The sequence below is a fragment of the Leucoraja erinacea genome, chromosome 18, assembly GCF_028641065.1.
Source record: "Leucoraja erinacea ecotype New England chromosome 18, Leri_hhj_1, whole genome shotgun sequence".
In the NCBI taxonomy this organism is placed as follows: Eukaryota; Metazoa; Chordata; class Chondrichthyes; order Rajiformes; family Rajidae; genus Leucoraja; species Leucoraja erinaceus.
Window position 1 is genome coordinate 33,427,098 of NC_073394.1, and position 288,358 is coordinate 33,715,455.

Below are 288,358 nucleotides of genomic sequence, written 5' to 3' on the forward strand. Positions count from 1 at the left end.
TACATTTTGGAGGCTGTGGCCAGTGGTCTAGGCAATGTCCTCTGTTGCTTGTCATATACACAAATTAGTGATTTATATGAGAATGTAGGGGGCATGATTATGAGTTTGCTGATGAAACTAAAATTGGTGGTACAGGGAACAGTGAGGAAGGGTGTCTAGTATTACAACTGGATCTGTATCCTCTGGGAAAGTAGGAAAAGGAATGGAATTTAATCCAGACAAATGTAACAATGCATTTTTTGGGAAGTAAAACCTGGGCAGTGCCCACACTATGAATGGCAGGTCCCTGGGCAGTGCCCACACTATGAATGGCAGTGCCCATCTTATGATTGGCAGGGCGTGATCTTGGGGTGCATGTTTGTAGTGCCCTGAAAATGGCAAGAGAAATCGACAGGGTGGTGTAGAAGGCATGTGGCACTCTTGCATTCATTGGACGGGGTACTGAGTACAAGACCTATTACACCTGAAAAAAATGATGATTAGACCACACTTGAGCATTGTCCGCTTGCCATCTTATAGGACGGATGTGATTAAGCCAGAGAAACAAACCATTTGGTGTATGTGTTCAGCTTGGCAATCTGTCCACCTTTTCATCCACCCCTTACACACTGAGAACCATTTACAGAGGCCAATTCATCTGCAAACCCTTCTTTCGGATGTGGGAGCACCTGGAGAAAATCCATGGCATCACCCGGGGCCAGGATTGAGCCTGGGTCTCTTGCGCTGTGATGCAGCAGCTCTACCAGCTGCGCCACCGTGCTACAATCAAAGAGGGTAAAAAGAGCCTGAGGGGGCATAACAAGGTAAATGCTGAGATGTTTCCACGAGTGGGAGAAATGTTGAATGAACAGACACGGCTTCAAGGTTTGGCGGAGGATATTTGGAAATGAGCAGGTGGGATCAATGCAGCTGGGGCAAGTCGGGCTGGAGGGCCTGTTTCCAGGCTGTATCTCTCGATGATGTGCCGAAACTTGTTCTTGCAGAGGTTGTCAATCTCCACCCAGGGGGGGTTGTAAAATCTGGATCACTGGAAGTATTTAATGAGGAAGCAGATACATTTTGGAAAAGCTCAGGGAATTGAGGGCCATTGGGGAGCTGGCACAAAAGAGAAAACTGGAGCATGATCACAGTGAATGGCAGGGCAAGTTGAGTGCCAGGACTGCATGGATCAGACCACACTTGCTCCAGGATAATTGGGCTTATATGTTCCAACTCTCCAACTTCTGAATAACATTTTATTGTGACTCCCTCACAAGGCAATCAGACAAAGGACAATATTAAGAACATTCTACACTTCCACTTTGAAATACATAGTTGGCGCAGAGGACTGAATCCAGTGGTGTGGACTGCAGTGCCTGTACAAATACAAAGTTTGCACTGTAGATTTAGATACATTTCATATACATTGCAAGAAAACAGCTCGAGATTGGGAGATTATCATCATATCACTGCAGAAAACCACTCAGCATATCACATCTTAGACTGTACACCACGCAAACCTACAGCCCCACAGGATTTCTGCTCAGTGTGGTGTGTAGGGTTATTGTGCTGGTGGGGGAGAGAGACCCTATAGAGGCAGAGAGACGGTGGTACTAGTGACCCAGGGGTGCAGGCAACTCTGAACAGACTGAGGCAAGAGCAGCCGCAGATCGGGCCCATGTCCCACACCGGGAGGTGTGTGATAGCCCTGTACAACAGGTAATGTGTGACCACTCCTGCACTGAGTCCAGGGAACACCCTCACACTACACCCACAGGCACCCTGTATGAGTATAAAAGCCCCCTCACACACACCCGCCCTCCATCACACACCCACTCTACAACACACACACACACACATACACCTTACAACACATCACCCGCCCTGCATCACCCCTCACAATCACCCACCCTGGGGGGGGCAAGCTGTGGGACAGGGTGTCCCAGCTCCAAGTCTGAGCAGTGCTTCTAAAGGTGAGACGCCACTCCCAATGCCATTCTGTGCCCCCTGTGTACGTGACACACAACTACCCCTACTCACTGTCCACATCCACTACCCACTGGTCAACTGTAGCACCCACTCCGGTCACACGCCCACATACAATGGTCACTGCACCGTCATGGAATGTCTCCCCTGCAGCTTATTTGAGAAAGGATATATTTAGACGGACAGTCCAAAAGTGATCATGAGGCTAGTTCCTGGGATGAGAAGATTGTCCTTTCACAAAAAGCTAAACAAATTAGACCTATATTCTTTGGAGTTTAGAAGAATGAGGATGATTTTATAAAACCATCAAGATTCTGGAACGAGATATTGCTTTAAGGTAGGAGGCATCTTGAGCTGAAACAAATTGCTGGAGGGACTTAGCAAGCCAAACAGCATCTGTGGATGAATGGACAAAGATGTTTTGGGTTGGGACATCGTGACACCCCACATTTCCCAAAGGGTATCATTGACACCCCTCCCTCTCTCTCGAGCAGAAGGTACTCACAGCCTTTCCTATAAAAGTTCAGGATTACCTGAACTACACGGATACACCATTGCAACTCCCACAGAGAGATGGTGACCATGCCCTCTTCATGCTTGGCTTTGCTTTGCTTAAAAACAGCATTTTTCCCAGTAGTAGCTCTGCTCAATAACCAAAAATCTGTAGCCTCCTTTTGCTCTGGTATTTTATTTAATTCACATGTTTAATCAATAATGTTTTATTATTAATGTTTTATGTGTCATTCCTAACTGTCACAGAATGTCATGTTGCCACTTGCGGATGGAGCACCAAGGCAAATTCCTTTTATGTGAATACTTAGCCAATAAACTTATTCATTCATTCATTCATTCATTTAATCAACCATTCATTCCTGTCAACCCAAACCTCCCAAGCTGCAGAAGAGCCAGCCTACCTTCCCCGCCAATGCTTCTCACCCTCCTTCCTCCTCACGCCAGTTGCTCCCACAACTGGAACCGGGACGGAACGGGTCTGCTGGAACCCTGACTGCACAGAGTGTAGGGAGGGGACAGCACTTGGAGATGCAGCCTGTAGCCGTGGCAGAGGCACAGATCCTCTGAGGGTTGGGACTTTATTCATTGGGATGTAGAAGCAAATAATGAGCTTATAAAGGTGTATGCAACCACATGGGAAATTGATAGGTAGGAGAATTAAGAACTAGAGGGCATAGGTTTAAGGTGCGAGGGAAACAGATGGGAAATTATTTCACACAGAGGGCGATCCATGTATGGACAAGCTGCCTGAGGAAGTATTTGAGGCAGTTACAGTAAACAATATTTACAATGTATTGGGACAGGTACATGGATAGGAAAGGTTTAGAGGGATAACGGTCAAATGAGGGCAGATGCGACTAACTTGATCTGCTTGGGAGAGTTGGGCCAATGGGCCTGGTTTAATGTCTTATAACACTATGTGATGAGTGCATTGAGAAATAGATCAGAAAACTAACACTTTGCATAGCCCCCTCCCTCCAGCATTGCCAAGAGTCAGAGACCGACCCTGGTCACCTGATTGGGACCACCAGGACTCGGGAGGTAAAGTCCCGTCTGTCTTTGTAGCGCCCGATGTCGGTGTGAAGCGGCTCTGACAGCTGCCACCGTGGGTGTGCACCACCTCACATGTTTAGAATGTGGGTTGAAACCAGTGGTCCCGGGGAAACCCACGCGGTCTCGGGGAGAATGTGCAAACTCCAGACAGACAACGCCTGAGGTCAGGGTCGATCCTAGGACACAAGAGCTGTCACATGCTGCATGTCTGCCAGTTGCACGGCACTGCAGCCACCCCGCCTTGCGGTTGGATCACGGACAGGACCATCGCAGCCCCAGGGGTCAGGGTGGCAGCAGAGGTGCTCCCACCATTGCTCTAGCTATCTCCTGTCGGTCCAGGCGTGGGTTTCCCCGGGACCTCTGGTTTCCACCCACATTCTAACCAGGTTGGGGGGTAAATTGCCCCAGGCATGCCATTGGGGGAAAGAATCTGCAGGTTGATGGGAATGTGGGGATAAAAGGTTACAGGGGAAAATGGGTGTGGTTGGGGGGGGAATTGTTTTGTGAGCTGACATTAGTCTGCTGCGGGCAATGTCATGAGGAATTCTGGAGGCATTGTCCCACTATTAGTCTGCTGCGGGCAATGTCATGAGGAATTCTGGAGGCATTGTCAGAGCGCCTCACAGTAACTGTCTAGTATCCACGCAGTGATACCTCACACAGAACTGTGGTCTTCACTGCACTCTAACGTCTGGTCTTTGAAAGGGTGAATGAACTCCTCTCCCACCTCCTCTCCCCACTCCACCAGACTCTCTGCTGCACGACAGCTTGAACACTCGGGTGCTGTAGGTGTCTTCCACTCTAGCGGAGGTGCCCATGCACAGTTTCATTGTCACAATCATCTTTGAAGCCATCCTGCATTGCAAGCTCTCTTCCGATGATCCCCATCAACCTACGTTCCCAGAGGAATGTCTACTGGTGCCAAATCCTCAGCCAACCAGTCTTTCAACCATTGCCATGTTGCTCTGTGCAACCTGATACAAGAGGAGGCTGAGGCCAGGAAACTAAACACTTGCAGAATTAGGGCAACAGCCAGCAACACTCAGTTTGCGACTGGCTTGGACGATCCCTGACACAAGGCAGGTGCCAGAGGACCCTGCCCACTGTTTTACACACTCAAGCTGGGTGATGGCGAGAGGACATTTGCTGGAGCATTGACGTCTAAAATAAGCTTCAGTTGGGTCTTTGACGACATAGCATATGGGAGACGGTTCCAAAAGGTTAGGGCTGCTGGGATTCAGGACAAGTTGGCAAACTGGATCCACAATTGGCTTTGCAATAGGTCAAAGAGGGCGATGGCAGAGGGTGTTTTTTGTTACTTAGTTTAGTTTAGAGATACAGCATGGAAACAAGCCCTTCGAGCACCTACTCACACTAGTTCGATGTTATTCCACTTTTGCATCCACTCACTACTCATTAGGGGCAATTTTACAGAGGCCAAATGAGTGGGAACATGACTGAGAAGATTATGAAGAATATAGATAGGGAAGACAGAACAAACATCTTGAGACGATGTTTGGAGGATATAGTGTGTAGAAAGGATGTGTGCAGATTCTGGTTATACACTGAAGACAGACACAAAATGCTGGCACAACTCAGCAGGACAGGCAGCATCTCTGGAGAGAGAATGGGCAACGTTTCAGGTCGAGACTCTTCTTCAGACTGAATCTGAGTCTGTCTCTCCAGAGATGCTGCCTGTCTCGTTGAGTTACTCCAGTAATGTGTGTTTATAAAAGGGGATATAGATTTTGTGTAAGGGGGAAGTGATTCAGGAGATATCTATGTGAGACCAGAAGGTGGTGAGTACTTTGAAGTTTAGTTTATTGTCATGTATTTTATTGTCACAGTTTATTTTATTGTCACAGTGAATGGTTGAAGTGGGATTGCTGACAACATTTAAAAGACGTTTAGATGACCACTTGAGCTGTGAGATGAGATTAGTGTGGATAGGTGCCCACTGGTTGGCATGATTGGAGTGGGCTGAATGGCCTAACTTTGGCAAATGGCCTTGCTGTACATCTCTACGACTTTAGAATATATCAATCGGCAATTCAATTCACAACCTGTTTGGTCACCAAATGTGTGATTGACAAACAACCACAACAAAAGCATCGGGCTCCGTTTGGCACTGAAATTTCAAACACTACTGATTGCCCACCCAACGAGCTGACAGCCCAGTGGGTTATTCATTGCGCTGGTCACAGGTTTCCATTTCAAACAGTGCCTGGACAAATTGTCCCAATTAGTTCTTACTGCAGGAAAAGGGAGAGATCACACATCTAACACCCTGTCTGTCAATGAGAGGGACAACATTCTCTTGCCCTTCAGACCTGGGACCACTCTTCACGGACTCCATCTGGTCCCTCGGACCAAGCACCTTGGTATCTTCTCCAGATCAGGGACCCCGGTTTTGCACCAATGACTCCAACTTGTTGTCCCAAACGGTAGATGGACTGCTTTACCCCGCACCAAGGACCCCCTTTCTGTTCCCCGCCCCCCTCCCGACCAAGGGTCCCTGTACCCTCCCCAGACCAAGGAGTGTGTCCAGCATATCAGCCAGCAGATGCTCTATCAGCACCCCTAGTCTTGCATCTCTGTTTGCCTTCCTTGCGCTCCCCTCCCGTCCCAAACTGGGCACAATGTGCCAGCTCCCAATGACCAGGGTATCTGTGAGCTGCTCTGGGAGTGTGCTTTTGTCTGCTCACCCTCTGCTCCGCACAAACCAGAATCCGTTTGCTCCCAAACCCCTGGACTAAACCCCTGCTTGCTTTCCCACCCCTGCTCTGGCCTCCCGAACGAGAGGGCACATGTTGCTCTCTCTCCTCTGTCTGGTCATGTGGACAATAGAAGGGAATTAATGCACAGTTCCCTTTCTCCCACTCACCTCACGGTGGCAGCAGTTCCCACCTGAGCAGTTTTACTTCACATGACAGTTGTCAAATTATAAATTATTCACATAATCACAAAAGCCACAAAGTATAAAGCAAATCACAGAAATTCAGAGAAACATCAAGAATCAAAACTGTTATGAAAGATCTGATTCTCCTCATGTATATTATATAAGATTCAATATTGTGAGCGTATTAGGTCAGCTACAAATCACTGCACAATGAAACCCACATCCCCAGCCCCCTCCCAAACCATTTCCATCGGTGCCACCAGGAAAGGCTGCTCACTGCTTCCAGTGACGTTCCCAGTCCAGCCCCCTCTTGGTTCGTGCTCTCAACTAATAATCTCACAATTAGGTGGTTGAAGTGCCCGTGCTACACCCCAGGGATCCAGTCCCCGAGATGGAGAAAGCAGGTATCTGTATCCATCAATGTCAAACACGTAACGCAGTCCACGGTGTCACTCAGCACAGCTGGGCCAGGGAAGCTTGTCTACGCTCGTTGGAACAGCCAGATTGCAAAGATCATCACGCAGATCTGAAAACAGAGACACAAAATTGATAGTTTTTCTTTTTTGCTGCATTTTCACTTTTCCCATTGTCATATTTTTTCATTTAAGAGATACAGCGCGGAAACAGGCCCTTCGGCTCACCGAGTCCACGCCGACCAGCGATCCCCACACATAAATACTCTCCTACACACTCTCGTGACAATTTCCCCTTATACCAAGCCAATTAACCTTGAGGTGTGGGAGAAAGCCGAAGATTTCTGAGAAAAACCACGTGGTCATGGTGAGAACGTACAAACTCCATACAGACAAGCACCTGTAGTCAGGATTGAACCTGGGTCTCTAGCATTTAAGGCAGTAACTCTACTGCTGCGCCACCGTGCCGCCCAATATGTACAAGTGTAAGTCTGGAGACCGAGCACCAACTCAAGGCTAATTCACCACCGCCGTACAGAATGAGCCTAGTATTGTTGTAGATGGGTAGAGGGTGTTAATTAGAAAGCCTATTCACATCCCCGGAGCCTGATGGCATCTATTCCAGGTTATTGAGAGGTAAGATAGGACATTGCTGGGGTTTTGATGAAGATCTCTCACCACTGGCAAGAACGCAAAGTGTCGCAAAGTTTCTTCCTTCGTTTAAGAAAGGAAATCGGGATAATCCATGAAATTAAAGGCTGGTGAGCCTCACATCAGCGGAAGGGAAGCTATTGGAGAGGATTCTTAGAGATAGGATATATTCGCATTTGGGCCATTAGAAGCAGTCAGCATGGTTTGCCGGGGAAAGCCACGTCTTACAAACTTAATTGAGTTTTCTTAGGAGGTGATGCAGGTGATTGATGAGGGTGGAGCAGTGAATATTCCATACATGGACTGTAGTAAGGCATTTAGCAAGATCCCTCATGTAGGCTGATCCAGAACATTAAGAGCCATCGTATCCATGATGACCTGGTAGTTTGGATTCAGGGTTGGCTTCCCCATAGAAGATGAGGATACTGATGGTAGGGTGTCATTCTCACTGGAGGTCTGTGACCAATAGTTTTCCACAGGAATCAGTGACTTGGTCGAAAATGTAGATGGCTTGGTTAGTAAGTTTGCAGATGACACAAGGATTGGAGTTACGGAGATTGAAGAAGGGTGCAGATTAAATACAAATATGGTGAAGAAATTGCAGAAGCTTAATCTAGGAAAATGTGGGATGTTGTACTTTGGGAAATCAAATGTAAGGAGAAAGTAGAGTCACAGTCATAGTGATACTGTGTGGAAACAGACCCTTCAGCCCAACTAGCCCAACATGTCCCAGCTACACTAGTCCCACCTGCCTGCGTTTGATCCATATCCCTCCAAACTTGTCCTATCCATGTACCTGTCCAAATGTTTCTTAAACGTTGCAATAGTACCTGCCTCAACTACCTCCTCTGGCAGTTCGTTCCATACACCCACCACCCTTTGTATGAAAATATTACCCCTCAGATTAAATCATTTCCCCGTCACCTTAAACCTATGTCCTCTGGTCCTCAATTCCCCCACTCTGGGCAAGAGACTACCTTCTACTGCATCTACCCAATCTATTCCTCTCACGATTTTATACACGATTTCACAGTTTGTTCGCTAAGTATGATTTCTTAGGAGGAAAGGTCAGACAGGATAGGCTTGTACCCATTGGAATTTAAAAGCAGGAGTGAGCCCTTCATTGAAACTCATACGATCCTGAGAGGCCTTGACAAGTGGAAGAATCTACAACTGAGTCACTGTTTAAAAATATTAATGATACACGTATAGTGAAGTTTCTTCTTTCAGAAGGAGTGAGTATTTGGAACTCTTCAAAAGGTGGTGGAAATAAATACTCCGGATTTTTTTATGGATTGGGATACAAATACTTGGTAAGCATGGAGGTAAAAGACTGCTGTATATCATCAGAAATGCAGAGTTGAGGATAGATTCATATGTCACATGTTGGCACATATTGTGTGTGACTACCTGCGAGAGGTGTGGGATAGTCACAGTTTAATGCTGAACAAGACAAGGAGGATTATTACTGATTAAAGGGGAGCTGACAGTGAGTATGAGGACTGGGAAGGAAGATCACATCACATCATAGACAAGGATGAGGACTGATGGTCACGACTTTATAGAGGACATTGCACATTGAATAGGGGATGGGAGATGGGCGACGGAGGTGAGGCGATGACTTGCTACTTCTGGACACTTTCATTTTCTGACCTTGGGCTAAAGTCTTTACATGTCACTGATAAGCAATGGGTTGGAGGGGAGAAAGAGAAAATGAGGTGTCGGACTTCTCAAGACACATTCTGTTTGTGCACATTCTTTGCGTTGAGTTATTGTTGGGATTAATTCCGGTTTAAGGATTACCTGAATTATTAAGATCCAAATAGACAGACCTCCAGTCAGGTAAAGAATCATCTCCACTTTAGGCCCAAGTACATCGAAGCAGCCCTGAGGGAAAGAGAAGAGGAAATATGTTTAGAGTTAATGATTCCGTAGGGAGATTCATTGTAGTTCCTACAATGTAGTGGCTAGTTTCTATCCTTTGGCAGTAACGTACATCTGGGCATGGTGGGATGGGGGGGGGGGGGCAGAATAAGAGGAGAGTTCTCCTCTGTAGCTGCACATTGGGGTGAGTTTGCTACGGTAAACAGCACAGCAATTTTGATAAGAACTCTATCTCAAGCCAGCATTAGTCCCTTACCTAAACATTCTGCACCCTAATTACAGATTAAAGACCTCCATAATTGGGGTGCGGCCAGTCCTCCTCCCTTTATAATTGTGAGCACGCTGCTGAAGCTTGGATTCAACTCACACCGGCCATCTCGACGGCTTAGAATCAATCGCTTTCTGCTTCCACAGTTGAGTGACTTCACTGACTCCTCCAAGTAAAAGCTGTTGCCATTGCTTCTTCCTTATCATGGGATTTGTGGAATATATTTCACTCAAGATCATTTCTCACCCAGTGTTTGATAAGCTGCTCTTCCCGCTGTTGCCCTGTGCTGAAAACTTCCGTTAACTTTGCTTCTGATTGTGATTCTTCCACAGCCCATCTCCAACCTTTTCCTCTATCACTATCAAGCGTAAGCTTATGGTAATATGAAATTCCAGCTCAGAGGAATGTCACCAAGAGAGTTGTAACTGTATTGATCAACTGCGTCAGTTCACATCCAGCTACTGAATACACATAATCACATTGAACATAAAGCACAGCACAACACAAGGACAGGCACATTGGCCCAACTATATTGCAGGCTTGTGAGAAGCTCAGATGTAACTTCAATGTGAAGTCACCAAGAACCCACAGAATACAGCAAGCAATACATTATTTAAAGAGAGAACAGGTACTGGGACAGCAGAGTGTAGCATGGCATTAGAGCCATGCAGACGAACAAACCCTTTGACACAACAATCTGAGCATGTGTTGTTTTGAAGCACTGGCTTGCTACTGAAATCATTGCAGGAGAAGGCAAGTGTATGGTGAGGCTTGAAAGAGATGGATCTTGGATCCTCCGTGGGGGGTGCCAATAGCTGTGTGGACAGATATTATACACACACATACATATATATATATATATATATATATGTATAGATATATATAAATATAGTATCTGTCCACATGCTATTAGTACCACTGAAGATACAAGATCCATGTATATATACACCCCCAATGGGAAGCCCCAGAGCAAATGTGTGGCTGACTTGATTTTCCTCCATTGGGCAGTGCACGCCCACCTTTGTATAGAGGCTAGATTAGATGCAGCTACCTTACTGCTGTAAAAGAAGTGAAATAAATATGTGTTCGGGTATTAAGAGGAGTAATCAAGTAAAGTTGAGTTTATTGTCTAATTAACAAGTACAGTCGGGTACAGGTTCAGGAACTGGAAGTTTTTGACTTAGCACTGACATTTTGGGCCAAAGTGCCTGTCCTTGTGTTGTGCTGTGCTATATGTTCAATGTGATTATGTGTATTCAGTAGCTGGATGTGAACTGACGCAGTTGATCAATTTGTACTTGGCCTTGGTTCACCGGAGTTTTGCATTCAATTTTGTTTTGACAAGTGAAGTATTAGAGGCTCTTAAACATTAAGATTTTTTTTTCACACTTCAGTTCTAATTACGTCATCGAACATTGACATTGAAAAAGCGTTTCCAACATGTGAGCAAATTAACTTATGCAGGTGCTTCAGGAACATAGCTCGTTTACAAGTAGGGAACATTGCAAAAGTGGTCAATGGTAGTTTAAGTTGGTATCGACCTGAATAAGTGTGTTCCATACCTGAGAGTTCATAAATTCAGCTTCACCAGAGATGCATTTCTTTACATCGCGTATGATTCCATTCTTTGTGGCTTCGTATCTTTTGCAACAAGCCTCTGGCACGTTGGAGTGAGGGTTGAGTACAACGAAATGTATGACGTAAAGGAAATCCCGTGGCCCATTCACCCCACAGCACTCAAACTAAATAAAACAAGCATTAAATAGTTGGCGACAACTAGAAACAGATGGAATCCTCAGCAAAATTGCCAACATGCTGCAGTAACTCAGCAGGTCAGGCAGCATCTGTGGAGGGACATAGACAAATGATATTTTGGATCAGGACCCTTCTTTATGACAGTTATGAATTCATCATTGAAGAAATGTTTAAATTGGTAGCATGATGCTTTATATTCCATAGTTGTTTGTGTTCATGCAAATGTCACTCTTTATTGCCAAACCCAGCCAAATACTCCCAGCTTGAATATTTTTATAATCAAGAAACAAAAGTGCTGAAAGGAAATGACTCTGGGTGTCTGTTTGGTGGATGAAACTGTTGTTATTCGGACCATGCGGAAGTCACAGAGGGTCACTGATTTCATTCAGAAGAGACAGCATGCTGTCTGCAGCCTACTCAGCAGGCGCTGGTGAAAAGCACCGCATTTTCTGTACCATCCCATCCAGAACCCCCCATATCACTACAAGCTTTCTCCCAAATTGATAACTCCGAGGAGGTTAACCCTTCCGTGGTTACATCCGTGCCTGGGTGGTGTTAGAGAGGGACTATGCACTGTCCACGGGTGCCCTGGGGGATTTCTAGGACTGCTGGGCACCGCAGGGGGTTGAATGCATCCTTGACAAGGAATGTAAGATATATAATAGTTTATCGTTTGTCGTGTATTATGGTGGTGGGTTCTGTGTTTTTTTACTGTACTGTATATATTTTTTTAATATTTGAATAAATATTTTTGATTTAAAAAAAAAGGTTAACCCTTAATTTAAAGATATTGCAAATGGAATCCTGGAAATATTGCAATCTCAATAGGTTGGCACAGTTTCCACACTTAAAGGTACCAATTTCAAAAACTAACAGGATGCAAGTTCAACATAAATATCAGCCTAGCAAACAACTGCGGACCTTGGACACTCTAAGGGGACAATGGGTTTAAGGCAGTTTAAATCTAAACTTTGCTCTGAGTGACATTCAGTTAATAGAATGGATGGTGCAGAGAGTAAAGCTGCTGCCTCACAGTTACAAGAACATGGTTTTGATCCTGACATCTGATGCTGTCTGTATGGAGTTTGCATGTTTTCCCTGTAACTGTGGTTTTCCTCAGATCTTCCAGTTTTCTCCCACGTTCCAAGGATACGTGGGTTTAGGTTAACTGACCGATACAAACTGTGTGATGGTAAGGGTCATAAGGTCATAATGATAGGAGTAGAATTAGGCCATTCAGCGCATCAAGTCTACTCCGCCATTCAATCCTGGCTGATCTATGTCTCCCTCCTAACCCCATTCTCCTGCCTTCTCCCCATAACATCTGACACCCATACTCATCAAGAATATAGGGGTAGTTAATGGGAATGTGGGATTGGTGTAGGATTAGTATAAATGGATGATTGGGGGTTAGTATACACCTGCTGGGCTGAAGGGCTTGCTACCTGGCCGTACAACTCATGACTCAATGACACTCTCCCCTGAGTGTCCAAGCTCTGCTGCTGCTTTGCTCGGCTGGTATTCAGAGGCAATGCTGAGGAAATGTTGCATCACCACAGGTTAAAGCAAGAACCGAACTGCCTCTTGTGAGCGTTAGAAATCATTGGGAAAGTGTAGTGAATGGCCCGGAGCTGTTGCTGTGCCTGGCCATGAACATCCCCTCAATTGATATAGGAGGCCGATGGTCTGCTGGGTCTCCCTCACTCGGCTAGAAGAAAATTGTTGCCCATCGGCGGCAGCAGCAGCACCTTAATCCACTTTGCAAAACATTTTGGAAGTATAATTAATATTTTAGATTATTTATCTTAAAGGTTCAATGAGTTGCATTCAGCACCAGTAGGCGGCGCGACCCTGGTCAGCAGTAGGCCATTGCGGCCTGTCCCTTTTTTATTATTTTTTGTCTATGTTTATATGCCATTTTTGTTATTTTGATGTTGGCTGTGTGTCCAACTCAGGGGGTGGGGGTGGGTACCTGGGGGGGAAACTTTCCAATTTCTCCCTCACCTGGATCCCGACCTTTTTTTTTTTCGTCGGGTCTCATCGTTGAGGCCCGCAACGAGGAGCGGCCTCCAACGGGAAGAAGCCGGGGACTCAGGTAAACTCACCGTCGCCGTCGCGGGGCTGGTCGAGTCCGGAGCGGGTGTGAACTTGGAGGAAGGGCTGCTGCTGGCTGCTTCTACTCTTACCTTAAAGGTTCAATGATTAAAGTTAACTGTTAAGGGAAAGGCTTTCCCCAACATATCTACAAGGCGCCCCGCTTAGTTGCGGGGTGAAAGCTCCTGGACACATCACAACCCGCGCGGCTTAACGGCACGGGACACTTGTAAAAGCGCATCCCGGGGGCTCCAACATCTATGAGCCGGTATCAGACCTCGCACCACCCGAATGGGCTTTAAGGCAAAGGACAATTGCCATCGCCATGTTTGGACTCTGACATAAGGGGGGGGGAGAGTGCAGTGGAGATTAAATATAATTTTTTGGTTCACAGCTATGGGATGTTTTGGGAAATTGTAAATTATGTTGTGTCTGGGGTGTTTTGTGTGTAGAAGTGGCTCAGAAACCCAAACATTTGGACCTCCAGGGGTCCAAATGACAATTAAATAGACTATTGACTATTGACTATTGACTATTAAAGTTAACTGTTAAGGGAAATGCTTTCCCCAACATATCTACAGAGCCTGCTTATCTTCTTAGTTAGTACACATTACAACCAAATTAATTTTTGTGGACATCCCAAGACCTTCGGTTTAGCCAAACCAGTATGTGGAGCCAGACGAGGGCGAGGTATAAACAAATATACACATTAAAAAGGTGGTTGGATGTCAATAGATCCCCAGTGCTGGATGAGATCTAATCCTGGTGTGTTAGTCTGGGGAGTGTGTCAATGAGTCTGAAGGGGTCTCAACCCAAAGTTTTTTTCCATGACTCTTGTCCGACACACTGAGGATTCCAGCTTTTTGTGTCTATCTTCGGTTTAAACCAGTATCTGCAGTTCCTTCCTACACATTAAAAAGGTGTTGGATGTCAATAGATCCCCAGTGCTGGATGAGATCTAACCCTGGTTGTTATTGGGGAGTATGGGATCTGGGGCTCTAACAGAGAGTTTTATTCCATGACTCTTTCTGAGGATCTATTAACAAAACACAAATCCACTTGAACCCTCATAACCCACAGAAGATTGTCAAGTTAACGGTCATGACGGATGTCAATGTATCAAGTGCTCCAATTAACCTGTGTCAGCCTGTGCTCTCCGTCACTCTGTCCTGTCACTGCTCTCACTCACACTGTCCTGGGCCAGTCTCTGCTCTGCCTCACATTATCCTGTGTCAGTCTGTGCTCTCACTCACACCAGCGTTGCCCAAGGTTGCTTCCTGAAAGGTGCCTGCGGTTGGGAGTGTGCAGATTGTGAAATAATCAGATAACAGGTGCAATCTTCTCCTGCAAGTGGGGAAACTATACCTGACTTGTTGTGAGAAAGCCTTTCATATATTTAATAAAGCAGAAAATAAGTTGCACAGATGATCATCCTCAGTATAGAAACATAGAAACATAGAAAATAGGTGCAGGAGTAGGCCATTCGGCCCTTCGAGCCATTCAATATGATCATGGCTGATCATCCAACTCGGTATCCTGTACCTGCCTTCTCTCCATACCCCCTGATCCCTTTAGCCACAAGGGCAACATCTAACTCCCTCTTAAATATAGCCAATGAACTGGCCTCAACTACCTTCTGTGGCAGAGAATTCCAGAGATTCACCACTCTCTGTGTGAAAATCTTTTTTCTCATCTCAGTCCTAAAAGATTTCCCCCTTATCCTTAAACTGTGACCCCTTGTTCTGGACATCCCCAACATCGGGAACAATCTTCCTGCATCTAGCTTGTCCAACCCCTTAAGAATTTTGTAAGTTTCTATAAGATCCCCCCTCAATCTTCTAAATTCTAGCGAGTACAAGCCGAGTCTATCCAGTCTTTCTTCATATGAAAGTCCTGACATCCCAGGAATCAGTCTGGTGAACCTTCTCTCTACTCCCTCTATGGCAAGAATGTCTTTCCTCAGATTATAAAGTCTTAAGGGCCTGTCCCACTTGGGCGACATTTTCGGCAAAAATCTGGAAAGAGGTTGTCGCGTCGTGGTCGGGGCGTGACGCATATAGTGACACAAGGTGACGCATAGGTGACGCGTGGGTGACGCACGGTGTATCCCTGTCGCCCCAGGATTTTGGAATGTTCAAAATCCACGGGCGACATTTGGGTGTCTCATCATGTCGTGCGCCCCGACATGATGAGACACATCACACGCTGACGTATGATGCCCTGCGGGTGATGCCCGTCTAGGGTTAGGGTTGGAGTTCGGGACCACAGATGGGCTGTAAAATATTCTTCCTTCAATGCATGGATTTTAACATTAATATATTAAAATTAATACAATAAAATCAATTGTGCAAATGAAAAGATGTCAGTCGCTCTGTTTTATTTATAGATATATTGGTCCGCTTCCAGATCCAATCACTGTCTCTATAACTTTTCACAGGAATGGATTCAGTGAGTGTAGACTGAACTCCCCTCACACCCCCTTCTCCCCCTCCCTCCCTTCTCCCATTCTCCAACCCACTTTCCCCGACGCCCCCCATTTGTGGACCCAGCCTGTGACAGCTAGATCACACTAATTGTACTGCACAAAGGCCGCATCATTTGTTTTAGTAACATTGACCAAGCGATAAATGCAGACTTTGGGAACAACAACCCCACCTTCCCTCCCCCCCCCGCCCCCTCACCTTGCTTCAAAATGGGTGGTGGGTATTTAGACTCAGTGGTCGGAGCAGATGGATGGCACTGGTACATTGACAACATTGCCTGTACCCAGTTGAAAAGCCCGTTGCCTCTGGGGGTTTGGAGAGACCATTGGAAGGGAGATCTGCCTCTGGGAAAACTCATGGCCAACAGTTTAGTTCCCATGAGGCACACAGGTTTGTTAAATGTGTCCCTATATAGAGGGGGGGAAAAATGGGGGGCGTCGGGGAAAGGGCGGGGGGGGGGACATTGGACAATGGGAAAAGGGAGGGAGTGGGGAGGGGGGGATGTGAGGGGAGGTTGGGGGGAGAAGGGAGTGGGGGGGAGGGGAAGAGGGGGGGAAAGGGGACAGAAGGGTAGGGAGGAGTGGAATCCACCCATGTGAGGGGAGAAGGGGTTTCTAGAGTACACTCACTGAATCCACCCATGTGAAAAGTTCTAGAGATGGTAATTGGATCTGGAAGCGGACCAATACACTTATGAATAAAGCTGAACGACTCAGACATCGTTTCATGTACACAATTGATTTTATTGTGTTCATTTAATATATTATTGTTTAAAATCCATGCATTGAAGGAATTTTACAGTCCATCTGTGGTTACTAACCCTAACCGGGCATCACCCGTATGACAGCATACATCAGTGTGTATGTCGTGCAACTTGATGGTTTTATGGACGTCAATCACTGACGCTCGCAGTCGCCGAAAAAAAAAAACCGCAAAGTAGGACGGGCCCTTTAGGGCACCACATCAAACTACAGTCCCTGAACAATGGTCCAGACTCCAATTGACTGTACGATAACATGACCACCACACCATCAAACCTATCTCCATCAGTCTCCCATCCTGTCAGTCTACTAGTTTGAAAGGGATGGTCTATGAGGAGGTATCTGTGCAAGATAAGCTCACCCTGATCATGATGGAGTCGCAGCTTTTTGTGTAAGGATCTGTGGTGTTGGCTCCCATATAGTAACCTCTCAGCTCTTCCTCAAAATACAACTTTGTTAACTGGAAAACAAAACAGAGGTTACACAGCAGTCAGCGCTTCCCATCGATATTACTAAATGAAAAAAAAGATGCTAATGTGCCATGGGATGTTAAATGTTCTTGAATAACTATTACACCGCAGAGATGGTTAAAATCAATTTTGAATGCAGTTATTGCGTCATAGAAAGATAGAGCAAGGAAACAAGCCCTTTAGCCCACCAAATCTGCACTGACTATCAGCCACCCATTTACACTTGTCTCATATTAATCCCATTTTTAAAAGTCTTCCTGCGTTCTCATCTTTCTCTCTCTTAGACTCTCCCACTCACCCATATACCAGGGGTTATTTGCAGTGGTCCATTAAACTACCGACTTGCAAGTCCTGGAGATGTGGGGAAACCCATGCAGTCACAAGGAGAGCTTGCAAACTCCCCACACACAGCGCCTGAGGTCAGAATTAGACCCAGGCCACTGAAGCTGTGAGGCAGCGGCTCTGCCCTCTGCACAACAATGCAGTTTGTAAAATAAAAATGCTGATGATGGTTCAGGCAGAACAAGATCTGTTGCTCACATCACTAAAGATTCATAATTAATTTGGACAGACTGTAGCAAAGCTAACAGGGTGGGCGTTATGTTAATAGAACTGTTCAGTGTAAGGAAAAACATTATTGTGACATTGTATTGGCTGACAGCCAAACCACATCTAAAGGTCTGCGCCTAGTTTAGATCCCCAACTGCCATCCAATTAATGCTTCTGGAAGCATTTCAGAACTCGACTACAAGAATAATTCGATAGAGGTGCTAAGCCTAAAGAGTCTGCTGACAACTCTCAATACACTGTGCGAGGACCAACAGATAGTACAGAATTATTAACAGTGTTGTCCATTGTCCATGTACAGGCTTGAAGCAATTCACAGTTACGCCTCTATTTGCCACACAGCATACCCAGGCCATATGGTAGTTTCTAACCTTAGTGCTTGACGCTATATCAAGCTGGCACCAGATATATGATTGCAATTGGGCCGCTAAACTTGGCCCAATGCTAGAGGAAGAAGGTGAACATAATTGAGGTGTGGGGAGATGAAGGCTCTATAGATGGTATGGCTGAGTCACAACTCCAGCAACCTGAGTTCAATCCTGACCACGGGCGCTGTTTGTACATACTCCCTGTGACCACGTGGGTTTCCCCTGGGTGCTCTGGTTTCCTCACACATCCCCAAGATGTACAGGTTGTCAGGTTAATTGGGTAGTATAAATGCTCTTCCTATAGGTGGCCAATGGAATAATTAGCAGTGTTGGTGGGCACATGTGAGGAAATGGATTACTGGGAATGCGTGGGAGAATGGGACTGATTGAATTGAAATAGGAAGTAGGTGAAGGAATGTTGAAGCAAATAATGCACAAGATTGTGCCATTTGTTATCAAAGTATCACGATAATTTATATCAGTTATGCCCAGCACTGCTTCATTGAGAACACCGTGCAAATGGTTTAATTACTATTGTAAGGGAGTAAGAATTCATAAAACTGCTCACACATGTTTCACTCAGACCTAATGTCGGCCACCTAACCAGCTTTGATATGCACTTACATGATCTCTGAAGAGAAACGCGGCAATTCCAGCAGCAAGCTCCACCATGCACATCAGCAGAATGAGCAAGAAACACTGAAACAAGGAAAGACATGGGCATGAGGTACCACCAACAGGCCTGCAGCTCAAACACGGACATTGAAGTACAGATGTTGATGTTAATGCTTTCACCCGCCCTTCACTGGCAGAGCTGGAGTTTATCCACAGCCTGCAGCCTGGTAGCTCCACACTTGTCTACACACTGATCACGGTTGCACATTCGCTGATAATTGTACAATGTTCAGATCGACGCACAACTCGTCAACAAATGAAGCAGCTCCTATCTGCAAGTAGAAAGATCTAAATAACGTTCAGGCGGGGGACCTAAGTGGCAAGTAACGTTTGTCAGAAAGGTGCCGAGCAATGAACATCTGCATAAGAGAGCAGCTGATCATTGATCATTGACAATCAACGCCATTGCCAAAGCTAAGTCTTTACCGCCAACATGCCGAGGCTCACTGACTGACCAGAAATGTAGCATTAACACCCTGGCTGTAAGAGCAGGTCAGAGGAGATTCCTGAGCTGGATAGATCACCTCTTGATACACTACAAGACATAAATCAGGAGTGTGATGGAATATTTTCTACAGCACCAATAACTCTCAAGATATTATACACCAGCTAGGATAATGCAGTCCACTTATTTGGGCCCCCTTCGACTGTCTTGAACAATAACTCCATCCACCAGCAGCACCCTGTGCCTACAGTGGGTCCAACTTATCAAATGCACGGCAGGTTCTTGATTTTTCTTTTCCTTAACAATGAGATGTTATTGAATTAATCCCAGTTACTGGAAAGTTCCAGAGTGCTGGAAAGATCAGAATTGCCTAGTATTTTGTAAACATCAATGAATCAGTCACCAGATAACAATGTTATCATCCTTTTCCACATCACACTCGACCCACTGCGATGACCCGCGTTCACAGATAGCCTCCGCAGTCCCCGTGGACACCGCGTGTTCCCTTTCCAGGGACACGTGGACACGGATGTAGGCCTGGATGAGGGGCAGGCAGCCGACTGCCCACTGCCTGGACCCACGAATGGCCATCTTGGCCACACCTTCTTGATTGGGCTCCTCTGACAGCATCTTGCAAAGCCGTGCCCTCTACTGCCACAACAGACCAGAGCAGTGGGTGCATGGGAGAGCCACTACCTGCAGATCCCCTTCCACATCACACACTAGTCCCTCATCGTCACTTGGTCTAACTCCTCACCAGTGCGGAGAGAGCACATGCACTAGAAACACTGCAGCAGCTCACCACCGCCTTATCAAAGGCAATTAAGAATGGACAATCTGTACTGGTCCCGCCAGCGAGGCCTAGTGCCAGAAAATGCATAAATAATAGATGGAATCAAACTAATGTGATGAAACACTGCTGATGAGGGATTTGTATAACAGCCTAATTTGATTTCATCATCAGGAAGACTGTCTCCGCCCTATCCCATCAATATCTGCCGTCTGCTCTAAGCCCCAATGGAGTGTGTATACCTGGGAAGGATGATCACCTCCCTCTATCAGCTGACCTTCTGGTTTTTAACTCTTCAGTTTCCATCAGACACTTTGGATGCCGGTGCCAGAGCAGGTACAAACTCAGACGACTTATTGGACTGGGCATGCTGATCAAAACTGCAATAAATCACTCCTCTCTGGGATACATGATGGGAAACACTGGCTTGTTGAATGGAAGCCAGAAGACTCCATCACTTTTACCTCTGGGAAAAGTGAATGCATTTTAGATGTACACTACTGTTGTGGTTAAGTTACAGGTCGAGCGAATGAGATGTGGATTACTGAGACGTATATTCCAATCCCGCCCTGACAGCTTCACCTCACGCTGCTCAACTCTAGGACGGTGCTGCTTAGGTTTCCAAATGTGCCATCCTCCCCCAGGCTTTATCCTGTCCATTTTGTGGTGTGCAACCCCTTCCATTAGCAGACGTCCAGCACATTCCCGTTCCTCAATGGAAAGGCCAAGACTGAGGCTGATATTCAGCAGCCCCTGGAGATGTTGAACCAAACACACAGGCAAGGGCTTTAAAAAGTGTAACAAAATGGCAAACGTGCACTTACAACCATGAGAAGGCATCTGCTCTCCCGGAAAGCAGCAATACTGCCGAGAATTCCAAGAACAAGCAGCACAACAGATAAGGCTACGGCGTAAATTGTCCCAATGAAGAGGGCATTGCTGATTGACAGTGCGCCGCCAGGTCCCGTGGGGTAAAGCAATAACAAGCATGCTATTGCAAGCAGGCCGGTTCCACTCAGCTGTAACACAACAAAACAGACATCATCAGCCAGAGCCTGTATCCCAACAAAACAGGCATCACCTCCCCTCCCCCAATACATAAGATATAAATCATATCCATTTTCCAGTTCAATTGGATAAACATGGTTAAATGAATGGATAAAATCGACTAATTTGGTCTAAAATGGTTAGCTCGCGATGAGAAGGCAGGTCTTTCCTATCCTGTCTGTGGTTAATGGATTTATCCCGACATCCATTTGTAACATTCACATTTTCCATTCCTTATTCTCAGCCCTGAATCATTTAGTGTTTGGGAAATAACAGCCAAATACATTTCCTTCCCACTTCCCTCAGCATCTCAGTGTGCATTCTATATGGACCAATGTAGTTTATCCAATTTAAATCTGCAGCCTTTCTTCATAAGTTTATGTGCAATAATAGGCCATTCGGCCCATCAAGTCTATTCCGCCATTCAACCATGGCTGGTCTATCTTTCCCTCTCAACCCCATTCTCCTGCCTTCTCCCCATAACCCCTGACACCCTTACTAATCAAAATTCTGTCAATCTCCACCTTAAAAATATCCATCGACTTGGTCGCCACAGTCTTCTGTTGCAATGAATTCCACATATTCACTACTCTCTGACTAAAGAAATTCCTCCTCATCTCTTTTCCACAGGTACGTCCTTTTATTCGGAGGCTATGGCCTCTGGTCCTAGATTCTCTCACTTTAATGTTTAGTCCATCCACAACATCAACTACATTCTCTTCTGTTGAGACTCTAACAGCATCTTCTTCCCAGATGAAGTCCTGATGTACTTGTTTGGTACCTCAGTCATGCCATTTTCCTCCATCAGTAAATTTCATTTTTATCTGGCCTTACCCTCCTCTCCTCTTACAACTACAGTACTTTCCTGTTCACACATCCACAGAATATGTCTGACATCCCTTTTACTTTAGCTGCCAGTCTTTTCACTCCACTTTTAAGGAGTCCCATTGTCCAGTTACAGCTTTGCCTGCCATGCTTTTATTCCATTTTTCCTGAGTCGGATCTGTTCTTCTCCCATTGAAATTGGCCCATCTCTAAATGATTACTTTCACCTTTAAATTGTCTGTGTATTTTCTCTTTGCTAATTAAACTTTATGATTGCTCCTTCCTAGATGTCCCCCCAATGATATTTGCTCCACTTGGCAATGCCCAGCATTGGCGCCTTTCTCATTAAATCAGAAACATACTAATCAAGAAAATTCTCCTCAATGCATTTCAGAAACTCCACCCCCTTTGCTCCCAATGCTATAGAGGAGTGGCAGGGTGGCGCAGCAATAGAATTGCTGTGTTAAAGCGCCAGAGACCCCGGTTCAATCCTGACTGCGGGTGCTGTCCGTATGGAGTTTGTTTGTTCATCCCTTGACCTGCGTGGGTTTTATCCAGGAGCTCCGGTTTTCTCCCATGCTCGAAAGACGTGCAAGCTTGTAGGTTAATTGGCTTGGTAAAATTGTAATGTGTCCCTAGTGTGTGTTAATGTATGGGGATCGCTGGTCGGCATGGACTCTGTAGGCTGAAGGGCCTGTTTCTGTGCTGTATCTCTAAACTAAACTAAACTAATCACGAAAATTCTTCTCAATGCACTTCAGAAAATCCTCTCCCCTTTTTGCACTCAATACTATCCCAATCCATATATGAATAGTTGACAGTTTCACTATTACTGCTCTATTTTGTATTATTCTGCTATGTGTTGTCAAATCTGGTCAAAACATCCCAACTGTGCCATTGGTTCTGATATGAAGCACAATTATTATTACCTCTGGATTTAATTATTGTCCTTCAGGTAATTGTGTTAGGATGAGAAAAATAATTAGAAGTCTGCCAGTCGACCATACGTGCTTGCTCCACCATTCAGTAAGATCATGGCTTATTGGATATAATTGCATTAAAGCCACGTCATTCCTTTAATATGCAAAAATCTATCTTACCCTATCTTAAATAAGTGACCCATGCTCCAGAGACCTAGATAATTTCACAGATTCATTGCCCTCTGGGAGAAGCCATTTCTTCTCATCTCAGTCCTGTTTTCATGTGAATTCATAAATGTTTCATTTTTCACAGATATTTAAATTTGGTATTTTTAAATTTCTATCACCAAAGGGTGGCACTGTTGCACAGCCGGTAGAGCTGCTGATTAACAGCGCCAGAGACTCAGGTTCGATCCTGACCTCGCGTGCTGCCTGTGTGGAGTTTGCACGTTCTACCTGTGACCGCATGGATTTCCTGCAGGTGTTCCACTTTTCTCCCACATCCCAAAGACGTAGAGTGTCAGTTAATTGGCCTCTGTAGAGTGCCCCAAGTGTGCAGGGTGTGGATGAGAAAAGCAGGATAATGTAGAAATGTGAATGGGCGATTGATGGTGGGCATGAATTCAATGGGCCAAACGGCCTGTTTCCATGGTGTAATTTTCAATCAACCAATATTTAGAAACAGTGAAAATGGCCTTTAGAGTGGGAGCTGCCAGAAAGCTGCCATCTAAAATGTCATTCACTAGCTCCGTCATATGGGATGGTGGCATTGGTGTGACATGAGGTATGTGTTTGCAAGAGGTAGGCAGGACGACAAAGCTAGCATGGTACAGAGGGAGGAGCATCGATGGGAAAACTGTGAGGCACAAGCCTAACACAGCTGGTCCAATGTGTGGTATCTGCAGCATGTGGGAGTTTGAGGGGGTGAATTATATATCAGGAATATGAAAGAGATATCACAGTTGACAAATCTAATAAAGTTTAATGAGGCTGTGATTATCGAGGGAGATTTAACAGCATTTTATATTCAGCTGGATTTGCAAAGAGGATTTGATAAGCAACAAGAATCAGTGCAGTGCCTTAGTTACATAACATCTACGTTAATGAATTTGATTAACTATGTAATGTGTCCAAAGATTGCAGACAACACAAAATCAGGTGGGAGAGTTCATTGGAAGAGCACAATAGGGGAAGGAGTAGGAATTTGTTGTTCCTTCGGGAGCCGTGGCTGATTCGGAGGTCCAAGCCGCTGCGAATGTTCTCCCATTCTGACGTCGTAGTTCCATCATCCCGGCGAGAGCGGGGGGCTCGGGAGACCCCCGACCACGGGTGAACAACAGAGGAGGATGACTGAATTTTGGTACCTTACCTCACATCGGGAAACTTTGATTCCACTGTGGGGGGTTGTTTGTGTCAAAGACTATCATGTTCTGTGTTCCTTTTTATTTTTTTTATTATCCGTATGGCTGTATGGTGTCCACAAATTTCACTGTACTAATTGGTGCGTGTGACAATAACTGGCTCTTGTCTCTTGTCTCCCTTGCAACCCCATGAGATGTAACAACTTGTTTTCTCTCCCGCCCCCACCCTAGGCATCCTACTAGTTCCACTGTTCACATCGTTTTGCATCCCTTCGTTGTCATCTCTTCCCCAGCCAACAATGGGTCATTATGGGCTTCACCCTTATTTGGTCATCTGCTGCCGGCCCTGCTTTGTTCTGGCCATTTCTTACCTTCAGTTCCCTCCGCTCAACTTTCAGTCTTAAGAAGGGTCTCGACCCAAAGCGTCACCTATTCCTTTTCTTCAGAAATGCTGTCTGACCAGCTGAGTTTTTGTGTCTGTCTTCGATTTAAACCAGCATCTGCAGTTCCTTCATACACATAAAACTTAATTATGGCTTGCAGGCATCGCTACATTTAGTGCTTTGACCCTAGTTGCCCTTGAGAGGGTGGATACTGGCTTAGGGGAGGATTTCAAATGTCAAATTAGATGGCAGCTGAGGACTTAACAGTTCACTTCCTGGATCTGGGCCTCCCTGGCAAGGCTTGCATGTTCTCCTTGTGACCCTGTGAGTTTCCTCCAAATGCTCTGGCAGATCTTGCACACATTTTCACATAACTCTTTCTCTTTCACACAAAGGGTGTCGGGTGAATGGAACAAACTGTCGGAGGAGGTAGTTGCGGCAGGTACTATCACAACGTTTAAGAAACATTTAGACAGGTACATGTATAGGATAGGATATGGGCCAAATGTACGCAGGTAGGACTAGTTTAGATGGGACATGTTGGTCAGTGTGAGCAAGTTCGGCTGAAGGGTTTGACTCCATGCTGTATGACTCTATGACTCTGTAACCTGCTTCTCTGGTCCTTCTTTGTGTTAGAGGTTGATGGTTTGTGAGGGTCTGCTGGAGTAGCCGAGGCAAGTAACTGCAGTGCATTTTTAAGATGGTGCACACTGCAATCACCATGCCAGAGGTAGAGGGAATGAAGGCTTGTGGATGCCAGATCTAACCCTAACCCACAAAAAATAACCTCACCCATATCCCATAGGCCAACACAATGTTGCATCTAGTAGAGTCACTGCCTCATATCTCCCCAAACATGGGTTTGGTTTAGTTTAGTTAACTAAACTAAACTAGAGATACATTAGGAAACAGGCCATTCGGCCCACCCGATCCATTCCGTCCAGCAATCTCCACATATTAACACTATCCTACACACACTAGGGACAATTTTTACATTTACCAAGCGCTTTAAGCTCCAAACCTGGTGTGGAGAGATACGAAGATCTCGGTGAAAACCCACACAGGTCACGGGGAGAACGCACAAACTCCATACAAACAGCACCTGTAGTCGGGATCGAACCCGGGTCACCGGAGCTGCAAGCACTGTAAGGCAGCAACTCTACCTTTGTGCCACCGCCATCTATCCTGATAGTTCAGTTTAGTTTAATGATACAGTGTGGAAACAGGCACTTCGACCAACCGAGTCCACACCAACCAATGATTACCCATTATCCCAGTTTCACATCATACCAACACCTGGGCAATTTACGGAAGCCAATTACGGTGCAAACCTGCATGTCATTGGAATGTGGGAGGAAACCGGAACACCCTGAGAAAAACCCTATCCTAAACCATTTTATTCTCCCCACATTCCCAACATTCGACCACATGCCTACACAATGGGGTCAATTTTCAGTTGACCAGGCCCCACACATGTTTGGGATGTGTGAGGGAAAATGTGACAAGGTGGAAACCCACATGCCTGCTCGATTGTAAGCATGGACTCACTTGGCCAATGGGCCTTTGCCATGCTGTATCTCTCTATGGCCTGATGACTATGACAATAAAGTACTTGCTCCCCATCCGAGAGCATAATGAATAACCTGAGCTCGTCCTGTAACAACATAAATAGCCTCACCCAATGTGTAACACAATGAATAACTCCACACAGAGTCAACATGAATGTAAGGATTTATGAGCTAAATTAACAAACATAACTTCAAAGGTAGTAATCTCAGGGTTAGTTTCTCTGCCTTGCACTGTCTGAGAATAAATTTAGAGATAAGATGAACCAAGCCTGAAGAGTGAGTGGGACCAACCTTTGAAAAGGTGGGGACTGTCGAACAGGATAGGGCCAGAACTGATGTCCTTGCAGATAGTTGCCTGATCCCTTTGGGTAGGATGTAAACTAGATTGGCAAGGGGGATGGGAATCTGAACAGGGAGACTGAGGAGGAGGAAACAGCGATGGAAATGAAAATCAGGAAACAAAACAGCAAAAGCTGGAGGTATAAAAGTCAAAGGTAAGCAATAAGCAGTAGCATAGTGCACAATGATGTGAAGCTGACTGAGAATATTAAAAACACAAGCCTGAGGCATTGTGGCTCAGTGTGTGGAACACTGAGTCTAAAGTAGAGGAAATAACCATGCAAATAGATGTAAATGCATACAGTATTCTTGTGGTAATGAAGACATCGCTGCAGGGCAATGAGGAATGGGAACTGAACATCCACAGATATATAATCTTTATAAAATAAAGGCAAAAAGGGAAAGGAGATGGAGTAGTATTGGTAGTAGAGGAAGAAATGAGTTCACTCGTGAAGAAAGATATTAGGATCAGAAGGAATTGTCTGAGTAGGGGCAGAAAATATTGTTGGGAGAGGTATATACTGTAGATCCCCAGACAATCGTTAGTTGTAGAGATAGTAACAAACAGGGTATTGGAGGCATGTGTTATAAGAGTACAACTAAATTAATGACATCCATATATATATGCATTGGGAAAATGAGCTTTAATAATGAAGGGGAGGCGTTGGTGAAGGGGTTTTTGAACATTGAGGAACCAACCGGAGAACAGACCATCCTAGACTTGGTAATTGTGTAATGGGGATTAAAAAACAACCTTGTTGTGTGAAACCCCTTGGTGAAGAGTGACAGTGATTTGGAATGATTCCTCATTAATTGGACAGTGGGAGAGTTGATTCTAGGGGCCTGAATCTAAATAATGAAAATTCTGAAGGCATGATTGATGGGATGGTTATGATAGACTGAGGAATGTTACATGAACAATTGACAATGGACAGGCAGGGGAAAGCACTTAAGGATCACATGGATGAATTACAATCATTGTGTAAATCCTCAAAAATAAATCAGGAAAGGTATTTTAACCATAGCTTATTGTGCACAATAAAGGATAGTATTAGATCCAAGGAAGAGATGCATAATCGAGGGAGGACTGGGGGCAGTTTGGATTCACCAGAGGAGGACAAAGGGATTGAGTAAGAGGGAAAAGTAAGGTTTCAGAGAACATAACATCTGGGTATAAAACCGTTTCAGTTACATAAATCGACACAGATTAGAGAAAACTAATGCAGCTTGCCTACATCAGAGATGGGGAATTTATAATGGGGAAAAACAAAGTGGCATTCCAATTAAAGAGAAGAGCAGTTGGAAAACATGGACTGGATCTGTCAGAGCCAACAAGAATTTATGAAAGAGGGATCATGTATGAGAAATCTACCGAATTTGTGGAACATGTAACTAACAGAATAGATGAGGGAGATAAGTGGATGTGGTGTATTTGGATTTCCAAAAGACTTTCAGAAGGTCAGTACAGTGGCGCAATGGTAGAGCTACTCCCTCACAGTGCCAGAGAACTAGCTGACTACTGGTGCTGTCTGGATGGAGTTTGCACGTTTTCCCTGTGATCCCCATGGGTATTCTCCAGGTGCTGCAATTTCTTCCCACACTCCAAAGACGTACAGGTTTGTAGGTTGATTGGCTTCTGTAAATTGTAAATTGTTAGCGTGTAGGATAGTGTTAGTGTATGGGGTGATCACTGGTCAGTGTGGACTCTGTGGGCCGAAGGGCCCTTTTGCACACTGTATCTCTAAAGTCTAAAAGGTTCAACGTATGAGATTAAGATGTAAACATAAATCACGTGGATTGAAGGATAAGGGACTTAAATAGATAGACAACTGGTTGGCAGATAGAAAACCAAGAGTAGGAATTAAATGGGTCTTTTCTGGCTGGTTAGGGGGTACCATGTGGTTGAGTGCTCGGAAACCAGATGATCAGAATATATTTTGGTGATTTAGATGAGGGAACTAAAGATCAGCAGGTGACACCACACAGGTAGGGAATGTGAGCTGCAAAGAAGATGCAGGGCAGCCCCAGTTTGATGTGGGCAGATTGAGGAAATAGCTGGCAGACTCTGTATATGGAGATGAATGTGCAGTTTGGCAGCAACAACAGTAAGGTCGATTCCTGTCTGAACAGTAATACATTGGGAGACAAGATGGTGGAATAAACCCTGGATGATCTTGTACACAAATCAGTAAAAGCAAACATGCAAGTGCCGCAGGTGGTTATGAAGGAAAATTATAACATTGATGGTTTATGGTGGGAGATATTGAAAACACTCGGAGAGACATCTTGTTAGTATTCTACTGGGCCATGAGCGAGATTGCACCTTGAGTTTTGTTCTCCTTATCCAAGGATAGGCAAGGTTCTTGCTATGGAGGGAGTGCAACAAAGTTACAGCATATTGAGCCTTGGGATGGCAGGACACTGCATGGGGAGAGGTTGGGTCAATAAGGTCTACTGGGATGGGTTCTTGTAAACATTTGCAAAACTCAAGCAGGGCTGTTTAAGTTGAAATGTGTAGGAAGGAACTGCAGATGCAGGTTTCCATTCCCAGTCTGAAGAACACTCCCGACCCGAAACATCACCTATTCCTTTTCTCCAGAGATGCTGCCAGACCCGCTTAGTTGCTCAAACATTTTGTGTCTACTGTACAAGTTGGATGCAAGAAGGATTTCCAGGAGTGAGCAGGAGCTGGTAGGGTTTTGGGGGGATGGGAAGCTGGGGGTGGTTTCATGGACTATGGATAAGGGGTATATCATGCACGGGCTGCCTGGATTCGGAAGGTTGAACATCTTTGATGAGATCCAGTACCAACAGAATCATTTAGCATTCACTGCAAGGTGCTACCTCAGCTGATAAGAGTTCCAGGGTAGTTACACCAGCTTGGCTCCTGATATTCTGCCATACCTGGCACTGTACCCGATCTAATCCTCGACACTCTTTAATGAACCACGAGCAACTTGAGGGGCACATGTGTGATGAGCTTACAAACTGTGTGAAAGGATGGCTCTGCTGACAGGGCTGCCCCCAAATCACCTCGGCTTCCTGTTGGCAGCAGTGTTAAACTGTACCATTTATCATGGTGTTCATGCCATGTGGCACAATGGAATGAAACCTCACTGAGAACGCTGCACAAATTCTGTGAGAGCTTTGCAAGGTCAGTCTGACACACACAGCCACAGACCAGGACACCTCCCTCAGGTAAATCACTGAGGCACCTGATGTGTGCCCACGCTGGCAGTTTAGTTTAGTTTAAAGATACAGTGTGGAAGCAGGCCCTTCTGCCCACCAAGTCTGCGTCGACTAACATTCCCCACACATTAACACTATCCTACACACACTATGGACAATTTACAATTTTACTAAGCCAATTAGCCTACAAACCAGTCTTTGGAGTATGGGAGGAAACTGAAGATCTGTGAGAAAACCCACGCAGTCATGAGGAGAACGTACAAACTCTGTACAGACAGCACCCGTAGTCAGGATCAAACCCGGGTCTCCGGGTAAGGTAGCAACTCTACCGCTGCGCCACCATGCCGCCCCTGCCCTTCTGCCCTTCGTGGCTTTCGCTGCTCGGACTGTACAACTTTGGCACAAAAGCCTCAGCCAACATCCCTCCTTCGTCAGTTTGCCAGACTCCAACATGGGTGGCTGTATGCACCATGTCTGTGGGATGGCAGAATCCACCTGCCAGTGGGTGCAGCCTGTAAATGGGCTGCCTTTTAATTTTCACCGAACCTGAACTATTGATGCACTGACACTCGGCACAAACCACAGCCAGGGCCCTCTGGACTATGGGCGAAGTTGCCATTTTCATTATGTTCTTGCCTCTACACTTTGAGCTTGAGATCAACATGGCTGCTCCTTCAACAATACTCAGACCAAGAGCCAGAAGGCTGGATAGAACAGGTAAACTGAGGTTTCATTTTGACCACACACTGCCGGGTCCCTGCATGTCTCTGACACAAGACGTGTTCTTTGCCTGGCCGCAGGCAGGGACCCTTCCTCCCTGCCACACTTACTGAGATCAGGACACTGAAAGCTATCATCACATTCCTCATGCGTTCAAAACTTCCCATCTTAACAGTCATTGGCTGATGCCCTTTAGTCACTGCGAGTAATCTCTGGACCTGCTGGAAAAACAAAGACATGGACAGGATTATTAACCTTTAAATAAATGACATTTCAATCACAGGCCTTGCTCTTCAAGTTCCAACCAACAATGTTTTTAACAGTAACACAACATGCTTAGTCTGCAGCAGGTCAGGCTGCATCCAGGTGAAGAGAAGCAGGATCTAATGGTTCAGCTCAGATGTCACCAACTACACTGGTGAAGGGTCTATGCCCTGAAACATTGACTCTGTTTTTCTCCTCACAGATGCTGCCTGACCCCACCTTTGTTTTAGTTTTCTAGCAACTGCAATTTTTCGGTTTTAACTTCATCTTAACCCTATCAAAACTAAGTGGGTGATTTCCACTTCCTTGGCAGGGCCTGGTTCTAGTACAAACATGCTCCCTGGAGAGGGCTCGCAGCCGTTGGGCATGGTCACCACCGACAGACAACCACGGCATCACCAAGGGATAGGGTCTGCATTCTCCGCGTCAGGTTGCAGACTATGACGCTGTGGGAGATTGCGAGGAACTAAGGCAATTAGGCTACAATGAATCCTATTAGATTAATATTAGGATAATGGATCCTATAACCCACTATGTTTACATTAAAATATTGGCGAAGGGGATGGGAGGGTGACACAGTGGTTAAATTAGCAGACAAGTTAATAAGAGTATAAATCTCACCACGTTGGCTGTAATTAAATAAAATGATCCAACTGCTTCAGAAATTGAGGCAAATTATTCCAGCTCCGGGACATCACCACAGTTGTTCCTGCGGGCAGTGTCCAAGCCCCAAGCATCTAAAGCTGCGTCATCTACTTTTCTGCCTTAAGGTCAGAAATGGGGATGACACTGATAATTGCATAATGTTTCATTCCATTTGCAACACCTCAGAAAATAGTCATCTGCAAGCCCATGTGACCAATAAAGTCATATAAATCAGAAGTAGGTACAGACTTAGACCTGCTCCACCATTTTAAAGAATCTATTAACCTTCGCTTTAAAATATTCAAATATTCTGCATCGTCACCCTGTGTGGAAGAGAGTTTCAAAGCTCATAATAAAGAAATTAAGATAATCTCATCCCTATTTTAAATGGGTAACCCTTTATTTTTAAATACGTAGTCTTTCACATTAAGAGCACTGAAAGATAACATGTTAAATAGCCACTAGTCCTATCAATGCATCGAGCAGACCTCTGCATGGTGTCCCATTGCACTCTCTTCCCCCTGAGCAGCAGCCACACCACTTGGGGTAGTAAGTGGGTGGGAGTGGCCTAGACAGGAGCCCAGCTGAGGTGGGGTAAAGAGGGGTGGAAGGATGACAAAGGGAGAGCTTCCACATGGGGTGGAGATGCAGCCATGGGGTTGTAGCCTACAGAACCAGGATGGTTTCTGTGAATGACATTTAGTCCATGCAAAAGGTGCAGTGGTAGAGTTGCTGCCTCACAGTGCCAAAAACCCGGGTTCAATCCTGACTACTGGTGGTGTCTGTTTGTCTGTTCCCTCTGCGACCCTGTGGTTTTCTCTGGGTGCTCCAGTTTCCTCCCACGTTCCAAAGATGTGCAGGTTTGTAGATTAATTGGCTTCTGTAAGTTACCCCTGGTTAGATATATAGATACATGGATACCTAGAAAATAGGTGCAGGAGTAGGCCATCCGGCCCTTCGAGCCAGCACCACCATTCAATGTGATCATGGCTGATCATCCACAATCAGTGCCCCGTTCCTGCCTTCTCCCCATGTCCCTTGATTCTACTAGCCCTAAGAGCTCTATCTAACTCTCTTTTGAATGCATCCAGTGAATCGGCCTCCACTGCCTTCTGAGGCAGAGAATTCCACAAATTCACAACTTTTTGTGTGAAAAAGTTTTTCCACATCTCAGTTCTAAATGGTCTACCCCTTATTCTTAAACTGTGGCCCCTGGTCCCGGACTCCCCCAACATCGGGAAGATGTTTCCTGAATCTAGCGTGTCCAATCCCTTAATAATTTTATAGTGTGTAGTATATTATATTATATGGGTGATCGGTGGTGGGCCAAACAGCCTGTTTCCATGCTGTATCTCTAAACTAAACTAAGTATCTAGACATGTACTTGAATGGCCAAGGCATAGAACACCACAGACCAAGTGCTGGTAAATGGGATTAGTATAGAAGGGCACTTGATGGTCAGCATGGACATAGTTGGCCTAAAGGCCCGTTTTTGTTCCAGACAACTGTATGACTATGATTCGTACTATTCTTTTCTATTTTACCTTATGATCTACAAAATGTTGTTGTGTGCATCCATCTTGCTGTGGCTGTTATGTTGCTCATTTGGGAATACTTACAGCACTTGAAAGAATGCGGACAATTAACAGCTGGTGAACACTCTCACAACAAATACTAATGGTAGATTTTACTGTAAGATCCAATGAACCTGCCTTATCTAGGTATAAGCTGCCCTCTTTTCTACGAGTAGAATGCAGATGCTTGTTTGCAAAAGAAGACACAAAGTGCAGGTTTAACTCAGCGGGTCAGGCAACATTTCAGGAGAACATGCAGAGATGATGTTTCAGTTTGGGACCTTTCTTCAGAGTTGAGTTACTCCAGCACTTTCCTCCTTTTCTACAATTTGGGTTTTTGCAATGAAAGGGAAATGGTGTATGATTATTCAGCTAATAGTTGCTTATCAAAATTATTTGGAATTTAGTTTTTTTTGCTAGTTTCTGAGTTAGTTTTATTTCAGAAGTTACTTCCTGAGTTGAGTTACAGGTAAAATGACCAAAGAGAAAATAAAATAAATTACTCTCAATGTTCCCGCTCCAAACACCACAAATTCCTACCTTATGTAGAAGAGCAGATCTCAATGAGTCCCTGGAGATAGACCAATGATCGCATCAACTTCTTAGATCTCACTTCCTGTGGGTTAAACAAATTGTCAGAACATTAGGATGAACATGCTGTGGAGAATAAAAAAGACACAATGATTGGTACTTGAACATAACACAGCTTTACAACATATGAAATTAATAAGCTAAGATGCAGGGAGGTAGATGTGAAATATTACGTAGCTCTATTTGTAAAAGAGCAGGATCCTAACATATTAATTCCATGACAAAATTCAATAAAACAGGTTAGATAGCAAAGAAAGCAAACGCAATGCTAGCATTTATTTAGAGAGGAATAGAATACAAAAACAGGGATGTAATGCTGAGGCTCTATAAGGTGCTGGTTAGGCCGCATTTGGAATATTGTGAGCAATTTTGGACACCATTTCTGAGGAAGGATGTGCTGGCTCTGGAGAGGCTCCAGAGGAGGTTTACAAGAATGATCCCAGGAATTAGTGGGTTATCATATGATGAGCGTTTGACAGCTCTGTCAAACATTGTACTCGCTGGAGTTTAGAATAATGAGGGGGGCCTAATTGAAACTTACAGAATAGTAAAAGGCTTGGATAGAGTGGACACGGAGAGGATATTTCCACTAGTTTAGTTTAGTTTAGTTTAGAGATACCGTGCGGAAACAGGCCCTTCAGCCCACCGGATCCACGCTGACCAGCAATCCCCGCACATTAACACTATCCTACACATACTAGGGACAATTCTTTACACAAATGCCAAGCCAATTAGCCTGTATGTCTTTGGAGTGTGGGAGGAAACCGACAATCTTGGAGAAAGCCCACGTGGTCACAGGCAGAACGTACAAACTCCGTACAGTCAGCACCCGTAGTCGGGATCAAACCCAGGTCTCTGGTGCTGCAAGTGCTGTAAGGCAGCAACTCTATGGCCATTGTGCCACCACCGTGCCACCCAACTAGTGAGGGAGTCTAGGACTAGAGTGTCATAGCCTCAAAATTTAAGGCCGTTGCTTTAGGAAGGAGATGAAGAGGAATTTCTTTAGTCTGAGGGTGGTGAATCTATGGAATGCTTTGCCACCAAAGGCTGTGGAGGCCAAGTCAGTGGATATTTTTGAGGCAGAGATAGATAGATTCTTGATTAGTATGGGTTATATGGAGAAGGCAGGAGAATGGGTTTAGGAGGGAGAGATAGATCATTCATGATTGAATGGCGGAGTAGACGATGGGCAGAATGGTCTAATTCTGCTCCTATTACTTATGACCTTATGACCTTAGATGGGCTCATCTCATTGGTGTTTCAGCTGATGAGGGGTACACAACCTCAAATGTTGACTGTTTCTCTTTCCACAGATGAAGCCTACCTAGCCTGTTGAATATCTTAAGCTTATTTTTTGTTTTTATTTCAGATTTCCAGCATCTAGACTTTTATTTGCTTTTCAGTCACTTTAGTGTTTATGGGATCTCACTGTGCACGAAATGGCTGCCACATTTCCTGCAACACAGCAGTGATTATACATCACAGAGTTCTGTATTAGTTGAAGAACATTTGAGGGAGACTGTTGGTGGTAATTCTCCAGTGCTCACTGTACGTGGTCCAGGTCTCAGGGCATATAGTAGAGCAAGGATGTAAGATCTGATATCCTGATATTTAACTACACATTCCCTCAATTGTCCAAAGGCAATGCTGGCACAGATAGTGATGAATTTGATCATCAACACCTGCTTTTGCTGAGAGGTGAAGAGCGGTACAGTGTTGCACTTGGTAGAGTTGCAGCCTCACGGCACCAGAGGACTGAAGGGTCTGGATCCATGTTGTAACTTTTAATCAATCAAAGTGACACTTGAGATATGGGCAATTGTTCACGGTTTCCGAGACATCTTTGTGAACATATATTGCCCGAGAGCGGGGACAAGTAGGTCAAAGATGTTTTACTTGTTGTTCTTGAGTGTGAGAGCCATCTTCTCACATGTTTTCCAACTTTTGCTTCCATCCCTCCACATAAGGGGCAATTTTACAGACCAGCACATCTTTGGCATGTGTGAGGAAACCAGTGCACCCTGGAAACCTATGCGTTCACAGGGAGAACGTGCAAACTCCACACAGATAGCACTCAAGGTTATGATTGAACCTGGGTCTCCAGGGCTGTGAAGCAGCTGCTCTACCAGTTGCGCCATTGCATTTCCCTCTAATTGTCTAATTGACTGTCTGGAAATTCTGCAGCCACAACACACACTGTGACACACTCACAACCTCTCCAGAAATCAACTGAACCCAGATGGCTGTCTCGATAAATTATGATTTTTATATAGGCCTGGGATGGAAAATAATTAATACAAATCTTTGTTATAAAAGATTATAACATGAAAAGTCATTTTGAAAGATCAGGGGTTGTAAAAAGCAATATGGAAGTGCAAGAGATATTCTGTCTTTATAGACCCCATTTTAAAATATTGAGATTATAAAACTGGTGGAAATTTATTCATTGAACACTTTTTACACCTGTCAAAAACAAGTGCGAAAATACTAAAATGAATGGGTCGAGCTCTCATTTGAAATGACAGGCAGAATAATGAAAACCTATATTGCATTGTTTGCCCTTTATACAAATAGTATTTTTAGATGTGTGTAGTCACTTGGACTCATCGGATTAGATATAAGAAGACAAAACCTTCTGACAGAGTCTGAAAAACAGCAAAGGGAAGACGGTGCCAAACGAAGGGAAATGTAACATGATTCAGGTGAAAAATGATGTGTGTGCGTTTATATCTGTCATTGTGGGCACTAGGTGCATGAGTCACCTCTTTAGGAACTTTATATACATATTTTCAACATGATATTTTAAACATTCTGCATATTATTGCATTAACACCTCACAGAATGGCCAGGCATTACAACATACTTCCTTCGAATGTAATGGTTATCGATGTCAGAGGGAAAGACAAACAGACAAGTGGACCGATCCACCCTGATTCATTTGGATCCATGTTGAACTTTCCATCAATTAGTTCTGCACATTGTTGTTCCTCCGATCTTGTTGAAAGGTTTTATTTTCTTACACCAGAAATATAATCCCAAATCATCACCATTTGTGGTTTTAATTCTAAAGGTTTACCCATACTTTATCCATCCACTCCCTTGAGTAGAATTCACAGGTGTATTTCCTACAGATTTAAAACTCAATATTCTCCCGTAAATGAAACACAACAAGTGGCTGTATTCTGCCAATGAAATAGCTTTGGGGCAGTCACTCTTTGTGAAGGGCACGGAGTTCTGGCACAATTTGCAATCTCTGACAATGTAGCTCAGCAACGCTGACTATATAATCTGATTTGTCCAAAAGTACATCACAACTCGCGAAAACCTGTCAAGCACACTTTGTCCGTTTTCTGAGATAAAGCTCTCCTATTCAACAATGTCCTGTGTCAACTTGGATTTTAACCCCACGCATGTTAATTTTAAGCACATAAATAGGAATCCCTTAATTCAGTACACACCACAAGATATGCAGAAACTGGTGTATCTTAGGGGAACTGATGATCTCCCATTGAGGATTTCTAGGCCATTACATGTTTAATGCTCCCATTTCTGATGAAGAGTCATTAATGTGAAACATTAACAGTTTGGCCTTCCAAGTTTTCAAACACTTTCTTGTTTTATTTGATATTCCCATCAACTAGTTTCATTGTTAATTTCTATTCACATGTTTAATATTGATGCTCTCACCTCTTGGTGGAGAGTGTCCCTTGGCTATTGCATGACGGAAAGATAGTTGCGGCCCGCCCACAAATAGAACAATCTCATGTAAGAGTGTTCCAGTGCAGTTTTGAATCCTGGCCTATTTTCCTTATCGCTCCAATCTTGCTTCCTACTTCATACCCAGCTGCTTTGTCAGATCAGTGACAGATCGAAAGCCGTTAATGCTCTCACATCAGAGACTTCCTGCTTATCTCCAGAAACCAGCAGTGGCAGCCAGTTGTGAAGAAAATAAATCTTCAAATCAGATCACAGCATGCTAAACCCCGCCAGGATCCCTCAGTGACATTTTAGCATTTAAAAGCCTGCCTTTCAGCAGCTTATTATGTATAACTTCTGTGTGAGGCGAACACTAACAAGAATATTCGTAACAGTGACTCTCAGAATCTATCAACCAAAGTGAAATCACTTTAAGAGCCTCAGGGTTGCTTCATTGCAAGGGTGTAACTTATGCCTGTTCTCCCTATAGTTGACTTTGGAGGGCATAAAAGGCCAGTTAGATCTTTGGTGCGTTTTGAGAGAGCTCTACTTTGAATGTTCAATGGTTCCCACTTGTTACAGACCACCTGATTTATGCATTAATGCAGAAGAGTACTATCTCTTCCCAGTAGGGTTGCCAACTTTATCACTCCCAAATAAAGGACAAAAGGTCAAAGTAAGGGACAAATTCCAGATGGCAATTCATTGACCGACTCGGCCGTGGCTGGGTGAATGATGAGTTGGCCAGGGTGCTGGACTACACACAAAGCCCAGCCGGCGGGCAAGCTGAGGAGTTTTGGCCCGGGCCACGCGACATCGCGCGAAAAGTCTGGCATCACATCCAACTCATGAACCGATGAGAAGGAGGGATGGTGGTGTCGGCAGTAAGCGAAGGTCTGAAGATCGGACAGCTGGCCATGGGGCCACGGACGAGTCGCCGCTGCTGCACTCTATGGGCTGCACTACATCAGGATGGGTAAGGCGGGGCCGGACGCGGTGCTCCGACCCGACAGTCCCCTCGACCCGAGTAGTAGCAGCCAAACACGTGACAAGGGCTGTTCCGTATAGGACAAACCAATTTAGCCCAAGATACGGGATGTCCCGATTAATATGGGACAGTTAGCAACCCTAATTCCCAGCCTAGTCCAGTCCTGCATTTGTAGCAGAATATTGAGCCACAATTCAAACCGTTAAGATGAAATACCAAAAAGAACAAGAGCAGAATATGAGGATCATCTCTGGAACACCCACATGTCCATTGGTCCCTTGGGCCAACTGTGTGGAATGCACTCAACTACAATACAGAATGGGAGACCGGAAGTTCCTTCTCTTGCTTCATAAACCCTCCCAGTATTGGCTCCATACGTACTGTGGGTGTTGATCCATTTCCAGCCCCAAACATGCATTCTCCACTGCCTGTGCAGACAAAGGCAGCAAGTGCTGGACAATACCACCAGCTGCAGATTCTCTGTCAAGTTGCATACCAACCCGATGTGGAAATGTCAAACAACCTTTCCCTCAATGTCAGTAAAATGAAGGAGCTAGATGTCGACTCCAGGAAGTGTGGTGGACCACATGCCCCAACCCGCATCAATGGAAATGATTGAGAGCGTCATGTTCTTCGGTGTAACCATTACTAATGATCTGTTGTGGGCCAATCATATTGAAGTGACAGCCAAGAAGATACACTCTTCTGCCTTAAGAAGCAGATGAACTTCTCCATGTCTCCATGTCTCCAATGATATTTTTACATACTTCTACAGATGCACCATGGAAAACATACTGTCCATGGTTGCATCTGTTGCTTCACAGCTTGGTTTGGCAACAGCACACAATCCTGCAAGAAATTTCAGAGACAGACACAAAATGCTGGAGTAACTCAATGGGACAGGCAGTATCTCTCGACCTGAAACGTCACCCATTCCTTCCCTCCAGAGATGCTGCCCGTCCCGCTGAGTTACTCCAGTATTTTGTGTCTACCTTCAGTTTAAACCAGCATCTGCAGTCCCTTCCAACACATACCTAGACATTTTAGAGAGTTGCGGATGTAGTCCAAGCCATCACACAGACCAGTCTTTCCACATTGACTGAATCATAAACCTAATGTCTCTGGATTCCTTTATTATCTAATAATTTACTGATCTCTGTCTAGAATATACTCAGCCCTGCTGGGTAAAGAATATAAAATATTCACCTACCTCTGTGTCTAAATCCTGGCACTCCCATCCTAACTTGTGGAATTGTGGACGTACCTTCATCAGAAGACACCAGAGGTTCAAGCAGGTGCCTCAAGGACAATGAAGGACAGGCAATAAATTGCCTCACATGAAAAAGAAACGCTTCTGGGAAAATAAAGAACTTGTCTATGTATTGTGCCGTACGCAACCTAAAAGAATTCCAGATGATTTTACAGTGAATTATATACTTTTGAAGAATAGTTATTGTATAAAGTGGGGAAGATTTTCAGTCAATTTATGCCAATAAACATACTGCAATATAGGGCCAGATAATTTGTTTTTTAACAATGCTAGTTAGGAATTATCATTGACCTGGATGTGAGAACAGAAAATGATGCAATCACTCAGCAAGCCAGACAGTGCCAGGTGAGAGAGAAATAGTTAATGATTTGGATCAGATTCAGAGTCACTTCATTTTCGTCAGGATGATGATCTTGCAACTATTCACCACCTTCTTATGCATGGAGCCATTGGCTTGTTCTAGTAAAATTCAAGTGAAACATTAACTTAGCTTCTGTTTTTATTTCTTATTTCCCCTTACTGAGCAGACTCAGATTCAGGGCCACAGAATGTGATATAGACCATTTAAGACAAATAAGAAGGCAGTTCTTCATTCAGCAGTGAATCTTTGGACTATTCTATGCCAGAGGACCTTGGAAATTCATTCAAGATTAATATTAATGGCTTTCGGACAAATTGTTGGCCACGTATTTATTAATGGCAGCGCAGGACCAATGGGCTGAATGGCCATGACCTGCTACTGCTTCTTAAGTCCTTCTTTTGCTGTTTCTGAAGCTATGCTGAATTAAAATTGATCACTGTATTTTTCAAAGTTACTACTGATATAATATTCTCTGAAGCGCTTTGGAGGACCTACCTTATAAAGGAAATTATTCATACCACTTGTGAATGGTATGAGGGGCCAAATGGCCTGCCCTCTTCCTATCTCATACATTCTCCTAGAGGAAGAGTTTTCTTCTCCCAGCCAAAGTACCGTATCATCAAATATAGAACAAATTCCTATCTAGGAATGGATCTGAGGCAGCATTCATGTTGGCCACTAAAATGGTCTATAAGGTGAGAGCATATGGCTTTCATCCAGTATGTCCCATCGTCATAAACATACCATTTCTAATCAGGGCTACAAATCTGCCTATGGCTGTGATGTTCTGCCCATCTATCTGTGATGTGCCTCCTTGGTTACATCTGATGAAGCCCAGTAGGCCTCTGTGGCACCAGATTATTGTACACTCTGCACATGACAAGTTTATGGTCAGCAACCTACGGCCCATGGGCTGAATCTGGCCTGTTCCCGAAATCATCTGGTTCGCGAGCGTATTTTTTTTAGTCCGATGCGGTACTGGCGTCGTTGTTGAGGTTGGGGGAGTCCCAGCTGTGACATGTTTCCCACAGGTGGGTGTCTGTGGGCAGGAGGGTGCCTCGGGCAGGCTGTCCCGGGACGATGAGCCCATGTTGCCATTGATGGTCTCGTTGCAGTTGAGCGTGCTGTCCAGGCTCTCGTTGTTCCCGTCAGACAGCTCGCCCTCCGCCTTGCCGTTGCGACTGGCCTCGCCGGGTGGTCCAGGGGGTAGGCGGAGGGAGCGGGGTAGGCACCTGGTGGACAGGGAGGGGAGGCAGGGGGGGGGTTGGGCCTCTGCCTCGTAGCCCACCTGCCGGCCTGGCGATCCACGCTCAGACCGGTGGCCAATGTCCACCGAGCTGTCGCTGGCCCCTGCCTCGCTTTCCCTCACTGGGGGCACCCAAGGCTTGGTGAAGGCAGCGGAGGCTGGCATTGACAGGGCACCCTCTCCCTCCTTTATGTACAGCACCTTCGAAACAAAACCACGACTGTAGCATTACCTCCATTTATTAAAAATGGCGATAGACGTGGCCCGTCATTCGCTCACAGACATGGGTCCTAGCCCGATGCAGAACAAGGTTGCCGACCCCTGGCCTAGAGAATAGCTGAAATCAGGGACTCTCACATTTAACAAGTATCTAGATGAACATTTGAATCAAGGCATAGAAGGCTATGGACCAAGAGCTGGTAAATGGGATTGGTATCAATGGTACTTGATATTGATATTGATCTTGGCTTATTATTGTCACGTGCACTTGGATGCAGTGAAAAACTTTATTCTGTGTGCAAACCAGTCAAATGATACTATACGTGATTACAACCAGATCAAACACCTGCAATAGGTAATGCAAAGCGAAAAATAATCAGCCAAGAATATAATGTTGCAACTACAGAGAAAATGCAGTTAAATAGTGGAATAGCCACACTGATGTAGTTTAGGAGATCAGGATTATGGCATTTGCTTATGAGAAGCCCATTCAATAGTCTGATAACTGAGGGAAAGAAGCTGAATCTGTTCCTGAATATGGTGGTAGATGTTTTCAAGGTTTGGTATCTTCTGACTGTTGGGAAAGAATGTCCAGGGTGTAAATTATGTTGGCTGCCAAATCTGGAGGCACCTCCAAGAGGCCAGATCAGGAGGCAACACCTGGTGACAGTGCTGAGAGTACATCTGGGCACTGCACTGGAGCCTTCCCTTGGGGCAGACAGGACCAAGGGACCATATGTTAGCACAGCATCAAAGGCAGAGATGCTCATTGAGTTGAGAGTTTAAATTCAATCTGTGTGACATTGATGTTGACTGACAAATGAATATATACATGACAAGGGATGACAGGCTGATCTTGCAGGAAGTAAATACATCCGGAGGGAAACAACACAGATATTAGTGCCTTACATCCAAGGCTGAAGTGTGATGAAGGGCCTGTTTCCACACTGTATCTCTAAACTAAAACTAAACAGTACAAGTAAGGGATCTATAATCTATACCCCTCTCTCCATTCAACCTCCATGTATGCTAAATGCAGTTCCATTTTCGTGAATTGCCAATAATGCCTCTGATGCAAAATAAGTAGTACTTCTCCCCTAGAGTTAGCTTGCACAGAGGTCATAATACAAAGGTTAACCTCTCTCTTGGAGCAATCTGCATGAAACTGTAGCTACGCAGGTGAAGGCCGCTATAGCAGGTGGGCTGGTAACAAGAAGAGGCTCATTACAAAAACTATTTCTTGGCAGCAGGAGACTGTAGCAACATGGAGTAACAAATGCCTGAATGAGAACCAATTGATAGCCAAGTTGTGAACCACCATCGCTGGGATGCCACTGGCCCAGATTGAACACAACTGCTGTTGTAGCCATCACTATCAGCTGTCAGTGATCTCAAAGTAGCTGCAGCACTACACACTGAATGCCACACAACTGGTGCGTCTAAAGCAACCGCAACACTGCTCTCAACATAAGAATTCTTCCATTGAAGAATTCTGTCAGATGTGGAGATCAGAGAGCATTTAACAACAACCACTCCAGTCCACTGAGACACACTTTACATCGAGTCGAATGTATTGTCATGTCCGTACGAGGTACAGGAAGGATGAAAATCTTGCTTGCAGCAGCATCTCAGGCACATAGCCTCAGGCAACTCAAAAAAACATCAATTACATATAAATTATATATAAATTCTGCAAGACGGCGAAAAGAAAAAGACTGGAAGAAGTAAGACATCAGTGCAAATCTCAATTAGAAAACAAGTCCATGGTCTGTAGCAAGAAATGGTCTGTTGCGTTCCGTTATTGAGGTAGGATTAGGGTTAGAAACATAGAAACATAGAAACATAGAAACATAGAAATTAGGTGCAGGAGTAGGCCATTCAGCCCTTCGAGCCTGCACCGCCATTCAATATGATCATGGCTGATCATCCAACTCAGTATCCCGTACCTGCCTTCTCTCCATACCCCCTGATCCCCTTAGCCACAAGGGCCACATCTAACTCCCTCTTAAATATAGCCAATGAACTGGCCTCAACTACCCTCTGTGGCAGAGAGTTCCAGAGATTCACCACTCTCTGTGTGAAAAAAGTTCTTCTCATCTCGGTTTTAAAGGATTTCCCCTTTATCCTTAAGCTGTGACCCCTTGTCCTGGACTTCCCTAACATCGGGAACAATCTTCCTGCATCTAGCCTGTCCAACCCCTTAAGAATTTTGTAAGTTTCTATAAGATCCCCTCACAATCTTCTAAATTCTAGAGAGTATAAACCAAGTCTATCCAGTCTTTCTTCATAAGACAGTCCTGACATCCCAGGAATCAGTCTGGTGAACCTTCTCTGCACTTCCTCTATGGCAATAATGTCCTTCCTCAGATTTGGAGACCAAAACTGTACGCAATACTCCAGGTGTGGTCTCACCAAGACCCTGTACAACTGCAATAGAACCTCTCTGCTCCTATAGCAGGTTGTGCAGGTCAGCTCAAGAACTTGACCTTGTAGGAAAGTAACTGTTCCTGAACCCAGTGGTGTGGGACTTCCAGCTTCTGTATCTCCTGCCCGATGGTAGCAGTCGGAAGAGGGCATGACCAGGATGAAGGGGATCCTTAATGATAGATGTCGCCTTTTTGAAGCAGCGCCTTATGTAGATACACTTGATGGTGAGGAGGGCTGTGCTGTGCTTGTGCTAAACTGCGCTGAATCCACAACTGTATGGAATTAGTGTATCAGGCCATGGTGCAACAAATCAGGATATACCTCCCTCAGATTCACTGGTGAGCTATCCCTGTTAAGTATCCAAAAGATGGTAATCTTGGAATTGTAAATGTTAATATCCTTCAAAGGAGCTTCATTGTAAAGCATTCTGCCAAAGACTTTCATTGTTTGATTTCAGAAAAATGACATAATATGGCAGTCGGCAGTGTGATAACATCTCATTAAAACTGATGATAAAAACTAATTATTAACAGTTAGTTAATAAATAGGTTAATCTCCCATGGAGAGAACTTCTGTTCCCAGATGGCGATAGAACCCTTCATTCCAGACATAGACCGATAGGTTTCTGGATATAAGGGACCTAGGGGATATGAGAATGGAGCTGAAGTGGGAGATTAGCAGAACAAGCTATAAAGGCCTAATGGTCAACATCTGCTCCTAGGACTTGTGCTATCATACGTTTAAATAAACCCTGCATATGTCACAACATCACAGAACTGTAGGGCATCCTCGGAATGGAGTTGCTGACAGGGATCAGAGCCTTGATGACCTTTTTAAGGATTCTTCACTACAGAGGAAGGGGCATGGGGAGGAGGAGGGGGCAAGCAAGGAAGGTAGAAACATATGGCTTGGTGACTTTTTTTTTCTAATTTTGTATCTGTTTGTCAGTCAGTAAATCAGACATAAATAATGCAATGTGACATCGTCAAGCTCGTAACAAGGGCAGCAACACAAATGGTGCTCCACTTGTGGTAGCACGTTACCTGGCAACAGACCAGCATAGGGGGAGATGCCAGGAGCACGAGCAAGTGTGGTGAGTGGAAACCCAGTTCACTTCCAGTCGGAAGTAATCGGAGGAGAGCCCCACTGAGACCGTTGCATCTGACAGCTGCTTGGGATTCCTGGACTTAGAATGCTTGGGAATGTCTTGAAATGTTTTCATCGGTTTTCATTCTAGACGTTATACTGACTTTGAAGCAATGGTACTTTGGAAAGTAAAGTAAATTGAATTAAAGTATTCCAAGAATTAAAAGTATGAAATAACAATATTAGTAGTTAGTATAGAAGAGTACTTGATGGCTGCCATGGACATGATGGGCCAAAGGGCCTATTTATAGAACAGAATATAAAACAATCAAATCAAATTCAAGTACAACAGATAGAGCAAAGAGGAAGATACAGAATATAGTTCTCAGCATTGTAGCACATCTGTTCCATAGACAAAGTCCAATTTGCTCAATGGGGTAGAGGTGAATCGAACAGTACTCTAGCTTATGAAAGGACCATTCAGAAGCCAGATACAGAGGGGAAGAAGCTTTTCCTGAGTTTGGTGGGCACACTTTCTTCTGTACCTTGGGAGTAGGAAGGAGGAATGACCGGGGTGGGACAATCCTGACCTTGTGGAATTTTCACATTACCCTTGTGGTTTCCCACATTTCAAAGATGTGCTGGTTTGTGGGTTACCATAGTGTTGATGGGCAGCAGAATATTGGGGGGGGGGGGGGGGGGGGGGGGGGGGGGGGGGGGGGGGGGGTTGGGTGGGAGGGGAGGGGTGGTTGAAGGTAATGTGGGGAGAGTAGATCACGACAAATATTAATAGGGGCATGACATTAGCGTGATGAGTTGAATGACTTTCTGCGTCATAAGGAAAATATATGAAAGATGCATAAAATAACCTTTGGAACAAGTACTTTGGAATTTGATCAAGCTTGGAAGATGAACAACATATAACTTTATCACAATAAATTGTCCAAGACACATTCATAGGAGCGCAATAGAACAATGTTTGACACTGAAGTAGACTAGCATTTGAATCAAAGAGGAAGGTTCCACAGCTTGGAGATTAATGAAGAAGTGGTTAGGGATTTTATACCTGATAGTGGTACTGCTAATGACAGAAGAGTATAAGCAGGGCTGAAATGGAGTTAAGAGATCTTGGCGATCTGAGGTGCTGTGGGTCCCAGTATAAGGCTGCTGTTTGACCAGCAGGAGGTGTGGGTCTGGGCTAGAAATATTTGAATGGCATCCAGTGTGAGTAGAATGAGAGGCACTCATTCCCTATGTCTTGGAATGGTCAAATTTAGAGGTAACAGGTAAATGGTCAAGAGATTCAGCAGCTGATGATCAGAGTTGGTGGTATTGTTTGAGGGTGGTGCAGATCCCTGCTCCAATACACAACGGTGCCAAGTGTGTGTCTGAGATTATATTCAGTTTCAACTGGTGCCTTGGGAAGTGAGGGATCTCATGATCAGGTAACGGAGTTGCAATATTGGCCTGTGAAATAGCTGGACCTTATTTTTATGCTTCTTCAGCTACGACTGGAAAGAAAGGGAACCATGTGATGGTGCAGAAAAGTAGAGGAATACTGCAGACACATAATATTTAATTTGGGAGTTTAATAAAAAACATTCACAAACATGGGGAATATAGGCATGAACTTGCGATGGGGTATGTTGTGGTTGAGCTGACAGCACATTCAAGGACTTTGGAGCTGAACGTTGGAGATGGGGCGGAGATTTTAAAGGTAAAGATGGCTTATTTGGAAGAGGATGGGTTAATGGGGACAATTAGCATGGCATTGACAGTGGCAGGTCATATCGTACAAACCTGATTGAGTTTTGAGAGGAGGTGACGAAGGATATGAATGAGCTGTGGATGTTGTCTACAGTTTTGGACTGTGAAGAAGGCTATCAAAAGATACATCGTTCTGTTAGGGAGGGAGAAATTGAAAATGCAATCTAATCTGGATAAATGTGAGGTGTTGCATGTTGGAATGTCAAATGTCAGTGGAAAGTATACAGTTAATGGCAAGACCATTCATAACATTGATATAGAGAGTGCTATTGGAGTCCAAGGCCATGGCTCTCTGAAAGTATCAATATGTTGATTGAGAGGTAAAGAAGGCATATGTTATGCTTGCTTCATTAGTCAAGGCATTGAGTGTAAAGATCAGGAAGTTAATCAGGAAGTATCAGAAACGTCACCTATTCCTTCTCTCCAGAGATGCTGCCTGACCCGCTGAGTTACTCCTGCATTTTGTGTCTATCTTCAAGAAATTAAGTTGCCTCTTTATGAAACTGTGATCAGGCTGCATTTGGTACGTGAACAGTTCCAATCATCCCGTTACAGGAAGGAAGTGGAGAGTTTGAAGAGGGTGCTGAGGCATAGATAGGATAGATTGGAATAACTTTTTTCTGCAGAGTGGAACTGCCAAATACTTGAGGGCATTAGAGGTCGGAGGGGAAACTTCAATGGAGATGGGTGGGCATGTCCTTTGTACAGAGAGTGATTAGTGCTTGGACATTTAATTTGGCATCATGTTTGACACAGACATCATGGGCCAAAGGCCTGGTACTGTGCTGTATAGCAGTGGCCACTCGGTCCTTGTCAGCTTAGTCCATGCTGGTGCTACTAAGACCCAAATGCTGCATCACACTTTTATTGCAATAAGTAACAGCAGAGGTTTTAATGCTTTTAAAAATACAATGTGTGCCCTGAACACGAGACCAAATGGTATCATTTTATTGGGTAGTACAATGTTTGTTCATTGGATGTGTAGGAAGGAACTGCAGATGCTGGTTCACATTGAAGATAGACACAAAATGCTGGAGTTACTCAGCTGGTCAGGCAGCATCTCTGGTAAAAAGGAAGAGGTGATGTTTCAGGTCAAAAACCCTTCTTCGAAACCCGAAACGTCACCTATTCCTTTTCTCCAGAGATGCTGCCTGACCCGCTGAGTTACTCCAGCATTTTGTTTCTATCTTCTTTGTTCATTGGATATATTCATTTTCTGCAAATTTATACTTTCAAAGAGTGTAGCAAGGATCACATTCACTTCCCAGGAAATGTGATCTTTTTTGAGGACATACACTTGCAGAATTACGTCATTAAACACATGGAATTATACCTTAAATAGAAAAGAAGGCAAGTTCTCTCATCATACCTGCTTCCTAAGCTGGGTTTTGGTAAAACCCTGTTGCCCTGTGCTTTCCCCTCATGCATCGCTATTTTTCTGCATCAAGTGTTTGCCTAATACCTTCTTTATGTCCTTGTTATCACACTGCCAATCACAGCTGCTTGGCAATTGTCCCAAAAATCCCAGAGACTTGTCATCTGTCACTCACGCTTTTATGTAGTTAAAATCTATAAGCTGCTTTGATATTTATCACTTTGAAAAACAAGCGCAGCCCAGTGTACACATCGCACTGAATGACATTCTTTTTGATCATAAATCTCGCTCTGAACATTTCCCAGATGCTAACATTGCAGTTGCTGCCTGAATTTTGCAGCTAAACCTATCCATGTGTGCCTAAAGCTTTAATGTTCTGCCTTTACTTTTTGAAGTAAACTGATGATTAGGCTTTTATATTACAACTGCATGAAAATCTTACACTAGAAAAATAAATCAAATCCTTTTTCACCTGCCAGGACTCAATCCTCACAGCTAACTCTGGAGGAATATTAAAGATCTAAGTCTAATATGTCCCTCACTACCTGCAACTTATCTCTTTCCTTATAGTCCCATATGCTGTCTAACCCCATTATGCTGTTATCTAAAGCAGAGCCTGCATGCTGTCAGTGTCCCGCTCTGCTCCTCACTGGGTTATTGTACAGCATCTGTTCTTGCCCATTTACACCGCAAATCTCATACACTTTATTGTGGCTCTGACACTCAATGGGAGAGGGGAGATTTTCCAGTCTAAAAACATTCAAGCAATATCTGCAATGTACAATTATAAATCATTGCTGATGGTTTAGCTCAAAAATATTATTGTAAGCTATCCAAGGGAAATATGAGGTGCTGCTCCTCCAGTTTGCGTGTGGCCTCACTCTGGCAATGGGGGAGGCCAAGGAAAGAATTGTCAGTATGGAAATAGGAAGTGAAGCTAGGTATGAACCGAGAGATCCAGCAAGCCTTGGCAGACTCCGTGCAAGTGATGGATGCAATGATCGCCTAATCCATGCTTCGTGTCACAGATGTAAAGGAGGCCACATCGGGAACATCGAATGAAATAGATGAAGTGCACTTGCACCGCTATCTCACCTAAAAGGGCTGCTGGTCCCTGGTGGATATGAGGGATGAGATATAGGGACAGGTGTTACACCTCCTGCAGTTGCACGGGAATATAGCTGGGGAGGGGGTCGTTTGGGTGGGAAGGATGAGTAAGCCAAGGAGTTGCTGAGAGAGCAGACTCTGTGGAAGCTAGAAAGGGGTGGGGATGTATAAATGTGACTGGTGGTGAGATCACGTTGAAGTTGGCGGAAATGTTGGAGACAGAGGCTGTGTTGGGACACAGAGGCTGTAGATTTGAACGTTAAGGACCTTGAAACTCTATCCTGTCGGGGGGAGGGGAGAGGAGAGGGGGGAGGGAAGGGATTGGGTGAGGGGAGGGATTGGGGGAGGGGAGAGAGAGAGAGCAGAAGTCCACAGCACACGATATCCATCTATAACACCAAGTGAGAAATCACGTTTACTAAAGTAGGATCGTGAAAATATCCAAACTGTGGAAGCTTCCATAGATACGTTAAAAGACAAAGACCAGTGAGAACAAATGAAGATCGCCACAGAACAGGGAAGGATGAAAGAGCAGAGGGATTATGGAAGAAAGCACAAAAAACGCTCAGTAATATTGGAGAACCAGTGCAAGCAGACAACTGACAGCAATTAGCATCATGAAAGAAGTTCTACTGGAAAGGACAGAGGACAAGAAAACAGGTAAGTCCCAAATCTCTGATGATCCTTCCCAGAGTTTTGAAAGAGGTGGCCACGAGATAGTCGGCATTCTGGATATTCTAGATTCTGGAATGGTTCCTGAAGGTTGTTAGTAAAAGTGATCTCTCTATTTAAGAAAGGCGATGAAATGGAACCACCATCCTACTAGCCCTGACGCCGATAGTTGGGAAAATATTGAAATCTGGGATAAAGGATGTAATTTCCAGGCACTGAGAGAATAATAACAACCATAACAAGATGCAGCAGAAAAACACACTGATTCTGTGTTGGCCATCGACCAACCATTTACACACCATTAATAAAACATGAAGTGCTGGAATTGCTCAGCGGGTAGGGTGGCATCTGTGGAGGTAATGGACAGGCTACGTTTCGGGTCGGGATACCTCTTCAGGCCCATTTACACTCTATTAATCATCAATCCTATTTAATTTTCACTGTATTTGCATCAACTCCCCCCCAGATTCTACCCCACATCTACACACAAGGGACAACTTTCAGCGGCCAATTAACATAACGACCAGCGTGTCTTGGGATGTGGGAGGAAACCAGAGCACTCAGGGGAATCCCACACGTCCATATAGACAGCTCTGGAAGTCAGGATTGAACACATCTTAAGCACACTGTGCCGCCCCATTGAGCAGAGTCAACGTGAGATTTGTGAAATTATGTTTGATTAAATCTATTGCAGTTAGGATGTATCTAGCAGAGTAAATGATGGGGAAATAATAGATATGTTGTTAAATTTTCAGAAAGCACGTTCATGCTCTTTTTGTTATGTCCTTTTTTCATGAGTTTTATTACAGTCTGAGGCAATTTGCTCTGCATAAATGTTAAAGAGGTGCATTGATACAGATACAGAAGAGTGCTGTCTTTTAGATGAAACAAATCAATCCCAGACTGCTGCCTAAATGGACATGAAACATTGCAAATGCTCCATCTGAGAAAGAGCAGTGAATTCTCCTTGTCTTCCGGCAACATTCATCAGCACCAAGAACTTGATATCTGGTCATCTGTGGAATATTACGATGAGCAAGCTCGATGCTGCTTTTGTATTTCAAAGGTAATTCATTGGTTATGAAGTGCCTACAGACATCCAGAAGACGTAATCATGTATGATATAAAAGCAGGGTATTTTTTAAATTATTTACATCTTTCACTTTCCGAGATTCATTAATCTTCGTCTCCCTGCCAAGAATCTATTATTTCTGCCAGAGATGTATTACTCTCTACAAAACTGCCATGTATCTACCAGTCATCTCTATCTGACTGCTCTCTCCATCCTGCTGCACTCATCACCCACTCGCATTGACTCCCTCTTGTCAACGTTGCCTATTGTTACCTTTTTCTTTCTTCATTTAATTCTGTTCATCTTTCAATTTGTCCACCACGTTATTTTCCAGAAAAAAGACACAAAGTGCCGGAGTAAATCAGCAAGTCAGGCAGCATCTCTGGAAAATTTGAATATATGACATTTCGGGTTGGAACCCTTGTTCAGACTGATTGTAGTCAGGGGAGATGGGGAGGGGGGGGGGGGGGCAGCGGGGGCTTCAACATCTGGAGCTGCGGTCGCCTTGATGAAGCAGTTTGATTTTAAGCTGCGCCAGGCGCTGAAAGGCCCGCGAATGGGCCGATTCAGCCCTTAGAAAGCGGCTGATAAAGTCCGGATTACAAAACATTGGGGGGGGGGGGGCCCCCCAGGATTTACACCCCCTGCCTGAAGTCAATGATGAGCTATTTTGTTTTCTTTGTATTGAGTGCTAAGTTGTTCTCTGAGCACCAGCCTATTAACCTCTGTAATTCCTCCCTGTAAACTGACTCATCACCCTCAGTGATCAGCCCCGCCACTATCGTGTCGTCGGCAATCTACCCAAGCGGAATATGAGGCACTGTTCCTCCAGTTTGCCCGTGACCTCTCTCTGGCAATGGAGGAGGTCTAGGACAGATATGACAGTATGATAAATAGGAAGGGGAGTTAAAATGGAAAGTAACCGCAAGATCCAGCAGGCCATGGTGGATCGAGAGCAAGTGTCAACAAAAGTCGTCTCGCCAATTTAAAGGAACACTGAATGCAGTAGGTGAGATTGGAAGAGATGCACATGAAACTGTGTCTCTGCTGGAAGGATTGCTGTGGTCCCTGCATGGATGTGAGGAAGGTGGGACATGGACAGGTATGATATCTCCTATGGTTGCAGGATAAATCACCAAAGGAGGAGGCTGTTTCATTGGGAAGGAATGAATGAACCAAGGATTTGTGGAGGGAGCAATCTCTAAAGAAGGCAGACGGAGGTGGGGATGGGAAGATGTGACTGGCGGTGGGATAATGTTGAATGTTATGTAAATATCAGGGGAAGCCATGTTGGATGCAGAGACTAGTGGGGTGAAAGGTAAGGACCATGTTATCTGGGCGAAGAGGTAGCAAGAGCAGAATTACAGGACAAGGAGGAGACGTGGTTGGGGGATCCATCGATTAATGCAGGAGGGAAACCACATTTACTAATGAAAGAGAACACCTCGGAAGTCCTAGAATGGAAACTCATCTCGAAGCAGATCCGGCAGAGATGGAGAAATTGAGAGTAGGGGACAGCTTCTTTGCAAGAGGTAGGATGGGAGGAGGTGTAATCCAGATAACTGAGGGTGTTAATTTTCAGCCTATTTTTCAGTTCATTTGTTCATTATTTCAGTTAAATTCCATCCGCTGTATAAGAAATTGGAATGCTTTGGCTCACCGCTCAAGAGGAGTTGGCATATAATTACTGCACACTCAGAAGAAATTAGCATATGATTTCACACATGCAAACTAATTAGCGCAAGCATTTAGAGTCATAGAGAGATCCAGCATGGAAACTCGTCCTTTCGTCCACCTAGTCCACTCATTTCTACCAATCCTACATTAATCCCATTTTTTATTCACATCCCCATTGACCCTCTCTAGATTCTATCACTGACCTTTATAATGGCCAGTAAGTCCATATTGGAATGATTGGTCAATATATGTACATGGACAATTTAGACATTGTCTCTATATTCACACTACACAATCTATACCAATTGAGGCTATAATATCTCCCAACATGCAAGGCAGACCAAACCATATTGATCATGCATACACAATCTTGTCCCTCTAACTGACAGCGACATTTAGAACTGGACAGTGCCCTCAAAGTCACTGAGATAACTGCAGTGCACTACAGGTCATACAAATGATGAGGACGCAGAATCAAACACAGTGCTGATCTGATACAACTCTTTTGGGCCTGGAGGGAGAATGTAAGATCTACAATAGTTGGCAGTTCCTCTGAGTTAAAAGATGAAAGGTTCTGTACCTAAAATGTCAACTATTTCCCTCTCCACCTATGCAGCCTGACTTGCTGAGCCTTTTCAAGTATTTTCTACTTTTACATTAATGAGGCCGCACTTTCCAGTTCTGGACACCCTGTTATAGGAAAGATGCTATTGAGATGGAAAGAGTACAGGAATAAATCATGAATATTTTGCTAGGACTCCAGGGCCTGAGCTACAGGAAAAGGTCGTGCAGGCTAGGACTTTATTTCTTGAAGCACAGGAGGCTGGGGAGTGATCTTATGGAGCTGCATAAAACCATGAGGAGAATAGATAGGGTGAATGCACAGTTTTTTTTTTTACCATGGTGAGCTGAATCAAGGACTAGAGGGCATATACTTAAGATGAGAGGGGAAAGATTTAATATAAAGCTGAGGGGTAACATTTTTACACAGAGTGTAGTGGGCATATGGAATGAGCTGCCAGAGAAAGTAGTTGAGGCAGGTACAATACTGATATTAAAATACATTTGGACATGTACATGGGCAGGTTTAGAGGGATAGGGGCCAAACATTGGTAAATGGGATTAGCCTAGATAGAGCATCTTGACCAGCGCGGACAAGTTGAGCCAAAGGGCCTGTTCCGTGCTATATGACTCTATGACTCGAATTCAAAGCTGAACACTTGTGTTCGGTCCACCAGGGGCTGCTGGATATCCCAGTTGCTAACCATTTTACTTTCCCATTCCCATTCCCACAGTAACCTTTCTGCCCTGGGCCTCCTCCATTGCCAGAGTGAGGACACACGCACACTGGAGGAACAGCGCCACATATTCCGCTTGGGTAGCTTACAATCCAATGGTATGAACACTGAATTCTCCAATTTTTCATAACTTACCTACAAACAACCTCCCCCCCCTCTCCCTGTACCCTTTCATTGTATGATGAACAAAGTTCAATGAAGATAAAAATGGTAAGAACAGGCAGTGAGAAAAGGCTGTCAATGGGTGATGAGTACAGCAGGATGGAGAGAGAAGACAGACAAAGGTGACTTGTAGATGCTTGGCAGTGCCATAGAGAGTAATAAATCTCTGACAGAAATAATGGATTCTTGGCAGGGAGATGAAGAGTTACTCCAGCACTTCGTGTCTTTTTTTGTGAACCAGCATCTGCAGTTCTTAGTGTCTTTCCGGTTCCTGATCACTATCAATCGCCTCTGCATGGCTGCTTACATCGTGATGAGATGATGGATTTCTGAGACCTTGTACAACAGCAGGTTTCTGCTGACATTTCACATCAGCAGATTGAGAGAACATTTTGCAACCTGATGATTTGACGAACAAACCCACAGTTAAATTCAGGAAATCTGCTAGTCTCACACTGCCAGAACCAGCCATGCACAGGTTATTTTCCTGTTGTGTCTCTAAGTATCTTAATCATCAATGAAACGTGATTTATCTCGCCATGAACCTGTAAATTATGGCCTGTAAATCAGAACAATTCAAGTATTTCATGTTTGACAAGTTAAATGCTCTCTATAAATGGACTCTGTCATCACATCTGATGGGATGTCACTGTTGCTTTGTCTATTGAACAACATTTCTGAGAGAACAATAAATGGTTTCACCAGGAACTTATACACCAGTGAAGTCGACACGGGTTCCAGACTCAGTAGTGTGTTCGGAAATTAACTCTCGGAACATTAAGCAATTGTGTCCCTTTGTAATGGTTTTTAAAGGCACTATTTAAGCAAGAAGAGAAAATAAATGAATGTCTGTGTCAGTCAATCAATGTTCTTATTGACTGCTGACCAATTTAAAAGTTATATAAACCGGGAAAGCTCGTTCATAGGAAGCGGCTAAAGGAAGGAAATAAAGGAAGAAATAGAGAACAGCATTTAAAATTGGAAAAAGAACAGTAACAATTGTCCAGTCAAAAATGTAAGGCATTTGATCATTTTGTTCATCAGATGAATATGTGTAAACAATAGTGGCCAATCTGCTAACCTAATCTAGCCAATTCGATACTGACCTGTAGCTTGATGCAGGCTGTGAATTATTTGGATGTAGTTATTTGAATGCAGGGATTTAATTTGACTATTTTCGGGGGGCTGGGGGTGGGGGGGGAGGGAAGAGTTAGACGTGCTCCAGAAATGGACACAACCTTCACCTGCTAAGTGATTACTAGCGAGGCTTCTGCCTACACTTCACTCTCTGCACACGCCTTTGCTGCTTAAATCATGAATGGCAGATTTAAATGCTTGGTGACTGCCTTTCTGGTTTTGCCCCCTTCTCCACCCCACCCCCACTCACCATAACCCCTATACACAAAATCCAATGTTCAGGAGGCTAATATTCTAGACTTAAAATGGGAAAAAATGCTCAGGTTCTGGAACATTCTTATTGCACATGACTTTATCACAAACAAGCAAAGCAAGGACTAAAGATATGAGGTGAAGTTTGCAGACACAGGTGATGTTACACTGTATATAGTCAGAAACCCTTGATCAATTTAACATCATTGGACCTTTAAGATAAAGTGGCTGCAGTGTCTACACTGTTCATTGAGGTCATATAAAGCTATAATATTAATTGCATTGCCAATTCCCCAGAATAGAAGGGCCACAGCTCTGCTCACATTTTCCACTCCTGTGATAAAGGACAGATGGATCAGAGCTTTGCAGCTGCATTTGCAAAGAGAAGTTTCTAATTAAAAATTGAACTAATCCTGTTCAATATTTTTGATAAAATTAATCTTCCTACAGTCATTCCTCAATTTACAAAACCGTGTACTCCTAAAAAATATCTTATTAAGCAAAATTCTGTAAAAGATTAAAACTGGGTAAATAAAGAATGTGACGTAAATTTGGTATCAAATATTCAAATGGCTGGAGCGGAGAGCTGAACATTACAGCAAAACGTAGGTTTGTAATGTGTGCTCAAAGAAACGATATTCCATAGTGTAAATGCATGAATGAGACAAATGTAAATCAGGAATGTCTGACCAAACAAACAATTACTGCAAACTCAAGATATTAACATGAATTTGCCTTTATCTTCATTATTTTTCATTAATTTGATTTTTTAATTTAACTGAAAAAGGCCCTGATCTTTGTTCACTACTTGAGCCAGGACTCACAGCAGACAATGAGGTCTCACAGCCACACAGATGCTAAATGTTAGATCTCTGCAAGGCAGTGGGGCAGAAAATCAAAAACAGACGTCCCGTAAGCAATTAGGAGTGGGCTTTAATGGGTCCATTAAGTAAAAACGGATGATGTGAACTTTACACTGAGCATAAGCTCCCTCCGAAGTTAATGTCCCCTTTAACTGGGACAAACCTGCTTTATGTTGCATTCTGCAGGAGCAGTGACTGCTGTAAGATGACAGACAGGCTGTGGGCACATTAGACGTGTTAAAGCAGCTGGTGCTGTCACTAGCGAGGTTAGTTCTTGCTGATGCCCCCTGAGGGAAAGCCATGTGTCTACCATATGGCTCCTACAAATCATGTTACATCACAACAGCTCCATGAGCACAACACAGAGACTCCGCAACACATGGACAGTGTGGGCACAGCCAAATTCCATTAACTCCTCAAAGAGCTTTCAGTGGTAAACCCACGCAAGACAAAACACAAGGTTCACAGGTTAAATTACCATCAGCTAATAAAGTGGACCTTTGGGACTTACGTGAGGCTTTGGAGATTTTCACTGCTGGATTTATGAACTCTTTTAAAGGACTTACAGACCCACAGTAGACAATTTATTGACTATGGGTAAGTCAGATCGGGGCTTGAGTATTGGAAAACAGTCACAGGGTAGGGAGGAAGAGACAGAAGTGTTTCATGTCTTCCAGATTCTTGTTAGCTTGTTAGTTTTATAGTTTCTTCATGTTTCAGTGCCTATGAATATTCAACAAATTTATTTCTAGAGATGGACAAGACCTCTGGGACCACACAGCTGGTTTATTGTGGAATTGTCAGGCAGCTGTTTTGATAATTACAGAACGCAGAAGTAGTGATGTTGTGAAAAAGGCAATTATTTCCTGTGTATATTGATGGGACGTCACAGTCACTGTACAGTTAGACTCAGGATAAACCACCTATGTAACCATTTAAAAATATATATTGTTGGTTTCAGGCCAGCAGTTTCATCTGATTATGAAATGCCCTTTCAAGCACTACATAAAAAACCTCCTCACAGGTTAACAGGCATTTAAACAAGGCATGAGGATAAACAAAAAAGCTGGACTAACTCAGCAGGTCAGACAGCATCTCTGGAGAAAAGGAATAGGTGACATTTCGGATTGAGAAGAAGGGTCTTGACCCGAAACATTGCCTATTCCTTTTCTCTAGATATGCTGCCTGTCCCGCAAAGTTACTCCAGCATTTTGCATCTATCTTCGGTTTAAACCAGCATCTGTAGTTCCTTCCTCCACATTTGTACAAATAAGATTGCACTACATACGTTGCCCTGTACTATTATGTCTGGTTTACCTAGAATAACTGATAATTTATTGCATATTTATTTGTTGCTTTTAATGTGCTTTAAAGCTGCAGCAAGTATGTATTTAACACTTTATCCAATTAAACACTTGTTAATCTTGAACACACAGAAGCAGTGGTGTTACTGCAAAAGAGACACTGAATATTTACACTGTTGATCCAGATGCCAAACGGGTGAACTGTTTTGGACAACAAACACTGGAGTAACTCAGCGGGTCAGGCAGCATCTCTGGGGAAAAGGAATAGGTGATTTTTCGAGTCGTAATACGACTTCACACCTGATCGTCGCCGATTAGTTTTCTCCAGAGGTGCTGCCTGTCCCGCTGAGTTACTCCAGCATTTGTGTCTATCTTTGGTATAAACCATCATTTGCAGTTCCTTCCTACACAGGTGAACTGCTCTGTACTGAAGAAGGGTCTCGACACGAAACGTCACCTATTCCTTCGCTCCATAGATGCTGCCTCACCTGCTGAGTTTCTCCAGCGTTTTTGTCTTCCCTGCTCTGTACTGGGGAGTCACTCTACATCTGGCCTACTCCTGAAATCGTAGCACTGGCGGGTCTAATTCAATTAATGTTCCATTTTAATCCCGAGCCCCCTGCTCACGATGTTAAGGTTGAGATACTGGTAATGTATTTTGAATGCTAAAAAGAGGTGATTGGACCATGGCAAATTGAAGATGTCCATGGCATGTCATGCTCCCACCCCTGCTGCCTGCTTGCAGTTCAGCAGTTGGGATGGAGAATATGATGCTTCTGCTCAGTTCCATGGACCCTGGGCTGACTGATCACACCAATGTAGGGCCCCGATGTTGCACAGATGGGGAAGGAGATGATGAAGCAGCAGAGGAGGTCTGGGACGCTCAAAGTAATGTCACTGTGGCTGAGATGAATAGCTGGCAACAGTCCAAGCATCTTCTTTTATGGTAGGCACATCATCAATTTGTAAAAAAGTCTTCCTTTAGATCTAATTTACTTCAATTTAGTGTCTTGATCCCAAGGGCAGTATCTCAGCCCTCACCTCTGGAACATAGATCCTTTAGACTGGATAGAGATCAGGAACCAAGTGGTTCTTGCAGAATTCAACCAGGGATCAGTAAGGAGGTTATCAGAGTGTAATTTCTGCTTGAAGATTATTGCAGTGTAAGCACTGTTACCCACACCTTCCACTTCACTGGCGAGGAAAGACAACCTTTGTGAGGTAATTATCTGAATTATTTTTGTCTACCTTTTTATAGACAGATAATTCTCTACATTGTGTAGGAAGGAACTACAGATACTGGTTTACATCGAAGATAGACACAAAATGCTGTAATAACTCAGTAGGACAGGCAGCATCTCTGTTGAGAAGGAATGGGCGATGTTTTGGGTCGAGACCATTCTTCAGACCTTCTTCAGAGGTCTGAAGAAGGATGTCGACCCAAAACTTCACCTATTCCTTCTCCCCATAGATGCTGCCTGTCCCGCTAAGGTACTCCAGCATTTTGTGTCTATAATTCTCTACATTTTCAGCTAAAATGAAGAGCCATAGCATCCTTCACAAATTCTGTGAAGCAGTTTAGGAGATCATAATTGTCAGTAAATATTTGCATCACCATCTGTAAAATGTGAAAGTCTGTGAAGAATGCAAGAACAAGGAACTGGGTGTCAGAATTGCTTTGAATCGGCTAGAAAGTGTTGAATCAGGCATTCCTCACTTTGGTAATGCATCATGTGCTGCGCTGAATCACCAGCGCAAAGAAGACAATGAACAGTAGTCGATTGAACAAGTAGCACAAGGAATGCAAGTTTGCATTTGGCTGGAAGTGTGTCAAATTAAGGTCACAAAAGCACATCTAAAGAATGGGGTGCATTGAATCGCAGTTTGCCTTAACTGCTGCTACTTGCAATGGGCTGGAATTTCCTACTGCCCCCAATTGTCTCATTTTCAAGATGGGTATGAGCTGGGATGGTTGAGCTGCTCAACAGTGACTTCCAGCTGCCTGCTTGCCTCTCACCCCATAGCCAGCAGCAAGCCATCTGCTGTCAATTCCCTCCCCAGATGCTGCCTAACCCAATGCTTTGATTTCTGCTCAAGATACCAGCATCTGCAGTCCCTTGTGTCTCAGGAATCAGCTGCATTGGCCGGCAGCCTCTGTTGCCTCAATGTGCCAGAGTTCAAATATAAGAGTTAGGACGTCATGTTGCAGCTCTACAATACATTGAAGAGACCACACTGTGGAGTATTGTGTGCATGTCTGGTTGCCCAGCATGTCTGGTTGGAAGCATGTGATTAAACTAGGCACAATGCAGAAAAGATTTGCAAGGATGTTGCTGAGCCTTGAGCACACAAGAAACAAGACAGGCTGGGGCTGTTTGCCCTGGAGCGATGGTGGCAGTTGACCTTATACAGGTTTATAAAATCACGAGGGGCATAGAAAAGGTGGATGGTCACAATGTTGTTCCCAAATAGAGGAGTCTAACATTAGAGGCATAGGTAAAGATGAAAGGGGAAATATTTAAAGTGGATCTGTGGAGCAACATTTTCCACGCAGAAGATGGTGAGTATATGGAACACCTGCCAGAGGAAGTGATTGAAGGAATTGCAATATTTAAAATACATTTGGGCATGTACATGGATAGAAAATTGGCCCAATTTGTCCTTGCAGAATTGGGACCAAGGACCTGTCCATTCCCTCCACAGATGCCGCCTGACCTGTGGAGTTCTTCCTGCAGTTTGTATTTTGATCAAGGTTCCAGCACTGCAGTCTCTTGGTTCTCCATGGGATTTGTGTAAATGGATGGTTGATGTGGACTTGGTGTGCTGTGAATTCCATGATTGTGACATTCTCTGGCAAGCATAGGGGTTGTATGAAAAACTCAGTGGAGTCACCATTAGCAAGGTGCTGATGAGACCAACAGGATTCACTGCGAAAAGTACACTAAGCAGAATCCATTGCAAATATCAATCAGAGTACAATGCTGGCAAAGAGTGGGTTACACATTGTGGCCAAATGTGCTAGCTGCTACATCAGTGCAATGGCTGCAGTATTCCAGTTGCCACAGTCCACATGTTTCTTTGTCACAGCTGGAGTTTTAAAATCCTGTCTCCTTTCTTCTCTCCAGCCTTGAAGTGAGGTGTGTGTGTATTGAAGTAATCAGAGCTCTTCGAATGTTGGGTAGCATTTGGGTTTGGGGCCTTAAAGAGGCATAGCTCCATCTGAACAGATACACCTGTGCTATCTAATTTAGATAACATGCGCATTGTGCATTGTACAGCAGTCAACAATTTTAGAAAGGATAGGTTATATAAGTAGACAACACTCTCCAAATATTAAACAATGTAAATAATAGAACATGAACTTCAATCACTGTGACCAAGACTCAACTGGACTAACCACATTCATGTTGTGGCTACAAGCAGGTCAAAGGCCGGACAGACTACACTGAGTGGTTCATGCCCTGATTCACCAAGACCCTAACACCGTACACAAATCAGGAGTGTAGTGGAATATTCTTCACTTTCACACACCATCATGACATGGAAAATATCATCGGTGTTTCATCATCACCAGATTTGAATCCCCAACCTCCTCCCCAATAGTACTGTGGAAATACATCTACCAGAAAGACAGCAGCAGATAAAGAAGGCAACTCACCACAACCTTCTCAAGGTCCATTTAATAGGGAATAAACATTGAATTTGTCCAGATCCTCAAGATGACTACCTAAAAAAAAGAAATACATCCCAACTTCACAGTTAGAGTCATAGAGCCATACAGCATGGAAACAGGCCCTTCAGCTCAAATAATCCAAACTGACAAATATACTTTTCAAAGCTAGTTCCACTTGTCTGTGTTTGACCCAGATGGCTCTAAATCTTCTATTAAAATTAAACCCTAAACATATTACATTCCATCCATCACTACTGTGTTTTCTGGCCAATAATGTCTTGCAGTTCAGGAACATCAAGTTTACATATCTTGTTTGTGTTTCCAAATTACTCTCTCATCTCAATTTCAACTAACTTTGTAACCGCCTATGGTACTTTGAGTTCTATGCTTTCACCCAATTCTCAACTTTTGGTATTTTGGTATCTTTACATTGTTCCAGCCCAGTGATTGTGTCTTCGGCTTCTAAACTCCCAAGCTCTGTCATTCCCTCACCAACACTCCACATCTCTCTTCTCCTTTTAAACATAGAAACATGGAAACATAGAAAACAGGTGCAGGAGTAGGACCATTGGCCCTTTGAGCCAACACCGCCATTCAATATGATCGTGGCTGATCATCCAGAATCAGTACCCCGTTCCTGCTTTTTCCCCATATTACTTGATTCCGTTAGCCCTAAGAGCCACATCCAACTCTCTCTTGAAAACATCCAGTGAATTGGCCTCCACTGCCTTCTGTGGCAGAGAATTCCACAGATTCACAACTCTCTGGGTGAAAACGATTTTCCTCATCTCAGTCCTAAATGGCATAACCCCTTATTCTTAAACTGTGATCTGTGTGGTTCTGGACTCCCCAACAGGGGAAAAAAAATTCTGCATCTAGCCTGTCCAATCTCTTAATAATTTTATATGTTTCTATAAGATTCTATAAGATGCTTCTTAAACCTTATCTCTTTGGTCATTCCTATTAATAGCTACAATGGGCCTCAGTGTCAACTCTTCCTGTTCACAAAGAACATTTAACTGTTTTAAAGATGCTACAATGGTGTCAGTTGAGGTTACTGAATGACTGCCATATGCATTAACTTGACGTTGAGAATGAAAGTTATGCCACTCAGTTTGGCAGTCGAATACATTGCCGTCTGGCAGGCCCTAACACTCTTCTTTTTATTTTTTTATTTTTTTGTTTATTTTATTAGAAGTTAATACAGTACAAAACAATACAGTGGTACCTAATTTTAGGTGCCAACTATGTCATAACATAATACATTCTATGTACAACCTCTAGTTTTATGTTTTTGAAAGGGAAGTAAAAAAAATAGAAAAAATAGAGAGAAGAAAAAGAGGAAAAATAGATAGTAGAAAATAGAAAAATGTGAAGTGTGTATATAAGAAAAAAAAAAGTAGAAAGTAGAAATAGGAGAAAAAGGCCATTAAAAAAGACATTTTCAAATCTTTGTTCAGAGATGTAAATCTATCCACGACCTGACCTGAACTCAGTAATCTTTACGGTACCGCTGCATCACATGATTCCAAAAAGTCGATGAAAGGGGACCAACTCCTTAAGAATTGGTCATATTTATCTATTAGGCGGAGTCTCATTTCTTCAAGGTGTGCTATGTCCATCATATTCCTAATCCACATTTTAATAGTTGGAATATCTGTATTTTTCCAAAATGTAAGTATCAATTTCTTTCCAATTATTAACCCATAATTAAAAAATACTTTTTGGTCTTTATTTAAATTGATATCTTCTACTATTATTCCAGATATTATCCATTCCATATTAGGTTCTATTCTTAACTTGAAGAGCTTTGTAAATATATCAAATATGTCGCTCCAAAATGTATTCAACTTTGTACATCCTACAAATGAATATGTTATATTGGCGTTTTGAAACAAACATTTATTGCATCTGCGAGAGACGTTTGGGTAGAATTTATTCAACCTCGTTTTTGAATAATAGTCTATGTTGTAGTGGCCTGGTCAAGGTCAGGAAAAGACCGGACGCCAGGCGGATTCAAAAGAAGCTTTTTAATTCCAACAGTCCAAGAACACACACCGACACTCTTATCTCTACCCCTCGGGAGTCGACCGGTAAACCCCGTGGCAGACCAACGCCCCTGTCCCTCAATCGGCGAGCGGGATGATCCAAGGAGTGGCCTACCCCCAGGGACCGCCACAATGTAATCATTTAAATTGAATTAAATTATGTCTTGCATTAATGGAGAAATTATGTGAGTTCATCAGATATTTTTCCCATCCATCTTTCGGGATCTTTATCATTAGTCCATGTTCCCAATCTTCTCTTAGTGCCTCTGTTGAGGGTAATTCTGTATTTAATATACTATTATAAAAATATGATATTAGTTTTTGTGAATCAGCCTTAATATTCATTGCTTCTTCTAAAGGGTCTAAAAATATAGTTTGAAATCTATGTATATATATTTTCATAAAGTCACATATCTGTATATATTTAAAATATTGATTATCATTCGTTTTAAATTTTGATTTTAATTGTTGAAATGATAACAATTTGCCCAATTCATACATATCTCCTACTTTCCTAATCCACAGTCTATCCCATTGTTTGTATGTTTTGTCAATAAGAGATGGTATGAATGCAGGATTGAATTTGGGGTTAGTATTGATAGATTATTTAATTTCAAGGATAATTTTATTTGTTTACAAATTCTTATTGTATTGTGAATAATTGGGTTCTTCTTATATATTATACTATTCAATTTTATCGGTGAGAACAAGATCGTTCCTATATCGTACGGGAAACACTCCTCTTTCTCCATTCTTATCCACTCCAACTGCTGAGTGGAACTATCCAATCAGTACATTATGTTCTTAATATGCACTGCCCAGTAGTAATATGTAAAGTTAGGTAATGATAAACCCCCAACTTCTTTAGGTTTACACAAATGCTTTCGTTGAATTCTGTGTGCTCTATAATCCCATATAAAATTAGTGATATTAGAATCTAGTTTTTTGAAAAAATATTTTGGAATATATATTGGGATCGCTTGAAACAAATATATTAATTGTGGTAAGAAAGTCATTTTTATAGCGTTAATTCTACCTATGAATGAGAACGGGAGCGTTTTCCAAAATGTAATCATAACATTCAGTTTATTTAATAGTGGCATAAAATTGGCGCTAAATAATTATTTGTGTCTTCTCATAATTTGAATCCCCAAATATTTGAATTTTTCTGGTGCAATTTTGAAAGAGAATTTTAATGTGTCTCGCATCCTGTGGTTTTAAAGACATAATTTTGCTTTTATTCCAATTTATTCTATATCCTGAAAAATAACCAAATTCCTCAATTAGTGTTAATAAGGTGGGGATACTCGTTTGTATATTTGTAATATATAAAAGAATATCATCAGCATATAATGACATTTTATTCTTTGAGACCTTAGTATTATATCTATGAATATTTGGATGATTTCTAATCCTTTCAGCCAGCGGTTCTATCATAAGGGCAAATAGCAATGGTGATAAGGCAAACCCTGCCTATTACCCCTTGTTAAATAAAATTCTGGAGATAACATATTATTAGTTAATATTCTTGCCGTAGGTTTATCATAAAGTAGTTTAACCCATCTAATAAATTTCTCTCCCATATTAAATTTTTGGAGTACCTTATATAAATACTGCCATTCTACCTGGTCAAATGCCTTCTCTACATCCAGCGTAACAACTGAAATATCTTCAATGTCCTCTTTGTGAGAGTACATTATATTGAAAAGCCTTTTCAAATTATTAAATGATTGACTTTTGGGTATAAATCTCGTTTGATCCATGTTTACCAATTTGTTAATATAATTATTCAGTCTTCTAGCTAGAATCTTTGCTAAGATTTTCTGATCCATATTTAGAAGTGATATAGCTCTGTAAGAACCCGGTTCATCTAAATCTTTATCTTTTGTTGGTATAAGCGTTATTGTTGATTCTGCTAAAGTTTCTGGTAGTTTATTTTTGGTATAAGCCTGCGTGTAACACTCTTCATATGAGCAAGTTGTCACCTATCAACAGAAATACTCTTAGAGATCTGCCACTAAATGATAAAGGTGTCCAGCTTCTGATTATCATGCCACAGTTCACACATCACTATTTGTTAGACTCAAACTGTATATTCACAAGACAGCAACAACTCACAATTCTGTCAGTAACAGGACCATGCAGATTAAAAATGAGAAAACCTGACAGTGTATTGTCAATCAAAACAAAATGTTCAACATACAAAAAACGGATCAGGGATCGCTCAATGTGTAGCTAGGTATATAACAACTATCATGTTTTCATACTGATCACCAAGTTACCAAGGGTGTTTAGTGCAATGCAGGATGCAATATTAAAACAGAAAATGCTGAAAACACACAGCAGATCAGGCAGCATCTGTGGAGAGAGAAACAGTTTTGTTTCAGGTCTGGGACCCTTCATCGGAATTCTGTAGCTGGTCAGGATGAGAATAACTTACAGGCTGGACTATGGAAGAAGTTGGGAGCAAATAATAGGTGCACTGATGTAAACAAGCTGTACCCTCATGTTTTGCCCTTCCACCAACAGCTTGTTTGTTTCATCAAGATAATGATTTGTGCTTTTAACTAATGAGCCAGGTTACAAGAGCAGGGCCCTGTGGCCTCATTATGTAAAAGGCAATTGCTCAAAGGTGGTTCTGAAGGAGGTTTCCAATACCTTGCGAGTGAGCATGAAAGACCTCAGCGAGGGGACTCTCTTCTCAAGGGACCTGTTCGTCAGGAAGGTCTTGCTGGAGGCCTGCAAATTTGAGGCTGAGGACATTTACTGTCACCGAGGACATTTACTGTCATAAGGACATACTCTCCAAAATGGGCTTTGGGGAGGGAATCAGAAATTGGATCCAACTGCTCTACACCGATATCTGTAGTGCAGTCTAAATCAATGGGCTCGAATCACATAGCTTTCCCGTCTGGCCTAGAGTCAGGCAGGGTTGCCCTCTCTCCCCTGTCTTATTCGTCTGTTGAATTGAACCTTTTGCCGAGTCCATCAGGAAAGATGCGAGCATAAGAGGAGTGACATTGCCAGGCAGTGGGGGCACTCAGATCAAAACCTCCCTGTACATGGATGATGCTGCCAACTTCTGCTTGGACCCAGGGTTGGTCCGCAGATTGATTAGCATCTGTGACCAGTTTGAGTCGGCCACGGGAGGCAGGGTGAACCGCAGGAAGAGCGAGGCCATGCTCTTTGGCAACTGGCCCAACTTCCGTCCCCTTCACCATCAAGCCTGACTTCTTGAAGGTGCTGAGGATCTGGTTCGGGGGGGGTGGAGGAGGCGTGTGACAAGAATTGGCTGGAGCGGATAGCCAAGGTGGGGAAGAAGCTGGAGCTGTGGAAGCTCTCTATAACGAGGAAAAATTTGGTCATCAGGTGTGAGGTGCTCTCAGGGCTGCTGTACTTCACGCAAGTGTGGCCTGTCCTTCCCTCCTATGCCACAGGGATCACCCTGGCCGTCTTCCACTTCATCTGGGGGTGGAGGATGGACTGGGTACAATGGGTCACAAGTCGGCAGACAATGGGGGTAAAAGAATGCCCAACGTCGACCTCACCCTGATGGCCACCTTTTTGTGTGGCTGCATCAGGCGGAGCGTAGAGCCAAGGCACGTGGGCACTAAGTGTCACTACCTGTTGAGGTTCACACCTGTCCCCGATGTTGCGACGGATGGGCCTGACGCAGATGCCACGCAATGTGCCCGTCAGCTGGACATTGCTGCACCATCTGTCGTTCGTGGAATGGTTATTTCGGCTCAACGCCTTTGACCACGTCCATCGGGCACTGCAGGGAAAGGACTCCATGGATCCTGTGGGTGGTTCCCAGAGCAGACTGCCCAGCTTGTCTGTCGAAATGCCTCATCGCCAGAACTCACCCACAAGCACCAAGACCTGGCTCGGCTGGCGATGAGGGGAGCCCTCCCAGTCAGATCCTTCCTGCACCGTCAGAACCTCACTACCAGTGCACCCTGCCCTCGGGATGGCAGCTATGGAGAGGAGACTGTTGCCCACCTTTTTGCAGAGTGTGGGTTTGCAAAGACAGTCTGGAGAGGTCTGCAAGGGTCCCTGTCACGATTTATTCTGAACATCTCTGTCACAGAGGACTCTGTGATTTACGGACTGTTCCCAGGGACGCATTCTGAGACTGACATCGAGTGTTGCTGGAAGGTTATATAGTATATATTTATTCCTCGAATAAAGTATATTTTGAAATTTAAAAAAAAGTTTATTATGTGGGCTGTTTCTGATTTTCTCTATCATCCTCAGATCATATAAACGTCAGTGAATTGCATGGAAGTGCGATCAAAAGTGTTTGCATATCATCGGATGCAACCATGCATGCCCTAGCCTCTCCATGCAACAGTGCTGCATATGTATGGAGATCCCAGGATATTCCAACTTGCATAAGTCATTGGCGAAATTCAACAATTGGCAAGCAGTAAAATATTGTGCAGTAGCATGAGGATTACAGTTGGCAATCATGCATACATTGTGAGCTAACTGTTGGGTAAGGAATTGCTGCTCACAACAGCTTTCTGACATCTTGATGTAAACGTCTTACCTGAAGGATGGCACTTTGTTAGTCACAGAGTGGCAGAGTCATAAAGTTACACAATACAGAAACAGGTCCTTCCGCCCAACCTCTCCATGCCGACCAACATCTGTCTGACCCTGTCCCATTTCCCTGCATTTGGCCCATATCCCACCAAACCTTTCCTGTCAATGTACCTGACTAAAAGTATTTTGAACGTTTTAATTGTATCCACCTGTACGGTTTCATTGGCAGCTCATCCATGTACCCACATCCTCTGTGTGAAAAACATGTTCCTTGGGTCCCTTTTAAATCTTTCACCTTTCACCTTAAATCTGTATCTTTTAGTTTTAAAACTTCACACCCTGGGAAAAGACTGTGATTATCTACTTTATCTTGGCCCTTCCAATTTTATAAAAAATGTTTGTAGGTTAATTGGCTTTGGTAAAAATGTATATTGTCCCTACTGTGTAGGTGTAGGATTGTATTAGTGTACGAGGCGATCGTTGGTCGGAGCAGACTCGATGGGCCGAAGGGCCTGTTTCTGTGCTGTATCTCTAAATCTGTAAATTCACCCCTCAACCTCCTATGCTCCAGGGAAAACAGCCCCAGCCTATCCAGCCTCTCCATGAAACTCAAGCCCTCCAGTCCTGGCAACATCCTTGTGAATCTATTCTGCACTCTTGCCATGTTTGATCCCACCCTCGACGTACAGATGTAACATACCGTTCAGCTCCTGTACTCAGTGGCCTGACCAATGAAGGCAAGTGTGCCAAACACCTTCCTCACCACCTTGTCTATCTGTGTCACCACTTTCAGAGAACTATGCACCTGTACCCCTAGATCGCTCTGTATTACAATACTCTCTCCATGGTCCTACCATTTGTCTTGCCCTGGTTTAATCACTGTCCACGACATCGTCAATTATGGTGACATCCGCAAACTTTTTAACCACGTTAACTTAACTGTCATCCAGATCGTTAATATAGATGTCAAACAACAGTGGAGCCAGCACTAAGTACTGCAGCCCTCCACTGGTCACATGCCTCCAATTTGAATAGTAACCCTCCACTGTGGCTCAATGGTTTTCAATGTCCCCCTCTGACTCCTACCAAGTCAATTCTGTACCAATTGGCCTGGGCATGGCTTCCCAATGGGCCACACGTGGTCAGAAGGCTTCCCGAACGGCCACGGCTGTGGACAGGGAATGTGGCCGGAGGCCTTTATCGAGATCGCCACGTAGAAGCTCGGATTGAGGCCCAGCCGGAACTTTGTGGGTCGGACGGAGGAGACGGGCCTCGCGGGTCGGAGTCCGGGTCGGTTAAGCGGCCGACGGAGACCGCGGCTGTGGTCCGGGTTGGCACCACGGAGGCATGAACTGGGGCATCGACAGCGGTGGGTGAAGTGGTGGTCAAACGGTGAGGCCTCATGACGATGGGACATCGACAGCGGTGGTGAAGCCTCGTGGCGGCCCCCATAGTCGATGGTCGACGAGAGCGTGGAGGACCACTGTGACGGAGGAGGGGACGAGCAATGGAGGGCCCGGCGTAGAGGGAGGGGAGGGAGAACAAAAGGAGGAGCCGACGTGCCTTGTCAGCTATTTGTATACCTTGCGCATGTAGCAAAGAGTTCACTTTGCCTAGTCACATGTGACAATAAAGTATACCATTCCATTCCATCCAGCAAGGGAAATGAACAGTAAAATTAGTTGCTGGAGTTTTGTCATAATTGTTTTAGGAAGGGAATTGGAGATTGTGTTAGATGGATCAAATATGCCAGTTGTGGCTTCGCTGGTAGCACACTTGCCTCTGCTTCTGGGTTCAAATCCCACACTCAGTATGGCTCAGTACAGAGGAGATGGAGAGTTCCATCATTCAGATCAGATATTTACTGTAGTTTGGAGATACAGCTAGGAAACAGGACCTTCGGCCCACCGAGTCCATACTGACCAGCGATCCTCACACACCAACACTATCCTACACACACAAGGGATAACTTACAATTCATACCAAGCCAATTAACCGACAAACCTGTACGATTTTGGAGTTTGGGAGAAAATCAGGGCAGCCTGAGAAAACCCACGCAGGTCATGGGGAAAATGTACAAACTCCGTACAGATAGCACCCGTAGTCAGGATCGAACCGGGTCTCTGGCGCTGTAAGGCAGAACTCTACCACTGCACCACCGCCTACTGAAGAGCTCATTCATTGGATGGCTGTAAGAAATCCCCACATCTGAAGAAGAGTAGGGGTATAATTTCCACATTTTGGGAGACAAATATGCCAGTTCCCTTTCCCTTAATCAACGTTAGCAGCACAGATTGCTTGTGCATAATTACAGTGCAGTTTACTCTGCACCCTGCACTGCCTCATTGGCTGTAAAGCATCGCCTGGAGAGGAGAGGAACTATATAGCTGCTAACCTATCTTTCACACCACTTTCAAAAATGCTAGCTTGTGTAAAAAAACAGGAACTGAACACAGATCAAAGAAGGAAATGTACTTCACACACAGAAAGCCCAGAGGTAATTAGGGCAACTCGATAATGTTACCTCGACACAGAGCAGTGATCAGATTCACCCAGGAATAATGCTCACAGTTGTCAAACACGCACTACAGAAAAAACATAACTCAGTTGAAAGTTGAAGAGGTGATTTAGGGAAGATTTATTGGAAATATATGAAGTGAAGAGAGTGGAACAGAGTAGAAATGTCATAGATTAGAGGCCATAGTTATAAGGTGAAAGGGGCAAAGTTTAAAGATGTGCATGGCAAGTATTTTTTTACACAGAATGTGGTGGATGTTTGGAATGTACTGCCAGAGATGTTGATGGAGGCAGATATGATACTGGTGTTTACTAGAGATCTGGATCATGTGTAAGATGGTACGATGAGTTTATTTTGGTATCATGTTCAGTATGAGCATTGTGGATCAAAGGGACAGTTTCTGTGTTGCTCCAAGTTCTGTGTTGCAGGGAAAAGCTATGCAGCTAAGAAAACAAAAGAAAAACTCTTTTGAAGAAAGATGCAAAGAACTAGAAGTATCCTCAAAGGGAGAAAAACAAAATGGGAGAAATGAGCCAGGGCCATTTGTATCGGCACATGACAACTAAGGCGTAAGTGTAAACTAAAATAAAAAAAACACAGAAAATGCAGGAGATAATCAATAGGTCGGGCAGCCCGTATGAAAAGAGAAACAGTTAACATTTCAGGTCTGGGACCTTCATCTGATAAAGGATCCTGCCCTAAAACATAAACTTGTTCTAATTCCACAGTCGTTGCCTAACCTGTTGAGTGTTTCCAGTATTTTCGGTTTTCAATTCAAATATCCAGCAAGTTTTTTTCAATATTAATTTAAACTAAAAGGAGATGTAATCTGAAGCATAATGTACCTGCCTGTTTTTTTTTTTTAGAATTTCTTGAGTGACATTAGGAGATATTTAGCTTAAACATTCAAAGTAGGATTTACTAGAAAACTGAAGAAAACATGTTTCAGCCACAACTGTTGAAATGGCATAAAACTGCCCTTTATTGCAATCTTCTGCAATGAAACCTACTATTTCTGCACAGGTTGCTAAAGAGTTAATTGCAACAATCTGCTAAATTTAGAAAGTTCCTTTGAAAAGATTGCAACAAAATTTGACAGGGATCAGCTGGGTTTATTATGCAAGTTCTGCTTCAGTCTCAGAAAAGGAGCAAAACATGCAGCAAAATGAGCAATATGGAAAGCAAGAGGATTAACATGTTTATACAAGAGAGGAGAGAAATTGTCCAGGACAGAATGCTATTTAAATGATGGTTTTTAAGCCGTCTAAAATAATAAAAATATAAATCCCAGGCTCAGTGCAGTTCAATGTGAAACATATCAGGCTCACGCCAGGCAGGAAAGCGATATCTCCTAATATGTGGAAGAAATGTAACAGGGCAAATTCTATCTACACGGCAACAGGGAACAATTCTGGTCTCCTTTAGTGCATTAATCCTGTCAAATTCTACCAAAGTCCCAGCTGAGCTCACCTGTTTAGGTATCCTTGGTTCAAGCTCTCTCCTCATTCATAAAAAAGCCCATTCAGCCCTTCAAGTTTGTTGTTCAGCCCATTCATTGTGGGCAAGTCTGCCCTTTGCCCTAACGCCCTTGATCTGCCCTTGCCTATGTCCCTCAATTCCCAGCTCTCAAACCAACGTAAAGTTTATGTTTTAGGGCAGGATCCTTTATCAGATGATGGTCCCAGACCTGAAATGTCTCAGATATAAAGTAAGGCTGCTTATTGTGGAGTCCATAGCGGAGATGATTGAGTGATTTGACTGTCAATCAAGCTCAGTGCCCACACCAATGTAAATGACGGATTGAGTTCATACATCTAATTGATAAGCAACTATCCCCCACCTTCTACATTTCTCCAGAATTTTAGTGGGAGAAGTTGATTGGGAGAGAACTGTTCCCTGTTGCTGTGTAGATAGAACCTGTTACATTTCTTTCCTCCACTCTGGAGATTGTTTTCTCTAAACTGACTTTGTTTGCCACACCCTGTTTTCTGAGACATACACCCTACTGCATCTGCAATAAATAGTCAAAGTGCTGGAATAACTCAACAAATCAGGCAGCATCTGTGGAGGAATGGATGGGCTACATTTCAGGTCAGAACTCTTCTTCAGTTTGAAGGATCCTAATCCAAAACATTGCCTATTCATTCTCTTCATAGATTCTGCCTGACCCAATGAGTTACTTCAGTACTTTGTATTTTGCTCAAGATTCCAGCATCTGCAGTTCTTTGTGTGTGCCACTGCTTATTCTGTGGGAGAGAGTGCCGCACTTACATCACTCTGCCTGCTTCTCTTGTGGATGTATCCACTAATGGGAGAGTCTAGGACCCGAGGGCACGGCTTCAGAATACACCAACGTACCTTTAAAAATGTGAGGAAGAATTTCAGGTCAGACGTACCTTTAGAAAGGAGATGAGGAAGAATTTCTTTAGTCATAGGGTGGTGAATTCATTGCCACAGATGGCTATGGAGGCCGTCAATGGATATTTGTAAGGCACAGATTGACAGATTCTTGATTAGTAAGTGTGTCAGGGGTAATGGGAAGAAAGCAGGAGAATGGTGTTGAGGGAAAAAGATGGATTAGCCATGATTGAATGGCAGGGGAGACTTGATGGGCCGAATGGCCTAATTCTTCTGCACCCTTATGAATGGTCAAACGAGTATGAGTCAATGGTTTGCCCTTGACTCATACCCGCAACATGGTCGACACGAGGTCCTAGGAGGTCTTTGTAACTCTCCTTCATGCTCGAGAGTAGTCCTCGCGTACTCAAGGCCTCAGCTAGGTCGCGGCGTATTTTTCAACATGTTGAAAAATGCCCGCAAGTAAAAAAAGGTCGCCATGGAAAAAATCGATACTTTTTTTACTCGTAGGTTTAGTTGAAGTAGGTCGTAGCAGGTCGGCATGTTAGTCGTAGGTAATCGAGGGTAGTCAAAGGTAATTGAAGGTTGTCGAAGGTAGTCGTAGATAGTCTTCAACATAATCGAAGGGAGGTCAAAGGGAGGTCGAAGGAGATCAAAGGAGATCAAAGGAGGTTGTCTTCACTCTCCCCGATTTGGTGTCCAATTTTCCTGAAGCTAGTCGAAGCTGGTCTTCAACATAGTCGAAGGAGGTCAAAGGAGATCTTCTACATAGTCGAAGGAGGTCATGACATTTTTTCAAACTCTCCTAAACTCTTCTAAACTCGCCAATTAGGTTGCAGCAGTGGGACAGCCCCTTAAGGTCCCTAGTCACTAGTGGCTCCCTCCTTGACTCTCCAGTCTTCAAGGCATCCCCTGCAGTCAGCAGCCCGCCAGGCCCCTCTTTGCAGTGGGGAACCAGGTTGGTGCCGCACATGGCCTTTGGGTCTTAGTTCTCGGCAGTTGTCGGGTCTTTTTTTCGTCAGCCGCTGGATCCTTCCTCGCCCGCGGCTGTCGCCGGGTCTGCTCTTGCACGCCGCTGTGGCGCTCACCGGGACATTCTCTTCTGTAGGCCTGCAGCAGCCTGGGGCTTGCCTGGGCCTACCTAGATCGGGGGGTGGTCCAGTACTCCCAACATGTGCACTGGAGTTTGGACTATTTTGTTCTGTTAACAGCACCAAAATATGGCAACTGTGCAAATGTGGTTGTGCAAAATAATTTTACTGTGCTGTGCATATGTGACAATAAAGAACCATTGAACTACAATGCCTTCCTTACACCCTATGCCCCTGCCATGCTTTAGTCATCACTCTAATAGCCATCTCCATTTTCACCTGACTACTGTACGGTAAAGCATCTTGGATGCATCACCGTATAAACATGATGTGTCATAAATTTAATTCCATCACATATGCAGGTGCTCTGCATATGACATCATTGGAATAGCCATAGTTCTAAGCGATGCCCATATCTGATTTAAGTAAACTCTGATCAAACTATCAGTGCTGGACCACTTAGCTCAATACTGTCACATTAACTACAATGCTGAGGAATCAATGAGAAGCGGTCCTCATAAAAAAGACACAAAGATTTATAAATGAAGGATAATGTGATAATTCTTCCCTCAGGATGAATATATTATCAGTTATGTTCCACCCACAACTGCATAAATATTAATTCTCCTGATTTATGAAACTCTATTTTCTCCAGAATGAAAATGATTAACATGAACTGTTGATTGTTCTATTCCAATCCTTACGCTCTACCCATGCAACAAGCACTTCACTCACCTAACACTTTTCCCAGCCAGCTTCTCGCTAATCAGTGATTCCCAGTATCCGTGGGCAAAACCTATGATGGGAATATTAAATGAATGAGAGTACTGACCCAAACCACAAACTGTTACCTTCTCCACTGAAGCAGCTTGACATGTACAATTTTTCCACTATGCACTGCTTTATTTCAGATTTTCAGAATGTGATTTTGGATTTGTCTTGAATGTCTACTTGTAAAGTCAACCACCATTCGAACATTTTAAGTGTTACGGGCTTAAAAAATAAAGTCATTTCCACAATGAGACCTGACGTATCCCATACTATACTCTGGTGAACCTTCTCTGTACTCCCTCTATGTCAAGAATGTCTTTCCTCAGATTAGGAGACCAAAATTGTATGCAATACTCCAGGTGTGGTCTCACCAAGGCCCTGTGCAACTGCAGTAGAACCTCCTTGCTCCTATACTCAAATCCTTTTGCTATGAATGCTAACATACCATTCGCTTTCTTCACTGCCTGCTGAACCTGCATGCCTACTTTCAATGACTGGTGTACCATGACACCCAGGTCTTGTTGCATCTCCCCTTTTTCTAATCGGCCACCATTCACATAATAGTCTACTTTCCTGTTCTTGCCACCAAAGTTTGGGTGAGACCTATACATTGGGTGTATGGAAGCAGCTGCCAGAGGAAATAGTAGAGGAGGGTATAATAACAACATTTAAAAGACAGCTAGACAGGGAAATGGATAGGAAAGATTTGGAGGGTAATTGGCCAAAAATAGGCAAACAGGACTGCATGAACAAATTGGGCCGAAGATCTGTTTTCATGCTGCGTAACTTTATGACTCTAATAACCTAACTTGAGCTCAACGGGTGGGTCATTTGCAACCTATTCTAAAGCTCTCTGGCCCCGACACCCTGCTACAACCGGAGCACCACACCACTCCTGTTTCAGATGAAGGGGAGAGAGTGCAAACCCTAAAGTGCCTGTTCCACTTACATGTCCTTGGCATGCAAATTACGCAACCTCGTGGTCGCTTTGAGGTGCACGGGCATCGTATGGCGACGTGAGGCTGGTCCCACTGAGAAACGCGGAGGGGTATGTAGTTGTGCACGACATCACGTGGGGTTCTGAAATTTTTGTAGCGAACGGAATCTTCGCGTGCCAACGGCCTTTTGCGTAACTGACGGCCAAAGTGGGACAGGCCCAAGACCCTGGCGCGACGCAACACCTGCAACAGCAGCAGAAGCAGGCAAACAATCACCGAACTCGGCCTGGGACTCACGGCCGTTGTGGTCCGGATCCCCCCCACTTCTACTCCCAGAGCGGGGCCAAGAAAATTGATGGTAGACACAAAACGCTGGAGTAACTCAGCGGGATCGGCAGCATCTCTGGAGAGAAGCAATAGGTGACGTTTTGGGTCAAGACCCTTCTTTCAGACTGAAGATGAGTCTCGACACGAAACATCACCCATTGCTTCTCTCCAGAGATGCTGCCGTCCCGCTGAGTTACTGCAGCTTTGTGTCCATCTTCAAATGACGCCACGCGCTGTGCGGTCGAATGAAATCACACGCGACCTTCGCGGGACCGTCGCGGCTTAATGCGACCACGAGGTCGCGTAATTTGCGTGCCAAGGACACGTAACTGGGACAGGCCTTAAGTGACCACATGAACACCAAGTTTTTATTGTGTCAGAATTCGACATATCAGCTGCAGTTAATAGCTGTGAGCCAACAATTGACAGTAAATCAGTTTCACTGGGAGAATAATCAAAGAATAGCAGTGTGGAGTTTTCCAAATGTTCTGAATCCACAGAGACTTTGTAATATTCTTGACTGCTCATTGATCATCTACTTACAATGTCAAAGGAAAACTGCAAATTTCTATCGCTACTAATCTACTTTTAGGATTAAAAGGCAATAATTAAAACGATAAACTGTATTTAATGTTATAGAAATATTGTAAACCAATAAAAGCACTTTGAGTATTCAGATGTGGACTGAAATGCAACTACACACTGCAGAGCAAACTTATAATATGGATACTGGTACATTTGTATTTAAAATAATGTTTCTATTTGTGTAGGTATACATTGCTTTGATCATTTATAGTGTTGATATTCATGTATTCCTGTCATAAATTGCGGTGAACACTTTGGTTTATTGAGTAGATCTTACGTCACTGCAGCAATTTTATTTCTATGGCAACCGGGATATCTACTGAACAGATTGAGACTTTGTCCTACAAGGCATGTATAATAACAACTAGTCACTGGATGCTGAAATGCTCCTGGAAGTTAAACCTTGCAGCTGTCTGGCACTTTCTCCTCCTATCCAATTACAATTCTTGTGAAACTCTGTTTGGAACAACCTGATGCTTTTTCATAAATGCACCAATTATGGAGTAGTCCCAGGAACAGCTCTCAGAAGAGCCAATTTAGGAACACATTAATAAGTAATAATGTATACAACAGTCAGTAATTGTAACCTTCCCCCTGTCAAAATGCAACCATTTATCAAATGACCTGAGTAATGTTTACATGTACTCATGTCTCTCTGACTAAAAGACCATACAACCAGTTCACTAAAGAACCACTGGTCGTCAATGAGAAATATAGTAACTGGTACACTGGTTAGTGAGGGTCATGTAACCGGTAACTGATCGTCGGTCAGGAACACAGTAACAGGGACACTGGTCAGTGAGGAACATGGAAACTGGTAACCAGTTAGTGAGGGATACGGTAACAGGTACACTGGTTAGTGAGGAACACTATAACAGCTAACTGATAGCCAGTGAGGAACATAGCAACACATGTCTTGCTATTTTTATCCTTAATTCCAAGTTCCTTCGTAGTCTTGTCCTCTCCTAACTCTGTAAATTTACTGGAATTTAGAAGGATGAGAGGAAACCTTATAGAAACACATACAATTCTTAAAGGATTGGACAGGCTAGATGCAGGAAAAATGTTCCCGATGTTGGGAGAGTCCAGAAGCAGCGGTCACAGTTTAGGTATAAGGGGTAGGCCATTTAGGACTGAGATGAGGAAAAACGTCTTCACTTAGAGAGTTGTGAATCTGTAGAATTCTTTGCCACAGAAGTCAGTGGCGGCCAATTCACTGGATGTTTTCAAGAGAGGGATAGATTTAGCTCTTAGGGCTAAAGGAATCAAGGGATATGGGGGAAAAAGCAGGAACGTGGTACTGATTTTAGATGATCAGCCATGATCATATTGAATGGCGGTGCTGGCTCGCAGGGCTGAATAGCCTACTACTGCAGCTATTTTCCTATGCTTCTAACCAACTCTAGAGCTGGAACCCTTCAAGTTTCATTGCTCAGGATCTGGTGTGTGTGTGTGTGTGTGTGTGTGTGTGTGTGTGTGTGTGTGTGTGTGTGTGTGTGTGTGTGTGTGTGTGTGTGTGTGTGTGTGTGTGTGTGTGTGTGTGTGTGTGTGTGTGTGTGTGTGTGTGAGTGTGTGTGTATGTGTGTGTGTGTGTGTGTGTGTGTGTGTGTGTGTGTGTGTGTATGTGTGTGTGTGTGTGTGTGTGTGTGTGTGTTTGCGCACGCGTGTCTGGCAGTGTGTCTGCTTCTGTATGTATAAATGTGTTTAATGTATTTGTGTGTGTGTGTGTGAAGGTGTGGGTATTCATATGTATGTGTGTGTGTTTGTGTGTGTATGTAAATGAGGTGCGAAAGTGTGGCTGGGTCGCCTGGGTGAGGGTGTCTGATGTTGAAAGACCCGAAACACCCAATGACCCCAGGTTACATCACTGATGATGTGTTCAGGAGCATCAATCGATGTATTTGTATCAATCAATGCCCCCGTGCATGCTTCACACATTCCTTTTCCTTTATTTTAGTGAATTTTACTTTATTAAACTGAATAAATGTCTAGGCCTAATAGATTCATAGAGACATAGAGTGATACAGCATGGAAACAGGCCCTTCGGCCCCATTGCCCACACCGACCAACATGTCCCAGCTACACTCGTCCCATCTGCCCGCATTTGGCCCATATCTCTCTAAACCTGTCCTATCCATGTACCTGTCTAACTGTTTCTGAAACATTGCGATACTCCCAGCCTCAACTACCTTCTCTGGCAACTTGATCCATACACCCACCACCATGAAGGGTTTCAATCTGAATTCTTAACTTTCTGTTTAGTTCTGCATATATTTCTGGAACTAACAACTGGCCCCACTATGTTTTATTTTTGTGTCAACTCCCCAATCAATAACATTGAAAATATACATTGAAAACTTTCCCTTCGCCATTCCAGATTACAAGAGAACCTCTTTGTGTGTCCAGAGTAATGACGATATCAGTAAGACAATCAACAGTGCCAATCAGTTTCCATAATATTATAGTATTGACTCCTTATAGGAATCAAGTGACTGATGCTCATTGAAATTAGGGAAGCTTTACAGAGGATCTAAACTTCTAACAGGGTTAGCGGAGCTGCTGTGTCACAGCACAAAAGACCTGGGTTCAATCCTGACCTCGGATAACGTCAGTGTAGAGTTCTCCCTTTTTAGCACGAAGGGAAAAAGGGAATGTGTACATTCTCCAAATGTGTTTTGCATTTTGTATTATATTGTCTATTATTGTCATGTGTACTGATATACAGGCACTCCTCGACTTACATAATAGGCGACATATGTTACCTTGCGCTTATGTAAGCAATTCTTAAAGCCCACTGCTTTATTTCCAAGTTGCACATCTCAGTAGTGCCAGTAGCGGTGTGCTATCACATATGAGGCCATGTCCGTAAGCCAGTCAGCTGTTCTTGTGAATTCTCTCCGCATCGGAGCTCCCCCGTGGTCTCCGTATCGGAGTTCCGCTGTGGTCCTTGTGTCAGAGGGCCCACGTGGTCTCTGTATAGCAGCTCCCACATGGTCTTCATATCATGGTCTCCTCTTTTGTACTTTTTGCCCAACAGGGAAGATGAGGAAATGGCAGGGTGAAATGGTTCCAGTTTTCTTCCACATCCTTAAGATTAATTAGCCACAATAAATAGCCCCTCATGTGTAGCTGAGTGATAAGATCTGGCTGGCAAAGTTGGGAAAGTAAACTGGAATTAATGTAGGATTAGTGTAAATATGTGTTGCTGTACTGCATTACTCTCTGACTACGACTATGTCCTTCAGAAAAGCCCGTCTCCTCAATTTTGCATTAAAAGAAGGCACATAAATGATTTCCAGGGTTCTCATACACAGTGCCATATACCACTAACCAACAGGAAAGATGTCAAATATCAGGGCAATGCTGATTTCTCCAACTCCTATGCTTCTGGCTCAACGCCATGACAAAGGCTCCTTTCCTGGGGAAGTGCTCCACCCAATATCTGCATCAGGACTGTGGGGGTGGTTACTGGCTGGGAATATCAGATCCAAACACAGCCTGAGATGCATTTCTGCATTCACTCCCCCTGCATCCACTCCCCCCTTCCCTCCCACTGTGTGCAATCAGTTGAAATCCCCCCCCCCCCCCCCCCCCCCCCCCCCCCCCCCCCCCCCCCCCCCCCCCCCCCCCCCCCCCCCCACCCCCCCCAAATCAAGGAGCTTCAGTGTTCATAGTTGTTCATGAAAGGGCTTAAAATTACACATAACTGAAACATTCAAAGCTTCAGTAACTTAATTTGGAATTGGCTTCTGGAAGTACAGTAAAGCAGAGGATGCAATAGATTTTCTGCTTTCTTTAGACACCAGAAAACAATATGAAATTGTTTCTATTTTTCAGCGATCAAAATACTAGGTGCAGCTTATTCAGCTGAGGCACAGCTAACCTCAAATAGTACTTTTAGAACATTAAAACAATCTTATTTCCCCAGTCCCTCTTAGTTGCATGGTTTAAAGTCCCCTTTATTGAACACTTACAGTTAATTACATGCCTGATCTTTAGACCTAATTGGGTCTTTAACCTGCAGATCCCACAGGATTTCTCTCCAGCTTCATACAACTAATTTCAAAAGATCTCATTATACTTACTTACTACTAGTGGCAATAAATGTTCCGCTGCTGTTAAACTTTGCAGTCCTCTAACTTCTGTTGACTTGTCTGAATCAATCATACATCTGGTTTGCGTTCTCCTCACTAACAGAAAACAAAGGGTTGTAGCACTGGAAATGCCTCAAAAGGTAATTTGATGCCCTTGGTTTTATTGGTCTACTGAGGTTCTCTCCAATACACAGGACGTCTTGTCTTGGAAAAGTATAGGCAGTGGGAGGGTGGTGCATAGAGCCAATGGGCTTTTGTGGTCTTCACGTGAGAATTGTCAAGACTGTAAACCTTGTGTTCTTCCATTACCCTGAGCTGACATATCTGGCCACTCTCAGCTACTGACACCTCTTTAATAGGTCAATCAGGAACAGAAAGAACACAAAACAATGAATGGGAACTATGCTGAATATGAGTTCTGGTTTTGTTATTGTACCATTATTCGAAATGCCCCGAGCCAGTCTCATTAACTAAATCTGGAATAAAAATGTATCATCAGTAATGGAACACATAAACCTATTTGATGATCATAAAGAGTTAATTGGTGTCAACAATGACATTTAAGAAAGAAAATCTGCCACTCCTGCCCAATCTGGGATAAATGTGACCACATTCTGGTGACCAATTTGGTCGGATCTTAGTTGCTAATTGATCGGTCTAGCAGCAATGAGGAATGGACAATTGATGCCAGCCAGTGGCGGACTGGGTCTAAAAATATTGGTCGCCAGGAGACAAAGGGGGCCCACTTCATCAGGGGCCCACTTGATATAGGGGGCCCACTTCATCAGGGGCCCACTTGCCATCGGGCAAGCTGACACCCTGGCCAGTCCGCCACTGATGCCAGCCTTGCATGGATGAGAAAAGCATTCAGACTGTTAAGTGACCGGCTCCTCACACTCAGCACTAATGTCCTTGTGTCATGCAAGGAGGATGGCAACATTTTAGTAGTGGTAGCCTCACATTCCTGGTGACCTGGGTTCGATCCTGACCTCCGGCCCTTCTGGACGATGTTTGTACATTGTTTCTGTGACCGTGCGAGTAACTTCCCACATCACAACGTTGTGGTGTTAATTAGTGACTGTAAATTATTCTTTAGTGACAAAATAACTAAGGATGAGGCGAAGGGAATGTGGGAGAAAGTAAGTTACAAAGCTAAGGAGCAATAAGGGAAATGGGACTAATGGGATATCTCTGCTAGGAGCTGGCATGGTGCTGATGGACTGAATGGCCTCCTTCTGTGTTATGGTAGGTAAGTAACTGCCTCTCAGATTACATATTAAACCAAATCATGCTTTTTGCTCACTTTGTGAAGGACAAAGAACAGTGAATGTACTTGTAAAAGAGCATTTGCACACTAATTCTGGCTGAAGCAAATGAACAAATGGTTACTTCCTTCCTGTTTGTGGCATCTTGCTGTGCACTGGCCATGTACTTTGCAACAGTAACTGCACTTCAATAACTGCACGTAAAGCACTTTGGAACTGACCTGAGATTGTAAATGCAAGTATTTTCTTTCGTTATAGTGATAACTCAAGTAGAAATAATGATTCTGACATACATGAGATGGAAATGTCGACAGTCTAATAGAGTTGAAAAGGATTTACTGCCATTTCCTGGTACTTGAATGCAAAGCCACTGAAATGTCTTTAAACAACCTGTCAGTCAAAAGCTACCACACTCTAATGTGTGGTGTGGTGGATTTGAATATAACATGTTCTGCAGTAAATGCTTCAAAAAACTAAAAATGAAGTCAAATATGAACCTTTACTGGGGGTGCATGCATGTAAGACCCCTGTACTGACCTCCCCATCATCAAAGGGATCTACAGCAGTCGCTGCCTCAAAAAGGCAGCCAGCATCATCAGAGACCCACGCCACCCTGACCACACTCTCATTTCACTTCTGCCATCGGGGTGAAGATATAGGAGGCTGAAGACTGTCACATCCAAGTTCAGAAGCAGCTGCTTCCCTACAACCATCAGGCTATTAAACAACACAACCTCCAAACAGGCGCCGATGTACAGAGACTTGGGGCATTATTTTTGACTTTGCAATACTATTGTTTGTTTATTTGTTGTTTACTGAACATTTTTGTTGTTTATTGTGGATTTTATTGTGTTAACATATCTGTTGTGCTGCTGCAAGTAAGAATTTCATAGTTCCTTTTCAGGACATATGACTAAAACACTCTTGACTTGGATATACTAGATTTAGTTCAAAATAACAATGATGTCATTTCCTATAACCCCCTCCTGTACATCTATTATTATGTGATCATTTACATAAAACTATCAGATATCAGCCTGTAACATACTTCTTAGTGTTAGTTTAGTTTAGTTTAGAGTTCCAGCGCAGAAACAGGCCCTTCGGCCCACCGAGTCCACACCAACTCAGATCCCCGCACATTAATACTATCCTACACACACGAGGGACAATTTACACATACATCAAGCCAATGAACTTACATTGGAGTGTGGGAGGAAACCGAAGATCTCAGAGAAAACCCACGCTGTCACAGTAAGAACGTACAAATACCATACATAGAAACATAGAAACATAGAAATTAGGTGCAGGAGTAGGCCATTCGGCCCTTCGAGCCTGCACCGCCATTTAATATGATCATGGCTCATACAGACAGCACCCGTAGTAGGGATCGAACTTGGGTCTCCGGCGCCACAAGTGCTGTAATGCCCCTGTCCCACTTAGGAAACCTAAGCAGAAACCTCTGGAGACCTTGCGCCCCACCCAAGGTTTCCATCAGGTTCACCAGAGGTTTTGGTCACTTGCCTGGAAAGCCTCGACCGAAGCGTGAGTTGCATCAACTGATCAAAGGTCCTATAGGATCTTTGCTACCGACCACACACACACACACACATCGTGAAGGTGGGGGCCAGGGTCAGCGGAGGAGTGCTGTCTGCCCGATGAAGAGGAAGGTAAACGGCTGCCACAGAGCACGGTAAGTCCTTTAGAGAGCGAGGGAGGGAGGGAGGGAGAGAAGGGGAAAGAAGGGGAGAGAAGGACAGAGAAAGGGAGAGAGAAGGGGAGAGAGAAGGGGAGAGAGAAGGGGAGAGAAGGGGGGGGGGAGAGTGAGTGGAGACAGTTTTAAGAAGTTTAATAAAGTTAGCGGGCATTTTACCTTCCGGCGGATCTTCTAGGTCCTGAAAACCAAAGATCCGACAGGATCTTTGCTGAAAACTACAATGAGCCAATCAAAATGGCCAGTCAGCGAAGGAGATTGCCTTCGCCAGCCTGTAAGTAAATAGCAACCCCACTCCACTGGCTTCGACCAAACAGCAACCTATTTTTAGTCGAGGTCGGTTTTGTTTTTTTGAAATAATCGCAGGTTCCTGAAGATTGGAGGGTAGCAAACGTAACCCCACTTTTTAAGAAGGGAGGGAGAGAGAAAATGGGGAATTACAGACCAGTTAGTCTAACATCGGTAGTGGGGAAACTGCTAGAGTCAGTTATTAAAGATGGGATAGCAGCACATTTGGAAAGTGGTGAAATCATTGGACAAAGTCAGCATGGATTTACGAAAGGTAAATCATGTCTGACGAATCTTATAGAATTTTTCGAGGATGTAACTAGTAGCGTGGATAGGGGAGAACCAGTGGATGTGGTGTATCTGGCCTTCCAGAAGGCTTTCGACAAGGTCCCACATAAGAGATTAGTATACAAACTTAAAGCACAAGGCATTGTGGGTTCAGTATTGATGTGGATAGAGAACTGGCTGACAAACAGGAAGCAAAGAGTAGGAGTAAAGGGTCCTTTTCACAATGGCAGGCAGTGACTAGTGGGGTACCGCAAGGCTCAGTACTGGGACCCCCAGCTATTTACAATATATATTAATGATCTGGATGAGGGAATTGAAGGCAATATCTCCAAGTTTGCGGATGACACTAAGCTGGGGGGCAGTGTTAGCTGTGAGGAGGATGCTAGGAGACTGCAAGGTGACTTGGATAGGCTGGGTGAGTGGGCAAATGTTTGGCAGATGCAGTATAATGTGGATAAATGTGAGGTTATCCATTTTGGTGGCAAAAAAACAGGAAAGCAGACTATTATCTAAATGGTGGCCGATTGGGAAAGGGGAAGATGCAGCGAGACCTGGGTGTCATGGTACACCAGTCATTGAAGGTAGGCATGCAGGTGCAGCAGGCAGTAAAGAAAGCGAATGGTATGTTAGCTTTCATTGCAAAAGGATTTGAGTATAGGAGCAGGGAGGTTCTACTGCAGTTGTACAGGGTCTTGGTGAGACCACACCTAGAGTATTGCGTACAGTTTTGGTCTCCAAATCTGAGGAAGGACATTATTGCCATAGAGGGAGTGCAGAGAAGGTTCACCAGACTCATTCCTGGGATGTCAGGACTGTCTTATGAAGAAAGACTGGATAGACTTGGTTTATACTCTCTAGAATTTAGGAGATTGAGAGGGGATCTTATAGAAACCTACAAAATTCTTAAGGGGTTGGACAGGCTAGATGCAGGAAGATTGTTCCCGATGTTAGGGAAGTCCAGGACAAGGGGTCACAGCTTAAGGATAAGGGGAAAATCCTTTAAAACCGAGATGAGAATAACTTTTTTCACACAGAGAGTAGTGAATCTCTGGAACTCTCTGCCACAGAGGGTAGTTGAGGCCAGTTCATTGGCTATATTTAAGAGGGAGTTAGATGTGGCCCTTGTGGCTAAGGGGATCAGGGGGTATGGAGAGAAGGCAGGTACGGGATACTGAGTTGGATGATCAGCCATGATCATATTGAATGGCGGTGCAGGCTCGAAGGGCCGAATGGCCTACTCCTGCACCTAATTTCTATGTTTCTATGTTTCTATGGAACATAGAAGAAGCTTCGACTATGCGGAAACCACTTTCCACCATTAGGAAGAGTGACCGGAACCTCCGGGAACCTCATGGAAACCTTGGGTGGGGCGCTAGGTCTCCAGAGGTTTCCGTTCAGGTTTCCTAAGTGGGACAGGGACATAAAGCAGCAACTCTACCGCTACGCTACCGTGGTGTAATTATCTTTCAAAGTGACTGTATGCTGAGTAATGTTCTAACTTGCATCAGAATTACCTGTCAATTATCCACCATCCAACTCATTAAAACTTTCTTTTCTGTGTCGTGTGTCTCTTCTGTCACCCTGCCAGACTTCCCAGAACTGATGAGGCATTCTTCCAAAAACAGGAAAGGGAAATACTTACACACATATTAGTTTTGGTTTTCACCATGGGCAAGATTGGTGCAAAGACGGAAAAGCATAAACCAATAAAGTTTGATTAATTCTGCAGTGGTGTGAGTTTCCTTGATTCTGGAACCTCTCCTCCCATTCCCTCCCAGTATCACACCATGAACATTCATCCTTGTGGCTCAACTCCTTTAAAGCATTTTTTTTTTTTAAACGCAGGTGCTGAGGATCAAAATAAAAACAGAAAATGTTGGAGAAACAAGGTCTGGCAGCAGCTGTGGAGAGAGAAATAGTCCAGATCTGAGACCTTTCATCAGAATTGAGAAATAGTGTCTGGGTAACAACTTCAGATGGCTCACTGTTTACTTCTGTTTAAATCTTTTTCCCTCTTTCTTTCTTCCGCATATTCGGACTTGCTCAATATGTGGCAGTAGTTCATTACACAGCATACAACATTACACAGACATTTCAGCATTACACAGATATGAGTGGCGCAGCTGGTAGAGCTGCTGCCTCATAGTGGCAGAGACCCGGGATCGATCCTGACTTCGATTGCTGTCTATGTGGAGTTTACACGTTTCTCCCTGTGACTGCCTGGGTTTCCTCTGGGTGCTCCAGTTTCCTCCCACATCCCAAAGACATGTGGATTTTGAGGTTAATTGGCCTCAATAAATTATCACTTGTGCGTACAGAGTGGATGAGAAAGTGGGATAAAGTAGGACTTGTGTGAATGGGTGAATGATGGTCGGCATGGACTGGGTGTGTCGAAGTCCTCTTGCCATGCTGTATTCTAAACTAGACTATATTAAAATAACAACATTTGCAGCACAGTAAACAAATAAAATAGCTCAATTGCCCCTTAACAGCCACATTGTTTCACCCTGTCAGAATAATTCCCAATGGTTCCACCCATCGCTCCCTCCCAACATCTCTGCAACCTAGACTAATATGGTTCTCTATTTCTCAATTCTGATGAAGGGTCCCAGACTGGAAACATAACCTGCGTCTTTTACCACAGATGCTGTGGGACCTGCTGAGGTTTAGGTTGTATGCCAGCTTTGTCACGCTCAATCTAACAATTCAATACAACAACTTTCAATGATTCATCGAGCAAATCGTTAGCATGCTGCATGTATAAAGATCTCCATAAACAGCAGGAACACAATGCCTGGCCCACTGAATGTTCAAAAAGAAGCACATTTTGCGTCCCAACATTTCTCCAAATCTCTGGTTACATAAATAATCATTTGGACTCAGAATCCAGAATTCATTACTAGCCCTACTTGTAGTTTACTCATTTAAAGGCAAATGCCTCAAAAGGTACAGATATCAAGTGAGTCATTAATAGATGAAGCACCCAATAACTGATAAACTGTTTATATTTTGCAATGAATGTAACCAACAGCTCACACTGTAACCAATGGAAACGATATAATACAGAAAGACCATTTGCTTAACTGGTAGAAGATGTAGGTCTGATTGGAGTACGTTGCTGGAGGACATGTTCCCTCTTCCCTTTCCATCGTGCAGGGATTCAAAAAGTACAGGCACTACCCGACTTACGTCATAGGCAACTTGTGTAAACTTGCACTTATGAAGGCAATTCTTTAAGCCCACTGCTTTATTTCCGAGTTGCACATGTCAATAGTCTCTTTCACAGTGCCCTACTGCACATGAATCCATTTCCATAAGCCAGTCAGCTGTTCTCGTGGATGCTTCCACATGGTCTCCACATCGGAGCTCCCACTTAGTCTCCCCCGTGATCTCTGTGTCGAATAGCACATTTATGCAGTTCAGTAGCACTTCCATTTCCAATAGGTAACATCTGACATCAATAAGCTTCACAAGACGTGACCCTTACGTGCGTCGGGAAGCATCTGTGTTATATTTGGACTCAACAGTGCACTCTCCTCTGTACTGGAGAAAGCAAACCCAGATGGGGAGATCACGCTACAGACCACTGGGACAACTCAGCTCCTAGTTGCCTGTCACTTTAATTTTCCACATTATTCCAGTCTGATCTATCTAGTTGTAGCCTCCTGCACTGTTTCAACAAGGTCAAGAATGCCATGAGTCAAGAGAGTAGAGAGTGTTTAATTATCATAAGTACTAACAACGGAACAATGAAATTCTTATGTGTAGCTGCACATCAGGCCTCTAATCGCAATGAAAAAAATATATATATATTTTTTTTTAATCAGTAAATGAATAACCATAATATAAATGCAAAAATATGAAGTCCGTAGTACGACCAAAGACACACTCCATAGAAATTCATAGATGCTGAGGTTAGAGTTGTGCAGTGTTCAAGAGTAGACCACATGAAAGCTTGAGGAACAGCAGCTCTGGTTTTTGTCTTGGCAAATTGCTACCTTTAGGGTGCAATATCAAATTTAACACTTTCACATAACTTGTATTATTCGTTTGTATAAGATCTGGCCAGTTCAATTTCTGAGTCAGCCATCTGTAACACTAACTCAGTTTTTCCCTCTGCCCTGACACTGCCTGATCTATTGGACACCTCCACTGATCTGACCTGCATTCCATGGCCTTTGTTTGCTTTCTCACTCTCTAACAAGTCTCATTAACCTATCAACCAGCTGCTTCATTAACAGCTTATCACCACTTGTTAGAGATGGACAGGGCAAAGACAGCTTCACATAATGGAGAATTATGGTACAAAGTGGAGAACTGACTAAGTGTAACATGTCAAAGGACGTGACCTCCTTCTTCCAGCTTTACAGGCAGCCTAGCAAAACCCCAGTATTGGTGCTCAAGCTGTGATCACAGGGTCACAGAATACTGAGGCCATTATTCAGGGAAATAGACAGGTATTCTAGTAAACTTCATGGGACGTCCCACAGTTGTTTACAACATCCTTTATACATGTCCTCCCCAGATTCTGAACTTCCAATTTATAGATGGACCATACCTACATACAGGCCTTTGGGAAACTGCTGGGATGGAATTGATGGCTGCTGCACAGCTCCAGGCATCATCTTGCGCATTGTGGGAACTCAGTTCACAGCAATACCTGAATGGTTGCGTTAAATGTCTGGATTTTACTGCACGTTGCATGGTGTAACCCGTGGAGGATCTGAACACTTTATTGGACACTAGGTTGGGTGTGCATTGTCTTGTAAATGATCAATTGGGAGTATGATTTATCTGTAACCAGGCAGGGGTAGACTGAAGACATGTATAATAATCACAAAATGCTGGTGTAATAATCATACTCATAATAGTACTTTATTAGCCAAGTATGTTTTGCAACATATGGGGCATTTGATTTGCCATATAGTCATATCAATAAAGAGCAACAAGACACCCAAATAAACCTGTGGAGGTGGAATCGTTTCACCCAAGAGATTAATAGTTATTAGAGTCAAAGGACAGAGAGAGAGAGACTGGATAAATGGTGCGGAGGCCAAGTTTGGATCGTCCCTGATCTTACTGTAGGTACAGAGCAGGCTCAAGGGGCCGAATGGTGCACACCTGCTCCTGTTCCTCGTGTCTCAATGTAAGGTGTATGGGATTAGTGCTAGAACGACCGCGTTCCAATAGGGGCGCCACAAGTTGGCAGCCCCACCAACAGTCTGTCTGTTTTTTCATCTTTTTCTTATTTTTAGTGTGTTTTAAAAGTCTATATAAATATTCTCCGGTTTGTTTTTATGTGGGGGAGGGGTAGGGGGTTGGGGGAATCTTTTTTTTAGTTTCTTACCTTGCCGGAGATGCTATTGTTCTCTGGGTCGCATCTCCAGCTTGCTCTGCGTCCTACCATCAATGGAGCTGGAGGCCTCCTCGGACTGAGCCCCACCGTGGACATCGGAGTCGATCCCTTGCCTGGGATCGCTCCAACCGCGGCCTGCGGACGTTACACAAGAGCTCGGAGTCTCGGGAGAGGCTAGTTGGGAGCTCCGCTACGCAGAGGCTTGACCGGCCTTGATGAGGTGTCGATCGCCTGGCACGGGGGAGCTGAGATCACCCCCAATGTAGGAGTTGATCGCCCCGTTGCGGAGGGCCAAAACGCCGACGGCTACGGTAGTCAAGATCGTCCCGTCAATGGAGGGCTCGAGGTCCTCGATCACGGGAGAGCAAAGAAGGGGAGATTTAATTTTTTTTCGTTTTCCATCACAGTGAGGAATGGGGAGGAGTTACTGTGGTGGATGTTTATGTTAAATTGTATTTTGTGTGTTCCGTTGCTTTTTATTTGTATGACTGACTTGGCAAATGAAATTCCTCATATGTTGCAATACTTGGCTAATAAAGTATTATTGTGATTGTGGTTGTGATTGTGATTGTTTCATTGAAGTGAAATATCATCTTATTGAATGGCGGAACAAGCAAGAAAGACTGAATGGCCTCCTCTTGCTTTTCATTTATGTCCTTTTGGCCAAACAGTAAGAAGAAATGCAGAGATTGCAACAACAATGACAGCAACATGTATGGTTACTACATGACTAACATGGTCAAATGTCTCAAGGGATGTTACAGGAGGAGCAGATGACCACACACCGACAAATCCCAGAGGCAGCGGTGGTAGAGTTAAACTCAGATACACAGTGGATGAGCCAGAAGGGCAATGTTAATCTGTTACAATCTATTACAAACCTACTGACTCCCATTGCTATCTAGACTACACTTCTTCCCACCCTACTTCCTGTAAAGACTCTATCCCCGACACCCAATTCCTCCGTCTATGATGCATCTACACCCAGGTTGAGGTGTTCCATACCAGGTGATTGGAGATGTCCTCATTCTTTAGAGAAAGAGGACATCGTCCATTATAGATGAGGCTCTCACTTGGGTCTCCTCGATATCTCACAGCTCCACTCTTGTTCCCCCTTCCCCCCATTCATAACAAGGATAGAGTCTCCCTTGTCCTCACCTTCCACCCCATCAGCCGTCGCATAGTTATATAATCCTCCAACGGGATCTTACTACTGGCTACATCTTCCCATCTCCACCCCTTTCTGCTTTCCACAGAGACCGTTCCCTCCGCAACTCCCTAGTCAACTCATCCATTCCTACCCAAACCACCCCCTCCCCAGGTACTTTCCCATGCAACCGCAGGAGATGTAACACCTGTCCCTTTACCTCCCTCCTCGACTCCATCCAAGGACCATGACTGTCTTTACAGGTGAAGCCAGGTTCACTTGCACCTCCTCCAACTTCATCTACTGCATCCGCTGTTCCAGGTGTCAACTCCTGTATATCGGAGAGACCAAGCGCAGGCTCGGCGATCGTTTCGCTGAACACCTCCGCTCAGTCCGCCTTAACTTACCTAATCTCCTGGTTGCTCAACACTTTCACTCTCCCTCCCATTCCCAATCTGACTTTTGGAGGAACAGTACCTCATATTTCGCTTGGGTAGCTTACACCCTTGCGGTATGAACATTGACTTCTCTAACTTCAAATAGCCATTGCTTTCCCACTCTCTCAATCCCCTCCCCCTTCCCAGTTCTCCCACCAGTCTTACTGTTTCCGATTACATTCTATCTCTGTCCCGCCCCCTCCCCTGACATCAGTGTGAAGAAGGGTCTCGACCCAAAATGTCACCCATTCCTTCTCTCCAAAGATGTAAATACGCTCCTAAAGCTAACCCTAGTTCAGTAAAAACACTGAGTCAAGCACTGGAACAACTAAACTTTATTTTTGAATGAACAACAAATCCCCTTATACAATATCTAAACCACCGCGTGTTCGATCCTTGTCTCTGCCTGGCCAAACCCTTCAGCCTCGTGCAAGCAGACACTACCAAAAAGTTACGCAGTCCCAAGCGTCCTTCCAGAAGATCGACACAGATCCAAATGGGGGCTACCTTTTATAGGTCCACAAACCCTGAGGGGCCGAACTACATAGGGGTGGTTCCCCTTACAAGCCAATTACACAAATTGATTACATTAAAGTATTATGGACAGTTCCCCAACCAAATTAAAAAGAGTCCCAAACAATGTTTCTCCAGAAGCTTCTGGAAGGAAGTTAGTTTAACTGAATAATGCAACATTTACCCTGGAACACAGACAATTCAGCCAGGGCTTCACACTCTGGTCAATCAACAAACAGCAGGGTAACTGGCTTGCAACATTATTTACATTATTTACAATCCCTTTGCAGTAATCCAATCAAACCATTCATTTATAATACCTTAGAGTTTCTCTCCGAAATTCTCATACATACTATCAATTGCAAAGACATTTGGACCTTCCTTATCTGAGGTATTGATCTGGGGCCCAGACTAGCAGCTAGCAGCCTGTGACTTCTTAGACAGAAAGGGGCTAATAGGCCTTGTAAATGCATGAATCCTCTGCTTTATTTTGGCTCTATTATGGCCAGGATTTACAGAGATGCTGCCTGTCCCGCTGAGTTACCCCAGCATTTTGTGTCTACCTAGGGTAATGTTAATGGCATGTAGTTAATTTACAAATTCAAGCTTGCCATGTCGAAGACCTGTCTACGCCCGTTATATAAAAATTACAGAGAGAGAGAGACATCAAAAGCAGTGAACTTGAGAATCAGGATGGACTGGACTTGGTTATTTACGGCCACAGGTAGAATCATGGAAATGCCTAACAAAATATGAAAATATTCAACCCAGAGCTATAAAATTTAGATCCAAAACAGTGTGCCCACGTCATAAAAAATCTTAGAATGAATTACACATAATATTGATTAACCTCTTTCTTTAACCTTCCCAGCTGCGACTAGTTAATTATTTGTTCATTCCGTTGAGTATGTGAGATTTAGGTCAGCAGGATCTGTTTGATTACTGGAGGTGCTGCAATCAGCCACTAATTACTTTTCAACAACAATGTCGGGCTGTGGTGAGATGTCAGATATTTTAGCTGACTTCGCAAGGCTCCGCAATGGGAAAATGCAGGGGCATTTCTGTTAATTCCACTCTCATGTAGGTTGACGTATCATTGGCGAGTATTTAGTCTTGGGGAAGAGACGGGGTTGTTGACTTTTTTTAATATATTTGGAAAAATGAATGTTCTATTGGTTGAACTAAACTATATGCTCATTCTTATTATACTTTACGATCAGAAGAAAATGTACTCCAATGTGTTCTCTTTCACCCACGAATGCAACTGGTAATTTGTTTCTCTTGCGATAACAAGCTCTCAGCATCTGTCTCTTCACAATCAACTTGCAATTGGGCAAAGAGAGGCTTTCTCATTGACTGGGAGCTCTAATCATCTCCTCACCGATATTCCAATTTGCAGCTACAGAGGTGTATGCCTGGAGTGGCAGACATTTCATTGCAAACTGGAAATGAATTTATTGACGATGCAATGCCTTTCCTGCACTCTCACAGTCATGGGGACTTTCTCATCTCCCTTCTACTAACTCTTCAAGCTACATCTGCTTATCAGGTGGGTTTCCATGGCAACCGTATCCCCCGATGTCTGGTTGCCATAACGCTTTGGATCGCTGCAAATGGATGGGCTGAAGCAATGGTTATTAGATAAAGCCTGGCTCTGTGCAGGCACCTGACGGATAACAGAAATACCTCATCCTCATTGTTCACAACACAAAATGAGCTCTGGGGAAGGTACAAAGTTAAACTTTGCCTTTCTCCCACAGCATCCATTCTGCGCGATGGGAGGGCTGTGGATGAGAGCAGCAGCCACTTTCCTTACTGATAGTATGTGTGCAGCTTAGAGGGAGAGTTTAGGCATTCCCAACATCTCCTTCCAGGAGGGCAGCAGAATGAGTGATAATGAAAGCAGAAAATGATGGAAACACACCTAAGGTCAGGCTGCAACTGTGTTGGTGAATCAGGTTTGAGGACACTTCAAATCAACTGAGAAATAGTGGTGGCAAGGATGGTGAGTCTTCCAACGACACTTTTCCCTATCCTCAGACATACTTGGGATCCTGCTCGTTATCCCTTCTGCAAATAGTGTTGGGCTGTTCCCTCCAACTGTCCCAAGTCCAAAGGACTTGTGCAAACCCTCCTTTTTCTTCTTTTGATTTCTAACCTCAGTCTGATCTACAGGAAGCACTGTCTCAAGAAGGCAGCTGATATAATCGAAGACTCACACCACCCTGTCCACGCTCTCACCTCACTGCTACCGTCAGGAGGGTGGTGCAGGACCCTGAGAACCGTATTCTCCAGATTCAGGAACAGTTTCTTCTCATCAACCATTAAGCTCTTGAACCATCTTGCACAACCCTCACCACAACCCCATCTTACCACTGAACTGCAATGGACCTTGTATGAGGTTGCACTACATACTTTGGCTTACACTAAATGGTCTGGTTAGCTCATATAACCGATAATTTATTGTGTTATTATTATTGTATATTTATTTGTTGTGTTAATGTGTCAATGTGCCTGTAAAGGTGCAACAAGTAAGAATTTATTTGTTCTGACGCTGGTGCACATACGTGTTGCCAACTGTCCCGTATTAGCCGGGACATCCCGTATATATTGGGCTAAATTGGTTTGTCCCATACTGTCCCGTATTTGATTGCTACTACTCGGGTCGAAGGGACTGTCGGGTCGGAGCACCGCATGCGGCCCCGCCTCACCCATCCCGACATAGTGCAACAGCAGTGCCTCGTCCATGGCCCCGTCGGTTGGCAGCGTAGCCAGCTGTCCGACCTTCGTTTACAGACGACACCACCACCCCTCTTCTCATAGCCGATCATCGGTTCATGAGTTGGATGAGGTGCCCGGGCCAAATTTCCTCAGCTGGCCCGCAGGCTGGGCTTTTTGCCCAGCACCGGGCCAACTAATCATCCACCCAGCCTCAGCCGAGTCGGTCAACGGATTGCTGTCGGGAATTTGTCCCTTATTTTGACCTTTTGCCCCTTACTTGGGAGTAAGAAAGTTGGCAACCCTGGGTGCACATGATAATTAAACATTCTTAACTCATGATAAATTGAGCACAAACATCAAGGCTTTCCAATACTATCCAACGCTCCTGATGCTGTAACAACCCTGCCCCACCCCACCTTTTATAGAAGCCAACAGCCAGGAGCTTGTCCTGACTCTTACCCAAGAAAACCATCCCTGCCTCAGAATGAAATGAAAACGTAGACCCAACCTAAATAACTAACCATTGACAGCCATGATTAATGATACAGTTATAAATACAGTGTGGAAACAGGCCATTCGGCTCACCGAGTCCGTGCCAACCAACGATCCCCGAATATTAACACTACCATACACAAACTAGGGACAATTTTTTAAAACATTTATGCCAAACCAATTAACCTACAAACCTGCATGTGTTTGGAGTATGGTAGGAAAATGATCTCGGAGAAAACCCACACAGTCAAGGGGAGAACGTACAAAATCTGTACAGACAAGCACGCATAGTCAGAATTGAACCCGGACCTTTAGGACTGTATGTAAGTAGCCCTACCGCTACGCAACCATGCCGCGGTGAGACTGTGCCACAGAACCTTTGCAGCTATCATCATAATAGTACCTCAGGTTTTCTTCTGCCCTCCCAAGAGACCAAAATCAGCCTCAGTGCATTTCAAAGCTTGTATCACCATCACATTAGCACTGAGCAGCTGTCAACATTGCACTGAAGCATCAACTGAGCCTAATATACATCTCTTCTCCAACATCAATCTTTTAACACAGACCTCTTCCAACATCAGTGTCTCATATATATATCCTTAAGACCACAGTTCCAACTAGCCCAAATCACATATATCTCCGTTTTACATTCACGTTTCCTCATGAAGATGTTCGCATCCTAGAACCTGCATCTGTCTCTCACACACAGACGATGGTCTTAATATACCACCTTCTTCATACACATACCTATGCCAATATCAGTCTCATCACACAAATTACTTTTACATCAGTCTGTTTAAGAAGGAAAATCGAAGGTAGACAAAAATGCTGGAGAAACTCAATGGGTGAAGCAGCATCTATGGAGCGAAGGAAGTAGGCAATGTTTCGAGTCGAGACCATTCTTCAGACTCATGTGAGGGTGGGGCGGGATGAAGAGAGGAAAAGGCGGAGACAGTGGGCTGAGGGAGAGCTGAGAAAGGGAGGAGAAAGCAGGGACTACCTGAAATTTGAGAAGTCAATGTTCATACCGCTGGGGTGTAAATAACCCAAGCGAAATATGAAGTGCTGCTCCTCCAATTTACGGTGGGCCTCATTCTGGCCATGGAGGAGGCCCAGGACAGAAAGGTCGGATTCGGAATGGGAGGGGGAGTTGAAGTGCTGAGCCATCGGGAGATCAGGTAGGTTAATGCGAACTGAGCGGAGGTGTTGGGCAAAGTGATCGCCAAGCCTAAGCTTGGTCTCACCGATGTAGAGCAGCTGACACCTAGAGCAGTGGATGCAATAGATGAGGTTGGAGGAGGTGCAGGTGAACCTCTGTAGTACCTGGAAAGACTGCTTAGGTCCTTGAATGGAGTCAGGGGGGGAAGGTAAAGTGTAGCATTTCCTGTGCCTGGGGAGGGGGTGGTTTGGGTGTGAAGGGATGAATTGACCAGGGAGTTACGGAGGGAGTGGTCTCTGCGGAAAGCCAAAAGGGGAGAAGATGGGAAGATGTGGGGAGTGGTGGGATCCCGTTGGAGATGGCGAAAATGTCAGAGGATTATTTGTTGTATGTGACGGCTGGTAGGGTGGAAGGTGAGGACAAGGGGGACTCTCATCTTGTTACGAGTGGGGGGATGGGGAGTGAGAGCAGAGTTATGGAGTATTGAAGAGACCCTGGTGAGAGCCTCATCTATAGTAGAAGAGGGGAACCCCCGTTCCCTGAAGAATGAGGACATCTCCGATTCCCTGGTGTGGAACACCTCATCCTGGGTGCGGATGCGGCGTAAACAGAGGAATTGGGAGTAGGGGATGGAGTCCTTACAGGAAGCAGGGTGGGAAGAAGTATAGTCCAGGTACCCATGGGAGTCAGTGGGTTTAGTGGATGTCGGTCAGTAGTCTATCACCTACGATGGAGATAGTGAGGTCTAGAAATGGGAGGGAAATGTCGGAAATGGTCCAGGTGTATTTGAGTGTCGGATGGAAGTTAGTGGTGAAATGGATGAAGTCTGTGAGTTGCGTGTGGGTGCACGAGGTAGCACCAATGCAGTCATCGATGTAGCGGAGATTGAGTTTTGGGATAGGGCCCTGGTACGCCTCGAACAAGGAATGTTAAGGGTAAGGACCAGCTCCGCTAGGCGGAGGAGAGTATCAATAGATGGGATTGGTTGGCTCTGCGGTCGAGGAAGAAACGGAGGGCTTTTATACCCTCCTGGTGGGGGATGCAGGTGTAGAGTGACTGGACATCCATGGTGAAGATGAGGGAATGGGGGCCTAGAAAACGGAAGTCCTGGAGTAGCCGAAGAGCATGTGAGGGTATCATGAACATAGGTAGGGAGGGATTTAACCAGGGGTGGTAGGATGGAGTCAAGGTATGTGGAAATAAGTTTGTTGGGGCACGAACAGGCAGAGACAATGGGTCTGCCAGGACAGTCAGGTTTGTGGATTTTGGGGAGAAGGTAAAATCGGGCCTTGCAGGGCTGGGGAACGATGAGATTGGAGGCTTGGGAGGGCAGGGAGTCGGATGTGATGAAGTCAATGATAGTGCCAGAGATCAGTCTGCGGCACTCAATTCCTTATTTCAGTATCTCTCACTATTTCATCATTCTCCCTTGATATAGATGGATATCAATTCCATTGTGTTTCCCTCACATTCATATTTTATGAGAATATTCATTCCTTTGTCACACAAAGCCCTACATGAACATCAGTCTCACTCACATTGCTGATCCAAGTTCAGCCACATGAATACATTTTGTTGTTGCTATGAGTCTGCCTCACAAAAATCAATTCCTCTCACACACCCCTATTCCAATATCAGTCTCTCAAACAGACATTTCTAATCCAATATCAGTAACATACATATTTTTATTCCAACATCATTTTCTTTACACATTAAATGTTTCCCCCAAATACATCTCTATTTAAATATCAGTATCCCTCACAATCATCATCATTGCAATGTTAATCGATAGCACACATTCTCTCCTGCATGTTTCAGTTTGAACAGACACTCTCACACAACTCAATTCCAATGAAGAACGTTGCCTATCTCCTTTGCTCCATAGATGCTGCTGCACCCGCTGAGTTTCTCCAGCATTTTTGTGTGCCTTCCGTTCCAATTTAAAATGTCCGCAAGAGCATCTCGACTTCCACCAGTCTGCCTCACAGTTCTTTTTTTCATCAGTGTCTCCCTTTCACACAATGTCTGTCAATCCCTCTCTCAACTCTTGATATGTCCTTTACTTCACTGATTCTCTGCTAATCTCAATGTCATCGCTTTTTCTTGGCCTCCCCCGTTCTATTTAACTCATTTTTTCAGCTTTGTCTGTTGCTGTCTCTCATCTCTGGCTGCCTCTGTCAGTCTATAGCTGCACATGTCAATCTCACTCCCAGCCAAGAAAGTTGATCTTGTTCCCTAACGTGACAGTTAGTCTCACTCTCCCAACTGTGTCAATCTCCCTCTCCCAGCTGTGTTTCATTCTCCCAGCTGTGTCAGGCTCACTCTCCCAGCTGTGTTTGAATCTTCCTCACAGCTGTGTGTCCATCTCACTCTTTGTGTCATTAACAGTTCCTAAGCTGTGTGTCAGTCACGCTCTCCCAGCTGTGTGTCAGTCACACTCCCCCAGGTGTGTTTGCCAGCTTCGCCAGCGGAGCTGAGCATCTCATTGGAGAGGAGGTGGGCAATTTGTTGACCTCCCAGCGAAGCGGGATGTCCGTTGGGGAATGTTGCCGATTGGCCCACTGCAGACTGCAGGAGTACGTGCAGTCTAAGGACCACAGTCTAAGGTCCTTCCGCTGCTGGACATGGGGGGGTGGGTGTGGTGGAGACACCCCTCAAAATAAGGGAAGGCATTCCACGCCAGTGGGCCACATAGGTGGCAAGAGTGGGGGATACATTTGTGAAAATTTGAGCAATGTGTGTAACAGTATTGAATGTTTGTATAGCCTCTGAAAATGTCGGATGAATTTTTTGCAGTTCATGTATTGTATATAGTTATTACTTGATTAAAGTCTATTTTGAAATGAAAAATAAATTATTTTTTAAAAACCGTCTCCTCTCCATAGCAGCCGTCCTGAGGGCAGCTTGCGCTGGTAGTGAGGTTCCGACGGTGCAGGAAGGATCTGACTGGGAGGACTCCCCTTACCGCCAGCCGAGCCAGGTCTTGGTGATTGTTGGTGAGTTCTGGCGATGAGGCATTTTGTCAGACAAGCTGGGCAGTCTGCTCTGGGAACCACCCACAGGATCCATGGAGTCATTTCCCTGCAGTGCTGCCCACTGCCCGATGGACTTATGCCACAACAGATGGGGCGGCAATGTCCAGCTGACTGGCACATTGCGTGGCATCTGCGCCAGGCTCATCCTTCATAACATCGGGGACAGGTAGAACCTCAACAGGTAGTGACACTTGGTGTCCACGTGCCTTGGCTCTATGCTCTGCTTGATGCAGCCACACACAAAGGTGGCCATCAGGATGAGGGCAACGTTGGGCAAGTCTTTACCCCCGTTGTCTGCCACTTGTACATTGTGGCTCGTTGCACCCGGTCCATCCTCGACCCCCAGACGAAGTGGAAGACGGCCAGGGTGATCCCTGTGGCGTAGGAGGGTGGGACAGGTCACACTTGCGCCAAGTACAGTAGCCCCGAGAGCACCTCACACCTGATGACCACATTTTTCCCCATTATGGAGAGGGATCATTGCTTCCACAGCTCCAGCTTCTTCCCCACCTTGGCTATCCGCTCCAGCCAATTCTTGACACACGTCTCCGCCCCCCGAACCTGATCCCCAGCACCTCAAGAAGTCGGGCTTGATGGTGAAGGGGACGGAAGTTGGGCGGGCCAGTTGCCAAAGAGCATGGCCTCGCTCTTCCTGCAGTTCACCCTGGCTCCCGTGGCCGACTCAAACTGGTCGCAGACGCTAATCAATCTGCGGACCGACCCTGGGTCCGAGCAGAAGATGGCGACATCATCCATGTACAGGGAGGTTTTGATCTGAGTGCCCCCACTGCCTGGCAATGTCACTCCTCTTATGCTCGCATCCTTCCAGGCGGACTTGGCAAATGGTTCAATACAACAGACGAACAAGACAGGGGAGAGAGGGCAACCCTGCCTGACTCCAGACCTGACGGGGAAGCTGTCTGATTCCCACCCATTGATTTGGACTGCACTACAGAGATCGGTGCAGAACAGTTGGATAGGAAGATGATCTTGGAGGATTCGGAGATAAAGAGCCGAGCTTGCCGGCCCTTGAACTCTCTAAGTTCCTTCCTCACATCCACCCCTCTCGACTGCAGAAGGAGCAGTTGCTGCATATCTGTCTGGAGTTGACATAATTCCCTCTGACTCTGTCTTGCTCTCTGAACCCCATTAAATATGAACCTCTTGATGTTCTCCTTGGTTGTTTCCCACCAGTGTGTCAGGGAGTTAAAGAGGGACCTCACAGTTCTCCAACATGCATAGTCCCTCTTTATCTCCTCAATGTTCTCTGGGGTCAACAGCTTCACATTTAACTTCCACGTCCCTCTGCGTACCTCCCAGTCCTCCTGTAGGTGACAGGAAGCCTGAAGGTGCAGAGTGTGGATTTGCAAAGACAGTCTGGAGAGGTTTGCAAGGGTCCCTGTCACGATTTATTCTGAACAGCTCTGTCACAGAGGACTCTGTGATTTACAGACTGTTCCCAGGGACGCATTCAGAGACTGACATCGAGTGCTGCTGGAAGGTCATCAACTCGGCTCTTTGGTCTACCCGAGCTTTGTTGACCACCTAGCGGAGCGAGATGTTCATCGTGGATTGTTGCCGACTGGCCCGCTGCACTGCAGGAGTCGGTGTTGAGGGACGCACTGAAGCTCGGTGCAGCCAACACCAAGGCTCTGTGGGAGAGGACCAAAGTCTAGGGTCCTTCCGCTGCTGGACATGGGGGGGCAGTGTGTGGTGGAGACACTCCCCAAAATAAGGGAAGGGATTCCACGCCGGTTGGCCACATGAGTGGGGACTAAAATTGTGTAATTTGCGTAAACAGTATTGAATGCATGTATAGCCTCCGAGAATGACAGATGGAGTTTTGTAAGGATCATGTATGGTATATATTTATTCCTCGAATAAAGTATATTTTGAAATTTAAAAAAATCTCTTTCAGGCACAAGCCCAAGGTAATTTGTTCCAGGTGCGGCTTAATGAAGGTGGTTACAGAAGCAACGAAAAGGTTGAACATGGTGTCAAAGGAACAGAGATCCCAAAGATCAGGAAGCATTCAGGTGTCAGGGAGGGAACAGCAAGAAAACGCAGAGTAAAGCACTGGAGATATCTGGTGGGCGCCACCTACTACCCTCTGAGTGAAGAAGTTGCACCTCAATTTCCTATTAAATCTTTCCTCTCTCATCTTAAACCTATGTCCTCTGGTTCTTGATTACCCTGGATAAAATACTTTGTGCAAACACCCTACCTATTTCCCTTATGATTTTATACACCTCTATTAGACTAACCCTCATTGTGTCTGGCTCCATGGAAGAAAACATAGATAAAAAAAGAAAACTGAAGGCCTGGAGTGAGTGAGAAGCTGAAAGAAATTAAGCCAAGTTATGAGTCAAGAGTGTTTTATTGTCATATGTCCCTGGTGGGACAATTAAATCCTTAAGCCCCTGTCCCACTTACGGCGCCTTGGCACGCTAATTACGCGACCTCGCGGTTGAGGTGCGATGGTCCCGTAAAAGTCGTGCGTGACTTCATGTGTCCGCACAGCCGTCTGGAGCGCGTGACGTCATTTGAAGATGGACACAAAGCTGGAGTAACTCAGCGGGACCGGCAGCATCTCTGGAGAGAAGGAATGGGTGACATTTCGTGTCGAGACTCTTCTTCAGTCACCCATTGCTTCTCTCCAGAGATGCTGCCAGTCCCACTGAGTTACTCCAGCATTTTGTGTCTATCTTCAATTTTTTTGGACCCGCTCTGGGAGTAGAAGTGGGGGCGGATCCGGACCACAACGGCCGTGAGCCCCAGGCCGAGCTCGGCGATCGTTTGCCTGCTTCTGCTGCTGTTAGAGGTGAGACATTGCGTCGTGCCAGGGTCTTGGGCCTATCCCACTTTGGCCGTCAGTTCCGCGACAGGCCGTTGGTGTGCGAAGATTTTGTTCGCTACAAACATTTCAGAGCCCCGCGTGATGTCACACACAACTACATACCCCTCCGCGCTTCTCAGTGAGACCAGCCCCGCACGGCCATACGATTCCCGTGCGCCTCAACGTAAGTGGGACAGGCCTTTACTTGCTGCAGCACAGCAGAATATGTGAGTATGTAAACATAGTACATAACAGAGGAAGAGAAAAAAAGAAAAAGTTCACTAAAAGTACTAGTGAGAAAGTTTTACTCTTGAAATTAATGGGACTGAAAGCCACTAAAATGTATCCATTGACCTTGCCCTCTATCTTTTGAAAAAATAAGTGGCTGCAGGGATAATGGATGCACTGGTTGCGATCTTTCACAATTCCACTTATTTCAAAATTATTCTGACAGAATTGAAAGCAGCAAATGTAACACCACTATTTGAAAATATATGAGAGAGTAAACTAAGGTTGAGAGACACAAGGGACCACAGATGCTGGAATCTGGAGTGAAAAATAAACTGCTGGAGAAACTTGAGCAAAGAAAACGAAGAGCTGGTGAAACTCCGCTTGTTGGACAGCATCTATGGAGGGAAATGGACAGAGGCTATTGTGGGTCAGGACTCTCCTTCAGACTGACGGAGCAGAGGAGTGAAAGCTGGAGAAGAGAGGACTATAGTGTTGGAATAGTGTGGAATAATTCAACGGGTCGAGCAGCATCTGAGGTGAATCACAGCATCCACATCACTAGGGAAAACAAGGAACTTCAGCACAGTGATTCTTAGGAAATGGAAGCCGGGTACTTGGAAAATAACTATAGGGTTGGGCAAAGACAACATTGAATTGTTGAAAGAGAAATCATGTTTGGCAAATCATTATTATTTGAGATTATATTTAGCAGAATAGCTAAAAGGGAACCTGTGGATGGATATCCAGAGAAGGTGCTACACATGACGTGATCAAGAATGTAAGAGCATAGAAAACAGACACAGATCTGGAATCATTGGTCCATTTGTGAAGCTGTAACTAATGAGGTGATGCAGGGATCAGTGTTGGGGTCCCACCTGGCGGAATCTCTTCCAATGGTTTGGGTGAGGGGATCAAATGTAACATGTGCAGGTTTGTCGATGGTACAGATCTTGGTGATGGTGTGGATGGTGTGGGGGACATGGAGAGAGGCTTTCCAGCAGCCGTAGAGAAGTGGATGAATAGGCAATGATATGTCGGGAATATAATGTGGAAAAATGTGAGGTCTTCAACTGTGAGAAACAACAAAGAAAGAACAGACAAACGCAGAGTTTATTTTTTCAAGGCAGAGTGGAAACGTATCATTGTTTAGAGGGACCTGTGTAATCTGTACATGGGTTGCAACATTTTGATGTGCAGATGCAATGAACAACTAGTAATGCATTTGATTTGTTAGCCATTACCAATGTGAGGCTCAATTGGTGCCCAAATTCCAGATGGAGATCAATAGATTTTTGTATATTCAGGGATTCAAGGCTTCCAGAGTTAGTGATGCAAAGTGGCTCTGGGGTAAGAGATCAGTTATGATCTCAGTGAGGGGAAGATTAGGGAGGACGGGCACTTACTTTTCCTTCTTATGTTCAACTTTCACAACTGTGTGCATCAGTGTCGTCCTTCCAACAGCCACGTCCTCCAGATGACTCGGTTACTCCTCTCTCCTGCAGACCAATTGCAGTTCTGCATTCCCATCTCCATCTGTCACTATCACTTTCCCAGCTGTCAGCCAACTTCACTCATCGAACTATCTTTGTCAGTCTTGGTCTCACAGTTGTCCTTCAGCCCCCTCTCCCCTCCCGTTGCGTCCGTCTCTTCCAGATGTGCATCAGCCTCGCTATCCCAGCTGTCAGTGTCACTCCCCCAGATGTGTCAGTGTCACTCCCCCAGATGTGTCAGTCTCACTCCCCTAGCTGTATCAGTCGACTCCCCCACATGTGTCTATAAGCCTAAAGGGGCTGTCCCACTTGGGCGACCTACTCTGCGAGTTCTGGCTAGTTTGCCCTCGACTCATACTCGCAGCATGGTCAACACGAGGTCTTTGTAACTCTCCTTCATGCTCAAGAGTAGTCCCCGTGTACTCGAGGCCTCAGCTAGGTCGCGGTGTATTTTTCAACATGTTGAAAAATGCCAGCGAGTAAAAAAAGGTCACCATGGAAAAAAACGATACTGTTTTTACTCATAGGTTTAGTCGTAGTAGGTTGTAGTAAGTCATAGTAGGTTGGCATGTTAGTCGTTGGTAATCGAAGGTAGTCAAAGGGTAGTCGAAGGTAGTCATAGATAGTCTTCATCATAGTCGAAGGGAGGTTGAAGGAGATTGAAGGAGGTCATCTTCACTCTCCACTATTCAGTGTCCAATTTTCCCGAAGTTAGTCGTAGCTAGTCGAAGCTGGTCTTCAACATAGTCGAAGGAGGTCTTCTACATAGTCGAAGGAGGTCTTCAACATGGCATTTTTTCAAATTCTCCTAAACTCTTCTAAACTCGCCAATTAGTTTGCCCAAGTGGGACAGCCCCTTCACTCTTGCACTTCTGCCCGCCTTTCTCACAGCATTGTTCAATCCCCCTCTACTCTGTTTTTCTATGTCAGTTTTCCAACTATGTCTCACACTTGCACAATTATTCCTATCAGTCTCACCCCCTGTACTGTGTTTGTCAACCGTGCTGTTCCACTATTTGTAAGTTTCACAAACCCAGCAATTTCTATTCACGTCTCCCTCCTGGGTGTATGTGACAGTCTCCCTCTCCCAGCCAGGTTCTCCCCGCTGTGTGTCAGTCACACTCCCCCAGCTGTGTTTGCCGGCCTCGCCAGCAGATCTGCGCATCTCTTTCAGACACAAGCCTCAGGAGGAATGTGTTCCAGCTGTGGCTTATTTAAGGTGGTTACAGAAGAAAGACAAAGGCTGAAAATGGTGTCAAAGGAGCAGAGATCCGAAAGATCAGTAACATTTCTGGTTTCAAGGAAGGAACAGCAAGGAAACGGACTGTAAAACACAGGAGTAATCTGGTGAGCAACATGAAAAGAGACTGTAAAACCTTAAGTGGAAAATGTCAGTAAGAGTTAATCTGACAGCCACCCACGCAGCAGCAGGAGAATCTTTCGGGGAATAAAGAAATTGCAAAAGAATTAAACGAGTCATAGAATCGTACAGAATGGAAACAGGCCCTTCAACCCAACTCCTCCCTGCTGCCAAATGTCCCATCTATGCTAGTTCCATTTGCTCACGTTTGCTCCATATCCCTCTAAACCCTTCCTGTCCTTGTACCTCGCCGAGTGCCTTTTAAATGTTGTTATACTGCAGTATCGGCCTCAACTATCTCTCCTGTAGTGTGTGAGAAGCTCAAAGAAATTAGTACCAGTGAGAAAGTTTTAGTCTTGAAATTAATGGGACTGAAAGCCAATAAACTGCCATACCCATTGACCTACGCCCAAGCATTTGAAAAAATGTGGCTGCAGAGATAATGGATACACTGGTTGCTATCTTTCACAATTCCACTTATTTCAAAATGATTCTGACAGAATTGAAAGCAGCAAATGTAACCACTATTTGAGAAATACATGGGAGAGTAAACTGAGGTAGAGAGAGGCAGGTGCTGGAATCTAGAGTGAAAAATAAACTGCTGGAGAAACTCAAACAACTCAAACAAAGTTGGGGACCCTCCCCACTGCTTGCATCTGTCTCGTCCAGCTGTGCATCAACCTCACAATCCCAGCGGCATCAGCCTAACTCTCCCACCTGTGTCAGTCTAACCCCCCCTACGGTTACTGTAGCAGGCGTAAGATCAGCCTTCCTGAGACTGAATCTGCCTCTGAGAATGAAAGCAACTGCACAGACCCGCATGGATCAACTATCAGAGGTATTCACACAACACCACCACACCAGCCTGAGCTCATCACCTGCTCCAGGAAAATCATGGTCATACCCATGCCAAAGAAAAGTAAGGTGGCATGCTTTAATGACTACAGCATCCACCATCATGAAGTGCTTTGTGAGACTGGTGATGCCAGCTGCCCAGCCAGCCTTGATCCAAATATTTTTGGTTGAATTTCTCCTTACAAGGCAGGAGGCACAAGAGACCCTTCTTTCAACCCAGTTTATGAATGCCTCACACCAATCCCAGCTTCTCCCTTAGTCCCCCCAGAATAAAGCGTGGCCCAGATACAATTTTCCAATGGGTTACAGCACAAGGAGTCATTTAAATATGATTTTTCAATGAAATGCTTGGTAAGGCCACAGACAATGCCACAGCCACAGACTGCCACAGGAGCTGGTTAGGAGATCACTCAGTTTGGAAATTTATCATCTACTGCATATCGCGGGGAATGGGAAACAAATGGTAATGGTTCTGGTGGGAAGAGACAATTTTGCAGAGAGACTACCTGCAGAATTTAATTTTCTGCCAGAGAGGGGAAATGGCAGCTGACAGGGAGAACTGCCGAATTTAACTAATGGAGTGTGTTACAGTATTAACAATGAGGCCTGCAGGGAATAGCGCAGATCAATCATTGCAACATTCTGAATCGTTCTACCTCTGCACTAACAACAAACACATGGCCAAGTACGAGGCGGTGGCTGCAATCTCTTGCAGAGACACAGCCAATCATCATAATGGCAAAGTCAGAGAGAAACAGTCCACTGGGGCCTGACTCAGACACACGGCTGCAGCCTACTCTTGTAAAACAGTGAGGTAGCAAAGGAAAGGCTTGGGGACACAAGACACCCGTTTCAACCAGGCTTGTGGAAGCTCCTGGATAGTTAGGAAGGGGTTGTTAGAGCACTCTGACAAGCAGCTGTTTACAGCCAATTCTTGAACGTGCACTGCAAGACACCCATTACTTAGGACTACAGATAAAGCCAGTTATAAAGAAATACATTGCAGGCACAGCAGATGTTGGATCTCCACATAAGCAGCAGGCAGCGCAAAGACGTTTCTCTCCACTTTGTTCCACGCACAATGTATAGGTACCAGTTTAGCTTACAGCTTGGAGGAGCAAAAAAATCAATCCAGTGATGGTGAAGTGCCAGGAAGCTTTTGGTGAGGGAGAGTAATACTGAGCAACCAAGGGAACATAGAAAATTAGTACAGACTATTGTAAACAAACAGACTGGCTTCAAATAAAAAGATCAAGTGTACAATTTACAGGTTCCACACAGTGATGATTTCGCCACCTTGATCCTTCTCACTCTGTAAAATGGTTACAGTCTTTTGCCCAGGGTAGAGGAGTTTAGAACAAGAGGGCATACATTTAAGGTGAGAGGAGATACAGTAAAGGGGACCTGAATGGCATGTTTTTCACGCTGAAAATATAGTGCCTGTCTTTACTAATCCCATTTACTAGCCTCCAATGGGTCTAGAGCGTCCAATGTCTCAATGATTCATATGCTGGTCAGATATTTTATAAACATACCTGCCTCCAGTGCATTCCAGGCTCCAACCAAGCTCTCAGTGAAATATAATCCTTCCTCAGATCCACTCTAAGCCACATTACCACAGGACGAGACCCTTCTTCAGACTGATTCTGGGGGGGAGGGGGAGAGGGGGGCAGGAAGCTGGAAAAGGGAGGTGGGGGAGGAACAAAGCCTGGCCAGTGACAGATGGATATAGGTGAGGGGGGTGGAGGAACAGCACCTCATATTCCGCAGTTGTAGCTAACAACCCAATGGTTGTTCTCCGATTGTAAGCAATATATCCCACTGTGTAAGAAGGAACTACATTTTCTGGTTTAAACCGAAGATAGATTAAAAAAAATGCTGGAGTAACTCAGCAGGACAGGCAGCGATTCTGGAGAGAAGGATTGGGTGGCGTTTCGGGTCGAGACCCTTCTTCAGTTTCTGAAGTTCCCACTCTTGTGCTTTCCCTCCCACCAACTATGTGCACTAATTTCTCCCAATGTCCCACCCCTCCCTTGTCCCCTTCTATCTATATCTGGCTTTGCATTTCACTCCACCTCTCCTTATCTGACATCCTTTGTCACCTTTTCATCTTTAGCCCTTGTCGATCATCTGCCAATCAATCCCTCTCACCTGCATCCACCGATCATTTGCCAGGCTTTGTTCAGCCTCCATTTCTCTTTACTAACTCCCCACCCCACCCTGACTACAATTAGCCAGAGGAATGGCCCGGACCTGAACATCTCCTGACCATTTTCCCCACAGATGTTGCCTGACCTGCTGAATTACTTCAGAAAGATGTGTTTGTTGAAAATAATGCATGAATTGGACATCCAATCTCCTGTGAAACAACATCCACCACATTTCACCAACTGGGAACGTGGAGTTGTAATCAATTTTTTTACCATTATTCATCCTCATCTGATATGAATTAGCTATCCAATTAAGAAAAAATATAGACGATTTAAACCATTTAAGCTTTGGAGCTACTGCCATGATATTTGGCCTTAGGGAGTTTTGAGGGAATAAAAATACCAGTTTTACTGCTGAGCTTAATGGTGGCCAAAGCCAACTGCAAGCAGTGCAGTCCAGCCCATTCACAGGCACTTCTCTGAGAGAGAAAAACGCTCTTCAGATTCAGATTCAGATTCAGCTCCTGCTACAGTTTCACCACATCAATCTATGTTAGCAAGCTGAAATGCAACATCTCCATGAAAGATTTTTCGAATAGAGGTTTTGTATAATGTTTCTGATTGATATATCTCATGCTTTATGTATGAAACAGCAGATGTCTTCTGTCTGGTGCAAAGCATGAGGTTTTGAAGATCTGTTTACCCACAGTCGTCTTCCTCAGTGAGGCTAATAATAATTATATGTAAATAGTGCATTATCGTGTCAAAATATATTTCTTACAATTAAATGTACTGTTGTAATGACATTATCCTTGGTAGCCGTTCTGTGTAGCAACATTCTATACAGGTCAATGTAGTCAAATATTAGTCAATCTGCTTTTGGTGACGTTACTGCGTTTTAAAACATGTTCTAAAGATGGTGATTTAAACTGTGCTAAATTCACTTTGCCTGTCGGAATTTGATGTACCTGGGTGCAGCTCTGGATAAAATGCTCTGAAATCACCAAATAGTCAAATAGGCTGAGAGCAAGCCCTGCACTGACCCAGTCCGTCAGTTTATTATTTGCTGCCCTGGACTGAAACTGGGCCATGTACTCAGTCGTAGAACCATAGAATGGCTGCAGCACAAAAGGAGGATATTTGGCCCATTGTGTACACGTCACCTCTGGTATTGCAATAACTTTTTGTTTACCCACTGACCCTTTCTCAATAACCTTGCAAATCTTTCTCCACAATAGATTTATCTAATCCCCTCATTAAATCAACAATGGAACTTGCCTCCACATATCTGCAGGCTGTGTGTTCCAGATGCCAATTGGCCGCTGAGTAAAATGTTTATCTTCATGTCCCCCTGAATTCTCTGCCCCTCTACCCCTATGACCTTTAGTTCCCAAGTCCACGAAAGGGAACAGTCCATGCTATCTCTCCATGCTATCCAAGCCCTTAATCATTTTACCTACTTCACTCAGACTTCACTCATTCACTCGTCTCCAGAAAACTGTCTCAGCTTGTAAGTTCTTTTTGAATCCTCTCTTAGGTTTTCATGTCCTACATAGAACCTGGCAGCAGAATTGAACAATACTCCATGTGAGGATTAACTGGTGCTTTTCCAACAGTCAAAATAATTTCCCAGCATTTATACCTCATGCTGCTCTTGATAAAGCCCAGAATTCGGTCTGTATTTAAAAACAGCTTTCTCAATCGGGCCAGCCACTTCCAAAGATTTGTACACACATACCAGCAATCTGTCTGCATCTTCACTCCTGTTACAACAGTATCCTCTCCTTCTATCAAAACACGCCACCTTACATTTCCCCACATTAAACATCATCCGCAAAGGGTCTATCTGCCCAGTCACAACTTGGTTGATGTGCTTAGGTATGGCAACTATGTTGGACTGTTTGTAAGAAATAAAATTTACTGTACGTTTGCACTTTGCACATGTGACAATAAACGCACCATTGAAATGTACCATCGATATATCTGCGAAAATCTATAGCTGTCCTCTTTATAGTTCACACTCTTTATGTCAGTTTTATGTCATCAACAAATTCAGAAATTCTGGTTAGCACCCAAAACTCCAGCTCGTTAATACAGATTTGTATAAAACAGTAATGTCCCAATTGTCATCCCAGCTCAATACTAATATTCACCTTCAGTCCAAGGAACAACCATAGGGCGGCACAGTGGTGCTGCGGGTAGAGGTGCTGTCTCACCGTGCCAGTCACTGGGTTCAAGCCTGACGTCTAGCTCTGGGTGTGTGGAGTTTGCCCGTTCTCCCTGTGACTGTGTGTGTTTCCCCCGTAATCACGTCACTGAATTCTCTATCCAGATTTCCTCCCACATCCTAAAGATGTGCACGTTAGAAGCTTAATTGCACACTGTAAATGACCCAAAATGTGCAGCTGAGTGGTAGAATCTGGGGAGAGTTGATGGTGATTTGGATAGAATAAAACATGTAATCAATATAGGATTGGAATATATGAGTGGTAGTGTAGACTTGATGGGCTAAAGAGACTGTTATTGTGATGTACGTCTCTGTGACTATTTAGCATTCATCACAACCCTTTATTGTGTTACATGACAAACTTCATATTCAGTGTATAATGCCACTTTCATTTTCACATTTTCTTTACAACATATGAGGAGGTCATTTGGCCCAGGGCAGTTTACGTCAACCCTCAGAGTAATCTCAATAATCCCATTTTCCTATTTATTTGTCTATAATTCATCCTCATGTATGCCCAGTAACCTCACTTTGTTCTCCACTTCTCCTGCCAACCACCCCAACTCAGGGCAATTTACAGTGAGCAATTAATCTACCAACCTGCACTTCTTGGGATGTATGAAGAAGCTGGAGCACCCGTGTGGTCACAGGAAAAATGTGCAGACACCACATAGGCAGCACCAGAGATCAGGGCAGAACCGGGTCTCCGGGGCTTTGAGGTAGCGGCTCGATCCAGTTGTGCCACTATAATGCACTTTGCTGAATTAAGCCTGTTATTTTGCATCTGATCAAAAATCTTCTGGAGGTCCACATGCACCACATCGACCACCAGCTGACACGCTCATCAACTCTCGGTTACCTCATCAAAAAATTCTATCATATTGGTTAATTAAGATTTCCCATATCAAACCAAGCTGACCTGCCTGAAATCATCCAATTTGATGTAATTTTTGAAGTGGTCCAATTTTAGACATCTCTATCCTGGGAAACAGTCCTTGTCTATCTACCGCACGTAATTTTATATACAGTACCTCTACTATGTCACCTTAAGCCTCACTTGTTTCAGGGAAAATAAACCTAACCTAGCCAATTTGTCTGTATAATTCAATTCCTACAAACCTGTCCAAGCCCTGTAATAACTCTTTATGTTTCTATGAGATTACAAACAAGCTGCATGGTCTAGAATACCCATGAGGAATATTACAAGAGATAAACTAACGTAGTAATACATGTTTAAATTTATTCTGTCTCTGCTAGATGGTTTACAAATTAGAAAATATATTTTGCTCAAGATAACTACAGTGCTGTCATCACAAACTGATCAATGTAATTCAATTTGGTTTTCAATACTTGCTGTTGAAGTCAGATCATTTTCCAGGAGGAGTGGATGTTTAACAAGAGTGGAGGATGAACCATTGTAGTCAATGTGCTTGTTGTGTACGTAGGCAGAGGCAGAACTGCTGAGGTTTACAGGCACAAAATGCGGGAGTAATTCAACGGGACAGGCAGCATCCCGCTGAGTTACTCCAGTATTTTGTGTCTATCTTCGATTTAAACCAGCATCTAAAGTTCCTTCCTACACCTGTTGAGGTTTAGGCAGCACCAGCTTGTTCTAACAGTCAGTTAGGAATAAACAGTTGACACTTGCAGCGTTTTGGTCATTATTGGTTCAGCTTATTCTGATACAGTGTCTTCAGTATCATCAGGACAAGCTGGGCCACTGCCTCATCCACATACTGAACTTTTATTGTTGTGTATTGTGGTGTTTACAGAGTACGATGTTAACATATCTGTTGTGCCGCAGCAAGAATTTCTATTTTGGGAGATATAACAATAAAATACTCTTGATTCTCCTTGACCTGATAAAGGTATGTTATTTGTGAGAAACAACTCGAATGGCCAGGAACGAAGGAGATTACAAAGTGTGGTGGACACCGTCCATCAAAGGTACTGACCTCCACCATTGTAGGAATCAATAGGAGATGCTGTCTCAAAAAGGCAGCCAACATCATCAAGGACCCACACCACCCTGGCCGTGCTCTCAGTTCACTCCTGCCATCAGGAAGAAGTTATAAGAGTCTGAAAACCATGATTTCCAGATTCAGGAACGGCTTCTTCCCAACACCATCAGACTACTGAGCACAACAAATACCAGCTAAACTTCAAACTACAAACTGTCCTAGTTGCACTAGGGACATAGGGGTTTTGTTCTGTTTTGCACTAAAATGGAAGTTTGCTTATTATGTTATCTACTGAGTTCTGTGTTGCAATGTTATACTTCTGGAAGTAAGAATTGCATTATTCTATTTAAAGACATTTGGCAATTAAACACTCTTCCTTGACTCTTGATAGGGTAAATAGTACGACCCTTTTTTCCTCGGTGGGAGGTGTCTAAAACAAGAAGGCATAGATTTAAGGTGAGAGGGAAGAGGATTAGATGGGATCAGAAGGGAAAATATTTCACACAGAGAGTGGTTGACATCTGGAACTCACGGTCAGAGGAGTTGGAAGTAAGAAACAATCAATACATTTTCCAGGCTTTCAGAGAGGCACTTGAATAGGCATCACAGAACAGGCTATGGACTTAATGAAGGCTAATGGGTTTAGTGTAAATAGACACAACAAACAGCATGGGCGGGGTGGGCCGAAAGGCCCAATTCTGTGCCATGCAACTCTGTGACTCCTCATAGTCTGAAGAATTTGCTGAGGAAGGGTCAATGCAAGAAAAACAGGCATGTTATGCACTGATATCCGTTTGTATTTACATGTCATTGGTGATTGAGGACTTCCTGAAATTGTGTGGCTCCAGGCTTTGTTTTGCTGAGCCAAATTATTGTAGTTCTGCAGTTGTTGGCCAAGTTGGACAAGGTTCAGATACTAACGAGGGAATGGGAAGGAAAATAACTGCAGTAATTAAACTGACCAGCTGAGACAGCAAAATGAATAGTATGTGGGAGTGGTGGCAGTTTCCTATTGTCTGCAGCTTGTACAGTAACAATACAGGCTGCGGTATCAGTAGAGGTTATTCTGGGAGATGTAGCTTTCTGCCAATCTTTGGGAAACAGTTGGAGCAGTAAAGGCAACATATCTCGAGAATGCACTCGGCACAATTTTATGCAGGAGAAGTAAAAGCTGGCTTTTTATGATGGTATAAAATAGATGATAACGACAGCAGATAAATGTTACAGTTATAGATTCAGAGAGTGATATGGGGCGGAAAGCGGCCATTTGGCCACACTTGACCATGCCGATAAAGATGGTTTCCTCAGCTAGTCCCTTTTGGCTGCATTTGGCCCATGTCCCTATCAATGTTTTATATCCATGTACTTGTCCAAGAGTCTTTTAAACATTGTAATTATATCTGCCTTAATCTGGCAACATGTTCCATATACATGCCACCATCTGTATGAAAAATTACCCCTCGGATCCCTTTTAAGATTTCCACTCTCACTTTAAACCTATGCCCTCCTAGACTTGTCAACCCTGAGGAAAAGACAGTGAGCATATACTTACCTATATCCCTCATCATTTTATGTACCATGAGAAAGGTCATTCCTGAACCTCTTCCACTCTAGAGCAAACAAACCCAGCCTATCCAGTCTCACATAATTCAAGCCCTCCAATCCTGGAGGGAGGAAAGATTATGAAATAAAACGTACAAGGAATATCAAGGATAATTGTTTAAAGACCAACAGACTAATGACCGACATCTACTATATACCCACTGACTCCCATGGCTATCTGGACTACACCTCTTCCCACCCTGCTTCCTGTAAGGACTCTATCCCCTACTCCCAATTCCTCCGTCTACGCCGCATCTGCACCCAGGATGAGGTGTTCCACACCAGGGCATCGGAGATGTCCTTATTCTTTAGGGAACAGGGGTTCCCCTCTTCGAGTATAGATAAGGCTCTCACCATGGTCTCTTTTATACCCCATAACTCTTCTCTCACTCCCCATCCCCCCACTTGTAACAAGGGCAGAGTCCACCTTGTCCTCACCTTCCACCCTACCAGCCGTCACATACAACAGATAATCCTCCAACCAAACCACCCCCTCACCTGGTACTTTCCCTTGCAACCACAGGAAATGCTACACTTGTCACTTTACTTCCCCTCTTGACCATTCAAGGACCCAAGCAGTCTTTCCAGGTGCGGCAGAGGTTCACCTGCATCTCCTTCAACCTCATCTATTGTATCCGCTGCTCTAGGTGTCAGCTGCTCTACGCCAGTGAGACCATGCGGAGGCTTGGCAATCGCTTCGCTCAACATCTTTGCTTAGTTCGCGATAACCAACCTGATCTCCCGAAGGCCCAGCACTTCAACACCCCCTCCCATTCCGAATCCGACCTTTCTGTCCTGGGCCTCCTCCATGGCCAGAGTGTGGCCCACCGTAAATTGGAGGAGCAGCACCTCATATTTCGCTTGGGTAGTTTACACCTCAGCGGTATGAACATTGGCTTCTCCAGTTCAGGTAGTCCCTGCTTTCTCCTTCTTTCCCCTCCCCAGTTCTCCCACAGCCCACTGTCTCCGCCTCTTCCTTTCTTCTTCCCGCCCCCACCACTCCCACATCAGTCTGAAGAAGGGTCTCGACCCGAAACGGCAGCTATTCCTTCGCTCCATAGGTGCAGCCTCACCCGCTGAGTTTCTCCAGCATTTTTATCTACCTTCAAGGATAATTGTGAAAGCTCTTATTATGAAATATTAACAAAATGAAACTGGTAAGGAGGAATCTGTGCCTTTCTAAAGATTAGAAGCAGAGCAATAAGGGAAAGACAGACTTGTTAAATGAAAATGTATTATCATTTTTAACACAGAGAAAATGGGCAAGACTGAAGTGAAAATGGATTTAATATGCGTGAAAGCAAGATAATAGAGAATGGAAGAATACATAAAATGAACTGGTACCTGATGGATGAGTAGATTGCAAACATATTACTCCCAATCTTCCAATGTTCTTTGAGTTCAGGAAATGTGTCCTTGGATTGGAAAGGTACAAACCTTTCTTTAATTCCACCATAAATTGCCCAAGCTGCTGCAAATGAGGCAAAACAGTGGGAACGTTTGTAATTTTGCTCTAAAAAGGACAAAATCGATTTTTTTTAAATTGAATGCAGTGAAACCAGAAATAGTTGTGGAGAAAATAAATTTGGTATATACTGTTAAAACACTTGATGGTATAATGAAATTTAAAGCAATATAAGTTAATATTGACTTTAAATCAATTCAAACGGCTGGAATAGATAAGGCCCTGTCCCACTTTCCCGAGTTACTCACGAACTCTCCCGAGTTTTCCCCTTGATTCGAACTCGGGGAATGTCGGGTAATGTCAGTAGCGAGCTTGTAGGAGCCCGTAGGAGTCCATAAATGTTTTGTTGAGGCTCATAATGCCAGCTGTAGGAACTCGGGGCATCAGGTAAGCCAGGACGTTTTTTCAACATGTTGAAAAATGTCCACGAGTTAAAGAAAATAGCCCCGAGTTCCTATGAACGGCTATTACCGTAATTCTCCAAGTTCGAATCAAGGGGAAAACTCGGGAAAGTTTGTGAGTAACTCGGGAAAGTGGGACAGGGCCTTTAGAGGATTAAGTAATGGTCTGGATCTTCACGGCTTGGTCAGAACCCATCAGAAGTTCTGGATTCAGTTTTGAAGGAGATATTTTCTTAAACAGTGTGCAGTGTGGACTCCTCAGGACATTGTCATGAGAGCCACCCTATTGCACCATATTACATTACCTTTGTATCATCTCTGAGATTGGATGTGAAGATGGTGTCTTTAAAATGACAAAAGACAGGGCGAAGATCCAATGAAAATAAGACATGAGAAGCAGCCCTAAAACTGGAGATGAATATTGACAAGAGTCAGCATGGGAGTTTATTCACACCATGGGTAGTTGAAATCTGGAACACTGTTCCTTTAAAGAAGATAGATGGCAGGTCAATTATAAGATGGGAATGGGGACAAAACAGGTTCAACGGAGTTATTGATTCTGCTTTCTTGCTTTGTTGTTTACCCTATTGTAACACCATTTTTGTTTCTATCAATAGAAGATTGGAACATAAAATTATTATAACTGAGTTTGGCCAGAATAGGACCAATTGCCATGTGGACATTCACATTTTATCTGGATAAAAATGTGTGATGCAAAATCATCAACAATCTACTTAAACTAATAGATTCTCTCATCCAAGGGTGTGTAAGCTGTTATTTCAATGTTTATAAAACACCAAAGAAGGAGTCATCTAGTTCGAGGGAATGAAATTTCAGTGGGCGTGCAGTTGTGGAGCAGTGATTATCAAATAATAAGATTTAGATTGGTTTTGTAGACTGGTAATGTTGACCCTCCATGACAGGTGAGGGTTGTCTTCACAGGGATGAGAAAGGAGTTAATAGAATAAAGTGGATTCAAATATTGGAAAATAAATCTACAGGCACTTCCGGGCTTATGCAACGGACAACTTACGTAAATATAAACTTACGTAAACAATTCTGTACTCAGTCCCTAGTGAAATCAAGGCAGTTTGCAATTCCATGTTTAGATCGGAAACAAGTCATCAATGGCACGGTGCTTACCCAGAAGGCCTTCTGCTGCAGAAAGTCAGACGCTGCTGAGAGGTAATACTCTCAATGAGATTTCAAACAGGGGATGGGAATGGTGATTCCAACTTACGTAAAAGCTGACTTACACAAGGGTTCACGGAATGTAATCCTTACGTCAATCAGAGAGTGTCTGTGTGGCAGAACAATGGGATATTGTTTAAGGAGCAGATTGTTCCTGAAACAGGCTAAGTACATACATTTCCACAAGAGAGAAAGGCAAAGGGCCAGACCCTACGGATGAAGAAAGAGCTTGAGAAGATGAAGAAAGAGAAGCAAATGTATGACAGATATTGGGTAAACAAGACTGAAGATAAGGGAGCTGAGTGGGAGAGTGAAAGGAAAGAGTATAGGCAAAGGAGTGAGAAGAGAATGATGAATAACCATAGGGAATGGAATAGACTTAAATGGACAAATCAATAATAAGCTGATGTTGGCTAGATCCATGGCTTCAGCCAGAAAGCACAAATTGAATGCCAAGTGAATATTTTGTACCAAAGTAAAAGCTGCTGCCAAAATTACAGCCAAGCAAAAGGTAGTGGAGACAATGGGTGAAAAGTGAAGGAGGATGTTGTAGAAAGGCACACAATGTTAAAAGCAAACAAAGCATCTGGTCCAGTGCCAAGATTGCTGAGGAATGTAGGTGTGGAGGATGTGCAATCACCTTTTAGCCCTCCCAAGATACAACGGAGGTGCCAGGAGTTTCGAAAATGCGACACTGCTAATCAAAAACGGGTACAAAAACATGCCGGGTAACATTAGGCCAATCGAGTTAGCCTCAGTTGCAGTGGCTTTCAAAAACTATAATCAGAGCTGATGAAAGATGACAGAGATATCATCCACTTAGTTCTTTAGAAGGAGTCTGATTAAGTCCTACACAAAAGTCTTTAGTTTAGGTTAGAGATACAGCATGACAACAGTCCCTTCAGCGCACCGGCACCACGCTGACAATTGTTCACCCGTTCACATGGATTCTATGTTATCCCTATTTCACATCGACTCCCAACACTGTTGTGGCAATTAAGCTACAAACATTTACGCCTTTGGAAATGTGTGAGGAAACCGGAATGCCCAGAGGAAACCCACGCAGTCACAGAGAGAACATGCAAACACCACACATACATTACCTGAGATCAGGGTTGAACTGTGAGGCAACAGCTCTACCAGCTGACCCACTGTGACAGCTTGACAAGATTGAGGCCCAGAAAATTATAGGGTGATAAACATCCTGGATATTGAATTAACTTAAAAACAGAATGCAGAGAATAATGGGAATCTATGTGTTTCATGGAAATGGGAGACCACATTACATGTTAATGACATGGGTGTATGGAGTAAAATTTCCAAATAAATGGGTGATACAAAGAGGTGTAGTAAACGTTTAGTAATATGAATGCAAGAAGATGCAGACTGGCTGAATAGACAGACAAGTGGCAAATTAAATTTAATACAGAACAATTGAATTGATACAGGTACCCAGAGTCGCAGGTAGATAAGGTGGACATGGAGTTGCACGTACATAAGGTAGATAAGGTGGTCAAAAAGGCTTTTGGCACATTGGCCTTCAGAAGTCGGTATTGAGTATAGAAGTTGGGAGGTCATGTTGCAGTTGTATAACATGTTGGTGAGGCCACATTTAGAGTATTGTGTTCAGTTCTGGCCACCATGTTATAGGAAAGATGTTGTCAAGCTTGAGAAGATTTACAAGGATGTTGCCAGGACCAGAGGGTCTAAACTATAGGCAAAGGTTGAGTAGGCTGGTACTCTATTTCTTGAGGCACAGGAGGATCAGAGGTGATCTTATAGAGGTGTATAAAATCATGAGAGGAATAAATCTTGCCCAGAGTAGGTGAATCGAGGATCAGAGGACATCGGTTTAAGGTGAAGGGGGAAAAAAAAATAGAAATCTCTTTTCACACAAAGAGTGGTGAGTGTATGGAACAAGCAGCCAGAGGAGGGAGTTGAGGCAGGGACTTTCCCAACATTTAAGAAACAGTTAGACAGGTACATGGATAGACAATAGACAATAGGTGCAAGAGTAGCCCTTCGAGCCAGCACCGCCATTCAATGTGATCATGGCTGATCATCCCCAATCAGTACCCAGTTCCTGCCTTCTCCACATATCCCCATGACTCTGCTATTTTTAAGAACCCTATCTAGCTCTCTCTTGAAAGCATCCAGAGAACCGGCCTCCACCGCCCTCTGAGGCAGAGAATTCCACAGACTCACAACTCTCTGTGAGAGAAAGTATTTCCTCGTCTCCATTCTAAATGGCTTACTCCTTAATCTTAAACTGTGGCCCCTGGTTCTGGACTCCCCCAACATCGGGAACATGTTTCCTGCCTCTAGCGTGTACAAACCCTTAACAATCTTATATGTTTCAATGAGAAACCCTCTCATCCTTCTGAACTCCAGAGTGTATAAGCCCAGCCGCTCCTTTCTCTCAGCATATGACAGTCCCGCCATCCCGGGAATTAGCCTTGTAAACCTGCGCTGCAGTCCCTCAATAGGACAGGTTTGGAGGGATATGGACCAAACGCGGGCAGGTGGGACTTAGCGTAGCTGGGACATGTTGGCCGGTGTGGGCAAGGTGGGCCGAAGAACGTGTTTCCACACTGTATCATTCTATGACTCTATGATACAGTTTGGCATGAAGAGTAAGGTGAAACATTATTGACCAAATGGCACAGATCTAAAGGATGGGAATGAGAAAGTGGCAACACAGATTATGAGAGTGATGAGTGAATCCTGGGGTCCAAAGCTAAAACCATAGAGTGCAAAAGCAGGGAAGTTATGTTGAGTTTGTATAAAATCCTAGTTAAACCACAATCAGAGTATGCCGACCACATTGTAGGAAGGATATGATGGCTCTAAAGAGAGTTGTAAAAATAATGGATTTACCAGAGTTGTTTTAAAGATGCTTTCTAGGAAGCAAAGTAGGTTGAGTGAAAGTTTAATACAGGTGTACAAGATCAGGACTGGTTCACACAGGGAAGATGAAGGAAAGCAGAATACATTAACTAACATTAACATTAAAAATATGTTTGCTTCTAATAAAAATATTAAAAAAAAATAAAAAATGAACAATCAGAGATTAAAGGACTCAGATTTAAAATTTGGGGCAAAAGACATCAAGGGAATACAGGGGAAATATATTTTCCATGAGAAGTTTTGATCTGGAATCCACTGGTTGGAGGAGCAGTGGGTACACAATCAAAAGGTCTAAATGATTGGCACCAGCAAGAAAATAATATTCAGGGGTATAGGGAAAAAGTAGGGAAATAGGCCTGACAAGACTGTTCTACCTCTGGCCCCTCTTGGATTCAAGCCTGCCTTCTGTCCTATGACAATTCAATACTGTTGAGATTCTGCCCTTTTCGGGAAAAAATCTGATTATTTGTTCTCGTTCAAACTCCAATAATCCATTTCCTCCACTGACCTTCCGCCCACTGTAAATGTTGAGCCACATTCATTCAACCTCTCTCTTTTGATGCAATTTTGAAATTACTCTGTCACGTTGCCTTCTCACGATGTCATCCCATGTGAATGTTAGAACAAGTGGGCAGTCATGAAGTGATATCTGCAGCCCATTCAATCACCAGTCAGTAGGAGATGTAGAATGGAGGCTAACTGCGTGGGATGAACATCCCAATCAATGGTCAGTGGGATCACTGCAACACCAGTATTTGGATCAAAAACCCTTCCCTACTTTCTACCTGCTCCTCTCTGCACTCAAACTATATCCTCCATACACCATGCCACCCTCCACTAACCTTCCTCAGGCCATCTGTTAATGCATTTACGTTGTATATCATTTACTTTGACATACGAAGATTCACATCTTTCTCCCAATTTCAGTCCATCCCAGTGGGAACCACCTCTGCTTGCCAGCTTTCCCAGACTGGAGACACACTGTGCAGCAAATTGTAAAGCTTGAATATTTATGCTGACTCTTTTCATGCATTTTTAGTTGCCTAGCAACCTGAATAAGATATTAATTGCAGTTTTCCCTTCAAGTACAACTGGCTGACAATTCTTTGTGGGAATTTTGATGTCTTGATTTTATTGAAATGTGTGACTTTTCTCTGTGACGTGAAATATCAAAACCTTATGATAAATTAAATACCTTAACAGAATAAGGAAATTATCTACCAACACAGAACATCCTCTTATAAAGCACTTACATTTTATAATGTTAAATTCTGATTGACTTCCCGAGCAAACACTTAGAAGAGGACTGAGTTGTAATGCAGGCAGGAAGCGTTTGGTTTCCCATTCCCACATTAAAGGAACATCTCTAAATGTTAAACTGTGATAAATACATAAATGCATCAAGCAGCAACCCACTTGGATCATGCTGCCAGGTGCTTTGGTTGTATTTAGATATAAACAATTCCCAACGACATTTGAAGGTGGACAAAAATGCTGGAGAAACTCAGCGGGTGAGGCAGCATCTATGGAGCGAAGGAAATGGGCACCGTTTTGGGTCAAAACCCTTCCTTCGCTCCATAGATGCTGCCTCACCCATTGAGTTTCTCCAGCATTTTTGTCTACCTTCGATTTTCCAGCATCTGTAGTTCATTCTTAAACGCCAACGACATTTGGTTCACTTTTGAGTGAAACTATCTATTGATAGGATAGCAGATGGGGTTAAAAGTCACTCAAGAACTGTGGGATCAGAAGTGAATGAAAATCAAAAGAAAACATGCAGATGCTGGAAATCTGAAATAAGAACAAAACATGCAAGGAACATTCAGGGGGAAAGATGGTTTGATTCTGAAATTCAGGTTGTGTGATTGGCCATACAGGTACGTTAAAACCCTAAAAAGCCATCAACCAGAAAATAACAGATACAATCTTTCCAAAATGTATCCGTGTTTCAAAGGCTCTGAATAGCCTTTAACCGTGTTTCCATCTTCCCTCAAGTGCAGTTTAATTTTTATTTTTAATGGATTGAAAGCGTTGCTGGCAATGCTGGCATTTATTGTCCATCTCTCCTTGCCCTTGAACTGAGGAGACGGGTTAGAATCAACCACTTTGCGGGTGTGGAATTATGCATGGGCAGCGTTTGGGAAACTATTGGAGAGTCCTCGGGGTAAGAGTCCGCGGCAGGTCGTGTCTTATGAACATGATTATGTTTTTGAGTAATGGTTACCATTACTGAGGCCAGCTTTTTGTATATAATTATTTGAACTTAAATTCACCCAAATGTTATGGTGAGATTTAAACTCATGTTACCGGATCAGTGGTCAAGAGATCTAGCAGCTAATCAAATACACATATGAATATGGAGAACGAATAGGCTCCTCGAGCCTGCTTCACTTTTCAATAAGATCATGGCTAACCTGATTTGTAACCTTAATGCTGCATTCCAGCCCACCTCCAACATCTTGATCAGAATTGATCTACCTCTGCCTTAAGACTCTGCTTTCTCTGCCCCATATGGGAGAGAGTTCCAAATACTCATGACACCCTGAAAGAAAAAAATGTCAGCTCATCCCTGTGTTAAATGTTTCAGCTGGATGTCTGAAGAAGGGTTTCGGCCCGAAACGTTGCCTATTTCCTTCGCTCCATAGATTCTGCTGCACCCGCTGAGTTTCTTCAGCATTTTTGTGTACCTTGAAGAGAGAGTTGGGTATAGCTCTTAAGGCTAATGGAATCAAGCGATATGGGGAGAAAGCAGTAACGGGGTACTGATTCTGTATGATTAGCCATGATCATATTGAATGGGGGTGCTGGCTCGAAGGGCCGAATGGCCTACTCCTGCACCTATGTTTTTATGTTTCCAAGTATTAGTCTGGAAATCCTTCTCGGAACTGCCGCCAACAAGTTTGCATCCATCCTTAAATAAGGAGACTGATTCCATACATGATGTACCAGGTGCTGTGACACCTGTGCTGTACATAAAGGAAGTATATCCTTCCTATATTATGGCAACAAGAACTTTACACAATACCCCTACTGTTGGCTAAATCATGTTTTATCTAGTTGTACAATCAGCTTCATGAACCCATACTGTCCTGGCGAATGAAGGCAAACATCCTTCTTCACCATTTATGTAATGTGCCACCTCCAGGGATCTGTACACCAAGGTTCTTCTGTTCCTCAGTATTTCTTATGGTCCTGCCTTTTATTCTGTCTGTCCTACCCTTATTAGACCTTCCAAAACTCACCACCTCAAGCTTACTGAGATTAAAACTCCTCTGCATTGCTCTGCTCAAGTTACCATTTCATCTGCAGCATAAAACTATCTTCCTCACAATCAAAAACATAAACCAATTTTTGTGTTGGCTGCTTCTTATTAATCATACCTTCTATATTCATATCCAGTCCATTAATGTACACAACAAACAGCAAGGATCCCTGCACCTCGCCCCACGGTACACTGCTGGTCGCAGATTTTAATTAAAACCCACCACCATCAACCTCTATCTCCTGTTAGCTGGCCAACTTTGGATTCAATTTGCCATCATGCTTTGGATCTAATGAAATGGAAAGCAAAATTACAAAAAAAATAAAGCCCATGAAAGCTCTTGCTATGAAATCACATCTTATGCAATTTGACTAGTTCTGCCTCTGGTCATTTCACTTATGAGTTTATGATTCATCGGCAGTTTAACCTCAGAATTCATTCTCTTGCAGAAAATCCAATCAAAGCACCTTGGAAAAAAGCTAGGTCCACTTATTCAGGCTGCCAGATGACTTTTCCAACCTTTGCTATGTCCTTGGGCAGGCTTTGCGAGACATTCCTGGTGTGGTTCCAGCCTTGCGCTGAACAGTGACGGCAAGCAGTAATGTGTGGGGAATGGGGAGCAGTGACACACACATAGGCACAACGCTGCATGGTACTTTATCCCCCCAATACACAGTTTCATATTCTAAACAAGCTGGATTCGGGATTCTGGCTTGGCCATTGACAGACATCACAAACATCAGAAACAATGACAAAATGCAAAGCAAATTGGAGGGAAGAGGATAACCCAGGATAATGTTGATGAACAGAATATAATACCTAGTGATACAAATTAGGTATAGGTGTAAGTCACTCGGTCTATCAAGCATGCTCTGTGTTTGGCCATTGAGATTGAAGTAAACCCACACCAACTTCCTGGGATAATAGGCATGCCAGACCCTGGCCCTCACATGACCGATAGTGCAGGGAACAGGAGAGCTTGCAGCACTCATGGGTGTCAAGAACAAAGGTCACAAGATGGAAGAAAAGTGCACTGTTGAGACACTTAGGGCTGAGAAAAACCATTTGGTCGTACAATTATGATAATAGTGATTGGTTGTGTGCCGCCTCCCCAGAACAAATACTTTGTACTCAGAGGAAAGGCTGTTGGAGACGTTCATGGAGCGGTACTGGAGTTGATGGTGGTAATTCATGGTGATAGTGAATTAGAGAAAATGCCCACAAAGACATGGACACAAAGCGGTCACAGTGAAATATTAAGAGGGAGGGTGTATTCTTTATGAGACTTTATGTCAGTAACACGAGGCAAATAACTGACAACGATATGAAACAATCAGAAAAGATGGAATCATTCAGCAAGTCAAATGCTGCTTCTGTCTAAAGAGGAAAATAAGTGTCAGATCTAGAAGGTAGACAAAAGTGCTGGAGAAACTCAGCGAGTGCAGCAGCATCTATGGAGCGAAGGAAATAGGCAACGTTTCAGGCCAAACCCTTCTTCAGACCTTAAGATTCTGCTTTCTCTGCTCTCTGCTGTCAGATCTAGAACCCTTCGTCAGAACTGAAATGTTAACCATGTTTCTTCCTTTCCTGTTGAGTGTATCCAACATTTTCAAATTTCATTTCAGATTTCCACCATCATGTAAGAACAATCAAAACTAAAGAATTTCTCATCAACTGGGAATATATTTTAGTCAAAAGTGAGAGATTTGAGAGACCACGAGATTAACGTGGAACTGAAATGCCTGGGCTGAAAATTATTTAAAGAAAAACAATGATGAGTCGTGACAAGTGGAAGGCAATGACTGCCTCAAGTCAAGCTCCCTGCATGTGGTCCCTCAAACACTTCCAAGGCAGGCATAGCACAGTATATATACACACAGTATATATACAGAGGTCCCATCAAACACTTACAGGACAGGCATAGTAAAGTTCATGTCAACAGTAAAGCTACCTCCTTATGGTCCCATTAAACATTCCAGGGAAGGCATAGTGAAGTTTATATATAGAGTAAAGCTCTCTCCATGTCGTCCCATCAGACTCTCCCAGGGGAGTGTCAGAGTAAACTTCCTACGCACTGCCCCAGCAATACATCCCCAGGGCATTTTCAATGGGAGTAAAACCCACTGCATATTGCCTCATCAATAGCTTCAAAGGAACACTAGCTAAATGAAGAATAATTCTGTAAGAAAAAGTGGAAATAAAAAGTGAAAAAGATGTTACCATCTCAAGGCTTGGGAACAAGACTGAATCTGTTTACTGCATCTCAGCATCATGCCTGGCCCTGGGTCTCTGATCCACTGCCAATCTTTGACTGTCCTTAGAGGCTGGGATCTGACTGGTTCCAACATCATGACGAGCCTCTAACCCCTGCGAGGTATACTGTCGCTTACCAGATCTGTGAATGGCTAGACCCATTCAACTGCTTCTCCTTCTTGGACTATCCCTTGACTTCTGCCATTCAGTCTATCCCAGCAACAGTTGCCTTTCTGCTTGAATTGGTATTGAATAAGAGAAGGAATATTGTCTGCAGCTCATGTTACAAAGTCCATATCACAGTTTGTTTTATAATAATGAGCAGCATGGCCTTCAGGGACCCAGAGTTGTCTCAGCTATTTGAGCTATCCGTGTGGAGTTTGCATGTTTTCTCTGTGACCATGTGGATTTTCACAATTCTCCATTTTACACCACATGGCAAAGGCATATTGGAAGTTTAAGCAAACTAAAAACAGACTGCTGGAGAAACTCAGCAGGTCAGGCAGCATCTGTGGGTGGAAATGGGCAAAGAATATTTTGGGTCAGTATCCTTGTTCAGTCTGGAATAGAGAGAAGATTGTCTCTATCTGCTCCTCTAGTGCAGTCTTGAAGAAGAATCTCAACCCAAAACATGCTGCCTGACCCACCAAGTCCCTCTAGCAGTTTGTTTTTAACTCATGTTAATTGGCCACTATCAGTTGTCTCATTGCAGGTATGTGGCAGGGGATATTGATGGAAATGTGAAAGAGAATAAGTTACAAGAAAGGAGAGCGGGGCTGATGGAATTGCTCTGCAGGGATCTGTCATAGACTCGAGAGCTGAATGGCTTCTTTCTGTGTTTAATAAGTACACCATTGTTGCTATTTGAGCTGAAACTTCCATTGGTCTATATCATCAGATTATTGATCAACTTTTAACGTATCAATGCCCAAGTAAAAGATCCAAGCTACAGAAACCTCAGCTTAGTGGTTCAGTAACAATCCAGGATCAGGGTCTATCTGCACTTGAAATGCATGATGACACCAGAGAAATTACCAAACCATTTCTTTACTCATTTATTGAAAACAAATATTTCCAACCTCACCCAGAGAGATCACCACTGAGTCTGACGTCATCAGACTTTGTGAAGTCTCTGATTACACTGCCAGGTACTTTTCTCAAACCTGAAGCAGCTGTACGCCACTATTTCAGTTAAAGTCCATTCAAACCTCTAACACTTCTGCAAAATAAAGCCAAGGTCAGGCACTGGAGTGGAGACAAAACAAGTTAATCAATAAGGATAAGTGAACAGTTTAGATTTGACATGCTCCTTGAAGATTCAGCTGCTTTAATCTGCTATTAGTGTTTTATTCAATCATTAGCAGGGACTGAGTCTCACCGGTTGGTTGCTGGAGACAATCTTTCACCATGTCTGCTAACAATTATTGTTAAATATCTTGAGAGTGTTATGGAACAATTTGAACTAAAAATAAAAGAGCAAGCTGCATGCTATGTGAGAATAGTGTCTGATGCATGGGAGCCAGTTTGATTACATCCCAATAATTTAATTCAACGCAGTAGCAGATTATATCCCATACTGGTCCTTTTCCCTTCTCCCTTGACAGCAACCATTCCTTATATTGCTGTAAGAGCCAGTTCTCACAGATGCCCACTATTTAGTAAAGGTACCCACGTAATTTCCACTAGCAGCAGCGGGGCTCCACTATTAGCCGCATCTTCCCCTCCCCCCACTTTCCACCTCTCACAGGAACCATTCCGTGACTGCCAGATCTGTTTGTCCCTCTCCACCCACCCCAGCCTGATCCCTAACACATTCTCCTGCAACTGTGAGCCAAAGATCCACTTGTATATCCTCCAACCTCATCTGCATTTGTTGCTCTTGATGTGGCCTCTTCCTCTTTGGCAAGACCAAGCACACCTCATATTCTACCTATGTAGTCTACAATCCCATAGTATGAACACTATTTTCAAATTTCAAGCAGCCCTTAACCTCCTCCCCCACCCCCCCGTAGCTTCCTGCTACTAACACACATTTCCCACCAGAGCCCCTCCACTATTTGGCTCTATCTGAGCGTCACCTCCCCTAACGTCCACCATCATCATCACCTTCCTTACTTATCAGATTCCAACACCAATAGCTTTTGACCCACCAGCAGTTGCCTCCATCTTCACCCTCCCTTCCTCCCATCTAGCAACATTTGCCATTGCTGTTCTATCTATATTTCCCTCTCAACTCCATTCTCCTGCCTTCCTCCTATAACCACTGACACCCCCGGTCATATTCATTTGTGATTTTGTTTAGTTTAGTTTCAAGATACAGTGTGGAGATTCGTCCCACAGAGTCCATACTGACCAGCGATCCACGTAAACTAACGCTATCCTTCACACACTAGGGATAACTTACAATATTTTCCAAAGCCAATTATCCTACAAACCTGTACGTCTTTGGAGTATGGGAGGAAACAAAAGCATTTGGAGAAAACACACGCAGGTCACAGGGAGAACATATAAACTCCGTACAGATAGCACGTGTGGTCAAGATCGAACCGGGGTCTCTGACATTGTAAGGCAGCAATACCGCTGCGCCACAATGCCGTGATATTGATTTCAATTTCTAATTGCCCACTGGCCTGGAGATTGTGAGGTAATCTCAGCAAAACTGCCGACATTTCTGCAAGGGAGGGTCTAATCACTTCTTTGCATTCAATGGCATTACCATTGCAGTGTCCCCATCAATATCTTACAGGTCACCACTGACCATAATCTCAAGTGGACAAGCTACCTAAATACAGTGGCTACAAGTGCCCTTTGGCAACTAACTCACCTCCTGACACCTCAAAGCAGTTCTATCAACTGCAAGGGCAACTGGGAATGGGTATTAAATGCTGGCCTTATCAGGTCTTGACACACAGATACCAAAAATGAACAAGAATATGCTGCATGCTATGGTCAGCCATTTCTGCACTTCCATGCATCACACATGAATGTGGAAATCTAGAAATGGTTTTCAGTAGTTGGCCATTGGGCACCCTTCTGTGCTCTGGCATTAGAGTCTCCACAGTACTCAGAGTGGAAATAGGTACTTGAGCAAAATGGTTTACTTTGCACATATTGAAGGTTCCTGTGCCAAGCAAGTAGCAATGTTACTAAATTTTGAGATTTAAAAAATCAAGTCTGTAATTTATCCTATCAGATAAAGCATAAAAATAAGTTTAATTTGTCACCTAATTCACTTTCATATCTTCAGTATTTAAAAAGTTATGGCCATTTTCATACTCGGAAATTAGCATCTTGTTCTCTATTGCTTTTCCATTGACAACACAAAAGCTGTGATCAAGGACAGTCAAATGGCCATAACTTTCTTAAAAATTAAGAAAACTGAAAGAAATTTTCAGTTATTATAGATTGAAGCATTCTGGAACAAATATGAAACAATCTTACTTAGATGATTTGAAATTAAAGCATATAATTAGTTAGTTACCTAATTGTAGCTAATTACAAAATTCAATTACTAGATCTAAACATCTGTTAATTTCTTAAGAATAGATTAACATTTTTAAATAGCCTATGTGTCCAAATAACATTCACACAAGAATTCACAATATAACTCATTGTCATGGATTTATAGGCCAAATGGAAGGAATTTAATGTTTAATACCTGGAAATTAATGGCCATTTAAATCAACTTGCCTGTGGGTTTTTTCTGGAACGCGACCATTTGGAACGTTGCGGTTTGTGGTGATTTAGATCCCCATATCTGCATGAAAAACACTGCCGGTCGGTAGGGGGACTAAATCACCGTTTCGCAACTTAAAATGTGAACTAAAGGTATCTTAAGGACCACTTTTATACATAAAAATAAACCGCTTTCTTTTACCTGTCACCTACATGAAATCCGTCCCCGTTGTCGGCGTTGACGGCTTTAGAAGCTGATTTAAAAATGACTCCAGCACTGAACAAGTCGGGCGATTAAAAAAAAAAATAGATAGAACGCCCGTCGGAACGATTCTTCAACAAAAGCTTGCATTCCAACCAAAGATAATCCAGGACAAGATAAGAAACAACCCGCCTTTTAACTCCGCCCCCCGCCCCCCCTCAAACGCACCAAAATTGCGCACACGGCCAGTGGCAGAATTGCAGCGCCACTGAAGGTAAGTATTGTAACATACCTAAATTAAGTAGAATTACCTTTATTGTCATTTAGACCTTACGGTCTGAACGAAAGTACAAATTTACCATTTCCTCTTGGAATGAATGGATAGAAATGGCAACAAGAACTTCAGGTAAATATCTGAAATTGCTCAAAGACTATTAGCCAGGACATTTGCATGTAATGCACTTCCTAAATTTTAAACTTTGTCTCTAATGGATTTTTACTTTAGATACCTTAAAGCTTTTAAGGATGTTTTAAAATATATCACATTACTTTAAATCATGTTGCAGTGCTGTGGCTGCAAATATTTTTTCTTATTTAAAGTGTTTTTGAAAGTCTTCACGACATTAAGAGTCATACTCAACTCCTGAAACATTTGGCACCGTTATCCTGCTGTGATTTTTTTCCTCCTTATCGTGTAAGGATCTGATTTGATTTGATCTGATTTTATAGTAGAGAAACCTCCCTTCAACCCCAAAGGGGTTAATATGGAGGAGCAAGTTGCTCTTTCCTCAGGAGGTTTCCAAGATAAGTGTGATTTTCATTGACTATGGTTCTGTTGACCATATCCTGCACCTTTAGTTCATGGGAAGTGCCGTTCCTAGTTAGCCCTTCTTAGAGCATTTCAGTCTGTCTGGTGGTGTAGGCAACTGTATAGACTAGCCTCGTGTAGGAAGGAACTGCAGATGCTGGTTTATACTGAAGATAGACACAAAACGCTGGAGTGACTCAGCAGGACCGGCAGCATATCTGCATAGAAGGAATGGGTGAATGGTCTCGACCCGAAATGTCACCCATTCCTTCTGTCCAGAAATGCTTCCTGTCCTGCTGCGTTACTCCAGTATTTTGTGTCTATCTTAGACTAGCCTCTTGATGTAACTGGATATCTCACTCACCCGATTCAAAGGGAGCTTCTATTTCAGCCATGTTAATTTCATACCACACATCCAGGCCAACTAAAAATGGTAAGATGACAAGTTCCCTCCACAACTCTACTCAAGGGTACATGTTGAGTTTTCACTTCAATTTAATAGCCGCATAGTCTTATGATTAAACCAATCCTTCATTCTAGATTCCCAGACTGAAGGTTATAAAATTATGAGAGGCATTGATAGGGTAGACTATCAGAACCTTTTTTCCAGGATGGAAATGTCAAAAACTTGAGGGCATAGCTTTAAGGTGACAGAGACAAAATTAAGTAAATTAAACAAAGTGCAGAGGGGCAAGTATTTTATACAGAGGTTGGTGAGGGCGTGGCTCGTTCTGCCAAAGATGGTGGTGGAGGCAAATATATGTTAATTGCATCCAAGAGACTCTCAATGCAGGGAAGGGTAGGATATCGATTATGAGTCAGGCAGATATGAATTGGCATCGTATTCGGCACAGACATTGTGGGCCATAGGGCCCGTTCAATTATCATCATAAAGTCAAAGAATAAAGCAAACAGAACAATACCTTTCAGAAGTTGGAAATCTGAGACAAACACAGGATACACTGGAAAAACTCAGCAGGTCAGATCATTTCTTTAGAGCGAGCAAATCCTGGAACTCACAGTTAGAACAAAAGGCAAAATATGCTCATGTTGATTTATGAATATTTTATGGTCCAGAAACGTCTGGATAACAGCAGTTACGTGGATGACTGTGGCTGTCCAAACCCTTCTCATCATTTTGCACAGCTTTAATAACGATGAGAAAACACCTAATATTAGATAGAAGCCAGGAGCGAGGGCAGTATGTTTCCAACCCTGCAGCATCAAACCTGTTTCCTCAGAATTGGAAAGCAGATGATTTTGTTAAAGGTTAAATCCAAATTATTTAAATAGCCATATTTAAATTCGACAGACACTGTGATGGGGTTATTCTCCAGATCGCTAAATACTAGTTTACTAACTTAATCACTTGTATCGTCATTGTCTGATATAACTCTGATATCCTGTTCACTGATACTCACATCTCAACTGTTTTGCCTCTCTCCCATCGTCATCACGTCACATTATCAGTTAACTTACAAAATAAGCTACAAGACAAAGTCAAGCTAACATCAGATGTCATTAGACCCCCTACAGCAAACTCTAGCTCAGTGACTGTAGACCTTTTTATCAAAAAGCAATTTCTAAGTCAAGCACCAGTTTATGCCCACTTTGTACATACTGTCACTGGATGGATTTAAGAGAGAGTTAGATAGAGCTCTAGGGGCTAGTGGAGTCAAGGGATATGGGGAGAAGGCAGCCACGGGTTATTGATAAGGGACCCTATCATGATCACAATGAATGGCAGTGCTGGCTCGAAGGGCCGAATGGCCTCCTCCTGAACCTATTTTCTATGTTTCTATGTCCCTGCTGCAGAACGCACCCAGCACAACCCTGCTCCTTTTTTTTTTAACTGTTAGCAGTAACGTTTTATTTACTGGAAGTGCTATTTCTATCTGATGCCCAATAAGAGAGTAATATAATTCTGAAATTCACATGTTACCGGCAAAGCACTCAAAATTGTTTTCACGCCATTTACGGAGGAAGCTGCCCTGTTCATAAATTATGATGCATATCAATAAATATTGTAGTGTTTAACTGTCCGTAAGAGGAAAATAATATGGCTAAAATGTTCTTTTCCTTCTTTTCTTGATATTATTTGGTTATCATTTTAATTCCGGCAAGAATTATTCTCAGATATGCATTTTCTTTAAATTCCGTTCCATCAATATATGTTATTATTGACCTAAACTGGTCCAGGAACCTGAACCATTTACCTCAGCAGAAGACCACATACTTAAGTCCCTGATCTGTCTGTTCCTGGTTCAGTTTAACACACAGGACTGGGAATGCTTGTGAGACTGCCCTCTTTTAAACAATGTACTGGAAGTCATTTAATACAACGTGAACCCTATTCTCCTGCACCAAGAAACAATCTCCTGGAGGAGACACAGGAGACTGCTGATGCTGGAATCTTGAGCAAAAAGCAAACTACTGGAGGAGCTCAGTGGGTCAAGCAGCATCTGGGGAAGATAATGGATAGACGATGTTTCAGTTTGGGACCCTTCCTCTGGACTGAAAGAGTAAAGGGGAGATAAGCAGCATAAAGACAAGGTGGGGGTGGGGTGCCCAAGAGCTGTCCAAGACACAGGAATAATAACTAAATATTTTTTTTAAAGAGCAGACACAGGATAGGTTGGTCCAGGTGAGACGTGGCATCCACCTTCCTCCAGAGATGCTGCGAGGCCCATTCGGAGCCTCTGCAAATTGATTATTGCTCAAGTTTCCAGCATCTGCAGCCTCGTGTGTCTCCTCCAGCAGATTGTTTTCCTCCATTTTCCTGAAATGAACCATAACCTACAACTGATTCCACTCACTCTTCAAGAGTAGCTGCATTTTTGTTCTGGCGCCTGGGAGCATGTTCACCATTTAAGATTAATGGAGAGACTGTCTTTTTCTCCCAATATATATCTTCAGTCATCCACTTTTTGAGAGTTGGCAGGATGAGGTGAATGATAAAAGGAGAAAATCTTTCCTCACTTCTGAGCAGAGAACCTTTGTAGAGTTGTGAATGTGCTTGGGCAGAGAGTCAGCTTGGCATTAGAATATCTCATCAAAAGATCAAGAAAAATCAAACATCATTTTCAAGTTTACACCTCCTGCACTAACCATGGACTTTTTTTCCTTATTATACAGTTTTGCACTAATGACTTCTCTTTGCAGTCTTTTTATATAATTGATGAATAATTTATATGTGTGTGTATTATCTGAGTTGATGTGCCTGTGACTGTTATCAGCAGGATTTTCATTGTATCTGGGTTTATGCATATGACAATAAAACTCAATTTGATTTGACTCATCACTCTCTGAATTGTTGGCACCTATCTCACAGAGGCTCATTGAAGATCTTGCTTGGGATTAACTCTAGGATCTTTGGTAGCCATCAGGGAGACTTCATTCTACAATTATCTACAAATGCTTGAATTGGGATTGCAGATATCAAAGGTTCAAAGGTTCAAAGGTTCAAAGGTAATTTATTGTCATGTGTACCAGACGACTAATCCAAGATATTATCAAAGCGGCTGACCATTTCAGTGTGTACATTAGGCAATCAAACAATGACATTCCTACACCTTATGTCAGCAAATCTCTACCACAATATCTTTTTCTGTTCCTTGATTTGCCTCAGAGATAAGGATTGAATTTTTAGGGGTGGCAAGGTGGCTCATCGGTAGGGTTTCTGCCTTACAGTGCCATAGACCCGGGTTTGATCCTGACTATGGGTGCTATCTGTATGAAGTTTGTACATTCTCCCCGTGACCGCGTGGGTTTTCCTTAGGTGCTCCGGTTTCCTCCCACACTCAAAAGATGTACAGGTTTGGCTTTGGAAAAATTGTAAAATTGTCCCTAGTGATTAGGATAGTGCTATTGTATGGGGATTGCTGGTCGGCGTGGACACGGTGGGCCAAAGTGCCTGTTTCCGCACTGTATCTCTAAACTAAAATAAGGTAAACTATATAATTTCCCCCCAACTTGTTAGACAGAGCTAATCTTATTCCCCATCTCCGTAATGGAAAAAATCATGCACGAAATTTTAAAAAAACAACTTAAGCATGTTTAAATATATTCTGTATATATTCTATATTCTGTTGTGCTGACGCAAAGCAAGAATTTCATTGTCCTATCTGGGACACATGACAATAAACTGTCTTGAATCTTGAATCTTGAAATAGCTAGGAAGGTAAAAATGTAGCATGGACCATTGTACCTGCTGCTTTAAATGCTAAGTTTGAGCACATGTACAAGAGATGATACAATAACTGTGGTACCCAATCCATTGCATTGTGGTGAATATTTTATAGAGGCCAATGAACCTACACACCCGCACATCTTTGTGATGTAATAAGAAACCACAGCACCCAGAGAAACCTACGCAGTCACAAGAAGAATGTACAAACTGCACACAGACAGCACCTGGGGTCAGGATCGAACCTGGGTCTCTGGCATTGTGAAGCAGCAGCTCTTTCGGTTGTGCCTATGCTACTTAAGTGCCATAATGGTTAGATCTGGAAACAATTCAAAACTCTGCACCTAAATGGGATACCATCATTGCCAACTTCTGCTTTTGTCAAATAGACTTGACCAAATGAAGCAGTTACCGGTAATAATATTTCACGTCTGAGCTCATCCACAAGTCCGCTATCCATTTGTTAACTTACACCAAGTTTCAATTATATGTCATGCCTATGATCACTGATTTACTTCAGTTGTTCCAGCAGTTCCTCAGTTTTAATATTCTCATTCCTGTTATTCTGTTTTTAAATGGTTCACAGACAGTTGCCCTCCCTTTCTCTGCAACTTCCTCTAGTCGTGCAACACTCTGATATTTTAACATTGAGCTAATTCTGATCTTCTGATCACTCCCGGTTTTAATATCTTTGGCAGGAGACGTGATGTCAAGTATCCCCGATAGGGAGGATATTGCTAGCTAGAAAGAGACAAAGAGAAATGCTGGGACCACGAAAACAAAGATCACAGTGAAAATTGTCATGTGATTAACATCCAGTGAGAGCATAGCTGAGGATAACTTCCTGGCAACGTACTGTGTTCTTGAGAAGATTTGGTATTTGGGAATATCCACTTTGCAAAGGAACAATATGGTGTGAAGGAAAATATCAAAAGGTAACATATTTAAGAACTCTCTAGCCTGATAAGGAACAAAGATATGTTTTGTTTACTCAGCCTTTGGACGAGTGACAATTTGAAACGAGTGACTTCAGGGTCACAAGAGCTTTGGGTTGGAACTGAGGCTTCCTTCAGAAGATTGAAGGAGAAAATCATATTAAAGAAGGGCAGTTGGAGACATTGGCAGCGACAACCCAGGAACAATCATCGGAAGATGGAGGGCTTTGAGTTGGAAGCTCAGAGAAGACTCCCTCCTACTGGCACAGTGTTCATTCATTCACTAGGCTAGGATTTGATACCGAGTCATGAGTTTTGTGATTTAATAAAAGAAATGATAAGCTCAAACAGTAAATCAAATGAGGTTATTAGAAGTCAGTAGTATGCATGCATGTTTAAGTAAATCAAGTACTAATAAAGACTACGTTGCACTAAACCTTGGTTTAGACTCTTTTCCTCACCATGTCAATTGATACCCTATAGAGGTAACAGGGTCCATAATCTCCACTTTTGACAACTACGTCATCAATTGCTTGGACCTCAAGCTCTGTAGCTTAAACCTCACTCCACCTTTCCACCTCTCCATCCTTTCCAGCTCCTTTCTATGTATCCCCGTTTGAGACTGAGTGTCAAAACCTTTGTATTCAACGCAAGTTGAATTTATCATACTATGTACATATACAATAAGGTACAGGTACAATGAAAATCTTGCTTGCAGCAGAACCAAAGGTACATAGACCTAGAGAACACAAAAACGTAAAATGATCTACATATTATACATAAATGACACATACATACAACAAGACGGTGAGAAGGAAAAGATTATGCAAAACTTAATTAGAAAATTATGGGCGGCACAGTGGCACATCTGGTAGACCTATTGCCTCACTGTGCCAGAGATCCGGGTTTGATCCTGACCGGGTGCTGACCTGTGCGGAGTTTGCACGTTCTCCCTGTTCTCTGGGTCTCATGATCCTCCCACATCCTAAAGACATGCGGGTTTGAAGATTAATTGGCCTGTGTAAATTACCCCTTAGTGTGTAAGGAGTGGATGAGAAAGTAGGTAACGTAGAACGAGTGTGAATGGGTGATCAGTGGTCAGCTTGGATTTGATGGGCTGAAGGGCCTGTTTCTAGGCTCTATCTCTAAATGAAATGAAAGAAAACAAGCCCATGGTACTGCAAGAGGTGGTCCATAGTATTCATTGCCCAGGTTGGATTAGGGTTGTGCAGATTGGTTCAAGAACTGATGCTTGTAGGTAAGTAGCTCTTTCTGAACCTAGTGGTGTGTGACCTCAGGCTTCTGTACCTCTGGCCTGATGGTAGTATACAGAAGAGGGTATGGCCTGGATGGTGGGGTTCCTTGATGATAGAATCTATCATCTCAAGGCAGTGACTGATATAGATTCTCTTGATGGTGGGGAGGACTGTGCCCATGAAGGACCAGAGGAGATAATGCCTCTGTTAGAGGGAGGCATTAGGATAGATGAACTGACATGTGAGAAAAGATCGGCTCAATTTGATCTGCTTCCCAAGAGTTATGAAGAATGAGAGAAGATGTTATTGAACCATACGAAATTCTGACAGGGCTCAACAGGCAGGATGCAGAAAGGACATTTCCTCTGGCTGGGAATCACTAGAATTGGGTCACAGTTTCAAGATACAGAATAAGGCATTTAGGGTTGAAATGAGCAGAAATGTCTTTATTCAGAGAATTCATAGGTTTCTCTATCATGCAGGGCCGAGGAGACAAAGTCGTGAATATACATAAGAAGGAAATAGATGGTTTTCTGGACACAAACGACACAAATAATCTAAGGAGAGAATGGGTTGAGAATGAAGATTAGTCATGAATCCGTGGATGGTGAAAAGTGCTTAATGACTGATTCCTGCTCCTATTTTTCTATGTTTTTAACATTTCTACCATGTTATGATTACGGAGTTGCGTAATTCCTTCTTGAACATAAAAATGCAGATGCAGGGAATCTAAAAAACAAGTGCTGGAAATACTCAGCAGGTCAGGTAGTCCCTCTAGAAAACGAAACCGAGTTAAAGTTTTACATTGGGATCCCTTCATCAGAACCGGGAAAGAGAAATAAACTGCCTTTAAAACAAACTTTTCAAAAATATCTCTTTTCCAGCTCTGACATAGTATTTGACCTGAAATATTAACTCTGCTTGCCTTTACAAAGAGGCTGTCTGATCTATTGTGCAGTTTCAGCGTTCTTATTACAAATCCTTTTTGTTGGTGTATCAAAGACATCATCCATATGCCAAAAGCAAAAACTATTAAGTCCAGTCTTTGATACAGAAAGGACTTAGAAGATGAATACATCTGCCCCTAATGACAATTGCCTGGCTGGGAGAGGAGTGCTTGAGTGCTAAAACAAAAGGGTTGGGTAAACCAAGACTTTGCTGTATTAGCAATGTGAGCCGTGTATTTTTTCATAAAATGAAGGTATAAATTATGCAGTTGTGCAATCTTCAATCAATGTACAACATTTTCACTTCAATTTGCCTTTGAATGAAATACTTGAGTCATAGCTCAGTCTTCATTCCCTTCTCACATATAATCCACTGTATCAAACATGGTATGTCCTTTTGGTCTTTCTTACATGGTTATAACAACCCACACAGATACTCCTGTCTTTAAGGAGTAAAACTCTACCCTTTTCACATCACTTGGCAACAGAATGGCCACGCAGTTTTCTCCCCCTGCAATTTATTTTTTATTTTGAAGGGCTCACATTGTTTCTGATTTATGTTCTCCTTGAAATTAGTAGCCCCTCGGGTGACAAGTCATCAGGGTTACAAAGGTGAGCCCATTTAACATAAATGGAATCAAATTGAGACGTGAAGCATATGCACTATTATATCACATTTATTGCTTGAAGCCAAGGTCACATTTTTAACCACACGTATATCTGAACCAATTTAGTCAGTTGTAACTTATGAAGCAGAAGAAAATGACTGTTTCTGGCTTTGTTTACAAAGTGCCGCACTGGATACACCTTTTTTTTTTTTATTTATTTTTGTTTATTTTATTAGAAGTTAATACAGTACAAAACAATACAGTGGTACCTAATTTTAGGTGCCAACTATGTCGTAACATAATACATTCTATGTACAACCTCTAGTTTTATGTTTTTGAAAAGGAGGTAAAAAAAACAAAAAATAGAGAGAAGAAAAAGAGGAAAAATAGATAGTAGAAAATAGAAAAATGTGAAGTGTGTATATAAGAAAAGAAAAAAGTAGAAAGTAGTAGGAGAAAAAGACCCTTAAAAAATAAATTTTCAAATCTTTGTTCGGAGATGTAAATCTATCCATGACCTGACCTGAACTCAGTAATCTTTACGGTACTGCTGCATCACATGATTCCAAAAAGTCGATGAAAGGGGACCAACTCCTTAAGAATTGGTCATATTTATCTATTAGGCGGAGTCTCATTTCTTCAAGGTGTGCTATGTCCATCATATTCCTAATCCACATTTTAATAGTTGGTATAGCTGTATTTTTCCAAAATTTAAGTATCAATTTCTTTCCTATTATTAACCCATAATTAAATAATACTTTTTGGTTTTTGTGTAAATTGATATCTTCTACTATTATTCCAAATATAATCCATTCCGTATTAGGTTCTATTCTTGACTTGAAGAACTTTGTAAATATATTAAATATATCGCTCCAAAATGTATTCAACTTTGTACATCCTACAAATGAATGTGTTATATTGGCGTTTTGAAACAAACATTTATCGCATCTGGGAAAGACGTTTGGGTAGAATTTATTCAACCTCGTTTTTGAATAATATATTCTATGTAATAATTTAAATTGAATTAAATTATCTTGCATTAATGGAACAATTATGTGTGTTCATCAGATACTTTTCCTATCTATCTTTCTGGATCTTTATCATTAGTTCATGTTCCCAATCTTCTCTTAGTGCCTCTGTTGAGAGTAATTCTCTATTTAATATGCTATTATAAAAATATGATATTAGTTTTTGTGAATCAGCCTTAATATTCATTTCTTCTTCTAAAGAGTCTAAAAATATAGTTTGAAATCTATGTATATATTTCTTCATAAGGTCACATATCTGTATATATTTAAAATATTGATTATCATTCAGTTTAAATTTTGATTTTAATTGTTGAAATGATAACAATTTGCCCAATTCATACATATCTCCTACTTTGCTAATCCCCAGGCTATCCCATTGTTTATATGTTTTGTCGATAAGAGATGGTTTGAATGCAGGATTGTTCAGTATTGGGGTTAGTACTGATAGATTATTTAATTTCAAGGATAATTTTATTTGTTTCCAAATTCTTATTGTATTGTGAATAATTGGGTTCTTATATATATTATACTATTCAATTTTATTGGTGAGAACAAGATCGTTCCTATATCGTACGGGAAACACTCCTCTTTCTCCATTCTTATCCACTCCAACTGGTGAGTGGAACTATCCAACCAGTACATTATGTTCTTAATATGCACTGCCCAGTAGTAATACGTAAAGTTAGGTAATTGGATACACCTTAAAGTGGCGAACATACTGAAGCTACTTTGCGGGTCTGCGTGCTTGTTAAACACCACACAACAGACAGATCAAAGCAATCTCAAAACCAACAAGTCAGATGGAAGCTCCACAGCCTATCATTTGCACAGTATACCTTTGTTATGACGGACCATGGGAAGGGAAATGATGTCCGTTAATTCCAAGTGTCTTCTGCAACCTGCTAGGTATTATCATTGTATGTAGTTGAACTACAGATGACGGCCACACACAAAAGGACACAAAGTGCTGCAGTAACTCAGCAGGCAGGCAGCATCTCTGGAGAACATGGATAGGTGACGCGGGGGACTGTAGGCGGTCGGGGAGGTGGTGCTAGCCAGGGGTAGTGTGTGTAAGTCTGTTCGCTATAACTGAAATCCATTATAAAGCAGTCTGTTAAAACGAGAGTTACTGCAGTGATTAAATGTGATGGACAGCTAAACACCAAATCTGACAAGGATTTCCAAAGTGCCAGCAATGATGGCAGGTCCAGCATGTGGGTGCTGAAGAAAAGACTGATGTATTCTCCCCGTGCTTCGCCAAATAGATGACCCACTTGGGTCATAGAAATGCCAAATAGATGACCCACTTGGCTTCCTCCTCAGATCTTCACCATCATAGATGATAGCCACAAATTCAATTCACTCCACTCCGTGTGATGCCAATAAATAGCTGAGAGCACTGGTTGCAGCAAAGGCTGGTTGGAATGAGCTACATATCCATCCAGACAATTATAGTACAGCGTAACATAAACGTCCACTTGACAAAGTAAAACATTTCCCATGAGCGACCTGATCGCAAAAAATAAGACAAATCTAATCTGTTTAATTAACAGCCAATCAATCTACTTCTCAATCATCAGCGAAGTGATGAAGATGTCACTGGCAAATGCAACCAGGCATCATTGTTCTCCAATAACCCAGTCACTGACTGTTGCTTTGGGTTTACCCTCCATCACCCAACTCCAGAATCCATCACAGATTTGAAACAAACATGTGCCGAAGAGCAGAATCCCAACAGTGAGGTGAGAGTAACCATGCTGGATGCAACATTAAGGAACCCTGATCAGAGTGATGTCAATGGGAATTCTGTGGAAAACACTCCAGTACCATGTCACACTCAACACCATTGAAGAAGGTTGTGACCATTGGAGGTCAATCATCCCAGTCCCAAGGCATCACTTTTACAATGATATGATATGATTGAAACTCACGGGTTGCAGTAATATAGCGGAAACTCATCTTTTTCACGGTCGGCATGGTGGTGCAGCGGTAGAGTTGCTGCCTTATGTGTGCATATGTATCCATGTGCATATATGCATCTGTATGTGCTTCTACGGAATGTGCATGCCCATATACATGTGTACTTTAAGAGGGAGTTAGATGTGGCCCTTGTGGCTAAGGGGATCAGAGGGCATGGAGAGAAGGCAGGTACGGGATACTGAGTTAGATGATCAGCCATGATCATATTGAATGGCGGTGCAGGCTCGAAGGGCCGAATGGCCTACTCCTGTACCTAATTTCTATGTTTCTATGTTTCTATGTTTACTTTAAGTCCATTCAATGGAACCTGATCTCTAATTATCTTGGTTCCGTGGTCTTCCTCATCAAAGACAACAGTGAGGTCTTGTGGACCACACTGGACCAAGACTATATGTAGTCATCCCATGATAAAATAATTCACACACACACCTGTTCTGTGAAAACAAATCACCCTGATGCCATAGGAAGAGCTTTCTGCCCTTTTTGAAGAGCTGCAGAATTTAGAATGAAAGGACAAAAAGTGCTGGAGAAACTCAGCAGATCAGGCAGCTTCTGTAGAGAACTTGAATAGGTGATGTTTAGGGTTGAGACCCTTCTTCAGACTGATTTGTCTGTTTGTGTATAAACCAGTCCTTTGTCTCTTCAGAACTTAGGATGACTTTTGGTATTGAGTACCGTCACAGATATTAAATGGAAAGGGTACTTTAAATCGGATATAATACTACTGAATAAAAGAAGCAACTATTTCTGCACCTTTCTATTTTCCTCATCCTATCTGGTGTTTATGCTGTAATCCCTTTTACCTTTTATGCTGTGCCCAAACTGCTCTGCTTTAATAACTGACGTCAAAGAACATGTTAATCTACACATTCCTACCCGGTTGGTCCCTCACAGTGGGAATCCAGAACAGGCAGTTTCAAAGGTGTCAGATCCTCAAACAGGAATACGGAGCAGCTGAAATCCGCCGGAACCTGATTAAAGCCAAGCTGTATCCACTCCACTACATCCTGCTTTAAAAAGCATCTAAGCCTTGATGACTGAACACCCGCTGCAGCATTCAGAATTTACATCTTCTACAATGTCAAACGCACAGTGACATTTTTCAGTCAGGTTTCTCTGTGAACTTTGTAAGGCAAAATCCAAAACCATGGAAACGGGGGAAAAAAACACAGGGAAACCAGGAGCCCAGTTTGGTAATTTCACCCCCATACAACATACATGAAAATGGGCCACTCTACTGCTATTGTCAGAGCAAAGGTTAATGACTGTAATTACACAGGGTCCTTGCTTATTCACCAGGATACGGGTTAACGACTCTGCAACAGTTCAGAGTTCCTGTTTATTCAACAAAGCTGCATTGCACACATTTGGGCCATGTTCTGATCGAAGTATAAGTATTGTACACAAAGGGTTGTTTTTCATACCTGTTCGTCACTCCATATGCGGAGATGACCAACAGCACACAGCACTCAGCTGACAGAAGATTCGACTGCACACTCTGGGTTGGTGGGAGCATTGCCTTTGGCTTTAATTCAGGGCCAGCTTTAGTGTAACCTGGGTGAGGAACAGCCACATTCTGACATGGGGATACCTTCTTTTTTTATTGTTACTTATGTCCCAGCAACATACATTCTACCAATGCCCCACCCTTGGAGAGCCATTCTCCACCACCACCATTCACCACATCAGCCCTCCATCTAGACAGCAGAGCTGGGCTGCTAGTGCCCTGCATGGTGTGCCTGAAACTCCTCTCAAACATGCTCCAACATGTTTTAGACAGGCTTTAACTTGGCTGCTGATACTCAACCATTGCATTGAAATTCCCGACCCCTCTCACTGAACTGGCCAACACCTCTGACTTACATACTTTCTCTGATCATCTGCTTGAACTCCCTAATTATTGATTCAATCTCTCCATCCCCTCCTTTCCTCAATGATTTCTTCCACCCCCAGATCAGCTGCTGATTCCCACTGATCCCTTTTCCCTGCTGATCTCTCTTCTGCTAGTTATTCCCTACTCCATCTGGTGCTCAATTCCTCCCACATCCCAAAAATGTGCAGGTTGGTGGGTTAATTGTTACTCCTGGTGAGTGATATGATCTAGCAGGGGTGGGGAAAGGGAGTTGATGAAAATGTGAGAAAAGTGGAACGGGGTAGAATAGTGTAAATGACTCCTTGAGTGTCAGTAAGGACGGGTTGGGCTGAAGGGTTTGTCTATGCTGTTTATGGAGATGTATGGGTCTGCTTATGTCGATTAAGGGTCTCTCTATGATTCTATAACTCTCTCCCTCTGCAATGACAGGAGACCACTGGATAGGCCAGACCTACCCTGGAGTGCGCCCAGTGCCTCTTTATCAGGATGAATCTACTTTTCTGCAGACTAGACTAAAATTTGGTTCACGGGTATGTCCCTGGTGTGAATGTGCAATGTCCTAGATTTTTGGCATCTTACAATCAGTATAGAGCACATGTTTGCTCTGTTGTTTATACATTACTACAGCTGTGCAGAGCTTTTTGTTTAAGAGAATAACCAGAGAGATCCAACAGTAGTGCAGGAGTTGTGGACTATATACTAACATCAGCTTTCTATGCTAATTGTTCAATATCATGGCTGATGGAGAATTGTTACAGACCGCAATGTTATGGATTTTGTGGGTGGAGGATTCATACAAACTCCCTACCACTGACTCTCAGATTACACATCGACACAATCTGCTGGTTGGTAGAAGACTGGTGGACATTTGTGGTGGTGATGGATTATTCAGACTATCTGTGGGTGGAGGGTCATTGCAGAGTCTTTGTGGGTGAGGCTTTGGCTGGGACTCACACTCTGTGTCTGCAGGACCCAGGCAGTGAACTGGACTTATTCATGTGATTGCAGGAAAGGATGAGACGTATCAGACACTCCAAGTTAGTTCTAATGAGTTTGTCAGCCTGGGGTAATGACGGCATTAGCAAACACTGTAGCCGTGAGCTGAAATAACACTCGGTCCTGTGCTGAACTCATCAAGCCACTCTCCAATAGTTGCCCTACCTTTCATAACACATACAATACGCCTTTCATACGTTGCCTGTTGCTGAAATTTACCCGTTAAAAGGCTTTCAAATGCGACAGACATATCTTTTCATTAGAAATTCTGTCATGTAAAAGCTGTCTCATTTGCACAGCTATCAGAGCTGAAACCAGATAAATCTGGTCCAGTTGCAGGCCACAAGAAATGAATGGTGAGGGTTGCCTTTGCTTTGAAGAGACCAGAGTGCTCATTGAACAGATCTATCAACCATAGCCCGCAGTGAGCAGGATTTTCTTTGATTTGATTTAGAACTGACTGACAATCATTGCTTCTTAAAACCAAGGCTCAGCTATGCAAATTTACATTTCTACCAAGCCCTTAAAACAGCAGTTCACTACAAGGTGCCTCAAAACAACGTTATCAAAGACAATTTGACACCAAGCCTATGAGAGCTGACATCATCAGATTGGTGCCCAAACCTTCCTGAAAATGTTGCATTTTTAAAAGGTTTTAAAAAGGGTATTATAACAGAATGGTTGGGGTCCTACATAAAACTGCACTTAAACCTGATCTAAGCATTTTATGATATCAGACTTAAAAGCTCACTGAAGGGAATGGATGTGTTTATCTTTTCCTGATCACCAAGCCCAGTTCAACCAGGACTTTAAATTATATCCAGTTACTTTGTTTTACTCGATGTGATGTTTTTGGATTCCAATTGGTTCTGTCATCTCTGAGGCAAAATTCTGATTGATTGCAATTGTTAGCTGTAGAATATTAAATTAATTGTAAGCATTTTATTTGATCGATCCCTCTGCCCTCAACATCTTTAACAAATGTTTGCTTGGTTTTCTTTTGTCTATGTTCAATGTCAATTTTTTACAGTCACTGGGTTACTTTAATGGCTAACAGGAACTCCACTTCAGAAGATGAGTACATTTGGGAAATCCGAGAAAGTTTTCAAAAAGAAAGTTTTAAGGTTAATTGCCTGTGACAATATTTCAGGAATGTAACAATGCTGTAAATCTTCAAAAGGTTGAAGATACTTGCAGTGGATATTAGTCCTGTTCAAGATGTGAATAATAGTAAGATTAAATGAGAACTTACCAGTTTGAAGTTTGATCTGTATTTTATGAGGAGTTACGATGAGGGATTACGTGAAGAACCCATCCAGCACGCATGCGCGACATACTTCAAAGCAGCGGTGTGGAATCACAGAAAGACACAGTAATTGAAATAAATATAGTAAAGAAAAGGAGAGCTTAGATACCAGTATGATCTCTATTATTGAGGGTGGGAGCGGAGGGCACGTAATCCCTCATCGTAACTCCTCATAAAATACAGATCAAACTTCGAACTGGTAAGTTCTCGTTTAATCTTACTATTTTACTTCGGAGTCACGTGAGTGACTACGTGAAGATTTTAAAGCTCTGTGATTTCAAACCGTGTAACAGTTCATCCTTCACTCGCTCCCCGAAGTCATTCGAGGGAGGAATTATGTTATCGTAATCAACCATGAATCTGTTTGTAAAACAATAATGGTGTTATTAACAATAACAAGACCAAAATGCTCCCCCCGGGCTTAAATTATATATTTGCAGATTCTAATACTTTTTCTGCAAACGATACAGGTTCTGCCAGCGGCTTGTTATAAAAGTTTGGAACGTATACTCCCTAGACCACCCCGCTGTAGCCAGGATGTGGTCCATAGGCACGTCCATCCTCTAAGTCACTGATGTGGATGCTGCCCTGGTGGAGTAAGATTTATACACGTTAGTATGTACTCCAGCAACTCCCAGTACCTGCTTGAGCCACTTGAGATAGTTTGGCTCGTCACCCGACCATAAGGTTTCTTGTGGCTGACCCATAAGGCTTTTTCTCTCCCTCGAGGATTACTTATTGTGTCGATAGTTCAATAAGTGGGTCATGACACATAACCGTGGTTCAGGTGGGTATGCCCGGAATTCCATGACTAGACCTGATGTTCCTGGTCTGCTCTGTTTGACCAGCCCCTAATGGTAAATGTAACATGGTCTAGTAGACCATATTGTCCAATCATAGTAAGAGGAAACTGGACTCTTTGTGCTGAGACAAGGCCATCAGCATGACTGTCTTCAGGGTGGGCTGTTCCAGGGTGAGGGACCTGGCTGGTGACCATCCCCTAAGGTACGTCAGGTCCACACTGACATCCCAGATTTGGGTGTACCTAGGCCTGGGGGATTAGAGTTGAATATGCCTCTACTGAATTTGATCACCAGCGGGTGGTACCCTATGGCCTGTTGTCCTGGTGCCCGAGTTAAGTAGGCTGACAGAGCACTTCTGGCTGTGTTGATGGCGCAGTAGCTGAGTCCTTCATTGTGGTGAAGACCTGCCAGGAACTCCAGTACAGGTTTTGTTGTAGTTGAATATGTGGTTCCTGTATTTGAATAGTATCTTCCCACTTCTTGATGTTCGCCAAGTATGTTCCCTAGTGGATATGCGATGGGATGCTATCATCGTGTCGATAGCACTATTTTGACAATCCAGGCCAAGCAGTGGTCTTCCCAATTCTGCAACTCAGGCCCAGTAATGGTCTTTTCAAATCTGCAACCCAGTAGTTTAATTTATCGTGGCATGTGCGTAGTACCCGACTGATGAGGCCGTAGTACCTGACTGATGAGGTAGGAAAAAGGGGGGAGAACATAGATCAGATTCCCCCCCCCCCCCCCCCCCCCCCCCCCCCCCCCCCCCACCCCTCAGTTCAGCGGGAATGAATTAATTGCCACTGCCTCAAAGTTTGGTTTCATGCGACAAACATCGGTACGTGGTGATTCAATTGAAATACAGGTGCACAACCTTTTATCCGGTGTTCCGGAAACCGAAAAACTCCGAAAACCGGCCATTTTTTCCAGGATGTCGTCTGCACACCAAAGCTCGCGTTTGGTGCCAAACTTGACCCGAAACGACCCACGGTCAACCCAGGTCTGTACTACTGTCGCGGCTGCCTCCTCCCCAGAGACTGGGGAGACACTTAAACATCTGTAAATCATTGCTTAAATGTTAGTCAGTTAGTTTGGAGGACTTTTATGTGAGGGGAGGAGGAGGGAGGGGGTTGAAGGGGTAAACTTTAATTCTTAGTCCCCTACCTGGTCGGAGAGGCGGGGAGCGGTCAATGCCTTACCGGGTCGCCCTGCAGTAAGCTCCGCAGCGCTGTGGCCGCCAACTCTCAGCTTAGCTGCGGGTGGCGCCGATTGTAGCTCCGACCCCGGCAACTCTACCCCTGGCTGCGAGGCGCTCCAAATCCAGCGCCGCCCGCGACCGGATGCTCCCAGCTCCGCAAATGTTGGGAGTCGGCGGCGTCGCAGCGCTGGGATACCAGCGGGAAGCGGGCAATGCCTTACCGGGTCGCTGTGCAGTAAGCTCCAGGGCGCTGAGGCCGCCTTCTCCCAACGTTCGCGGAGCTGGGGCTGCGGGCGGCGCTGGATTTGGAGCGCCTCGCAGCCAGGGGTCGAGTTGCCGGGGTCGGAGCTACAACCGGCGCCGCCCGCGGCCGGACGGAGCCCCCAGCTCCGCGATGTTGGGAGTCGCCGACCAGGTAGGGGACTAAGAATTAAAGTTTACCCCTTCACCCACCCACCCCACCACCACCACTACCACCACCACCACATAAAATCCCTCCAAACTAACTGACTAACATTTATGCAATGATTTACAATCATTCCCCGGTCTCCGGGGAGGAGGCAGTCGCTCCAGACTTTTCAAGCCGCCCGCGCTACCTACCTAATCTACGCTAAAAATCTTCCATTCCGAAATCCGAAAATGTCCGAAATCCGACAAGTGTCTGGTCCCAAGGCTTTCGGATAAAAGGTTGTGCACCTGTACAGGGAAATCGATATCTGGTGTTCCATATTGCTTTGTAACTTCAGCAAATACTTTGGTTTAATAGCCCCTGCCCGACCAAGCTTCCAACCTCATCGTTCCCCAGCCCCGCACGGCCCGTTTTTACCTTCTCCCCAAAATCCACAAACCCGGCTCTCCCAGCAGACCCACTGTCTCTGCTTGTTCGTGCCCCACCAAACTCATCTCCACATACCTTGACTCCATACTATCCCCCTTGGTCAAATCCCTTCCCACCTATGTTCTAGACACTCTCCGCCGCCTCCACACATTCCACTCTCTAGGCCCTCATCCCCTCATCTTCACCATGGATGTCCAGTCACCCTACACCTCCATCCCCCACCAGGAAGGCCTCAAAGCCCTCCGGTTCTTCCTCGACCAGAGGAGCAACCTATACCCAGCCACTGGCACTCTCCTCCGCCTAGCGGAGTTGGTCCTCACCCTCAACAACTTTACGTTTGACTCCTCCCATTTCCTCCAAACACAAGGCGTAGCTATGGGCACACGCATGGGCCCCAGCTACGCCTGCCTCTTTGTCGGGTACGTTGAACAATCCTTGTTCAATACGTACCAGGGCCCCATCCCCGACCACTACCTCCGTTACATTCACGACTGCTTTGGGGCCACCTCCTGCACCCACACACAACTGACTGACTTCATCCACTTCACCACCAACTTCCATCCGGCACTCCAATACACCTGGACCATTTCCGACACTTCCCTACCATTCCTTGACCTCACCATCTCCATCGCAGGGGACAGGCTTCTGACCGACATACACTACAAACCAACTGACTCACTTGGCTATCTGGACTACATGTCTTCCCACCCTGCCCCCTGTAAAGACTCCATCCCCTACTCCCAATTCCTCCGCCTATGCCGCATCTGTTCCCAGGATGAGACGTTCCACACCAGGGCATCGGAAATGTCCTCATTCTTCAGGGAACGGGGATTCCCCTCCGCCACCATAGATGAGGCCAACACCAGGGTCTCATCCATACCCCGCAACATTGCTCTCTCTCCCCATCCCCGCACTCGCAACAAGGGCAGAGTCCCCCTGGTCCTCACCTTTCACCCCACCAGCCGGCAAATACAACAAATAATCCTCCGCCATTTCCGCCACCTCCAACGTGACCCACCACTCGCCACATCTTCCCATCTCCCCCTATGTCTGCCTTCCGCAAAGACCGCTCCCTCCGCAACTCCCTTGTCAATTCTTCCCTTCCCTCCCATACCACCCCCTCCCCGGGCACTTTCCGTTGCAACCGCAAGAAATGCAACACCTGTCCCTTCACCTCCCCCCTCAACTCCATTCAAGGACCCAAGCAGTCGTTCCAGGTGCGACAAAAGTTTACCTGTATCTCCTCCAACCTCATCTACTGCATCCGCTGCTCTAGATGTCAGCTGATTTACATCGGTGAGACTAAGCGGAGGTTGGGCGATCGTTTCGCCGAACACCTCCGCTCAGTCCGCAATAACCTACCTGAACTCCCGATGGCTCAGCACTTCAACTCCCAATCCGACCTCTCTGTCCTGGGTCTCCTCCATTGCCAGAGTGAGCAACACCGGAAATTGGAGGAACAGCACCTCATATTCCGCCTGGGTTGCTTGCATCCAGGATGGCATGGACGTTGAATTCTCCCAGTTTTGCTAGCCCTTGCTGTCTCCTCCTCTTCCTTAACCCTCGAGCTGTCTCCTCCCATCCCCCCGCCCTCGGCCTCCTCCTCCTCCCTTTTTCCTTCCTTCTCCCCCCCACCCCACATCAGTCTACAGAAGGGTGCATCTTTAAGCTGATGTCTACCATAAAGTATCCTAGGAAATCCATGGTTAGCAGTTACAAATTTCCATAAGTGTGTAACCTGGTGAAATACTCAAGTGGTAAAGTCAATGATGGTGCGACATTAACCATCTTTGGGTTTTTTGGTACCAAAGGTTCATATTAGGTTTTTTATGACCCCTTGTATATCAATGATGGTGCGACATTCACCTTCTTGGGTTTGTTGGTACCAAAGGTTCATATAGGCTTCTTTATGACCCCTAATATATCTTTTCCAGTTAGCTAGTCCCTCATGTTCTTTTTTAGTAGGAGGGTAGTCCCCTTGGGGTGCATGCTAAACTGGTAATATATGGTCCCTAGATAAGGGACGTATCAGATATTAAACTGATAAAAACAGATACTATACTTGATCTTAGCCAAAAGGCCGAGAAGTGATGGGATTCTTAATTCAATTTTTATCCTTGAATACTTTTGGTATATAACTACCAAGTGTGATAGTTCTTCAAGTTCCCAACCCAGGTGTGATTCCCCCCCCCTGTTAGTACTAACCCTTCACCTTTTATGTGATGGTAGGAACCATACTTATCTGTCTTCACTGTTGTTTAGTGGTGTGTTCATTTCTTCGGTTTCTGGTTCCTTGTCTGTAGGGATGGTGTTGTTGGGGGGTGGCGCATTTTCCATGGGGCCCGCTCTGGACCCTGGCCTGAAAGGGCTTACGGAAAGTTGGCATGCGGGCCCCGAGCTTTCACCAGTACTATTAAGTAGACGCCTACTGGTGGACACGTGGAGGTACTGTTGTCTGGTTTTGTGTGGTGCTCATTCCAGGCCCTGCCCTCTTGATGCCGAATATTTTGGATACTTCGTCCAGTTTCTTAGGCTTGGTTTGATAACTTAGCCAGATAGCAGGATCTGTGGTTGTGAGGTCGGCGTTCTCACAGTCCTGTGAATTTTAGGTTGAGGGCAGGTTTTATAACTTCCTGAGAAGTTGCGGAGCATCTGTGAACAGTAGGGTCAGGTGTTTTGCCCTACTACCCTGCCCCTCTGGAATGAGCATGCGAAAATGATAGCTGACGTCAGGGGTATCAAATGCAATTTAAGATATTTGGGTTTTAAAAAGCTATGATCAATGTGCCCCCCAATAATGGTGGGCAATTTGAGTAAATGCAATTTAGGGGAGGCGTGATGAAATCCAACGCCTCATGACTACCTGTCTTGGAGAGGTTTTTTGACAAGAACAGGTAGTAAGCTGGCCGTCAGTTGAGACTGAAAAGCCATCTCGCTAGTGGTGGAGCCACATAGCGGCCACACCCAGCAGCTCTTCCTGATCCTGTACCTCAAGCATACTCCCAATGTTGTTCAGCCAGTGACCCTTCTTCTTGACCAGCCCAGCCCTGGTTGCCATCGATCCCTCAACAAGGGAGATGGCCAGTGCTGTAGGCACTGGAGTGGGAGTGTTATGCTCCCTTGGCGAACTTGCCCCTGCTCCTGAGGCAAGTCTCGCTGGAGTTTTTGGCTCCATGACCTTGCTCTAGGCTTGGAGAACAGACACTTACTTGCTCTCATTTGAAGTGCCGATTCCATCTTCTGTGTCTGTCTCCAGCCCAAGGTTTTGTTGCTGGCTTTGCTGCTAGAGGCTGTCTGCCGTTTTCGGGCGGCATTTCTGCGGTTCTCGGGCGGCGAGTCTCCTTGTCGGGAGATGCAGGGATTACCGGCCGGTTTTTTGAATTTCCCTGTTGGTCAGACAGCTGTTGGCGGACTGGGCATCGGCTCAGTACCCTGACTGTGGACCACAGCGTGTGCGGTCCCGGTGCCGCCTCTCCCCCCTCCACTGACGGAGCGCTCCTTCCCTGGAGTCGAACGGGGGCCGCTTCCCTCTGTTCTGCTTTGCTGTCTCCAGTTCCCCTCGGAGCAACAAAGAGGAGCAAAGTCGTGAGTTTAACCTGTAGGTATGTACTTACCTAACGGTCCGTTCCTTCAGGCTTGTAGCGGGAGCGCCTGTACTCCCGTTCGTCGCTGTTGCATCTGCGTGAACGCAATGGCACGCATGCGTGCTGGACGGGTTCTTCACGTAGTCACTCACGTGACTCCGAAGTAAAATTGCAGGTTCTGGTTAGCTGAAGTAATGGAAGATTGGTGGCTGTTCTGATACCACACTTCTCCAATGGAAAATTTGACTGGAGTGAGAGTGGAACAGAAGGGAACAAACAATAATACATGGCAGAGCACAATGTGGAATTCTCCGCCTCAGAGGGCAGTGGAGGCAGGTTCTCTGGATGCTTTCAAGAGAGAGCTAGATAGGCCTCTTAAAGATAGCGGAGTCAGGGGATATGAGGAGAAGGCATCCCCCTGATTGGGGATGATCAGCCATGATCACATTGAATGGCGATGCTGGCTCGAAGGGCCGAATGGCCTACCCCTGGACCTACTCTCTATTGTCTATTGTCTAAAGTGTTGCAGTAACTGAACAATTCAGACAGTGTCCCTGGAGAACATGGATAGGTAACGTTTTAGGTCGAGACCCTGCTTTAGACTGCTTGGAGAGAGAGAGAGAAGAAAACTATAAAAAGGGAGATGAAGAACTCCCTTGAAGAACCTGTGTGGCAGGTAATAGGTTGACACAAGAGAGGGAGGGGGTTTTGATAGTTGATGCGAACAAAGGCAAAAGATAAGAAAGGATGGAAGATGTGAGACAGGTTTAAAGAGTTGTAGATTGTAAAGCCAGAGGGAGGAAATTGGCTGGGGAGGTGAGGGGGTGGGTGGAGTGGATAAATAAGTGGGAGTTCAGGTGGGACACAGGGGTGGGAAGGGAAAAGGGAGGAGGGGGATTTGGGGGAGAAAGGGGGTGGGGGGTGTTTTAGGGAGGTCACGTAAAATTGGAGAATTCAATGTTCATGCCATTGGGATGTAAGCTGCTCCGGTGGAATATGAGGTGCTGTTCCTTCAGTTTGCATGTGGTCCCTTGCCAAAGCAAAACAATATGGATGCTGGAAATCTAAAGTAAAAAGCTGAAAACTCTAAACACTCAGCAGGTCAGGCAGCATCTTTGGAGAGGGAAAATTAACGTTCCAGTTCAATGGTCTTTCATCAGCTTTAATCCTAATTATGATAAATGTTTGATAACATGAAACACTAAGTGGAAGCTATAAAAGTGGATAGAATTACAATTTTCAATAAACCATTGGACAGATATATGGATAGGAAGGGTTTTGAAAATTATGGGCCAAATTCAGGCAAATGGGACGTGCCCAGTGGCATGGAGAAGTTGGGGCGAAGGGCCTGTTTCCATATTGTATGGCTTTATAACTCCAATTTAATTTATATATCTCCCTGCAGTTGCTACTTGTCTTTCTGCATATTTTCTGTATTTTCTGTTTGTAGCGATGTTTTTGTTGGGAGATGGGACTTGCTGGTGTGTTTTCCTGACCTTCATCCCTCTACTAATACATTGAGAGCAGCATCCAAATATTCAATGAGTTTGTTCGCTTCCCTGCTCTGCCATAACTTGTGATTTTCTTCCGAAAACTGTTCACTGACACTCGGAGCAGCTGAAAACAGCAAGCACCTTCCTATCAAGAGGTGAAGGTACCATTTCATTCTGCATCATTAATTTTCCGCATGTGCTACTAATTCCTACTAATTCAGCTTGTGTTTCAAAGCAGCGAAATTGGCACGGAATGAACATTGTGACCACATCAACAATGAGAAACCACACATGTTCCAGGTGCGACCTATTCTAAGCCGTCCTTTGTGCATTAGTATTCCTGACTTTTCCAGCACAATTTCTCAAGCAAAGGTTTTTAACAACAAGCAGGAAACTTAGTTTGGACTGCCATTCAATGCAATATCTTAGATACCGGCGCCTCGTCGTGGCGCGTTGCGCTGCCTTCTCTCGCCTCATATATTCCTGCTGACAATCCACCTGGGAATACCCTTGAAACCATTAAGGAGGGGAGCCATCTTTGGGAACGCTGCTAACCAGCATCCTCCGTTAATTCACTTTTTTTTGTATTTTTCGTGAGTCCTGTGCCCTTTTTGTGAGAGATAGACTTTTTATTAATGGGGGGGGTAGACAGGACAATAGACACTAGACCCTACCTGTCTGGGGGGTACCCAGCTTTTTTTCCGGTTCTCCCTGTCGATCCGTCCTCATAAAGCTACAGCGGCGTAGAGTGCAATGGCCCTTCGCGGCAGCCAGCACTGCCATTCGCCTTGTCCGGCTTCGGCAGCCGCGGTCCCAGTTAGGAGTCAGCCGTTCCAGGTGGCCCGGCCGCTGAAAGGACTCTCCCGGAACCTGGGGCAACAGCACCTGCCAGAACGGCAGGAAATATCGGGCCTCCATAGAGGCAATAGCGTAGGCCATTCGATGCCATCCTGATCAATCAGTCGCCATTCCAGTGCCTCCTTCTGAGCCACACTGCCATTCAATGCGATCATGGCTGATCAACCCCAATCAGTACCCCGTTCCTGCCTTCTCCCCATATACCCTGACTCCACTATCTTTAAGAGCCCTATCTAGCCTTCTCTTGAAAGTATCCAGAGAACCAGCCTCCACCACCCTCTGAGGCAGAGAATTCCACAGACTCACAACTCTCTGTGAGAAAAAGTGTTTCCTGATCTCCGTTCTAAATGGCTTACCCATTGTTCTTAAACTGTGGCACCTGGTTCTGGACTCCCCCAACATCGGGAACATGTCTCCTGCCTCTAGCGTGTCCAAACCCTCAATAATCTTACATGTTTCAATAATATCCTCTCATCCTTCTAAATTCCAGAGTATTCGAGCCCAGCCGCTCCATTCTCTCAGCATATGATAGACCCGCCATCCTGGGAATTAACCTTGTAAACCATTAAGGAGGAGGAGCCATCTTTGGGAACGGCTGCTAACCAGCAGCCGTCCGTTTAATTCATTTTTTTTTGTAGTTTTAGTGAGTCCTGTGCCCTGTTTGTGGGAGAGATAGACTTTTTAATGTGGGGGGTAGGGGGTAACAATATTTCTAGGTCCCTACCTGGTCGGTGAGGCAGCTTTTTCTCCGGGCTGCCCCGTCGATCCGTCCTCATGGCCTACCAGCGGGCGTGGTGCGCCTTTTCCTGGCGGGGACCGCCCAGCACCTCGGCTTCGGTGGCGGCACAGCGCTGGAGCGCTATTGCGGAGCGGAGCGGGCTATGCCTTGCCTGGGTCGCCGCGCTGGATCGACGCGCTGGAGCTCTGGTGAGCTGTGACCGCCGAGTTCAACACCTGCGGGCTGCGGGTCTGCGGAGCGGAGCGGGCGGCGCCGACTTTAACATCGGGAGCCTGGGAGCTCCAAACCTGCGCGGCCTTGTCGGCTTCGGAAGCCGCGGTCCCAGTTAGGAAGCGGCCGTTCCAGGTGGCCCAGCCGCTGAAAGGACTCTCCCGACGCTGGGGCAACAGCACCTGGCCACAACGGCCAGGAATATCGGGCCTCCGTAGAGGCAATAGCGGAGGCCTCAATAGGCGTGACTTTGGGAGAACTGGGGATGGGGACTGGACATTGTGCCTTCCCCCACAGTGGTATCCATTGTGGGGGGATGATTTTTTTGTGTGTAAGTGAATATGTTAGTTTGTGTCCAAAATGGCTGTCGGAAGGGAGAGTGTACGCTGGCGCAGTTTAGTTGCCGCTGCTCTCTCTTCACATTGTGTTTTTGATTTTTTTGTCTTTGGAGCGAATTCTGTCTTTAATTTGTGTATTGGTGATGTCCTTATTATTTATTTTACTCCGACTATATGTTTTTTCTCTCTTGTTACTTTCTGTGTCCTTGAGACTTTTGAGAGGCGCCCGCAAATAAAATGTATTATTATTATTATTATTATGCTGCACTCCCTCAATAGCAAGGATGTCCTTCCTCAAATTAGTGGACCAAAACTGCACACAATACTCCAGTTGTGGTCTCACTAGGGCCCTATACAACTGCAGAAGGACATCTTTGCTCCTATACTCAACTCCTCTTGTTATAAAGGCCAACATGCCATTCGCTTTCTTCACTGCCTGCTGTACCTGCAAGCTTACTTTCATTGACTGATGAACAAGACCCCCAGATCCCGTTGTACTTTAACTTTTCCCAACTTGACACCATTTAGATAGTAATGTGCCTTCCTGTTTTTGCTACCAAAGAGGATAACCTCACATTTATCCACATTAAATTGCATCTGCCATTTAATCTGCCCACTCAACCAACCTGTCCAAGTCACCTGCATCCTCATAGCATCCTCCTCACAGTTCACACTGCCACCCTGCTTCGTGTCATCTGCAAATTTGCTAATGTTACTCTTAATCCCTTCATCTAAATCATTAATATATATTGTAAATAGCTGCCGTCCCAGCGCCGAGCCTTGCGGTACCCCACTAGTCACTGCCTGCCATTCCGAAAGGGACCCGTTAATCCCTACTCTTTATTTCCTGTCTGTCAACCAATTTTCTATCCATGTCAGCACTCTACACCCAATATCATGTGCCCTAATTTTGCTCACTAATCTCCAATGTAGGACCTTATCAAATTAGAATTTGAATAATTCTGCCCAGATTCTAATGGAATTGGAGATTTGCTCGGGTAGTGTACACAAACCATACATACTCAGTAGCAGTTGCACATTGTCGTACCTTTCTGAGTTTGGACTTCAATGACAGCAAATTGTGTAAAGGCAGTGTAATACCCAGCGGTCACCTTCAATTCCAGCAAGTGAAAATGAATTTCTGGCATGCAGCTGCCAAGACCTTCCCTCCCCGCCCCAATATAAAATGGGGTGTTGACAATAAGCCCCTAAACTAGACCAAAATCCATCAGGAAACAGAATCAAGCGAATCGGGCTCACACTATCTCTGCTGTGCCAGCAGTATACTGCTGCCCCTGAGCTATAACACTTCTTACACTGTTAGTGTAACAACTTGGCTCGTACATTTCTGACTAACAAAGAAATTCGGAACAGTTTCTTTATCTCTTTAAACCAAGCAGTACTTGCAATGTATAAATTATTTTATAATCTCTCAAACTCAACAGGCTAGTAATATTTCCCTCCTGCTAAAACCTAAGCTGTCAGCAGCCCACAGTGCACATAATATGGTTCAAACAGAAGTTAAGGAGGCTGCACCCAATCTACAAGTAAGATCTCCCTAATTCTGCTATTTAAATAGACATACAGTATAAAGAGCACATTTCGATCTTAGGACCTAGATCACATCTAGAGGGTCTGCTTTTAAGCAAACAATTTTTCTTATTTCTTCCGCAGGATTCATTCTTAAAAAAATTAAGCACAAATTTTTGCATTCACAGCACCATGCAGAAATCAGCAACAAACAATCCACAAAGGCACACTACATCAGTGTGAAAATTAAAACTACAACAAAAAATGTAGCCACTTACAATGTTGTCATTTGCACTTACCAATGTCAGAATTGCTCCAGCACTTGGAATCACGGTGAAGTCTCAATTAATGCCGCCAGCTTCAGGCTTTTAAAAACAGTTATGATTAAGATTGGGCAGGAGCTCCAACGTTGTTGAGGCAGAGCAACAGTGTAATGTTCGCCCTTGTGAGGAAAGTCTGTGTGCCCTCCTCGCAGTCGCACAGGATTCAGCCGTTTCATGCACTGACAGCTCTGCTCATTCACATACTACGGGTCCAGCAGCTTGAGCAGTAGCCCTACCTCCTGGCAGGAAGCTGAATGTCAAGATTTCTAACTAATCTCACACGACTGCCTGAGAGAAAGAGTAAGACTGGACTGGAGCTCAGACAAACATGAAGGAGTGGAGGATGCCTTTAAACCCATAAAAGCAGTGCAGTGCATATTTCCAAAACCGTACGGTTGTCAGAACAATCACTGTTGTGTGTGTGAGAGAGAGACAGACAGAAGATCATTTAATTACAGACTTCCTGTGGTCTTGTACTGCTGGGACAGTCTCTAAGCCATTACAAATTCCAGCCGATGAACAGTCTGTCTGTCTACTTTTAAATGTCCTGAGGGTTCAATATAATCATGGAACTTTAAAATCTAGGGTGCTGTCCAGGCAGAGCTGAGTTTTTAAAGTAACATTTTTCAGTAGCACAAATGGAGCCAGTGTTTTAGCTGCTACGTGTATTGTTGTCAAGCCGATATGTTCACCTGTTAGACAAGCAGCAAAATATTGCTGGCACACATTACTTGTAATAATTCAAATGGATGGTCATAAATGGAATCATAGAGTCATAGAGTGACAGAGTCTTACAGCATTGAAACAGGCCCTTCGACCAACTTGCCCACACTGGTCAACATGTCCCATCTACCACTAGTCCCACCTACCTACATTTGGCTCATATCCCTCTAAACCTGTCCTATCCATGTACCTGTCTAAATGTTTCTTAAAGGTTGCAATGGTCCCTGCCTCAACTACCTCCTCTGGTAGCTCATTCCATACCCACCACCCTTCGCGTGAAAAAGTTACCCCTCATGTCCAATAAAATCTTTTCCCCTCACCTTAAACACATGTCCTCTGGTTCTTGATTCCCGTACTCTGGGCAAGAGACTCTGTGCATCTAAATCCTCATAAATCCTCGTAAATCCTCATAAGTCTTCTCTATCCTTGAGGCTGAGCAACATCCTCATAAATCGTTCGAGTCTCTGAATCATTAACTTTATTTATTTCTCTGCAGTTGCTGCCTCGCCTGTTGAGTGCAAGCCAATCCCTTCAACCTCAAGCATTGTCTACGATGAGAAAAAGCAACCATACATATACGCACACAATGTTAGAGCATGAAGAGGCATTGCTGGCTCACATGAACTATCACCAATGTGGACTACACACTAACAAGAGAAAATGGCAACATTAGTTTTATCTTTATAGTCAATATTTTCTAAAAAGAAATTACTATAACACGTGGTCTTGTACATAATAAAAAATTTAAAAAAAACATTGTGGACGCTAATCTGAGTTAACTAAAAATCATTGAATGTGCTCTGGAGAATTTTATTTCCTGCTTCACACAATGTGCTCTAGTTAAGTGGAGATTCAGTGGACACACAATGGAGTGTCACGGTTGCTATACAAGTAGAAGAAGTTAGATGTGCAAGGAACATTATGCAAGGGCAGTCCTCTCTGCGATGATATCCTTGTAAGAAGCTGATTACACAAGATGTTCAGATACCAGGTGACTCAGTGGACTGTTCTCAGTGATACACACCAATCGACACTACCTTCCACTCTTCAGCTCAATCTGACATACTGGCCCCCTCCTCCAACACAGCACACACAAATTGAGCCTCAACATTTAATTACAAATTGTAGGAAGGGCATGAATGCATATTGCTAGTAAATACTAAATGGGGCAGTTTCCAGGTTGCTGATCAACTATTCCCAAGCCCTTCACTCCTTTTGACAAAGCCAACACAAGATACACAATTGAATGAATTACAATTTAAGGAACAGAAGAAGATTCCCCAGGGGAATTTCTTCTTACCATACAGTGTTTCCAAATGTGCCAATTTCCAGGAGCACCGACGATTGGAGACATTAGATTACAATGCAAGGATTTCCTGGAATCACCATGCTGACATATGTTCCCAGTTTTTTTCTAGCCAGCACCTCATTATTAGGACTCTCACTATGAGTTCCAAAGATGAAGGCAGACACACAGCATCCCAGAGGGTGTTATGTTGTAGATCAGGAAGAGCTAGCAATGAAAATTTTACTTTCGGCACAAGTGATGTTGGCAGATGAAGGTCTGCCTCCTACTGCCAGAAGGAGATGTATGGCTCATGCCTCTGATGCTATGCCCAGAAATCTTCACCAACACTTCCAACATCACAGGACCTAAGCCCATTGGAGTGTGATTAATTGCAAAGAAGGCTTTGGACTTTGATCTAGAGAGTGTTGTCCTTCTGGCTTCAATGCACTAGTGTTTTGATTGAGATTAGTTTGAGATATTCAGATTAGTATCAAAGCAGCAGCAAAGCACATGAATATGTTTTAGGGTATTATCATATCTGACCCATACAGTACTGATAGCCAGGGCACAATAGGCGTGGTAGTTTATCATGGCTCATATGCCTAAATGCTAATATGCATCTATATAAAATGTAACATAAGCAATTAACTTTGTGAAATTGGCAATCAAACGCCCTAAAACCATATCCACCGTTGAAAATAATTGGATCCATTTTGGATTATAAGTATGGAAAACGTTGTCAAAAACACAGATGTGAATAGTGGTTTATAACAGAAAATAGCAAGCCAGTCAATGAAACATTGAAAAAGGTTTCAAATATGTCCAGAGAGGAAGAACAAAGATGATCACTTTTTGTATACTCAGAAATAATCTAATTTCATTTGAGTAACTGGACTCACTAATTTGCGGAAGCAATCTATAGTCTATGATTTGCTTTATTCCTGGGAAGTTAATGCAATAGAGTCATACAGCACGGAGACAGGCCTTTCGGCCTAACTTGCCCATGCCGACCAAGAAGCCACATCTACACCAGTCTCACATGCCCGCATTTGGCCCATATTCCTTTAATCCTTTCCTATTGATGTGCTTATCCAAATGTCTCCTAAATGTTGTTATAGTACCCACCTTAACTATCTTCTCTGATTGCTCGTTCCATATATCCACCACCTGCTGTGTGAAAAAGTTGCTCCTTTGGGTTCCAATTTAATCTTTTCCCTCTCACCTTAAATCCATGTCCTCTAACTCCTATTTCCCCTACTTTGGGTAAAAGACTCTGTGTGTTTACTGTATCTATTCCCCTCATGATCTTGTACACCTCTTTCAGATCACCCTTCAGACCTCTGACCTCCAAGCAATAAAGTCCGAGCCTGCCCAACCCCTCCCTGGCTTAGGACCACAAGTCCTGGCAATATCCTCGTAAATCTTATCTGCGCTCTTTCTAACTTAACAACATACTTCCTATAGCAGGGTGACCAAAACGGAACACAATATTCCAAATGCAGCTTCACCAATGTCTTGTACTAACTGTAATATAACATTCCAACTTCTATACTCAATACCCTAACTGATGAAGGCCAATGTACCAAAAGCCTTTTTGACCACCCTATCTACATGTGATGCCACTTTCAAGGAACTATCTATCTGCACTCTGAAATCCCTCTGCTCTACAACACTCCCCAGGGCACGACCATTCACTGTGAAGGTCCTGCTCTGGCTTGACCTCCCAAAATGCAAGACCTCATACTTATCTGCATTAAACTCCATTAACCATTCCTTAGTCCATTTGCCCAAGTGTTCAACATCTTACCATAATTTTTGATATTTTTCTCAACTATCTATGATACTACCCACGTTAATATCATCCACTAACTTCAATCATGCCTTCTATGTTTTTATCCAAATCATTGATGTAAACCAGAAACAGCAATGGACTTGGCATCAATCCCTGAGGCACACCACTAGTCACAGGCCTCCAGTCTGAAAAATAACCTTCCACCATTATCTGAAGAATGGTCTCAAACCAAAACGTCACCCATTCCTTCTCTCCAGAGATGCGCCTGTCCCACTGAGTTACTCCAGCTTTTTGTGTCTATCTTCCACCATTAAACGTTGGTTCATTCTACAAAGCCAATTATCTATTTGGTTGGCTAGCTCGGTTGCTCTTAATTGGAAGAAACTGAAAGCCTTTCTGTACTTGTACAAGGTTTTGTTGAGAACACACCTGGAGGGAGCTGTATACAATTGTTGGTCTCCATACCTGGAAAGTATATCTTCTTGCTTTGGATATGGTGTAATTTAGTAGATTGATACTTAGTATGAGGAAGATGAGAACAGGGGAGGGAAGGAGTTGTCCACTGATTGTCCTATACGCAATTGAGTTTTGGAGAGTAAAAGATAATCTCAGACAAGATCTCCACAGCGATTAAAAACATAGAGAGCAGGAGGCTATTTCCTCAACCTTTAAGATCTAGAATGACGTACATAGAATCGGGATAAAGGTGACATTTCTTTGTGAAGGGCCTGGTATATCTTCAGAATTTTCCTGAATACAATGGCTGCTCAGTTATTGAAAATATTGAAGGTTGAGTGGCAGATGTTTGGCTCTAAATCGATCAGCATGGGAATAGGATGGGCAAGTAGCTTTGAGGTTCAGCATGATCAGCATAAAATTATGAATGGTGAACCAGGCTAAAATGATCACAAGGTCAAGCACTGCTATTTCTTATGTTCTTAATGCATACAAATCGTTCTTACTACATGATTTTAATGTTCATACATTCTGGTGTATTTGCTATATTTTGAAATAAAATAACTCGTCAATTTATTTGTTATATCTCTAATAACTTTTAGAGATATCCAATTTCTACAGATGCACCATATAAACCATCCTCCCCAGTTGCATCACAGCTTGGTTTGACAACAGCTCTGCCCAAGACCCGCAAGGAATTACAGAGACCACAGCCCAGTCCATCATGCAAGCGATCTTTCCCCTGTGACTCCACACCCCCATCAAATCTATCAACACTCTATGCTGTCTCGGAAAGCAGGCAACATAATCAAGAACCGTCACACCCCAGACATAAATCTACACTAAATTCAAGAACAACTTCTTTCCCACTATTATCAGACACTTGCACAAAACTCTCCTTTGCTAAAACTGAATGTCCGATCTACCAATCTACCTTGCACTTTTAATTAAATTGGTACTTTCTCTGTAGCTGTAAAACTATATTTTGTACTGTGTTCATTTTTTCTTTTGCACTACATGATGAATTTATGTATAGCATTATTTTCCTGGATAACATACAAACCAAACTTTTTGATCAATACCAATACCAATTCCAATTTATCAGCAATGATCTCAGCTGTGACTTTAGCCTGCTGTGATTTTACAACATCTTCTGTTCCTATTGTTGTGTCGCTCATTCCACCACTCTGTCTTCACCCAATCTCCTGACCTGTTGTGTTAATGGTGTAAGTATGCACCTCGTACCTCTCCTTTTCTTCACAATTTAATTTCCCTGGCATACCGAACCTCTAAGACATGTGCCCACATATAACTTCTGAGCCACAAGAGAGGTAGTGTTTCTCTTTTGTGTATTTCCTGTCATTTTGGGCAACAAATGTCACTTGCAAGTTATCGGCCCAACCTGAACACAGTCTAGATCCTGCTTTCTGCAGGCAAGGACGACCCCACTTACTCAACCATAATGATAGTGAACTGTTTGCTTATACCCATTGAAAAGAGATTAACTGCACCCAGGTGGTATGTTCGGAGAGGATCTCTCATTATCAGCACTTGATAATTATTTTTCTTTCTCCTCCTCAGTCATGGGCTGAAACGACAGAATGCCAAATTTGTGCAGCTAGTAGCAACTGGTAAGGAGGCATTCTCCGACCATCCCTGTATTTGGAACCTCTCTACTAGTACTACAGAGGATTCCATGGTCCTCATTCGGAGTTTATTCAGTTGCAGTTACTGAATCCTGCACTGGAGTCATAAGACAAGGAATGACTTGCCCAACATGTGCCACCCATTAGGCTATGTTGTGGCGTAAAGAGGTGGTGAAAGCAGATACACTCACTATATCTGAGAAGTATCCAGATAAGCATTTGAATCGTCGAGGAATAGAAGACAATGGACGTAATGCAGGTCAATAGGATGAGTGTAACAGGTACATGGACATCTCAGTACTGAACTCTCTAACGCCCTCTGACCCTTGGAGATCAGGAATTCTGCTGACCCTCCACTCTGGAATATTCTCCTAAAGCCATTTTGGCTGAGTACCTCTCTTCCTTTAAGACACTCCTTAATGTCTACCTCTTCACCAAGCTTTAGATCACATGCCTATCGTGGATTGATCATCACTTGGTATCTAGAGACACCAAGTGATGATCAAGGGAGTCTCATGAGATTCTTTCAAATCAGTAGAATGCACTGATTTTTACGCACTTTAGGACAAAGAGAATGATTGGCAGTTCACAGATATTGATGTGTCCATACTTGGGTATTGCTTGTTGGCAGAAAACAATTTTAGCCAGTTCACTAGCTGTCCATTTTCTCAACTCCCTTCATGTAGGCACGATGGCACAGCAGTAGATTTGCTGCCTTACAGCATCAGAAACCCAGGTTTGATCCTGACTATAGTTGCTTGTCTGTACAGAGTTTTTACGTTCTCCTCATGACATGCATAGGTCCTCACCGGGATCTCCAATTTCCTCCCACACTCCGAAGACATACATGTTTGTAGGTTAATTGGCTTGGTATAATTGCAAATTTTCCCTAGCGTGTGTAGAATGGTGTTAATGTGTGGGGATCGCTGGTCAGTGAAGACTTGGTGGACTGAAAGGCCAGTTTCCATGCTGCATCTTTAAACTAAATAAAAAAATAAATGTAGACCAGGACAGGCCATCTTTGCCTTTCAACTAGACATCATCTTCAAGACATCTGTTGAATCATCCCTTTAGCCCATTTCAATTCTCACTTAAGCAAATTAATTGACTTAATTGTGCCCAATATTCTAATTCAAGTGTCCTTGGATGGTGTGCTACAGTTAAACCAGGCAGCATTGAGCTCATGAAATCTCCCTCCCTGGCATTCTGAATTCCTTACCTTGTTCATTCATCTCAGCAAACCTTGACTGATTGGATCATGGTTTTTTTTTTTTTTAACATTGCAGAGGATACAAGGAAACCAGTAGCGATATAATTAGTAGGTATACATTAGCACAACTTATAGAAATTGTGATTTTGCATATTCAAATCTTCCTTCACATTCAAGATTAACATACATTGAGAATATTAGAAACTGGTGCTTATAGTTAGTTCTTCCAAAACTTACCGCCCCCCGGAAACCCATGTCCAGAGCTATCATTTTTCCCTTGGATAACTTGGCTTCACACCAGTTTTGTGGGTTATGAGATAAGTGATGAGACTGATGTGGGAACAACAGACTCTTCCACAGATGGGGCAGGAGGTGACCGACACGACATGTTGGTGGGTAGTTTTCTTCAACTGCTAACACTGGCCTTCTGCAACACAAGTAGATTGGGAGGTAAAGTAGGTGTATGGCCTGCTTGCCTTCATCCGAGTATGTCGTGTTGCAGCTTTATCAGACTTTGCATAGGCTCCATTTTGAATCTCTCTATCTATATTACTAAAACTCTGTTCTTGACCGGTTTTGGGGATCAGTGCTGCGATTTCCGAGAGAACACCGCCACCTACGGCTGTCATTTTTGGCCACCTCGTTAAGAGCCCCCCTTCGCTGCATGTGTGCCGAGGATTTTTCCCGTCGATGAAATATGACAGAGATATTAATGTTTTTACAAAATTCCCCATTCTCTCTCTGCTGCCCCCGCTGGCGGCAGGGAGGAGGGAGGGACTATAAAACCAGGAAGTGGTGTGCCTCAATTAATCTCTGCACGATGGAGCTCTGTCAATTAGTCTCTGCCACTCTGAGCTCTGAATGACACTGAACAAATGTCTACAGCACTGTGAGTACCCTTAATTTGGTTTGAAAATGAAAAAAAAGCACTGCCTGCAAATGGTTGTTTGGGTTTGGGTTGAAGTAAAAAGGCACACTCTCTCTCTTTCTCTCTCCCCTCCCCTCTCTCCCCACCTCTCTCTCTCTCCCTATCCCTCTCCTCTCCCCCCCCCCCCTCTCCTCTCTCCCCCCCCCCCTATCTCCCCCCCCTCCTATCTCCCCCCCTCCTATCTCCCCCCCTCCCTATCTCCCCCCCTCACTCTCCCCCCCTCCTCTCCCCCCCTCCTCTCCCCCCCTCCTCTCCCCCCCTCCTCTCCCCCCCTCCTCTCTCCCCCCCCTCTCCTCTCCCCCTCCCTCCCTCTCTCCCCCCCCTCTCCCCCCCCCCTCTCTCTCCCCTCTCCTCTCTCCCCCCCTCCCCCCCTCCTCTCCCTCCCCTCCCCTCCTCTCCCCCCTCCTCTTCTCCCCCTCTCCACTCCCTCCTCTCCCTCTCCCCCCCTCTCCTCCCTCCTCCCCCCCCCCTCCCCTCCTCCCCCCTCCTCCCCCCCCCTCCCCTCTCCCTCCCTCCTCCTCTCCCCTCCTCTCTCCCCCCCTCCCTCCCCCTCCTCTCCCCTCCCCCCCCCCTCTCCCCCCCTCCCCCTCTCCCCCTCCCCCTCCCCCTCCCCTCCTCCCCCTCCCTCCCCCTCTCTCTCCCCCTCTCCCCTCTCTCCCCCTCTCCTCCCCCCCTCTCCTTTTCTCTCTCCCTTCCCCTCTCCCTCGCCCTCTCCCCTCCCCCTTCTCCTTCTCTCTCGCTTTCTCTCCCTTTCTCCTCCCCTCTCTCTTCCTGTCTTTCTCTCCCTCCCCCTCTCTCCCCCCCCCTCCCTCTCCCCCCCTCCTCTCCCCCCTCCTCTCCCCCCTCCTCTCCCCCTCCTCACCCCCCTCCCTCCCCCTCTCCCCCTCCTCTCCCCTCCTCCCTCTCCCCCCCTTCTCCTCCCCCCCCTCCTCCTCCCCCCCTCCTCTCCCCCCTCCTCTCCCCCCTCTCCTCCCCCCCTCTCCTCTCCCCCTCCCTCTCCCCCCTCCCCTCCCCCCCCCTCTCCCCTCCCCCCCTCTCCCTCCCCTCCCTCTCCCCCTCTCCTCTCCCCCCCTCTCCTCTCCCCCTCTCCTCTCCCCCTCCCCTCCCCTCTCCTCTCCCCCCTCTCCTCTCCCCTCCCCCTCAACTCCCCCCTCTCCTCTCCCCCCTCTCCTCTCCCCCCTCTCCCCCGCCCTCTCCTCTCTCTCTCTCCCCTCCTCCCTCTCCCCCCTCTCCTCTCCTCTCCGTCTCCCCCCATCTCCTCCCTCCCCCCTCCTCTCCCCCTCTCCTCTCCCCCCCCTCTTCCCTCCCCCTCTCCTCCCTGCTCCCCCCTCTCCTCTCCCCCTCTCCTCTCCCCCCCTCTCCTCCCTCTCCTCCCTCTCTCTCCCCCTCTCCCCTCCCCCTCCCCCTCCCCCCTCTCCCCTCTCCCCCTCTCCCCCTCCCCTCCCTCTCCCCCTCCCTCCATCCTCCTCTCCTCTCTCTCCTCCCCCCTCTCCTCTCCCCCCATCTCCTCCTCCCCTCCTCTCTCCCCTCCCCCCCCTCCCCTCCCCCCTTCCCCTCCTCCCCTCCCCCCCCTCCTCCCCCCTCTCCACCCCCCTCCCCCCCTCCACTCCCCCTCTCCCTCCCCTTCCCTCTCCCCCCCCTCCCCTCCGCTCCCCCCCCCTCTCCCCCCTCTCTCTCTCTCCCTCTCTTCCTCCCCCCTTCTCCCCCTCTCCCTCTCTCCCCTCCCCTCCTCCCTCCCCCTCCTCTCTCTCCACCCTTTTTCCCCCTCTCTCCTCCCCTCTCTCCCCCCCTCTCCCCCCTTCCCTCCTCCTCTCCCTCTCCCTCTCCCCCCCCCTCCTCTCCCCCCCTCCTCTCTCCCCCCCTCCCCCCTCTCCCCCTCTCCCCCCTCTCCTCCCCCCCTCCTCTCCCCCCCCCTCCTCCTCTCCCCCCTCTCCTTCCCCCCTCCTCTCCCCCTCCTCTCCTCCCCCCCTCCCCCTCCCCCCCCCCCCTCTCCTCCCCTCTCCTCTCCCCCCCTCTCCTCTCCCCCCCTCCTCTCCCCCCTCCTCTCCGCCTTTCCTCTCTCCCCCCTCCCCCTCTCCTCTCCCCCCCTCTCTCCCGCCCCCCCCCTCCTCTCCCCCTCCTCTCCTCTCCTCCCCCTCTCCTCCTCCCCCCTCTCCTCCCCTCTCCTCCCCCCCCCCCCCCTCCTCCCCTCCCCTCCCCCCTCCCTCTCCCCCCTCCCCTCCCCTCCCCTCTCCCCCCCCCCCCCCCCCCCCCCCCCCCCCCTCCCCCCCTCTCCTCCCCCCTCCTCTCCCCCCCCCCCTCCTCTCCCTCCGCCTCCCCTTTCTCCGTTCCCCTCTCCTTTCCTCCCCCCCCTTTCCCCCCCCCCCCCCTCCTCCCCCCCTCCCTCCCCCCCCTCTCCTCCTCCCCCCCTCTCCTCTCCCCCCCCCCTCCTCTCCTCCCCCCATCCTCTCTCCCCCTCCTCCCCCCCCCCCTCCTCTCCCCCCCCCTCCCCCCCTCTCCTCTCCCCCCCTCTCCTCTCCCCCCCTCTCCTCTCCCCCCCCCTCTCCTCTCCCCCCCCTCTCCTCTCCCCCCCCTCCTCCTCCCCCCCCTCTCCCCTCCTCCCCTCCCCCCCATCCCCATCCTCCACTCCCCCCCTTCTCCTCTCGCCCCTTTCTTTCTCTCTCTCCCCTCTTTTTCTACCCCTCCTCCCCTCCATCCTGTCCCCCCCACCATCCCTCCCCTAAACCCCCCTCCGCTCCACACACCCTTACCCCTTTCCCTCCACCCTCCCTCTCCCTGCTCCCCACCTCTCCCCCGCCCCTCATCTCACCCCCCTCTCAGCACACCCTCTCTCTCTCCCTCTCTTCTCTTCCCCCCCTCTCCCCTCCCCCCCCCCATCTCTCCTCCCCCTATCTCCTCCCCCTCCCCCCTCTCTCTCTCCTCCCCCCTCCCCCCTTCTCTCTCTCTCTCTCCCTCCTCCCCCCTCCCCAACCCCCACCCTCTCCTCCCCTAACCCCCCCTCCCCTCCACACCCCTTACCCTCTTGCCTCCCCATCATCCCCCATCCCTCCCTGCTCCCCCCCTCTCCCCCTCACCCCCTCTCAGCACCCCCCCTCTCTCCCCCTCACTCTCACCATCTCTCTCTCCTCCCCCCCCTCCCCCACATTTCCCCACCCTCCCTCTTCTCCTCCTCTCCATCCCTCTTGCCCCTCTCTCTGTGTCTCTGTCTCGCTCTCTGCCTCTGCCCCTTCGCTATCTGCCCTCACTCTCTACCCCCCCCCCCCTCTCTAGATGTGAAAGCGTTGGGGGCTATGCGTCAGTAGATAGGGTGGTTATGGGGTAAAAGGAGCAAATTAATAATATTAATAATAATATCAAGGGGAGTAATTAGCGTGAGTGTGGGAGGGGAGGGGGGGGAGGTAGTTAGTGTGTGACGCTGCATGCCGCCTCCCCCCCCCCCCCACAACCGCACGTGGGGGGAACAGACCCAATGGGTCTGCACTTGGTCTAATATATTACTAAAACTCTGATCTTGACCACTTTTGGCCCTAGTGCTGCAATTTCCGACAGAACGCCACCACCTATGGCCGTCATTTTTGGCCACCTCGCTCAGAGCCTCACCCCGTCTTATGGGTGCGGAGGGTTTTTCCCATCAATGACAAATCAAAGAGATATTAATGATTTTTTTTAAATCACCATTCTCTCTGCTGCCCCTGCTGGAGGGAGGGGGAGGAACTATAAAACCAGGAAGTGTTGTGCCTCACTCAGTCTCTGCAAGATAGATGAAGCCAAGGGTAACGTCTTGCTGAGCTCTGAATAACACTGAACACATGTCTACACAACTGTGAGTCCCCTTAATGTGGTTTGAAAATGAAAATATGGTTTGTTTGAAGTAAAAAGGCACTGCCTGCAAATGGTGGCTTGGGTGCTTTGGCTTGAAGTTGAAAGGCGCTACTTACTGCAAATGGTGGCTTGGGTGCTTTGGCTTGAAGTTGAAAGGCACTACTTACTGCAAATGGTGGCTTGGGTGTTTTGGCTTGAAGTTAAAACGCACTACTTATTGCAAATGGTGGTGTGGGTGATTTGGCTTGAAGTTAAAAGGCACTACTGCAAATGCACTTACTTCCTGTTTGCACTGTATATTGATTTTAGATAAAACGCTACCACTTACGGCTGTGATTTTTGGCCATCTAACTCGGTCCCCCCTCCGCTGAGCAGGTGCAGAGAATTCTTCCCATCAATGAAAATTATAAGTGTTATTAGTGTTTAAAAAATGTTGAGAATCTCTCTCCTATCAATCACGCCATGAAAGCCACACCTTTTCCGGTGGGAGGGGGAGGGGTTATAAAACCCGGAAGTGTGGGTGTGGCTCAGCCTCTGCATGATGGGGGAGGGAGAGGTCACAACTCTGTCTGAGCTGTGAATCAACTGAACACACTAAATGTCTACTGAACTGTGTGTTTGGTGTTTTATGTGGTTTTATAGTGGTTTCACCCTGCATGAAATGGTATGAAGCTGCATTTGAATTTGGTGGCCTTGCACCTTGCTTGAAGTGGTATAAAACTGCACTTGAATTTGGCGGCCTTGCATCCTGCTTGAAGTGGTATGAAACTGCACTGAATTTGGTGGCCTTGAACCCTGCTGAAAGTGGTATGAAACTGCACTTGAATTTGGTGGCCTTGCACCCTGCTTGAAATGGTAGGAACATGGATTTGAATTTGGTGGCCTTGCACCCTGCTTGAAATGGAATTTCAAGGAATAGTCATGAGTTAACTGCCAGCCCACCAGTTGTCAGTGAGCTGCCAGCAGATCAGGCTTGAGGGACTGAGCTGCCAACCCAAGAACCCATACCAGCACTCCAGAAAGCCCCCCCACTGGCCACCAATATTGGAATTGGTGGAGAGGTGGAATATTGCGTCGGGGGACCAGCCCTCCTGTGTGAACATGGGACCCCCACTTAGTATTGTATATAATTCTGGTTGTCCCGTTACAGGAAAGATGTGGAGGCTTTGCAGAGGGCGGAGAATAACTTTACCAGAATGCTGCCCAAATCAGAAGATATTAACTATTATGAGAGGTGTGGGAAGGAACTGCAGATGTTGGTTTACACCACAGATAGATACAAAATGCTGGAGTAACTCAGCGGGACAGGCAGCATCTCTGGATAGTAGGAATGGGTGATGTTTCGGGTCGAGACCCTTCTTCAGCGTCATGGTACACCAGTCATTGAAGGTAGGCATGCAGGTGCAGCAGGCAGTGAAGAAAGCGAATGGTATGTTAGCTTTAATAGCAAAAGGATTTGAGTATAGGAGCAGGGAGGTTCTACTGCAGTTGTACAGGGTCTTGGTGAGACCAGACCTGGAGTATTGCGTTCAGTTATGGTCTCCAAATCTGAGGAAGGACATTATTGCCATAGAGGGAGTGTAGAGAAGGTTCACCAGACTGATTCCTGGGTCAGGACTGTCTTATGAAGAAAGACTGGATAGACTTGGTTTATACTCTCTACAGTTTAGGAGATTGAGAGGGGCACTACTTATACATAAGTAGTGCCTTTCAACTTGAAGCCAAAGCACCCAAGCCACCATTTGCAGTAAGTAGTGCCTTTCAACTTTATACCATCATTTGCAGTAAGTTGTGCCTTTCAACTTCAAGCCTATGCACCCACGCCAACATTTGCAGTAAGTAGTGCCTTTCATTTATAGAAACATACAAAATTCTTAAGGGGTTGGACAGGCTAGATGCAGGAAGATTGTTCCCGATGTTGGGGAAGTCCAGGACAAGTGGTCACAGCTTAAGGATAAGGGGGAAATCCTTTAAAACCGAGATGAGATAAACTTTTTTCACACAGAGAGTGGTGAATCTCTGGAACTCTCTGCCACAAAGGGTAGCTGATGCCAGTTCATTGGCTATATTTAGAGAGGGAGTTAGATGTGGCCCTTGTGGCTAAGGGGATCAGAGGGTATGGAGAGAAGGCAGGTACGGGATACTGAGTTGGATGATCAGCCATGATCATATTGAATGGCGGTGCAGGCTCGAAGGGCCGAATGGCCTACTCCTGCACCTAATTTCTATGTTTCTACGTTTCTATGTCTATGTTTCAGACTGTCTGACTCGGTCTGAAGAAGAGTCTCGATGCGAAACATCACCCATTCCTTCTATCCAGAGATGTTGGCTGTCCTGAGAAGTTACTCCAGCATATTATGTCTATATGACTATAATGAGTATTTGGTTAAACTTGGATTTTTTTTTCTGGAGCGTCAGAGGCTGCAGAAGTTTATAAAATTAGAGAAATTATAAAAATAAAACGTGAGGCATAGATAGGGTAGACAGTGAGAACCTGTTTTAAGCTTTAAGGAAAGTTTAAAGGAAATGTGCGATTAAAGTCTTTTACAGAGATACTGGCTGGTGTCTGGAATGTCCTGCCAGGAGAGTGGTGGAGGCAAATACAATCGGAGCATTTAAAAGACTTATAGATTTTAGTTCTGTTTTGTTTAGTTTATTATTGTCACGTGTACCGAAGTACAGTGACAAGTTCTTTGTTGGGTGCTATCCAGTCAGTGAAATGACTACAATCAAGCATCCACCATGTACACATGCAGGATAAAGGGTATAATATATAGTCCAATTAAAAGTCCAATTAAAGAGAGTTTGAAGGTCTTCAATGAGGTAGATGGGCAGTCAGGACCACTCTCTAGCTGATGAGAGGATATTTTTGCTGCCTGATAACAGCTGGGAAGAAACTGCCCTTGAATCTTGTAGTATGCATTTTCAAACTTCTGTAACCTTTGCCTGATGGGAGAGGGGAGTAGAGGGAGTGACCAGGGTATAAGACTGGTCCTTGATTGTGCTGCTGGCCTTGCCGAGGCAGCATGAAGTGAAGATGGAGTCAATTGAAGGGAGGTTGGTTTGTGTGGTGATCTGGGCTACGTCCACAACTCTTTGCAATTTCTTGCCGTCTTGGATGGAACTGTTCCCAAATCATGCTGTGATGCATCCTGATAAAATGCTTTATAGAGCACTTCTATAGTAGTTAGTGAGGATTGTTGGGGACGTGCCAAAATTCCTAAGACTTCTAAGGAAGTCATGCATTGCTGTACTTTCTTGGCCATTGCTTCAAGATGGGTGGACCAAGTCAAATTGCTGGTGAAATTTATACATAAGAACTTGAAATTTTCAACCTTCTACTTCAGCACCATTAATGTATACCAGGGTGTGTGTAACCACTTTGCTTCCTGCTGTCGATCACAATCTCCTTTGCCTCGGTGACATTGAGAAAGAGTTTGTTGTCTTCGTACAAAATTACGAGGTTCTCAATCTCCTTCCTGTACTCTGTCTCGGCATTATTTGATATTTGGCCCACTACGCTGGTATTGTCTGTGACTTTGTAAATTGAGATGGAATGGTATTTAACCAAGTGAAGGTCTAGACTGGGGCTGAGAATGCAACCTTTCAAGATTAGATTAGATTAGATTCCTTTATTGTCATTCAGACCTTTCGATCTGAACGAAATTTTGTTACCTGCAGTCATACACAATAATAATAAATAACAAAACATACAATAAACACAAATTAACATCCACCACAGTGAGTTCACCAAGCACCTCCTCACTGTGATGGAGGCAAAAGTCTTAGTCTCTGTCTCTTCCCTCCTTGTTCTCCCTCAGTGCTGAGGCGATCCAGAAGATGCCGCCCTCCAGTCCAGCGGACGTAGCTGTAGTTGTGGGAGCTCTGGAAAACAGGTCTGTAACCATTAGCGGGAGCTCCGACAAACAGGTCACCAAAAAAACTGTTTCAACCATTAACTAAAATTTAACTAAAACAGCGCAGACGGAGCAGGCGAGCAGTGATATGGGGGAGATATCCTCACAATTGTGGTCTGTAGGTCAGAGAGGATCCAGTTGCATTCCAACTCCATGATGGAGATGAGCATGGATGGGAAAAAAGCAGAGCATGTGAATAGGAGACTGACATATTAGGTATGTTACACCCGTCCCCCCCCACCGCGACATAAAACACAACCGCAATAAACTTAAAATCGCTAAAGACTAAAAGGTATTATTAGTTTTAAGACAAAAAAAACCTCTCGCAGCCCCAGACAAAAAAATATAAAACAGACGGACTGCAGGCGAGCCGCAGTTGTTCAACAGCGCCGCCACTTCCGGATATGCTCACTTCAAGGCACCTGTATTGAGGTTTGTCACCTATCCTCACTAATTGTGGTCTGTAGGTCAGGAAATCGAGGATCCAGTTGCAGAGGGGAGTGCTGACTCCAACTTCCATGAGTTTGGAGATGAGCATGGGTGGGATAATGGCATTGAAAGCAGAGCTGTAGTCTGTGAATAGGAGACTGACATATGTGTCCTTTTTATCCAAGTGTTCCAGAGATAACCATAGGGCCAGGGAGATTGCATCAGCTGTGGACCTGTTGTGGTGGCAGGCAAACTGCAGTGGATCAAGGTTGCTAGGTAGGCTGGATTTAATATGTTACATAACTAGCCTATCATACCACTTCATGATGACAATGTCAAGGCCACTGAATACTGGTCATTAAGGCATGAGATCTTGGAACTGGGATGATAGTGGTCTTCCTGAAGTAGTTGAGTACCTCTGAATGGTGTAGGGAAAGATTAAAGATGTTCGAGAACATACCCGGTGGTTGGTCTGTGCAGGAAGGCCAATCTAATTTCTGCAATGACCTGGGGAAAAGGCTCTCGAGTCTGATGGGATGGACGCCATTACCCTGTTGGCCTTCTGCTCAAAGCGAGCATAGAATGCGTTTAGTTCATCAGGGAGGGCCGCACTATCACCAGCGAAGCTGCCTGGCTTCCCTTTGCAGCCAGTTATAGTATACAGGCCTTGCCTCAGTCTGCAGGTGTCAGAATGGTTATATTGGGACTCATGTTTGTCCCGGTATTCTCTCTTGACGTTCCTGATGGCTTTGCGACAATCATGGCGGGCTTTCTTGTACCACTCAGGATCAAGATAGGCAGGTATATGAATCGCATGCAGGTAGAGGAGATTAGTTTAACTTGGCATCATGTTCAGCATAGATGTTGTGGGCCAAATGGCCCGTTCCTCTACTGTACTGTTCTAAGTTCTGTGCACTCCTAATGCATGGACTTGAGGTTCTCACCACTATCCTGAAGTTCCTTCTCCACTTTGAGTGGTCATGGCCCAGGGATCGCCAGGAATTGAATTTTTTCACAAGACAACATCTTTGAATCTATTCCCCATTCTACCCAGTAATCCCTTTGCGTGTCAGAGTTCAAATGAAGTGCCCATTGTCGAGATTCTGTTTTGGGGGCATGCCAGCAATGTAGCCTGTCAAACAGAGGTGATTAAGTGTAACTGGGCCCTTATAGTGGAGCTGGTGGCCTGAGAGAGGACACTGACATTGGTTTGCCAAGAGCTCTACAGAATGCTATGATGCCTGGTATCATCTAATGCAGCTTGACGTCAGATTTCTTTGTTTACACTTCTACAAAGCTCCTTTGTTAAATACACAAAATAAAGGGATGTTACTGTCCTTGACGTTGCTATTGTTGTACCTCAAATTAATGATTAAATTGTGAGCTAATAGAACCCAAGTCACATGACTTGATTTCTTAGCCAGCGGTAGAAGGGCGGAAGGCATAGTTCTGAAGTTTATTTGAATCACTTTTACCAGTGCATGCGTAATTGAAAGTTTGACTGACCTCCCCAGCCACACAATATCAAACCCTGGGGAAAGCACCAAAAAAAGCCATAGATACAATAATATTGCAATGTGACCACTTCAAACTATGTCATTGTAAAAGTCTTCCAAAGTCGTCCTGGAGTCATTAAAGATCTCTGTATATCCAAGGTAGTTCCTTTTTTTGTTCTGTCACCCTCTTAATAAACTGAAAATTGATTCACTATAGACAATCATAAGCAATCATGTGCTGGGAATGATGCTCATGGAACAAGAAGTCAGTCAGTTGAACTATTAAATTGGTAAATGTAGAAAGAGAAGCACTATTTTGCCGGTAAATAGAGACCATAATAGGAGCAGTTTTAAGTTAAAATGATTTTGGTGTGGAAAAGCCTTTGAAAAGAAATGTTGGTCGATTCCTCCCATTGGTTTCATTTTTTGCTCTCCAAAGGATCCATGCAGTACAAAGGCATCATTGAGTTCTTCAGGTCAAGTTCCGTTCAGTGCAGGCTCTGGCACATTGTCATTGATCACTGCTTAAATGCTGACGGATAACAAGAATCACAGAAAACAAGTCTTCGATTCTTTGGAAACAAAACAACCCACACAAGCTCAACCTTATTTTTAGTAACTTTGGTCTTCCCGAAGTTTTCTTCAAGTATTCTTCTCTCATTGATATCCTACTTCTCTGTTGATATCCTAGATTTGGTGTTAACAATGTGATTGAGGTTGTGATTAAGAGTAATTTTACTGGGGATCAGCATGCATTGGAGTAATTGGAGGGGTCTGGTATAGTCAGAGGGGCATCTGAGGTAATGGGATGGGAGCAGGAAGGAATGGTATCGAACATTCCTGAATAAATGAGCACCAGATGACAGTGGATTCATCCAGACACATGACGATGAAGAGAAGTTGGAGGAAGCTGGAATAATCAAGTAAACTGTGTTACAACTATTAGTAACTTCAAAGAGACCTAAAGTTTAAAAAAACTTACACCTTAAACATTTTGAAATAGAGTAGATTCAAATGTTTTGAGCAAAATTAACACAATTCCTGGATGTCTGAAATAAAGCGTAAAATACACTCAGCATCTATGTGAAGAGAAACTGAGTCCATGGTTGAAGTCAAAGACCCTCTATCAGAAATCAATTTATTATTTCTGTAAAGAATCTGTTACATGAAATATTAACTCTGCTTTTCAAACCCAGATGCTGTTTGAAGCTACTTAATGCTACCAGAATTTCCTACTTTTGCATCATAAAATCTTTGCCAGCCATTTAAAATATACAGGAAACATTTTCACTCACCCTCGCTTGACAGTAAGCCCCAGCATGTGATACTCTTGTGTCTCAACAGAGTATAAGCTTAAATCCAGCGCATGCTTTATAAATACATGTACCTGGCCATTACCTAATATCAGATTTAGGCATTGATGGAATTATAGCAAAGACATCTCATGTGTTCTCACATTAGGACAGGATGGCATGAGTTTCACGGCTCTCAGCTTTGTCCATTTGTGTGCCTGATTATCCATTCTCTGGCAATGATAAATATAGAATTAAAATCCATTAGTACGTTCAAAATTACTTATCAATAAAACAATGTACTCACTAATTGCCTCAGCAACTTTTTTTATCTTGTCCTAATCTTATAGTTTTCAGTAATTTCTAACATTTCAGATTAAAGTAAAGTTCTAGTTTCTGCACATCTTTAAACATGATATATCTCACTGTACATGAAGCCACTCTGTTCACCATGAGCCTTGCTTTCCAATACACGTCTATCTCATCATTTTGGACTCTCATCGTCAACTTCGACTATGTTGTTTGCTTTAAAGAATATGCCTCATCACCTCTATCATATTAAAACTCTACATCTTGTTTGTGGCTGTGTGTGTGTGTGTGTTTGTCAATATCTGGTTAATTCCTATTTTCTTCCAAATGCTAGGCCACAGCCTTCCCATTTTCACATATTCTACTCACATTTTTCCCGTTGAGGCGATAAACATTTTCCCGCCGCATTCCCACCTATATTTCCGATCTTTTTAATCGTTTAAAGTTTTAAAAGCAGCCCAAAAACCTCACCCATTTCGGGAAAAAAACCCCAAGTGACGTCACAATGCACTCGCAAGGCAGGACGGGACACTCCAGAAGGGAGGGGCACTCCAGCGCTCGCAGTGAAGGATAAGTGGCGGCAGCTGCCGGGTGCCGACGCCCGGCGGGGAGGGTGGTTCTGGAGCTGGAGTAAGGGCCGAGCCCGGGGCTTCGGATGGGGCCATGACCGGACCGAGAAAGAAGCCGCCGCTGGAACCAAGGACGAGCCTGGGTCCGGGGTCAGGGACGAGCCCGGAGATGAAGTTGGGGCCTGCACTGGAGCCCAGGCAGTGGACGCGTCTACAGCCAGGGCCGGACTGAGTATGAGAACCAGGCCGAGTTCCAGGCCCTGGAGCTGCTCTACGACCTGGGTAGGTCCTGGGGCAGGGGATGGGAGTGAGGGGAGGGGGGTGAGGGAAATGAGAAGGAGGGAGATGGGGTGGGGAGTGGGCTGATAGAGGGTGATGTGGGGAGGGGGGGTGTGGAGGAGGGGGATGGGAAGGGGTAGAGGGGGGCAGATGCCCCCTCCCTATCTACCTTCACTGCCACCCTCTCTACCCCCTCCCTCTCTACCCCCCTCCCTCTCTCTCCCTCCCTCCCCCCCCCCCCCCTCCCTTAGGGATTGAAGAGGAGGAGAAGGAAGTGCTGGGGGATGAGGAGAAATGAGCCGCGCCTGCGTAGTTGGGGGCTATGCGAGAGTGGTGCAATATTGCTTTGAGGGAACGGCGTTGGGGGAACGGGTGAGTGGTGGAATCTTGCATTGGGGGAGCAGACCCAATGAGTCTGCACTTGGTCTAGTTAAATATAAAAGCTAAGCAGTTCTCAAGCTGAGACTCCTGATAAAACCAATTGGGGCAGCCATGAGGTCTGAATCGTGACACAGCTGAATATCTGTGCATGCAGCAATGTTATGACAGGTCAACACCACTGTGACATGAAATGCCATGCTCTTACATTGATACATGTGATACATGCTCTTACATTGATACATGTGATACATGCTCTTACATTGATACATGTGATACATGCTCTTACATTGATACATGTGATGCATGAGCTTACATTGATACATACATCCATGAACGTTGGAAAGAAGCAGCAGCCAGAAGCAGCGAGAACTAGTATTGGCTGGAAGTAGGTGAGTCAGAGGGAAAGAAGATTTAAAAAGAGTGCCAAAGACCCAGGTTCGAGTAATTTACTAATTAGCCCAAAAGTAATTGATCAGGTAACAGATAAAGAGGTGCAGCTGTCGTGGGGCGGCCTTGTTGAGGTGAAGGCGAGGAGGTTACACTTGATCAAAATTTGTGATTTTTGTCCTCTGAAGAAATGGCAGGCAAGTTGGAGCAGTGTGTTTCCTGCAGGATGTGGGAAGCCAGGGACACCGCTGGAGCTTCTGGAAACTGCTCCTGCAGAAATTGTGTCCAGGTGCAGCTCCTGAATGAACATGTTGGGGAACTGGAGAAGCAGCTGCATGACCTCAGGGCCATCCGGGAACAGAAGAGTTTCCTGGACAGGACCTACAGCGGTTGTCACGCCAAGGATACAGGGAGAGCGAAGGTGGGTGACTGAGAAAGGGGAGTAAACGTGGAGTGCAAGAAACCCTGGTGGCTGTGCCTAATGAAAACAGGTACACCCTCTTTGGAACTGTCGGGGCAGACGACGCTTCCTGTCCAAGTGGCGGACAGGTCGGTGGCTGCAATCCTAGCGATGGGACTCGAACGGCGAGACCGACGTCGGGCAGAGCCATAGTGGTGGATGACTGCATTGTCTGAGGTGCGGACACGAGATTCTGTGGTAGCAGGCGAGACTCGAGGATGGTCTGTTGCCTCCTTGGTGCCCGGGTTCAAGATGTTACAGACCGACTTCAGAACATCCTCGCGAGGGAAGATGAGCAGCCGGATGTAGTTGTGAACATGGGCACAAACAACGTCGGGAAGAAGAGAAAGGAGGTTCTGGAACGTGAGTTTAGAGAGTTCGGAAGAAGACTAAAAAGCAGGACTTCTAGGATGGTTATCTCTGGATTGCTTCCAGTACCTCGTGCTGGAGAGGGCAGGAATAGGGAGATGGGTGATCTGAATGTGTGGCTGAGGGGCTGGTGCAGGGAGCAGGGATTTAGATTTATAGAACACTGGGATCTCTTCTGGGGTAGGGGTGACCTGTACAAAATGGCCGGGTTACACCTTAACTGGAGGAGGACCAACGTTCTGGCAGGCAGGTTTGCTAGGGCTACACATGTGGGTTTAATCTAAATAGCGGGGGGAGGGATTGACAAATTGGAAGTATAATGATGGAGTTAAAGGGGAAGTGAGGACAGGAAAATTTACAAAAGACTCCCAAATTAATGGGAAGGAAAGTTCGACAAGGGATAAGAGAGTAAGGTCAGGGCCAATAGTGACCGGAGTGAGAGGGGAGGTGAATACCGAAGTTAAAGTGTTGTATATAAATGCGCGAAGTATAAGAAATAGAGTGGATGAGCTTGAGGCTCAGTTGGAAATTGGGAAGTTTGTTGTTGTGGGAATTACAGAGACATGGCTGCAAGACGACCAGGATTGGGAACAGAATATTCAGGGATATACATACTATCGGAAAGACAGACAGGGGGGCAGAGGGGGTGGGTATCTATGTTGGTAAGGAACGAAATACAGTCCCTTGCGAGGGGTGACATAGACTCAGCAGATGTAGAGTCAATATGGATAGAACTGAGGAATTGTAAGGGTAAAAATACTCTAATGCAAGTCATCTACAGGCCACCAAACAGTAGCCTGGATATAGGGTGCAAGTTGAAACAAGAGTTTAAATTGTCATGTCGTAAAGGTAATGCAACGGTGGTTATGGGAGATTTCAACACACAGGTAGACTGGGAATATCAGATTGGTACTGGACCCCAATAAAGGGAGGTTGTGGAGTGCCTCCGAGATGGATTCTTTGAACAGCTTGTACTGGAGCCTACCAGGGAGAAGACAATTCTGATTTGATAAGGGGACTCAAGGTAAATGAGCCATTGGGATGTAGTGACCATAATATGATGTTTTAATCTACAAATTGAGAGGGATAAGGGAAAAAACAGAAGTGTCAGTATTACAGTTGAGCAAAGGGGATTTTGGAGGCATGAGGGATGAGCTGGCCAAAGTTGTCTGGAAAGAGACTCTAGTATGGATGACAGTGGAACTACAATGGAAGGTATTTCTGGGAATAATACAGAAGTTGCAGGATCAGTTCATTCTAAAGAGGAAGAAGGATTTATAGAGGAGTATAGAGGAGTAAGAGGCAACTGTGGCTGACAAGGGAAGTCAACTACGGTATAAAAAAAAAGAGAAGAAGTACAACATAGCAAAGAAAACCAGAAGCTAGAGGATTAGAAAACATATAAAGAGCAACAGAAGATAACTAAAAAGGCAACACGGGGAGAAAAGATGAAGTACGAAGGTAAGCTAGCCAAGAATATAAAGGAGGATAGTAAAAGTTTCTTAATGGGCCTGTCCCACTTAGGCGATTTTTCAGGTGACTACTGGCCGGCCGGCTGGCAAGTTGCCGGCAGTCGCCTGAAAAACCGCAATGGGAACGGCAAATGTCAGAGTGGAACACACACACACACACACACACATCGCTTCCTTCACTAGCCCGTTATGCAGGCGGGGGACAGGGCAGGTGGGGGGAGCGCTGTCCGAGTGAAATTCACACGGTGTAAAGCCAATGTGATACAAACACACACCGCTATGAACAGGTAGGTTGGCGCTGTAATTAAGACAGCTAAGCACAGTGCACGGTGAGTTCTTTAAAGAGGGGGGGGGGGGAGGGGGAGAAGAGGGAGAAGGAGAGGAGACAACTTTTAAGAAGCCATAGATACATGGCTGCGAAGCTCGGCGGACATTAATATTACCGGTTGGTTATCCTTGGTTCTGAAAACTACTGCTTATGTTTTTTTTCCCCAATGAGCCAATGAAGTTCACCGGTCAGCACGAGAATACTCGCTATTCTCCATGGCGGCTTCATGCTGGTCGCCGCTAATTTCTCAACATATTGAAAAATTTGCGGCGACCATAATGAGGCCCCGGCTAGTTCTCAGAATACGGGAATTCCTCACGACCATGAAGGCGAGTACCTGACGAACATGTGGCGACTGCAGAGTCTCCTGCAGTTGCCTAAAAAGTCGCCTAAGTGGGACAGGCCCATTAGGTATGTGAAGAGGAAAAAATTAGTTAAGACAGAATCAGGCGAATTTATTATGGGAAACAAGGAAATAGCAGACGATTTGAAGAGGTACTTTGGATCTGTTTTCACCAAGACACAAAAAATCTCCCAGATGTACTCGTGGCCAGAGGACGTCAGGTGACGGAAGAAATTAAGGAAATTCACATTAAGCAGGAAATGGTGTTGGGCCGATAAATCCCCTGGGCCTGATGGTCTGCATCCTAGGGTACTTAAGGAAGTGGCTTCGGAAATAGTGGACGCATTGGTGATCATTTTCCAATGTTCTATAGATTCAGGATCAGTTCCTGTGGATTGGAGAGTAGCTAATGTTATCCCCCTTTTTAAGAAAGGCAAGAGAGAGAAAACAGGGAATTATGCACCAGTTAGCCTGACATCGGTTATGGGGAAGATGCTGGAGTCAATTATAAAATCTGAAATAGCAGCACATTTGGATAGCAGTAATAGGATTGGTCCAAGTCAGCATGGATTTACGAAGGGGAAATCATGCTTGACTAATCTTCTGGAATTTTTTGAGAATGTAACTAGGAAAATGGACAAGGGAGAGCCATTGTATGTAGTGAGCCTGGGCTTTCAGAAAGTCTTTAATAAGGTCCCACATAGGGATTAGTGGGCAAAAGGTATTGGGGTAGGGTGCTGACATGGATAGAAAATTGGTTGGCAGAGAGGAAACAAAGAGCAGGAATTAACGGGTCCCTTTCAGAATGGCATGCAGTGACTTGTGGGGTACCGCAAGGCTCGGTGCTGGAATCGCAGCTATTTATAATATACATTAATGATTTAGATGAAGGGATTAAGAGTAACATTAGCAAATTTGCAGATGACACAAAGCTGGGTGCAGTGTGAACTATGGGGAGGATGCTATGAGGATGCAGGGTGATGGACAGATTTGGTGAGTGGGCAAAAACAATGAAGAAACAATGAAGAGAAAGTGTTTTACTAGCGTATAGGCTGAAGCAGAGGGGTTGAGCAAAAACGGAAAGAGGCGATATATGTGATAAGAGTTAACGTGGTCCAAACCCTTCTCCAGCTCAAGGTTTTGGATAATCTGGTTAAGTTTCTGATTGAAAGACGAATGGAGCCAGCAGTTAGAGGACAGAGTATTCAACAGGATATGAAGAGACTGGCTTTGGTCCTCCCAATATTTGTTTGTGACATTTCTATGAATTTTCTGCTCATCTAATAAAGAAACTAGGCATGTAATCCAACAATTTAGAAACGGTGGAAGAAAAGTCAAAATAGTTGTAGATGTCCTGGATTTGGGGCAGCCAGTATTAATGTTGCCTTGAGGTTGTGTTTAAGTGATGTTACTGAGGAGCAACATGCATTGGAAAAATTGGAAGGGTCCAGTATAGACTCTCAGGAGATGCCTGAAGTAATAGCGTGGGATCATGAAGAGAAGGTAGTGACGATTCCTGAATACACGAGAACCAGATGGCAATGAATCCAAAAGCAGATAGCAATGGACAGAATTTGGACGAAGCTGGAATGATCAACTGCGTCTCCAACTGAATATAGAACAAGTAGAACTGTAGAGGATAGACTGGCCACATACAATTACAAGGATCTGATTATGATTTTGATAAAGTGGCTTTGTTACCGTGGTTGACTGAAATCGGACTGCAGAATATCAAACAAGCTGTCCAGACAAAGTTGGAAGGCTGTTGCATGTTTGACTTTTGTTGCAGCATAGTAGTTTGCAAGTATGGAGTGCTGATAGTCACATAGAATCATAGACTCATACTGCATGGAAACAGGCCCTTCTGACCACCACATGGGCCGACCAGTGAGCATTCATTTATATTAATCCTACCTTCCAGCACGGTTCATAGCCTTCGCGTCCTTTGTGATTCAATATCTTGTCTAGCAACTCCTTATTGCTGTCAGCAACTTGCTTCAACCACTCTCTCTGGCGGTGCATTCTAGATGCTCACTACACTCAGATCCCCTCTAATTCTCTTATACCTTACCATAAATTTATGTTCTCTATGTTATCTACAAAGAGATAATTCATACCATGTATTCCTTATTCTCATACAAGCTGTAACTTTCCGTTCTCTCTCTCTCACTCGCTCTTCTGGTAAGAACTGTATTCTCTCTCCCGTGCCCGCTTCAGTCTAATCTGGCCACTTCCTCTCCTGGTATTATATCTGTAATGTTCATCTACATATCAAAAGCCCACCCCCATGCGTACAAAATAATAATGATAAAAATATCTAGACAAAATAATAATAATAATAATAATAATGCTAACAGTAACTATCTTAAGCATGAATGGCTCCTACAATAATCATAATTATACTTTATTAGCCAAGAATATTTTTGCAACATACGAGGAATTTGATTTGCCATACAGGCGTTCCAATAAAAAGCAACAAAACAACAAAACACATTTTAACATAAACATCCACCACAGTGACTCCTCCACATTTCTCACTATGATAGCAGCTGGGAAAAAAAATGTTAAATCTCTTCCCTTCTTTGTCCTCCCGTGGTCGGGAGTTTTGAGCCTTCTGTTGTCCGGGCTATCTTCCACAACCTTCACATTACAAAACAAACCGCAACCTTCACATTACAAACAAAGTCTATTGCTTTAAAACTGATTTTCTGAAATATCAAAAACAAATGATTATCAAACCTGCAAAGTAACAAAGACATGTTTCTTATTTTGTTGCAAGTATATATTTTCCTTGAAAATATGGTGAGTTATTTCTTCTGGCTTGTGATTTTAACTTTTAAGAAAATTAAAATGTTCTTTGTTCAGACTCTGGATATTTTTCAAAATGTTTTTATATGCTGACATATATTCTGTAATGTAATCTAGAGATCAGACACACAACCAAAAAAAATACTCCACACATTGCAATTAGTGAGTTCATGTGAGCTTTGTATTCACCATTGTGCCAATACCAGGCAGAAGACACAAAATAAAATGTTTGTATGTTCAAATCTTTGCAACTATTTTGCTAATGCAATAAGCTTAGCAGACTTAAATGGCCGAAAGAGCAAAAGAGAATGCATTCCCTGACAACCGAGCTCCTCTTTGCACTGAATACTGCATCAGTGGCATGGCAGAGCATTTAATTTAATAATCTGCTTCAACTAATCATCCAAAATACTGTTTCTCAAACCAAAGCAAGACGTTTTTCTTCTATGCCAACACGTCTGGAAAACGTTGTATTTTGTGCTGAGATCATTAATGAATCACTGAAAATATTTGCAAAATGATTGTACATGACCTTAAATGATCTTCCTTGTAAATATGGATCATACCCTTACTTATTTTGTAAGAAACGCCATGCAGAACAGAGCAGGGAGCAATACAGGTCAAATGACACAGGACTGCACAGGGACATTTCAGATGGCCTCAGTTCATCCGAGTTAGGTGTGCATTTCCTTCTCATGTCCAAGATATTGTGGGGAGGATGTTATTTGCTGGGATTTACTTGAGTCAGGACCAAAGATCCTACAGCGAGCAAGATAGCCCACTCGACGAAAAAGACGTAGTACGGTCATGGGCAGATTCATGGGTAATCTTCGGCCCCATTTCCGTAGCCGGCCTCCGTCTCTGCCATCTTTGTTCTCCATAGCGGAGCAAAGATACTAGTGCGGAGACAGAAGCCGGTTACGGAAACATCCTCGTAAAAATCAAACATCTTTGGTAAAAGTCTTCTCCTCACTTTCTTTCTGCCTCTCTGCCACAATAAAAAGCAAAAAGATGCCTATGTTCCTTCCACAGCGTGTGGGAAGTCTGGCCCATATCAGCACGGCTGGGACGCCAGGGAAAAGTTGCGGGGAGGTTTTCAATGTATTATTATGTAATGTTGTCATTTATCTGTGTCTTGAGTCTGAAATAAAGTTTATCATCTATATATTACTAAAAGTCTGATCTTGACCGCTTTTGGCCCACTGTGCTGCGATTTCCGAGAGAACGCCGCCACCTACGGCCATCATTTTTGGCCACCTCGCTCAGAGCCCACGTCTGCATTCCTGGACGAGAGGATTTCTCCCATTGATGAAAAATCAGAGAGATATTAATATTTTAAAACATTTCACCACTTTCTCTGCTGCCCCTGCTGGAGGGAGGGGGAGTGACTATAAAACCAGGAAGCGGTGTACCTCACTCAGTCTCTGCAGGATGGAGGTCACGTCTCCATGAGCTCTGAATAACACTGAACACATGTCTACTCAACTGTGAGTGCCCTTAATGTGGTTTGAAAATGAAAATTTGTTTGGTTTGAAGTAAAAAGGCATTGCCTGCAAATGGTTGTTTGGGGGGGTTTGGGTTGAAGTAAAAAGGCACTCTCCCTCTCTCTCCCCTCCTCTCCCCCCCCCCCCTTCTCTCTCTCTCCTCCCCCCCCCCCCCCCCCCTCCCCTCCTCTCTCTCTCTCCTCCCCTCTCTCTCTCCCCCCCTCCCTCTCTCCCCCCCTCTCTCTCTTTCTCTCTCTCTCTCTCTCTCTCTCTCTCTCCCTCCTTTCCCCCCCACCCTCCCCCTCCCTCCCCCTCCCTACTCCCACCTCCCCTCACCCCCCTCTCAGCACCCCTTCTCTCTCCCCCCCTCACTCTCACCCCCCTCTCTCCCCCCCCCTCCCCTCTCTCTCCTCCCCTCCCTCTCTCCCCTCCTCCCCCACCTTTCCCCCCCCCACCCCCCCTCCCTCTTCTCCGCCCCTCCACCCCCCTCTCCCTCTTAGCCCTCTCTCTCTGTCACTGTCACTGCCTGCCTCTCTCTCTGTCTCTGCCTCTCTCTCTGTCTCTCTCTGCCCCTTCTCTCCCAGCCCTTACTCCCTACCCCGCCCCCCTCTCTAGATGTGACTGCAAGTTGGGGGCTATGCATCAGTAGATAGGGTGGTTATGGGGTAAAAGGAGCAAATTAATAATAATAATATAATATCAAGGGGAGTAATTGGCATGTGTGCGGGGGACGGGGGGGGTATAGTTAGTGTGTGTGACGCTGCATGCCGCTGGCTATTGGGAAGACCAGACCCATTTTATCGTTGAAAAACAATTCCATAGACACAAAAAAAATCATTAAGGAACATTAAGGAACATTCCAAGAGTAGAGCAACTGGAATCTTCATATTGCTATTATTTTTTTCAAATACTGCAGTTGTGGACAGTGTGATTAGATGAATTACAGAGAACAAGTGTAATACAAAAATCAATTCAAACACAGCACATGATCCATTTAAAAAGAAAAGTTTAAAAAAACATAAAGAAAAGACAGTTAACAGAATCATAATTTGTTAACATATTAATCTTTAACAAATTTTAACAGAATTATGAAGAACAGAATTATGAATTTAACTCTATATCACACACACAAACTGTTCCCCCATAACGCCGAGAGGGATTTACAAAGTTGGGTCGGGTTACTGAAATGGACGAAAAAAAGGCTCACGTTCCGCTCTTTTGCGTACTACACGTCAGCCCATTGCATTTAGCAGGAGTGGTCTATCTTGCTCCGCTATAGGATTTTTGGTCAGGACTGCTCAGTGCAGGTAGTGCCAATGACAAAAGCTTCTTGCTCTTTGTTGTGAATTAGCTTCCAATTTGGATTGAGGGATTTAAAACTGAACTGCCTTAAGACTGTAGCTGGCAGTGATGCTGCCCCATAGTGCCAGATACATTGGTTTGATCTTGACCTCAAGTGTTGGCTGTGTCGAGTTTGCTGGTTCTCCCTGTGACTGCATGGATTTTCACCAGTTTACTCCCACATCCCAAAGATGTGCGGGTTAGTAGGTTAAATGGCCTTTGAAGATTGGCCCAAATGTATAGGCAGTAGATGAGAAAGTGGGATAACAGAACTAGTGTGAATGGGTCATCGATGGTTGGCGTGGATTTGGTGGGCTGAAGGGCTTGATTTTTTTCTGTATCTCTACACTAAAATAGACTTCCCAAAGATCTCCTCCAGGTAACATTAAAAAAACTCAAGAATTACAATTGTACTAATTAACCAATTTGAAAGTGGCAAGGTTTTGGAATTACCTTGAAGCTGCTCTTAGAGATGAATTGATCCTACAGTTCAATCTAGAACAAAGATCAAACAGGGAATTGCAGGAGTGAAGGGTCAGACAACTTTCAACTTCTCAGCCATCTCTGCCAGTCATATTGAGGTGGAGAAGATTCAATGGTTCAATTATACTTTATAAGATCATAAGATATTGAAGCAGTATTAGGGCATTCAACCTATCGAGTTACTGTAGCATATTTCCCTCTCAACTGCATTCTCCTGCCTTCTCCCCGTAACCTTTGATACCCTTATTAATCAAGAATACCTATCAATTTATTTTTTGAAGTACCCAAAGCTAAAAGACGGTCACCACAGCCAACTGTAGCAATGAATTCCACTGCCATCAGTAGCAATTAATTCCACAGATTCACCACTCTCTAGCTAAAGAAATTCTTGCTCAACTCCATTCTGAATTCTATCATTTTATTCTGGGGCTATGGCCTCTGGTTCTAGACTCTCCCATTACTGGAAACATTCTTTCTACATCCACATGTACCTTAGTTCAATGAAATTCTTTCTTTCCATGCAATTCAGTAAAATAAGCACAATCATACCAAGGACAAGAATGGTAAGAATAATTTAGTTATACCGAGGCAGTACCCAAGAATCACCACGTTTCCGGTGCTATCTTGTATCCGTCAAGTTCAAAGTTCTTAAAAATGTAGAGTCTTAGCTTGGTCTCAAAGACCCATTGTCCTGGTACCAGCACTGGGTTGGAGTTGCAGCAGTTGGCCTGGCCTGGTGATGCTGTCGATGTCCTCCGCAGTTGCTCTGTGTTCAACTGACATTTGAGGGGTCTCCAGCGGAGCCTAAACCACACGATCGCCCAGCTATCGCTGAGCCACCAGTGGCCCATTCCACAGGTTCATCGACCCGGATATATCGACCCAGGAAAAGCCATCTCTCGCCTCCCATAACCACAGCTCTGACACTGCACAGCAGGATCTTGCATGGAGTAGTGCATTCTGTTTTGAACGTCCAAATTCACGAAGGCCTTCAAAGCTACGCTGCATAAACTGACCAGATTTATGCCACAGCTTAAGCAGTTAAATAGCAAAGACATATTTTACAAATTGTAAGTGGATTTCCTTAACTTTTGAAGGTAATGGAATAAACTTGTTGGTGTGTTAAATGAATTCAGTGGGAAAGACAGGAACTATTTTCTCTGTTGTCTGTTGGAAAAATCCAATTCAGTCAGAAAGAGGAAGTAATTTGTTTTTGTTCATCTGTGCTAAATGCTCACAGTATCAGTTATACATTGGCCTAACTCCCACATTTTCAAACCCATTGAAGTTGCAGGTGATTAAAAGTGCTTCTTTCCCCTTAACCTTAAAATTGGCATTGAAGCATTTTTCCAACACAAAATGTATTGCAAATCCACTTCTTGCCCCAAAAACGGATATCAATGTTGGATTAATTAAAAGTTCCTAGGCTGAGGCACGTCGGTTGTGTGGGTGTTTATAGAATGCGGTGGCAATGAAAGCAGATATAACAGCAGCATTTATGAGGCTTTTAGATAGACAAATGGATATGCTGGGAATGTGCAGACAGAGGAGCTTAGTTTATTTTGGCATCGTGTTCAGCACAGGAATTGTGGGCTGAAGGGCCTGTTCCTGTGATGTACTGTTCTGGCTTCTATGTTGTATGTAAGGACTTTCTGGACATGAAGCAAAGATAAAGATTAATGGGAAGAAACACACAAATTGCTGGAGTAACTCAGCATACAGGCAGCATCTCTGGATAGAAGGAATGGGTGACGTTTCAGTTTGAGACCCTTCTTCAGACTGGTCCATCCTCTCTGCAAAGTAGATACATCCTCTCTGCAAACTTCCTCTCAATCTACCCTGCTTCTGTTTATTCATTCTTTCCATACAACTGAAGTCCAGCATCTCTGAATCATTTTAGCAAATTGTTTCTGGAACCCGTCAAAATGATTCACATCCTTCCTCCAGTGCTGTGCCAGAATCAAGAATATACTCCAGATGCAGACAAACCAGGTATTTAATGTTTGAAGAACACTTCCTCATTTTTTAGCATCCTTTGTTTCTATTCATTAAGTTCAGGTGCATTTTAAACTTTAGATGAATTGTCCTATCACATTCAATGATCCCCATTTTCCTCAATACTACACCTCCTTCAGAATTGTACCTTTTTGATTTCTAACTACTCTTTGCTCTTTCTCTTGAAGTCTATCAGCTAGTACTTTTATGCAATAGATTTAATCTCTCATGTGCCTGCCTATTTTACCAACCTGCCTATATCCTCATTATCACTCTCCTTGTCATCTATATTATTAAAAGACTGTTCTTGACCGGTTTTGGCGATCTGTGTTGCAGTTTCCGAGAGAACGCCGCCACCTACGGCCGTTATTTTTGGCCACCTCGCTCAGAGCCCCCCTTCGCCGCATGTGTGCTGAGGATTTTTCCAGTCGATGGAAAATGACAGAGATATTAATGATTTTACAAAATTCCCCATTCTCTCTGCTGCCCCCGCTGGTGGCAGGGGGGATGGACTATAAAACCAGAAAGTAGTGTGCCTCCATTAGTCTGCAAGCTGGAGGAAGGCAGAGGGTCACGTTTCTCTGAGCTGTGAATAACACTGAACACATGTCCACACAACTGTGAGTAAGTACCCTTAATGTTGTTTGAAAATGAAAATATGGTTAAAGTAAAAAAGCACTGCATGCAAATGGTTGTTTGGGGGATTTGGGTTGAAATAATAAGGCACTCTCTCTCCCCCCCCCCCCCCCCCCCCCACTATCTCCCCCCCCCCCCCCCCCCTCCTCCCCCCCCCCCCCCCCCTTCTTCTCCCCCCCCCTCCTCTCTCTCCTCTCCCCCCCCTCCTCTCCTCTCCCCCCTCCCTCTCCCCCCCTCTCCTCCTCCCCCCCCTCCTCTCTCCCCCTCTCCTCTCTCCCCCCTCTCTCCTCCCCCCTCTCCTCTCCCCCCTTCAGCACCCCACTCCCACATCTATCCGGGCTCTTTCCCTACACAACGCTCTCCTCCCCCCCTCTCTCCCTCTCCTATATACACACCAATTCTTTCTATGTCTCTCTATCTCTCCTTCTACTTCTCTTTCAACCTCTCCCCCCCCCTCTCCTCTCTCCCCCTCTTTTTCTCCACCCCCTCCTCCCCTCCATCCCCTTCCCCACCGTCCCTCCCCTAAACCCCCCCCTCCCCTGCACACACCCCCCCCCCCCCCCCCCCCCCCCCTCCCCCTGCTCCCCCCTCCTCTCCCCCTCCCCTCACTCCCTCACCCCCCCCCCCCTCTCCCCCTCCCCCCCTCACTCCCCTCTCTCGCTCTCCTCTCTCACCCCCCTCCCCTCTCCCTCTCCTCTCCCCCCTCTCCTCTCTCCCCCCTATCTCCCCTCCTCTCCCCTCCCCTCTCCTCTCCTCTCTTCTCTTATCTTCTCTTCTCCTCTCCTCTCCTCTCCTCTCCTCTCCTCTCCCCTCCTCCCCTCTCCTCTCCTCCCCCCTTCACTCCTCTCCCCTCATCCCCCCCCCCCCCCCGCCCCACCCTCCCCTCCCCCCCCCTCCCCCACCGTCCCCCCCCCCCTAAACCCCCCTCCCCTCCCCACACCCCCCTACCCCATGGCCTCTCCACCCTCCCCCCTCCCCTCTCCCCTCCCCTCACCCCTCCCCTCTCCCCCTCCCCTCCCCCCCCCTCCCCTCTCCCCCTCCCCCCCCCTCACTCTCACCCTCTCTCTCTCTCCTCCCCTCCACCACCCCACCTTTCCCCCCTCTCACCCCCCCCCCTCTCTCTCTCCCTCCTCGCCACCCCTTCTCCCTCTTGCCCCTCTCTCTGTGTCTCTGTCCCTTCTCTCTGCCCTCACTCTCTCTGTCCCCCCCCCCCCCCCCCCCCCCCCCCGCTCTCTAGATGTGACTGCAAGTTGGGGGCTATGCGTCAGTAGATATGGTGGTTATGGGGTAAAAGGAGCAAATTAATAATATTAATATAATATCAAGGGGGGTAATTAGCGTGAGTGCGGGGGGGGGTGGATAGTTAGTGTGTGTGACGCTGCATGCCGCCTCCCCCCCCCCCCCCACAACCGCACGTTGGGGGAACACTTGGTCTAGTTATTTACTACAGTTCTAAATGTTGTGCCATCTCCAAATTGTGGTCATGCTTTGTAGAGCTGTTCTAATCATTAATGGTGGTGTTGACCCTTTATTTTACGGTTATTAATTTTGCTGACAGCTATTATGTGGCACTTTATCCCTTTTGAAAGTACCTTTGCACAATATCAATCACATTGCCATCTTCAAAAGAGCATAATTAAGCTAAACATGATTTGCTTTTAACTAATTCATGCTGACCTTTCTTTATGAATCAACGCTTGTCCAAGTGATTATTAATTTTCCCCCTGATTTACTATTTCCATTAGTTTCCCCAGCTGCTCTGTAGTTGCTGGAATTATACTTATATCTGCTCCTTGAATAATTTGCATTCCTTCAGTCTTTTGGCATCACCACCACTATTTATCCCACCCCTCAACACATGATCTCCTACTATTCCTACATATATCTGAAGAAGACTGGAATATTATGGTCAGCATTTCTAAAATGTTGCTCTCTTCTACAATTGACATCCCTATTTCCATGTTGTTTGAAGCATGCAAGTGCCTCCTTATATCTTATAGCCAAAAAATCCATACCATGTCCCACTCTCCGCATTGCCCAGTGTCATTGTTTGGCATTGGTAGTTTCCACATTGTACTCCATTCATGATAGAAAATGAGGTTTTTACAAATTCCACACAGTCTTACTGTGTTACAATTTTCTTCATTATGTCTGTGCATTATATTTGGCCTGGTGCGGAAATTCCAATGCCCTTCACCACAAGAAGCTGCAGAGAGAGGTGGAATCAGCCCACCATCATGGCCACAGCCTGCCCCACCAGCATGCACAATTCTCATTGTGGCATCTATCATCAAGGGTACCCACCATCCTGTCCACGACCCCTTCTTGCTGCTACCATCAGCAGGAGCCGGAAATCCCACACCACCAGGTCAGGAACAGCTACTTTCCTACAACCATTATGTTTATGAACTGACCTGCACAACCCCAATCCTACCTCGGCGAAGGACTATTTTGGACCATCCCTCGTATAACCATGGAGTAATTTTTTTAATTGTGTATTTTTGCACTAATATCTTGTTTTTACAGTCTTTCTCTTTGCACTGTAACATTTATGTGTAATTTATGCATAAATTATGTTTTGGTTGTGTTGTCTGACTCTATGATGCTGCTGCAAGCAAACATTTAATTGTACTTGCACCTCATGCTCATACTTGTGTATATGACAATAACCCTGACTCGACCTGACACTTGCTTCAATGCTAATGTGAATATGCAGGGATGGGGATGCTTTGGGAATGGAAGGTAGCTGTTGAAACTTGGCTTCGCTGGTGGTAACATCACAGGGTGAAGACCCAATTCCTGGACATCATGTGACCCATTTGTCGTCACCAAGTCTGGATCCCTGAAGAAGTTTCTGTTTTGTTTCTCTGTACTGACAACTGTTATCTATCTGTGATTGGGCTAAAGGGTTGCCTCCCACTGTATTTTCCCGCCATTGGATTCCCGCCACTGTATATCTGTATGAATAGGAGATCGATTCGTTGGCGCGTGTCTTGCTTATCTGTTCTGTCTGCGTGAGGCTGCTGAGGGCTCGAGTGAGTGGATTAGAAATCGGCCCCACGATGAATAAAGGGTTTGGACTACAGTACTCGAATCAGTGTTTTACTAACCCAGACTGGGGGGGGGTTCCCCATTCCGCTAATCTGACGATGAATTGGTCATTCGCTGACTTGTGAGTGGAATCCCGACGAGATCAAGGTCAGTCTGGCGTATACTGGTAGTAGGGTGATTGGCCAGTAACATAGGGTTTCTAAGGATTGGTATTGGCCAGTAACATAGGGTTACTGAGGATTGGCATAGGGTCGGAATCTGCTGAAGGTCAGAACTATTGGATTGATTACTGAAGATTTAGTATTGGCACTGTACCTTGAAAAACAATACTGAAGGGTTAGTACTAGAAGACACAAAGTTGGCAAGAAATTGCTCGGAAGTTGGGAATAAAGCTTACGGAGGGAGGAATGACCAAATCTGCAGACGTATTAAGAAAATAATGTGCATATAGTAAATGCCAGAAACAGGAGTCCAGATGGACCCTGGATGGGTTAGAAGTAGATAAGAAAAAAGGATTGTGCGATCCAATAATTGACTTTGGCTTAGAAAAGGGAGACAACGAAGATTTAGAGGATTGGAAAAGTTGAACCGTATCAGTACCCACCTACCCCTACAACCCCCACCATATGTAAATAGTGATCCCACAGCACCACCCGCGTCTCTGTATTTAAGTGGATGTAATTGAAGACCTTAACAGAGCAGTTTCAGTGATGTGGTGTGGTCGAAAACCTGACTGGAAGGCATCAAAACAGTTGTTTAGTGACAAGAAGTTGTTAAGCTGAAGAAAAACTGCTTTTTCAATGATTTTCCCTAAAAATTGAAGGTTTGATATGGGCTTGTAATTGCTCATTGGTGACATGTCTAGATTGCTCTTTTGATGTTTGCAGTTTTCAGGGCCTTTGGGAAGACACCTGAGAGAAGAGACGTGTTTACGATTTGTAGAAGATCTGAGGCCAAATCATTTGAAACATTTTTGAAAAAGCCTGTTGGCAGAATATCAAGGCAAGTAGGAGGAGGATTTCAGATGTTGTATAATGTCCTCCAGGTTTTTATGGTTGATTGCACAAAATTGTGTCATGGCATTTAAATTGGTTTTACGTGGACACACGGATGACACACATCCTGTACCTGATATGGAGGCAGTGATTGCTTGTCTAATTTTCTGAATTTACTAAGCATTGACAAGTTAGTTTGGGGACTATTAGAACTGGGCATTCTGGTGAAATGCCAATCCTTCTGCAACACGCCTATCTTCGCAGTCCCCAAGACAGAATCAGTATAGATTTGTCCAGGATTTGCACTCCATTAATTCTATAGTGGAACCGCTTCACGCATTGGTGCCTAATCCAGCCCACATTTTAGCCCAGATTCCGGCACAGGCAAAGATCTTTTCAATAGTGGACTTACAGCATGCCTTCTTCTCCCTGCCTCTACACTAGGACAGTCAGTACCTCTTCGCCTTCACCTACAACGGACAACAGTATACATGGACTCGATTGCCTCAAGGATTTGTGAATTTCCCAACATTATTTTCCAGATGCCTCCAAGGACAGCTGCAGACCTTAAGCTTTCGGCGTGGCTCCACCCTCATCCAATATGTGGATACTTTACTTATAGCCAGCCAGGATGAACAAAGCAGCCACGAAGATACCACTCAGTTACTGAATCACCTATCAGCACTGGGATATGTAGTTTCCCAATCAAAAGTACTGGTAGCCCAACAGAAGGTGAAGTTCCTCGGTGTGATACTATTGGCAACAGAGCGTAGTCTGGAGAACAGCCGAGTCGAACCAATCTGCAAATTCCTTGCACCATGGGAGGCGAAACAAATGACAGTGGCTCAGCATGGTAAACTATTGCCGACAGTAGATACCCAACATTGCTCTGGAAACTAAAAAACTGACGCCTTGGAGGGTGAGTTTCGACTATCAGAGGAAGCTCAGGAACCCTGTGAAAATCTGAAAAGGTCTTTGTCACAGGCACCAGCATTAGGGAGGCTAGTTGTACATTCCAGTTGTACTGCACAATCCTCGCTGATTGCTCCACTGCGGTTATTACTCAGAAACATGGAGACAAACATCGACCGGTGGCCTCGAAACTTGGGAGCATCGGGACATCCCATATGTACACAGATCTTGACTGCGATCTACAACAGCTTGAAATCTACTGCCAACTTGACTTTACAAGAAGATATAACAGTGTATAGTTCTCACTCAGTTGCTGCCTTGCTGGAACAATTGCAGACTCAACACCTCACTTTGGCTCGCCAGAATAATTACGAGATATACCTGTTGAACAAACCCAAATTGCAGTTTAAGTATTGTACCACCATTAATCTGGCATCCTTTCTCGCCAAACCACCGGAGGAACAAATGGAATTAGGGCGCGACTGCCTATTTGTGATCAAAGATTGTGAACCTCTGTTAGACGAAGATTTGACAGATATTCCCATGACAAACAAGGAAGAAGATGACTGAACTTTACTGCCTTCCCTCACAGTGGGAAATGTTGATTACACTGTGTGGGGATGTTCATGTTAAATTCTATTGTGTGTTATGTTATTTTTATTCGTATGGGTGTATGGTAACTCAAACCTACTGTACCAATTGGTGCATGTTAACAATAAATTTAAACTTAAACTTAAACCCTGACCTAACTCTGTATGTGGATGGGATGCATCAATTGGACCCCTAGGGGAAAGACCTTCAGGGTATGCAATTGTAGATCAGGGTGGGAATAGCATGGAAGTGGCGGCCTTCGAAACACCATTCTCTGCCCAACAAGCGGAGCTGTTTGCCCTAATAAGAGCCTGCATCTTAGGGAAGGACTTAAGAGTCAATGTTTACACTGACTCTAGATATACTTTCAGAGTGGTCCATGACTTCGATCAGTCGTGGAAAAATAGGGGATTCTTGACTTCAGCCGGAACACAATATCCCACCAGAAATTGGTATCAGACCTGTTACTAGCCTTAATGTTGCCAAAACAAGTTTCCATTATAAAATGTACTGCCCATATGACAGGCCAAACCCCAGTAGATATAGGAAATCATCGTGCTGACCCAAGAAGCTAAAGAAATGTCCCGGGGGCACAGGGTGGTTGTACCTAGAATGATGAGGCAGACTGAAAGCATAGACAAAGGCAAGTCTCCCTGGGGAAAAGCCAATGCCAACCATCCAAGACGTTGATAGATTACAGGAGGACGCTCCTGACCAAAATATAGAAATGTGGAAGTAACTCGGTTGTACAGTTGTCAGGATTGTGGGTTACCCCGGCAGGACAAACATGTACGTCAGATGAACTCTCAATGTGGGTTATGATTGTATACACTTTGCAACTCACTGTGGTGCCCGAGCAACTGGCGATACACTTCTAGCTACATGGTGGCATCCAAAGTTGCAGACTCTGGCTCAGGGGATTAGTAGTAGTCGTTGTCTGATCTGTCAGCAGCATAATCCCAGGAATGGTGTAACTTGTGAAAATGGGAAAACACCCATACCCATGGGTCCCTTTGAGAGCCTCCAGATGGACTACATTGCGTTGGAAAGATGTCAGTGTTATAAATAGGTATTAGTTATTGTTGATGTTTTCAGTATATGGATTGAAGCCTACCCCACCGCGACCAACAAAGCCTCTACAGTTGTTAAGATACTAATGAAAGAAATTATACCTAGGTATGGGATACCAACTTGGCTGAGTTCGGACAATGGCCCTCATTTTGTGGGACAGGTAAATAAGGAATTTTGTACCCAAATGGGTATCCAACCACAAATACATTGTGCTTATTGGCCACAGGCTGCTGGACTTGTTGAACGAGCCACTCAAACACTAAAAACCAAACAAGCCAAATTACAGACTGAAACAGGGGCCAGTTAGTTTAAACTACTCCCTGTGGCACTGTTCCAGATGCGCCCTACCCCAGCAGGGAAGGCACGGTTCAGCCCAGCAGAGAATATATATGGCCGCCCACTCAGAACGCCATGGAGCCAGAATACCCCAAAGGCCGTTAGGTTTCACCACATGACAATGGAAATTACTAACTATATTTTATCACTAACCAGGGCATTGAGAGACTTACATTCCAGGGTACGAGCGGCGTATATTGAACTACCACCTCTAACCACCGTCTAAAATTGAACGTGGTGATTATATAATGGTCAAAAATTGTATAAGAAAGAGACTGGATGCTCGGTGGGAAGGACCTTATCAGGTACTCCTCCCAACCCCAACTGCTGCCAAGGTGGAAGAGAGAATTGCGTGGATCCACCTTCACCATTGTAACATTGTCAGTATTGCGCCTAAAACCTAAACTGCTAGCCTCTTCTTTTCTTTGAGATATCTCTTCCCAATACAGATAAATTGAGTGTCATCTACCTTGGGATATTGGTAACCATTGGATTCATGAAAATAAAGTATGCTGACGTGAGGACCCCAAGAGAATCCACCACCCATGTGAAGGGGACGGCACTGCAATATGATGATGACAGCGAGGAAGAATTCGGGAAGTGGAGACTGGTCGGATGTCTTGGACTCCTGGCACAACTTCACCAATCATCATTGTTGATCATAATTATGGACTGCTGAATTATGGATGGTTGTCATGTCACCATACGTGTGTAGAGATTATGTATGTCAGAAGGAGGGAACAAAAGTCCATATGCCAAGTAAATCCTTTAGCACGAGGGTCAATATACTGCTCCCTGGATATTAGACTATGGGGAACGTGAAGAGTTATCATGGAATGATAAAAGGAGGGAATGTGAATATGCAGGGATGGGGGTGCTTTGGGAATGGAAGGTAACTGTTGAGACTTGAATTCACTGGTGGTGACATCACAGGGTGGAGACTCAATTCCTGGAAATCATGTGACCCATTTGTCGCCACCAAGTCTGGTCCCCTGAAGACGTTTCTGTTTTGTTTCTCTGTACTGACAACTGTTATCTATCTGTGATTGGGCTAAAGGGTTGCCTCCCACTGTATTTTCTTGCCGTTGCTTTCCCGCCACTGTATATCTGTATAAATAGGAGATCGATTAGTTGGCGCGTGTCTTTCTTTTCTGTTCTGTCTGCGTGAGGCTGCTGAGGGCCAAGCAAGTGGATCAGAAATCGGCCCCGCGGTGAATAAAGGGTTTGGACTCCAATACTCTAATCCGTGTTTTACTGACACAGACTGGGGGGGGGGTAAACATAGAAACATAAAAAATAGATGCAGGATTAGGCCATTCGGCCCTTCGAGCCTGCACCGCCATTCAATATGATCATAGCTGATGATCCATCTCAGTATCCTGTACCTGCCTTCTCTCCATACCCCCTGATCTCTTTAGCCACAAGGGCCACATCTAACTCCCTCTTAAATATAGCTAATGAACTGGCCTCAACTACCTTCTGTGGCAAAGAATTCCAGAGATTCACCACTCTCTGTGTGAAAAATGTTTTTCTCATCTCGGTCCTAAAAGATTTCCCCCTTATCCTTAAACTGTGACCCCTAGTTCTGGACTTCCCCAACATTGGGAACTATCTTCCTGCATCTAGCCTGTCCAACCCCTTAAGAATTTTGTAAGTTTCTATAAGATCCCCCCTTAATCTTCTAACGAGTACAAACCGAATCTATCCAGTCTTTCTTCATATGAAAGTCCTGACATCCCAGGAATCAGTCTGGTGAACCTTCTCTGTACTCCCTCTATGGCAAGAATGTCTTTCCTCAGATTAGGAGACCAAAACTGTACGCAATACTCCAGGTGTGGCCTCACCAAGACCCTGTACAACTGCAGTAGAACCTCTCTGCTCCTATACTCAAATCCTTTTGCTATGAATGCTAACATACAATTCGCTTTCTTCACTGCCTGCTGCACCTGCATGCCTACTTTCAATGACGGGTGTACCATGACACCCAGGTCTCATTGCATCTCCCCTTTTCCTAATCGGCCACCATTCAGATAATAGTCTACTTTCCTGTTTTTGCTACCAAAGTGGATAACCTCACATTTATCCACATTTATCCTGCATCTGCCATGCATTTTCCCACTCACCCAGCCTATTCCAAGTCACCTTGCAGCCTCCTAGCATCCTCCTCACAGCTAACACTGCCCCCCAGCTTTGTGTCATCCGCAAACTTGGAGATGTTGCATTCAATTCCCTCGTCCAAATCGTTAATATATATTGTAAATAGCTGGGGTCCCAGCACTGAGCCTTGTGGTACCCCACTAGTCACTGCCTGCCATTGTGAAAATAAACCGTTTATTCCTACTCTTTGCTTCCTGTCTGCCAGCCAGTTCTCTATCCACATCAATACTGAACCCCCGTGTGCATTAAGTTTGTATAATAATCTCTTATGTGGGACCTTGTCGAAAGCCTTCTGAAAGTCCAGATATAACACATCCACTGGTTCTCCCCTATCCACTCTACTAGTTACATCCTCAAAAAATTCTATAAGATTCGTCAGACATGATTTACCTTTCGTATATCCATGCTGACTTTGTCCAATGATTTCATCACTTTCCAAATGTGCTGCTATCCCATCTTTAATAACTGACTCTAGCAGTTTCCCCACTACCGATGTTAGACTAACTGGTCTGTAATTCCCCGTTTTCTCTCTCCCTCCCTTTTTAAAAAGTGGGGTTACATTAGCTACCCTCCAATCCTCAGGAACTACTCCAGAATCTAAAGAGTTTTGAAAAATTATCACTCATGCATCCACTATTTCTGGGACTACTTCCTTAAGTACTCTGGGATGCAGCCTATCTTGCCATGGGGATTTATCGGCCTTTAATCCATTCAATTTACCTTACACCACTTCCCGGCTAACCTGGATTTTACTCAGTTCCTCCATCTCATTTCCTGCTATTTCCGGCAGATTATTTATGTCTTCCTTAGTGAAGACAGAACCAAAGTAGTTATTCAATTGGTCTGCCATGTCCTTGTTCCCCATGATCAATTCACCTGTTTCTGACTACAAGGGACCTACATTTGTTTTAATTAATCTTTTTTCTCTTCTTGGTTCTTGGTTCTTGGTTCTTGGGTCCTCCAAAATATTCCAACTGGAATTTAAACTGGATGTGGTGAAGGGAGGGATTAAGCCAGAAAGGGTATAAAGAACACACACTATAGAATTTGACATAAAACATCCCCACACAGCAGAATCAAAGTTTCCCACTGTGTGGGAAGGCATCTTCACATATCTATAAAAACCTTTGCAGTCAGTTTTTATGTTCCCTGCCAGTTTTTTTTAATAATCTATTTTCCCTTTCCTAATTAAGCCCTTTGTCCTCCTCTGCTGGACTGAATTTCTCCCAGTCCTCTGGTAGGCTGCTTTTTCTGGCTAATTTGTATGCTTCATGTTTTGTTTTGATACTATCCCTGATTTCCCTTGTTATCCACGGATGCACTACCTTCCCTGATATATTCTTTTGCCAAACTGGGATGAACAATTGTTGTAGTTCATCCATGCAGTCTTTAAATGTCTTCCATTGCATATCCACCATCAACCCTTTAAGAATCAATTGCCTGTCTATCTTGGCCAATCAAGAGTCAAGAGACAAGAGTCAATTTAATTGTCATTTGGACCCCTGGAGGTCCAAACGAAATGCCGTTTCTGCAGCCATACATTACACACAAATAGACCCCAGACACAACATAATTACATTTAACATAAACATCCATCACATAGCTGTGATGGAAGGCCAAAATAAACTTCTCTCTCCACTGCACTCTCTCCCCCCCCCCGATGTCAGAGTCAAAGTCATAGCCCCCGGCTGGCGATGACGATTGTCCCGCGGCCATTAAAGCCACGCCGGGTGGTGCGAGGTCGCACACCGGGTCTTGGTGTTGGAGCCCCCGGTGTGCGCTCGCAGAGTCCGCGGCCATTCCAGCCGCGCGGGGCAGTGGTGTCAGGCCCCGCTCCAGGAGCTCTTCGACCCCGCAACTCGGGCGGGAGAAGTCGCCGCCGCAGAAGCCCCGAAAAGCGGTCTCCCCCCAGGGAGCCGTGGGCTCCCGGCGCCGTCGTCCACAGACCTGTAGAGAGCCTCCGACTCTCCGGCAGCAGCAGCAGCAGCAGCAGCAGCAGCAGCAACAGCATCAGCAGCAGCAGCGCTCCTCCACCGCTCCGGACTCGGCCAGCTCCGCGATGGCAACGGTGAGTCGACACCTGAGTCCCCGGTCTCTTCCTGTTGGAGGCCGCTCCTCGTTGCGGCCTCAACGACGACTGAGACCCGACGAGAAAAGTTCGGGTCTCCAGTGCAGGGAGAGATTCAAAAAGTTTCCCCCCCACCCCCACCCCCCCCCCCACACACACACCCCAACATAAAATAACAAACACTACATAAAAACACAGACAAAAAATAATAAAAACGCGGACAGGCTGCAGAGGCCGCTGCTGGCCAGAGCCGCGCCGCCTACCGGATTCACGTCTCATACCCTCAAAGTTACCTTTCTTTAAGTTCAGAACCATTGTTTCTGAATTAATTATGTCACTCTCCATCCTAATGAAGAACTCAACCATATTATGGTCACTCTTGCCCAAGGAGCCACGCACAACAAGACTGCTAACTAACCCTTCCTCATTATTCAATACCCAGTCTGGAATAGCCTGGTCTCTCGTTGGTTCCTCTACATGTTGGTTTAGAAAACTATCACGCATACATTCCAAGAAATCCTCTTCCTCAGCACGCCTGCCAATTTGATTCATCCAATCTATATGTAGATTGAAGTCACCCATTATAACTGTTTTACCTTTGTTGCACGCATTTCCAATTTCCTGTTTGATGCCATCCCCAACTCCACTACTACTGTTAGGTGGCCTGTACACCACTTCCACTAGCGTTTTCTGCCCCTTAGTGTTTCGCAGCTCTACCCATATCAATTCCACATCCTCCAAGCTAATGTCCTTCCTTTCTATTGCATTAATCTCCTCTCTAACCAGCAACGCTACACCACCTCCTTTTCCTTTTTGTCTATCCCTCCTGAATATTGAATATCCCTGGATGTAAAAGAACCGGAATCAACATGATGCTGATGCAAGCAAACATTTAATTGTACTTGTACCTCGTACATACAACCTCGACTCGACTTGGCACCATGCTTCAATGCTATTGGCAGTTTTTGTACTTCTCTCCTGTGAACCAATATATTCTCTACAAAATACTTTTCTTCACAGCTAATATATTCCACACTATAGAGTCATTGTGTAATTTATCTCTATTAAAAAATTGCCAGTCCCTGAAGATTAGTAAATTGCCTGTCCAATCTGGCATAGTATCATGTTCAATCTGACATAGCATCATGTAATTTTTTCCCTGAATTATTGTTTGGATGTTCACATCAACGTATATAAATAACTTGGTGATTTCTAATAACTTTAACGATGTAGAGAGCAGAAAACTCACTACCAGGATCACTCTAATTGGAATGGCTGAGTTGGGCTGTAAGCCCCTTTCCCAAGCTGTATAACTCTAATTAAGACACTGATGACAATCCATTTTAAAGTATTTGCATATTTATTTTTGAGTCATGTCAGTTATTTAAACTGCAATTAATAATCTCTCCTATCTTGTTTCTGACAAGTGCATTTTCTCTGTGTGTTACTGTCAAATATTCTGAATATTAATGCTGACAGCTCTCAGACACATTTGTATCATTTTATTTGTTTGGGCAGAACTTTAGCTGGCCCTGAGATTGATGGTCGCCCAGTTTTGGGTCGGTAATTCTTCCAGCGTGAGGCCGGGGCCAGGTTTGGGCTGCTAGGACAGCTCCGAACTCACTGGAGAAACCCAACAAAATGCATGCAGTGTAGTGCAGCACTGAGATCCTCTGCCGTCAGTGAGAATCATCCAAATGTCTTTTGACATTCACAATAATGTAAAAATATGATGATTAATAAAAAAACAAATTATTAAAAATATTTTAATTTATGCAAAACTACACTTTCAATTAAATAAAGTTACAATGTAAATCAAATGAAGAGATCCACTTCTCATTCCGTGGATGAATGCTTCTTTCTATTGGTTTAGGATACCACATGCTCAGAGAATACATTTCACAGCCCAAGGGCTGCGATTCTGTGGAAATCTATACTACCCCATTAAACGCCAATGAGAATTCACAAATGCAGCATACATCTGGAAATTGAGACTTATCTCAAAGCAACGCCACACTTCAGGGTATTATTGGGAATCCTGAGCTTCCATTAAGTCAAAAGATTAATAAAAGCCAGTGGATCAGCTAACAAGCAGGAGATATGAGACACTATCCATTCATTGGTTCTAGTTATTGTTGTCCATTGCTTGTTCAAATAGAGCCACCTTGAGCGTCTATGGTATAAATGATGATGGTACTACTATTGTACAGTCACCACAGTTCCACATTGTGACCTAGCTAAGGTAAGAAAATAAGAAAATACTAAATTCTGAAGTCATAGAGTCATAGAATCATAGAACTAATACAGCCTGGAAACAGGCCCAACTTGTCCAAGCCGACCAAGATGTCTAACCATTTTGGTCCCACTTGCCTGTGCCTAGCCCATATTCCTCCAAATCTTTCCTATTCATGTGCATGTCCACGTGTCCTTTAAATGGTGTCATTGTAACCACCTCTGCCACTTCCTCTGGCAGCTAGCTCTATATACCCACCACCCACTCGGTGAAAAACTTGCCTCCTTTAAATCTTTCCCCTCTGACTTTATACCTGTACCCTCTAGTTTTAGCCTCCATCAAACCAGGGGTAAAGACTGTGGTTATTTGCTTTATCTGGTCCTCTCATGAACTTATAAACCTATAGGTCCTGGAATAAAAGACCCAGCCTCAGGATAGGCAATAGGTGCAGGAGTAGGCCATATGGCCCTTCAAGCCAGCACCACCAATCAATGTGATCATAGCTGATCATCCACAATCAATACCCCGTTCCTGCCTTCTCCCCATATCCCCTGACTCCGCTATCTTCAAGAGGCCTATCTAGCTCTCTCTTGAAAGTTTCCAGAGAACCGGCCTCCACCGCCCTCTGAGGCAGAGAATTCCACAGACACACAACTCTCTGTGTAAAAAGGTGTTTCCTCATCTCCGTTCTAAATGGCTTACCCCCTATTCTTAAACTGTGTCCCCTGTTTCTGTACTCCATCAAAATCGGGAACATGTTTCCTGCCTCTAGCGTGTCCAAACCCTTAATAATCTTATGTTTCAATAAGACATCCACTCATCCTTCTAAATTGCAGAGTATACAAGCCCAGTCGCTCCATTCTATCAGCATATGACAGTCCCGCCATCCCGGGAATTAACCTTGTGAATCTACGCTGCACCCCCTCAATAGCAATAATGTCCTTCCTCTAATTTGGAGACCAAAACTGCACACAATACTCCAGGTGTGGCCTCACTAGTGCCCTGTACAACTGGAGAAGGACCTCTTTGCTCCTATACTCAACTCCTCTTGTTATGAAGGCCAACATGCCATTAGCTTTCTTCACTGCCTGCTGTGCCTGCATGCTTACTTTCATTGACTGATGAACAAGGACCCCCAGATCCCGTTGTACTTCCCTTTTCCCAACTGGACACCATTTAGATAATAATCTTCCTTCCTGTTTTTGTCACCAAAGTGGATAACTTCACATTTATCCATATTAAACGGTGTCTGCCATGCATCTGCCCACTCACCCAACCTGTCCAAGTCACCCTGCATTCTCATAGCATCCTCCTCACAGTTCACACTGCCACCCAGCTTTGTGTCATCTGCAAATTTGCTAATGTTACTTGTAATTCCTTCATCTAAATCATTAATACATATTATAAATAGCTGTCTCAGCACCGAGCTTTGCGACTTTGAGATAGGCTTTTGTGATGATATTCTCAAGCACCTGCTGTTTAAGTCTACCTAGGCAGTAGTGTTCATGGGGTTTGTAAATACTGCTGAAGGACCTTTGGTTTAGCCACACATTGCATCTTGCAATAGGTGTTCAAAGGTTTAGATGAAGAATGGTTTGAAAATCTATTGGGTAGCTTTGCCTGAGACAGTGCGGTGCTTGGCTGTTATTCCTGTAGTCATCCTGTTGTTTATCGCACTCTTGACTTGCATTTTGTTGACGGTGGGCTGGTTTTGGAAAATCAAAAGACAAGTAATATGCCACAGGAAAAATTGTTGCTGATCAACTCTTGTAAGCATTGTCTGATCACATTTCTAGTCAGTGATGAGTGTTGGGATACAAACAATGACCGATTCAATCAAGGCAATGCAAATTTGTTGTCAAATAAGAGTGGTTAGACTTCCTCCTGTTCGTTACGGTGATTTTGGTTAAATTCGCATGTGTTGTATAATCCACTGCCATTGTTATAATTTCAATTTTAAATTTCTATGGGAAAGGATGTAGATGGTTTATGCATGCAACCTATAATGTAGCTACCTCAATACCACTAACCACGCCCAGTCATCTCTGTATAACTGTGATATCTTCCCTTTGCTCCTCCCTTGGTTCCAGTATGCCTGAAGACTATATGCAGTCAGTACTGGGACGTGTTTAACATGGCTTGTATTAAAAGAGTTAGTAAAGATTACAGTATGTCAGACTGACTTCTTTACAGTCATTGTTTGACATATTTTTGCTTTGCCCAAAACTCTTTGGTGATCTGAGGGACAGCAAACTGGGTATAACACATGTGCAATAATCTGTAAATTCCCCTTGGTACAGTCACCGATTAAGCAGTTGCACTGGTTCAATTCCCTGAGGAGCTCTTGCAGTGAAGTTCTACGAGGTAGACATACTCTGCCTCAAGCAAACCATATCTGACTGTGCTAACTATGAATCCAGACCATATGTAAAATTATATCCAATAAAATTACCCTCTGAAAAGACTTACAACATTTCCACATGGAGGACAAGTCCTTGATTTAAAATTAGCACACTGTGATGGAATTGATGTTCTTCCTGCAATTCTTCCACTGGAACCAGAACCTCAGCCAAAATGTATGAAACTATTTCCTCCCACCTTATATGAATGCTCAAATTCCTGCTGAGACCCAGTAAGGAAGCAATAATTCATTCACTCATGCTTTGTCTTTGTGAGTTGCTAGTTTCTATAGATACTGCAATCAGTGCTGGTAACAGGTTTTTGAATCTGGCTAATGTTCAGTGCAATCAACTTAGTTTCTCGTGAAAGTGGTTTAGTTACTCCAGCTGTGAGGCTTTAGGTCCAAAATTGAACAAAAGAACTAAAATGTCAGCAGTTTAGCAATAATCCTTGGCCAAAAGCATTTTTAGTAATTGGAAGCAGCAGAGAGATTTTACTGAGTTAACTTATTCTAGATGTATTTGCTCTGAATCAAATTCATTGATTTAATTATATTTCTTACACGCTTCAAATGTTTTGCCTCCTATACCTAGGTTAATGCTTGCTTCATTGCAGCATGCCAATGGATTAGAGCAACGCTGCACTGTTGAGGAAAATTCAAACAATGATATGCAGCCTTCTTTGTAACCAGCCTCTTGGGATCAAGGGTGACCTGCTTCCATTGTGTTTCATACGCTCTGAGGTAGCTGACGAGGCCAATGTGTGAGCCACAGCAACTGCAAAGATGAAGCAGGAGGCGGGTGATATTAATTTGGTGAGAGAGTGTGTTTGTTCTGTTGCTTATGCAGGGCTTCTGTCTAAATCTGATCCATAGACTCAAAGTTATTAATCCTTCCCCAAAATGGAATGAGCAGGAATGGCCAGAGATTCCCAGCAGTCACTGGAAATGTTTCAGTGCACAGTGGATTCGGAACTGGCTTACTCCAAGAAAACAGAGGTTTGGCAGGAGATTTGTAACTGGAGGTATTTCATATGAATCAGTGCTTTTGCTTGTGATATACATAAATGACTTGGACAAAATATAGATGTGTCGGCTAGTAAATTAGCAGTTGAAAATTGACGGTGTTGCGGACAGTGAGGAAACCTGTCAAAGGATACATTAGAATATAGATCAATTGTAGAGATGGATGGAGGAATGTCAGTGTGAGTTTAATCCGGGCAAGTGTGAGGTGTGGCACTTTGAAGGCTCAAATGTAAGGAGAAAGTGCATAGTCAATGGCAAGACCCTCAACAGCATTGATGTACAAAGGGATCTTGGAGTTGACACCTAGTAGGAATACAAGTAGATATAGTGGTAAAGAAGGCATCTGGTATGCTTGTCTTCATCAGTCGGATAATCGAAAATAAAGATCCCGAAAGACGTTACAGCTTTACAAGACTGACATTAGGCTGCATTTGGAGTATTGCATGCAGTTCTGGTTGCCCCATTACAGGAAGGATGTGCAGACTTTGGAGATGGTGCAGAAGATCTTTACCAGGATGCAGGATGGATTACAAGGAGGTTGGACAAACTTGGATTGTTTTCTCTGAAGCGTCACAGGGGGTGGTAGAAGCGGATATAATAGACTTTTAGATAGGCACATGAATATCCAGGGAAATAGCCAAGGGCAGAAAACGCTGTTGTCATTGTATACAGACCACCAAACAGCAGTAGGGAGGTTGGCGATAGCATCAAGCAGGAAATTAGGGATGCATGTAGCAAATGTACAGCAGTTATTATGGGTGGCTTTATTCTACATATAGATTTGGCCAACCCAATTGGTAGCAGCTCTGAGGAGGAGGATTCCTGGAATGTATAAGGGATGGTTTTTTAAACCAATATGTAAAAGAACCGACTAGGGGACAGGCCATCCTAGACTAGGTATTGTGTAAATAGGAAGGATTAGTTAGCGATCTTGTTGTGCAGAGCCCCTTGGGCAACAGTGACCATAATATGGTGGAATTCAACATTAGGATGGAGAGTGACATGGTTAATTCAGGGACTAGGGTTCTGAACTTAAAGAAAGGAGACTTGGAAGGGATGAGACAGGAATTGGCTAGGAAAGATTGGCAAATTATACTTAAAGGGTTGACGGTGGAGATGCAATGGCAAAGATTTAAAGACCACATGGATGAACTCCAAAAATTGTTTGTCCCTGTCTGGCGATAAAAGAAAACGGGGAAGGCAACTCAACTGTGGCTAACGAGGGAAATCAAGGATAGTGTTAAATCCAAGGAAGAGGCATATAAATTGGCCAGTGGAAGCAGCAAACTGGAGGACTGGGAGAAATTTAGAACTCAACAGAGGAAGACAAAGGGGTTAATTAAGAGGGGGGAAAAAGAGCATGAAAGAAAGCTTGTGGGGAATATAAAAACTGACTAAAAGTTTTTTTAGGCATTGAAAAGAAAAGATTAGTGAAGACAAATGTAAGAGCCCTACAATCATAGAGAGATGAATTTATAATGGGAAACAAGGAAATGGCAGGACAGCTAAACAAGTACTTTGGTTCTGTCTTCATTAAGGAAGACACAAACATACTCACAAAAATACTAGGGGACCGAGGATCTAGTGAGATCTAGTGGGAGGGAAGAACTGAAAGGAATCCACATTAGTCAGTAAATGGTGTCAATGTAAACTGTTGTGACTGTAGGCAGATAAATCCCCAGGACCTGATGGTCTGCATCCCAGAGTACAACAAAGAGGTGGCCCTAGCAACCGTGGATGCATTGATGATCATTTTCCAATGTTCTCTTGACTCTGGATCAGTTCCTGTGGATTGGAGGGTAGCCAATGTAACACAACCTTTTAAGAAAGCCGAGAAAAAATGGGGAAATCTAGCCTTACATGGTAGTGGGGAAGATGCTTGAGTCAATTGTTAAAGATGTTATAGCAGCACATTTGGAAAGCAGTGACAGGATTGGTCGAAGTAAGCATGGATTTATGCAGGGGAAATCATGCTTGACTAATCTTATGCAATTTTTTGAGGATGTAACAAGTAGAATGGATGAGAGAGAGCCAGTGGAAGTGGTGTATCTAGACTTTCAAAAAGCCTTTGACAGTCCCACACGAGAGGTTAGTATGCAAAATTAGAGCACATGGTATAGGGGGTAGGGTATTGGCATGGACAGAGAACTGGTTGGCAGACATGAAGCAAAGAGTAGGAATTAATGGGCCCTTTTCAAAATGGCAGGCAGCGACTAGTGGGGTGCCGCAAAGCTAGGTGTTGGGACCCCAGTTATTTAAATATATATTAAGGGTTTAGTGGCAGTGTGGGCTGTGATGAGGATGTTATGAAGCTGCAAGGTGACTTGGATAGGTGAGTGGCAGATGCATGGCAGATGCAGTATAATGTGGATAAATGTGAGGTTATCCACTTTGGTGGCAAAAAAAGGCAGATTCTTATCTGAATGTTATCAGATTAGGAATAGGGGAGGTACACGTTGTATCAGTCACTGAAAGTAAGCATGCGGGTTAGACTGCACCTGGAAAGCTATTGTTGGCTTCATTGCGAGTGCAATTTTGGTCACCTAATTTGAGGGAATATTGGTGCACATTAATTGCTATTGAGGGATTGAGGGAGTGCAGCATAGGTTCACCAAGTTAATTCTCGGGATGGCATGACAGACATATGGTGAAAGAATGGATCGACTGGGCTTGTATTCACTGCAATTTAGAAGGATGAGAGGGAAACTAAAAGGAACATATCAAATTCTTAAGGGATTGGACAGGCTAGATGGGGGAAAAATGTTCCCAATGTTGGGGGAGTCGGGGATCGGGGATCACAGTTTAAGAATAAGGGGTAAGCCATTTTGGACTGAGATGAGGAGAAAAAAATTCACTTAGAAAGTGTGAATCTGTGGAATTCTCTGCCACAGAAGACAGTGGAGGCTAATTTACTGGATGTTTTCAAGGGAGTGTTAGATTTAGCTCTTAGGGCTAAAGGAATCAAGGGATATGGGGAAAAAGCAGGAATGGGGTACTGATTTTAGATGATCAGCCATGATCATATTGAATGGTGGTGCTGGCTCGAAGGGGCGAATAGACCTACTCCTCCACCTGTTTTTTTCATGTTTCTATGTTTCTATGAATGGAGGGATATGGATCACATACAGGCAGAAGGGATTAGTTTAAATTTGGCATTATGTCTGTCATTGACATCTTGGACTGAAGGGTTTGTCCCTGTGCAGTACTGTTCTATGTACACTCAAGTCTTTTTATATGTCCAGCTGACGATGTCTTCCCATGACATGGGTAGGTGGTACACGGTAAAAGCACAAATGCCGGAAATAATTCAAAAGTCAGCCTGCTCCTGTATGAGCAGAAACAGTTAATTTTTCAGTTGAAAGAATCTTAGTCACAACAAGACGGCACTCCGACCTGAAACATTAACCAATTCTTTCCCCACAGACGGGGTCTGACCTGCTGAGTTTTTCTATATTTTTTGTCTTTATTTTCGATTTCTAGCTGTTATTTTTATTTTCACATGGTAGTGAGTGTCTATTTCAGCAGCTTGGACGTGGACATGGCAATTAGATGCTCTGCTTAATGTAGCCAGCTGAGGATTATTAGTCCTTCATTGCTTGGGCTGCGAGCTTCGCTGAGAAGACTGGTTGATTTGCCTCTCCTGCCAGTGCATTTGGAGGATTTTGTGAAGACTGCATTGGTGCCATTTCCCAGTCGGGATATCTGCCGGGTGGCACCAGCAATGGCTGTCTCGCCAGCAGTCTGTCTGTCCCTTTGTTCTTTTGTTGTTTGTTTGTATGTGTTAAATGTATGTTTTTAGTGTTCTTTAGCTTGCTTTATGTGGGGAGTTGGTGGAAATTTTTTCTAATCTCTTAAATCGAAGGAGATGAGAAGTTTTTATTTTGTTTAATTCCGTATCGTATCTCCGTCCGCACTGCAGCCTAACATGGAGGAGTTGGAGGCATCCGCTGGAGACCGATTTCGAGAGCTCCACCATGGGTGACTGCAGACTTTAACATCAAGGAGTTCGCGATCCCTTTGCCAGGGTTTGACCACTGAGCTCCACCGCGGGGGTCTGTGGGACTTTAACATCAGGGACCGACTTTGGGAACTCCAAGTCGCAGGACCGACACGGGAGCTTCGATCACCCCGATGCAAAGGCTTCAACTGCCGGATGCGGGACCTTCGATCACCCCGACTGCGGATGGTTCGACTGCCCGGACTGCGGGAGAACAAAAGAGGAAGAAGATTGGACTTCATTGCCTTCCATCACAGTGAGGAAGTTGGGGGATCTGCTGTGGTGGATGTTTATGTTAACTTTTATGCAGTTGTGTCTTGTTGCTTTTTTTTTAGTATGTCTGTATGGTAATTCAAATTTCACTGTACCTTAATTGGTACATGTGACAATAAACTCTTGAAACCTTGCTGCAGGCAGTTCAGGTCTCAGAAGTGTATAGGAACGTAGGTATCAGTGCTGCTTTGTACACCTTGTGTTTCCTGCCAATCTAAATCTTCACTTTCAAACCCTGATGTTTCGCAATCCACCATAGGCTGTGCCTTCTCACTGAGGTGACTTAATTTCATCACTTAAGTCTAACAAGAATTGGCTCCTGTGATGTAGGATGTGGTCTGTATTTTCCAGAAATTCAACATGAACCTTCATTGTTTGGCAGATCAATCGAAAGTTGGGATTCCATCCAACAATCACAGTAGTGTCAATTACAGATTTAATCAACTGTGTTGCTGGGTTATTAGTCAGATCAAAGCATAGCTGAAAATAAATATTAGGCTCAGAAAAAAAGTTGCACAGACTTGACTCAACTGGCAATAACCTTGGACAGAATCTACTCATTCACTTTTTCTATGTCACCTATGATTTTACAAACCATGATAAGGTCACCCATCAGCCTCCAACACTACAAGAGTCCTAGCCTATCCAGCCTCCTTAAAACTGAAAGTCCAGTCCTGATTACACCCTCACAAATCTTCTTTGCAAGTTCTTTGGCTAACACATAGCCATAGAAGTGCATTCCATACACATGGAGTTTAACAAAAATGTTAGCTCTTCATCACTGCCTCATAAATAAGCCTCCGTGCATGGGAAAGCAATAATACAACAGCTATATGGAATTGCTTCTCTGTTAATCAAGTCAAGAGGCCGTAAGAAGAATCTGCAACAGGGCATGAGCCAACAAACGTCAAGTAGGAATTGTACCACTAAGTCTTTTTACTCCAGCTTTAGTGTCTAACTTAATTAAATTTTGAAACACGAACTGAAGGCAAAGATAATGGCCATGCCTTAACATATCTACGAAGTACTGTAAGCCAAGGCAATCTGGAGCTTTCTTTCTCTGGTACTTAAGTTTCATGTGACTGCTAAGTTTATCAAGACTTACTCATGCTTCTTTGTTCTTCAACACTTCAGGATCAGGATCAGAGTGGATAAACTTGTTAATGCTGAGGATCCAAGACCACACAACATTAACCTTGCTAAAATACCTTCTAATCGCTGCCACTGAGCACTCTGGCTATATGGGCAGCATTACTCTCACCAAAGCTGCAAAACTGTTGTTTACTTAATAACGAGAAGTAGCTATTGGCCTTGGTATCTGTCTCAGAATTACTTCACAACTCCCTATCTTCCAATCAGGATCATCTTTGTCAAAGTTACAATTCATCTCTCACGGGTGAGACAACTCGTGCATTCTCAACTACTTTGCCTGTCAGGACACCTTCTAGTTTCTTAAGAAAAAGGATTTTGTGTAACAATACCAATAAAATGTTAACTTCAAAGAAAACTTAAAAATTAATGCAATTAAAATACTCATACAAATGAAACATAATGAGCATATTAAGTACCATCCTGGTGCTTCTTGATTCTATGTAGAGTTTACTGCCCTAACCTCGTGTGTGTCCCTTCTCCTATGGCTGCCTCCAGGTCACTAGAAGCATGGACTGAAATGTTCATGGAGGAACACAGACTTTCTTGTTGGTCGGGATATTTCTTCATCAGTCTGATGAAGGGTCCTGACCGGAAATATCATCTGTCCATTTCCCTCCACAGAAACTGCTTTATCTGCTGATTTTCTCCAGCAATTCGTTTTTTTGGAAAGAAATATTCAGGCTGAATGGCCATGATTAGCTCTTGTCCAGATTTGGACTGACTTCACTCCACCATGAATAGATGTAGTCTAGCAAATAAGCTGGGGAGGGGGAGTGGGCATTGTTTGTCCAGGCCCATGCAAGGCCCAAAGACCAACTAAACTGCTGCATTCTTCCTGTTGCCTAAAGTGCTCTCTACATCTGTTGGTAGACAGTGAGCCAAGTTTTAACGAGATCAGTCTGAAACTCAAAAGTGGTGAGAGCTGTGTGCGGTTTCCACCTGTGCCTTCTTGGGAGTTTTAACCCAATCTCACAGATGATGCAGTGAAGGAGTGTCAGTGCTAGCTGGCTCAGAATTGCGTATCTTCCCCTGAGTGGAAGTAGGAACTGTAGATGCTGGTTTTGTATGACACTGAACATAGACACAAATGACATTGAGCGCTAAATAAGGCGAACAGTTTGAAGGATGTGGTGCTATTCAGCCAGCTCTGAGGACAATATAGTTCGAGTCTCAAAATAATATTTTGTGATCCAGTTGCCGTATTATTAAAGCTAGGACTAGAGTAACTCAGCGGGTCAGGCAGTATCTCTGGAGAAAATGAATGGGTGACGTTTCGGGTTGAGATCCTTCATTAGACTGAAGTCTGATGAAGGGACTCGACCTGAGACGTCACCCATTCCATTTCTCCAGAGATGCTGCATGACCCGCTGAATTACTCCAGCAGTTAGGGTCTATCTCATGTGGAAGTGATGCTTAATAGGCTTGACATAATTGCTGTATAATATTGTAGAAAGACTTCTCCTTGTTGCTTGATATTGGTTGGATGCAATCTGACATGACATTCAGAACTTACATCCAAGCATTGTGTGCATTCCCACTAACCTTTTCCAGAAAATGTTCATGTTGGGTCCTTCACCTGAGCCTTTCAGTCATAGAAACATAGAAAATAGGTGCAGGAGTAGGCCATTCGGCCCTTCGAGCCTGCACCCGCCATTCAATATGATCATGGCTGATCATCCAACTCAGTATCCTGTTCCTGCCTTCTCTCCATACCCCCTGATCCCTTTAGCCACAAGGGCCACATCTAACTCCCTCTTAAATATAGCCAACGAACTGGCCTCAACTACCTTCTGCGGCAGAGAATTCCATAGATTCACCACTCTCTGTGTGAAAAAAGTTTTCCTCATCTCGATCCTAAAAGATTTCCCCCTTATCCTTAAACTATGACCCCTTGTTCTGGACTTCCCCAACATCGGGAACAATCTTCCTGCATCAAGCCTGTCCAACCCCTTAAGAATTTTGTAAGTTTCTAGAAGATCCCCCCTCAATCTTCTAAATTCTAGCGAGTACAAACCGAGTCTATCCAGTCTTTCTTCATATGAAAGTCCTGACATCCCAGGAATCAGTCTGGTGAACCTTCTCTGCACTCCCTCTATGGCAAGAATGTCTTTCCTCAGATTAGGAGACCAAAACTGTACGCAATACTCCAGGTGTGGTCTCACCAAGACCCTGTACAACTGCAGTAGAACCTCGCTGCTCCTATACTCAAATCCTTTTGCTATGAATGCTAACATACCATTCGCCTCAGTTTGCACAATAGGTGCCCTTCTTCATCTCTCATGCTCCTCTAACCTACTCTCCTTTACCTTATGTCTCAGTATCTGAGTTTGTGATTTATGAGAACAGACTAATGCAACTTTGTCAACATATTTGTTTCTAGCTCTCCTATTCTATTTCCTACGACGACTAGTGCATACCACACTGTGCTATTTCAGCACCGGCACCAGGTTGGGGCCAGGCGTTAGCTCTCTGACACCTTAACTACTTATCCTTGGACCATGACCCCACAGATGAGTTATCAAGAGTTATCAGGCTATAATCTCAAAGACCATTTCTGATTTGATCACTTCTGGCTATCTGGCCTCCACAGCCTCCAACCTTATCTTTCCCCAGCCCCACATGGCCCGGTTTTAGCTTCTCCCCCAAATCCATAAACAGAACTGCCCTGGCAGACCCATTGTTTCTGTTTGCTCCAGTCCCACTTAATTCATTTCCACATACCTTGACTCCATTCTATCACCCCCCCCCTTCCAATCCCTCCCAACCTATGTCCAAGATACCTCACACCCCCTTCGTCTCTTCAATGACTTCCGTTTCCCCAGACCCCCACTCCCTCACCTTTACTATGGATGTTCTGTCACTCTGCACCTCCATCCCTCATCATGAAGGGCTTAAAGCCCTCCGTTTCTTCCTCGACTGCAGAACCAACCAATTTCCCTCTACCAACAGTATCCTTCGCCTAGCGTAGCTACTACTTACTCTTAACAACTTCTCCATCGATTCCTCCCACTTCATCCAAATCCAAGGCGTAGTCATGGGCACTCAAATGGGCCCCAGCTATGCCAAACTCTTTGTAGGGTACATCAAATAATCCCTGTTCCAGGCATACACTGGCTCCATCGTTGACTTCTATCTCTGCTACATCGATGACTGCATCGGGGCTACCTCCTGCACCCATGCAGAACTCATGGACTTTGTTAATTTCACTACTCATTTCCATCCTGCACTCAAATTCACTTGGACCATCTCCAACATCTCCCTTCCATTTCTTGATCTCATTGTCTCCATCACAGGAGATGGGCTATCAACTGGTATCTATCATAAACCAACCGACTCCCACAGCTATCGAGACTATGCTTCTTCCCACCCTGCTTCCTGCAAAGACTCTATCCCCTATTCCCAATTCCTCTGTCTACGACATATCTGCGCTCAAAATGAGGTGTTCCAAATCAGATCATCCGAGATGTCCACATTCTTTAGGGAACGGGGATTCCCCTCTTCCATCCTAGATGTGGCTCTCACACCAGTCTCCTCAGTATCCCGCAGCTGTGCTCTTGCTCCACCTCCCCCCTAGTCAGAACAGTTCCCCTAGTTCTTATGGGCCTGTCCCACCAGCATGCGATTGCGTGCGTCTAGTGCGACCAAACGTGGTGACTTGAGGCACACGGCCTCGCGGGGCCTGTCCCAATTCCAACCGCTGAGGCGTATGGAGTTGTGCGGGGCTTGTCCCAACATCATACTTACCAATCAGCTTGGCAGGAGGCGGGCCGACTGAATTTGGATGTCGCACGGCGTCGGGCAGTGACGTCATCACGCAATGGCACGCCAGGCAATGACGTAATCGCCCAACGCCACGCGCTAGGCGTACGCCATCAAGACGCTGCGTGCAGCGTCAAGATACTGCATACGACGTCGAGACGCTGCGTACGCCCGTCAAGGCGCTGCGCACGGCCTCAATGCGGCTGCGGGCCGACAGGCCGTTGTTGCACGGGATTTTCGGACAGTCCAAGATTTTTGGAGCCCTGCGCGATGTCGGGACCAGCCCCACACAACTCCATAGGCCTCCGCTGATCGAAGTGGTGCCGACCCCGCGAGGCCGTACGCCTCAAGCGACCACGTTTGGTCGCACTAGACGCATGCAATTGCATGCTGGTGGGACAGGCCCTTTACATTTCACCCTATCAACCATCGCGTACAAAACATAATTATCCGAAATTTCCGACACCTCCAACGGGATCCCACCACTAGTCCCATCTCCACCCCTTTCCACCTTCCACAGAGACCGTTTCCTCCGCAACTCCCTGGTTAACCCAGCCTTTCCCACCCAAACCGCCCCTCCCCAGATACCTTCCCCAGCAACCGCAGAAGATGCAACACTTGTCGCTATACCTGCTCCCTCGACTCCTTCCAAGAACCCTTCAGTCCTTTTACGTGAGACAGAGGTTCACTTGCACCTCTTCCCACCTCTTCTACTGTATCTGCTGTTCCAGGTGTGGTCTATATATCAGCGAGACCAAGCACTAGTCGGCGATCGTTTCGCTGAACCCCTTTGCTCAGTCTGCCTAGGCCTACGTGATCTCCCGTTTGCTAAACACTACCTCCCCCTCCCATTTCCATACTGACTGTCTGCCCTGGGCCTCCACCACTATCAGACTGAAGCCCAATGCAAATTGGAGGAAGAGCACCTCGTATTTCGCTTGGGCAGCTTACAAACCAGCAGTAATAGAATTGATTTCTCTAACTTTAAGTAACCCATGCTTTTCCTCTCTCAATCCCTCCCCCATCCTAGTTCCTCTGTCCTGCTGATTAAATATTACTGATTGTGTGCCTCGTTGTAACCTTCCCCTCAGCTAACAATGAATTATTCTAGTCTGAAGAAGGGTTTCGGCCCGAAACGTTGCCTATTTCCTTCGCTCCATAGATGCTGCTGCACCCGCTGAGTTTCTCCAGCTTTTCTGTGTAACCATGAATTATTCTACATTTCCTTAACACATCTGCTTTGATCTCTCATTTTCACACTTTACCCTTCCATATCTCTGGACTCCCTCTCCTCTGACTCTCAGCCTGAAGAAGGGTCTCGACCCAAAATGTCACCCATTACTTCTCTCCAGAAATGCTGCCTGTCCCGCTGAGTTACTCCAGCATTTCGTGTCTATCTTTGGTGTAAACCAGCATCTGCAGTTCCTTCCTACACGTGTCTATCTAGCTCTATCTTGCAAAGGAGTCAATGAATTTCTAAGTTATAATAAAAGAGGGTATTGTTGCGGAGAGGAGATGGAAGCAGACTGCACTCAGTGAGATCATTAAAGTTGGCGATACTATTGTATGTATACACTTCACTAACAAGTTCTCAGTTTTAATCAGTGATTTGTTGACTAGTAAACAAGTAATCAGTTAACAGGTCCGAATTTACAGCTAACTTCAGAATCCTTTGGAGATGGAGGAAATAATTAGCCTAGTATGATCAGATAACTCAATGTACCCAACTCCCTCTCCTTCAACCATGAGATCCACCACCAAAAGTAGTAATATGGAGATAACATTAATAGGTCAGTTATAAATCATCACAAAGGCTGAAAACTGTAATATTGCGCAACCTTCTCTGTTAAGATTCATAGATAGCCAATGGAGAATTAAAGGCGACAGCCCCCTGTGGAACCACATGGCAGCAAGGAACAAAGACATACAAGGAAGAAGAGGTGGGGAGGAGGAAGCAATCATAATAACCACAGAGGGACCATCATCATATTTCCTTTCTAATAGCAGTCAGTAAATGTAGGTACTCAACAGCACAGATCAAATAGGAAAGGTAAGAGATGACATCGATGTCACATCCACAGACTGAAGTAATTGCAAAGACTTTGGAAGATATGCAGATTAATAAAATATGACACATTGCAAAGGGAGAACAAATTCTAAGTGTCAGTGCAGATTTTACCAAATGTTCAGATTTAAATGAAATTTGAAAGGCTGAAACAATTGTTACTCTTTAATCTACATTTAGCTGAACATTACAATGAGAGGTTGATTTAATGAAATCGCCTTTCTGCAGGTGGCTTTTCAATACTCATCATGATAAATTGTGTTCGGCTTTGTTGAATATTTTATTATGAAATGAACCAAGTTTGCCTTTTTACAAAAAGATGCTGCCTGTCCCACTGAGTTACTCCAGCATTTTGTTTCTATATTCGGTGTAAACCAGCATCTGCAGTTCCTTCCTATACATTTTGTCTGCTCCATTACAAAATCTCCTCAGGCTATGCCTACTATGAAGAAGTTCTTCTCCTCTCTCCGACGAGAGTTCTGCAACATCCTCTCCCGCAGCTCCCCTCAATAGTCAATAGTCAATAGTCAATAGTCTATTTATTTGTCATTTGGACCCCTGGAGGTCCAAATGAAATGCCGTTTCTGCAGCCATACATTACACACAAATAGACCCCAGACACAACACAATTACATTTTACATAAACATCCATCACATAGCTGCGATGGAAGGCCAAAAAAACTTATCTCTCCACTGCACTCTCCCCCCCCCCCGATGTCAGAGTCAAAGTCAAAGCCCCCGGCTGGCGATGGCGATTGTCCCGCGGCCATTAAAGCCACGCCGGGTGATGCGAGGTCGCACACCGGGTCTTGGTGTTAAAGACCCCGGCGTGCGCTCGCACAGTCCCGCGGCCGTTCCAAGCCGCGCGGGGCAGTGGTGCTAGGCCCCGCTCCAGGAGCTCTTCAACCCCGCAACTCGGGCGGGAGAAGTCGCCGTTGCAGGAGCCCCGAAAAGCGGTCTCCCTCCAGGGACCCGCGGGCTCCTGGTGCCGCTGTCCGCAGACCCGCAGCAGCAGCCTCCCAATCTCCGGAGGTCGGGCAGCAGCAGCAGCAGCAGCAGCGGCAGCGCTCCTCCACCGCTCCACCCGCTCCGGTCTCGGCCAGCTCCGCGACGGTGAGGTGAGTCGGCACCTGAGTCCCCGGCTTCTTCCCTGTTGGAGGCCGCTCCTCGTTGCGGCCTCAACGACAACCGAGACTCGACGAGAAAAGGTCGGGTCTCCAGTGCAGGGAGAGATTTAAAAGTTTCCCCCCCCCTCCCACCCCACCCCACCCCCCGCCCCCCACACACACACACACCACCCCACATAAAATAACAAAAACTACATTAAAACACAGACAAAAATAATAAAAACGCGGACAGGCTGCAGAGGCCGCTGCTGACCAGAGTCGCGCCGCCTACCGGGACATACCCCAGCTTTATCTCTTTTGATGTCTTGTTTTCACACATTACACTTCCTTATCTCTGTGTCTCCCACTGCCCTGACTCTCAGCCTGAAGAAGGTTCTCGACCCGAAACATCACCCATTCCTTCTATCCAGAGAGTTACTCCAGCATTTTTGTGTCTATCTTTTAGTTGTTTACAGAAGTTTGCCCAGCATTTAGGGGCTGCATTGAGACAAATCTCTCATAAACAATTCTTATACGCAGTAAAGGGAGAGGACTTAATTAAATCTGTCACATGGATTTAAACCCCTAATTTTGGCCATTACACATTAATATCCAGTCAGCACTCTTTCATCCAAAGTTATATTAAAAACAGCTCACCATTGTCTGACTGATCATAGAGCTTAGAGAGTCACACAGCATTGTTTTGGTGTCTTTGCACTTTCAGGCCACAACTGTAATTGTTCTATTTAAAACTAAAAATAAGTTGCCTTGAGACAGCGAATAGCGGAATAGGAAAATGGATAAACTGGAGGAAAATGTGCTACTAAGAGAGATATAAAACGAGGTAAAGAAACAAAAGCAAATAAATTATATTAAGTTCAAAATTTAAAGATGTTAGAACACCACTCAGCACCACCCCACAAGGTGCTGATTAGTTACTGCGCCCTCGGTCTTGAAGCCCGAGCATTCATAGCTGTGCATCCAACCTTATTTTATATATATCATATCTGCCTTCCGCAAAGACCGCTCCCTCCATAACTCCCTTGTCAATTCTTCCCTTCCCTCTCGGTCCACCCCCTCCCCGGGCACTTTCCCTTGCGGCCGCAGGAGATGCAACACTTGTCCCTTTGCCTCCCCCCTCGACTCCGTTCAAGGACCCAAGCAGTCGTTCCAGGTGCGACAGAGGTTTACCTGCATCTCTTCCAACCTCATCTATTGCGTCCGCTGCTCTAGATGCCAGCAGATCTATATCGGTGAGACCAAGCGGAGGTTGGGCAATCGTTTCGCCGAACACCTCCGCTCGGTCCGCAAGAACCAAGCTGACCTCCCGGTGGCTCAGCACTTCAACTCCCCCTCCCACTCCGCCTCCGACCTCTCTGTCCTGGGTCTCCTCCATGGCCACAGCGAGCAGCACCGGAAATTGGAGGAACAGCACCTCATATTCCGTTTGGGGACCCTACACCCCCGGGGCATGAACATCGAATTCTCCCAATTCTGTTAGTCCTTGCTGTCTCCTCCCCTTCCTCAGCTCCCCTACTATCTCCTCCCACCCTCCAGCCTTCTGGTTACTCCTCCTTTTCCCTTTCTTGTCCCGACCCACCCCCACCCCCGATCAGTCTGAAGAAGGGTTTCGGCCCGAAACGTTGCCTATTTCCTTCGCTCCATAGATGCTGCTGCACCCGCTGAGTTTCTCCAGCTTTTCTGTGTAACCTTATTTTATGAAAGGTGTCCACTAGAGTTGTACTTTGCTGTTCAGAAAACCTGGCGTTTCTGCAGTACTGAAACAGTTTCCAACACACTGCCCAGAGTTCCACACTCAGCACAAATGCTTTAGTAGTATATTTCAGGGAAGAAATTGTGTCCCTATCTGGAATGTGTGATTATAGATCCATGACAATGCAGTTGATTCTTAACTAGTCACTGCACCAACCTAGCAGGGCATTCAGTTGTATCAGACTGTTAGTTTGAAACCTCATAGGACTAAAACAATGATGTTTTAATGCAACAGTCTGATACAACTCAACTGGACAAGGGTGGAAGGTAATTATTAAGCTTGGCAAAATATAGAAAACAATGTTTGAAAAGGACTGCTGCTGGCATTCAGATTCAGATTCAACTTTAATTGTCATTGTCAGTGTACAGTACAGAGACAACAAAATGCATTTAGCATCTCCCTGGAAGAGCGACATAGCATATGATTTGAATAAATATTTACATTAGCATATATACAGACATAGTGTTTTTCCTGTGGGAGGAGTGTCCGGGGGGGTGATTGGCAGTCACCGAGGTACGTTGTTGAGTAGAGTGACAGCCGCCGGGAAGAAGCAAGTTACAATCATCATTCATCATTTACAATCAATGATGCAGATGGTGAAACAAGACATGCAATATCAAAATTTGCAGTCCTGATTTATGTACCAATTCAGGGATTTTCTTGGCTTGTTCCTCCCATTGCTGCTTAGAATATATTTAATAATCTGATATACCAATTAAAATGGGGTTGTGTAGCAGAGTGGAAAAGGAACTTATAACATTCAGAGTTGGGAGCATATGCTGTAGTATGTTGTAAAATCAGGGGCATTTAAATATTTTGTTCCCCAGTTGATAGTTTGTTAATAATGATCTCTGCACCACAGTCTAGCTCAATTCACTGAATATAAATTTTGTCAGTAAGGAAAGACAGTCCTCACTGAGCACACAACTGTTATAGGAGGAAGTATTTGTCTTCTGAGATAATTATTAAAATTCCTCTCGCTCCAGTTTATTTCCTGAGAAATGACATAATAAAATGAAATGAAATTATCCAGAGATATTGCGCAGGCTGGTAAATGAAGAACAATCGAGTACCTTTCGAAAGAAGGAATTGCAAGGAGCAATCAACCTATTGGCTTCAGCTCCGAACTGGAGAAAGAACAATGGAAATATTTCTATGTCTATGTTATTAACTCAACTATTGCTTTTTGCCTTATTAGGGCAAGTCTGAATATCTTAACTGCCTAGTCTTAAGCACAGGGCATTTCAGTTGCACCAGGGATATGCACATATCCCTTGTTTCACACTACCTCATTAATTTCTGGTGTAAAGACTTGACACTTACAATTGCTTCATCCTTGAATGTTTGCTTGTGTGTGCGTGTGTGCGGGGGGGGGGGGGGGGGGGAGAGGGGGGGAGGGGGGAGAGGGCAGAGGGGAGCAGTATACAGGTTGTAGGGCAGGGACAGGAGATGGAAGCTAGGAACATTGATCCATCTATTAGATGAAAACACAACACACAAGTGTAAAATGATAAAATTATAACTTTCTTTTCACCTAATATGAGAAAATCAATCAGACCTTTGAATGATATGAGCATCTTTTAATCATGTAGATGTAATGCTATGCAATTAAGTGCTAATAATGGGCATGCTCATGAAACAAACAGCGTTAAAGGTGGGAATATATTAAACTGAAGCCTCATCTAAAATTGTGCTTTGCCTTCATGGAAATTACTCATATTCCACAACGCATCTTTAACTTAAAAGAGCAAATGTTTCCCCCATTACAGAAATAATCTGTTTGATGAAACCCAGCATGGTCGAACAACATCTATGGAGGAAAATGGACAGTCAACGTCCCAGGTCGGAACCTTACACCTGGACTGAAAGAGTAGTCTGGAGATAGCCAGTGTAAAGAGGTTAGGAGGAGGGGTGAGGCAAGAGCTGGCAAGTGTTATGTGAATCCTGATGATGAGGGGTTGATTGGCCAATGGAGGAAGGTGGAGGAAAGGGAAAAAGTGGCACACGCTGGGAGGTGATTGGTTAAGGCTGCAGATGATGGCGTCTGATTGCAAAGGAATATGAAGCCTGCAACCAGTTAAGGGTGGTGCGGTGGGCAGATTGGAACAGTGGGGATGAGTGTGTGGGTGATGGACCGATAAAGTAAGTGTGGGAGGGAATGAAACAGTGATGGGGGCTGGGCGCGGGATTTGAAGAGAAGTGTGGGTGAGAGGAACTGGGTAGATCATAAGGAGAAAGAAAGGAACTGAGCAGGAGCATGCTGTCTGAATTTAATGATCTTGTTGGTGGATTGTAGATTCACCAAGTTCACATTTTCCTGACTTTATTTTATGCATTCTCACTCTAAGGTTTGTGATACAGGTCACAAAGCTTACTGTGTAGGAAGGAGCTACAGATGCTGGTTTACACCAAAAATAGATACAAATGCAGGTCAGGCAGCATCACTGGAGTAAAGGAATAGCTATTCCTTTTCCACAAATCTCTCTGCCAGTCTCTCTGTATACAAAGCAACCAACAACATCTCTTTAACCAAGGAGCTGTGGGAGGTTAAATCATTCCCAGTACAGTTCACCTGACCACTGACTGTACTAAAGGCAGGGAAACTAGTGCTTACTTGCATGCATAAATGTCTATGCGCACAATATGATGTAGACATTTTGTGTACAGTAGAGATTAGCAGAGATATGTACAGGGTGAGGGACTAAGTGAGTAAATAGCAGCCATGGAAAGTGAGAAAGAATAAATGAGGTGCCAGCTCTCCAGCTACACAAGCATTCAACTGCAGACGACTGGGAAAGGATATCACCCCAGGGGGCCACATGAGTGGCAAGGGTGCCGGGTATAATGAAATTTCTGCGAACACCATGATAAAATGCTAATGAATGTATGTATAGCCTCTGAGAATGTCAAGAATTTTTGCACAGTTCTTGTTTTATCCTGAATAAGTTTATTTTGATTTACACTGCGGAGGACTCAAAATAAGTGGTAATCAAGATGTGTCAGATGGGTATCCACAATAAAATACTTAATGCTTTGACAGACCACATAGAAAGCTTGTATACAACATCTAGAATCATGAAAAAATTCAGCCCAATTTAATACATTGCAACAACCTATTTTTTCTCTATTTCCACACATGCAGTCCTGCACGTCAGGGAGTATCTCATTGCAAATCTCTGTTTTCACTGCAGCACACTCAGAACCTTCCAGCAGTCCAAGTGCTTCAGTGAAAGCTCTCTGTTCTGCCGTGTTGGCTCTGCATCCCAATGTTCAGTGATTTTGTAAAAGTATAAGATTTTGTATAGTATAAGATTTTGTAGCATCCAGCATTTTTTTTCTTTCTACCAAGTAGTCAGATTGCTGATTTGACATCCAAAGCAGTGTGTCAGTGGCCCCCAATGCACAAATCTGCAGTTATTTTTTGATATTGATGCATTTGTAATCTCACTTTTGCCATTGCTCCACACAATTTGAATTCAATTCTGTTGAATGCAACTGGACTCATTCAATCTGTGGAATCATTGGGCTGGATTTAGCCTCTGTAATCCTGTGTTTTTGCAACCATGCAGTTCCCAATGGCCAAGGCCTCTGCTGCTGGAAGGGCATCTTTGTTTTCAGATGCTGCTGATGATTAGACATATGTCTGGCATAAAACTGAGGGTCAGATATGATTATATCTAAATTAGGTGTCTAGAATTTGGAAGATTGAGGGGGTATCTTATAGAAAATTACAAAATTCTTAAGGGGTTGGACAGGCTAGATGCAGGAAGATTGTTCCCGATGTTGAGGAAGTCCAGGACAAGGGGTCACAGTTTAAGGATAAAGGGGAAATCCTTTAGGACCGAGATGAGAAAAACATTTTTCACACAGAGAGTGATGAATCTCTGGAACACTCTGCCACAGAAGGTGGTTGAGGCCAGTTCATTGGCTATATTTAACAGGGAGTTAGATATGGCCCTTGTGGCTAAAGGGATCAGGGGGTAATGAGAGAAGGCAGGTACAGGATACTGAGTTGGATGATCAGCCATGATCATATTGAATGGTGGTGCAGGCTCGAAGGGCCATTTCCTGCACCTATTTTCTACGTTTCTATGTTTCTAATAAATCAAGGTGGGGACCAAGGGGTCAAATGCATGAACATCTGAAATGTATTTGGGACTTCTGTGCTGCCATGCTCGGTCAATGAAGTTTTGGGACATGTTGACACATGTCTGCAGCTAGCTGGTAGTGCTTTATGGGCGCTGCCTGTGATCTGGCTCATTTTTTAAGCAAAGCCACCGAGTTACACATTCAAGTTATGTTTCTTCATGAATTCTTTCAAAGACAACCTCTAATTGCTTTGAATGGTATGGAGGTTTAATGTCAACCACACTTCTGAGGTTCTGGAGTCACTGTAGGTTACATTGACAATGGAAAAGATTTCCTTCCTCCTAGAACATCTGTGGGGAAAATGGGCTTTTGCAATGTTGCAGCAGTTTCATGGTCACCTTTACAAATATAAATTAGTCATGGATTGAATTTAAACTTGCTAGTGTAACGTGTTGCATTTTGAAAGGTCATATGTAAGAGGAAAGTATACAGTGAATAGTAGGATTCATATGACCATTGACATGCAGTAATCTTGGAATTCAAGGACAAAGCTCTCTGAAATTGCAGCACCAGTGGATAGGGTGATAAAAAAAAAAAGCAGATGGCATTGAATATAAAAGTTGAGAAGTTATGTTGCAGCTATATCAAAGCTATATTGCTTTAATTTGGAGTGTTGTATCCAGTTTTGGTTGTTGCATTATAGGAACAATGGGGAAACTTTGAAGAAGATGCAGAAGAGGTTCACCGGGATATTGTCTGAAATGGAATGTGTTAGTTATAAGGAGAGTTTGAACAAACTTGGATTGTTTTCTCTGGGGCATTTGAAACATTTAAGGGGGTGACCTGATAGAAGTATACCAAAATATAAAAAATTCTCTGAGGTATAGGTATGGTAAATGGTCAGAATCTTTTTTCCCAGTGTGGAAATGTCATTTACGAGAGGGCATAGGTTTACATGCGACAGAAACAAATTAAAGGAGCTTTACAATTTTTTTAATACAGAGTGGTGAGTACCTTGAACAAGGAGGTAAAAGTAGATATGCCATCATATTTAAAAGACATTTAGATAGACACACGAACAGGTGATTTCTTCTTTTTCAACCTTCAGGCCCACGGCATGAGGCACTGGCCGGGCCTTGTAAAACTTACAGTAAACTGGAGGTTCTCCTTAAATACTAACAGCCGTTGGGACACAGTACTGACCTGAAGCGTCGGCTTGGAATAAACGCTGGTGCCTTTGCAATGCAGCAGGGTTTTCACCAATGCAGCTGACACAGACAACATGCTCTTAATCCAATTTCTGCCCAGCAAATTAGGCTGTTGACATCCTCTGACAACATGCACTGGTAAGTGTAACAGCTCCCCACGATGGACCGCTTCTGCTGTGAACACACTGTGTACATTGACGTTATCTCCGGTGCAGCTGCGGAACACCGAGCTGGGAGGTTGTAGTGGAGGAATTTGGTGCAAAGATGATTCACTTACCAAGGTGACGGTTGACCCAATATCAAGCTCAAATTTCACAGTTTGGTTATCAACAAGGTAAGGATGTTGGTTCTGGCTGCCTTTCTCACTGGTTTGAAAAACAGCATTTGAATCTTCATACCGGATGTCTCCATGTGCGAGGTTGATGGACGAACTTTGTCGTGTTCCCATGGAGCGTTTCTTGGTAAAGCATACCCTCTCAAGACACACTACCTTTTGGCAAAACCAGCAGACAATCTTTTAATACTTGCTGTTGGATCACCTAACATGGTTTTCACCGCAGCAATGGCACATCCATGAGGGCTGATGTGCTGTTGGCTGGGAACGACCGCTAGCAAACGTTGATGCTCTGTGGAGGTAGCTCTCGTTCCAACACTGTCTGGATCAGTAGTGGTTGGGGAGGTTCGGCCTGTGTAAGGCCCCACTTGACTGCCTCCTTGTGACGAGCTGTGGAGCATGCCTCATCCCAGGATAGGACATGCATTTCGGAGAAGGCTCTCCTGGGTCTTGTCATCCTGGACTCCCATGATCAAAGTTTGGATATGCATCCTTGACATCCTTGGCTTCCTTGACTTTGTCTGGAGTGATGTCTTTCTGCTTACACTCCTGGACCACCAAAGTTAATCTGGTAATGAAATCATCCACATCCTTGTGGGGGGGTCTGCTGCAATGGTGAGAATGGGAAGACATTGTCTTAGTCCACCACACGTTGTCCAAAGCCAACAACGCATTGGGAAAACATGCTTCGTTGTGTAGTTGCAGGATATCAAAATAGTTCTGTCCGAGCTCTCCCAAGTGCATGCGGCATTTTGGCCGTAGCCGCTTCCTCCAGACATGTTGTTAAAATCAGTAAGAACTCGATGTAGTCCTGGAAGGACGCCTGCCATTGCAGCCAAGCCTCTGGTGTTTGTCTCACCATCGTCACAGGCCAGAACGGATTAGGAGCTTTAAATGCCATTTATGATTTTTTTTTTTAGCTCGTCGCCAATTGTTATGTATTGCCCAGAACAATAACAACAATGCTGTAAGTAATTAAACAGTAATTTACTAACTTTGATTATGCTACATCACCTTAACTTACATAAAATGGCAGCAGCCTAACTAACTGTGTCTGGGCTGAGCCCCACGTCACCGTCCTCTGATTGGACAGTGTTCCCAATCTACCGCACACGCGCGCAACAGTAGCGTTCCTGGCCGGCAGGGATGCCGCTGCGCTTGTGCATAAGATGCTGTCGTGCATGCGCGGAAGTTAACCATTCAGGGCGGTTTAGCCTATCCACACTGAAAGTGGTCTGTTGGTCTGAAAGTCAAGGATCCAATGGTGAGGGGGTGCTGCTTCCCAAGTTCGAAGAGTTTGGTGATGAATTTAGATGGAATTACGGTGTTGAAGAAGAGCTATAGTCAATAAATGGGAGTGTGACTGAGATGTCCTTATTTTCTAGATGTTCTGGAGATGGGTGTAGGGACAGGAGGATGGTGTCTGCTGTGAACCTGGTGCTATGGTAAACAAACTGCAGTGTAACAAAGCTGACTGGGAGGCTGGGCTTATATGCATTATCACCTGTCTCACGAAACACTTCATGATGGTGGATGTCAGAGCCACTGTACAGCAGTCTTTAAGGCAGGCTATCTTAAATTTATTTGGCACCAGGATGATAGTGGTATTCTTGAAGCAGGTGGTGACCTCAGAATGGAGTAGTGAGAGGTTGTGAATACCTCTGCCAGCTGATCTGCACAGGTCCCGAGGATGCGGCCAGTGGCTCCATCTGGTCCAGTTGCTCTCCGTGGAACTCACAATGTGTGCGAAACAGGTGTATTGTCTTCTTTAACATGTATTCCTCTACACACTCATGGATAAAGTCTGTGATGGCAGTGGCATACCCATTCACTTTCAGGAAGGATGATCTTGGATCTGCTATAATAACCGTTGTTACAGATGCACCCAAGGTTAACAAGGCGAATGATGTCTTTCCTCCAACCTACTATTTAAAGCGAGCACACAATACATTGAGGAACACATTGCCAGGAGGAACACATTGCCAGCAATATTGCCTGACTTCACTTTGTGGCCTGTTGTTGGGATTCCAGCTTGGTCTTAAATTTCCTCTTCATATCCTTGATGGCTTTATGAAGGTCGTAAATAGATTACGTGGAATGCTCGGAATCATTTGACTTGAACACTACAGATTTGGACCATCTGTGAATGGATATCACAATGAGTGTGAAACACATGTATTGTCTTCTTTAGGATGTATTTCTCTGCACACCAATGGATAAAGTCTGTGATGGCAATGGCTGCAAAATCTGTGCTGTTATAGACAAGACAATAGGTGCAGGAGTAGGCCATTTGGCCATTCGAGCCAGCACTGCCATTTACTGTGATCATGGCTGATCATCTACAATCAGTAACTAGTTCCCCCCTTTTCACCTTATCCCTTGACTCCACTATCTTTAAGAGCTCAATCTAACTCTCTCTTGAAAGTGTCCAGAGAATTGGCCTCCACTGCCTTCTGAGGCAGAGAATTTCACAGATTCACAACTCTCTGGGTGAAAAAGTTCTTCCTCATCTCCGTTCTAATTGGTCTATCCCTTATTCTTAAACTGCGGTTCCTGGTTCTGGACTCCCCCAACATCGGGAACATGTTTCCTGCCTCTAGCGTGTCCAATTCCTTAATAATCTTATATGTTTCAATAAGATATCCTCTCATCCTTCTAAATTCCAGAGTATACAAGCCCAGCAGCTCCATTCTATCAACATATGGCAGTCAGGCCATCCCGGAAATTAACCTTGTGAACCAATGACACACTCCCTTAATAGCAAGAATGCCCTTCCTCAAATTTGGAGACCAAAACGGCACACAATACTCCAGGTGTGGTCTCACTGTACAACTGCAGAGGAACCTCTTTGCTCCTATACTCAACTCCTTTTGTTATGAAGGCCAACATGCCATTAGTTTTCTTCACTGCCTGCTTTACCTGCATGCTTACTTTCAGTTACTGATGAACAAGGACCCCCAGATCTCGTTGTACTTCCTCTTTTCCCAACTTGACACCATTCAGATAATAATTTGCCTTCCTGTTTTTGCCACCAAAGTGGATAACCTCACAAATATCCCTATTAAACTGCATCTTCCATGCATCTGCCCATTCACCCAACCTGTCCAAGTCACCCTGCATCCTCATAGCATCCTCCTCACTGTTCACACTGCCACCCAACTTTGTGTCATCTACAAATTTGCTAATGTTAATTTTAATCCCTTAATCTAAATCATTAATATATATTGTAAATAGCTGCCGTCCCAGCACCGAGCCTTGCGGTACCCCACTAGCTCTGCCTGCCATTCTGAAAGGGTCCCGTTAATCCCTACTCTTTGAATCCTGTCTGCCAACCAATTTTCTATCCATGTCAGCACCCTACCCCCAATACCATGTGATCTAATTTTGCCCACTAATCTCCTATGTGGGACCTTATCAAATGCTTTCTGAAAGTCCAGGTATACTATATCCATTGGCTCTCCGTTGTCCATTTTCCCAGTTACATCCTCAAAAAATTCCACAAGAATAGTCAAGCATGATTTCCCCTTCGTAAATCCATGCTGACTTGGACCTATCCTGCTACTGCTATCCAAATGTGCCGTTATTTCATCTTTTATAATTGACTCCAGCATCTTCCGCGCCACCGCTAACTGGTCTATAATTCCCTGTTTTCTCTCTCCCACCTTTCTTAACATGGGATAACATTAGCTACCCTCCAATCCACAGGAACTGATCCTGAATCTATAGAACATTGGAAAATGATCACCAATGAATCCATGATTTCTACTGCCACTTCCTTAAGTACCCTGGGATGTAAACCATCAGGCCCTGGGGATTTATCAGCCTTCAGTTCCATCAGTCTACCCAACACCATTTCCTGCTTAAAGTACATTTCCTTCAGTTCCTCCGTCACCCTAGATACTTTGGCCACTAGTACATCAGGGAGACTGTGTCTTCCTTAATGAAGACGGATCCAAAGTACCTGTTCAACTCATCTGCCATTTCCTTGTTCCCCATAATAAATTCTCTTGTTTCAGTCTTCAAGGGTCTAACTTTGGTCTTAACTATTTTGTTCCTCTTCACATACCTAAAGAAGCTTTTACTATCCTCCTTTGATTTCTTGGCTAGCTTTCCTTCGCACCTCATCTTTTCTCCCTGTATTGCCTGTTTAGTTATCTTCTGTTACTCTTTAAAAGTTTCCTAATCGTCTGGCCATTTGTTGTCCAGTATTAAATGGAGTATTAAATGTCCTGTTGGACATTTAATATAAATTACAGTGATGTTTATGTACTAAAAACTGCTTAGAATGAAATACAATTTAAAAATAAGCTCTTAAAAATAAAATTAAAATCTAAATACAGGTATAATTAAATAGATTAAAAACAACTCAATTAAGTTAAAAGTATTTTAGCTTGCACTTCTCCTTTTCTCTTCAGCTGATTTTCTCCATTAAAATAATTACTAATTGGATGCATGCCAGGTTAATCCTGGCACATATTCCAGTCAAGGTACTGTGGAAATATACGTTTTTTAGGATTCTAGCAATGGAGCTCAGTGTCCTGGAAGTGGTACATCAATGCTTCAGAGGTTCAGGACTTTCATCTTTTATTCAGAGTCTGCTGTTAGATGAGTAAAGCTGGCAATTCTGAGTAGCATTATTAGTTGTTGATCGAGGCTGATCAGATTTACAAGAATGTTATCAGGTGTCCGGAGTTTAGATAATGAGAAATATTCGCATTAACTAGGTATCTATACCTGATAATATTTATTAAAGGGGATTTGATTTATCTTAAATTGTTAGGACAGGCAGAATCTTTTTTCACTGGCCAGAAAGCTCAAGGCATCTGGACAAAATGTGAAAATCTGGAGCCAGGCCATTCAGAATATTCTTCAGCAAAGGATGGTAAAAGTGAAGAATTTGTCCTCTCAAAATGTAGTACATCATATCTTAATCAGTTTAAGAGGATTTATTTCTGGATTAAAATGCAAGTGGATATGAGGTAAAGCCAGCTAGTGAGAGTTAAGATAGTCCATATTCAATACCAGAAGTGGGTCTAAGTGGCTTGATGCCATCATCCTGGTCCCATGCTTTCAAATTCTGCAATAAGGTTTGAGCAGTCGAGTATCTGAGCCAAATCTGAAGTGCTGTTTATTCTGCTTGTCTTGCCATCCAATTATTTTAATGCACAGCAAAACAGAAGTTTCTGACTGATTTTGTCAGAGAGAATTTTAACTATCAGCAAGTCTTCATATCCTGGCACCAAATAATTTTATTCACCGCCCCTTTGTTTAGCATCATCAGTTGAATATGGACCCTTCTTTTATGCATACTTCTAACTGACAAGAGCAATCCCAGCCTGGTGAGATGATTAAAACTAAATCACAGACTAGTGTCAGTGAAGGGAATGGTGCTTAATTGTAAACTTGATCAACAGCTCTGAACGTTTTCCTCTTACAGCCAAAAAAGCGCCTTGTGAAATAACAGTGTCTATGTTTTCTAAATTATGAATGCAAGCCATCGGTACATAAAAAAGAAAAATCCACTGTGATTTATGTGAGCTAATTTATGCTTTTAATTACTGCATTTAACCAAAATAAACTTTGCCAAGCATGTACTGAGAATGTATACAAATAGATGCACATAATCTCTTGCCCAGAGTACATAGGTTCAAGGTAAAAGGGAAAAGATTTAATAGGAAGGATAACTTTCTCACACAAAGATGGAACAAGCTGCCAGAGGAAGTAGTTGAGGCTGGGACTATCCCCACTTTTAAGAAACAGTTAGTCAGGTACAAGGATAGGAGACGTTTGGAGGGATATGGACCAAGTGCAGATAGGTGGGACTAATGTAGCTGGGACATATTGGCTGGTGTGAGCAAGTTGGGCCGAAGGACCTGTTTCCACACTGCATCACCTTTGACTCTAAATAATGAAAGTCCTTCGAAGCAATTATTGAATGAAACTGATAGTGCTACACCAGACCAAAGCACATTTTTGCTCTAATATGATTCAGCTAATCTATCAGCAATGAACAAATGCTACAACTGACTACTCTTAAAGTCATTATCCAACTGCAGAGGCACCAAGAACAATCTCCACTTACACAGCACTTTTAACATGGCAGAAAATGTATCAAGGAACTTCAGGGTATTGTCAAACAAAAACATTCCTTTTGTTCAGTCACATATGGAAATATTAATAGCCAGTAAGTTTCTCAAAGATTACTGGTCATTGCTCATAGGCTCTGAGGAGATCATAAAGCAGGGACGAGAACTAGAGGGACACCAAAGTTTTAAGTTAATTCTACAGCCTAAGCCTTGGCCTTTGAAGTGTAAGATTTTGCCAATTCTAGTTGACTTTACTTTCAAAATTAAATTTCTAATTTAACTCAAGTGACTTGTTGTCCACCCCAACTACACACTATGGGTACAGGTATATTCATATAAACACTAAAACTTTATGTCAAATCCAGTGCTTGATCCAAATACTTGACAAAGCCGATAGCCACAGTCTGTTCTTTGGAATGTTGGAGACTGGTCCTTTGAATGACTGCAGTGTGGATCTTTTTTCACCCAGCTGTACTTTGTTGACCACAGGATCTCTTCGCCTTGATTACTCTCTCAGACCTTTTACTTTCATACTTTTTATCTCTTTGATTTTACATGATAACTAACAATCTCTTAACCTACCATCTCTTTGCTCGATAGTGCACTTTTATGTTTTATTCCTTATCAACTATGCTTTCTTTTTCACATTACATCATCATTGGCCTTCCTCAAAATCAATTTCAGACATTGCTACAAATGTACTTGCTCTAGCTGTAAGGTTTTTGATTCCACCCTCAATCTCTTAACTACTAATACACTTTTAATGTATTGCTCTTAGTGCATGTTCATGGTTCACAAGTGGTAGATGTTCCTGCTTCAGTCTTTTCCAACAACTAGCATAATATTTAACCAAACTACTTTTTGACTTTGCTCTTTTTAAACAGAATAGTACAGCACAGTAACAGGTCCTTCAGCCCACAATATTTGTGCCAGACATGAAGCCAAGTTAAACTAATCTACTCTGTCTGCATGTGAAACTATACCCCTCAATTCCCTGCATATCCATGTGCCTTTCCAAAAGCCTCTAAAATGCCACTATCGTATCTACCTCCATAACCCTTCCTGGCAGCACATTCCAGGCACCTACCACTCTGTGTAAACATGCCCCACACATCTCCTTTGCATCTTGCCTCTCTTTAGTAATGAGTTACTCTATATTATCATTGTATATATTGATTGTCTACCTGTTAATACGTACTGTGGTTTGGTGTAAACAGGAACCACTCTAGCCACTGTGGGTCAGCAAACACAAATACTATGTATGAATAAGATTCAATGTGAATTCGACACAACCAAGTTTTATTTGACTTCAAATCTCAGAGGGTAATGAGAGGACAGCTAGCCAGAGTACACTGATATAGAGACACAATAGACAACCAGATGTTTCAAACATGAAGAAGGATCCCAACTCAAATTGTCTGTCCATTTCCCTGCACAAATGCTGCCTGACCCGCTGAGTACCTCCAGCAAATCACTTTTTGCATTGAAAAAGTCAAGCTTAGGGAAAACATAGGCATAGATTATTTATTTTTTTTGCAAGTGAGCTTGGCTTGAGCTTACCATAAACTAAAGTAAACTAAACATAAATACAAAACTCAAATCCATCACTGATGCATGACACAACATTAACCATTAATGTGGCCATTAAGATACGATAGAATATATAGCAAAAAAGTTACATGAAAGTTGGAAAGGCAAGCAATTGAGTTTATGGGAACAACTTGGGGGAACAACAACATTTGCATGGTATTATATAGGGATGTCTCTGTACCTTCATATCACTATTATTGCCGTGTGCGGACGTGGCGCCGATGGACGAGAAGCCAAAGCAAAGAAGTGGAAGCCAAATAACCGAATGGAAATGAATCCAAAACGCTAAATAACCGAATGGAAACTAAGCTGAAAAAACCAACTAACTGAAGGGGAGGGATGACTAAAAGCCAACTAACCGAAAGGCTGAGTCACCTAAAAGCAAACTCACCGAATGGCCGCTCTATCGAAACGCCACCTACCCAAAAGACGGCGTCGCCTACAAGCCAACGAACTGAATGCCGCTCAACATAAAAGTCAAATAACAGACGACGTTGCCAGGAAGTGGGACTTGTCAGCGATTGGTCCAGACCCCCGCGCCCATCACATCACTGTGGAGGGATGAACATTGTCCCACTCCTCCGCTCCACCCGACCCACAGCCCGCGGAGGGTGGCCTTGGGAGAGTGGGGGCTGTCCCGAGGGATGCGCACCTTCGGCCGCATACAACTTGATGCTTGGGTTCAGATTTCTCAGTCACCTATTGCTTGTGAAGGAAAGTGATCCTCACCCTCCCATCTCCCCCTTCTCTCTCCCCTTTTCTCCCTCTCCCTCTCCCTTCTCTCTCTTCTCTTCCCCCTCTCTCTTCCCCTCTCTCTTCCCCTTCTCTCTTTCTCTCCCCCTTCTCTCTCTCCCCTTTCTCTCTCTCCTCCGTCTCCATCGGCAGGAGGGTGGGGGTCATTTTCCCACACAAGCCATAGGAGACACTGGGCAATCTGAACCCAAGCACCAAGTTGTAAGCGGGTGAATGTGTGCATCCTTCGGGACAGCCCGCACTCTCCCACGGCCACCCTCCACCTCATCTCCCCCCGTGCGGTCTCACTGTGACGAGCTGTGGGTCGGTGGAACGGAGGTATGGAACAGGCTGATCCCTCCGCCCTCCCAGAGTCACTGACCGCGATGCACTGCCATCGGACCCCAACCCCCACACTAGGGTGGATTCCTCTCCACCCCCTCCGACCCCCGAACCCTGACACCCACACCAGGTGATTCATCCCCCACCCCGGCCGCAGGGACAGACAGCTCGGGGCATAGTAAATCACTTTTAAAACATGGGGACACACATTCCCTGGTGGGCCGATGACAAGTGTGCATGACATCGAACAATTTTATCTCCTCCTATTCCCCCCCCCCCATCCCTTGACAACAAGAAGCATGTTTTATTTATTACTATCTGGTTGCTTGCGAAACGGACACAAGCTCCTATGCACAGAACACCAGTACCAGTTTGGCACTTTTGCGGAACATGACCCAGCATCATGTCAGATCACAATCTCCTCCATCATTCTGGAAAGGAACTCTCCCGAATAAGTTGCATCTAAATGACCTTGAGGAGCATAAATGCCTGACCTGGAGAATTTCTGAGCCTCTCTGACAATGGCCATCATATTCCTTAGAAGAAACAGTGGAAAAGTCATCCTTAAAACATATCTGATGCCCCTTTGCTATCTAAATTACAATCCAAATCTACAATTCAATCTTAAAAAAATTAAAGTTAAAAATGGTAAGATATTGCTAGCAGCCCCCACTGCTGTTTACATTTCTATGTTTCTATAAATTCAGTTTTTTAACATTCCCTTTGCAACCAGCCATCCTTATACCCCCCACCCAGAATATGCTGAATCTCTCTCCCATATGTTAGCTGAAGGTCACTGATGGCAAGACATGCAATTCAACATTGATGACTAGAACCATGGCCAGTGCCACACTTCAACATCTACCATATTACCCGGTAATGAAGAAGTTATTTTTTACACTAAAATAATGCCCGAAAATTGACCTGCGTCGGAGGCCGAGGATTAGATTATTAGTCAAGAACGATAGACTTGGGTATCCCTCAGTACAGCGGCTGTAAAAGGACAGTGTGTGGGGAGTCAGGCTCGGGTCAAAGTAGCAAACTTGGCTGGGCCGCCAGGGGAAAGTTGCGGGGAGGGCAGGAGCGTTGAGAAGGAGGGGGTCAGGAATCATGCCAGCAACTCACTCAGTAGATCGGGTGGCTGTGATTGGCTGTCGGGAACGGACAGCGGAACTGGCTGCCACTTCAGCGCCTTCTGCCAGACCGCTCTCTCTCTCTCTCTCTCTCTTCTCTCTGTTATGTGATGTCCCTGAGCCAGGAAGTCCCCATCCCTCAAACCTGAACCGCACAGTGCATTGTGGGGCAGGTGAAGATAGAGGCACCACGGTTCTCATTTCCTCCTTGAAGGTGATTCACATCTTTAATTCTACTGACTAAACCAAACCCTTATTCTGTCCTGCCAGCCTTTTTTTTTTTAATTTAGCAACTCAAAATGGGGGTACGTCTTCGACGCAGGTGCGTCTTCATTGCCGGGAAATGCAGTATATGTTAATAAAAGCTGAGACTGATAGTCTGAAGAAGGGCTCCAACCCGAAAAATCACCTATTCCGTTTCTCCAGAGATGTTGCCTGATCCGTTGAGTTATTCCAGCATTTTGTGTCTATTTTCGGAATAAACCAGCATCTGCAATTCATTCAAGGCAACTGAATTTAATCTATCTATAGCCTGCTGGATCAAGGAGGTGCTTGCCATGATGTACTGAGAGTGATCATGATTGTGGTCCGAAATGAAAAACAAGCCAGTATATGAAATTGCAATTAACCCAATTCATTCATATTCATTCCCTGTGTATTCATTTTTACTTACCAGTAATACTTTTCTTTCCTATTTTGCTTTAAACAGAAATAAAGACAATTCCTTTCCATTCACTCATACTGCTTATGATTTAAATATTCTTCATTCACAATGCTCTTTTAAATATCTGAAAGGAATAAACATATTTTCCCTGACAGCTGGTAAGGATCTTAAATGACATTTTGCTACGTTTAGTTATGGCCCCAATGGATATCAGCCAACCATTTTACAAACAACATAAACTCACGGTTGACATTTTGTATGTAACAACAACAGGCTTCATTATTGGTGAGCCCAGTAATTTCATATGATGTAATACTACAGATTATTTAATGACTAGTTTAATTTGATTTCCCTGAAAACCAACTGAAGATATTTTATTCTCCTGGCTTGCTAGAAAATACATACCAAGCCAATATGTTATGGGAAACGCACCTTACACAAGATGGTGTCCATGAAACCTACACAAATTACAAATTTGGTGACCAAATGTTACCATTTTTTTTGACTAAGCTTCATAATTTTGTTCAGCATCTATTTTAACATATGGCAGCCTATCCTGTTATTATTTGCATAACTTAATGACAACTTAATGACAAAAAAAGATTATTTGCAATGATTATTTGAAAAGAGTTCACTGCAAACCTGTCCTTGGTTTGCACCAGTTAAAATGAAATATGATTTTCAGGATACTTTGTAAGCGATCACCACCCAAATAAGTTGCTAAGTAAGCCATCTCTATACATCAAGCTCTGATCTTGAATGTGGATGTGTGTGTTTATTTGTTTGTGTGTTGTGACATCTTCGTGTAAAAATGACGCAGCAACGGTAAACTTTTTACATATGCCGGTAGAGATCTTTCCCATTGAGTCCAAAATTGCCTTATCTGAAAATTTCAGGCTTTATTTCTAGAGATATTACTGGAGCCCTTCTTCCACGCACTGTGAGTGACCCCCCCCCCCCCCCCCCCCCCCCCCCCCCCCCCCCCCCCCCCCCCCCCCCCCCCCCCCCCCACCCCCCCCCCCCCAAAAGACTTGGCTGGCTCGCTCGGATGCTCGGCTCCGGATCTCAGCTTGGCCCGGGCCTCCCCCATCCCTCTCTCTCCCTCCTATCCCTCTCTCTCCCCCCCCCCCTCCCCCCCCCCCCCCCCTCTCTCTCTCCCCCCACTCTCTCTCCCCCCCCCTCTCCCACCCCTCTCTTTCCCCCCCCCTCCCCCCCCTCTTTCCATCCCCCCTTTCCCTCTCTTTCCCCCCCTCTCTCTCTTATCCCTCTCTCTCTGCCCCCCCTCTCTCTCTCTCTCCCCCTCCCCCCCCCCCCCTCATCCCCCCCTCCCCCTCTCTCTCCAAGCTCTCTCTCCCCCTTCCCCCCTCTCTCTCCCCCCCTCTCTCTCCTCTCCCTCTCCCTCTCCCCTCTCCCCTCCCCCACCCCCCCCTCTCTCCCCCCTCCCTCCATCCCCCACCCACCCCCCCCCTTCCCCCCTCTCTCTCCCACCCCCCTCCCCCCCCCCCCCCTCCTCTCCCCCCCCCTCTCTCCCCCCTCCCCTCTCTCTGTCTCTGCCCCTCTGTCTCCCCACAATCAAAAAAGAACATACAATACACAATAAAAATTTAACACAAACATCCACCACAGCAGTCGTCACTGTGGTGGAAGGCACAAAGTACAGTCAGTCCTCCTACATTGTTCCCCTGTGGTCGGGGCCATAAACCTCTGCAGTTGCCGCTGCGGGCGGCCAGATGTACAGGCCTTCTCGTCGGGATGGTAAGTTCTGAATCGGCGCTTCCCTACCGGAGACCGCGGCTTCAGGATGTTGTAGGCCGCAGGCCGGCGCGGTCCGAGCTCTTCTCCCGAGTTCCCTGGCAAGGGATCCCACTCCAGATTTTAAGTCCACGCCGCGCCCGCAACTAGAAGCTCCGCAGACCGCGGCTTCAGGATGTTATCGGCCGCGGGCCGGCGGTCAGAGCTCTTCTCTGGCGATTCCAAGCAAGGGGTCCTCAGGCTCCGGATGCCGCACCCACGGCTAGAAGCTCCGCAGACCACAGCTTCAGGATGTAACAGTCCACGAGCCAGTGATCGGAGCATTCCTTCTGGCGACCCCAACTCGGGCTCACCCGCTCCACGATGAAAAGTCCACACTGTGCCTGCTACTGAAACTCCGGACCCGACTGCGGGAATGGCCGAACCAATCCATGGTGTTAGGCCGCGAGGGAGGCAATGTGGAAAAAGTTGCCTCTCCATGAAGGAGGCAACTGAAAGTGGTTCTCCCCTTATCCCCCCCCTCACCAACCTCCATACAAGACACACCAAGAGACATTAAAACACACATTTGGACACACTTAAAAAAACCAAAAAAATGATGAACACGCTGTTGTCAGGGCAGCCGACTCACAGCGCCCCCACCAACCAATCATGCCCTACTCCTTGGTGAAAATAGATGCAAACTACTTGTTTCATATCTAACCTACATCCCCTAACTCCAAGCACAAATCCCCTCTTCATCTTTGAGCGGTCCTACCCAATCCCTAGTTACACTATAGTTTTTAATGTGCGAATAAAACAACAAGATATTTACTCTAATCCGACTCACCAAAACCATAACGACTCCTTCTCTTAGTCATTTTTGTTATTGGTATATATCAATTTACAGCAGATGCTTGAAATTCCCCATGATTCAGACTATAAGCTTTTGCACAACTGTGCAGCTGCCCGACAAATTTGTTTCTCACATTTTGGGGTCCTACGGAAAACACTGTTATGGAATCACAATGTGATTGCTCCTTTAAAAGATAGATTTTGACCTTGACGAGGAGACAACCTAGCTTTGTTAATTATTACAATATTTTGTTAATCAACACGCCACATTCATCTTTTTTTTATTATAATAAGCAATTTCTTAATTTAATCAGCAAGATAGCTCTATATGTGTGAAAAATATGCAAAATCAAATCAGTAGCTGTGCGATCTTCGATTTGAAATGGTTGTCAATTTTGAAGTTCCAAATAACAAATCTGAAAGGAGTCATTTTGCAACCTGCACTGTTTATGTCTTTAATTTTCCAATATAAGGTAGGCTGCATCTCAGGCTGATGTTTTATTGAGTATTCTTCGTGATTTAAAGCGAGCACCTTTCACAATCTCAGGAGATTTCAAAGCCCTTTACAGCTAATGAAGTTCTTTTAAAATAAACCCACTGTCACAATAAGTGAGTTCGGTATTACAACTGCACAAATCCACAATTGTATCTATACTTAAATGGTTGTCTCAATACAGCATCAGCCTTGAAAACGCAAGAATGCCTGGAACGAACCTGTCAATTATAAAATCCCTGGCATTAGCCTGAGTCACAATCATTCAAATTCAATATTGATTTACACCAATTACAAGTTGTGTGGTCAACCAGTCCTTGCATTCTTATCTAAACAACCTTCCTGGATTGAAGGAAATGAGGAGAATGTGTTGTGTGGGAGGTAGGTTGGAAAGTTCAGATGGGATTCAAACAGGTTGGTTGAACTTTCGAGGTGGGTTGGCTTAAATAAAGATGCTTTTGCTTTAACCTTTGGGGTTGGTTCCAGTCAGTCAGGGCACAAAGTTGGGAGCCGGGTCCGGGACCGTGATAATTATGAGAATTTGCAGCCATTTGAACCGCAGCCAAACTAGAGGCTGCACTTCAGAGTGGGTCGCAGTTCCCCAGCTGGCGGGACCAGTTCTCGCTCTCTTTGAAGGAGGCGCCGCCCGCCCCAGCGAGTGGGCAAATGCGGAGCCAACCCATAATATGAGTGGGAGCACTTTCTGTCAGACTTTGTCGATAGTTGGGGTGGGGGATCTGGGTGAGAGAGAGCTGGAGATGCCGCACAGACAGAACAGTTTAATAACGACCCATTAAAATCTGCCCTTTGGCCACTCGGCAACCTGGGCTGATCTGATCTGACAGCCCTCTCACTAGCTCGCTGCGTGCCCGATCCTAACGCAGAACCTCCACAAAACCTTTGGGCTTCGGGTAACACCTGCATAAAGAGCCTCTGCTAACAAGGGCTGGCGAACTATGCTGTCAACGTGCAGTGGGCGAGATGGCTGGGGGAAACGCACCTCATCCACCGTAAACTTGGAACAGCACAGACCCTCCACTCAATCTATCCAATACTAAAGGGCAGGCATTTCGCAGTTAAACGTCTTATATATTGGTGGCTCCTTCACAGGGCCAACCCTGTACTCAGGTTTCCTTGGATATGAATCTTTGCCTTAACAGTACATTCACACCGCCTGTAAGTAAAGCATCAGCCCACATCACACTGATGCACTCGCTGCCTGCCTCAGATTAAATATATTGTTACACATAAATTATGAATAAAGATTAAAAATGTTTCAAACACAAGTAATATTTTCTTATTCCAGTAGCAAACACATTGAGGATTAAATGAAAATAATAAATTCTTTAACTTTTTGAATATTTCATAATTGCATATTAATGAACAGAACTAGAAATGGTAGTGTGTAAGTAGTGTGTGAACAGCAGAACAAGAAAGGAAGCTATTGAGTTGACAGAATTTAAAATTAATTCCCTGGTAATTCCTCAATTTATACAGCGCTGCGTTCGTTTTCTTAATCCCGAATGGCCTTTGACAATCCCATGATTCCTTGCATTTATCGAGATACCGAACTCGCTTATTTTTACATGAACTGATTTAACATTGACACAGAAAAATAATACCATAACAACCCTCGCAACTATTGTGTTGAATTTCCATTCTTGCACCAGATATGAATGCATGCATCCTCTCCACCTAGAGAATACAATGCAATGAACAGGAGATAAAATATTAACTGTCTCCACATTTTACTGCTACTTCTCATTCAAATATTAAATGTTCCCCAGGTAATAAGCAGATTAAATTAGATCTATTGTTTCAAAAGTACCATTCATATTTTTTTGCTGAAATCAATCAAGCACCTGGCAATCTTCTGTTAAGTATGTCCCCTTGGGCAGTTTGCCTTTGTGAATAAAGCTGTTATTGCTACATGTGTTGAGAAACCCAGGAAGAGAAGTTATATAGGTGTTTGTGTAAATTACCTTATTTTCCTCATCCTCAATTAGAAACAAGTACATAGAAAGGAAATATCTGTCATGACTCCTCACTTCAAATCACTCCAGTTATTGCAAGGTCATTTATTTAATGAGTAGGCATACTGTTAAAGAAACAAGTGGTTATATTGATCCAAGTTTACTTCCTTCAATTCCAACTCGTGTGAAATAATAATTAAGCAGTAATGACCTCATAGTTCATGAGGTCATCGATTGCTAGTGAGCAGTGTTGAAACATCATCAGTTTTGCCTGCTTGCATTAATTTTATTGCATTCATATGTCAGAACAAATACTTGTTGTCTAGGCTACACTTCTTGGTTTAATGACACAAGGTGCATTTGGTTCGTCAAACTAATTTTACCAGCAAGAAAGCTTCATTAGAAGTGATGAAAGCAGAACTAATTTACACACTATTCTGAAAATATCAACTATCCTGAAGAGCTCTCAAAGGACTTTGCTGAGCTTCAGCAAAATCAGGATTTGTGCAAGCTGTGGTTCTTGCAACATGGGATCGCAGTATATTTCTGAATTTGTGGTCCGATTACACATGATCTCTACCTTTACACCACTTTCCAGCTCTATCCCCATATCCTTTTGATTTTTCTAATACCCAATAAATCAATGCATCTGAGTTTTGAATGCAATCAATGACTAATCTTCCACAGGCCTCCAATCCATAGAATTTTAATGATTTACCATTCTTTGAAAAAATTCTCCTCAGCTCAGCCTTATAGCCTTTCCTAAAGCTCTAAATTCCTCAGCCACAGAAAACATATTTTGGGTAAAAAACAAAGTGCTGGAGTAACTCAGCAGTCAGGCAGCATCTGTGGAGAGAATGGACAGATGATGTATCAGATCATCACCCTTCATAAGACTAATTGGAGTAGGGAAGAAAAAGCTGGAAAAGAGAGATGGGAGTAAACCACAGCCTGATGAAATATAGGGATGATTGGCAGAATGGTGAAGTAAATAACAAAAGCTAGAGGTGAAAAGGGGACAAGAGGGTGTCAGATAAGTAAAGACGAGGAGGAGTGAAATGTACAGTCAGAAGGAGTGATATGGTGGAACAGGACAGTCCAGAGGGGAAAGAGTGGGCTAAAATGGAAATATGGGAATGGAGATTGGGGGATAAATATTCAGAAGAGATCTAAAGAGGATGACTTGGATCGATGGTGGAGAAAATGTGTGTGTATCAGGGGGGGAGGGCAATTGAAAGGGAAGGGCTGGGGGTGAGTAGTGGTTTATACTTCAAATTGGAGAATTCACTGTTCATACCATTGCATTGTGAACTAAAGATACTTTGGTGACTGGTGTGGCAAGTGCACCACCTAATGGGCTAGTTGAAAAGTAAACAGATTCATTTCCCAGCAATTACAAGCACGAGTCTAGAAAATTACACTCAGATAACCGATTACAAATCGTGCAGCACAAAGCGTGGCTATTCATGTGGTGCAGCTGGGTTACTGTAAGCCAGGACAAATATATACAGTACTTGCATTTTCATCAGGTAACTTAGCTTGCTTTAGTGCAATTGGTGATGACCATTTCTGCATTGCAATGCATCTGCTAACACATTGATAAGAGAATTTGCACCAATGCTCTAAACCATAAAGAAAAGGTTAATAAACACTGGTAGTAAGTGCATAGAAGTTACCAAGGGTAAAAGTGTATTACTCTGACCACTACCTACACCACACCTTCTACTTAACAGCAGAAGAGAACCACACATCCTTCAATTCTATGATTTAAATGGGAACCATGTCAGGCCAGAATAAAGCACCACCCTTAGGAGGCAGCAGAAGAGATCACATTATGGAGCATGTCACCAGGTCCAGTGACAAAAGCTGCAGAAGGTGCACTGGCCGCATCAGTCACCTTAGAACACACAGAACGGGAGTGGAAATGCGTCATCTTCGAACTTGAGGAAAAGTGCCAAAAAAGATGTTTGAAAGGAAAAACAAAGCCCAGTTAATATTACTCAGTAGCTAAACAACAGAAATGCACATTTATATAACACGGTTAATTTATATAACACAGTGAAAATGTCTCAACAGTGACATATGCTAATTAAAATCCAAGCCTGGGAAGTTGCGATGTGTAACCATAAAATTGACTGCAAGGAGAACTTTTTAGAAGAGATAGAGGTGTTGAGATAGTTCTCAGCCACAGTCACAACAACCTGTTTTATGGTGAACGTAAGGGACAAGCGTCATTAATGACGGCAGAGCAAATGGATGACTATTGTTATGGGCGGGTAATTTATATACAGTAAAGCTCTGATAGTCTGCTATAAAACACCCAACAATCCCAATGGTTTAGCTTCTGGTTCACCAAGTAATGATGGTCTCATAGCTACATAGAAACATAGAAAATAGGTGCAGGAGTAGGCCATTCGGCCCTTTGAGCCTGCACCACCATGCAATATGATCATGGCTGATCATCCAACTCAGTATCCCATACCTGCCTTCTCTCCATACCCCCTGATCCCTTTAGCCACAAGGGCCACATCTAACTCCCTCTTAAATATAGCCAATGAACTGGCCTCAACTACCCTCTGTGGCAGAGAGTTCCAGAGATTCACCACTCTCTGCGTGAAAAAAGATCTTCTCATCTCGGTCTTAAAGGATTTCCCCCTTATCCTTAAGCTGTGACCCCTTGTCCTGGACTTCCCCAACATCGGGAAAAATCTTCCTGCATCTAGCCTGTCCAACCCCTTAAGAATTTTGTAAGTTTCTATAAGATCCCCCCTCAATCTCCTAAATTCTAGCGAGTATAAGCCAAGTCTATCCAGTCTTTCTTCATATGAAAGTCCTGACATCCCAGGAATCAGTCTCGTGAACCTTCTCTGCACTCTCTCTATGGCAATAATGTCCTTCCTCAGATTTGGAGACCAAAACTGTACGCAATACTCCAGGTGTGGTCTCACCAAGACCCTGTACAACTGCAGTAGAACCTCCCTGCTCCTATACTCAAATCCTTTTGCTATGAATGCTAACATACCATTCGCTTTATTCACTGCCTGTGGCACCTGCATGCCTACTTTCAATGACTGGTGTACCATGACACCCAGGTCTCGTTGCATCTCCCCTTTTCCTAATCGGCCACCATTTAGATAATAGTCTGCTTTCCTGTTTTTGCCAACAAAGTGTATAACCTCACATGTATCCACATTATACTGCATCTGCCATACATTTGCCCACTCACCCAGCCTATCCAAGTCACCTTTGCAACCTCCTAGCATCCTCCTCACAGCTAACACTGCCCCCCAGCTTAGTGTCATCCGCAAACTTGGAGATGTTGCATTCAATTCCCTCGTCCAGATCATTAATATATATTGTAAATAGCTGGGGTCCCAGCACTGAGCCTTGCGGTACCCCACCAGTCACTGCCTGCCATTGTGAAAAGGACCCGTTTACTCCTACTCTTTGCTTCCTGTTTGCCAGCCAGTTCTCTATCCACATCAATACTGAACCCCCAATACCATGTGCTTTAAGTTTGTATACTGATCTCTTATGTGGGACCTTGTTGAAAGCCTTCTGAAAGTCCAGATACAACACATCCACTGGTTCTCCCCTATCCACTCTACTAGTTACATCCTCGAAAAATTATATAAGATTCGTCAGACATGATTTACCTTTCGTAAATCCATGCTGACTTTGTCCAATGATTTCACCACTTTCCCAATGTGTTGCTATCTCATCTTTAATAACTGACTCTAGCAGTTTCCCCACTACCGATGTTAGACTAACTGGTCTGTAATTCCCCGTTTTCTCTCTCCCTCCCTTTTTAAAAAGTGGGGTTACATTAGCTACCCTCCAATCCTCAGGAACTACTCCAGAATCTAAAGAGTTTTGAAAAATTATCACTAATGCATCCACTATTTCTGGAGCTACTTCCTTAAGTACTCTGGGATGCAGCCTCTCATTCCACTCACCTGGACTCTGGCGAATCAGGGGCAAAAATAAAACTGCTGGAGGAACTCAGACAGTCAGGCAGCATCTGTGGAAGGAAATGGTCATATGATATCTTGGGTCAGGATCCTTCATCTGGACTGAAAGGGGAGAGGGGAGATTGCCAGTAGAAAGAAGTGAGGGAGAGAGATGAGGCAAGAGCTGGCACACGATCCATGTGAGGAGGGGTTAATGCTAGACGTTATTCTCTTGTCATGTATCTATACACTTTAAATGGATCGATTGTAATCATGTATTGTCTTTCTGCTGACTGGTTAGCACGCAACAAAATCTTTTCACTGTACCTCGGTACACGTGACAATAAACTAAACTGAAATTGATTTGTGGAGAGAAATTTGTGTCGATGAAACATTCCGACCCAAAACGTCATCGGCCATTTCCTTCCACAGATGCTGCCTGATCTGCTGCATTCCTTCAGGGGTTTATATTTAGCAACCCTGTATTATAAATCCTCACCTGCCTTGTTTGTGGCACATTTCCACGGTCGTCCGACCAGCTGTTCACACAGATGTGGGCATCACCCGTCACTGTAAGAAATGGCAGGATTTGTCTCCACTCCTGTTGCGATGCAATTAGAAGGGATGATTTGATTTTTGTCAATGTTCATCTTAGTTCAACTGTGACAAAGAAATTTAATACAAATTAGCTATCTTTTAACTGTTCCCATAAAATATTTTGGGGTGTTCATTTAATACCGCACCTTATAATTCTTCCAAATACTTTTAATGTTTTTTTCTGCATGCACTCTTGTTTCTTTTAAGCCCTGAGCTCTAGCTCCATGTTTTCACATGGTTGATGATTTCTGGCGCTTCATCTTTATCGGTGTACATCACTTCTGTGAAGCTAGGTTGAGGACCAAGCTCTGGTATCAGTATAGATAGTATTAATTGATGGTGGACATGAACATGATGGGCTGAAAAGCCTGTTTCTGTGTTGTGACCATGATTACCTCTTGCAGTTCTGGTTCTGTCGACAGCAGCCAGCTAATTGAGGAAACTTCATTTGCATCTCCAATAATCCTGATCTGCCTTCTGATCTTTTGATCTGTCTTTTGGAACAACCTTTTGGAATGGAAATCTGAGTTAACAGCGTGGGTTGGACAGCATTAGTGCTCACCATGCCTAATTGCTTACAAAAAGAGTGCTTAGATGAGTCATTACTTCAAGATCACAGCTACGAATTTCAATCCAGAGTGGGGGTGGGAGATTGCAACCGTGACATGGTCTGCCCTGTTTCAATGAATACAATCAACCTGGCGTGCACAATCAAATAAGATCAAATAGAACAAGTTGTCCTACAACTTTTGGCTGTGCACACCAAAGATCTTATAGCGAAGCTATAAGATCTTTGGTGCACGCTATCCGCAAGAAGAATCCAGAGTGCATGATGCCAATCTGACATAAAGGTAAATGATAATAGAATCTAAGGATGTTAGCGAGAGTTTTCACTCCATATACGAACCACTAAAATGCATCAAATCCTGCTATATGTTTCTATTGCACAGTAGATGTTTGTGCATATTAAGAGATCAACTCTATTCATTGGCAGTAAGATTGTTGAAATCCCAGAAGTTCCATTAGTGTGACAGGTCCCCAACAAGTCCCACTTGTATTACTAAAACTTATCTTGTTTGTTTCTAAGTCTGTCTGTCTGTCTGTCTGTCTGTCTGTCCGTCTGTGTGCCTGTGATGTCTGTTCTGTGATGTCCTCATATTGTGCAAAAACAATACACAATAGTGCTACCATTTTTGGATCACTTTATTCACAATTGTCCTGTGGTATTGCCTATCAAGGTTCATTCAGATTGATGTTATATTTTACAATTTATTCACATTTTAAACTTTAAAAATTTAACTTTTCACTATAAAAAATCTAATTGCTGGCCCTGCTCCTGCCCGTTTCGATGTTACAAAGACAGGACACTGAGTCCTGTAATTTGAAACATTGTACCAGGCAGGGGCAGGGCAAGGGAATTGGATTTTTTTTTTTTAAGTTTAAAAAGAGGGAGGGTGAAGAGGAGGGGGAGGGAGTGCTGGTGGAAGAGGTGAAATAAGCCACACCTGCGCAGTTTGGGGCTATGGGTGAGTGGTGGAATATTGTGTCGGTGGAACGGGTTGCGATGGCGGAACAGGTGAGTGGTGGAATACTGTGTTGGGGAACGGGTTGCGTTGGGGGACCAGGCCTCCCGTGGAGGCTATGGGTGAGTGTGAAATATTCCGTTGGGCGGACGAATTGCATTGGGGGACCAGGCCACCTGTGTGATTCTGTCTGTGAATGTGATCCTGAAATTACATCTAATCGGTACACGATAGCGCTACAATATTTTGACCACTTTACTCACCATTATCCCGTGTTGTGGTGTATCAAAGTCTCATTCAGATTGATGTTATATTTTACAAGTTATTCACATTTTAAACTAAAAAAAAATGTCACTGTAAAAATTCCAGTTCCACATGTCCTGTAATTTGTAACATTGTAACGGGCAGGGGAAGTGGAGTTGGATTTTTTTAAAGATTAAAAAGAGGGAGGGTGAAAGAAGTGTGTGCTGGAGATGAGGGGAAATGAGCCGCTCCTGCGCAGTTGGAGGCTGTGGATGAGTGGTGGAATATTGCGTTGGTGGAAAGCGTTGTGCTGGGGGAACAGGTGATGGAATATTGCGTTGGGACAACGGGACCCAACGGGTCCCACTTTGTCTAGTACCTATCCATCTATATACTTATAAAAGTCTTGTCTTGTTTCTATGTGTGTGCATGTGTGCATGTGATTGTATTTTTGCCAAAACGGTACACAATACCGTGAACATTTTTGCAGAACCTTACTCAGCTTATTCCCGTGATCGATGTAATAAGTTTCCTTCAGATTTGATGTTATATTTCACATTATCTATATTACTAAAAGTCTTGATCTTGACCACTTCCTGTTCTTCTGTATATTGATTTTAGAAAAATTGCTGCCACTTATGACTGTGATTTTTGGCCCCCTCGGTGGCGCAGGACAAGAGTATTTTTCCCATCGATTAAAAATAAAAGAGTTATTAGTGTTTAAAACATATTGAGTTCTCTCTCCTGAACGCCACACCCCTTCCGGAAGGACTATAAAACCCAGAAGTATTGAGTGCATCAGTCAGTCTCTGCAAGATGAGGGAGCGAGAGGGCCACGTCTCTCAGTCTGAGCTGTGAATAACACTGAACACATGTCTACTAAACTGTGACTGGTTTTACTGACCTGCCAGTGCTCTTAATATGGTTTGAAAATATAGTTTGGAAATGTTGAAGCTGTGTTGCCTTTGGTTTGGAAATGCTAAAGGTGTGTTGCCTTTGGTTTGGAAATGCTAAAGCTGTGTCGCCTAATTAAAGTTGCCTTGCCTAATGAAAGTTGCCTTGCCTATTTAAAGTTGCCTTGCCTAATTAAAGTTGCCTTGCCTTTCATATAATTAAAAGACTAATCTTGACCACTTTATAAACTTTAGAAAAACGTAAACACGTACACTGATTTTTGGCCATCTTACTCACAGTCTCCCTCTGCTCATCAGGTGCCGAGGATTTTTCCCATCGATGAAAATTAAAAGAGTTATTAGTGTTTAAAAAATGTTGAGATTCTCTTTCCTGTCAATCACGCCGTGAAGGCCACGCCAATTCTGGTGGGAGGGGGAGGGACTATAAAACCCAGAAGTGTGGGCGTGGCTAATTTTGAAGGAAGAATTCCATATGTCATAAATAGTGCTTACTATTTTCACTACAGAATAGCATAATTTTACTTCGGAGTCACGTGAGTGATTCCGTGAAGATCCCAGCCCAGTGCGCAGGTGCGGCATTATCGCACAGCTGTGCAACGCGGCCAGCGGGAGTCGGGCGCTCTCGCAAACCAAGGACGTGAGGTAAGTACTTACCTTAATCGGGCCTTGTGGTTTTTTGCTCCAGGGGGAGCAAAGCAGCAGAGGAAACGGCCCCCGTTCGACTCCAGCGAAGGAGCCGACAGTGGAGGGGGAAAGGCGCAAACGGGACCGCACAGGTTGCGGACCGCTGACAGGGAGCTGCGCTGATGCCGGTCCGCTGAACAGCTGTTTGGTTAACAGCAGCGGACATGCGGGAAATTTAAAAACCCGACCGGCAGCCCTGCAGACTCCTGACAAGGAGAATCGCCGCCCGGGAACCGCTACAATGCCGCCTGAAAAACGGCAGGCAGCCTCTAACTACAGGTAAGACAAAAATCTTACCAAAATTACAGGTTCTATAGGAATCAACTTCCTCCAACACTGGAACAGGTGGAGACAGCAAAAATAAGTATGCCTGTCTCCCCAAGCCAGAGGAGGTCATGGAGTTCAAAACCTCCAGGGAAAAAAGGGGCACTGGCTGAATGCCAAGGGAGCTGACACTCCTACCCCAGTGCTATTGCACTAGCCATCTCCCTTGTCGAGGGATTGATGCAACAGCGGAGTTTGAGCTATGCCTCCTCCAATTTATAGCACACCCTTTTGCTCCCTCTTTTGAGGCTAGCTAAGGAGGCCAGGGCTGGGCTGGCTTAAACGCTGGGCAGGCGGACGAGAACAGCAGTATGCCAGGGGAGCAGGATCAGGAAGAGCTACTGGGTGTCGTGGGCCACTACATGGCTCCTCCACGCGACCATCTTCCCAACAAAGCCCTGCAGGAGCAGGCCTTTCTAGAGGCAAATCCGCAGGCAGCTGGGTCAGCAGACTCGCAGACAAGAGCTAAAAGCAGCGAATTCTGAAGCTCCTAACAGAGGGTCAAGATGTCACCGCCTTTGCTCGTTTTCCACGGATCATACTCACCTGGCAGGCGAGACGCCATGATCACCAAGGTGGTTCTCCCAGGATGAGACTATCCCGTTGCACTACGAGGGTGCTGACGCCTAAGATGTTCCCAAATTTGGGATACTCGACTGACATTGGTGCATATAAGACCTGCCCACAGCCCCAAATATACGGGGCTATGCAAACCGCTGCTGCGGGAAGAGAGGCAGCTAAACCTGTGCGCCTCATGAGGGCAGGCCATGGAACGAGCAGGACATCGCATCCAACACCCAGCTGGCAGCACCCCTCGGCATCCACCAGCAATATCGAACAAGGACTGGTGAAAGCCTGGCGACCGCTTCACATTACCCCCAAAGTTCTTTTTAGACAGGGGCCCAGAGCGGAGCCGTGGGAAAATGCGCCGCCCCACCGACAGCACCAGCATACCAGCAAACTAGGCCTTCATGAAAAAACAATAAACATGGAGGTAGGTAGTCTGGTTCCTCCCAGTTTACACTAAATAAGGGTGTTCTACTAACTGCGGGGGGGGGGGCATTTACACTTGTTGATAAAGCATGGGATGCTGTCACAAATAACTAAAATATACTCAACAGTATTAGTGGATAAAAACGAATACAAATTGGGCATAATACAGCCAGTTCAGCAATGCGCCCAAAGGGCATTTTCTCCCTCTAGGAAAGAGAAGTGAGAAGGTCAAGCTGAACTAGAAAGGCTCATTACTAAACGGATCATGGGAGTAAACATGAACCATTGGAATTTGTATCGAATATATTCACCAAAACTACAAAAGATGGTGAATGTAGCATCATCATTGATCTAATATCACTAAATAAATCTGTTGAGTATATACACTTTAAGATGAAGACGGGTTTTTGTCACTGCCAGACATCTGATCTCCAAAGGATACCTATGGGGAGCATTGATATGGAAGATGCTAACTATCTTATACCCATACACTAGGATCATTATAGATACCTAAAAATATTGACCTGGATAATGGATATCCCGGTTAGGGCAACCATGGGAGTATAGAGCATTCCCTATGGTCTAACCTCAGCCCTAAACTATTATAAATATTAAAAATGGCCATGAAAATATTAAGAAAACAAGCATAATCATGGCATATATTGGATGATATCCTCATATTAGGGGAAACAAAGGAAATAGCTGTGGCAGCAGTTCTAGCTACGAAACAGCTCCCTAAAGCTCTGAGGTTCATCCCATGCCCAGATAAACCAGAATTGAAGCGTTAACTACCATGGATTATCTGGGCTTCAATAACAATTCCATCCATATGACTGTTACTTTGCCAAGGTACTTGGGTCACTATAATCAAATCATGAATGTACCCACTGAAGCTATATCACAATTACGGTGGTGGGCAGACATATATTTGGCATAGTTTTCAGCCCTATTTTCATCACCAATCCCAACTTGGTTATTAAAAACCGATGCCAGTACTTTAGGCTGGGGAGCAACTAAACTCCATATCCAGCACAGGTAACAGATGGACCAATTCACAAACATCGTTACTACACACACCGGGCATCAACTACTTGGGATTGGTGATCGCCTAATGGGCTAAAAAGCATATGCATTTCAAATGCAGCACGTACATATGTGGTTACGGATTGATAATACAAGGTGGTGGCTTATATCAACCATATGGGAGCATAAAAATCATTATTGTGCAACAAATTGGTCAAACAAATCTGGCAATGGTGTGTCAAAAGACATTTTAACTATCAGCTGCCTATGTCCTAGGAAGCTAGAACACAGTGGGAGACACCATGTCACGGGTAAAAATTTATGATAATATTGAATAGATGTCAAACCCAAGATATCTGCTAAAGGTATTAAGCAGTTTGAAAGCCAGATATCAATTTGGTTGCACAAGACGGAATCACCAGTAACCTATGTATGTGACTTAGGAACCAGATCAGAGGCAGCAGCGATAGATGCCTACACGCTGGAAGGGGGAATTTCTGCTTTGCCTTCCTCCCTTCTGCCTCATCAGTCGGGCACTTTGCAATACAGATGGAATCTGTCTCCGAGATATTGAACGTGCCTGACCGGCCTACACAGCCATGGTTCCCAGTTCATCACGACATGGTGGGCGAGTCACCTATGGATTTCCCTAGTGGACCATGGTTGCTGACTCAACCCAGTATCAGGCATAAGCCACCCATGCCAGAAAAACATCAAACTCCTGGGTGCAGGGTTAGAATAGACCTTACCAGGGACTGGGATTATTCAAAGGAACCATTACCACCATGTCGGCATCCCTGCGAACAGTCACCAAGAGCTAACATGGGTAAAATACTGCCACGACGCAGGGACAACATACCAAACTATTCAACCACTGACGTATTGGAGTTCCTGGAACATCCACACCATGAACAAAAGGTGAGTTACAGTGCCGTAAATACAGCATGGAGCACCTTGTCTGCTTATCCAAAACAGCAGGACAGCAGAGCATGCAGGTATACCCATGTATGGGATATCGGTGTGATATTGACATATCTCAGAGAATGGCACCAGCCAGATCCCTCAGCTTGCTCAATCTATGTTAAAAACGCTCATGCTTATGGCTCTCGTATACGCTCACAGAGTCCAGTCACTCCATAAAACTAGACTGGATAACATGGTGATTACCCCAGACGCATCACGTTCATATTCTAGGTCTGGTAAAAACCTAACTCGCAGGTATATGGGACTAGGCAAGATTATGAGTTCGGCACGGACTAGTAGGGTCGAGATGGCCTGTGTTTTCCGTGTTGTAATCGTTATATGGTTATATGGACCAGGAACGCCCAATTCACTGGTGGGATTCCGGGCCTACCCACCAGAGTCCAGGTTGAGTGTGGTGACCCATCTACTACAATATATAGACACAACCCACAATCTTAGAGGGAGAGGAAAGCCTATGGGTCAACCACAGAAACCCCAAGACGGGGTACGAGCCAAACCACTCCAAGGTGGCTCAAACAGGTACTGAAAGCTGCCGGAATAGATAATAATACATTTTAATCCCATTCCACTAGGGCAGCATTGATATCAGCGGCTGAACGAATGGACATCCCGTTGACCACATTCTCAATACGGCAGAATGGTCAAGGGAACGACGTTCAGAACATTTTTTATTATAAACCGTTGATAAACCTGATTTAATTGCAGAAAGAATATTACAAACTGCAATATTAATTTAAGCTCAGGGGAGCTCTTTATGTTGTTATTGTTAACAAATACCTTTCTGTTTCTTGTGAAAGCAGATCCACTGGTTGATTACGATAACACTTCCTCCCTCAAAAACTTCGGCAGTGAGTGAAATAAAAACTGTTACACGGTTTGAAATCACAGACCTTTGAAGTCTTCACGGAATCACTCACGTGACTCCGAAGTAAAATAGTAAGATTAAACGAGTACTTACCAGTATGAAGTTTGATCTGTATTTTATGAGGAGTTACGGTGAGGTATTACGTGCCCTCCGCTCCCACCCTCAATATATAGATCAAACTAATAAACTGATAGAAACATAGAAACATAGAAAGTAGGTGCGAGAGCAGACCACCAGGCCCATCGAGCCCGCACCGCCATTCGCTCATGGCTGAACACTAAACAGACACACTTACCCACAAACAGTAGACACAAGACACAGAACACAAGACACTACCCTCCCCTTTATACCGCTATCACCCCTCTCCACCCCAAGAACCTCGTGATCTCCTGGGGGAGGCAAAAAAACGGATAAAAACCCAGGTCCAATTCGGGAAAAAAAATCCGGGAAATTCCTCTCCGACCCCAATCTAGGCGATCGACACTTGTCCAGGAGATCACTCAGGTCTTACTATACTAACCATACCTAGGTCCATATCCCTGCCCTCTCCCCGTAGCCCCTTATCCCCTTGGCAGCTAAAAAACCATCTATTTTAGTCTTAAATATATTTAAAGTTTCTGCTTCCACTGCTCCCTGGGGCAGTGAATTCCATAAATTAACCACCCTCTGGGTGAAAAAGTTCTTCCTCATCTCAGTTTTAAAAGAGCCCCCCCTTATTCTGCAACTATGTCCCCTAGTTCTAGTTTCCCCGATCATTGGGAACATCCTCGGTGCATCCACCCGATCAAGGCCCCTCACGATCTTATATGTTTCAATGAGATCGCCTCTCATTCTTCTAAACTCCAAAGAGTAGAGTTCCAGCCTACTTAACCTTTCCTCATATGTCAATCCCCTCATTGCAGGAATTAATCTTGTAAACCTTCGCTGCACTGCCTCCAGGGCTAGTACATCCTTTCTTAAGTATGGACCCCAGAACTGTACACAGTATTCCAAATGTGGTCTGACTAATACTGTGTACAGCTGCAGCAAGACCTCCGTGTTTTTATACTCAATCCCCCTAGCAATAAAGGCCAAAACTCCATTGGCCTTCCTGATTGCTTGCTGCACCTGCATACTAACTTTCAGTGATTCATGTACTAATACCCCTAGATCCCTTTGCGTTGCATTACAACGCAGCTCCTCCTCATTTAGAAAATAACTTGCCCTATCATTTTTTTTCCCAAAGTGAATGACTTCACATTTATTAGTATTAAATTTCATCTGCCAAGTTGTTGCCCACTCACCTAGCTTATCTATATCCTTTTGCAGACTCTTCCTATCCTCCTCATCCCCTACTTTTCCTCCCATTTTTGTATTGTCCGCAAATTTTGATATATTACACTTGGTTCCCTCCTCCAAATCATTTATATAAAATGTGAACAAACTGGGGTCCCAGCACCCGACCCTTGCGGAACCCCCGCTAGTTACCGGTTGCCATCCCGAGTATGAACCATTTATCCCCACTCTCTGCTTCCTATTTGTTAGCCAATCCTCTACCCATGCTAATATATTTTTACCCCAAATCCCATAATTTTTTTTATTTTTAGCAATAGTCTCTTATGTGGCACCTTGTCAAAAGCCTTTTGGGAAGTCCAAGTATACCACATCCACCGGTTCCCCTTTATCCACCCGGGTTTGTTACTTCCTCAAAGAATTCGAGCTTCGTTCAAACAGGACTTCCCCTTCACAAAAACATGTTGGTTCTGTCCGATGAACTCATGTTTATCTCAAAAACCCCTGTTAGGTTTCTTTAACCCCCTAGATTTACTACCCACCACCACATGTTTATCCAAGTTCCCCGTTAGTGTTTTTTTTTTAATTCCTTGTTACATTGTATAACCATTGTTTCCCTCCACCACCACCCAATAAAAATGTTAGTAGTCTCTTTTACGATGTCTATGTAGTTACCCAAGGTTTTAACACTTTCCCCAACTAAAAATATTCTTCCTTCCAGTTTACCTCCTTTTTTGGTTAAATATAGGTGTTACATTGGCCATTTTCCAACCCCACTGGGGCCTTCCTGCCCTCCAATGGACCCTTTACCTCCAGGGAGTTTTGGAAAAATTGGCCACCAATGCATTTTGGAAAATTATCACCAATGCATCCACAATCCCCACCGCTATCTCCCTCAAGACCCTTGGATGTAATCCATCAGGCCCAGGGGGATTTATCCTCCTTCAGTCTCATTAATTTCCCTAATACCACCTCCTTGGTGATCTTAATAGTATATTTTAGCTCCTCCATTCCTACCGCCCCCTGTTTATCCAGCGTTGGAATATTTTATGTGCCTTCTATGGTGAAAGACTGATACAAAATACTCGTTTAATGCCTTTGCCATTTCCATGTTCCCCACCACCAACAACTCTCCAGTCTCACCCTCCAATGGACCAACGTTCACCTTAGCCACCCTTTTTCTTTTTTATATAGCTATAAAAACTCTTACTATTAGTTTTTTTATGTTGTTCGCTAAATTCCTTTCATAGTCTATTTTCCCCGTCTTAATTAATCTCTTAGTTATTTTTTTGCTGACCTTTAAAATGCTTCCCAATCCTCTACACTCCCACATCTATCTCTGGCTACCTTATATGCCCTTGCCTTCAGCCGAATACTATCCTTTATAGTTTTACTGAGCCATGGCTGACTGTTCTTACCCTTACCCCTTTTTTTCTTCATAGGAATAAATTTTTCTTGAAGGTTATACAGTATACCCTTAAACGTACACCACTGCTCATGTACCGTCTTATTCTTGAGTCTGCTATCCCAGTCAACTTTGATCAGCTCAGTCCTCATACCTTCATAATCCCCCTTATTTAGACTAAGCACCCTAGCCTGAGTTTCAACCTGCTCCCCTTCTATTTGAATATGGAATTCGACCATATTGTGGTCACTTGTTCCCAACGAGTCCCTAACTATGACATTTTTAATTAATCCTGCTTCATTACACAGGACCAGATCCAAGATTGCCTCCCCCCCGTGTCGGTTCTGTGACATACGGTTCTAGGAACCCGTCTCTAATACATTCTATAAACTCTTCCTCTAGTCTACCCTGCCCAGTTTGGTTTGCCCAATTAATATGAAAATTGAAGTCCCCCATGATTACAGCAGTTCCCTTTTTACATGCGTCAACTATTTGCAGATTTATGTTCTGACTAACAGCGTCACAGCTATTTGGAGGTCTATAAATTACACCTACTAGTGTTTTTTTCCCCTTATTATTCTCTATCTGTACCCAAGCTGTTTCACTATCCTGATCCTTCAACGCAATATCCTTCCTCTCTATTGCCGTTATTCCCTCCCTTATTAAAAGGGCCACCCCCCCTCCCTTTCTTTCCTGTCTATCTTTCCTAATTGTCGAGTACCCCTCTATATTTAACTCCCAGTCCTGATCCCCTTGCAGCCATGTCTCCGTAATGGCCACGATATCATAACTATATATACTTAATTGCACCGTTAATTCATTTATCTTATTACGAATACTCCGTGCATTTAGATAAAGCACTTTCAGATGATTTTTACTACCCTTCCTTTCCGTTTTTGCCCCTTTTACATCTAAAGCTTTATCTTCACACATTCTGTCTCCTGTCACATTTTGACTTTCCGCTTCCCCACTGATACCCTGCTCTATTTCCTCTACCCCTGCCGTTATTACCCCCCTTGATACCTCCCCCCCGCTACTTAGTTTAAAGCCCTCTCTACTGCCCTAGTTTTTGATTTGCCAGGACCCCAGTCCCAGCACCGTTCAGGTGAAGTCCGTCCTTACAGAACAGATCCCCCCTGTCCCAGTACTGGTGCCAGTGGCCCAAGAAACCAAACCCATTATTCCCACACCAGTCTTTGAGCCACGCATTTAGCTTTTTAATTTTACGTACCCTCGCCGATTTGGCCCGTGGCTCAGGTAGCAATCCGGAGATCAGTACCCTCGAGGTTCTGCTTTTTAATTTATTCCCTAACTGCTCAAACTCCTTCAGCAGATCCTCCTTCCTCGTCCTTCCTATGTCATTGGTCCCCACATGGACCACGACCACTGGATCCTCCCCCTCCCTCTGCAAATTTCTCTCCAGCATCGCAGAGATATCCTTAACCCTAGCACCGGGTAGGCAACACAGCCTTCGGGACATGTTCTGCTGGCCGCAGAGAACCTTATCTACCCCCCGAATAATACTATCCCCTATCACTACGGCATTTCTTCTAACTCCCCCCTCTTGAATGGCCTCCTGATCCACGGTGCTGCAGCCAGGTTGCTCATCCCTCCCACAGCCCCTGATCCCGTCCTTACATTGAGTAAGAGCCTCGGTCATGCTCGTCAGGGACAAGGGCTGTGGCTCCTGCCGCATCTCCTCCTGGTTCCCCCTACCTGCCTCGCTTATGGCCACACCTTCCTTTCCTTGCTCACTGCCTACTGAATTAGTTAAACTGGTCGGTGTGACCATCCCCTGGCACAAATCATCCAGGTAATACTCCCCCTCCCTGATGTACCGCAGCGTATGAAGTTGGGTCTCCAGCTCATCAATGCGGAGCTGGAGTTCCTCTAGCCTCAAACACTTACTGCAGCTGTAGGGATCTTCTACATCAATGGTGTCGACAAATTCCCACATCTCACAGTATTGGCACATCTCCTGACCGCCCATCTTATATAAGTAATTAACTGGTCCTATTTAAGAATCCCCTACTGTATTGATACACCCCTTATTTATATAATCCTACCTCCTATAAATGGGAAAGTACTCACCCCAGCCGTAAATTACCTACTGGTTTGGCTGTCTAGTGGTAATTCCGTCCGCTCTTCCTGTCTGGTCCACTGCTCCCTTGCGGTGCGTGGCAAACCTCTTTGCCTCTCCCAGAATCCTTAGCCTCTCAAGCGTATTGCGTGGTCTCCTCTCCGAAGACTCTCGAGCCAAAGACTCACACTTTTCTCACAGGGCACTTCGCTCACTCACTGCCGCTCGCAAAGAGCTGTCCTGCTTAAATTGACTGATAAATTGCCTATTTACCAATTTACACAGCCAATTCCTCAGTTTTCAACTGGTTTCACCCCTCTCCTCACACTTGGGCTAGAGCCAATCAGTGGTATCTCTAGCTAATCTGTTGCTGCTGTTGTTCCTCCCAAATCTACAGCAGTACTGATGTCTCATGATCTTTACTATCTTACTTCAAATATTGTGTCTATCCTGTGATTTCACACCGCTGCTTCGAAGTATGCCGCACCTGCGCACTGGGCTGGGATCTTCACGTAATACCTCACCGTAACTCCTCATAAAATACAGATCAAACGTCATACTGGTAAGTACTCGTTTAATCTTACTATTCTTAAGCATAGAAAACATTTTTGTCTGAGTCTTGACTATCAAGTACCTTTACTATCCGAAACCCTTTATTTGTTCACTATCTGTAATACTCAATGAACACAATCCAAGTGTGTGCAATATATTTTTTGATTATTTAAGTTTCCATATACCCTCCAAGACCAATGCCTTCACTGAGGTCTAAAGACCAAAATTGAATACAATAATCTATGTAAGGTTTTCGAAGACTAACAACTCAAATTAACTCCCATTTCTTTGTTTCCGTGCTTCCTTGAGGTTCTATTCTCTTCGCATTTCCTTCCACTAACTATTGTGCAAGGAGGGAACAAGGAACAGAGGAGGCCAGGGTTGGGTCATGGGAGCCTACATTGATTGGACTGCAAAGGATGGAGACACTTGCTCTCATCATTACAAAACTTGCATACTCACTTTAATGTATGCCAGCCATGTGTACTTGGCAATGTTTTGTGGCTCAGAAACTCCAGATGTAGCACATACTCTGAGTGGCTGTATGCTCTTGTACATTAAACCTAAACTCGAGGCTCTGCGTGGGCGGAGGTACCAGACTGTCCTCAACTCTGCTGCTGCTGACGCGGCCGTTGCCAGTGGTGGCCAGTAGGGGGTTGGTCGGTGGGGTGGGGGGGGACCTGTGACTCTGGGTGGGTGGAGGGACCAGACTGTCCCCAACTCTGCTGCAGCTGACGGGGACGTTGCCAGGTTTTCATCCCCATGTGTCCGCTGCCAGGAGCCGCGGCCTCGCTCCACCCGGCCCCGTGACATTGGCAATGACAGTGTGGCCGCACAGGGGGAGGGTGGGCGGAGGGTGACCATGGCCGGACAACGCTGACCCCGGAGGGAGAGTGGGGGCTGTCTGAAGGACTGCGCTCCTTCAGCCACTTACACCTTGGTGCTCGGGTTTAGAGCAACGATACTAGAGCATTTGGTTCAGAGCGCTCTGTCACCCTCCACAATTATTTACAGCGCAAAAATTGACCATTTCGGCAGTTTTTAACAGGTAAGAAAGTACGTGTTTCATGTGTGAACAGTGTATGCCGGAAGCTGCCATGTCCTCCAGACAGATTGAACTGCTCCGTGCTTCACGCCCTTTGACCCGATGACCTTATGTCCAACCCCCGTATACTCGAGGAAACTCCTCCTTGTTCTGCAGTGAAGGATTCCTGGTGATATGCTGCTGGAAGATCATCAACTCAGTAAAAAAGAAAAGTGTTTGGAACTGCTTGAAACTTGTTGGTCTTCCGGTACAAGATGTCCAGAGGTGAATACTGCCACATAGCACATCATAGGGCAAGAACACGTGCTAATGTACACACTGGAGCTTGCTCTAACCAATACAGGGTTTTGTGAGTAAGGACAGCAATCGATTGTCTTGCCACCACTTTACAATGAGCGTTCGAGAAATTGTGCAACCGTCCCCTAAACATTTCAAAGTATATTGTTCAAAGAGGTCAGGAGAGTGGCGTTGGTGCTTCGTACGTAGAACGTACCAACTCTTAATAATGCTATGAATATGCAGACAACGCCTTGAATGAATGTTAAGACAGCCATATGCCGTTTCGAATATCTTGTATGAGAAAATTATATCAAAATGTCCTTGGAAGCCACAACATGTGCCAACCCCACGCCTGTTATTCAGTACTCGAGAAGGATGGGGGAAGTAAGTGATGTAGGAAGGAGGTCACGTTGCTCGTGTGGCTGGCACAACAAGGTCTGTGGCGCGTCTGCTCTGTGATCTTTGCTCTCGGTGATGCTGCGCGCGGCCGGGCGGGCCGGGAACGCGCGCCGCGAGCCTGCACGAGGCGAGGCACCAGGTGTCGCGTGGACGCGGGTCCCGGGCAACCTCCCCTCAGCTCGGCTCGGCGGCGCAGGCCGCGGCGTCGGCTTGTTCAGGTAGAGCTTCTCTGCCCCCCAGGGTGGTCGGGCTGCGAGCCAGCTGTTCACCCGCGGCCCGTGTGTGGGCGGCTGCCGCAGATGGCGGGGTTCACTTCCTAGGACGGGGGGCTCTCCCACCCACTTCTGCCCCAGAGACTGCTCACCCCTTCTCTCTTGAATATAAGGTCATAAGTGATAGGAGCAGAATTAGGCCATTCGGCCCATCAAGTTTACACCACCATTCAATCATGGCTGATCTATCTCTCCCTCCTAACCCCATTCCCTGCCTCCTCTTCATAACCACTGATACCCATACAAATCAAGAATCTATCACTGCTTCAAAAATGTCCATTGAATATTTGAGCTCGTCCACCATCGTCCTTCCATCTAGCTCTTGATCCAGCCCTAATGACCGTCTCCTTCATGTTCTGATTCCTGGTCTACTAACTATCGCCCTACTACCACTGCTCTTGGCCCACCCCTCATCCCCCAACCTAACTCCCCCCCCCCCCCCCCCCCCCCCCTTTCTGCTCACAATTGTCCTACCTGTGGAATTCTGGAATTCTCTACCTCAGAAGGCAGTGGAGGCCAATTCTCTGGATGCTTTCAAGAGAGAGAGATAGAGCTCTTAAAGATAGCGGAGTTGAGGGATATGAGGAGAAGGCAGGAACGGTTTACTGATTGTGGATGATTAGCCATGATCACTCTGGCTCGAAGGGCCGAATGGCCTACTCCTGCACCTATTGTCCACTCCAACACACATCCCCCACCACCCCATTCCCCTGCTTACAATTACCCTACCACTAGAGCCCTCATCCCACAACCTACCTCACCCTCCCCCTCCCTTCGGTTTTGGGTTGAGGAATGTTTCCAATTCCACTCCCAACCTCGCTCTGGACCAAGCCCTCATTTCTCCCCACTCCAGGCTCCAGATCTGCCCACCATTGCCCCTTCCACCCCAGCTCTGGATCCAGCCACATCACCCGCACCTCCTGAGTTCTGAGCCCAGGTCTGTCCTTCAGCGTCCTTCCACCCATCCGTGGATCCAGTCATTGTGCCCCTCTTCTCCATGTCTGTCTACATTCAAGCTGCTGTACTTGGCTCACAGCTTACCACTAATCTTACAATTTCACTAAAATGAATTCAAAGCAAATCAGAACAAATTGCCTTTCTCTGGTATTTATATCCTGGCCTTAGTTCCAAGTCTATTTGCAGCTGTAGAACACACCTCATTGGCTAGGTAGAAGCTTCATGAATAATCAGCAAGCAGAAATACAATGAAAAGACCTTTGCCAACATTTAATGATTTTAACTCATGGATGTGGATGAGCTCAGTTCCACAGCTGTTCCCTACCTTGGCAAAAATGTTTCAATTTTAAACCTTTTTTAATGCTTTGAAAGACAAACTTCCCTTTAGGAACTGCAGCCCATGGCCCATTAAATATGAACCCAAAGTTGAGGTTATAATTAGATAAGCCATGATCTTATAAAATACAGAAAGGTTGAGGGACTGCTTGGCCGACAACTTCTAAATCGTATGTATTTTTGCATAGTGCCTTTAAAGATGATGTAGATTTTTTCAGATGATTGAACCTGTCAAAGTTTGAATGCAGGAAAAGTAGAAGTTTGCAGATTAAGATATCACAAACAGCAATTTGATACTGTCATAATGTTTTCATTATCTTGGTTAGGTATTACATTAGGAGTAACTCTTCTGCTGTTTGAAATTGTGCAATGGTTTATTTTGTATCTGAAAGGACATTTATATCAGAAATGGGATTTGGTTTAACAACTCCATCATGATCAACTCAGACACTGGCCTAAGGACCTTTTCCTGTGCTATATTACAGGTATTCTGTATTCTATCCCATTTGAAAAAGCTCACTTCCAACAATACTGTACTCCTCCATACTGCACTGAAATGTTAACCAAGATTTGGATGTTCATGGTGCAGGGACATGAACCCATTGCTCACAAGTTTTTGAGACAAGGCTTTCAGCTGAGCCACAGCCAAACCAGCAATATACATGTCAAATCAGGCATAACCCTGAATGTTTGTAATCTCCTTGTTTCCCATTCTTGCTGGTTGCTGCTACCTCTCTCTCTCTCTCTCTCTCTCTTTTTTTTTTTCATGGCTTACATGCCAACCTCAAGTAAAACAGACTTTTCAACCTTTTAGTGAGGTTGAAAAAGGCTGTGCTTAGTGGGGTTAGTGCTGCTCTTTGCATTCTACTTTGGATTGTTTCATGAAAATCATATCCAGGTTCATTGGTATCATTTAAAAATAAATTGGATAGGCATATGGATGAGAAGGGAATGGAGGGTTATGGTATGAGTGCAGGCAGGTGGGACTAAGGGGAAAAAAAAAAAAAATTGTTCGGCATGGACTTGTAGGGCCGAGATGGCCTGTTTCCGTGCTGTAATCGTTATATGGTTATATGGTTATATCCACTGTTTTAAACAAAAATGCATGGCGTGAAGCATTTCTCAAACCTCTAGGAGATAGTGCTGGAGGATACTGGATATGATTTTTATCCAGAGCAGACACCAGGGAGACCTCTAGAAGATCAAGACCTCAAACCAAGCTTAGATGTCAATTGTCTACTGGACAGCAGTGATTTCTGTCCTGTTTTCTCTTAAGATTTGAACTGTGTCCAGCAATCATGTCAAGGCACTGGAGGGATACCATAATAGCTGTTTCCACAAAATACTCCCAACTGAACTTCCAAACTATCCCTTGGACCACAAATTCTAATTGATTGAGACACCAAGCACAGAACATTGTTTTCCTGTTGTATAGGCTGCTTTGAGCCCAAGTCTGAGAAGTCAAGATAAAGCTATGTGGATCAATCAGAGATAATGATTGTGTAGAGGCCACAGGTTAATCGAGAATAATCAGCAGGTTGAAATGTGTCTGCCTAACCTGATTAAATGCCTAGAGGAGGCAACAAGTGTCAATGATGGTAGTGATGCAGTGTATGTAAATCTTTGCCAGGAATTAATGTCTGACACGGAGTACAGTTAGGAATGTAAAAGCCCAAGGGATCAAAATTGAAATGACCTGTTATAATAAAAATTGGCTCGGCAGAAAACAAAGGTCAACAATAGTTGTTGTGATGGGAGGTATTCAACAGGGCTCAAAAAGACTCTCTTGAAGGAGCCACATGTTTGATGATACCAAAGTTGGTATTGTGGATGATAGTGCATAATAACAGTTCTAAACTGTAGGAAGATATAATCCCAATAGATCTTATAATTACATAAAGTGAAAAAGGGTAACCAGAGAGAGTGGGACCCCTCAGGAATCAAAGTGGTCAATTTTACTTGGAGCCACAGAAGATGGACAAGGTTCTCAATTAGTATTTCTCTTACAGTGAAGAAAGACATTGGAAAAAGATGCCGGGTTGACCATGACTATATGAACTTGCATTATTTATTTATAGCGAAGGATGATAGTGACAAGAGGTCCCTCGTTTTCTGTGGGCATGTGAGGAGGCATTGGCAATCTTGGGCTTATCCCTGTTGCTCAGTGTTGGCCTCAGAGGTGCTGCTAGCTGTCTTGGACTTGTCCCAGCTACTCATTCTTTCCTCGTGAGGAGATTCTGTGGTTTTGGGCATGTCCCGGCTGCTCAGTCTTGACGTCATAGATGGTACCAGTAGTCTTGGGCAAGTCCCAGCTGTGCAATCTTGCCTTGGCAGGAGATTTTGGCAGTCTTGGTCTAGTCCTGGAGGCTCAGTCTTGGCATCAAAGAGGGGAACCAGTCAGCCTGGGTTTGTCCTAGTGGCTCACTCTTTGTACTCCATGTGGTGGTACAATCCCTCATCGTCTGTGGGCGGGTGAGGGAGTGCTGGCGGTCTCAGGCTTGTCCTTGCAGGTCAGCGTCTTCTGTACTATGTATCTTCATTATCACTCTCTCTATTGTACTTGGGTTTGGCTTAATAGTATTTATATACAGTAAACCCTCGTTATAACAGATCATAGGGGGGGAATGGTGTCCATTATAGCCGATTGTCTGTACAACTGTGTAAGGTATTATCATTGTATGTAGTTGAAAAAAATAAATGCAGTTGATAGTTAAAAGACAAAAGAGACACAAAGTGCTAGAGTAACTCAGCGTGTCAGGCAGCATCACTGGAGAACATGAATAGGTGATGTTTAATGTCAGGACCCTTCTTCAGACTGATTCAGTCTGTTGAGTTACTCCAGCACTTTATGTCAAACCAGCTGCCGATACCACTGGTCTTTACCAGCGAGCCCTTCTTTATCGGTTGATGTGGCTGTTGTTGCAGCTCACGTTGTAGCCCCTGACCGGCAGCGCTTTCTTCAGGTCACTGCCAAAGACAAGAAGCACTCGGTCACCTTGGGGCTCGCTCCCCTCTGACATACCATCACTCCCAACGTGGAGCATGTCGGACTCTGGGGAGAAGGAGGAGTAGGAGGTGGTGGAGGGGGGGGGGCAGTGGCTGAGTGGACAGAGCGAAGGAAGAAGGAGGAGGAGGCAGCAGTACAACAGCGGAGAGGCTGACTGGAGAAAGTGACAGGAGGAGGAAGCTGCGGCAACCGAGCAGGGAACAGATCCATATCCATAATTCATTATAAAGTGGTCCATTAAAAAGAGGTTTACTGTATTGTATAATCTGACTTTGATTGAATAGCATACAAAACAAAGCTTTTCACAGTATCTTGGTACATGTGACAATAATAAACCTAAACCTGCCATGCAATATTGTGTCTTCCATCACCATCAAAATCCTTGGTGTCACATCAGAAGCAGTATATCCGGCAGTATATCCTCACCCCATAGAAACATAGAAAATAGGTGCAGGAGTAGGCCATTCGGGCCTTCGAGCCTGCACCGCCATTCAATATGATCATGGCTGATCATCCAAATCAATATCGCATACCTGCCTTCTCTCCATACCCCCTGATCCCTTTAGCCACAAGGGCCACATCTAACTCCCTCTTAAATCTAGCCAATGAACTGGCCTCAACTACCTTCTGTTGCAGAGAATTCCACAGATTCACCACTCTCTGTGTAAAAAATGATTTCCTCATCTCGGTCCTAAAAGACTTCCCTCTTATCCTTAAACTGTGACCCCTTGTTCTAGACTTCCCCAACATCGGGAATAATCTTCCTGCATCTAGCCTATCTAACCCCATGACACTTTCCACAAAGCACATTAGGTCTGTGTGGAGTTTTTCACATTCTCCCAGTGACCTTATGGACTTGCAGACCTCGGCAAATCAATGCTCCTAAATGTTCTGCCATTTACTGCATAATTTGCTGTTGCATTTGACATCCCAAAAAGCATCCCTTACACTTATCTATCATTTCTCTAAATTTCCAATATGGTTGGTATCATCTTCTTCATTCCTAATTTGAAAGTCAGGTGCTACACTGTTCCTTCTCAGTCCTAGTTGTCATGGCCTCAAAGCAGGTGCTACGGTGTTAATATTTTGCTTTTGGTCATTAATATCATTTGTTAATAGTTCTGCAACAAAAAAATTGAATTAGTGATAATTTTTCTGAAGATGTTGTATCTCTGGTAACTGATTTGATAATTTCCCTCTCAAATTGCAATAAAATGGAAGGTTTAGGTCACTCTGCCCTTTGTGATAGAGGTATAGCAGTTTATAGTGTCAGTATCAGCCAAGAGACAACTTCTCTACTGCAACTTAAGGTCAATTAAGTTGTTACATGTTTTCAGGCAGTATAATTTTCAGGCAAAATTACACATGGTTATTTGATGTTTTTCCCCTTAGTGTGTTCAGGTCTGGCTCAATCTGCCTCAGCGGTGAGAGGAGAAAATGGACTTCAGTAATGTAGCTCTGTTTATCTTATTCCTCAGGTGCATCATAACAACATTGGTAAGAGATGATGAGATATAACATTATTTGTTTATACCTAATTTATTTGCGTTTCATGTAACTCAGATTTCTTTTCGTGCAGGTGAACTATGTGAATTCAACAAGTCAAGGTTTGTGTTTTATGTAAAGTCTTGCATATGCATTATCAAATTTTAAAGCAGATCTAATAAAATATTATAATAATTTAAAAGAGAAGGTAATTCATAACTGGTACAATTAATTAGCGGGTGAGGCAGCATCGATGGAGCTAAGGAAATAGGCAACTTTTCGGGTCAAAACCCTTCTTCAGGTCTGAGTTACACCAGCATGTTTTGTCTACCTGGTGAATGATAGATATATTAACTGTTTTTGAAATTGTAACTATGGAGATAAATGGGTTGGGAGGGTATTTGTCGATGGCTGCTATTTTATAAAGTTTATATCAATGTGCTCCATGATGGCATCAAATGCAATGTATCCAGATTTACCATCAATACCAAGTAGATAAAACCAGTTCAGAAACTGCAAAGATGCTTAGTAGGTTAATTAAGGGACCAAGTATGTGGCAGATGGAACAGAATATGAAACAAGAGACTATGGGCATCTGCAACTTTCTGTACCTTGATCGATGATAGCAACCAAAACCACAGGTTTCTCTCAAGGGATTCCTTTGAGTACCACAATGACACTATTAACAACACTGCTGAATAATAATATGATTCTATCCAGCCATTGTGATGAAGAAAATTGGTTTATTACATAATTAATAACAAGAAAAATTTTGCATTATTCAAATAAACACCATTCTCACATCCCTGCTCTGTTCCCGCCATATGTGTCTTCAATTGCCATTGAGACCACTCAGCCACAACTTCAGTTTAAAGACAAAGTCTGATCAATCAATCCAGGAAATTGATTTAAAATGGGAGAGAGGCAAAGGATCTTTTCAACTCAAAGTGAAGAAAGATTCTAAGGGGAGAATGAGGTGACCTTGGCTGACAAAGAAAGTCAAGGACAGCCTAAACCTAAAAAAGACGACATATAATATTGTAAAGATTAGCGGAAAGCTAGAAGATTGGCAAGCTTTTACAACAGAAGCTAACTTAAAAGGAGAAAAGATGAAATATGAGGGTAAGTTAGCAAATAATATAAAAAAGATAGCAAAAGTTTCTTCAAATATATAAAGAAAAAAAGGGAGGCAAAATTGGACATTGGACTGCTGTAAAATGACACTGGAGAAGTAGTAATGGGGAATAAAGAAATGGCAGATTAATTGAATATCTTTAGTGCATTAGTCTTCATAGTGGAAGACACCAGCAACGTACCTGAAATTCAAGAGAGGGGGCAGAGGTTAGTGGAGTTGGTATTACTAAGGTGAAGGTGCTTGAGAAGCTGAAAGGTCTGAAGGTAGCTACGTCACCTGGACCAGGTGGACTACACCCCAGGGTTCTGAAAGGTAGCTGCAGAGATTGTGGAGGCATTAATAGTCACCTTGCAAGAATCACGAGAGTCAGGAGAGCTCACAGAGAACTGGAAAATTGCAAATGTTATTCCACTGTTCAAGAAGGGAGCAAAGCAAAAGAGGGGAATCTATAGGCCGGTTAGCCTGACTTCTGTGATTGATAAGATTTTAGAGTCCACTATTGAGAAAATTTTGGGATACTTCGAAGCATATGATAAAATAGGCTGGTCAACAATGTTTTGTTAAGGGGACATCTTGCCTGACGGATCTATTGGAATTCTTTGAGAAAGTAACAATCAGGAAATAAATGTAAATGGATGTTGTTTACTTGGATTTGCAGAAGGTGTGGCACGTGAGGCTGCTAAAACAAGATAGGAGCCCTTGGTACTAGAGACAAGGTGCTAGCATGAATAGAAGATTGGCTTACTGGCAAAGAGTGGGAGACTTTTACTGATTGGTGGCTGGTAACTAGTGGTGTTCGATAGGGGTGATTGTTGGGTCCGCTACTTTTCACATTATATGTTAATGATCTGGATGATAGATGATATAACAGACTACTGACTGACATCTACTACAAACCCACTGACTCCCATGACTATCTGGACTACACTTCTTCCCACCCTGCTTCCTGTAAGGACTCTATCCCCTACGCCCAATTCCTCCATCTACGCTGCATCCGCACCCAGGATGAGGTGTTCCAAACCAGGGCATCAGAGATGTCCTCATTATTTATGGGGGGTTCCCCTCTTCAACTATAGATGAGGCTCTCACCAGGGTCTCCTCTATATCCCATAGCTCCGCTCTCACTCCCCATCCCCCCCGCTCGTAACAAAGACAGAGTCCCCCTTGTCCTCACCTTCCACCCTACCAGCCGTCACATACAACAGATAATCCTCTGACATTTTCACCACCTCCAAGGGGATCCCATCACTGTCCACATCTTCCCATCTCCTCTCATTTCGGCTTTCCGCAGACCGCTCCCCGTAACTCCTTGGTCAATTCGTCCCTTCCCACCCAAACCACCCCGATACTTTCCCTTGCAACTGCAGGAAATGCTACACTTGTCGCTTTACCTCCCCCCCTCGACTCCATCCAAGTACCCAAGCAGTCTTTCCAGGTGAGGCAGAGGTTCACCTGCACCTCCTCCAATCTCATCTATTGCATCTGCTGTTCTAGGTGTCAACTGCTCTACATCGGTGAGACCAAGTGCAGGCTTGGCGATCGCTTCGTCCAACACCTCCATTCAGTTCGCATTAACCAACCTGATCTCCCGGTGGCTCAGCACTTCAACTCCCCCTCCATTTCCAAATCCGACACTTTTATCCTGGGCCTCCTCCATGGCCAGAATGAGTCCCACCGCAAATTGGAGGAGCAGCACCTTATATTTTGCTTGGGTAGTTTACACCCCAGCGATTTGAACATTGACGTCTCCAATTTCAGGTAGTCCTTGCTTTCTCCCTCCTTCCCCTCCCCTTCCCAGCTTTACCACAGCCTACTGTCTCTGCCTCTTACTTTCTTCTTCCCATCCACCCCCACATCAATCCGAAGGAGGGTCTCAACCCAAAAGGTCACCTACTCCTTCACTCGATAGATGCTGCCTCACCCGCTGAGTTTCTCCAGCATTGTCTACCTTGGATGATAGAATTGATGGCTTTGTTCGTATGCCATAGGAGCAGAATTAGGTCATTCGGCCCATTGAGTCTACTCTGCCATTCAATCATGGCAGATCTATCTATCCCTCTTAACCACATTCTACTGCCTTTACTCTATAACCCTTGATACCATTACTAATCATGACTGTCAATCTCTGCCTTAAGAATACCGAATGACTTGGCCTCCACAGCCATTTGTGGCAATGAATTCCACAAATTCACCTCCCTTTGACTAAAGAAATTCCTCCGCATCTTTCTAAAAGTATGTCTTTTTATTCTGAGGCTATGCCATCTGGTCCTAGACTATCCCACTAGTGTAAACATCCTCTCCGCATCTACGCTATCAAGGCCATTCAGTATTCGGTAAATTCCAATGAGGTCTTCCCTCATCCTAAATTACAGCGGGTATAGGCCCAGTCCTGTCATCAAACTCATCAAAAGTTAACCAAATTATCACCGCGATAATTCCCATAAACCTCCTTAGGACCCACTCCAACGCTAGCGCATGCTTCCTCAAGTATGGGGCTTAAAACTTCTCACAATACTCCCAAGTGCAGTTTGACCAGTGCCTTAAAAAATCATTACATCCCTGTTTTTATATTCTAGTCCTCTTGAAATAAATGCAACATTGCATTTGCCTTTGTTAATACATTTAACTTTCAAATTAACTTTCTGGGAATTCTGCACCAGCACTTCCAAGTCCCTTTACACCTCCAATCTCTGAATCCTCATTTAGAAAATAGTCTACGCTTTTAATCCTACTACCAAATTGCGTGATGGCACATTTTGCTATGCTGTATTCCATCTGCCGCTTCTTTTCCCACTCTCCGAACCTGTCAAGTTCAAGTTACATTTATTATCACATGCACCAATTGGTACAGTGAGATTTAAATTACCATGCAGCCATACGAATAAAAAGAACCCAATACACGATAGAATTTAACATGAACATCCCCACACAGCAGAATCAGAGTTTCCCCACTGTGAGGGAAGGCAATAAAGTTCAGTCATCTTCCTCTTTGTTCACCTGTGGTCGGGGCCTTTGAGCCCTCCGCAGTCGCCGCTACGGGCGGCCCGGTGTTTCAGGCCCTCTTGCCCGGATGATCGGAGCTCCGGCATTGTAACGGAAAACATTCACAGCAGCTTGGAGTTTCAGAATCGGCCACTTCCTACCGGAGACTGCGGCTCTCGAAGTCCACAGGCCGAGCTGGAAATTGGATAGGTATATGGACGCGAAAGGAATGGTCTGAGTGCAGGTAGATGGGACTAGGTGAGAGTAAGTGTTTGGCACAGACTAGAAGGGCTGAGATGGCCTGTTTCCGTGCTGTAATTGTTATATGGTTATATGGAGATGTGAGGGGCAAGTTTTTTTATGCGGAGAGTGGTAGGTGCCTGGAAGGCGTTGTTTTGGAGGCAATACAATACTGACATGTAAGAGGCTTTTAGATAGGTACATGGAAGTGCAAGTATTAGAGGATTATGGATCATGTGCAGGCAGATGCGATCAGTTTAACTTGGCGTCATGTTCGGCACAAACATTATGGGCAAATATTTTTTTTTAATTGTATTTAGTGCCTAACAAATTGAGTAATTCAATTTCAAGTAAATAATGCTTTATTTGAGAAAATATAGATTTCACATACATATATTTAGTTTAGTGTAGAAATCCAGCATGGAAATAGGCTCTTCGGCCCACTGAGTTCACACTGACCATAAATTACCCAATAACATTGGTTCTATGTTATCCCACATTCACTCCTTACATAGTCAGGGCAACGTACAAAGGCCAATTAACTTATACTCTGCATGTCTTTGAGATGTGGGAGGAAACCAGAACATCTGGAGGAAACCCAAGTAGTCACAGGGAGAACATGCAAACTCCACACAGACAGGTCCCAAGGTTAGGATCAAACCGGGGCCACTGGTACTGTGAGGCAGCACTCTCCTGAGCTGCATATGGAGGAACTGAATCTGGTATTTGCTAGTTTATTACTGGAGAATAGGTAAGAGTCAAATTTGCAGGAAAGGTCCAGCAGTGCCTCTTGTCCAGATCAGTTCAAAGGACAGGTTGTATTCTGCAGAACCACTCGTTAATCTGAAACTTATTATCATCCCATACTACCTGACATTTCAGCTATTGGCAGTTGTCAAGCAGGGGATCTTCTTGTTTAGTACATTCTTCAACACCATGTACAAAGAGAATGATACAAAAAATATTTGGATATAGAATCCATATCAGGGTGATCAGATAGCTTACTGAAAATGAACTCAACTCTCACACAGTAAATAATTTTCTAGTTTGCCAGTCTTAATTCTTTAAATTTTCAGTCCTGTTTGCAGAGTCTGGACAAAAGAAATGTGAATTATGATTGTAAGGAGTCCTTGCCTCTACATTCACTGGCCTTGTAAGGAAATGTAATGTAGGTACCTGTATTGCTAAAAATGACTTTTTAGAATGAGTATGGAATCCCAAAATATTGTTGTTCAGTGAATCAGTTGGCTACTTATGAAAACTAAAATTAAAATCAAGCTAAATCAGGAATTGCAGTGAGGAAAATTAAGAAGTGGTATATTTGTCAATTCCTTTATGGATGTGGATGAAATAATACATTAATATTCTACATCACATTTATCATTAAAAAATAGGAGGTTGGTAACAAAATGTATAAGGAGTTGGGGCCAAATAGGGTAAGCACTTCCACAGGGAGAGCACGAATAGAATATTTTCAGCAGAATCATAGTAAAATATCTTCATACATACTCTACCCAACAGAAAAAAAAGCATTTGCAGGTTGATGAGAAACAAGCATGATTTCCTCAACTTCTTATGCTTACAGTGATGATTAGTGTTCTGCTCAATATCACTGTGTACTGTAGCAATTCTCTGGTATTCCGGCCAAATAGTCAGCTATGATTATGATGGGTTCAATAGTAATTAGAAGGGAAACCCTTGCCTGGTACTTTCCCTTTGCCCTGAAGACCTCGTATGTTTCAGTTTGGTAAATTAACTCGGTATGAATGAGCCATTAAATGTGAATCTGCCTTAGTGACTCAGTTTTCTTTTATCACAGTGCTTTTACCAATTGAGGCATTGTGGTTTAATAAGGCATGTGGCGGGTAGGTGGATGTGCAAATGGATGGAAATACACTCTGTCAGTGCTGCATGATTTGCAGATTTTTAAATATAATATAACTGCTTGGATTAGTGTTCCATCTTTCCAGAGATGCTGCATGTTCTGCATTTTGTGCCATCTATGAGCATTTTGTGTCTATCTTTGGATTTGTGTTATCCTGGCCTCTTTTGCCTACACTGGTTTAGCTGTTAAGGGTTAGGATCTTGAGGCTTTAGAAAAAAGGCGACGCAGTGGTGCATCATGTAGAGCTGCTGCCTTATGGTGACAGAGACCCGGGTATGATCGTAATGTGGGCTGTCTGTATGGAGTTTATAGGTTCTTCCCGTGACCGCATGGGTTTCCTCCGGGTGCTCTGGTTTCCTCCCACGTCCCAAAGACATGTGGGTTTGTAGGTTAATTGGACTCTAAAATTGCCCCTGTTGTGTAGGGTGTTGATGAGAAAAGTGGGATAACATAGAACTACTGCAAACGGGTGATCAATGGCCGGTGTGGACTATGTGGGCCAAAAGGCCTGACTCTATGCTGTATCTCCAATACTAAAAAAAACTAAAATTAAATAATAGGAATGTTTATTATATAGAATGCCTTTTATTGTCATTTAAACAGCTTGGTTTGAACAAAATTGCATTTTCTACAGTCTTACATTACAAAAAAAAACCAAGACCAACACTTAACACAGTTTACATTAACAACCATCACAGTGGATCTCCAACATCTCCTCACTGTGATGGAAGGCAAAATCTTATCTCTTCCCTTTGTTCTTATCCCGCGGTCCAGCAGTCCAACTGCAGCGTCGAGGCGAACTGGGGCTCCCGATGTTAAAGCCCCCGGCGGGCGATGGTAAGTCCTGTGGCCGTTTAAGCCACACCGGGCGATGTTAGGCTCGGCTCCGTATCCTTTAAACCCCGCGATTCCAGCGGGAGAAGTTGCCGTTGCAGGAGCTCCGAGAAGCGGTCTCCCACCTGCGAGCTCCCGATGTTCCTGACCACCGGGCCTGCGGCCGGAGCCTCCGAAGCTCCAAAGTCGGAACGCCACCTCAGCTCTTCCCGCTCCGAAGACGGCGAGCTCCGGTATGTCTGGGCCGCAGGCTCCGTGACTCCGTGACTGGAGCCCTCAGGTTGGTGCTGGCCGGAGGCCGCCGCTGGCTCCACGGTGTTAGGCCCACGACACTGGGGACCCGAAAGGGAAAAAGTCGGGTCCCCGAACGGGGAAGAGACTAACAGTTTCCCCCCCTCATCCCCCACATTTACACAGCTAAAGAAAAACTAGACTGAAGACATACATTTAACAAGACAAAAACATTTTAAAAGACAGACGGACTAATCGAGCCACTGCTGATAGGCACCGCCACGCCACTGTATATATGCAAATATTGTGAAATTTGAGACATAAATGATGGTTAAATTATGTTTTAACTTTTCAATTTCAGATGACTTGAACAAGTTGCAAAGTGAAACGAATGAAGCTGATATCTTCAGTATGATTTTGAAAGCCAATAAAGAACTATGTAAGAAAGTTTAGAAATTTAAGTGCTTTGATTTTTAAATGCTACTAAATACACCAAGTGCCGCCCCGTGGGTCCCCCATTTGCGGGGGGGGGGGGGTGGGGGGTGGCATGTGGCGTTAGACACACTAACTACCACCCCGCGCACAGGCTAACTACCCCCCCTTGATATTATATTAACATTATTAATTTGCTCCTTTTACCCCATAACCGCCCTATCCACTGACGCATAGCCCCCAACTTGCATGCACATCTAGAGGGGGGGGGAGGGCTAGAGAGTGAGGGCAGAGAGTATGGGGAGAGACAGAGAGAGAGGGGCAGAGACAGAAGGGGGCAAGAGACAGGGGGAGAGGGGGGTGAGGGGGGGGGAGGAGGGGAGAGGGAGATGGGGAGAGAGTGGGGGGGAGGAGATGGGAGAGATTGGGGAGGGGGAGATGGGGAGAGAGTGGGGAGGGAGAGGGGAGGGGGAAAGAGAGAGAGAAGGGGATGAGGATGGGGGAGGGGAGGAGAGCAGGGAGGGTCAAGGGGGACGGGTAGGGGGAAGGGGGTGATAGAGGGGGGAGGGGGGGAAGGGGGGTGGGGGAGGGGGGGGGGGAGGAGGAGAGGGGGGAGGTGAGGAGAGGGGTGGGGAGAAGAGGGAGAGGAGAGGAGGAGGGTGGGGAGGAAGAGGGGGGGGAGGGGAGAGGTGGAGAGAGAGAGTGGGCGGGAGAGGGGGGGAGAGGGAGAGGAGGAGGAGGTGAGGGGAGAGGGGGGAGCACGAAAGCGCGAGAGAGAGAAGGGGGGTGTGGGGGGAAGGGAGGGGGGAGGGATCCCCCACCCAGATCCCATTGTGATGTCATATATGCAAATAGAATCCATTGTGATTGTACAACTATGAGATGGCACTGTGACATGCAGCAGTTTGATTTTAGTGGGACCACGTGAAGGTTCCAATCTTCCAATAGAGAGGAGGAGGAGGAGGAGGGAGGGTAGGAGAGAGAGGTGGAGAGAGGGGGCTGAGAGGGGGAAGGGGGAGGGAGGAAAGGGGGAGAGGTGGGGGGGTGAGGGGAGTGGGAGAGGTGGGGGATGGGAGGGGGATGGAATGGGGTGGAGGGAAAGGGGTAGGGGAGGGGTGGAAGGGAGAGGGGAAGGGGGTTTAGGAGAGAGGGGGAGGGAGGGTGGGGAGGACAGGGGGGTGGGGAAAGGAGGGGGGGAGAGAGAGAGAGAGAGAGAGAGAGAGAGGGGAGAGAGATGGGGAGAGAGAGAGAGAGAGATGGGGAGAGAAAGGGGGAGAGACAGAGAGAGCGAAATGCTGTCGGCAGCTCTATGGAATTCAGGGGAGGAGCATGCCGCGTTACTCACACTCACACAGCGGGTCCGATCTAAGCTGTCAATGAAGACAGCAAATTTTTTTTTTTTTTAAACTGTAAAAGTTAGTGTTAAGAATTAGTGATGTTAAGTGAGAAATAATTCAATTCAATTCAATGAAAAACAATGGAATCAACAACCTGGCAGGCTGAGGGGGTAGGAGGTAGGAGGTAGTTGCGGTGGCAGGGCCGGGCAGGGCCAGGTGCAAAGGCATTGTGAGGTCAGCAGCTGGGCAACCTTAATATTTAAAAAAATATCAGTCTTATTTACTAAAATTTATAACCACTCGGGAAATAATTGACCAACTGTATAGATGATTGGATATTTGAAATCATAAGGAAAATGTCTACCAGAAGATGTAAAAAATTCTCTGTTATTGTAACATCAGCAGCTGGGCAGCGGTCAGATTAAAAAAAAAAGATCAGATTGGTCAACAATTTTAATGGAAAAGTGAGGAAAATAATGTACCAAGGGTAGAGAGGAGTGTATTTCTAAAAACACACACACACACAATGTGAGGATTTGTCTCTTATTCTAACGTGAGGAGCTGGGCAGCGGTCAGATTAGAAAAAAAAACATCCGATTGGTCAACAACTTTCATTAAAAAGTCAGGAAAATAATGTTCCAAGGGTACAGAGGAATGGATCTCTAAACTCACAAGGAAAATCTCTGCGGAAATATGTAAAGACCTCCCCATTTCGGCATCTGGCTTTCGAGGAGATACATTTCAAAGGCAAAATGACACACACACACACACACACACACACACACACACACACACACACACACTAAAGTGAATAGTCTGAAGTCTAAGGTTAATAGTTTTGCTTTGAGGGAAAGTAATCTTGGCTTGGTGGAACAAAATTTTGTAATTTTGAATGGGATCAGGACAAAGAGAAAAATGTAAATGTATTATGTGATTAGGAAAGCAAGGAAGACAAAATGAACAATCATATCAGAAAGTACACAGGTAATAAATTAAATTGTTTCATTCTGTGCTGCTACATTTCAGTTTGTTGCTCAAAATTTAAACAAAGCTGATTACAAATATAAATGGTCTTCGGAGGCTATATCCAGTGCACAGGCTGAACAGACAGGATATAGTTCCTGAATACAGTGAGCATTTATATCAGGAGATTCTGTCTATTGCAGGAGGTAGTGAGACATTTGTAGTAAAATCTGTTGCCAATTATAATGGCCATAATTTACAACTTAATAACGTTCTGTCAGTGTTTTGCCTCTGGATTCTTCCAACGATGTGCTTTGCAAAAATGCATTTATTCCTTCTTGTAAGATTAAGTAATTATGTCAACCTTCATTTTGATGACACCAAAATGACAAACTATTAGTCAAGTCAATTCAAGTCACATTAATTTATTTAGCACATTTAAAAAACAACTCTCGTTGGCCAAAGTGCTTTACATTTGTTATAAGAATAGTATAGACAAACAAACTACATACATGTATATATATAACCCTTGCTCAGTGGACGTCAGGAAAGGCTTGGGAGTATAGATAAGATTTTAGTCTTGACTTAAAGGAGTCGATGGAGGGGGCAGTTCTAATGGGAAGGGCGATGCTGTTCCACAGTCTAGGAGCTGCAACAGCAAAGGCGCGGTCGCCCCTAAGCTTATGCCTAGTCCATGGGATATTCAGCAGCCCCAAGTCGGCCAATCTGAGGGACCTGGAGGTGGAGTGGTGGATGAGAAGACTTTTAATGTAGGAGGGGGCAAGCCCATTGAGGGCTTTGTAGACATAGAGGAGGGTCTTGAAATGTATACGGAACCGCACAGGGAGCCAGTGGAGAGAGGCCAGGATCGGGGTGATGTGGTCCCTTTTTCGGGTGCCCGTCAGGAGTCTCGCTGCGGCGTTTTGGATCAGTTGCAGGCGGGATAGGGAAGATTGGCTGATGCCAGTGTAAAGAGAGTTGCAGTAATCTAGGCGGGAGGAGATAAATGTATGGATGATCTTTTCGAGGTCATCAAAGTGGAGGAATTGTTGTATTTTAGCTATCATCCGAAGCTGAAAGAAGCTAGCTTTTACCATGGCATTGACTTGTTTGTCAAATTTCAGTGCCGAGTCAAATATCACGCCGAGGTTTTTGACGTGAGGTTTGAGTAGTGGGGTAAGGCTTCCAAGACGGCCTGATATCATTTTGATTGAGTCCGAGGAGCCGAGAAGGATGACCTCAGACCTACTCTCATTTAGTTGGAGGAAGTTCTGGGCCATCCAGCACTTTATATCCTCGTGGCAGCGGGTAAGGTTAAGTAGATTTGATTGGTTTTTGGGCTTCAGGGGGAGATAGAGTTGTGTATCGTCTACGTAGAAATGGAAGGAAATGCTGTGCCTTTCAATGACTTTGCCTAAGGGGAGCATATACAGGGAGAAGAGAATGGGGCCAAGGATGGAACCTTGTGGAACCCCACAGCAGAGATTAGCTGGGGAGGAGAAAGAGTTGCCTATGTTAGTCGAGAAACTCCTACCTTTGAGGTAAGAGATGAACCATCTCAGGGCAGTGCCATCAATACCAACCCCGTAACGGAGACAGTCAATGAGGATGGTGTGGTCAACAGTGTCAAATGCTGCGCTGAGGTCAAGAAGGAGCAGGATTGCACAGTTGCCGGAGTCAACGTTGAGCAATAGGTCATTCTGTACCTTCAACAAGGCAGACTCTGTGCTGTGGTGAGCCCTGAAACCTGATTGGAAAATTTCCAGGATAGTGTTTTGGTGAAGGTAAGGCATAAGTTGACTTAAAATTACCTTTTTAAGGGCTTTTGAGAGGAAAGGCAGATTAGAAATGAGTCTGTAGTTGCTTGGCAAGGTGGGGTCAAGGTTAGGTTTTTTCAGGAGTGGCTGGACCAGCACATGCTTGAAGCAGGCAGGTACAATGCCAGTGGCCAGAGAGCTGTTGAAGATGGCGAGGATGCTGGGACCGGCTGTTGTGATGACTTCCTTTAGGAGGGCAGAGGGTACAGTGTTGAGGGGGCAGGTAGTAGGTTTCATGGTGGTGATCAGTTTTACAAGAGAGGGTAGAGTAATGAGTTGGAAACAATCTAATTTTGAAGAGCAGACCAATGAGACAGCCAGGTCACAGGTGGGAGGGTAAATATTTGTTATGTTTTTTACCTTGTAGGTGAAAAAAGTAGTAAATTCCTCGCACTTAGCAGGGGACCCAGTTAAGCTGGTGCTGGGGGCAGGACAAATGATGGAGGTGATGGTGCTAAAAATGACCTTGGAATTATGAGCAGTTTTGGAGATGAGGGTGGAGAGGTTTGTACCTTTGACTTACTTCCCATTTGTCTGAAGCATTGTCAGTTACAGGCATGTGGCAATAAATTAACCAAACCTGTTTATCAGTAATGATGACTTTATTCCAAAAGTATGTATCTGGTGTATGTCCATACAAATAATGCCAGTACTTTTACCTGAAGCTGCAGTCTTAAAAAGTTTCCTGCAGAGCTATGCAATTGCTGCATGGAGACAGCAGATACAATTGTGATTCAGCAGTGACTACATGCACGAATGACTAATTTGAAATAGTATTCTAGGTAGTAACACATCCTAGAAAATCTAAGGCAATATAATCGCAGTCAGCGGCACTTCCGCAATCAGCATGACCTCTGCACTTACCGGAAGTTACGAAATCAGCGCGACTTCTGCACTCACCGGATATTACTCAGTGCGACCTGTCCACTAAGCGGAATGAGCGGGACTTTTGAACCAAACACAGTCGGACCTGATAAAGCATTTATTCCTTCCAAACACAGTCGGACGTAATAAAGCATTGCAGTTTCTAGCACAGGCAGGGCTGCAGGCCAAACAACTAATGGCATTGTCATTAAGGGCCAACAAATCATGTATTGCAAGTACATTGCAGACTCACAGTTCAGTTGATTCACAGTTTAGAATGAGAGTCATGGCCTCTCCCTCGCGATCTTGCAGAATGACTGAGTCACGTACAGGCATCCGGGGTTTTATAGTCCTGTCCGCCCCCCCCCCCGGAAGAGGCGTTACGTTCATCGCGGTGATTGACAGGCGAGAGGATCTCAAAGTTTTTTAAACACTTTAATAACTTTTTATTTTTCATTGATGGGAAAAATCCTTGGAGCCTGCTCAGCAGAGGACTGTGAGTAAGATGGCCAAAAATCATAGCGATATATGGTAGTGTTTTTTCACGTTGAAATTGGATTGCCCAGCACAATGTATGAAGATTGAACACCTCGTTCAGAAGACGAAGCAATGTCTAGATAGAAGAATGTGTTTTATTGTATTCATTGATAACAATTGAGTAATGAATGAGATTGCATTTTTACTGAAGTGTTTTATTGAAGACATATTGAAGAGATATGAAGATATGTATGGCTTTTCTGTGGATTATTGAAATAATGGAAACAAACAAATGTTCCCCTAAAATGAAATAAACTTTCATTTTAGCAAAAAACGTGGCACAGATCTGATGTTTGTTTTGTTAGCTGACAATCAAAGGTTGGTCAACTGGCTAAATTGGCAGGATGATCTGTTACAGATGGTCATTACCTAGTTTTGATATGTTCATGTTTACCATGTTCATGTTTAACATATATTTAATGGTGGTAGATTATTTTAATAATATGACCATCTGTCTTTCTCATTTTTCAGTAGAAAGTACAGGAAATAAAAAGATTGAGCATGGAGACATCGTACTTGATAATTCTAGAAATGCTATGATATGTAGGCGTTCACCAAAAAGTTGTTTATGGCCGTCTTCCGAAGATAGGAATGTTTATGTACCATATAGACTCAGTAGAGACTACGGTAAGTTATTTTTATTAACATTCATTTATTTTGATAAGTAACTTAAAACAAAAATTTTATTGATGTTATTCCATTCCTAATTATTTATATATTTTATCAAAACGCTTATTGAAGGACATCTCAGTGGGTTCAGTTAGCCATGAACAGACCGACCAGGTTTGAACACCAATCTCTATTAAATACACAATTATAAATGAGACGGCAGTTGTGGAACTGCAGGTTGCTTCTGTGGTCCTAAAAACAAAATTAGCAAATTAAGCAGCCTCTGCTATTCTTAAATTGATAGCAGTGTTTAAACATCTTGTGCTGTTTGCACATTAATGCACTTTTGTGGAGAATAACTGCATGGGCATCAGCACCAGTTGAACCTAACAGGCAGTGACTCCAGTCACATCTGCAGATCTCAAAGCAGAGGTATTGCCCACATCACCATCAGTAGTTATCTCAAATGCTTAGAAACCTGTAGTGCAAGTTGACTATGGGAACAGTCATCTAATTTGACAGGCTGAACAATTGATATATCAATATAAGAAGATAAAAACTGAGACTGACCCAGGCAGCATAAGTTTCAGGGAATATTTCAGAAAAGTGAACCACCAGTGGGGACTGCCAAGACGAGCAAAGCATGTGATGGACAAAGATTAGATTTACTAACCTGATCATTAGGGATTAGGATCCTACACATTTTGCTATTTTTATCAAAGTCAATTAACCCACAAACTTGTACGTCTTTGGATTGTGGAAGGAAACCGATGCACCCAGGGAAAACCCGCGCGGTCACAGAGAGAACGTACAAACTCCATAGAGACAGTACCCGTTGTCAGGATTGAACCTAGGTGTCAGGCGCTGTAAGGCAGCAGCTCTTACGCTGCGTCACCATGCCACCCCTATGTTAGTGAAAATATTGGTGTATCAGTCAAAGGATCCCTATAGGGTAGCAGCAGAGGTCGGTAAAGTAGTGAAGAAGGCATATGGAAAATTTGACTTCAATATTTGAGGCATAGAAGAGCAGGTAAGTTGTGGTCCTGCTTTGTAAGACATTGGTTAAGCCACATCTAGAGCACTTTGGTGGAACAGCATCTTATGTTTTGCTTGGGCAGCTTACAACCCAGTGGTATAATTGATATCTCCAACTTCAAGTAACCCTTGCATTCCCTCCCTCTCCATCCCTCCCCCACCCATATCGTACCAGCTTCAGTCTTCTTGTTGAGTCTCATAATCTAACTCCTTCTTACCTAACACGCAGCCAACAATGGCATATTTCCTGTATAATCATTACTTTTTTGCATATCTTTCATTCATTTGTTCTATTTGGCGAGGACTGCCATGAGGGATGGTGGGAGAACAAAGGAGAACCCGTGTGGGGGGGCATTGTGGTTTTAAAATCCTCTGCCCAGGGGATAAGTTTGCGTTGTTGGTTCTTTCCGGTTTAGGCCTGTGCACACGGCAACCAGCCAACTGTCACTTGTCCTTTTTCTTTTTTTTTTCACTTTTAATTTCAAGTTTTTGTGTACCTTGTGTGTTGTGACTGTTGGCAGACCAATTTCCGTCCGGGGATGAATAAAGTTTATCGTATCGTATATCTCTCCACATCACCGTCTATATCCCTCGTTTCCATTTGTCCTGACTTTCAGTCTGAAGAAGGATCTCGACCCGAAACATCACCAATTCCTTTTCTCCAAACATGCTGCCTGACTCACTGTGTTACTCAAGCTTTTTGTATCTATCTAGAGTACTACAAACAGTAATATATCAGCCAACTAATGTACAAGTATAAATGAAAATGAATTAAAGGTTCACAACTATACTCACAATTCTGTCTCTGATAATTTGCCACAATTTCCATCGATCATCTCTCCTACATAATAATTATAGGGTCCAGCAAACACTGCTACACTAACCACTACCATATTATTCAGTTATACATTCATGGTTGATAAATATTTCCATTTATTCAACCATAATATACAAACAGGCACACTGGTACACACACATACTATTCTCTCCTTTATTATGAGGTGACTCTCAACGTTGGCAGCAGCAAACAAATGCTGCAAAAGGCATATGGCCTGGAGGATCAAGTACCAGCAATTTTTTAAATGATCCCTTGGGGTTAATTCCACTCCGTTTCTGTGCATTCTGAAGTGATCCGATGACGCAGGAGGAGTTTAATGTGCTGTATATGTTGCAAGTTGAGAGGTGGTGTGCTTTTTCTGCCGTATACACTGAGCCTCTGCGTACTCCGAACACATGGACCCAAGGTTCTCAGTATCATACCAAATTCTCATTCTCCATTTTGATTGGACATGAGCGAGAGATTCTCAGGTGTCAACGAGGGCAATGCAATTCTTCAAGGAATTAAAAAAAATATTGTTGAATCTCCTTTACATCAACCTGGCAATCTCCTGGTGTGACAAAGCTTGGACTAGAATCTTTGTTTTTGTAGTCTGGTTTTTAACACAGCTAATTGAGTGTTAGACTCGACTCTGCCGATGTTTGCCTGGAAGAGGTTCCTAACTCAGTAGGCCAGGTAGCATCTCTGGATCCATTCATCCTGCCAATATATTTGAAGCATTTTGCAGATACAATGTTGGTAACATTTCTCAAATGTTTTGAGCTACTTACTACAAGCAGTCCAACTCTTAGAACCATACAGGAGTGGGATCACTACTGTCCAGTAGACCCTACAAGGGCTGCAGCCTTTGGAGGGAAGACGCCAAGCCGGGCCCCTGCTCTTCCCCCGAAGCTTAACATCTCCAAGACCAAGGAGCTGTGTTGTGGGGGGAGGCGAACATCTTCCCCCAACCTCTCTTTGAATCTCTGAGGCTGAATGGGCAGACAGTTGAGCAGGTAGAGGCCTTTAGATACCTGGGCACAGAGATTGACACCCGCCTGTCCTCCCAGCACACAGACTCTGTGTACAAGAAGGCACAGCAACGCCTGTTCCTGCTGAGGAAACTCAGGAGCTTTGATGTCAGACAGGACATTTTAACAGCTGTCTATAAATCACTTATAGAATCTGTACTCACCTTTAACATCACATCCTGGTTCACCCTCACCTCTGTCAAAGACAAATCAAAGCTTTCCCGGATCATCAATCAGGCAAGCAAAATAACTGGCAAAACTCAAAATCAATTATCAGTACTCCACACCCAGGCAGTTAAAAGGAAAGCAAATCTCATTACACAGGATCCCACCCACCCCCTGCACAAGTCTTTCCAACTTCTGCCATCAGGCCGCCGATATAAAGTCCCCCTATCCAAGAAAAACATCCACAAAAACTCATTCATACCCATTGCCATAAACAGCTTAAATAAACAATGGACAAATTAACCCTGACGCATTGTCACTTTACACGATTCCACAACTTTTATCTTGTCTATTTTTACAGTTTTTAATCTTTATATTTGCTTTTAAGATCGATACACACTGTGTGTGCTCTCAGAAATCTGTGTTGTATGACTGCTTATCAGTACATTGTCCTGTCTGTATGTTGAGCCACGTCAAAGAAGATTTTCTGTTATGACAGACAATAAAGTTTTCTGAATCTGAATCTGAATTTCGGAGAGGAGTGAACCGGTGACGAAGGACGAAAGGAACAAGGGCTGGTGAGAGAGTAAACCGGGGTTTTACCTTCCATGCCCTCAAGGTCAGCTATGGGAGACCCCCAGGGGTACAAAGGCTGAAGGTGGCCAGGCAAGTAGAGGAACGACGGTTTGCTGGACAATCCAAACGGAGGTGACGGCTGGAGGCCCTGCAGCAGCCTGAAGATCGCCTAGATCGGGCGCTACTCCAGAAAACAATGCACGGATCGGATTGGACTTTGGAAATTGCACCATAACTTGGCGACTGTTGCATGCAGTTTCAGTGGACTATTTCTACACACTGCTAATTGGGCTTAGGTATGGCAATTCTTTTCTGATCTGTATTTTTAATTTATTTCATTTTACATCTGTACATGTGATAACAAACCACCATTGACCCTTGCATTTGTGTATGGGAAGTGCTGCATGTTTCCCAAGGTCCAGCAGCAAATATTTATTGTCACATTGTGCATTGGGCCAGGATAATTGAAATGTAAAACTACTGTTACCTTCAATTCCACACTCAGAACTTGCAACACCTGCCCCAACCTAACGTTCTGACTGCAATAGATATAAAGGTCTACTTCTTCTGAAAATCTTGTCCTTCAAATGCATCAGTTGATGTAGAAGCAAGCAACTATAGATGCTGCTTTACAAACAAAGACACTAAGTGCTGGAGTAACTCAGTAGGCCAGGTAGCATCTCTGGACCCATCTTCAGACTGATTGTGGGGTTGGGAGTTTGAGGGAAAGAAAGCTGGCAGAGATGCGAAGCAGGACAAAGCATAGCAGGTTATAGGTGCTGACATACGAGGAGGGGTTCTGATAGGCAGATGGTTGGAACAAAAGTCAGAAAGTAAAACAAAAATTGTAAGAAAAACATATTGAGAATGCTATTTTGAAGTCCGAGGAAGGAATGTGGGTTGAGGGGGAGTAAAGAAATTGCTGGGATTCCACGTAGGGCATTGGGGTTGCGGTGAAAGGGAGGGGGGGGGTGGTGGTGGTGGTCTTGGGGGGGGGGGGGGGGGGGGGTTGTTGTTAGAGGTTTACCAAACATTTGAGAATTCCATGTTCATACCATTGGCTACCCAGGCATAATATGAGATGCTGTTCCTCCAGTTTCTGTGCGGCCTCACTTTGGCAATGGAGGAGGCCCAGGACAAAAACATCCGTATAGGAATGGGAAGGGGAGTTAAGATGGTTAGCAATTGAAAGATCCAGCAGGTCTTGATGGACTGTGCACAAGTGTTCAGTGAAATGATCAGTCAGTCTAGGCTTGGTCACTGATGTACAGGAGATCACATCGGGAACACATTCCACTGTAGATGCGGTTAGAAGAGGTGCACGTGAACCTCTTTCTCACCTGGAAGGACTGCTGGGGTTCTTGGATGGAGTGAGGGAGGAGGTATAGTGATAGGTGTTACATCTCCTTATAGGGTGAAAATACCTGAGGAGGGGGTGGTTTGTGCAGGAAGGGACGAGTAAACGAAGGGATTGAGGAGGGAGCGGCCTCTGCACAAATGCGAGAAGGGGTGGAGATGGGAAGATGTGATTGGTGGTAGGACTGCATTGGAGTTGTCGGAAATGTCCGAGGATGATGTGTTGATACGGAATGAACGGTGAGGATCAGGGGAACTTAATCCTTGTTCCATCTGGGAGGAGGAGGAGCGAGAGCAAAACTATGGGCCGCAGAGGAAATGTGGGTAAGGGATTTATCTGTGACAGCAAAGAGAAAACCATGTTTAATAAAGAAAGAGGACATCTCGAATGGAAAGCGTCATCTTAGATGCAGCAAAGACAGAGGAATTTGGAGGAGAGAATAGCGTTTTTGCAAGAGGCAGGGTTGGAGGAAGTGTAGTCCAGATAACTGGGAGGCGATAAGTTTGTTGTAAACATCAGTGTCCAATCGTGTAGTCAGCGATGGATAGGAGCAAAAGATAATTGATGATGTAAGTTTAAAATGAAAAGAAAATTATTTTTGCAGCAATCAAGCATAATCTGATGAGAGAGAAACAATGATGACATTTCAGGTCCATAGCCTTTCATTAGTACAATACCAGTAAAATGAGGCATGAACATTGACTTCTCCAATTTCGTTTAGCCCTTGCTGTCTCCTCCCCATCTCAGCTCTCTCTCAGCCCTCTGGCTCCTCCTCTTCCTTTCACCTTTCTTCTCTCCGGCCCTCCCACCCTACATCAGTCTGAAAAAGGGTTTTGGCCCGAAATGTTGCCTATTTCCTTCGCTCCATAGATGCTGCCGCACCCGCTGAGTTTCTCCAGCCGTTCCCTCCCCGTAGCCCCCACGGGAGACGTGGTCCTCCAACTCAAGTGGCTCAGGAATCAGCAGTGCGGCTGTTTTTAAATGGCGTCTTTGAGGCGAGATGCGGGCACCAGCAGCCATCATGGTCGCAGGCCAGCAGGAGGCGACAAAATGGGGGGGGGGGGGGGGGGGGAAAGAAGGATTTTATTAAAAATGTGTACATAAACACGACGAAATTTAATGAGGAGTGGATACTTGTAATGAAAAGTGAAATCTCTATTGAAATGGAAAAAATCAGGGCGTTTGTGGGTCGGGTGTTGGCGTAGCAACGAATCAAAGGCTGGCAGCCACAAGTCAGAAACACACACAGACACACAGAGTTTTAATATTATAGATATATACTAGACCAAGTGGACCCGTTGGGCTCCGTTCCCTCAGCGCAATAATCCACCACTCACCCATTCCCCCAACGTAACCAGTTCCCTAAATGCAATATTCCACCACTCATCCATAGCCCCCATGGGAGGCCTGGTCCCCCAACGCAACCCATTCCCCAACTTAAGATTCCATCACTCACCCATTGGGTCCTTGCCATACGGGAGTCCTGATCGCACCGTAACCCGTTCCCCAACATAAGATTCCACCACTCACCCGTTCCATCAACACAACCCGTTCCCCTAATGCAATATTCCACCACTCACCCATAGCCCCCAACTGTGCAGGTCGGATCATTTTTAATGTCATATTCGACCACTCACCCATAGCCCCCATGGGAGGCTTGGTTCCCCCAAAGCAACCCATTTCCAATGTAAGATCCCACCACTCACCCGTTCCCCCAATGCAACATTCCACCACTCACCCATGCCCCCAGCAGGTAATATTAAACTTTAAAAAAATGCAATTTTACAAAGGTTCTGGTATAGCAACATTGTAGCTGGTGATGTCATTGTGATGTCATAGCTGGGAACTGTCTAACTGCCAGTGCAGATTTGAAGAAATCCTTCTCAAAGTGGGGTTTTGTAAACTTTTAAATGTTACTTTAAAACTTTTAAATCTCGCCCACTATGTCTCTCTCCTTACAACAATGTAAGAAAACTATCAAAGCTTCTTGATTGGCAGCTGAGATCCCATTGTGATGTCATTATGGGCTGGCAGAATGTTCTCGGCAGCATAGGTAAATGAGATCCCATTATGATTGGAGGACTGAGAGATGCCATTGTGATATAATCACTGAAAGTTGGCAGAAAAGTCTCACTCTCAAAGTCAGTCATTATTCTCAAAGTTAGCTTTTTTTAAACCTTTAAATATCAATTACTTGCGAAATCTAACATAAAATCTGAAGGAAACTTGATTAGATCATCGATGGGGAGAAAATGAGCAAATTAGCGCCACCGTGTACCATTTTAGCGAAAATACCATCACACAGACACACACACATAAAAGAAACAAGACAAGACTTTTAATCGTATACTAGACCAAGTGGGACCCGTTGGCCCCCAACTCAATAACCCATCACTCACCTGTTCCACCAACGCAATCAGTTTCTAACACTCATCCGTTCCCCTAATGTAACCCGTTCCCCCAACGTAATAATCTACCACTCACCCACAGCCCCCACGAGAGGCCTGGTCCCCCAACGCAACCCATTCCCCAATGTAAAATTCCACCACTCACCCGTTGGGTCCCTGTCACACGGGAGGCATGGTCCCCCAATGCAACCCATTCCACAATGTAAGAATCCACTACTTACCCATTCCCAATATTCCAGCACTCACCCATAGCCCCCAACTGCACAGGTCATTTTAAACTTAAAAAAAAAATGTAATTGCATTAAGATTTAATGTGATGTAGGGGCCACCGACAAGACCATCTTTTGTTTTCC

At 44.4% G+C, this 288,358-nt stretch overlaps 2 protein-coding genes and 2 pseudogenes across 14 annotated transcripts in view; 2 read left to right on the forward strand and 2 right to left on the reverse strand.

Annotated features, from left to right (window-relative positions):
• Nucleotides 1-4,168: 4,168 nt before the first annotated feature.
• On the reverse strand, nucleotides 4,169-157,763 carry LOC129705891 (tetraspanin-18-like). 13 transcript variants are annotated; one of them, XM_055649778.1, is made up of 10 exons: nucleotides 156,701-157,762; nucleotides 61,118-61,186; nucleotides 33,430-33,505; nucleotides 30,517-30,627; nucleotides 20,879-21,073; nucleotides 18,769-18,843; nucleotides 17,101-17,199; nucleotides 11,209-11,388; nucleotides 9,298-9,381; nucleotides 4,169-6,956 (listed from the first exon to the last, which is right to left on the reverse strand). In XM_055649778.1, the coding sequence occupies exons 4-10, from the start codon at nucleotides 30,583-30,585 to the stop codon at nucleotides 6,912-6,914; spliced, it is 747 nt and encodes a 248-aa protein (XP_055505753.1). In that variant the 5' UTR covers nucleotides 30,586-30,627; nucleotides 33,430-33,505; nucleotides 61,118-61,186; nucleotides 156,701-157,762; the 3' UTR covers nucleotides 4,169-6,911. The 13 variants fall into 13 exon arrangements, with proteins under 13 accessions (XP_055505753.1, XP_055505749.1, XP_055505758.1 ...); XM_055649774.1 differs by lacking the exon at nucleotides 61,118-61,186 and adding an exon at nucleotides 114,879-115,005; XM_055649783.1 differs by lacking the exon at nucleotides 156,701-157,762 and adding an exon at nucleotides 80,402-80,535 and having other exon boundaries at nucleotides 30,517-30,624.
• Nucleotides 149,628-149,741, reverse strand: LOC129706031 (U2 spliceosomal RNA; annotated as a pseudogene).
• A 7,423-nt stretch (nucleotides 157,764-165,186) lies between the features above and the next one.
• On the forward strand, nucleotides 165,187-167,392 carry LOC129705989 (basic proline-rich protein-like; annotated as a pseudogene).
• Nucleotides 167,393-260,739: 93,347 nt separating this feature from the next.
• Nucleotides 260,740-288,358, forward strand: part of LOC129705892 (astacin-like metalloendopeptidase) — a 99,990-nt gene continuing 72,371 nt past the window's right edge. The window contains exons 1-6 of the mRNA XM_055649786.1: nucleotides 260,740-260,911; nucleotides 266,744-266,762; nucleotides 266,845-266,872; nucleotides 273,767-273,829; nucleotides 274,419-274,496; nucleotides 280,479-280,634. Of these exons, the coding sequence (XP_055505761.1) occupies nucleotides 260,769-260,911; nucleotides 266,744-266,762; nucleotides 266,845-266,872; nucleotides 273,767-273,829; nucleotides 274,419-274,496; nucleotides 280,479-280,634 (487 nt within the window). The 5' untranslated portion in view covers nucleotides 260,740-260,768. The remainder of the gene's footprint in view (nucleotides 260,912-266,743; nucleotides 266,763-266,844; nucleotides 266,873-273,766; nucleotides 273,830-274,418; nucleotides 274,497-280,478; nucleotides 280,635-288,358) is intronic.

Bases quoted from the DNA above. Each gene is read 5' to 3' on its own strand.
- LOC129705891 (XM_055649782.1), bottom strand. From the start codon at position 30,585: ATGACTGTTAAGATGGGAAGTTTTGAACGCATGAGGAATGTGATGATA. The intron at 17,200-18,768 runs GTAAGTGCATAT...TTTGTTTTCCAG, and splicing joins CGTTTCTCTTCAGAGATCAT to TTAACAAAGTTGTATTTTGA. The intron at 9,382-11,208 runs GTATGGAACACA...TCTTTCCCTCAG, and splicing joins CTGAATTTATGAACTCTCAG to GGCTGCTTCGATGTACTTGG.